This window comes from Tursiops truncatus, chromosome 1 (assembly GCF_011762595.2).
Source record: "Tursiops truncatus isolate mTurTru1 chromosome 1, mTurTru1.mat.Y, whole genome shotgun sequence".
Taxonomy (NCBI): domain Eukaryota; kingdom Metazoa; phylum Chordata; class Mammalia; order Artiodactyla; family Delphinidae; genus Tursiops; species Tursiops truncatus.
Genome location: NC_047034.1, coordinates 172107022 through 172393236, shown reverse-complemented (window position 1 = coordinate 172393236; position 286215 = coordinate 172107022). Strand labels below are relative to the sequence as shown.

Here is a 286215-nt window from a genome sequence, read left to right as displayed (position 1 = left end):
CAGGTGACCAGAGAAGGGGTCCCCGGAAGAGGCGACTTTTAAACAGAGCCCTGAAGGCTTCATAGGAGTTCCGGCAGAGGAGACAGCAGCAGACCACCTTTCAGGCAGAGAGGGGAGCAGGCACAGCTGATTGGAGATGGTGGGTGGGAGAGGCAGGAGCACCAGGGAAGTGGTCCCAAGAAGCCCAGGGAAGGGGTGACAGACCGAGGAGAAGCTGGCAAAGTCGGCAGGGCGGGGCCACACAGAGCCTTGTCATGTGAGGAACTTGGGTTTTACCCAGGGAGCCAGTGAAGCGTGTTGAGCAGACAAGGTCCCTGGGCAGATTCAAATGAAAAGCAAAGCAAAGTGGTATTGTCCATCCCCTTCCCATAACTTGGGCTTCTACCACCACTCATGGTATTAAGCAACACCATGAACCAGGCCTGGGTAATAAAGAGATGGATAGATTTGAACACTGACTTAGGGATTCCCTTCAGGCAGGGCAGGTGGACAGACCCATGCACGGCAGTGCCAGCAGAATGTGAAGAGTGCTGCATGAACAGTGCACATAGCAAGAGGGGTGTCCAGTCAGGGCAGTGTGGAGGAAGGCAGACTCTGAAGGACCTCCCGCTACAAAACCACTACACCTGAAACAAAACATACTTTTCAATACATCGCTGGCCTCATCAAAAATAAGGGAAATTCCCAAGGCACTTCCATCCAAAAATAAAAGGCCATGAGCCAATACCAGGACAGGAGCAGTGAGTGATAACCAAAGGCAAAAACTGGAGTTTGTCCTGGACACATGCTGATATCAGGACCAGTGACAGGGGAGTAAACCTTGGGGTGTGCAAAACGAAGCGTCAGAAACTGTGACTCTCTCATTCTTCCAGGGCCTCTCTGACGGGGGTGGAGTGGTCCCTGCTCCCAGGTATCATCCCCACTCCCTATCTCCTCCCCACCCCAGCAGAAGAAATGTCCATCCTCTCAGGAGGAAAGCATCTCTTATTTAGAACCTAGAGAGTCCCATAATAAGATCAAATATGAGTTCAGCATGCATGAGAATCAGCAGAAACAAACAACAAATTTGGACCCTCCAAGCCCTCTCAGATACAGTAATGATCAATACCAAATACAACATAATATGTATGCAATATTTAAGGAAATGTAAGATTAAATATTTAAGGATGTTTAAGGAAATGTAAGACATCATAGACCTGAACAAACAACAAGAGACTATCTGGAAAGACCAGGAGAACTTGAAAAAGAACCAAATAGAAATTTTAGAAATGAAAATATATATATATAGTTGTTAACAAAACAAAATAAAAAAGATGGGTTAAACAGCAGACTAAATAGCTGAAGAGAGAATTTTTAAAATGGAAAATATGTCTAAGGAAATTACCCAGACTGCAATGCAGAGAGATAAGTTGATGAAAACCATGAAGAAGAAATCAGAGCTTTCTGGCCCACTACAATAGCCACTAGCCACATATGGCCATGTAACTTATATTTGGATCAATTAAAATTAAATTAAATTGATAACTCAGTTCCTATGAGCACATTTTGTGTGTGTGTGTGGTATGCGGGCCTCTCACTGTTGTGGCCTCTCCCGTTGCGGAGCACAGGCTCCAGACGCGCAGGCTCAGCAGCCATGGCTCATGGGCCCAGCCACTCCGTACCATGTGGGATCCTCCCGGACCAGGGCACGAACCCGTGTCCCCTGCATCGGCAGGCGGACTCTCAACCACTGCGCCACCAGGGAAGCCCCTATGAGCACATTTTAAGTGCTCATAGCCATGTGGCTAACAGCTGTCACACTGGACAATGTATATTGCAGGCAGACCTCAAAGATGTCATGGGCTGGGTTTCAGACCACCACAGTAAATACCACAATAAAGTAAGTCACATGAATTTTTTGGTTTCCCAGTGCATATAAATGTTATGTTTACACTGTACTGTACTCTATTAAGTAAGCAATAGTGTTATGTCTAAAAAACAGTGTACGTACCTTAATTTAAAAATACTTTATTGCTATCAAATGCTAACCATCATCTGAGCCTTCATCAAGTCGTAATCTTTTTGCAATAGTAACATAAAAGATCACTGATCACAGGTCACCATAACAAATGTAATAATGAAAATGTTTGGAATATTACAAGAATTGCCAAAATCTGACACAGAGACATGAAGGGAGCAAATGCTATTGGAAAAGTGGTGCTGATAGACTTGCTTGACGCAAGGTTACCACAAACCTTCAATTTGTAAAAAAAAAAAAAAAATCAGTATCTGCAAGTACAATAAAATGAAGTGCAATAAAAAAAAAGGTATGCCTATATACATGTCCATTATCACAGAAAGGTCTATTGGACAGCACTAGGTTATAAGATAGGGAAGAAAGTCTAACCTCAGAAGGAGAGCAAACAGAGAATGGAGAAGAGGCAATGGTTGAGAATATTCCAAAAATGAACCCACAGATGCAGGAAGCACAATTTATATCCATCAGGATAAATAAAAAGAAAGCTACCTCTAGCCACATCATAATGAAACTGAACACCAAAGACAAAGAGAAACTCTGAAGAGTAGCTAACAAAAAAACAATCAGACTGGAGCTGACTTCTCATTAGTGAAAAGGAGAGAGAGATAGTGGAGCAATGTTTTCCAGTGCAAAGAGAAAAAAAACTGTCAGCCTAAAACTACGTACCCAGCAAAGCTCTTTAAGAACAAGGATGACATATAGACTTTTTTCAGATAAACAAAAGTCATAAAAGCTTACCACCAAAATAATCTTTATGGAGGAATTTTTAAATCATGTTCTTCAGGAATAAGAAAAGTTATCCTAGAAGTGAGGTCTGAGACACTAGAAGAAATGATGAACAAAGAAACTGGTAAACATGTAGGTAAATTGTTTTAAGCAAATATTACCAGTATAAAGTAATCATGATGACAATGTCTAAATTGTAGGACTTTTTTTTAAAGGATGGAATTAAAATACTGGACATGATAGAGTGTAAGTCAGGAAGAGTGATCAGAAGTGATATGTTTTAGGGCCTTCACTGGTGGCGCAGTGGTTATGAATCCACCTGCCAATGCAGGGGACACAGGTTTGATCCCTGGTCTGGGAAGATCCCACATGCCGCAGAGCAACTAAGCCCGTGCACCACAACTACTGAGCCTGTGCTCTAGAGCCCGCGAGCCACAACTACTGAAGCCCACGTGCCTAGAGACCGTGCTCTGCAACAAGAGAAGCCACTGCAACGAGAAGCCCACGCACCACAACGAAGAGTAGCCCCCACTCACCACAACCAGAGAAAGCCCGCGTGCAGCAGTGAAGACCCAACACAGCCAAAAATAATAAATAAATAAATAAATTTATTTTATTTTTTAAAAAAGAAGTAATATGTGTTAAATAACTCTTACTATTTAGGAGAGGGCATTAAGATTCTGATAACCCCAGGTTTTAAGTTAATATGCATAGTACATCTCAAAGAGTAATCATTAAAGAAGGTTCTAGAACTTCAGCATACATCAGAATCACCTGGGGGCCAGGAGATCTGGGGTGGGCATCTAGAATTTTCACTTCCAACAAATTCCCAGGTGTTGCTGCTGCTACTGGCCCAGGGACCACACTTAGAGAACCACTGAACCAAAAACAGAGAAATAGGGTGCTTCACTTCCAAACAAACAGAGGGGGTGAAATGGAATGAAAAAACAAAAATCTTCCATCCAGACTAGCTCTGCCCAGTAAAATATAATGTAAGCCACATATGTGGTTTTAGATTTTCTGGTAGATGCGCTAAGAAGTAAAAAGAAACAGGTGAAATGAGTCGTAGTAATGTATATTTTTTAACTCAGTATACCCAAAATATTATCATTTCAATATGTGACCAATATAAAAATTATTAATGAGATATTTTACATCTTTTTTTGTACAAAGGCTTCAAAATCCAGGGTTTATTTTGGACCCTTCTCAACGGGGACTAACCACACTGCAAATGCTCAGTGGCCACATGTGGCTTGTGACTACTACACTGGACAGAGTGGGTCTAGACTGTGAGGGACATGAGCCTGCAGAGGACAGAGGTCCCGCTCAGTCACTGAGCACACACTGTATGCCAGACACCGGGCTGAGCACTTTGTCCACATCATACATCATCTCCTTTCATCCCCACACAGACCTGTGAGAGTAGCATTATTAGCACCCCATTTCACAGATGGGGAAAGCGAGGCTGAGAAAACTGAAAACACTTCCCCAGGATCATCTGGCTGGTAAGCAGCAGAGCTGGGCTTCACACCAAGGTCTCTCACAGTCCATTGCCACCTCGGAACCTCAGGGTTTCTGTAAAGGATTTTCTGTAACAGGCCAGATAGTAAATATTTTAGGCTTTTGGGACCAATCTGTCACAACTACTCAGCTCTGCTATTGCAACAGGAAAGCAGCCTTAGACAATGTGTAAACAAATGAGCATGGCTGTGTCCCAATAAAATTTTATCTAGGGAAACAGGTAGAGGGCTGGATTTGGCCCTTGGGCTGTAGTCTGCCAACCCTGTGCTAGGCCAGCACAGCTGCCTCTGCAGGCCCAGTCTGAGGGAGAACTCAATGACTCATTGCTGAGGTTCTGCGGTGCATGCGTGTCGGGGGTGGTTGGGAGGGTGAGACCCTCTCCTTCCAGAATCACCACGGCCCTTCTGGTGTCCGGAAGGATCCAGAGTGGCTGCTTGTTGCTGGCACTGCCTCAGAGTCTGCCAGGGGCTCGGTCAGCCCCTCTAACTCCCCAGCCTCCTCTGAGCTCCTGGCCGTAAACATGAGTTATTCCCACTCTCAGGGCTGAGACAGAGGGGAAATAAAAGCCGGGACTGATGGGATCCCAGACATGAAATCTGGCGCCATAATGCCTACATTTTGGAAATTGCCTTTAATTAACGGTTTATGGCCGCAAAGACTCCCCCCACCCTCCGTCCTTCTGCAGCATCTTCTCCTTGGTGTTCAAGTCCTGGGGGTCGGGGCGGGGAGGGGGTGAAAGAGGTGGGCTGGTGAGTAGCTGTCTTTTCTCAGAACCCAAAATGTGTGGTTTGCTCATATGAACCCAGCTTGGCCTCTGGCATTCCTCGAGCCTGGACTCCATAAACAACGTGAACTGAAAAGCCAGCTCCCCGCACAGGCCCGAGGCCAGTTAGCTATAGAATAACCTGCACACACTCACAAAGACACACCAAGCTCAGGAAAACACATACTCACGAGTGTGTACACACACACACACCGGAAGTCTGCTTTTTCTCTTTGTCCACTTATCTGTCATTCCCTCTCTACTCAGTCTCTCCAGCCTGTTTATCTTCTTGTTTTTGTGTCCCTGTAACACTATTTCTTCCTGAAGGTTTGCTCTTTGAGTCTCTCTTTCATTCTCTCTCTCTCCTGTCTTTCCCCGTCCTACGCCCCTTGATCTCCCTTACTGGGGACATATAGCCAAGCGCCACAAACACACCCTTAGCCCCCACCTTGGCACCGAATCCACAAATTCACCCCTTCTCTCACAGGTGCCCCCTCCCAGCCAGGCCGGAGTCTGACTGGGATGGTGAACTTCTGCCCAGGTGGGCTTGACAACAGGTGGGACTGGGTTCCCTCCCTAAGCACCTGAACTGAACTCAAATCACATTTCATCCCAGGAATGCAGGGAGGGACTGAGGCAACGACTGCTAAATTCTAGGTGTAGCCAAAAAAATTGCCCAAGCCCCAGGGGAGAAGCCCTTTATTACCAATAACAGTCACCCTTGACTGAGTGCCTACTAGGGCTTCACATTCAGAATTTACAATAGTCATGCTAACCTAGGTGGTAGATATTATTATTGAATATTATTCCCATTTTATAGATGGGAAAACTGAGGCTTCAAGAGGTAAAGGAATTTGCCTAAAGCCAAAGTCTATTCAACTCCAAAGCCTGGTCTCTTCCCACAGGGCTGGTCCAAATGGACAACATGGGCTGTGTCTCGAGATTTGGGGTAACCAGATTCAGCCACACATGGTCTCTCATCTTCCCAGAATCACGAAACAGAGACAGGACTCCACTACAGGAATAAGGCAGAGGTTCTCAGCTCTCTCCAAGCTAAGAAGGACACCCTGTTTGGGTGCCAGTGGTCAACACCTGTAGGACCCAATCAGAAAGGCTTCCCTGCCAGCCAAGCCTGTCCTTGGAAGCACGGTTCCAGCAGGAGGGGACACCTAGGCTGAGGTCTGTGCCCTAGCCAGGCAGCTAGCTCTCTTACCAGGCGAGGTCTTGGAGCTCCCAGGCAGGGCTGCAGGGGCAGCCGCTGTTTCCGCATTCCGGGGCACCATGGCAACACGTGTGCTCAGATTGGCGACGGGCACATAGTCTGTGCCGTCTGCTGTTTTCCGGGCTGGGGGGTGCGGGGTCGCCTTCCGTCCACCTGAGAAGGGAAATATAATGATGCTGCAGTGACCTCTCACCCCTACCCATCCAGTATAGATAGGCCCCATCACCCCCACTGTCACTGAGTCTGCAGGGCAGCCCAGAGAAGGAGGCAGAAGGCCGGGAGCAGCATCATGACAACTTGCAGGGGTGGAAACTGAGGCACGAGGCACCATCTCTGTCCACCCAGAGTTAGATCGCTCTGCCCAGTGCCCTGCTGGACTGGGGGTGGCATCTTTCAGGCCGGGTGACTGTGGGCCCCGAAGGGCTCTTGGCTGGGCAGTTAGAGGCCCCCAAGCGTTGGGGAGAAAGGTTTCAGTGGACCTGGGATGAAGAAGAAGTGTGTGGCCACCAAGCTGGTATAGCCATTTCCCAAGAGTCATCCAAGGTGTTTCAACAGAGGGAGGCAAGGGAATTGGGGGAAGGGGCTTTGTGACTTGAAAAAGTAAGATTTCTAGGCTGTGTTTTTTTTTCAATTTCAAAAATAATATAGTCAATGCAGAAAACTTGGGAAATAGAAAAACATGCACACACACTGTCACACTCACAAGTGCACACTCACACACACACACATTCATGCACAATTACCCATCACCCCTTTCCAGAGATAAAGACTTTTAACATTTACCTAGTATATGTAATATACTATATGTATATGTAATGGTATATGTAATATACCACCTAGTATAATGTAATATATTACATATATAATGTAATATATTACATATATATGTATATATGTAATATACATAATTATATTATACATTATATATAGTCATATATATTGTTTTAATGTGGTTGGGATTACATCGTACGTGCTATCTTGTACTGTGCTTTAACACCTGACAATAGATTGTGAACATTTTCCCATGTCAAAACTATTCTCCTGGCCTTCCCTGGTGGCGCAGTGGTTGAGGGTCCGCCTGCCGATGCAGGGGACGTGGGTTCGTGCCCCGGTCCGGGAAGATCCCACATGCCGCGGAGCGGCTGGGCTCGTGAGCCATGGCCGCTGAGCCTGTGCGTCCGGAGCCTGTGCTCTGCAACGGGAGAGGCCACAACAGTGAGAGGCCTGCGTACAGCAAAAAAAAAAAAAAAAAAAAAAAAAAAAACACCTATTCTCCTGTGACACATTTTTAAATTAATTGCTTATATTCCAACATATGAATGGAGCATCATTCATTCAAACTCCCATCCATAACCATCTATACTGCTTCCTAATTTTTTAATTTTTCCAATTTTTTCATTATAAACTTATACATGTTTATTATGGAACTTTGACGATACCCAGAGTTATAGCAAGAGGGAAATAACCTCAGACTTCCAAACTCAGTAACGATAATATTTTTGTGTTCTCCATACCCATTGTTTTACTATGTGCCGATTTCATGGATATGCATTTTTACATATTAAAATGATTTATAATCTACAATATAATATAGGGTCATTTCAAATCAGGCTTATTTTTTAATACTTGTCATCTCTCACGGTATGGAGTTTATCCATTTGGGTTTTCATTTAACCCTGCTTTAGAGAAAGATTCTTTTCCCTTCTCGGTTGACTCTTCACCACCTGAACTTGGTATATTTATCAAGTGTTGATGCAGCTGACCATGGATTCAGGAACGGGGTTGGAAAATGCTGGTGGAGAGACGTTTTTGTCTGTGAGGGCCACTCCAGAAACAGGCTTCGGTGTGTTAAGGAACAGAGCGGGGGCTCCATTTATTCTAAAAATATAAATCACCCAGTTGCCCGAAGATGGCTGCCTTGGCGCTGTTTACAATAGTGAAAAATGAGGGACAGCCCAGGCCCATCAACAGGCAGCGGGTGAAATAGACTCAGAGCATCCCTTTGATGAATCCTGTGCCGTCTCCGCTGAGACGGAAGGGTGTCCTCCGTCGTGGAAATGAGAACAGCATATTACAAAACGGAACACATCATGTAAACGTGGGGATTTGTGTGCGTTTGTAAGCCTAGGCATTTGTGTATCCCAAAGACCATTTAACTAAATACTAGCAGCTGCTGTCTCTGGGTAGCATAGGATTTGGGGTGATTTTCACTTTCTATTTTATTTTTATTCTTTTCTGGATTAAGTTTTTAAAATTCTTTTCTTTTAGAGGACACAGATTACTTTGGACTGGGGGAGGGGCAGCAAAACAAAACAAAAGCCGTTTGGATTCTGAAAAGAAGAAATGCGTGGGGGGAAAGACATCCCTGCCCACCCCCTGCATCCGCTGGGGTGCAGACTCAGGGGGCACAGCCTGCCCAGTCCCTGCCCCCTGCAGCCCTTGCCCTGCCCCTCACCCCACTCCCCAGCACGGCCCTGTGTGCTTGTGTGTTGCAGACTCGGACAGCCAGTGCAGCCCCACGCGACAGAGCCTCAGCCTGTCGGAGGGTGAGGAGCAGACAGACCGGCTGCAGCAGGTGGAGCTGGTCAGGACCACGCCCATGTCGCACTGGAAGGCCGGCACCGTCCAGGCCTGGCTGGAGGTGGTCATGGCCATGCCCATGTACGTCAAGGCCTGTGCGGAGAACGTCAAGAGTGGGAAGGTAAGGCACCTGCCGGACCCCCGTGGGAACGCCCCCCTCCACCATCCCATCCTCTGGGTTAGAGGAGCAGGCTGAACTGGGTTCAGGCTCCAGTAAACCACTGTGTCTCTCCGACAAGGCACACAGCCCTTCTGAGCCTCAGCCTCCCTGTCTTTAAAATGGGACTAACCTTCCCTTACCTGGCTGGAGGGACGCAGGGCAGGACTAGCGGGCCCTTTCAACCAGGTCAGCGGTCCCACCGCCTGGCCTCCTGGGGCAGTGGCTGGAGGCGAGGCGGCTGCAGAGACGTTCCCGGGGCCGCGCGCCCACTGAGGGGAGGGGTGCCTTGGGTCCCCGCCCCCACGCCTCCCTTCCGGCGCTCAGTCCCCACCTGCCCGGCGCAGGTGCTGCTGAGCCTGAGTGACGAGGACCTAGAGCTGGGCCTGGGCGTGTGCAGCTCCCTGCACCGGCGCAAGCTCCGGCTGGCCATCGAGGACTACCGCGACGCCGAGGCGGGCAGGAGGTGAGCCGGCGCCTGGGCCCCCGGGGGGAAGAGAGCCCACGCGAGACCTCACCTTCTCGGGGTGGAGCGGGCGCTGTGAGCTGGACCAGGCAGGAGGAGTGCCAGGGCCCGGGACGCCACTGGGCAGGGGCCCGAGCACAGCCTAGCCCCACTCTGGGCCGGCCCTCCCCGTAGAAAGATGGAGAACAAACTCAGTGAGGCCGCGAATGCCCTATGATCTCCCCGGTGCAGGAGTCAGGGGGCTTCACGCTCCCCAGAACTCCTCTGTCTGGGAGGTGGGGCAGCCCCAGTGGATCTGGGGAATTTGACCCAAATGTGTGTTCTGCCTACCCCCACCTCAAAGCCCAGCTCTTACCATTCCAGGTAAGAGACAAAAGCAGGGAGGAAGAGAAGAAATGGGCCTGGTTTGGGGCCTGGTGGGAGGGGGCGTCTATCGGCAAGCGCACCTCGGAATGGCTGAAAATGGCCCATCAGCTGTGTCCCCAGCGCGGCCGCCCTGCCCCCATTGCTCATTACCCCCCAACCCCCCTCCTGCCTGCCTCTCTCCTGACCTTTGTGAGCAGGACTTATTGGGGAGCCCCTCTTTCACCAAGCAGCTCCAGGGAAAAGGGAAGAACCCCTCCCCCAAGTCCTCAGAGTGCAGGAGGGGGGAGAGAAGTAGCTGGTAAACCTGACACCATCGGTTTTGCATAATTATCTCCTTCACTGGTTTCCCCAACATTTTTGTGCAGTTAATTACTCAAACCTGGTGGTGTGTGCGCTTTATTATTTGCGGAAGCAGCTTTGTGGATTAAAAAAAAAGAGGGGGCTGGAGGTAGGAAAGAAGGCTGGTTTAGAAGCAGGCAAAGCAAATTCCTGGGTGTCCCGGAGAGTGATTCCGAGGTGACAGGAAATAGAGATGAGATGGGATCAGAAACTCAGGCAGCAGCTCATAACGAACAAAGCCAGAAGGCGCTGGGCCCTGTCTGCAGGTCTCCTAGACGGCAGGGCTGGGGTGGGGGAGGGGTGGAGGAGTGGAGAGTTGGGGGCAGGGGAGAGCAGGGCAGGGGCTTGCAACCCAGCTGAGCTTCCCCTCCTGGGGGTCCCACAAGCACCTCACACTCACCACCCACCCCTACCCAGTGCCTTCCCCCAGTTCCCCAAAGCTCACCATCCTGGGCCATCCAGGCTAGAAACGCCTCCCAACCCCTCCCATTCCCAACATGATCACGGTTACTTGAACAGGGTGGGGCCCGCCTCACCTCTCAAAAATGTGGGATCGCTGCCCAAGTTCTCCCCAAATTCAGCAGACCCTTCAGAACCTCGTAGCGCCTGGAAAGGGACGGATTCAACTCAGCAACCAGATGTGAACGGATTTTGAAAACTTATGAGAGCCATAAGCAGGACTGTTTCCAAAACCAGGGCCTGGGCATTAGACGCCCAGGGCCTCCTAGAGCAGGGACGGCTCCATTCCCTAAGGAATCCTGGCCTGTCTCTAACTTGCCCTGTGACCTTGCCCTCTGTGGGACTTGGTTTCTCCACCTGTGAAGTAAAGGGGGTTAAATCAGGATAGTGGCTCTTTAACTGTGCGAGATCATGGCCCCTTTGAGAATCTAATAAGAGCTTCCGAAACTTGCCCCAGAATACACAAAACTTCACAGCTTTGCATTCTGGGACTCTCTGACCCACCTGCGGAACTTTGAGGGGGCTGTGAACTCTAGGATAAGAACCCCAGTGAGGTCATCTTTGAGAATACATCCTGTGTGACTCTGGGCATGACATTGCCTTCTCTGGGCCTGGCTCCCCTTACTTCTAAAATCCTGACAACAAAATCTGCCAACCCCTGACAACCTGTCCATCACTTTATGGACGTGATTTTATTCGACCATCACAACATCAGGGCAGGATAGACATTCTCACCCCCATTTTAAAGGTGGAAAAAGTGAGGCCAGAGAAATAATAGACACAAAGTCACACTACAAAAGATCTGACTTCAAAGTCAATTCCCTTTCCACTCTCCCAAGTTGCCTTTGTGTTCAAAACATCAACGATGGAGCTCCTGCTACTATTATTTCTGGAACACTGAATGCATCCCAGACCCTGTGCTAAGGACTTTACCTTCTCTTATCACTTTTAGCCCAGGAGGCCAGTAGGAGTAGCCCCATTTTACAGAAGAGGAAACCGAGGTACAGAGGCACGAGGTCTTTCATCTAAGGCTGATGGAGCTAGAGTGGCCTCATGTTTTCTGTGCTGAATAATGACCCAGATGACATTGAAATCCTGTGCCCAAACTCGGATTTCAGGATCTAATTTGGTCCCAGTTTGAGGAGGGGGCAGTGTCAAATCTTATAAAATGTTTGAATTACTTTTAAAATCATTCTGTTTTGTTCACCTCCGGCGCTTACAGTGGCTCACACCAACAGCTGGGAGAGTGTTGCCAAGCTGAGGCCCCATGGGGACAACTTTAATGGAAAGAGAACCATTTGGAAGGGCAGGAGTGCATTAATTGTCAGCATGCCGAGGGATACTGCTGATTATAAATGGGCCCCCTCCCACCCCACACCCCACGTCTGGTTGCACCATTGATTCGCTGAGCAGACCCTTCCTTCAGATGGGAAAGAAGTCTTCTGGTCTCCATCAAAGGCCCAACAGCATCTGATTCAGAGACCGTGAGCTTCAGCCCCTTTCCCAGGGAAGAGAGCAACGACGGCTGGACCTGGGAAGAGTCCATCTGAAGTGACGAGGCTGGAGCGGGTCACCCAGGCACCTTCTCATCCCAGAAGGGAGCTTGTCTTGGGCCAGAAGGTTCCAGCTCAGGAGCTGGGTGCTGGGCAGCCTCTGGGAAGCCTGGGGCCGGTGCTCCCCTCGCCCAGCCTTGCCCTGTCTTCCTTGCACTGGACTCTAAACCAGAAGCTGTTGGGCATTAGCTCTGAGCCAGGTGGGGAGCCTGGGCATTTGTAGACATGCCACACCCGGTCCTGCCCTCCAGGAGCTGGTGGTCCAGTGGACAGCTGGCCAGACGAGCAGCAATTACCCAGTGTGACAAATGCGAGGACTCTGAAGAGGCTCTGGACACAAGGAGGGTCTGGACCTAGCACAGGGGTCCCGGAAGGCTTTGGGGAGAGCCATAGCTCAACAGAGTCTTGCAGGAGTTAAGCCCGTGAAGAGGGTAGGGTGGAGAACAGCCCAGGAGGCCGGGAGGCCCTGGCCCTTGGGGGCAGACCCAGTGGTTCTGGGTGGCCGAGGGGCGGGAGGAGGGGAGCGAAGCTGGGAGCCCACCTTTCTGCCCTCAGTCCTTCCCATGATATGTCTGCTAGGCATTCGGCACTAGGCTGACTCGGAGCCTAGAGACCACAGTCCCTGGGCGCAGATAATTCATTTGTTAAGTTCCATGTGTGATGGGTGCTGTGAAGGGAATTGTTAGAGGCAGAGCAGCCATTCAGGGGGCAAGTTCAGACAGCACAGTCAGAGGCAGCCTCTGCGAGGTGGGAGCTGACACCTGGGCAGGGAGGGGAGGAGAGGGGAGGGGAGAACCTGGGCAGGGCTGGAAGGAAATGGGTGCCGGGCGAGGCGGGGACCCCCACCACCCGAGGAGCAAAAACCTCAGGGCATCCCGGAAGTGCTTCCAGCCCAAGCCCGGTGGGAGGGGGAGCCCGGACCTGTGAGGTCACCCCGAGGACTTCCGATTTCAGATTTTATCCCTGCAAAGGGGCACCACAGGAGAGTTCCCTTGTTTTATTTTATTCACATCTGCTCTGTTCTTTTTTCCCTCTTTTACTGGCTTTTTATTGAGTGTTCCCACTCCTGGCTTATGAGCTATACTTTTTTGTGATATTTTTAATTATTGCTCTATAGTTTACAGCACACAGAAAGCTTAACGCGATCTTCAAATAATACTATACAACTTTGTGTGTAGTGTAACATGCTTTTTCCTCCTTCCTTTGTACTATGTCTCTATATATACATATATATATATATATATATATATCCTCCATAATACATGGTTATTATTTTTCTTTTAAACTGGCCATTATCTTTTTTTTTTTCCTTTGCGGTACGCGGGCCTCTCGCTGTTGTGGCCTCTCCCATTGCGGGACGCACAGGCTCAGCGGCCATGGCTCACGGGCCTAGTCGCTCTGCGGCATGTGGGATCTTCCCGGACCGGGGCATGAACCCGTGCCCCTGCATCAGCAGGCGGACTCTCAACCACTGCGCCACCAGGGAAGCCCCCTCCCAATCACTCTTTTCATCTTGTAAAACTGAAACTGTACCCATTAACGCTAACTCTCCATTCTCCCCTCCCCCCAGGATACCTGCATCCACCATTCTACTTTCTCTAGGAATCTGACTACCCTAAGTTCCTCATATAAGTGGAATCACAGAGTATTTGTCTTTTTGTGACTGGCTTATTTCACTTAGCATAATGTCCTCAAGATTCATCCATGTTGTAGCATATGAGAGAATTTCCTTTTCAAGGCTGAAAAACATTCCCTTTTATGTATGTGGCCCCTTTTGCTTATCTGTTCATCCATCAGTGGACACTTGGGTTGTTTCTACATTTTAGCTCTTGTGCGTATTGCTGCAATGAACCTGGATGTACAAATATCTCTTCAAGACCCTGATTTCAATACTTCGGGATATATATTCAGAAGTGGAATTGCCGCATCATACGATCATTCTATTTTTCATCTTCTGAGGAACAGTCCTACTGTTTTCCACAGCAACTATATACCATTGTACATCCTCACCAACAGTGCACAAGGGTTCCAATTTCTCCACCTCCTTGCCAACACTTGTTTTCTGGGTTTTTGATAGTAGCCATCCTAATGGGCATGGAGTGGTATTTTATCACAGTTTTGATTTGCATTTCCCTCACGATTAGTGATATTGAGCATCTTTTCATGGGCCTATTAGCCATTCTTTTTTTTTTAAATTTTTTTTAAATTTATTTTTTTAACATCTTTATTGGGGTATAATTGCTTTACAATGGTGTGTTAGTTTCGGCTGTGTTCAAAGTGAATCAGTTATACATGTACATATGTTCCCATATCTCTTCCCTCTTGCGTCTCCCTCCCTCCCACCCTCCCTATCCCACCCCTCCAGGCAGTCACAAAGCACCCAGCTGATCTCCCTGTGCTATGCCTATTAGCCATTCTTATGTCTTCTTTGGAGAAATGTTTATTCAAGTCCTTTGCCCATTTCTGAATCGGGTTGTTTGTCTGTTTTGTTGAGTTTTAGGAGTTCTCTTTATTCTTTTGTGTAGTCCAAATTTCCATGTGGTTATTATTTTCTTTCCTCTCGAAGAAATTCCTTTGACATTTCTTGTAGTTCTTTCCTCTGATGATGAATTCTTTCAATTTTGCTTGTTTAAAAAAGTCTCTGTTTCCTCCCTCATTTTTAAAGACTTTATTTTTTAGAGCAGTTTTAGTTTCACAGCAAAACTGAGGGGAAGCTACAGAGATGTCCCGTAAACCGCCTGCCCTCACAGGTGCGTTGCCTCCCATTATCAACATCGCCCTCCAGATGGAATGTCTGTTTCAGCTGAACCTACAGTGACACATCATTGTTACCCAAAGTCCATAGTTTACATTAGGGTTCACTCTTGGTGCTGTACGTTCTATGGATTCGGACAAACATATAATGGAGTGCGTCCATCATTACAGTACCGTACTGAATAGTTTCACCGCCCTAAAAATCCTCTGTGCTCTACCTTTTCACCCTCCCTCTCCTCCAAACCCTGGAAACCACTGGTCTTTTTGCTGTCTCCGTAGTTTTGCCTTTTCCAGAATGTCATATAGTTGAAATCATACAGTATGTAGCCTTTTCAGATTGGCTTCTTTCACTTAGTAATATGCACTGAAGATTCCTCTAAGAGGGGCTTTTAAGTAGAAGAGTGACATGATCTGATGGATGTATTTAAAAGCTGCCATCTGGCAGCCACGGGGAAAGTGGATTAGAAGGGGCAAGGGGTGGGGGGGGGGGCAGTCAGGAGGCAGCTGCAGAAATCTATGCCAGAGGTGGCCATGGCTTGACCCCAGAAAACGAAACAAGGGGACGGACACACTGACCAGAGTGATTGATAGATGGACAGAGGGAGGGAGGGAGGGGAGAGGCGGGGCAAGTGAGGATGGGGAGATGGGAGAGAGGACCGGCATTTCATTTGGAGCCTGTTAAATTTGAGATGCCCGTGCCAGGAGGAGAGGTCAAGAGGGCAGCTGGTTAGAATCCGGGGCTCAGAAGAGGCAAGTGAGGAGAGATGTAAACTTGCAAGTCCCTGTTAACAGATGTGATCCAGAGCCCTGGAAATGGAGGTCAGCCCCAGACGGGAGAGTGTAGGGGTGGTAAGGGGAAGGGTGAATGGGAGATGTGCCCATTGTAAGGCCGCATCTACCCAGCACGGAGCTAAGCAGCTGCTCAATACACATCCTTGGAGCGGAGGAAGGAAACTAGGAGCCATCGAGGACACCAGCAGGAGGGGAGGGGCGTGATCCGCTATCTCCATCCTAGGGAAAGGCCTGGAGGGGCCCCAGAGGCAGGGAGACCAGTTAGAAGACGAAGTCCGAGGGGAGACGACGGTGCGTAGAGTGAGCGGTGGAGAGTAGAAAGGAGGAAGCGGAGTCAGATGAGGTTGAAAACCCCACCCAGGTCTCCAGCTTGGCCGGTAGGGTGCTCTACTCACAGCCTCCATCCCACCCCATTTGGGGAGTGGGTGAGGGGTGCTCCCCCTGCCGGCCCAGATCCCAGGCCTGGGGAGGAGGGCGGCGTCACTCCGTAAGCCCATTTTTTCTCTTTCGCATCAGGATCCCTTTTTGGTCGGTCCCCCGAGGCTCCCACTTCAGCAATGCAGCTCCCTACCCGGCATCACCTCCGTCGGGTCGTTTCTCAAAGTTCCTCCGCAGGTGGGAGGCGCCGTCCTCATTCATTCTGCGAGGCTGCCACCCTGTGGCGAGAAGGGGAATGACATCTGAGGGGACCACACTTTTATCCTTTTGAGACGTATTCGTTGTGCGCCTACTACGTGCGCATGCGCGTGGCACTGGGTGAAGTTCTGGGTGGGATACAGAAAATCTGAGATACGGCGGTGAGGAGAGAGGACTTGGAATACCAAAACGTAGGGTTTATTTCTGATTCCAAGACGTGTTGCTGTGTGACTCTGGGTGGAGGGGGAGCCGGGGTCCCCAGAGGTGCTGCCTACTGCTGCATTCATCCCTGCGGCTCTGTCAATGTCCCTTTCCACTCTCAGTGTGTCTGAACGTGGTCTCTTCTTTTGTTCCTTCTGCCTGTCTGCTGATACCTTTTTTGTTCTCTGGGGCTTGCTCTCTGTTTCTGTCTCTCCCTCTGTCTCTGTCTCTCCCTCTGTCTCTGTCTCTCTGTGTCTGTCTGCCTCTCTCTCTGTCTATTTCTCTCTGTCTCCTCTGTGTCTGTGTCTCTCTCCTATGTCTCTGTCCCCCTCTCCCTGTGTCTCTCCCTGTCTCCTCCTCTCTCCCCTCCATCCACCTCTCCCCACCTCTGCCCTCTGTCTTTCTTCCTCTCTGTCTCTCCACTCCATCCCTGTTCATTTCTATGTCTGTGTCCCCTCCCCGCCATTGTTTTGCTTCTCATTCTTCATCTCTGCTCATCTCTGCCCCATTTCTCCCTGTCCCTCTGTTTCTGCCACCTTTCCCCACCCATCCCTCTCTCCGGCTGTGTCTCTCCCCACCAGCCTGTCCAAAGCCGCTGACCTGGACCATCACTGGGTGGCCAAGGCCTGGCTGAATGACATCGGCCTGTCCCAGTACTCCCAGGCCTTCCAAAACCACCTGGTCGATGGACGGATGCTGAACTCCCTGATGAAGCGGGACCTGGAGAAGCACCTGAATGTGTCCAAGAAGTTCCACCAGATCAGCATCCTCCTGGGAATCGAGTTGCTGTACCAAGTGAACTTCAGCAGGGAGGTGAGAAGCGGGGTGGGGGGGCACCTTCCACAGCCCCGCTTTCCTCTCCGCATCCACTGTCTGTCCATCCAACCACCTGTTCATCTGCCCACCCATCTATCTATCCGTCCATCCATCCTTCTACCTGTCCATCTGTCCATCCACCCATCCATCCCTTCCTCTCTCCCTCCCTCCTTTAAACAATTGCTTACTGGGGATGGGCCAGACCCTGTGCTCAATTCAGGGGAAACGGGAAACACTCATCCTCCAAGAACTCACTGCTTATCAGGGGAAACCACAAAGAAGCTTGTGGTCACAACGTCATGGAAGGTTGTCCCAATGAGAGAAGCCCAGGGTTTTCTGAAAACGCAAAGGAGAAGCTTCCAGAGGGATCAGAGAAGCCCTCCCAGAGGTAGTGACACCTAAAGTGAGACCAGAAGGAGGAATTTCAGGGATCAGTCAATAGAAGGTATGAGGGGGAAAGCAGCCCAGAAAGGAAACAGCCTAGACTAAGGCCCAGAGGACAGATCTGTGGCAGCAGAAGATCTGAGAGTCCTGTGTGGTTCCCATGCTGGGTTTGAGGTGGGAGGGTGAACGGGAGTGCAGACAGGTAGCTGGGGGACTGTAGGGCATATAGAGTTTGGACTCTGAGTGCCCCCTTTTCTGAGTGCTGCCAAGCCAGAGAGCCCAGGGCATCTACTTCAGCTCCTCTGAGGCCTACCGGCACCTCTCCCCAAATAGTCCCCCGAGGGAGGGGCCCCAGGCTGCTGGGGTCTGTGGGACTGAGTGCAGAGGGCTTACTTTTCTTAGAGCACCGTCAGAGCACAAGCAATTCAGGGGTGGGAGGAGAGGGACAGAAGAGGAGTCTTCACGGCCTTCTCAAACACCCAACGCAGAGCCCTGGGCACAGGAAGTGATGAGGACACAGGCCCCGCCCCCAGGAGCCCCAGTCTGGTACAGGAGGTGACGAGTGGGCCGATCATGGCGGTGAAGTGTGGAAATGGGTGGCCTCATCTGGGGACGTCCCTCCACAAACACGCATCGAGCACCTGCTCCAGGTCAGGTGAGCAAGGGGCTGGGATGCACGACCAGGCAGCCGCCGTGGGTCCCAGGCAGCCCCAGCCTCCAGATGCAGGCGGCTCTGCCTCCAGGCTCCTTCACCCCGGAAGTGGGCTTCTCCCCATTTTCCAGAATGAAAGGATCGACGTGGCCAGAGCAGCCGTGGATGGCCTGGCCAGGAGCCTCACATCAGCATGCTGAGGTCCCTGCCAGCACCGTGGACCCTCATCCCCCCGGCTGACCCACCCTCCCCACCCCAACAGGCCCTCCAGGAGCGCCGGGCTCGCTGCGAGACGCAGAACATAGACCCCGTGGTCTGGACCAACCAGCGGGTGCTCAAGTGGGTGCGAGATATTGACCTGAAGGTGAGGGGAGATGGCGGGGCTGGGGGTGACTCTTGGGCGAATCCCATGCACGTCTGTGTGTGTGCAAATCAATCCCCATTTATGCGTGGGCTGAGGCATCGTCGCCCAGGCTGGCAAGAATAACCTGCCTCCTGTCAGTCAAGAGGAGGGAACTATTCCCCGCTCCTGCCATCCCCCCAGCAGCACCCCCATCTCATGGGGCGGGAGGGAATGCTGAGCCATTCTCGCTCTCTGAAGCCAGGGTGGGATTGAATCCACACCCATCTTCTCCCTCAACAAGCATTTATGGGCTGCCTGCCTCGGTCTGGGTATGTCACTGACAAAATAGTCCAGTCGCTGCTTTCATGGCCCTAAAAGAGTGGGGTGGGGTTCCCTCTCAGTATTAAACGAACTGGTCCCCGGAGGTCAAGCCCTTGCTGTTGGGGCCACATCCCCAGTGGAGGTGGGGCCCCCTCAGGCCAGCAGGGTGGCTCACCGGCCTCGTGTCTTGCCTTCAGGAGTACGCAGACAACCTGACCAACAGTGGTGTCCACGGCGCCGTGCTGGTGCTGGAACCCACGTTCAACGCTGAGGCCATGGCCACGGCCCTGGGCATCCCCAGCGGGAAGCACATTCTCCGGAGGCACCTGGCGGAGGAGATGAGTGCCGTCTTCCACCCGGCCAAGTGAGTGTGGGCTGCTGGCTGCAGCTCGCAGCTTTTGCAAACGGATGGTCCCGGCCCCTCCTTCCTGGATCCCACCTGTTCCTTTGCAACACAGCGGTCTCCTTTGGTAGATCCAGAAACTGAGGCTCAGAGAAGTGCAGTGCTTTGGCCTGAACGTCATAGAGTAGAAAGAGATAGAGGAGCAGTCAGGTTCTGAATAGAGTGTGTGGTTAAAATGGGCATTTAGAGAAGGGAGAGTGACCAGCGTGTATGAGGAAGGCCATGTGAGGGTGGGGTTTGAGCTGGGGAGGATTCGCACTGGCCTGAGAGGTTGAGATGGCTGTTCCAGGCAGGGCTGACTATGGGGACAAAGGTTTGGAGACAGGGATGGGCGTCTTAGTGGTTTTTACCATCTAGGTGAGCAGACCATGTCGGCCCACCTACCCCAGGCTCCTCATCTGAAAAGTGGCCAGAGAATAAACACGTGAACAGATGAACTCCCAATGCACTCTCTCCTTTTACAATGATTGTGGTTAGGGTTAGATGACCATTTATTGAGCACATGCCATGGGCACTAATTCTAGCCACATGATGATGCTAAGAAATTAGTTTCACTGTCCCTCCTTTTAGATGGAGAAAATTGTTTGAAGGAGCCGAGGTACGGGCCTAAGGTCAAACAGCTAGTAAATGGCAGAGCCCGGATTTGTCCTTTATTCTGTTAATGTGATATATTATGTGATTGATTTTCAGAGGTTGAACCAACCTTGCATTCCTAGGATAAATCCCAGTTGGTCATGGTGTATAATTCTATTCTATTAATGTGATATATTATGTGATTGATTTTCAGAGGTTGAACCAACCTTGCATTCCTGGGATAAATCCCAGTTGGTTGTGGTGTATAATCTTTTTATATGTTGCTGGATTAGGTTTGCTAGTGTTTTGTTGAGGAATTTTGCATCAGTATTTACAAGGGATATTGGTCTGTAGTTTTCTTTTCTTGTGATATTTTTGTCTGGTTTTGGTACCAGAGTAAAATTGGTCTCATAGAATGAGTTGGGAAGTTTTCCCTCATCTTCTGTTTTTGGGAAGAGTTTGTGAAGGATTGCTGTTCATTATTCTTTAAACATTTAGTAGAATTCACCAGTGAAGCCATCTGGTCCTGGGCTTTTCTTTGTGGGAAGTTTATTATTATTGTTATTATTATTACTAATCCAAACTCTTTACTCATTGTAGGTCTATTTAGATTTTCTGTTTCTTCTTGAGTCAGTTTCAGTAGTTTATATCTTTTTTTAGGTTCTTACTTTTTTAAAAAAAATTTTAATTTCAGTATAGTTGATTTACAACATCGAGTTAGTTTCAGGTGTACACCACAGCAATTCATTTCTATACATATATACACATATATATGTGTGTGTATATCTATATCTATATATATATATGTTCATTCTTTTTCAGATTCTTTTCCCTTATAGATTATTATAAAATATTGAGTACAGTTCCCTGTGCTATACAGTAGGTCCTTGTTGGTTATCTATTTTATGTATAGTAGTGTGTATAGTTTATATCTTTCTAAGAATTTGTCCATTTCATCTAAGTTAGCTATTTTGTTAGCATACAATTGATCATATAATCAGTTCCTTGTAATCCCTCTTATTTCTGTAGATTTATCCCCTCTTTCATTCCTAGTCTTACTAATTTGAGTCGTTGCCCTTTTTAACTCTTGGTCAGTCTAGCTAACGGTCAGCTCATTTTGTTAACAGATGCCAGATTTGAACCTGAGGCTCTCTGCGTCAGGCCTGAGTGCTCAACCCCCAAACTATATGGGGCCTCAGGGAACGGCTGAGCCACACCCCATGTTATGCAGGTGGGAGAAAATTGTGCATCTGTCGCAGGGTCCAGGTGCCCTGGACTGCCCTCCCCCGTTGGCAGGCTGATACCCAAGCAGTTCTCATAGACCCTGCAGCAGATCATCGGTGCTCTTGTAACATGCAGATACCTCATCCCCAGCTCAGACCTACAGGACCAGAATTTGCTGGCAGAGCCCGGGAATCTACATTTTCATGCATTTTATGCATGCTGAGGTGGTTTTGACAAGAACCCTATTCCATGAACCATGAATCAACAGGTGCAGGAAAAAGGCTTTTCTTCTCAGAATTTTCCACCTTCCTTTACCTCCCTTCTGGAGCCATGTGATCTGTAACAGTCTTAAGATCTTCCGAGCCCTGGAGGGGCAGCTCTAGCTAAACATTAGCCAGTGTGAATAACATTTGTGTGACTGATTAAACCCTTGACCCCCCATGAGGTGGGAGGTATGTTGACGACTGTCTAGGATTAGTGGGTGAGCACTAGCGATGTTTCAACGGGGCACAAATAGCGTGGGTTCTTAGGTCGTTGGGAGGTCAGAGACTCCTTCAGGAACCAGATGAAAGCAGTCCTGATGTCAGGACAAGGAAGAAGGAAATGGACTCAGTCCAGGCTCCTCATTTTACCTCTGAGGCTGCTCAGCCAGGGAACCAAGAGGCAATGCCAGTACCAGACCCCAGACCCGTCTCCCTGTTCGGACCTTTTCCCTTGATGCTGTTTTTTTCCACATGTTGGTCATAGCTTATGAATCAAGGTCTCCATGCGGGATGTGGGATTTTGGAACCTCGCGGCCCGTTGCTGAGACCCTGCCATGGGCCAGGGGATCAGACTTTCAGTTAGCTGGGGGAAGACAGAACTCCATGAGTTTCTAAGGAATTTTACAGCCCACTGCTGTTGGTACAAGAGTCCCCAGCTAAGCCAAACGCCAGGGAGACAGTGATCCCCAGGCAGGTGGTGAGATGCTTGGGAAGGTCTGATGGGTTTATATTAACCAAGATCTTCGGGCTTTGCCCAGGACAGCTCTGCAGTGGTCTAGGTATCTCATCCTGTCTACTGCCTTCTCGCTCCTTTTCCTTCTCTGTTGCTGATTTCAGCTTTCCAGAAAGAGAAAGGGCAGGGCAGGTCTTTTGGGGTGAGTCCTCCCAGAATGCTTAGATCGGGTGGAGAGATTCCAGTTTGAGGAAACATCCCGAACCATCGAAATAGACTTGAGAAGCCAACCCTGGGACTGAATCCCAGGCCGGGTGAAACAGAGTGATGGTCATAACAGCAGCCCTTCACACTGATATCATATGTCATCGTCAGCAAAGTGCTGTCACATCCCTTGTTTCATTTTCTCCTCCTCCCTGTGAAGGAAGCTGAGTGAGAAGGAATCGTTGCCTCCTTTTACGGATAATGTGACAGGCTTCAGAGAGGTGCTGTGACCTGTTCAAGACTAGATGGGAGTTCGTGGCAGTGCTGGAATCTACCAGCAGGGACTCCTGTGACCCTCCACCACGCCAGGAAGCTTGGAGGTGGGGGCTGATGAGCACCTGGTTCCACTCTCCAGGAGACGTGACCCCTGATCACATCTGTGATCCCACGTCACCCGGTAGATGTGATGCCTGTAGTCACAGGCGGGCAGTCAGCTCAGAGCATCTTGGGAGATTATAGTCCCCATGTATTAATGGCCCATGACCAGGAAGTCAGGGAACATCGGTACGCAGCCCAACTCTAGGAAAGGCACATTTACCAAGAGTTTATAGGTTCCAATATGACATCATGTTCTCCAGCCTCCTCTCATTGCCATGACAACCATATGACCAAAGGGACTGAGGCGGGGCACTTTCTGACATCATCTTGTGATGTCTGCTTTGACACACACTGACTTCTTGCTTCTCCCTGTAAACCCCGGTCTAGCACCAACTCTGTCATAGGACCGTGCATTAAAGATCCAGAGAAATAAATCCGTGGACCAAAAGGATGCAGGGAGTGGCCAAGCCGTTCCAAAGCATCACAGGAGCCAAAAAACAAAAAAAAAAAGCCTTAATGAAAATGTGTGGCCGTCTCCAGCACTTGCCTGAAGGACGGTGTATCCTGTCACTAACAGAGGGTCAGGCACAAGGCGGATTCAGCCTGTAGTTCATTTAGATTCTCTCTGAATGTTAGGCCTGAGAAGAGTCCCCTTTAGGCCTCGGAAGCATCAGGCAAACATTGCATCTCTCTTGTAAATACTCCTCCCCATCCTGTGGCCTCGTGACCCATGGCCCCAAAGTGCCCCTTTTTGTTTCCAAGGATGCGAGAGTCAGCCGGCATCTCCCTCCTTTCCCTCCTCCTTCCCCCTCCAGACACAGTTATAAGGTGGGGTTATCAAGCTACCATAACCATTTGCTAAGCTCTGCCACGGGCCAGGCTCAGAACCTAGCACGTTGTTGCCACCTTCTACAGGTGGGTGCGTGAGCCCCATTTCACAGATGAGAAAACTGAGGTACAGCAAGGCTGCATATCTTGCCTGGGGCCATAAGCTTGTAAGCTGAGGAGCTGGGATTCAAAGCATCGTGCTTTGCTGCTTCCCTAAAGGGCAGAAAGAGTGGCCAGAACAACAGGGGAACTGTGTCGAGCAGTGGTCTTATCTCCCTAGGCCCCTCCCAGGGGACCTTTGAGCCTCCAACCCGAAGTATAAACAGTGAGACAAAGTGAACGTGGAGCCTGACCCAGAGACGCCCACGATAACTGACAGTTCATGTCCCCTGACCTCACAGGAACGCTGGAGCATCTCAGTGAAGCAGTTTCCTCTTGAGTTGGTTCCATGGGGCTCCCCTTTCTGTCACTTTGCTCCAGTGTTCTCATTAGCATTTCAGCAGGGAAGAGCAATTCCATTATGAACTCAAATAGACTCAACCCTCGAGCACACAGAATAAGAGGCCTTGTCACAGCTCTACCTCCTCGGCTGGCAGGCTCCCCAGGTCTGAGAGATCCAGGCAGCAGACAGGGGGGAGCATTCCTGGGCCCCCTGGCAGGTCACCTGAGCCAGGTGGGGGAAGGGGCACATTGAGATTTTCAGGCGCCCACAAGAAGGTGATGTTTCATAATATTCTGCCTCACCCCAGCCCCAAGGGATCACTGAGCTGTGAGCCCAGAGACCAGGCCCTGGGGCGGTGTAGTCCATGGAGTCGTGGTCCTGTGTAAGGAGGGGGCACAGCAGGGCCTTTGGGGGCTGAATTCTGGCTCCTCTTCCATCATCTGTGGTTTTAGCAAGAAACTGGAGCCTCGGTTCCCTCATCTTGAAACGCAGACAATCACTCCTCTTCCCCAGGGCTTCGGGAGGGTTCAAGGAGCTGACTCAGGGGAAGGACCTGGCGTCATGCCTGGAACACAGTAGGCGGCCAATTAATACTCTGTCCTCCCCCACTTCACTCAGCTCCACCAAAGCATCTTGCACCTCACGGCCTCGTAAACCTTCATTTAATTGGGTGAGACTCAGCCCTCAGGCCAGCCCCGCTGACAGAAGCTGATTCCCACCCCGCCACCTTCCTTCCTGCACACGATGCCTTTTTAGTGCCCGGACACCCTGTACATTGACTCAGGAAATGAGTCAACAGAGATGCCCTATCTTCCAGAAACTTCCCTCATTAAAACTTATCCTTCCAGCATTCCACTCCCTCAGGGTCTGACAAAGGAAGTAGAAATATTCAATTAGCCATTTCAAGTCTCCGTAAGACCGTAACCTTGCGCTCGGCCTATTTGCATTTTCGTGACTTTTAATCCGCAGGAGGAACGGTACGGTTTTAGCCACGGAGGAAAAAGCTAGAAGGGAAGGTGTTTTGGCACAGTGGTGGCAGGAGCTGCCCTGTGCTCCTCTGTCTACACCACAAAGGCAGCCACTTTCTGCTCAGGGGTTGGTTTGTTAAGACCAGAACTGCATACTGGGCTCTATCGTACAGATGAGGAAACGGAGGCCCAGCAAGGGAATCAGCTCACATGAGGGCACAGCTAGGGGATGGTTGAGCAGGGACTCAAGCCAGGTCTGTGCCCCTCAGCCCCAGTGTCGATCACAGCAACTGCTCATGCTATGCCAGCCCCTACTCAGCATTTTATATGTGTCCCTCATTTAATCCGCCAATGACCTTATAAGAGAAATGTTGATATTAACCCCACTCCACATTCTGTCTCCTCCTCTGGGTCCTACGCTGACCCCCAAGGTGGGAAAAACATGGTCTAGATCTTGCTTCTAGAGAACCAAGTTCAAGTTCTATCCCTGCCACTGTGTGTCTTGTGTATCCTCGGATGAGACACACATCCCCTCTGGACTTCCTTCTCTTTTTCAGTGAAAAACAAAAGAAGGGGCTCTGGAGTTCTCCCGAGTTCATCAGACAGCTGATGTTCCATGACTCAGGGGGGTGTCATGCACTTCCCACAAGACGGCAAACACAGCTGGCTGCATCATGGCTTCTGCACTTAGGACAGCTTCCCCACTAGACCCAGGGCATTCCATCCCCAGATGGAGGAGAGAGGGAGGTCATCAATGAAGACGTCAGTTCCTGACCCACCGCAGAGCAAGAGCCTCCCTGTGACGAGGTTGCCCTGGCACCGGGGGACCTGAGAACTCACCTTCACCTGCCGCCCAGCAGCCAGTGCGGTCCCCTGCCCAGCACCCTCCCCTCCCTTGAACTTCCTCTGCAGAACTTGCCCCAAAAGAAGCAGAGCTTCTCGAAGGCAGCTTAAAAGCTATTAGAAGGTTCATTTCTCTTCATGAGTCCACCTCCGTGGTGGCCTGAGCCGAGGCTCACAGCTCCTGACCGCCCGTCAGCCAGAGCCAGTTCCTCTGTAATAAGTTTTTACTGTTAATATGACTCATTATCATTATAGCCACTTACTGGATTCCAGCTAAGCTCCAAAGCACTTTTTAACTAACCCTCGCGATCACTTCGTGAAGTTGGCTCTACTACGATCCCCACCTGGCAGATAGAGAAACCCAGCTTTCGAGAAATGAAGGGACACGCTCGAGGTCACGCAGCCAGTGGAGAGTCGAGCCAGGATTTCGACGCCACTGAAGCCCCAAGGAAGATGCTGGACACCAGCGTCTTGGGATTGCTGAGGTTGACAGGGAAGGTACAGAAGGCTCTGCCCATGCTGGGGCCAGCCCTGCAGGCAGAGAAAGACGGGAGTCCAAGAGACACACTGGTTTGCCCAAGTTCTAAAAGAGAAGGAAGGCAGGTGGGAGGACGAAGTTCGGAAGTCCTGGCTCTGAACCAGTTTCTCGCCCCAACTCCATACTCCATACGCACCAGCACTAAGATTCTAACACAGGGGCTGGCCAACTTCTTCCATACAAGGTCAGATAGTGAAGATGTTAGCACTCGAGAGCCAGCTGGTCTGTGTCCAAGTAGTAAGAAAGCAGCCATAGACAACGTGCAAACCAAGGGACTGGGTTCCAATAAAACTTTATTTACAAAATCAGTCAGCTAGCTGCATTCGGCCCACAGGCTGTAGTTTGCCAAGTCCAATTCTAACAGAAGCCTTTGATGCTTTTGTACAAGGAAGGGAGCGATGGGGGTAACAAGTCAGTGGGGGACCCAGATCCCCAATGCAGAGTGGGGGAAACTTTCTTGATGTTTCTCCAGTCACACCTAATGAGCTGACATGGGGGGCTTCTCCCATCAAGTCTCCCCTCTTCTGACAGTGTTTGCAGGACACTGGGGGCTTAAGAGAGACTTTGGGGTCTCTGAGACCGGGGTTCAGATCTTGGCTGTGCCGCTTCAAGCTGTGTGATCCTGGGCAGGTCGCTTGACCTCTCTGTGCCCCCTTTCCTCATCGACAGCGAGAGATGGCAGCCTGGCCTCTAGGTGTGCTGTGAGGATTGTGTTTGTAAAGTGCTTAGCACGGTGGTGGCGCGTAGGAGATACTCCGTACACCGCAGTTGCGGTCACTGTTCCTGGAGTGAGTGAGTGTCTGTGTCTCTGGGTGGCAGTAGCTGACACACACCCCCGGCTGCCGCAGCCCTGCTGACTTGCACTGGGTCTCTCCTCAGCTCCACAGGCATCCGGGAGGCTGAGCGATTCGGAACGCCCCCGGGGAGGGCCTCCAGCATCACCCGGGCGGGGAAGGAGGAGAACAGCGGTGGGATCAAGTACAAGACTGGCCGGGTAGGTCGCTCCATGTGTTTACCTGGGGGTCCCCCAGCCTGGGAAAGAAAGGTCTTTGTGTCGTCTGGAGGGGGGCCGATGGGCCAGGTCACAGGTGCAGCTGGGAGAGAGGCCCTGGAAGCCACCCTCAAGGGACCTGCATGATGGTTAAGACACACTCAGCCTTGTGGGGTCTTTGTCACTGTATCTCGACGTGCAGGTCTCACCTGCCTGCATCAGACTCACCTGGGTAGATGCTTAACATACAGATTCTGGGACCCACCTGGGGCCTCCTGACTCAAGGGCCTCGGGGGCAAGGGGAACCCCGCATGCCGCAAGGCTGCCCAGAGGGTTCCAGCACACCCTAAACTCTAAGGGCCACTGACTTAGATTTTGACCAAGAGCAGCGGATGAGCCTCTGGTGCATAAGAACGTGTGTAGTTGGGTCTGATCGTGTGGACTCAGGGAGATACAGATTCCTAAACGGAGGTGTATAGACACAGACGACAGAAGTGGAGAATCCAAAATTCTTCCATTTATTCAGCGGACAGTTTCGGGTACTAAGGGCATCCCAGGCACGTCCTGAGTGTGGGAGATAAACATGAATAAATGACCACCCTCACCATTAAGATGCTCTCAGTCTAGACTGTGCATTCCCACTGGGGGTGCTGTCACCCCGAAGGGGTCAAAATGGGTTCAGCTCAGGGAGGGCACAAAAAACCTTACTCGTTTTATTTATAAAGCACAGCTAAACACATGGCACACAAACAGTGCACGGTATACCTGTGGCATGAAAATTTCATGGTGGGAGTGTGATTAGGGAAAAAATATCTAAAAAGTCTTCTTTTAAGGGGGGGCAGTATTGAAAGAAAGGTTGAGAAACCGGTCCAGAAAGAAAGGCGGTCAAATCAATAAATCATCACAAAGCACTGCCGTGACTACCCTAAGAGAGAACTATTTACTGAGGGGCCACCGTGTCTGATAATTATAGCTACTGTCTCCCAGCACCTTGCTGTGTGCTTCCCAGAAGGATTTCTACTCTTTGCAACAACTCTGGGAGAAAAGAATTATTAGACCCATCTTGTAGCTAAGAAAACTGAGGCTCAGAGGGGACAGGTGACTTGTCCAAGGTCACACAGCTGGGAAATGGCAGAGCAGGGATCCAAACCCCAGTTTGTGAGTCTCCAAAACCCACACTCTTTCTGCCACACCAGGCGATGCTGGAATATTTCTTCTTCTTGCCCTGGGAATGCAGTCAGACCTCACGCCCACACTCATTCTCACCCCCCCTCCTCCTGCTGAAGAGGAAGGTGAGAGACTTCGGTAGATAATCAGAAAGACTATATTTGCCCTCACCTTCAGTAACAAATGGGTTCCTTCCAGCTGGGAACACAAAGCTCTCTCCTAAGGTTAACTCACAAAAGTCCTGTCAGTCTCCCTGAGGAGTGGAGTATTATTACTAATAGGAGGAGCACAGAGTGGTTAGGTAAGGTCACACAGCAATTGAAATTGGAGACCCCACATTTCCCAGATCCAAGAACATTCAATTCTCTTTTTCTCTTCTTCCTGTCCTTTGTTCTCATTCCTCTCTTCTCAGCTGCCCCTGGGAAAGATAGGAAGGGGCTTCAGCAGCAAAGACCCCGATTTCCACGATGACTATGGCTCTCTTCAAAACGAAGATTGCGGAGACGATGACTCCCAGGGCAGGCCCGAGCAGTGCCGTCTGGAGGGCTACAATGGCCTGGAGGTCACCAACGTGTAAGGAGCCGGTGCTCCACCAGACCCAACACAGAGAGACCCGGGGAGGAAGGACAGCCAGGGACTGTCGCTGTTGTACATAGTGATCTCGGCCTGAGGGTGCTCCTCTAGTCCCGGGAAATCCCAGCAGACTGCTGTGACTACGGATGGGAACCCCGGGGAACGAGGGGGCACCAGCCTGCCTGACTTGAGCGGGCCGTGGACTTCCGTGCTCACTGGAGGGAGACTGGTCCAGAGGGCCCGTCAGGGTGCCCAGCACCTCTGTCATCAAGGCTCCACCTCGGAGTGACTCAGCCACTGAGCAGTTCAAGTGGTCCTGGGAGCCTTGAACTGAGCCACCAGGATGGAAAGAGGCACAGGGTTCCCCAAAACACCCTCCCAGGAGGAGCAGGTGGGACTCCAGCCAGACACGCAGGGGCCAGCAGTGACAGCGCCAGGAGCTAGCAAAGCTGGAGGCTGACGGGTCACCACGTGGACCCTTCTGGCCAGCCTGGCGGAGGTCTCAGCTCCAGCATCCATGCCCCCCGTGACCAATAACTCGGCTTCTGACTTGTATCACTGAATCTCTCTTGGGAGAAGGCAAAACGGGAAGGTCATTCCCATCCCAAATGCCGTGTGTCACATCCGGGTGGACATGTTAAAGGGCTACGTGCTCCCTCCTCCCAGGAGTGGCTGTCCTGGGTGGAGGCAGGTGACATCCCTGCGGGGGTGGGGCTGAGCAGTGACATTGCCAGGAAATGCAGATATCTGGTCATCAGGATGAAGGATATCGTGTCGATAGGATCGGAGTTGACTGAGTTAGGTCCGTGACAACTGTACCAAGTGTGACAGTGGGTTTAGGACTGGGAACAGGGAAACGCTTGTCATCGTTAACCCAGCAAACCTTGTTGTGACGTCTGTCACCTGACACACAGGTGTGCTCGCCAGTGTCCTAATTGAGCTGAATCTCACAGGTCGCTAAGGTGGTGCAGAGGATCCCCAGCCCTCTTCTTGACTCTACTACTGTTTTGCTGTGTGGCTTCTTCCCAGTGGCCTCACCTCTCTGTGCCTCAATGTCTTCATCTACAATACTTCTGGTTCCCTTCCAGGGATGTTGTGAGGATTAACACTTGCTAACGTCTGTAACACTTTGTAACCTCTCAGGAGACAGGTGGGAAGTTATGGGGTCCAGGGTGGGTGTCTGCTTTCCCATTTACAACACAGAACTGATACTGTACTGATACAGTACTGGTTCTCTCCACCTGTTTTTTGTTGTTTTTGTTTGTTTGTTTTGGGGGCCGGACCGCACGGCATGCGGAACTTCCCCGACCAGGGATTGAACCTGCACCCCCTGCAATGGGAGGGCAGAATCTTAACCACTGGACCACCAGGGAAGTCCTCTCCAACTGTTCTGTTTGGAGCAACGTGCAAAAGGAGGGCAAGAAATGTTTAATGTTCAGACTCTCTAGAGCCCCCAGTAGGACTTGATTCCCCAAAAGAGGAAAATCCCACGTACATAACCCTTGAAAATGAGTTTGATCCATGTGTTCAGGCTTGAGTTCATTGACCTCGATGCTGAGGAATGATTAGGGAAGGGCACGTGGCATTGGAGTTCTACTTACACTTAGGTTATCAAAGCAAATCATTTGTTGGAACCACGATGCTCGACTTCCATTGAAGCCTTTGGCACCAACAGTCTATAAGAGGTTTGAATTTCCAGGACTAGAAGCAGGGTCAGCCTCCAAGAACCGTCAAAGCACGTTCTTCAACCCAATGAATTACTTCCCCTCAAGGAAAAGCACAACCCGAGGCCTGATGAACTTGAGAATTCCTCCTCCCCGAGGCCGAAGACCTTGGTTTCCTGACCTTGGTTTCCTAACCTTAACACAAGCACAGCTTTTCTCACCACCGGAAACCAAATTCCTAGTTGTGGACACGTGGATGCCCCCTTTTGTCTGAACGTTTGGCCTCCTAGGGACACATTTCTGATTCCAGGGCCCAAGGGGTGAAGCTCTGGAACAAGGGGTGAAGCTTTGCGGAGGTTCCAAACCCAGTAACTTCATGACGTTCAGCCACACACACGGGATCGGAGGCTGCAGAGCCCGCAGGCGGAGAGAGGAGTTAAATCCTCCCTCTAACCTGTTGCCACAGGCCACTCCCGAGCCAGCATCCAGGCTGGCCGAGCCGGCACCCCAGGATCTGCCTCTCGGGAAGGAGCAAACCCAGAAGGCAGTTATTCCCGCAGGGTGAGCAGGAATGGCAAACCGACAGGTGCCTGGGTGCAGGTCTGATTATTTGAAACCAATGCATTGTTTCCCGGCTTGGGGACAAGATGGGCAAGCAGACAGTTGTGGGGGGGGGGTCACTGGCAGGGATGGCAGTGCCCAAAACATTCGCAGCATTGGGCCGGCAGGCCTGGGGCAACGTGGGCAAACTCGGATGCGCCTTTTGGTCCAAACGGTGCCCTGAGAGCGCGTTCTCGCCTCCCAGATGCTCTGTATCCCTGGCCCCCAGGCAAGCGTTTGGATGCTTTGCAACATGAGGATGGGTTGGCTGATAAATGAACAACCTCCGTACAGGGTTAAATCAGGTGAGCTCTGTCTGCTGGGAAAATCCTAAATGTCAACTCTGCTTCAAGAGCGGGCAAGAAGAGCAGGGGGTGCAGACTTGGCAGAGAGGTTCTGGAAGCGGTTAACAAAGGCTGGCAGAGTGGCCACCCACAGCACAGTGACCTGCCACATCCTGTCCAAACGGCCTGAGTCATGGTCTTGGTCCTTAAAGGGTGACACGGCATCTGGACCTCGGAACCATGTGAATGTGCTTCTGTGAGAGCTGGTGTCGCCTGCACCCATGGGTGCTGCCAGAGGTTGGGGAGAACCAGGGTAGGCAGAGACACCCCATATTCCTCCCAGAAGCTGGGGACCGGAGCCATCGGAAGGCACCAGCTTTCTGACCCCAGACGCCTCTTGTCTGTGGACAAGGCTCTTTTGTCTTGGGCTGAGCTGGGCTTTTCTCCGAGAAATCTGTCCGTGTCAGCATCGCAATCATTGGAGCCCAGGCTGCAGGAGGCAAGGAGAAGCCACAGGAGAACCTGGACCAGATGAAGGCGAGGAGAAGGGGTCTCCACGCAGCCCAGCCAGCATGGAAGGGCCTCAGAACAGTGACCCCCAATCTCTAGGTCACCAGACGGGGCTGAGTCCGGCAGAACAGGACGATTTGGCAAGATGTGACTTCCGTGTTTGGTGCTCCAAGCCTAGCTCTCCCCCTTCCCATCACAACCCATATTTTCTGGGCACCGTCACTTCTGCTCTGCCCTTCGAGGTTCCAACGGGCTCCTGGCAGTGGAGTGGCAAGAAAAAGAAACCTTGTGGGAAATAGCATCTTCTGACACTAACATCATTCCCAGTGGTTGGCTGATGAGAATTTCCTGAGCCCTGACACCCCAGGGAGTCTGTGGGTGCAAAGGAAACGAGTTGTCCATGAGCTAAGATGATGTGCCTGACCTTTAGTTACTGATCATGGCCCGGAATGTCTTCCCAAGAGTGAATTTTAACACTGTAACAATAAATACTACTCCACAACACTTCATTGATGAGCTGGCCTTTTTCTCTGTGTGTTCTCATTCAGTTTTCCCAACAGTCTCTTTGAGAGGGGTGATTATTCACCCATTTCATAGATGGAGAAACTGAGGTTAAGGCTGAGGGGCTTGCCCAGCTCTATTAAGCTAAGACGTGACCGGGCAGGACTCCAGCTCAGTCACCCTCCTCCAGATCCCAGGCTCGTTCCTCCCCGCTGAGCACCACCCCCACTACCATGTTGCTGTTCCCACCCTCACCCCCACCTTCCAGCACAGGACTTACATTACCAGGTGGCAGCACTCAAAATGGAGCTCTGGTGCATTCTGTCCTATTGGAAAAGTCAGGCGCCTACTGTCCCCATCAGAGTGCTGCCTCCTGTCCCAGAACCCCGCTGTCAGGAGGGGAACTTCTGACCAGTCACCCCTCCCTTGATATCACTTGCTTCACCGTGTCCCTCTTCCGGGGTATTCACATTTCCAGATTGTCAGAATAGATCTTCAGCAGTCGTCTCAGTCAGCTCGGGCTGCTACAACATAATACCGGAGACTATGGGGGCTTAAACAACAGACGTTTATTCCTCACAGTTCTAGAGGCTGGGAAGTCCAAGATCCAGGTGCCAGCTAATTCACCTGGTGAGAGCTCTCTTCCTGGTTCACAGATGGGTGCCTTCTCATTGTGTCCTCCCAGAGTGCAGGGAGAGAGAGAGGAAGCAAGCTGTCTAATATCTTATAAGGGCACTAATCCCATCGTGAGGACACCATCTTCGTGACCTAATCACCTCCCGAAGACCCCATCTCCTAATACCATCACATTGTGGCTTAGAAGAATTTGGGGAGGACACAGACATTCAGTCCGTAGCAGTGGTAGAACCACAGGTGTCCTAGCTCGGTGCTTCTCAAACTTTAACATGCACCTGGGAGGGCTTCCCCGGTGGCGCAGTGGTTAAGAATCTGCCTGCCAGTGTAGGGGACGTGGGTTCGAGCCCTGGCCTGGGAAGATCCCACATGCCGCGGAGCAACTAAGCCTGTGCACCACAACTACTGAGCCTGTGCTCTAGAGCTCGCGAGCCACAACTACTGAGCCCGCGTTCCACAACTACTGAAGCCCACGTCCCTAGAGCCTGTGCTCCGCAACAAGAGAAGCCACTGCAATGAGAAGCCTGCGCACCGCAATGAAGAGTAGCCCCCGCTCGCCGCAACCAGAGAAAGCCCACGCGCAGCAATGAAGACCCAAAGCAGCCAAAAATAAAAATAAATAAATTTATTTAAAAAAAAAAAAACATGCACCTGGGAGGGACAGGTATTTTTGGGATGCAGATGCTGACTCAGGAGGTTTGGGGTGGGGCCTGAGATTTGGCATTTCTAATAAGCCCCCAGGCTGTGTTGCTAGTCCAGAGACACACACACTGAGTATCAAGATCATGGCTGACAGCTGGGCCCTCCTGGCAAAGCCCAAATCACAGGAGGTAGGGGATGGTCTGAAGGCTCCATCCAGGTGTCCGACTGGCCCTGATGGAACCCCACCCCAATGAGGCGGATGGTATGCTTCTCCCAGGACAGGAGCCCAACCTGACTCCCTAGCTCATTGCCAAGTTCTGGCAGGGGGTGAACACTCGGGAAGTGTGCATTGAACAGGGAGGATCTGGGAAAGTTAGAAGACACTAAGAGACAGGCCTGGGCACGACCAGTTTCAGCAGGCTGACTGCACGTACTGTATTTAGTAAATCCTCTTGGGTACCAGGGCCTGTTCTTGATGCTGGGGATACAGGGATAGAACTCATATAACCTTGCAAAGGAAGACAAGAAACTCATCCATGACTGGGGTGACTGATTTCAGAAGTGATGAGTGGTACACGTGATGAAGCGGGGTCGGGGGGAGCGCTGTCCTAGAGGACTTTTGAGCTGAGACATACTTTCCCCTGCAAAGATCTGGGGGAAGAACATTCCAGGCAGGCAGACGCTGAGCTAAATGCTGAGGATACGACGTGAATGAAATTCTGCCCAGCCTCTGCCCGCACAGAGCTTCCCATCCAGCAGGGAAGAGAGAAGTGAATCAAATACTCCTGGGCCGTGTGAAATTGTAACTGTGCCCAGTCCTGAGAGCAGAGGTAGCTGGTCGTCAGAGAGCTTATCTTATGGGGATTTCATGTAGTCAAGAGGAGGTGAGGCCTGGGCAGAAGGGAGTTCAGCAGGTGAAGAAGAAAAGGAAGAGGATTCTAGACAGCGGGTCAGCACGTGCAAAGGTCCTGTGGGAGGAGCACAGTAAGTGGGACTGAAAAAAGGTCTTTTTTTTGCACCGATTCATTGATCTCGTATTTGATTACTCCCCCTGAGAACCTTGTCTGCTCTCACCTCCAGCTACTCTCTGAACTTCCTCCCTGAGCTTCCAGAGAATCTGATCTGGGCCTCCTCCGAAACATTCTGTGTTCTTCACTTTGCATTACAGTTATCCGCGTGGGACCCGTGGGGCTGTGTCCACCAATACAGCGGCCCACACTCTCTCCCTGTTCATTAAGCAAATGAACAGATCAATCAATCAATCAATAAACATCGACAGAGCGCCACCGCCAGTACAAGATGCTACACAGCTATGCAGTTTGATCCGGCAGCCAAGCCATGTGTGGCAATTTAAATTACTATAATAATTAACTAAAATTAAATAAAATTTAAAATTCCCTTTCTCAGCTGCACCAGCACATTTCAAGCACTCCATAGCTGCCTGTGGCTGGCGGCTGCCGCATCAGAGGACACAGATACAGAGCATTCCCATCATGGCAGAAAGTTCTGTCGCTACACAGCACCCTGAGATAATTTAGTTTTCTATACAAGCCCTGCCCTCAAGAAGCTTATGATTTGGCAAAGGGGGAAAAAAAAGGCAAGGCCCTAGAAAAATACAACTGGGAAAAAAATGTCTAGGACAGGTGGGATTTCTGTATTAGCCAGTGACAGGTGACAAACCCCGACTCAAAACACTGGTTTAAAAACAAAAAGGAACTTATTGGCTTCTGGAAAGAATAGTGTAGGACAACTAGCTTTGGATCCAGAGTGGTAAATGATATTTTCAGGATCTTCATCTTTCTTTGTCCCTTGACGTTGCCTCTCTCTACATCAGGTTTATTCCCAGACAGGTGGATCCCAACAGTTGGCAGAATTACCACGAGACACACAACCTCCCGGCTTAGCTATCCCTGCACAAGAGAGAGGCTCTCACCCGGGAGTTCTAGCAAAGTCTCAGCGTGGAATCTCACTGGCTCAGTGGGGTAAGGTCACAAGCCCACCAGGGGTGGCATCAGCCCAGTGAGTCTCACATCTGGAGAGAGAATGGAGCGCCCTGGGACGCTCAGGGGACCATGTGGCGTGGAATCCTTTAATGTGGCCCAGGGGGCGGAGAGGGGCGTGGTTCTTCTTTCCTGAGATGCTTCCTCTCCCTAGCAGTGGGGCAGGGCAGCTGGACCCCAGGGAAGATGAGCCCCCTGATATCCAGAGAGGAAAAGAAACTTGAGTTCAGGTACCTGACAGCTTACAGAAGCACCAGAAACAGGACTGAGAATTCAGCGGTCAGATCTAGGAGGAGCCAACATTGACCGGACGCTTGCCCCTGTCCTTTACGGCAGGGTTTCTCAACCTCCGCACGGCCAGCATCCTGGAGGTGCTTTGCGGGGAGGGGGAGTGCTGTCCTGAGCATCGCAGGATGTCTAGCAGCATCCCTCGTCTCTACTCACTAGAAGCCAAGAGCATCCCACCTCCCGTCGTGACAGCCCCACATTTCTCCAGACTTTGCCAAATGTCCCCCGGGGAGGCAAAACCATCTGCAGTTGAGAATCACAGCTGTACGTGGTTTTGCTCTGGATTGGCATGGTTCTTCTCATCCGACAGGTGGGGAAACTGAGGCACGGAGCTGTTACATAGACTCCCAGGGTCCTTGTGTGTGGAGCTAGGGCATGGGAGCTGGGATCTTAGCCCTGCCGACTGGCTCTCTACGGAGTCTGGGCTGGTACCCACTGGCCTGAGGCTGGCTGGCCACACCCAGCTGTTTACAGTAAAAAGTTCCTGAAGCCAGATGTTCCCAGGGCTGAAGAGACTTCCCATTGTTAAGTGCGTTGATACCGGAACACTCCCTCCACCTGGCAGACAATTGCTCTGTAAATTACGGGTTTAAAGGGCAAAGGCAGCCCATGAGCTCTTGACTTCAAACAGGGTAATCATTTAGGGGTCAGAACAGTCTGGTTGAGTGAGTACTTATAATAGCTAATCTCACACCACATCTCTATCCTCCCCATCTTATTAAAAGACAAACAAAATAGGAAATAAGCAAATTAGCCAAGCAGCCTGGCCGCAGCTGACGTGCCAGCCCACATTCCTCTCCCAAACACGCTAGGAGTTGGAGATCTAGCAGGGGCCGGCTGTCCCGCACCCCCCCCACCCCCGGCTCAGCCACAGACACAGGCTGTGTGGCCTGGGCCACTTCCTTTCCCTGACTGGGCCTCAGTGTCTCTGCTGAGCACACTTTCCCCTCTTCTGCTGGCCTTGTTCCACGCTCATCTCGGGTAATTCCTGGGGTTGGGGCCCTGCTGATCACGGTGCCCTGTTGCCCTGTGGCATCCACCATCCGCATCGCCCCCACCCCCGACTTCAGGTCACAGAGCACGTGATCCTGGCTGGAACAATCCCAACCCTGCAGCACCCCCATCCCGCCACTGCCGGTGGCCCCAGGAGTTGGCCCTGAGATCTGAGTAGGAAAGTCAGAACCTCTATCTAAACGGTTTCAAATCGTGAGTGGAAGGTTAGCTCTTGCTTTCCTTTCAGATCTTGAGCTATGAGATGTTCCCCAGAGTCACAGGCTGCCATGTCCCTCCCACAAGGAGAAGCCTGAGAGAATGAGGCCAAACCAGATCCCCATATAAGAGGGGGGAGGGAGCAGGGCGGATTACCATATTCCCTGGATCCAACTGTCCCTTAAGCCAGCTTCCTGCGGGTTGGGTAAGTGATACCCTAACCCCTCCCACCTCTCCCATTCCTTCCCTGTATTAGTTTGCTAGGGTCAGCATAACAATGTGGCTTTTTAAAAACCAGAAATTTAATTTCTCACAGTTCTAGAGTCTAGAAATCCAAGACCAAAGCGTTGGCAGGGTTGGTTTCCCCTGAGGCCTCTCTCTTTGGCTTGTAGATGGCCGTCTTCTCCCTGTGTCCTCCCATGGATTTCCCTCTGTGTGTGTCTGTGTCCTAATCTCCTGTTCTTATAAGGGAACCAGTCATACTGGATTAGGGTCCACCCTATAGACCACATGTTAACTTAATCACCTCTTTAAAGACCCCCATCTCCAAATACAGTCACCTTCTGAGGTACTGGGGGATAAGACTTCAACATATGAATTTGGGGGACACACTTCAGTCCACAGCACTCCCGCACAGGCCCCCCACTGCCTGCTTAAGTCGACTGGAATTGGGTTTCAGTCTCTTGACCCTAAAAGAGATGAGTTAAGCTACTCAACGTCCACTAGGCGTGACCCCAAAGCGATTCCTGTCCCTTCTCCTACCCCCTACATCCCACATACATATGCACACATGCTCACATGCACGCACGCACACAACCTACCCCTGAATTTCAAGCACTCTATCTGCATCACATAGAATAACATGGAAAGATGAAATAATCTTAAATTCTTTTTTTTTTTTTGGACTTCCCAGCTAGAGATGCCCTCCTTTGAACTTGTGACATCGCAAAGTTAGAGGCCAAACTGCATTTGTGGGAAAGATGCCAGCCTGTGTCTCCTCACTGCCACCCGCTGTCTGGATACCCCGAGGAATGTCGCCCCACTTTCCATTTCCTGACGGGTTTCAATGCCACTCTGTCCAGAAGGGTCTTCTCTGGGACCACTTAGCTCTAGCTCACAACACAGGTCAGTCCAGAGCCACGAGGGCAGAGCCAGTGTCACCCGAGGAACACTGAGCCCGAGAACACCTGGAGCCTGGCACTCCAGGCAGATAGCACTGGCTGAGGGAGAGCTGTAGACCCAACAACACCTCTGGCCTCAAATAGTGGACAAAAAAGAAACAGAACCTGAAAGCAGGGGCTGTGAGGAAGGGGAGAAGCCTGTGGGAGAGGCCTGTTAGGTGCGCAGGGGGCCAAGCAGCTAAGCTCACCGGCACCTTCGTTCTCAGGAACTACCCGTGGCTGTTGTTTTGCGGCCACTTAACCCGCCAACTCCAGCGTCGAGGTCGTCAGTAGCATCAGGCTGGCTTGCTAAAGATGGCATCCCTTTCACAGAGGCAGCCCCTCAGGTGTGTGGAGTCGTGGGGTGCAGTCTACGTTCATGGCAAAGCAACCTGCAACATCACCGAGGCCCATCTCCAAACCCAAGCAGAAAGTTCCTCTGAGGCTGGGCTCCCCAAGACTACCCCGACCGTGTCTGCCACACCCACAAACCAGCTCTACATTACTGATTTCACGTCTTAGTCCATTCGGGCTGCTGTAACCTAGTACCCTAGACTGGGGGCTTCTAAACAACAGAAATGCATTTCTCACAGTTCTGGAGGCTGGAAGTGTGAGATCAGGGTGCCGGTAGGGTTGAGGGCTCTCACCAGAGCCCTCTTCCAGGTGGCAGACAGCTGTCTTCTCATTATGTCCTCAAGAGGTGGAGGGGACCAGGGAGCTCTCTGGGGTCTTTTTAAAATAAGGGCACTAATCCCATTCATGAGGGCTCCACCCTTGCGACCTAATCACCTCCCAAAGGCCCCACTGCCAAATACCAAAGCACTGGGGATCAGGTTTCAACATATGAATTTAGGGGGTATAACCCTTCAGTCCATAACATTTCATATACATGTATTTTAAATTTGGCTCAGGCCCTACATTGCTACTTACTTCTGTGAAACCACAGACCCGTGATGCTGACTTTATTTTTTCTAACACATCAACATCCATATACACACGTGTACAAGTATGTACAAAGTATACGTACCTACATGTGAAGAGTGTGCCCATAACTATGTGAAGAGCTACTGCAGCAAATGCTTGTGTGTGTATCCCCCATGATCAGGCCACACTCCATGAGGGGTACAGGCGCGGCACTGGGAGCCACTCGTGTTCCAGAGCACAGACAGTGTTCTCATTCAGCATCTGAAGACCTTGCATGACGGCAACCTGGTGTTTCTTAAGCAGCACACACACGTTGCACCTCTGACTCCCAGTTACAGACCCTCAAGCCTTCTCCTTGGTTCTTCTTCATGGTCTCCTCTCCTCTCCCTTCCATCTCCTCCTCTTCTGGACATCCCCTTCATAAATATGTCACTGAAATTAAACACGGAGCTCCCAATGGATCTGAACAGTAGACTCTTAATACAGGGCCCATCTGCTGAGGGCCAGGCCCCTGTGTCAAGTGCTCTACACGTTATTTATTGTCTCAAGTTCTTGCAACAGCCCCGAAAGACAAGACCTTGGCCCAAGGTCACAAAACCAGCAGTAGCAAAAGTAGGACTCTTGAATCCAGATACTTTTAATCACTATATTACATCCTTCCTTAACCTGGATGTTATGTTTCTAATAGTATGACCAAATAGAGCATCAGCTTTTTTTAAAAAAAAGTGCACATCCCACAGTTGGCCACTTATCTTATGGGCTGCTAAAATCAGTGGTGTTCAAGTCAAGCTGCCCTTGAGAGTCACTGGAGAAGTCATGGTAAGAATTCAGATTCCCAGGTCTTATCCCAAACTTAGTAAATTAGAATTTAGAGGTAGGTCTTGGGGATCTACATTCTAAAGCTAAACTGCAGGTTTTCTGATGAAGGACGTGTGGAGTGGGGCTCAAGCAGATGTATTTTTCAAAACCTCTTTGCATGGTTCTGTGGTACAGCTTGGGACCACTGCCCTAGGGTAATAACTCCAGTGTAGACGGTTCTTGGGCAGTTACAGCTTGCCGTCCCTCACCTCTCCACTAGATGGTGAGGTGATACGTCCCTTACCACCCCAGCCCAGCCCAACCCAGGAAGAGCAAAGCAGCACAGACGGCACAGCAATTCAGGCCCAACAAACCAGCTTCACGGGGATCCCTGTCCCCTCCCTGCAGCCCCAAAAGTGTGGCCCTTGTTTCCCCACGGAAGGCAAGAAACACGTCTTCAGTGGGACAGGCAAAATTTGGAAGCCGGCCTCAGGACAAATTTGGAACCTGTTGACCCAGCCAGATTCCCTCCCACCCAGGCGACCCCCCAGCGGGAGTCGAGCTGCGATATGGGCTGATACCAACCAGGAGGCCTTCCTCTGCTGATGCAACTCCATCACGAGGCGCCAGCGGTTTCCCTTCCCCTGAGAGGGCCCAGGGGGGTGGCCTCCGGGAGCAGGACACCTGTGGTGAGGCAGCTGGGGAGCAGCTATTAAAGCAGCCCCACAGGACCACGTGGGCAGCCCGGAGGGAGTCAGACACACAGCTGGGGCACCTGAGGAATGGCCATAAACTTCACCTTCTCCAGCACCTGCCTCCTCCTCACGTTCCTGCAGAAAAAATGCACCTTCATCCTGGCCTCTGGGCATGCCAAGGAGGGCCCCTCCCTCTGGGTGCCAGGACACCACAGGGACAATGGGGCAGCCTGTGGACTTATGGCCCCGCAAACATCTACCTCCTAATCCCCAGAACATGTGACTATGTTTCCTTACGTGGCAAAGGGGAATCACAGTTGCTGATGGAATTGATTGCTAATCAGGTGACCTTAAAATAGGGAGATTATCCTATTTTAGTATGGTCTGGGTGGGCCCACTGTAATCCCATGGGGCCTTAAAAGAGGACAAGGGAAGCAGAAGAGGAGAGCGGAGGGAGGTGTGACTAGGGAAGAGGGTCAGAATGAGGTGATGTGTAAAAAAGCCTCAACCACCATTTCTGGCTTTGAAGATGGAGGGAGGGGCCGCAAGCCAAGGAACTCAGGCACCTCTAGAAGCCGCAAAAGGCAAGGAATTGGATTCTCTTCCGGAGCCTCCAGAAAGAATGTGGTCCTTCCGGAGCCTCCAGAAAGAATGTGGTCCTGCCAACACCTTAATTTTTAGCCCAGTGAGGCCCGTGTCAGACTTCTGACCTACAGAACTATAAAATAATGCATTTGGGTGTTTAAGCCACTACGTTTGGTAATTTGTTACAGCAGCCCTAGGAAACTAATACACGGGTCAAGGCAGCCTATCAAGGCGGATCACACTTGATCCTCAGCTCGGCCCCAGTGGCGCAGGCGAAACGACTTCCATTTTACAGACAAGGCTCAGTGAGGCTGAGAAATGCGCAAGTTTCACATCGCAGGTAAAGAGGAAAAGCTGGCATCAAACTGTTTCTGCCTGACTCCAAACCCACCTGATCTCAAATTGGTGCCCCAGGGGCGGCAGGCGGCTCCTAAAACAGCGCCAATGTTTCCGCATCCTGGTATTCATGCTCTAGTCAAACTCCCTCCCCTGGAGCATGACTTGTTTCTAAGAATACGAAACAGCAAAAAGGATGGGTGTCACTCCTGAGATTAGCTTATAAAAGACTGAACTCACTCACTCTCCATCTCTCTGTTGTTCTCTGGCCCTTCTTTGCTCTCATCGATGAAGCCACCTGCCAAGTTGTAAGCTGAGCTACGGAGAGCCCCATGTGGCAAGGAACTGAGGGTGCTCTCAGACCAACAGCCTGCAAGGACCTGATCCTGCCAGGGGATGAGGCTGGAGGCAGCTCCTGCCTTGTGGAGTCTTGAGCTGATGCAGCTCCTGCTGGTACCTTCACTGAAGCTTGTGAGTGACCCTGAGCCAGGGACCCCCAGCTAAGCCACGCCTGAATCCTGACCCTTAGAAGCTGTGAGATAATGAATGTTGTTTTTCCCAGGACCATCAAGTTTGGGGGAAATTTGTTACACAGCAGTAGATAACTAATACACCAAAGTAACAATGATTTACAGAAACACAGCACTTCCTTTCCAAAGTGTGTATGTGACTCTTAAAACTGTGATGAATGCTGGGATGGGGACCACGCACCTCTAACTGATAAATGACATCTATTTCATAGGTAACAGAAATTAATAATGATAATAATAATAGTTCATCTTACATAGTGCTTACTAGGTGCCAGGCACTATTCTAAGTTCTTTAAATACAATAAAATTCATTCAGTCCTCACAGCAACCGCACAAGCAAGTATTCTTAGTATCACTATTTTACAGATGAAGAGACTGAGACACAAAAAGGTTAGGTTGTACTGTATGTATTAAAGCAAATGTGAAGATTGTTTTATTTTATACATATAGGGGTTTGTGTTTATTTAATATGGTGCTATTAATTATGTATCATCTTTTATATGTAGTGATAATCAGTAAATTTTTCAATGGGATTATTTTAAAGTTATATAATTATTTCTAACAATGCCACACATGTGCTATAATACATTGTTTTGTTTCCTTCTGTTGAACGGTCATACCTGAAGCATTAGCATGCCATGTTACAACTCACCCTGAGTAGAAGTCAGTGAATAATATAACTGAATTATTAGTATAAAAAATGCAAATGTCACACACAGTTTTATGCATTTCATCCAAATATCCCTGAAGCCTATGCCAATGTTATCCTTGGAAGAAGAGCCTGAAAAGCTGTTGAACCACTGAAATACAGTTAAGCATTGCCATTCAGATCATCATGATTGTGAACATTTTAAAACGGACATAGTGAAAGAATTTTACGGCAAGCATAGGTATATTCACCACCCAGACTGTACCATTTACATTTTACTAAACTTTCTCTATCACATATCTATCTGTCTCTTATGCCTTTACCCATCCATCCATACATCTGATTTTTTATGCATTCAAATGTGTTTTATTGAGAAGAATGTAAAAGTTGCACGAATTTGTTTGAGGTAAACCACAGTATTGTACAGCAAGTCCGTGCTTGCCGAGATGTATTTCCAGCTCTGCCCCCGATCCTGGGGCACGGGCACACTTCTTTCCAGGCAGGGCAGAGTTTGAGAAATGGCATCACATGGAGCCTGGGGGTTCTGGCCACGAATGAGCAGGTGTCTCTGTGGGAAGCTGTTGCCCAGGACAGAGGCCACCCGACAGAGGCCACCAGCCCTCACAGCACAAGGCTGAGGACACAAACACCCCAGGCTTGAAACACGGGGACATCCGAGGGAGCCTGGGGCAGGACCAAGAGCTCCAGGCTAATATCTCAGCCCCCGGCCTGAGAACACGCACACCCCATGCTGTATTCTTTATGCTTCATGTTGAAGTGGCACCCTCCTCACTCTGAGGGACTGGCCAACATTTATCAGTCACTTCCCACATGCCAGGTACTGTGATGGGCACTGGCCATTCATCAAGCAACCAAAAGTGCCCTGGCTGCTGCCCTCACGGAGCTGACAACATGGAGGGAACAGGCACCAGAGATTTTTTTTTCCCCCTAAGTTTTCAAATTTTTAAATTTATTTTTCATTTTTTATTGGAGTATAGTTGGTTTACAATGTTGTGTTAGCTTCAGGTGTACAGCAAAGTGTATCAGTTATACATATACATATATCAACCCTTTTTTAGTTTCTTTTCCCATATAGGGCAGTACGGAGTATTGAGTAGAGTTCCCTGTGCTATCCAGTAGGTCTTTATTAGTTATCTATTTTATATACAGTAGTGTGTACATATCAATCCCAAACTCCCAATTTATCCAGATGACATTTGTGATAAATGTCACAAAGGCACAACCCAGCAGAGCTGAACTCCACCTTTCAGAGAAGGAGAAAGTGCTTTTCATTCTTTTCTTGATTTCTGCCCCCAGCTCTTACCCCATGAACCACTTACAACGGTGGCCGGGAGCCCAGTTTGCAGTGCTGGGTCCCAAGGATATGTAAGCACAGAGGAGGTCATTTCCCCTGCCCCAGCTGGGTACGTGCAGCCACTGCACTGCATCCTCCAAATTGCCACTTCGAGTCTAGTAGTAGGTCCAATTCCAGGGGAATGAGCCTCTCCTCAGAGCGCGATCGCGGAGACTAAGACCCTGCCCGTGAGCCTGCCTGCTTGCCTGGGTTCAGATGCCCATGCGGCCGCTTACCGGCTGTGGGACTGCTAACCTCTCTGAGCCTCAGTCTGGTCATCTGTAAAATGGGGTGGCAGTAACCCTTCCCGGGTTGTCGTGAGGATAACATGGGAAGGGACCCGTAGGCCTTTGGCAGGGTCTCCCCCAGGCGGTTGTTAGGGTTTGCCGGTTACAGCTCTTGTAATTCTTCTTCTCTTCCTTGCACAGTTGTCCGAGTGAGCCCTTGTGACCCATTGGGAAATTGCTGCCTCTGGGGGCGGGGGTCATCTCCAGCCTGAGGCTGAGGAGTTGGGGCAAGGCGATAGCAAGATGCTGCTGCCTGGGCTCCTCGGGAAGGGCTGTGATGGGAGGAGGTGGGATGCGGGGACGTCGGGGAGGAGCCGGGCCAGGGAGACGGCCCTGCCAATGCTCCTTCCCCCGGGCCTCCTTCCGGGTCCTCAGCACAGCTGTGTGCCTGCTCGTCTCCAGCTGCTCCCTGAACTTCTGAACTCCCTCAGCCTGAGAAGTGGCCTTGTCCAGGAACCACTGCAGGCACAGAACCCACATTCTTCAGGAATCTTCCAGAATTGCCCAAGACAGGAAGACTCCTCGCCAGCCACAGGATCAGAGGAGCCTGGGATCAGCGCTTTGTTTCTTGACCAGGCCAGCCCAGGGACATGGGGGCTGGCTGGCGGGGCCCTGCCTTTCTCATGGACAGCGGGGCCATGAGTTCTGATGAGCTCACATCACAGGTGAGGGTGTCGAGGCTCAGAGAGGAGATGCGGCTTGCCCAAGTTGACGCAGCTTGCAAGGGTCAAAGCCAGGTATTTAAAAAAAAAAAAGAAAGCCAGGACTGCAGCTACAACTTGGATCTCGTTCTTCTTAATCCTGGCAGAGAGAACGGCTCTACAATCATCACTTAAAGAGGAAATCCCCAAAGCAGTGGTGGCTAAAGGGAACCTCACGGAACCCCATAAGCACACGGAGGAACACGCAATCCACAGCTCCCCCCTGACCAGCAGCTACTTTGCTACCATCCATGGAGGCTCCCTTGCAGCCGAAAGAGGATGGGATTTAGCACCCGGACCTGTCTTCAAGGTGGGTCCCAGCACTTACCTCCTGCATGACCTTGGCCTAGATGAGAACCCAATCTCAGTCGCCACATCTGGAAAGGGTCAAGGGAATAGTTGACCTTGTATCCTAGTATCCTAGTATCCTTCTCTCCCTGGGCTGCTGGGGGACTGGATGAGCCTCGAGTAGAGGACATGGTGAGCAGCAAAGCCTTTAAATCCTGGGATAAAATAGTCACAGCTGAGCTCACCATACACCACGCACTAGAGCTCAGACTGGGGAGTGGTTCTAGCTGAGAGGGGGCAGGTGGCGCAGAGGAATAGTTTGGAATTCTATCTGGAACAAAAATACAGTAAGTCCCCTACGTACCAACCTTCAAGTTGCAAACTTTCGAAGACGTGAACATGCGTTCGCATGTCCAAATACATGTTAGTTCATGTGTCTGGTGTACGTTGTCACGTGCGTGCATCCTCCACAGGTGGCTGTGCAGCTGGCCCACCATCTCCTGTTGCTGACGATCCTTCAGCTCTACCATCTCCCACCTCCTCTCCCTCCTCCAGTCAGTAGCTCTTCTTGCCTGTTCACTCGATGCCAGCCCCTGGATGCCAGCTGTTGTCCTGTACTACTGTGCTTTTCAAGGTACTGTACTGTAAGACCAAAAATGTTTTCTTGGGCTTCCCTGGTGGCGCGGTGGTTGAGAGTCCGCCTGCCGATGCAGGGGACACGGGTTCGTGCCCCAGTCCGGGAGGATCCCGCGTGCCGTGGAGCGGCTGGGCCCGTGAGCCGTGGCCGCTGGGCCTGCACGTCCGGAGCCTGTGCTCCGCAATGGGAGAGGCCACAGCAGTGAGAGGCCCGCGTACCGCCAAAAAAAAAAAGAAAAAAAATTATTTATTTTTTGTTTGTTTGTTTTTTTATGTATTATTGTGTGAAAAAGGATTATAAACCCATTACAGTACAGTCCTATATGGCCGATTGTGTTAGTTGGGTACCTAGGCTAACTCTGTTGGACTTATGAACAAATTGGACTTACAAACATGCTCTCAGAAAGGAACTCGTTCATATGTAGGGGACTTACTGAACATCACGCTGTGACGCTCACACGTTCATTCATCAAACACTTACCAAGTGCCTTCTCTGGGTGGGACCCCAAGCTTGTCATGGGCAATAAGGGAACCAATGGGACACAGTCCCTCCCCTCAAGGAGCTTACATTCTACTAGAAGAAGACATGTAAGCAAATAAATTCCCTGAAGAGTAATGGGAGCTCTCAAGGGGCACCCGAGGCCCAGAAAAGGACAGAAAGAGGGGTGCCCGACCCCCTGGGACTCTCCAGTGTGCTTCATATGTGTGCTTGGAATGATAGAACAGCTGCTGTCTTTAACCAGAATTTGAGAAACATACAGGAAAGAGGAGAGAGGTGTCAGAGCAGAGTAGAAAGGGCCCTGCACCAGTGGTCAGAATATGTGAGTTCAAGGCCAGCACCACCTCTGATTGGCTGTGGGACCCTGGGCATGAGAGCCACAGCCTTCGCTGGCCTCAGCTTCCCATCCGGAAATGAAAGCATCCGGATATTGCAGCCCTTCCAGCCCCGACAACAGGGATGCTGGAAAAGATGGCGATGTTATGATTAGGACACCTGGCCAAACAGGCCCTGAACTAGGTGGCCCAGCTGGACTGCGCTCCCCAGGGAGACAGCGGGGTGGGGGCGTGAGGGGCAGCCCCAGGCCCCTCCCTCAGCTCTCTGCCTTTGTCCCAGAGGTATCCTCCACCCTTCACAGGCTCATCCCCAACGTCCTCGTGGCTCTCCTTGAGAAGCAGAGCCCCGGTAATTAACGTTTCTGCCACACAGCACGTAGGGCTGCTGGGTTACTCAGCACGGCCAGGAGTGGGCGGAAACGACCTGTGTGGGATCACCACCTCGGGCTCAGCTGAGGGTGAACAGTAGGGCTGTGGATGGCCGGCTCCCTTATGCGTGTCGATCATGAAAGACGGTCATTATCGGGACGGCCACTGATAAATGTGTTTGTCACACACCACTCATTTGCTGTACTATTATTCTGCCTCATGAAATAAAATGGACACGGAAGACAGAACATGGAAAAACAAAAAAGACGTACAATACGTAAACGTATTATACTATATGCCCAAAACATATGTATTAAGAGGGAGATGTAAATAGTTTTCTAATGACATATTCTATTAACTCTGAATCAGGACTTTTTTCTATCAAAAATGTTAGATAACTTTTATAAATGAAAAGTTATTCCTATTGTTCCATTCCAGCACTTTCTACAGTTATTCATAGGACTTGCATAGATCTTTGTGGGCTAGCTTGAAAAACCACCCTGGTTTTCTTTTCTTTTTTCTTTCAATTTTATTTATTTATTTATTTATTTATTTATTTATTTATTTATTTATTTATTTATTTTTGGCTGTGTTGCGTCTTCATTGCTGCGAGTGGGCTTCCTCTGATTGTGGCGAACCAGGGCTGCTCTTCCTTGCGGTGCACAGGCTTCTCATTGCGGTGGCTTCTCTTGTTGTGGAGCACGGGATCTAGGCGCGTGGGCTCAGTAGTTGTGGCGCACGGACTTAGTTGTTCTGTGGCATGTGGCATCTTCCCAGACCAGGGCTTGAACCCATGTCCCCTGCATTAACCACTGTGCCACCAGGGAAGCCCCACCTTGATTTTAATAACACTGTTGCTATAAGAAAATAATTTTTTATTCCCAATCACACACCTATCAAGGAATCTTTGGAATATAACCAGCTCCCATAAAGCTTTCTTGAATATTACAATCAGGAAAATTCAGTGTACAATTGTCACTGGTAATGTCATTGGGTAAATAAGGACAGAATAACTTTTTCTCCCCCAGGTAGCCATTCTGTTAAAGAAACTCCATTCTGTTAAAGGAGGTCCGCACCTAGGAGAGGAGAACTAATTCTCAAGTCAACACCAGAGGCAAGATCTAATTTAAAACCTTCCAAGGAAGACACCGTTAATTTCACAGGAAAATGAGCCTATCAGGTAATGAAACTGGGGTCCTTCTACAGGGGGTAGGGCAATTTTAAAGATTCACAGACTCATAAAAGAGAACTTGGATCAAGTTCGCACTGCAGAATGGTGACAGAGTGCCTGAGATATTCATCCTCTCAGCCCTCAGGTGGCCCGCAGATGCACCCAGGCCTTACACCTCTGGCCAGGAGCAGCCTTATCTGTTGATCCCAGGGTGCCAAGCTGTGATGGAAAGCAGGACCTTATTCAGGGGCCCTCAAGCAATAATAAGCATAGGAAACACCTGGCTGGCTGTTAGACCTACAGATGCCTCACCCAAGACACACTGAGCTACCCAGGGGGTTCTTAGTCCTGGAGGCTAGGTGCATAGAAACACCTGGAGAGGTTTCCTTAACCCTAACATGAGGGTCCCACCCCCAGAGATTCTTATTCAATTGGTCTGAGGTGGGGCCCATAGTTATTCTTTAAAAGGTGATTCTAACACACAGCCAGGGTTGAACTCCACCGATTTTTCAACCCAAACTCCCACCCAATGTAAGAGTTTCCAAAGACACCTTAACAGGTATACATGTAGCCTAATTCCCAGACATCCTCGCTCTTTCTTGCCACTGAGACCAGAGTAAGCACTATGTAAATGCTGGCTGCCATTATTATTCTTATTGTTATTATCATTATTACTATCATCATTGGTATTTGGTCATACCTGTAAGTTCAGCCCACCGGTCCCCATATCCCAGATGCCATGACCCTCTGGTTTGGGTGGAACATGGCTAAGCCAATCAGAGTACTACTCCATTCCCTACATGCTCGCCCTCCTCCCAGTGATTGGTTCAGCAATGAGCATGTAACCCAATCAGAGCCAAAAAAGGTTTATATTGACATTGTTGGCCAAGAGGATCTCTCTCTTTTCCCCCTTGTACCTGGGAGGATTGTCAGCCTAGAGCAGCCAGGGCCACCATGATGAAAGAGAGGCTGCCTAAGATAAAGGCAGCGCAGAAAAAAGATAAGCCAAGAGATGGAGAGAGACCTTATCTAGATGATGTCGTTATATAGGTGCCCTGGATCTAACCATACCTGAAGCTGGTTGTAGGCATAGATTTTACTTTCCCTTTTCTGTGAGTCAATGTGAGATTGGTTTTCTAGGACTTGAATTGACAAAGACATCCTATTACATTACCTAACATCCCAGCTCACCTTGGACCCTACCCATGCTGACTACAGCCTGGAAGAGGGCTTCTGCCCCTGAGCCTCCTACTGGTGACTAGGGCATTGCTACCTGATTACAAGTTTCCCAGGTGCTAACTACCTGCTAGGCCACAATTATTCTCCATTGCTGTGCTCTGCTCACATGTCAGGACACCTCTGGGTCATCTTGAATTAGGATGACCAACCGTCCCAATCTGCCTGGCACTGAGGGGGCTCCCAGGATGTGGGACTTTTAGTGCTAAAACGGAAAATCCCAGGCAAACGAGGGAGGGTCACCTTATTTGTATTAGAACCAGAAACTGCTAGAACCACTGGAAATCGTTGGCTCCAACAGCAGCCAACACAGCTGGGATTGCCCCCACAGGGCTGACCTACCCCAGAGGGAGGGGAAACACTACCAGACCTTTCATCCTGCCAGCCTGCACCCACCCACATCTGAGACGGCCACCTCCAAGAAAGCAAGCACAGTACAAATAGCCCACAAACGCATCCTTCCCACTGAGGGGAGCCTCATTTCCTCACAAGGCAATCCATTTTTTGGTTGGAAAATTTAAGGTGTTAAAAATAACGAGATCGGGACTTCCCTGGTGGCGCAGTAGTTGAGAATCCACCTGCCAATGCAGGGGACATGGGTTCAAGCCCTGGTCTGGGAAGATTCCACATGCCGCGGAGCAGCTAAGCCTGCAAGCCACAACTACCGAGCCTGCACTCTAGAGCCCACGAGCCACAACTACTGAGCCCTCGTGCCACAACTACTAAAGCTCACGCACCTAGAGCCCATGCTCTGCAACAAGAGAAGCCACCGCAGTGAGAAGCCCGTGCACCGCAATGAAGGGTAGCCCCCACTCGCCACAACTAGAGAAAGCCCGCACGCAGCAACAAAGACCCAACAACGAAGACCCAATGCAGCCAAAAATAAATAAATAAATAAATAAATTTATTTTTAAAAAAATAACGAGATCATGCGTATAAAGATCTTAGCACATCTGTAACTCTGTTTTGTAGATAAATTCATTTGTACCCTTTTTTTAGATCCCACGTATAAGCTACATCAAGTTACGATGTAGAAAACAACTTACGGGCTTCCCTGGTGGTGCAGTGGTTGAGAGTCCGCCTGCTGATGCAGGGGACACGGGTTCGTGCCCCGGTCCGGGAGGATCCCACATGCCGCAGAGCGGCTGGGCCCGTGGGCCATGGCCGCTGAGCCTGTGCGTCCGGAGCCTGTGCTCCGCAACAGGAGAGGCCACTGCAGTGAAAGGCCCGCGTACCGCAAACAAAACAAAACAAAAAAACTTATGATTTCCAGGGGGTAAGGGGGGGAGGGATAAATTGGGAGATTGGGATTGACATATACACACTACTATGTGTAAAATAGATACTAATAAGGACCTACTGTATAGCACAGGGAACTCTACTCAATACTCTGTAATGACCTATACGGGAAAAGAATCTAAAAAAGGGTGGAGATATATATATATGTATAACTGATTCACTTTGCTGTACAGCAGAAACTAACACAACATTGTAAATCATCTATACTCCAATAAAAAATTTTAAAAAAAGATTCTAGCACAGTACCTGGTATGCTGTGAAACCTAAATAACGATGGTTAGCTGATGCCCCTGCTCAAAACAAGGGTTGATTGTTTTCCCAATTAGCACTAATTTTATGGAGCTTCCTATATACCAGGTCTTATTCTAAGTACTTGAATGCTATTGACTCATTTAATCCTTAGAGTAACCTCAAGAGGTAGGTATTCCCATTATCCCCATTTTACAGGAGAGGAAACCCCAAAACTTACCTCATGGAGATTGAATCCATCAGCCATTATTCTGGAGTCAGCCTTCCCTTCAGGCCTGACTATTGTATAGTAATTCGACAAACATCTAACTGAACACTTGCTATGTGCTAGGCACTGTTCTAGGCACTGGGGATACTGCACTGAGCCAGACAGTCCCTGCTGTCCTGGAGCTTACATTCTAGTGGAAAGGACAACAATGAAGAAGGGAATCAGTTGCAGAAACCAGCCATGCCAAGAAAGAAAGAGAGAAAAAGGGAGAGAGGGGAAGGAAAGAGAGAGAGAGAGAGAGAGAGAGAAAGAAAGAAAAAGAAAGAAAGAAAGAAAGAAAGAAAGAAAGAAAGAAAGAAAGAAAGAAAGAAAGAAAGAAAGAAAGAAAGAAAGAAAGAAAGAAAGAAAAGAAAAGAAAAGAAAGAAGAAAGAGCAAGTGAAAGAAAGAAAAAGAAACCAGCTGTGCCTGGCTTTTGCAAAAGGGAATTTCCTGGAATACTGGAATGAGCCCTCAGGGCATCACTGAATGAATAGACCTGCTGTAATGCAGATCCAGGGAGGGAACATCTGATTGGCCTGGGCTGTGTCCTGGGCCCACACCGAGGCTATGAGAGGGCGGAGCTTTTGATTACCTTCTTCTCCTCCTGACTGTAATCAGAGGAGATGAGGTAATTCCCCCCCAGAAGACGTCAGAGGGGAGTATAAAGGGCAAATCCATGTCCGGCAGCCGGAAAACAACAAACATCATGACACCAGCCCTCAGACATTTCAAGACTTAGCATTCTACCGGTCTCTCCTCTGAGTTGAAACCCCTTGTTCCCCCTCTGGGTTCCATCAACCTAACCCTCGAACTGGATGACGTTAAAGCTGAAATCTAAAGTCAACCAGCTGTACAAGTGACCAAGCCCCTGCCTGGTGGAGAAGAAGTGGAGTGCATCCATCAGGGCCCAAGCAGAGAAACAGAACCAGCAGGAGATATGTATGAGGTGATTTATTGCAAGGAATTGGCTTATGCAATTGTGGGAGCTGGTGGGGCAAGTCTGAAATCTTAGGACAGGCATCAGAGAGGGCAGGGGGGAAGCCTGCTGTCCACAGGTTCCCCAGGTAGGATTTTGTCTCCATCAGCGAAGCCTCAGCTCTGCTCATAAAGCCCTTCAACTGATGGGATCAGGGCCACCCAGACTATCTAGGATAAACTCCTTTACTTAAAGTCAGTCATTACGAACCCTGATAACGTCTATAACTATGTCTGTCAGCAACACCTAAATTAGCATTTGATTGAATAACTGGCCAAGTTGACACACAGAGGTGACCTCATTAAGCCTCTGGGAAGATGTGGCATGTTTAGGGTTGCCAGATAAAATAGAGGAAAGCTTAATGCCCAATTACATTTGAATTTCAGGTAAACGATGCATAATTGTTTAGTATATGTATGACAGAAAGAGAAAGAGAGGAAGGAAGGAAAGGAGGGAGGCAGGGAGGGAGGGAGGAAGAGAGGGAGGAAGAGAGGGAAGAAATATCCTTTAAAAGCCCACCTGCATATGAAGACTTGGAACTCTGAAGCAACCCTGGGAAGGGGCGTGGCACCGAAGAACCAGGGGCCCCTCTCATTCACTAAACAGCTGTGAGTTTGGAGAATATTTATTGAGCACCTATTATGTGCTAAATACCAAAAGCTATAGCTAATACCCACATAGCATTTTCCATGTGCCAGGCACTGTTCTAGCTGCCTTTTAACTTATTAATTCATTTAATACATAAAACTCAGTGGGAGTAGGTATAATTCCCATTTTATAATGAGGCAATCAAGGCAAAAAGACTAAGAAATGGTCCACAGTCCCAGAGTAGGTAAATGGGAGACCTGGGATTTGAACCCAAGTAGTTTGGCTCCAGGGCTCATATACTTGATGGCCTGTGTACCAGTCAAGGTTCAGAGAAGCTAACCCAGTAGGAGATTAATACACACACACACACACACACACACACACGCGTGTGTGTGTGTGTGTCTATGTATATACATGTATGAGGGGAGGGAGGGAGAAAAATACCCTTTAAAAGCCTTTATGTATATACGTATACATGTATGTGGCACGGAAGGCACACGCTGTCACCTCCAGCATCACCTCACGCTATTGATCACACAGGGTCAGCCCTATTTTGTGTAGAGGAAATGGCCCAAGGGTGTGGATACCAGGAAGGGAGGTCATTCAGGCCATCTCAGAGGCTCTGCCACACTTCCCCGCTAATCTACCCCTCTAGATCCTCAGCTTGGTACTTGGGGAATTGACAGTCAACAAGACCAGCTCTTTCCCTGTCCTTCTAATGCCTTAGGGTGTGAGGGAAGACACAATCAATAAGTAAACAAATAAATAAATCATTACAAGTTGTGGTATGTGTTACAAAGAAAGCAGCAACTGTACCTGGGGTGACTGATCAGGGAAGGCCTCTCTGAGGAGGTGACATTTGAGCTGAGACCTGAAAGGTAAGAAAGAGCCACTAGTCAAAGAGTAGGGCTGAGCCGCATGTGCAAAGGTCCAGAGGTGGGACAGGCTGGCAGGAGCTGAAGGAGGAAGGTCAGTGGGGCTGGAGAGTGGCCTTACAGGAGTGCCATCGGGCAGGCGCTTGTAGGCCTGGTGAGCAGTTAGAGCTTCATCAGAATGAGCAAAGAGACAGTGGGGGAGCAGATGAAGGGACAGGAGAAGAAGAATCAAAGTCACTTCCCTGTCCCAAACACACACACCCACACTCACATTTACTTGGCTGGAGGGATTGGGCCCTCACTGGAGGGAGACATAATGAGACCTTTCCCTGCTGACTCTGGGGAAGGGAACCTGAAGGAAGGGTCTAGAAGAATGAGAAAGACCCTTGTACCTGAAACCCAGTGGCCTTCTCCGCAAAGCACATCTGCTTCGCATTTAAGGTGCTGAAGTCTCCTATCAGGACCAGTGTTAACCTGCCAGGAAGTCCTGTTTGTGCCGCCTCAAATCATGACCAGGACACGCCTCCCTCCACTGTCCCCTCCTGGCCAAGCCCCATCATCTGTCACTGGGTTATCGTCACAGCCTCTTAAATGGTCTCCCTGCTTCTGTCCTTGTTCCCATCTATTCTCCATGCAGCAGCCAGCTCCTCTTAGAAACACTGTCAGATCCTGTCACTCCTCTGCAGGAAGCTTCTCTGAAGGCTCCGCATCTCACTCTGAGTAAAAGCCTGAGTCCTTCTGGTAACGCACGTGGTCCTACAGATCCCGTCTGCCCCTCACTTCTCTGACCCCATCTCCCACCACCCTCCCAATTGCTTGACTCACTCCAGCCAAATGGTCCTTCTCAATGTTCCCCAGATACCTTAGCAGACTCAAGCCTCAGGGCCTTTGCACTTGCTGCGCCTCCTACCTAGAACACTCTCCCCATCCTACAGCCCCCATCCCACTCCACGGCACCTCTCACCTCCTTCAAGGTTTCTGAATGTCACTTTCTCTGATCACTCTGTTCAAAACTCCAACTCTCCCCATCCCCCAAGCCTCTAATAGTTTCCATCCTCCTTCCTGCTTTGTTTTACTCTTTTATCTTTATCCAACTTACTTCACTTTCCTTCTTTATATGTTTATTGGTCTTCTCCCCTGACAGAATGCAAGTTATATGAGGGTAGGAATGCTAGTCTGTTTTATCCCCTGCTTATGCCCAGAGACTAAAACAGTACCTGGCACATAGTAGGTGATCAATAAGGTTTACTAAAGGATGAACAGAGTAAATCTAGAATTTGACGCTCAATAATCATAGAAGGATGACTACTAGTAGACTATAAACTTTTGGGATAAGTGTTCCAGTTTAGCCTGATGGCACTGGGGAAGATAAATGAATATAATCCCTTCCTCCCGATTTACCGATGAGGCCCCTAGAGGCCAGGACTCATTGTGTTCTGAGCCCTGTCATTTACCAGCTCTGAGGCTTTCGTCAAGTCACTGTTCGGGGCATCAGTTTCCCTATCTGTAAAATGGGAAGGATGGACTTGATCACCTCTGAGGTCTACCAGACATTCAAACATTTCAACAGGCACCATCAGGAGGGGAAGGGGGGACCTTTCTTCCAAGGTTCAGAAAATCTCTCATGCACATCGCCAGCGAAAGATCAGATGACATTTTTGAAAGGGGAAATGCTGTTGACAAGTAGCCAACTTCTTTTTACATCTTCTTAGAGTGCTGCAGTGCGGTGCCCTCTCTCTCCTTTCTGCCTCTCAGACCCTCACACCTGCAACCCCAGGGTGGCTATGTGGGGGGAAGGGGGAGGGAGGAAAACACACTAATGCCCTTTTCCCTTATTTTGGAGCATTTTCAAATAGAATGCCTAAAAGGCCTGGAACCACTCCAGGGTGTATGCCTGACAGAAAAGGGAGCTTCTGTGCACTAAAAACTGGCGCAAATACGATCATAGTTGCTTTATTCTTAACAGCCCCAAATTAGAAACAGCCTGAAGGCTATCAACAGAAGAATGAAAACATCAATTGCAGTATATTCCGACAATGGAATACAGTACAGCAACGAAGAAGAACAAAGTACAGCCATACAAAAAGCCCGCCTGGATCTCCCAGACACAATACTGAATGAAAGAAGTCAGGCACAAAAGAGTACATACTGTATAATTCTGTTTATTCGAAGTTCAAAAACAGGCAACATTTATTTACGGTGATGAAGGTTAGAATTAAGATTACTTGTGGGGGACTTCCCTGGTGGCACAGTGGTTAAGAATCCGCCTGCCAATGCAGGAGACACGGGTTCGAGCCCTGGTCCGGGAAGATCCCACATGCTGTGGAGCAACTAAGCCTGTGCGCCACAACTACTGAGCCTGTGCTCCAGAGCCCTTGAGCCACAACTACTGAGCCCACGTGCCACAACTACTGAAGCCCACACGCCTAGAGCCTGTGCTCTGCAACAAGAGAAGCCACCGCAATGAGAAGCCCGCGCACCGCAACGAAGAGTAGCCGCACATGGCAACTCGCCGCAACTAGAGAAAGCCCGCACGCAGCAACGAACACCCAATGCAGCCAAAAATTAATTAATTAATTAATTAAATTTTAAAAGAAAATAAATAAAACTTCACCTGAAAATATTTTTTAAAAAAAAGCTTTAAAAAATAAATAAATAAGTAAAAGGGGGCTTCCGGTGGTCCAGCAGTTAAGATTCCACGCTCCCAGTGCAAGGGGCCCAGGTTCAATCCCTGGTCAGGAAACTAGATGCCGCACGCCACAACTAAGAGTCTGCAAGCTGCAACTAAAATAAAAAGATCCTGCCTGCCACAACTAAAGATCCCACATGCCAAATAAATAAATAAATATTTAAAAAAAAAAAAAAAAAGTAGGGCTTCCCCAGTGGCGCAGTGGTTGAGAGTCCGCCTGCCGATGCAGGGGACACGGGTTCATGTCCCGGCCTGGGAAGATCCCACATGCCGCGGAGCGACTAGGCCCGTGAGCCATGGCCGCTGAGCCTGCGCGTCCGGAGCCTGTGCTCTTCAACGGGAGAGGCCACGACAGTGAGAGGCCCGCATACCACAAAAAAAAAAAAAAGTAAAAGGCCTGAAACAAAGGAAGTTTCCAACACAGGCAGGTCATCGACCACCCACCTGTAGCGGATTTCTGTAGGGCGCGGTCAGCTAACTGCTACGCGGCAGGAAGCTGAAATAAGCTGAGTCATCCTTCCTGTGGCCACTGCGCTTGCGCTAAGTAGCGACCTATCCGATGCTGGCTCACAAATCGCACCATCGGCGAAAGCCAATCACAGAGCGACACATGTTCTTAATCCCTATATAAGCAGACTGCTCTAGGATTGCGGGGTCTTCCTTCCATCTTTCTTCAACCAAGCTGTGCTCCAATAAAGTGTGATACGAGAAGAATCTTGCGTGTGGCGGCTCGTTATTCTGCCGGTCAGAAACGGCTCGCCGCAAGTGGTGCCGAAACCCGGGAACTTTGCGCCCTGCATGGAGGACCGATTCAGAACTCGACACACGGAGTGGTAACCGTCGGTGAGTAGTCCAGTCAGGTATGTTTTTCGGGGGTTTGGAGCCTGAAGTTTTTACTTTCGCTTTTGTCCTTTTAGTGTTTCTCATGTTTTTCGTTTGCTTGTGGCTACGGTGCCACCAGCCCGATCGAGTGTGTCTTCCCTGGCCGATAGATAAGTCAAGCATTTTTGGGAATAGTTCGTCCACGGAGCCTACAACTGATTTTCATGAGCCTATTCAAGCCCTTTTAAGGGACCGAGGGCTAAAGCTCTCTCATAAAACCATAAGTAGGCTGCTACAAGATATCGAAAGTGCCGCGCCGTGGTTTGGGGTATCAGGCAGCTTGACTGTTCCGTCATGGGAAAAACTCGGAAAAGACCTAAAGGAGTGTAACACAAGGGGAGAACTTTCTCGAGGCGCTCTCCCCTTGTGGAGCATGATACTTTCTTGCCTAAAGGAAGGAAAATGTGAAGAAATTATTCAACGAGGACGCAAGGCTCTTAGCATGTGTCAAGATAGCGCATCAGAGAATGAACAAACAGGGACTACGGTAGACAGGCCTGAAATTATGAAAAGAGAAAAAAGAAAACAAAAGGAAAAGCAAGAAACGGTGCCAGGATTATATCCAATCCTAGATGAGTTTAAGGAATTATATTTGTTTCAAGATGAATTAAATCCTAGAGAGAAGGAAGATTTAGAAGGAGCGGCCGCGACATATGAACAAGAGCGGTATGAGCATTGGTACATGCCGCCGCTCGCTAGCCCACCATATTTTAAACCTGCGGAGGCTAGAGCTTCCGCCCCTGCTCAGGCCTCCACCTCAGTTGCGGCAGCTAATGCTCCCCCTCCTATGCCAAAGTGCACTTTTATTCCTCGGGAAACATGGTCCCAGTTGGCCACTGCTTTCCCCGTGTTTGAAGATCCAGCTACACGCCAACGATATTGTGAGATGATAGATCATAAGCTCATTAGGGATCTTGCAGAAGCGGCTAAAAGAGATGGCGTGTCCGCCAATTACACTATCATGTTGTTGCAGCGCCTCACGCGAAATGCGTTAACACCTACAGACTGGCAGGATATTGCCCGCGCTTGCTTAACGATGAGGCAATACCTAGATTGGAAATCAATCGTGTCTGACCTAGCACATAGTCAGGCGCGGGAGAATGCTGCCAATGGGCAGCCGGCCTGGAATGTTGACATGCTGTTGGGACAGGGACAATGGATAAATAATCAGACCATGTTCCCTGTGCAAGTTTACAGCCAAATAAACGAAATTAACATGCGGGCCTGGCGAGCCCTCCCCAACAAAGGAGAAGTTTCAGGGAATTTAACCAAGATTATACAGGGCGGCACAGAACCATTTTCCGATTTTGTAGCTAGAATGATGGAGGCTGCCGGACGGATTTTTGGTAATGTAGATGAGGCTATGCCATTAGTAAAACAATTAGTTTATGAACAATGCACAAAAGAGTGTCGCAGAGCGATAACACCTTATAAAGGGAAGGGCATTGAAACCTGGATGAAAGCATGTAGAGAGATCGGAGGGCCTTTGTCTAATACCGGGCTTGCTGCGGCTGTGCTGGCTGCCGCCCACAGTGTTCAGAACCCTGCCAAGTCAGGGGTTTGTTTCCAATGTGGAAAGCCTGGGCACATTAAGAAACAGTGCAAAAATGCAGGTGCGAGACCTAAAATGCTACAAGCTCAAAGAGTTCCAGGAACTTGTCCTAGATGCAAAAAAGGAAAACATTGGGCTAATGAATGTAGATCTGTTAAAGATATAAATGGGCAGCCCATTCAGCCCGCTGCACAGGTAGCTAATTCAAGAAATATCCATACAGCCAATTCAAAAAACGGGATAACGGGCCCCCGGTCCCAGGGCCCGAAGATTTTTGGGGCCCACGAGAGTGTGAACCTTCAGCCACTCCGACCCCAAGGCGAGCCACGTCAGGCTCCGCAGGGTTGGACCTCCGCGCCAGCTCCAGAATGGTATTAACAACAACCATGGGCATACAGCCCCTAGATACAGACATGAAAGGGCCACTACCTAGAGGGACGGTTGGGCTGGTGTTAGGTCGTTCTTCCTCCGTTTTAAAAGGACTTATTGTCCTACCCGGAGTGATTGATCCTGTTTATACCGGAGTCATTAAGGTAATGTGTCAATCCCCTAGAGGGATCGTTACTATAGCCCCTGGTGATCGGATAGCTCAATTGTTGATTTTGCCTTCTTTTCATGAAAATTATCCCGCATGTTCTGCAGCCTTTTTGTCATTATCCCTTGATGATCGTCCTATGATGAGTCTAACCGTAGAAGGGAAAACATTTTTAGGTTTGGTAGATACCGGAGCAGATCGGAGCATTATAACTACTAGAGATTGGCCAGGCTCTTGGCCCCTACAAGAGTCTTCTCAAACCTTGCAAGGTCTAGGATATGCACAGACACCCAAAGTTAGCTCCAAGGAATTAACTTGGATCTCTAAAGATCAGAAGGGAAGATTTCAACCCTTTGTGGTTGAGGGATTACCATTTAATTTATGGGGAAGGGATGTACAAAGTCAAATGAAACTTAGACTTACTAATGATTATTCTGAAGTCGCACAAAATATTATGCTTAAATCGGGATTTATACCTAATAGAGGGATAGGACGTAAGTTACAGGGCATGACCGCCCCTATAGAAGCCCGCGGAAATTTAAACCGCCGAGACTTGGGTTTTTCTCAAGGGTCACTGAATTTATGATTCCTATTACATGGAGGACCACAACACCTGTGTGGGTACCTCAGTGGCCTTTGTCAAAGGAAAAACTGGAGGCGGCATCCAAACTAGTGGATGAGCAGCTACAATTAGGGCATTTAGAACCCTCCCAGTCACCCTGGAATACTCCGATTTTTGTTATTAAGAAAAAATTAGGGAAATGGCGTTTGCTTCATGATCTGCGAGCTATAAATCAGCAAATGCAAATTATGGGGCCTATACAGCGCGGTTTGCCAGTATTGACAGCACTTCCGCGAAACTGGCCTGTTATAGCAGTAGATATTAAAGATTGTTTCTTTTCTATTCCTTTGAATAGTCGAGATAAAGAAAGATTTGCCTTTACTCTGCCCTCTGTTAATCATGAACAGCCCGATAAGAGATATCATTGGGTTGTGCTCCCTCAAGGTATGGCCAATAGTCCTACTATGTGCCAACTTTATGTTGATATGGCCTTGCAACCAGTAAGAAATGAATTTCCTAAAGTTAGGATTATTCACTATATGGATGATGTTTTATTGTCAGCCCCTTGTATGGAGTTGCTTGAACAAGCCTTAGGCGTTTTGATCAAATATTTAGGGAATAGGGGATTATTTCTTGCTCCCGAAAAAATACAGAAGGGAGATGTTGTAAATTTTTTAGGAGCTACTGTACATAGGAATAAGATAGTACCTCAAAAAATTGAGATTAGGACTAATTGCTTAAAAACATTAAATGATTTTCAAAGGTTGCTTGGAGATGTGAATTGGATTCGGCCATATTTAAGTTTAACCCGTTTGGATCTAAAACCTTTGTTTAGTGTATTAGAGGGAAATCCTGATCTTAATTCCCCACGCCAATTGACCCCAGAAGCCCATCAGGCACTTCAAAAGGTAGAACAAGTTATTACAAATGCACAATTAGAACGCTGTGATGATTCTCAACCTGTTTGGATGTGTATTCTTCCTACCTTGGGGTTTCCAACTGGTGTTCTTTGGCAAAGTGGACCTTTATTGTGGATTCACACCAAATCTATGGGAATGAGAACTTTGTCACATTACCCATCTATGGTTGCCAAGGTCGCCTTATTGGGTATTAAGCAATGTGTTTCCTCTTTTGCAAGAACGCCCGAAAGGCTTGTAGTCCCATATACGAAAGATCAAGTAGAAGTGCTAGCAGCAGCTACTTCCGAGTGGTCTATACTTATATGTATATTTTCTGGTATTATTGATAATCATTTGCCAAAGAGTGAACTTTTGAAGTTTGTGACTCAACAACCTGTTGTATTCCCAAGAATTACTGTAGATCAGCCACTGTTTAATGCTTTGACCATTTATACAGACGGGTCTAAAACGGGAAAAGGAGCTTATATGGTCCAAGGAAAACAACCAGTGATCATTGAATGTCGACCTGATGCTCCTCAAGTGGTTGAATGTCAAGTAGTCTTGGAAGTTTTTAAACGCTTTCAAGAGCCTTTTAATTTAATTTCTGATTCCTTATATGTGGTGAATGCTGTTAAGCACTTAGAAGTTATTTCTTTTGTTAAAACATCTAGCACTGTAGCTTCCTTGTTGATAGGAATAAGATGTCAAATATTACATCGTCAACATCCCTTTTATATTACCCATATTCGGGCTCATTCTTTGTTACCCGGCCCCATGGCTAAAGCTAATGAACAAGTTGATCTGGCCACACGCGCTCTAACAGCGCTAGACTCTACGACACAGGCTCAAGAGTTTCATAAGCTATATCATGTGTCATCTACAGTCTTAAGAAAAAAATTTAACATTACCAGAGCTTTGGCTAGGAATATTGTGAAGAGTTGTTCTGCTTGCGCCCAATTTTTGCCTACCCAAAAGACTGGGGTTAACCCCAGAGGCATTCTTCCAAATGAATTATGGCAAATGGATGTTACCCATGTTTCCTCCTTTGGAACGCTCCAATATGTACATGTTTCAGTGGATACCTGTTCTGGAGTGGTACATGCCACGTCTCTTTTTGGAGAAAAGGTTCAAAATGTTATTACCCACTGCCTTGAAGCTTGGGCAGCGTGGGGCAAACCCGCTAAGATTAAGACTGATAATGGCCCAGCCTATACTTCCAAAAGCTTTGCTCTTTTTTGTCAAAAAATGCAGGTGATTCATATTACAGGCTTGTCCTATAATCCACAAGGACAAGGAATTATAGAACGCACAAATCGCACACTTAAAGAACTCTTAATAAAACAAAAAGGGGGAATCGCAGAGAACTGTACCCCTAGACAGAGACTTTCACTTGCCTTATTTACCATAAATTTTTTACATTTAAATGATGATAAAGAAACCTCTGCTGAACGCCATGTGGCAACAAACCATAAAAATTATGGCAAAGTGATGTGGAAAGATGTGTTGTCCAATCAATGGAAGGGCCCGGATCGTGTTATTACTCGATCCAGGGGATCTCTTTGTGTCTCCCCACAGGATCAAGATCCGATCTGGGTGCCATCAAGACTGACGAGAATTGTTGAAGAAAACTTCGGAGAAGATGCTGAGCTTTGTATTAGTTGGAATTCCACAAAGGATTATTCAGATTGTGCAACTGAGTGCTGCCGGGCTGGAGCCCGTTGCCTTTGGAGATTTTGCCTCTTGGCTCTCTTCTGCCTTTTCCTCCTTTGGGGAGTGGGTGGGGGTAGGAATCTTTGGAGTCTGCTGTGTATTTGGGATTATGCTGTGTCTCTGGTTGGTCTGTCGTGTGCGCATCAGGGCACATCGCGATAGGGTCCTGCTCACTCAGGCACTTCTGGCTATTAATGAAGGAGATTCGCCCGCAGCCTGGCTCTCCGCCCTGAATAATTCGAAATGATTGCCCTTGCACAGAGAGGCCTTGTTGCCATTGCACCTCTATAGGGAGTCATTCATTCATTGTCCTGATTGCCCTTGCACAGAGAGGCCTTGTTGCCATTGCACCTCTATAGGGAGTCATTCATTCATTGTCCTGATTGCCCTTGCACAGAGAGGCCTTGTTGCCATTGCACCTCTATAGGGAGTCATCCATTGTCCTGATTGCCCTTGCACAGAGAGGCCTTGTTGCCATTGCACCTCTATAGGGAGTCATTCATTCATTGTCCTGATTGCCCTTGCACAGAGAGGCCTTGTTGCCATTGCACCTCTATAGGGAGTCATTCATTGTCCTGATTGCCCTTGCACAGAGAGGCCTTGTCGCCATCGCACCTCTATAGGGAATCAGCCATTATTCTGAGTCTCAAACATGCCAACAGAAAACTGCCCTCGAACAGTGAGCACATCATGAGGTGAACACTTGTACGGGCTACATTCTGTTTGGTGTTCTAATAAATAAAAAAGGGGGAGATGTAGGGCGCGGTCAGCTAACTGCTACGCAGCAGGAAGCTGAAATAAGCTGAGTCATCCTTCCTGTGGCCACTGCGCTTGCGCTAAGTATACTAATGAGGTTTTAAAGTAGCGACCTATCCGATGCTGGCTCACAAATCGCACCATCGGCGAAAGCCAATCACAGAGCGACACATGTTCTTAATCCCTATATAAGCAGACTGCTCTAGGATTGCGGGGTCTTCCTTCCATCTTTCTTCAACCAAGCTGTGCTCCAATAAAGTGTGATACGAGAAGAATCTTGCGTGTGGCGGCTCGTTATTCTGCCGGTCAGAAACGGCTCGCCGCAGATTTCCACAAAATTGGGTGGCAGTTCCCACCTCCCCCTGGCAGCCCACAGAGTCACTAACTCAGAACTCAGCACATCTGGCCACTGCTTCCTCCTTCTGAGCAACCTGGTCCCCAGAAGCCAAGAGGACAAAGGGCCAGCTGCTTCTGGCTCTAGGCTGCGTGATTCACCCACCACCCTCCTACCCCTTCCTGTCTCCCACCTCCCTCTTGAGGGCCAAAGCCTTGGAGGGGTTCCAATTCCTCCATCTTTTGCTGGCCTCCTCCCCCCACAACCACCCTCCCCCTCACACACAGTGTTGCATAATCCTGGATGAGATGGAGAGGAAATCCCAGCCTGGCGCCTGCCTCCGGGCCTTTGTGGCTCTCTAGGTGAATTCCATGGAGCGTCCAGTTGGTTCTCCAGTGCCAACCAAGACGCTGGGGAGTCGAACTCAACTACCAGGACTAGGTCTTTGGCACTGCAATCATAGGTCTGCTGAGACCAGTGACTCCTGACTCAGGGCAGAGACCCCATCACTCCACCCCCTTCCTGACCTGGCTTCATTCACGTTGGGAGTTTCTCTCCAATAACAGTAAGAGTCTCCTTATACAGAGCAACTTTTCATTGCTTGCTGCTTCCTTTCACAGATGCCAACTTGTCAGGACTGTTACTGACCCCATTTTACAGATGAGGAAGCTGAGGCTCTGCCAGGTTAAATGACTCACCCAAGGAGCTGTAAACACAGAGCCAGGACTTGAACTCAGGCAGCTCAGCTTCAGTGCCATGTGCCCAGCAGCAAGCTAGACTACCTCACACAGGCACAAGTCTAAATATAAGTGCCGGCACTGTGAATGCTGCCTGGGATTAGCTAAAAGGCAATATAAGGTGCAAGAAATGGTTACGTTTCTCAAAGGAAAAGGTCCCAATTAATACAAAATTTTAAATGTTGAATTACGTTGAATTATGTAGAGAAAACCACTTTCTCCTTTCTGGCCAGAGGGCCAGTTAGCCTGATGGTGCCGTCCAAACTAGGTCCACAGGCTGTCCAAGCAGAATGGAACCGCTGGGGAAATCCAAAGGCATAGGGCGGGTCTGTCTTTTCCCAGGGCTGCACTGGGGCATTGTTACCAGCCCGCTGGCTGCAGAAAGCCGCAGAGCAGAGCCCGGGGAGGGCAGAGGGTTGGCAGGGCAGATGGCTTATCAGGTGCTCCTACACACCAGAGGTGAGGAAGGAATGCCTTCCCACCCAAGCGCTTAGAGAAAACAGGCCCCCCTCCCCGGAGCCCCAGGGACTTGCAAGCTCTTGGACTGCTCAGGGCCCTTTGACCGGAGACAGCCAAGGGACATGGCGCGAAGCTCTGCAGGGAGCTGAGCAGAAACCCAGGGCGCCCTAGGCTCTGCATTATAATTGGATTTTCCAAGAACTGGCTTTGTGCCGCTTTTCAAGCTGCTGATTTACAAACTGACCTCAGCCAGCATTTACTCTTCCCTGTAACTGGATTTGCCAACTCTCAGACTCGGCCTCTTGTATCATCCTTCCATTTTTATCCCTGCTCTTCTCCAGGGAGTCGACCCGGCCCCGCTGTCTGGACTCTCTTTCTGATGTTTAATGGGAGTGAAGAGAGTCAATGTATTACGCTGTGTCAATAACGGCCTCCTGTCAGTCACAGCCATTCTGCCAATCGTCTAGGGTATAGGCGGGCCTTAGGAAAAGTTCGACCAATGGCTTTTCACTTTCGCCCAGGTGACGCTTGTGACTGGCCCCGGCCCTGAGCAGACGGGCAGGGACTTGGGGGTGCAGGAAGCAGGGAAGGCGGCGGTGAAATAAAACCATACCTTTGTGGGAACCGAGTGGCTAGGAGGATAGGCTCTAGGTACAAGAGCCAGCTCTGCCCCCAACTAGCTGTTGATTTGGGACAAACACTCCGTCTCCAATTTAAGGCCTAAATGAGAGGCTGCATGTAAAGTGTTTAGCATAGCACCTGGCATGTACAAAGATGATGAAGGGTGACATTTTAACGGATGGTGTTCTTCAGTCCCAGTTTTTCTTCTTGTTTCAAGATCCTCGCCACCCCTAAAATTCAGGCAGCTGTTATCATATGTCTGCTGGAAGGCATGACACAGCGAAAAAAAGAGAGCCAAACAGTCCTGACTTTTGAATTTTGAAAGCCTAGGAAGTCAGGGAAACAGAAAGGACTGATGTGAACGGACAACAGAATAGATGGGGGGCGGGGAACAACCCAGATGCTGGACTAGCAAGACTTCCTGCCTCTTAAGACAAAATAAAGCTTCCCACATCGGAAGGAGGAGGGCAAGTCTGAAAGGAAGCAAGGGAAACCGAGAACGGGCCCCTGGGCTGTGTCCCATTGTGTCCCTTTCCGTGTGGAGTCTGGGAGGGCAGCAGGACCCTAGGTGGAATGGTATATCTGGGCTGGTGGATCTGAGACAGCGCCATGATGTTTCTCTGCACCAGCAAGGGGCAGGAGAAAAATCGTCCCGGGGGACCCGAAAGTGGCAGAGGCAGGGAAGAGTGAGGGCTGCCAGCTCAAGTGTGTACACAGGCCAGACAGGTTTTATAAATGAGTGAATCCAGGCTGGATGTGTAACAGGGAGTGTTGGGGACGGTGGTGAATCACAAGCGGGCATGCCTGGTCTGAAGCGGCAGCCACTACACAGGTCCAGCATATCACTGCTCCACTGGAATGTGTGCCCAGAGCCCTCTGCTCCAGACAGCTAGAGCCTTATGTGAAAATTCCCATTTCAAATATTGGTAACTAATTGTTTTTGTAATAAAATTTTGAAAATTTTGAAAAATAAATGCTATTTATTTTTCCTTTCAGTTTTCTTGAGATACAATTGAGATACAGCATTGTGTAAGTTTAAGGTGCAGCATAATGATTTGGCTTACATACATCTTGAAATGATGAAAACGAAAAGTTTAGAAAGCACCCATCATCTCATATAGATACAAGGCAACTAATTTTCAAAAATACTATATGGACCAAATCAAACCTACCTGTGGACTACACACGAATCAGAGGATGCCAGGTAGGGGCTCGTCATCCTGCCAGGTTTCCCCTGGGCCCAGCAGGGTGTGGGAGTTGGGGTGAGGGATGGCTCAGTGTGGACTTGCAGGGTCCACAGCCAGCAGCCAGTCTGGGTGGATGGCATTGGCTCCAGATGTGCTCCTAAGGTTGGGGGAGTGGGGTGGCACTACAGAAGGCCCTCAGAAGTTAGATGCAACCCCAGCAAAAGGGGGAAGGGAACATTTCTGCCACCTGGCAGAAGAGGGACTTGTGAGACAAATTAGGCTGAGTCATGGAAAAATAGTTACCTTTCCTGCCAGCTTGTGTCTGTGGTCTGAGTCTCACCTCCCCTGGAGATCTGGGACATTCAACTATTTCTATACTGCATGTGATTTTTGAGAATTCTTTTCTTATGTCCCTATGTATTCATTTATTTTATTTATCTATTATTTGAGTTAAGATCTTTATTTTGAAATAATTAGATTCACAGGAAATTTTGAATGTACAGGAAAACCTTGTGTGTCCTTCACCCAGCCTTCCCCAATGGTAACCTCTTGCGTAACCGTGGTACAATAGCACAGTCAGGAAACTGGCACTGGTACAATTCACAGAGCTTATTCAGATGTCATGTTTGACATGTATTTGTGTGTGTGTGTGTGTGTAGTTCTCTGCAGTTTTATCACTCGTGTAAATCAGTATGATCACATGTGATCAGTCAAGATCCAGAACTGTTTCATCACCGTAAGCTCCTTCACGCTACTCCAGTGTAGCCACAACACTTCCCTAATCCCCATCCCCTCATCCCTACCCCCATCCCCTGCCAGTGATCTTCAGCTCTGTAATTTGATTATTTCAAGAATATTACATCAGGGCTTCCCTGGTGGCGCAGTGGTTGGGAGTCTGCCTGCCGATGCAGGGGACACGGGTTCGTGCCCTGGTCCGGGAAGATCCCACATGCCACGGAGCGGCTGGGCCCGTGAGCCATGGCCACTGAGCCTGTGCGTCTGGAGCCTGTGCTCCACAACGGGAGAGGCCACAACAGTGAGAGGCCCGCGTACAGGGGAAAAAAAAAAAAAAAAAAAAAAAAGAATATTACATCAATGAAATCATAGAGTATGTAACCTTCTAAGATTGGCTTTTTCTACTCAGCATGATTCCCTCAGCTCAGCGTAAATTGCTGCATATATTGATCATTTGTTCCTTTTGATGGCTGCATGGTATTCCATGGTATGGATGTGCCAGAATTTAACCATTCCCCTACTGAAGGACACTCAGGTTGTTTCCAGTTTGGGGTTATTATCGATTCTTATGTATTTAAAATTAGTTAGAAAATGTCAGCCAGGGGCAGCTGTGTTCTGAGTTTGGATGGGGTACGATATTTTCTGTGGCCCCTCAGTCATGGAATTTTGCAGAGACTTTTTCATTGGAATCCTGCAGAAGCCCTGGGAGGGAGGCAGGGCAGAGATTCAGTCAACACAATTTTCTTGAGCACTTACTATGTGCCATGCACTAGATACTGGAGTTACGGTAGTGAATGAAACCAGTTAAAACCCCTCTCCTCATTTATTATCCCCACTACACATGTGGGAAAACTGTGATTTGCTCATGGTCACACAGGTAAGAAGTGACAGAACTGGGACTTGAACCCAGGTCTTCTGACTTCCAGGCCAGTACTTTTCTGATTATATTTCTCTGTCTACCCTCAATGACAGCAATATCAGAGCACAAAGCACAGGCTGGGGATCCTGTGTGTGATGCTGTAAACAGAGGTTCTTAACTGGGGGTGATCTACTCCCAAGGATGTTTGACCATGTCTGGAGTCAGTTTTGGTTGTCACAACTTGAGAGGGGGTTGCTACTAGCATCTAGTAGATAGAGTCTCAGGGAAGCAGCTAAACATCCTACAAGGCCCAGGATAACCCCCACGGCAACGAACGATCCCACCCAAATGTCAACAGTGCTAAAGTTGCAAAACTCTGGTCTAAAGAGCCATGGGGGCTTCCCTGGTGGCTCAGGGAATCCACCTGACAATGCAGAGGACACAGGTTCGAGCCCTGGTCCGAGAAGTTCCCACGTGCCACAGAGCAACTAAGCCCGTGCGCCACAGCTACTGAGCCTGCGCTCTAGAGCCCGCGAGCCACAACTACTGAGCCACCGTGCTGCAACTACTGAAGCCCGTGCACGTAGAGCCCCTGCTCTGCAACAAGAGAAGCCACCGCAATGAGAAGCCCACGCACCGCAACGAAGAGGAGCCCCCGCTCGCCGCAACTAGAGAAAGCCCGTGCGCAGCAACGAAGACCCAACACAGCCAAAAATAAATAAAATAAAATAAATAAATCTATTTTTTTAAAAAAAGTAGCCATAGGAGTCACGGACAAAGACAACAGCTACCCAGACAATGTAGTGTCATGTTGAACTTCCACCCAAGCCGACACAATCATGTACTTGACAGGTATGGTTAGAGTAGGTACATTGTTGGTTGGGGGCTGATGGAGGGTCCTTATGAAATAAGTACAAAGAACCATCACCTCCTCTATATCGGTGCTGGGAGGATTTTCTGCAGGAGACGAGGGTGCAGGGACAGCAGAAATGGTCGAAGACAGAGACTGGTGATGCAGAAGGGGTAGGAGTCCTATTCCTCCGTTCTGTGCTCTGCCTCCTCTGCTTCTCCTGAAGAACCTTGTTAATCCCCTCCTTCAGGTAGAAATGTACAAGAGGGCGGGGCTGAATACGCCCAGCCCTTTGAGGAGCATCAGGGAAACGATTGGACATTCAATCCACGCCATAAAGCGCACAAGAAACATAACTTCAGTTTTCAAAACGAGACTTAATTTCTACTTCATTTCTGGGTGGAAGAAATGATAGTTAATCAGAGTCTCCCTACTTCCTGTTCTGGATTGTGTCTATGTTTCTTATATGGGGAGAGGAGGTGCTCCCATAGGGCCAGACCTGGGCAGGGGGCAGGGGCGATCCGGTCTTTTCTGGCACCTGCTGTGGTGGCCTCGTTTCTGTCTTCCAGGAGGCAGGTGTGCCCTCCCAGGCTTCCTGGAATCCATCTCCAGGCCCAACTTCTCTCTCTTTCTTCTCTCAGCTTCTTCTGCCCTCTTGGGCACATGGGAGACGTTGGCAGGGCCTGGCAAAGCCCTGCAAGGCCGTCTCAGCCCCTCTGCCAATCACTCTATGTGACCATCCCTTCCCTTCCCGTGCCACGCTGGGTAAGGGGAGACATTCTCCGAGGCTTGTCCCCAATCCACACTCCCTCCCCCAGACAGCACAGGGCCGCTGCTTTGGTCACGCCTCATCTCTCTGGAGACCCACATCTTCATAACTCTGCCCTCTACCTGCCCCCCCCCCCCTTTGACCTTAACTGGCTTGAGGGAAATGGCTCTTGGGTCTCAGTCTCCAAACATTTTGTTAATGACATAAACGTTATGCCCAGAGGCCTCCAGGCCTTCCTCTTTTGAAACTCAAAGGCCGTGTTCTTGCAACTCAAAGTCCTTGTTCTTGAAATTCAAAAGGGTTATCTCTGCTTTCCTGATGAATTGAGTCTTCCTCCAAAGCAAGAAGCGCCAAGGTCTGGAAAAAAGCAAAAGGGAGAAAAACAACTTTCATCAATATCACCAAATATTAGCCCACTGTGGCAGCCTGGGTGGAAGGAATGGGCCACCAGGACCCTAGCAGGTGTGGAAGACACGGCCATGCTCCTCCTGTTGGCCCCTCTCAGCCAGGGGAGCTGAATCTCTGTCCCCCTGTTCATCTTCCATCTTCTGAACCTGGATCAAGGAGTCCCTCAGGGTTACATAAACACCACTTACATGAGAACCAGGGTAGAAAAGTAGGTGGGAGCACAGGCTCCAGGCACATTAAGATCATAGGCAGACGCCCCCCCCCCCCCACTTACCAGCTGAGTGACCTTGATTAGGTCACTTAACCTCTCTGTGTCTCAGTTTCCTCATCTGTAAAATGGGGGAACTCTAGTACCTTCCTCATGTGGTTATGAGGATGATTAAATGAGACAGGAATTGTAAGGTGGGTAGAACACTGCCTGGCACACCGTCAGCGCTGTATGAATGGTGGCTGCTACTGCTATTTACTTATCCTAGAGGTGGATGTCTTTCCTTGAAATCCAAGTCCCACAGGGCCCTTGTGTTTGCTGCTGGTGGTTTCAATGCAGTTAGTTAACTGGGAGAGGATCAGGGCACCTGTGCTTGGTCTCTGGCCCTGCTTCCAGGCTGCTTGCAAAAGCTTCCAAGGGATTCTCTTAAGGTCCTTTTGTTGCAAGCAATGGAAACTCATCAGACTAGTTTAAGCAAAAAGGAAACTCGGCAGAACAGGAATACTGCTCAGCCTGAAGAACTGGAAGGCCGGCAGGAATCCCGGAAGCATCTCTCTCCCACTCTCTCTGCAGAGGGCTTTGCTGGTTTGGCATGAGCCAGCCCAACATGGAGGCCCTCCTATACTGATGGTGCCTGCTATAGGTGTCTGCCGGGGGCTACCAACAGTCATTGGCTTCTTCATTCTGTTGGCAAATCCTCCTTTTGTCTCAGGTGTCTGCACCAACCCCAAGTGACTCCAGGTGAATCCCAAGAGTCTACCCCAGTCTGGAGGGTCCTCGCTGCGATGGGGTTAGGAGTAGTCATGTGAGCCAGCTCCGGCAAGGGAGCGATCAAGGAACTTTCCTAGGAGCTTCTGGGAAAGGTTTCATCATTGATGGAAAAGGGACCCACAGGAAGAGAGAGCGACAGAGGAGGGAGCCTGAGGGAGCGTGAGTAAGGAGGCTGAGCACATCAGAAGGGCCACCTGATTATGAAGTCCCCGTGTGTCCTTGTCAAGGAGTCTGGACTGGATGCCGAGGGCAGTGGGGAACCGTTGCTCAGATCTGTGTTTCACACCGCTGACCATTCAATGGGGAGAATGGATTCAAGGGCGAGAGCTTGGGAGCAGGACCCCAGTTAGGAAGTAGCTGGATGAACTGACTGATGATTATGAGATCTAGAGGAAGGTTCTACGGGGTGGGGCACAGAGGAATATGGGGTGATAAGGAGGAAGGATTGCTGGTTCTCTGTGCTCAGGTGTCCCAAAAACCTGTACCCCAAAGCCATGATGTCCTCACCAGCTCCATTCTGGGCCATCTGATCCATCTACACAGGCCCCATTAAGCTGGTAACTCAGGAAGAGATGTATTTCTTGAACAAAAAAATTTCAGGCAACGGGATGAAGTTGTTTTATTTAAACAAATTGTCCAATTATCCAATTTCACTTTGCACTACATGAGCACAATTTCTCACCGTGCAGACCTGATTAAACCTTCAGAGAGGTTGGGCCAGTATGTCATGGGTAATACCTGCAAGCCATACACATCCTTTCCGGGTAGGTGACTAACGTGAACCACTCCAGGTGAAGGTCAGGTTACAAGTATGGTACGTGTTTTACTGCTGACTTTGGCAAGAGTCACAAGGTAGAGACATCATTCAGATCCTCAGAGTTTAGAAATGAGTAAAGGTGGGAAGAGGGGGTCATCTGCTCAGAACTGAGCAAAGGAAGAGTGGCAGATGGGGAAAGATCACAGCAAGAAAGGGAAGACACAGGGGCAGACAAAGGAGGGTGTGCTCTTGGTGGACCATACAGGTGGTTCCTGGCCCCCCTATTTTTTCTAAGTTTTATTATAAATTTAATACATTCTTTTTGAAAAAAATAATAATTACCTCCTCCATCTCTCCCTCCCTCCTTCCCTCTCTCTCTCTCTCTCTCTCTCTCTCTCTCACACACACACACACACACACACCTCTTCTCAATTTCTAAAGGTAACTACGGTTTGGTTTGGTCTGGTCCCTCCTGAACACTTTCTATGCGTAGTCAAATACATGTGTCTCCATCTGTTTTAAAAACCATTTGTAGGCTTCCCTGGTGGCGCAGTGGTTGAGAGTCCGCCTGCCGATGCAGGGGACACGAGTTCGTGCCCCGGTCCGGGAAGATCCCACATGCCGCGGAGCGGCTGGGCCCGTGAGCCATGGCCGCTGAGCCTGCACGTCCGGAGCCTATACTCCGCAACGGGAGAGGCCACAGCAGTGAGAGGCCCTCATACCGCAAAAAACAAACAAACAAACAAACAAAAACACCATTTGTGTGGCATCAAAATTCTTGGTCTCTTGCTTTTCTCAGTTAATGGTCCATCTTGGATATTCATCCCTGTGAGATAGTGCCTTCTCTCTTCATGACTGCATAGTATTCCAGTATGAGCCTGCACCATACTTAATTTAGCATATCTCTTTTTGGTGGCATTTAGTTTATCTCTTTTTGGTGGCATTTAGCTTGACAATGATTTTTCACCATTATAAATAATCAGCAATGGAAATCCTTGAACACATCTTCTTGAGCACACATGTGAGTTCTTCTGCAAGATGATCTCTTCCTCTAAGTGAATTTTTCAGCCTTACTTTATAACAGATTGTGGTCAGTCACTGACCAGAGACAGTCGAATATTTTAAATTAGTTACTTGCTCACTCAGGCAGAGCAAGTCAAAATGTACGCCAGGAAATGCTCGGAACAGCATCCAGTCCTCCTCAAATCCAGACTTTCAGAGCTGGACAAGTTAATGCCCCAAACGACTCATGTTCAGATGTCACTGGACCATTTATAAGGCACTTTTTCACATTCTGGTTCACCTAATCCTCATATTGGTCCTGAAAAATAGGTATTATTGGCATCACTCTTTTTACAGATGAAGAAACTGAGGCTCAGAGAGGATGAGACATTTGCCCAAGGTCACACAGCTCATAAGTGGCAGAGGATTCAGAAACCAAAGAGAGATCTGATGAAATCCTGCCTTCTTTCTAAATCTATGATACAGGTTGTATCATGGTGCCTCACATGAGAAGAGCTTTACAGTGAATAGTTAGCTGAAAAGGTGGGTGAAATAAACATCTGCCCACGTGGCTGAGTTTGCAGGATGTATTGGTTTCCTATTGCTACTGTAACAAATTACCACAAACTCTATGACTATGAGCAACACAAATTTATTATCTGACAGTTCTGGAGGTCAGAAGTCCAAAATCGGTCTCACTAGGCTAAAATTTAGGTGTCAGCAGAGCTGTGCTCCTGCTGGAGGGTCTAGGGGAGAATCCATTCCTGACCTTTTCCAGCTTCTAGAGGCTGCCCACATTCCTTGGTTCATGGCCCCCTCCAGCAACTGCATTATTCTGACCTCTGCTTTCAGTGTCGCATCTCTGACTCCCACCCTCTTGCCTCCCTTATGAGAACCCTTGTGATCACATCAGGTCCACCAGGATAATTCAGGATAATCTCCCCATCTCAAGATCCTTAACTCAATCACATCTGCAAGGTCTCTTTTGCCATGTAAGTTAACATATTCACAAGTTCTGGAGATCAGGATGTGAATATCTTTGGGTGGCCATCATTCTGCCTACCACACGGGGTTCCTAGCATAGTTGTTACGAGCAAGTATATACCTTGGTTCAATTCTTGGCTCTACCACCTGCTAATGGATCCAGGGACGTAACTCCTCTGAGTCTTAGCTTCACCTGAAAAACAGGAATAATAGAATTTTCCTTTTAAGGCTGTTGTGATGATTGAATAACACAATGTTTGTGGAGCACTTGAAACATAGGGCTCGGTAAATGGTAACTGTCATCTTCCCCATTGCCTATGATGGTAACAGGTAACAGAAATTCCACCATTCCAGATTTATTTCTTTGGCTCTTTTCCCAAGGGCATGTCTCAGGCCCTTGTCAGCTGACAGTGGGATAAGGTGGCAGTTAAATTAAGTCAGGCTCCTCAATGGGACATAGAGAACCTGGGAAGATTCAGAGAAACTAACCACATAGAGGGAGAAGGATTGAAGGGGAGGATGACAAAGAGAAATATGGTTCCTTTGCCAGCTTCTGGGTTCTGCCTGTGGCTCAGCTTTGAGAGTTTCTCCAGCCTCTCCCCAGATTAGCCAGGGTCAGCCTGCCTAAAAGGAACACTCTGAAGATGATTTTCTCAGATAGACGAGACCTGCCCAGTTGGGTGTGCAACAGAGCAGGGCGGCTCTGGAGTTGGACCCTGGCATGGAAAAGTACTGAGGCCCTTTGCCTCTGGGTAGGAGCTGGAACAGCTGTCTGAAATGATCACCCGCAGTCCAGGCCTCTCCAAAGTTGGTCTTGCAGAGTGAAATGAAAACCAGATTCCTGGTCTTATCTGAGAGCTATGTGACTGTTTCCCATCACTCCTTCAGAGCCTGGAAGTTTCCCAAATTCATTGTCTAAACTTTGCAGTGGATACGCACAGCTCTCAAATGGGAGCCTGTTATCACAGGTCCCTTCTACACAAAGGTTCTCCCCATTTGCTAAGATAATGTTATTATTTGGGGCTTTCATTCATCCAGCAAATATTTACTAAGCACCTGCAGGGGGCCAGTATGGGGGCGCAGGGGTCCCAGTCCTCAGGAGAGCAGGAGGCAGACTTGCAAAAAATGACACCACTATGCAGAGTGCGACACTGGTGTCTTCTTCCTGAGTGACAGATAGGAAAAGCAGAGGAAGCTTGTCTCAGGGCCCAGAACATGACAAGTGATTTTTCTATAGCAGGGAGAGCACAGACTCTGGAGGGGACCAACTTGGGTCAAGCTCCTGACCCTTCTCAGCTGTATGACTTTGGGCAAATGACCTCAACCCTTTAAGCTTCAGCTTTCTGTTCTATAAAGTGGGCATAACTGATAACCATCTCCAGGGTTGTTATGAGGATTAAATGAGATGGTGCAAGGGCAGCAGGTGGTAACCTGGTGCTTGATCCGCAGTAAGGATGTGAGGAATACCAGTTATTGATATACTTATGGAGACCATTACTCTGTTTCTCTAAATGCCTTTCCCACCCCCAAATCACAGGACAGCCCCAAACTGGCTTCTTTACAGACACGAGGGTCCTGTTGAACTGTTGCCATTAAGAAGCAACAACGGGGAAAAATACCCACGTGTGACCACTCTGTAGGTATACACACATGGGGACCATGTGTACCCATGAAGTCAGCAGTTTGTAAGTGAGCTTGATTGCAATTACCAGCAGGGTGTCTATTTTCCATCCTGGACAGGGCAGATTCCCAGTAGGAGGCGCCTTCTGTCCTCAGCTAGATTCTCTGACACCCGGCCAGCTGCCTATCAGCTTTTCTCAGGACTTGAACTTCAAAGGGCTGGACACACACTGGAGAAATGGACCCTGGCCTGACCAGTCTTGGAATTCAGAACAATGTAAGGTTGAGAGAGGAGAAGGGCAACCTTCTCCCTCTGTGTTTAGAATCGGGCTGGGTCCCAGCAGCGCAGTTCCACAGCAAACCTCCAGGCAGCGGCCCCACGCAGGGTCGCAGGTTAGAGTCGCCCTCCCAAGCTGTGGTTCACCCTCCCCAGAGCCAGGCCTTGGGCAGCAGCTCTGGGGCTCTCAGCAGAGGCGGACCACCTCCCTGCCACCTGGTCGTTAGGACACCAACCGGTGCTTCCTTGGGCAAGTCCTCCGCAAAGCTGGGAACGGGCCTCCAGCTGGGGAGACACCCGAGCCGGGGCGGCCCCATCCCGGGCGCGGGTGCAGGCACCTGGAATGGGCTCCACCCCGACCAAGGCCCAGGTGTGAGACCCGGAGGGCGCCCAGGGAGCCCGGGAGCGGGTGGGGAGCCGAGTCGAGGGCCTGAACAGACTCGCTTTTCAAAAACTCGCTTCCTCCTTTCTTACCTCCGCCCATCAGTTACCTCGCAGGGCCCCAGCCCTGGGCGGTGCAGGCGGGGCTCAGCACCCTGAACCTGCTAGAGGGTGAAGAGGGAGGAGGCAGCCTCCCCAGGAAGGGGCGGGGGAGTGGGGAGGCCGGTGCACCGGCTGGCCAGGTGAGCGCCTCACCAGGTAAAGGCGCGGCAGGCGGGCCCGCTGAGCTGAGCCACCGGGCCTGGTGGGGAATCTCTGCTCTTACTTAACCCTTAAAACCCGGACTCCGGGCCGAGACGCCTCTCCCCACCCTACCCGCATACATCCAATTCTCGGTCCCCCGCGAGGGTGGAAGGAGTCAGGGCCCTGCCCCCTCCCCCCCGCCCCCGCCCCCGGTTTAGCCAACTTCATGCGGCCCAGCGCCCCCGGCCCGCACTCCTCCCCCAGGAGACCGGACGGAGTGGGTGTCCGCCCTCCGCAGCTGGGGCTCGGCGCCCCGGGCCTCTGGGTGGAGCAGACGGCCGGGCTTGGCGGAGAGGGTCGACTGGTGGGCGGTGCCTCTCGGGGCCGGAGGCCGCTCTGGGCCGGCACCGCCCTCCGTCTCTCGCGGTCCCTCCCTCCGGCACGCCGGCGCCCAGCGGCCGCGCTTCCTGCGTCTCCATCCCGGTCCGAGAGCGGGCTGCGCGCTCTCCGCCCCCGCGCTCCCTCGACCGAGATTCCCCGGAGCCCCCAGCCCCGGGATCGCGGCACCCGAAGGAGGCAGCCTGTGGGGGCCGGGGTCGTGTGGCCCCCAGCCCCCGGCCGCCCGACCGAGACCGAGCTGGACCCGCCGCCGCCCCGGTGAGTCTGCGCCTTCCGCCCCGCCGTGCCCCGCGGAGGGATTGTTCCCCACAGGGCCCCGGGGGGAGTCGACGGCTATCTGGGTCTGTCTGTCCGTTCGTCTGAGAGCTTCCTGCCCGGGGTCTTCGGCGGGAGGACTGTGTACTCGCATCCTCTGGAGCCGCGCCGGGCCAGTGAGGGACCACCCGGCTCCCGGGCATTGCGCTGAGGACAGCTGGCTTCGCCTGGGGGAAGGCAGCCGGCCTCCGGGCCCCCTGTTGGCGGGGACAGGTGCCATCCGCCTGGCGGATTTCGAACCCTTGGCCAAGGAGGCACCTTCCCTCGGTGCTTAGAGCAGAACTTCTCAGTAGGTCCCAGGAAACCACCCGGCGCTGCCCGAAAGAGCCCTTTCCCCCATCCCTTACTCCTTTTTGGAAAGGGAGACTTTTAAGGGATATAGATTCGTGTGTGTGTGTGTGTGTGTGTGTGTGTGTGTGTGTGTGTTAGGTACTAGAGGCAAAGGGTGAGAAATGAGTGTGAGCAATGGGGTGTAACTCAGGTTTCTTCACCTAGAAAAATGGGAGTGATAACCTCCCGGGGCGAGGTGGGGCATCAGTGCTTGCCGCAGAGCACGTATCAATACTACTCAGGTCCAAATCAGATATCTAGTCTGCGCCCTGAAGGGAGCCCTGTGGCCCAGAATGCCAAGTCTGATTAAGAGGGATGGGCACTTTCAGAACGAAATCTTTCCTTGCCAAAGGACGAGGGTGCAGGAAACCTGGACGTCCCTACGGTTTCCCGAGAAGCTGCGACGGGTCCTCGCTAACTCTGCGGGTGGTCCAGGAGCTGGGAACCCAGGTGTAGCCGGAGCGGGGTGGGCGGGGCCGGAGCCAGCCTGGCGGGAGGCAGGAGAGGGATTGCCCTCTAAGGCTGGCTTCTGGCTTTCGTTTTGAGGGGGGTCACTTCGAGGATGGCCTTCCTAGTGAAGGGTCGGCTCTGGGACCTGTGACTGGCATTTACACTTTGGAGACGTCACACAGGGATCTTGACCTAAGTTGATAGGGCCAAATGGAATTGGGAGGGGGCCCCTTTCCCTCCAAATGTGTCCCTCCCCAGCTTGCCAGAGCTATCTCCCAGATTGGGAGAAAAGGCAGAAGAGGGAGAAAGGGGAGGAGACTGGCTGTGTATCTGTTCCTCACAATGTCCTGAGCTGCCAGTGGTTCAATGATTAGGGCCTCTTGAGTATCACAGAGGCCTAGGCCGGCCCCCTGGGGATGCAGGGCCAAGGGACCTCAGAGAGTTCCCAGCCTAGTGAGTAGTAAATGGCACGTGTCGTAAAGAGGTGGCAATATAGTCAGACCCCACCGTTCCCTGGCTGTGTGACCCACAGTGTCACTTTGCCTCTCTGAGCCTCAGTTTCTTCATCTGTACAGTGGGAATGATAACCTAGGGTGAGGGGGGACATTCATGCCTCGCACACAGCAAGTACTCTGTAGGAAGCTATGGTACAGGTTTAGGGAAGAACGGAAGAAAGAAAGTAACTCAGGGTGAGGCGTACCAGCAGGTCCTGCTAAGAAAAGAACGTTAGTAAATTAAACGGTGAGGTGGAGTCTCTCAAGGGGACAGGGTAGGAAGGGTGTCTGGGCAGGTGGAACAGCACAGGCAAAGGCACGGAGGTATGAAGGTGCACGAGGTGTGCTGGACCGAGGGGGGCGCTCAGGTAGTGGCAGGTGGGTTTGTGGGAGGACGCAGGGAAGTAAAGGGATTGGAGGATCTGGAGTGAACTGGACTGGAGAGGTGGGGCGAGGTCATCACAGGTGGGACTTTATTCAGTGGACGTCTTAGAACCGGTCCACAGATGTTGACTGTGTGCCTTCTATGGACCAGGCACTGTTCTAGGTGCTCAGTATACATCGCTGGACAAGAAAGACACAAATTCCGTTCAGGCTCTTTAAGCAGGAGAGTTATTTGATCCTGTTGCTGTGTTAGGAAGATAAATCTGGCTGCATGGAAGTTTGGAGAAGGCTGCTAGGGGAGAGGAGGCTGGCCCGCAGGCTGGCGGAGGCATCAGGAATGAAGAAGCTGGCGTGGTGCCCCGCACAGGAGGCAGAGGTGGTCTTAGCATGTGACCACTGGTCAAGGAGGAGATCTGTGGATTCAGTGTGAGGCTCAGCCTGCCAGCCTGTCCTCCACCAGAGCAGGGCCCAAGCCCCTCCAGCTGAGGCTTTCCAGCTCTCTGGTTTGAGAAGTGCCGAGCCCCAGGAGCGTCTGCGTCTATGCGAGGAGTGGCAATGCCGGAGACAGAGTCAGCAGCCCATCTCCTGTTGGCATTTGCAGTGGGCAGCCTGTCCCTTTGGGGGGGCTCCTGTTTTCCTGGGTCACGGTTCTGGTACATGTTCTTTCCTCCCTCTGCAGGGCTGGCAGTAAAGCCCTCAGAGCTCTTGGGCTGGAGGAGACCAGAGCTCCAGGACCTTTGGCTCTGGGCTTCTCATTCGAGGGACTGAGGAGAGTTTTCTCCCTAAGGGCCAGGAAAGTTCCCTAATCTCAGATGCCTTCTGACTGGGGACGGGGTGAAGGGTCTGCTTCTGGCTGCTGGCTTTTGCTTTCCCTTTTGTTGTGTCTGCTCTGAAGTTTAGAGGAGTTTTTTATTTGTTTGTTTGGTTTGGTTTGGTTTTTGCACTTGACAGCCGTAAGAGCATCCTTCTCCTGGTTATAAGTCTCCTTTACTTGGAGGTGGACCATGCACGGCCTTTCACCTGCCACGGGAGGACCCTAGAATGTCCTCTCATTTGACAAACAAAACTCAGAGAGGGGAAGGAACTCACCCAAGGGCCCACAGCAAGTGAGCAGCAGAACCGGATCTAGGTTCCTCTGCATTATCCCAGGAGACTGGCCACGTTCAAGTCAGAGACTTGTTAAGGGCCCCAGGTTAGTCCAGGGTGGGAGGTTTTCTCAACATCTGTCTTGCTCCTCCCCAGTTTGGACTGGTGGCCCCGTTTAGGCTGGTGATTTTTTTTTCCTCCTTCCTTCTGGATTGAGCCTTTGGTGCACCAGCCACCGTGCTGGGAGCTCTGGCTCCGCGGAGAAACAGGTCACTTGTTTGGCTTTGCCTGCTCCAGGCCACCCACACTGCCCTACCCTTCCCGGACAGCCCCGAGACGAGACGCTGGCCTGAGGTCGTGCTCCGGGGATCTCTGCTAAGTGCCTCAGGCTCATCCTCTGCTCCTCCCTCGCCTCTGCCCCAAGCCCTGTGTCAAGATGCTGGGCTGGCCCCCGCCTTCTAGTCTGTGTCGTTTACTCGGGCTGAGCAGCTGAAAGTTTCCTTATTCTCTCTTGCCCTAGATTTCTCAGACATAGCAGCCCTTCAGCCTGAGTGCTGGTTCCTTTAGCTCTGAGAATATTGGAGCCAGAAGGGACCTTAGCCATCTGAAAGTCCACTCCATTTGTTTTACAAATTGGGAGATTGAGGCCTAGGGAAGGGGGAAGGGAAAGGACGGGCCTGAGATCAGAGCTGGGGCTAGAACCCAAGATTCCCGATTCTGTCTTGAATGACTTTGAGGATGGTTCTTGAAGAAAAAACAAAACAGAGCACACTCCTCCTGCAAGGGCCCCTTTCTCCCTATACTCCACACTGCCAGGAGTTTGGGGGGTACCCACAGTCACACGTCCAGAAGGAGTAAACGCTGGGGCCCCCGGAAGGCAAGGAGTATATGTGTCTTGACATTTTCAGGACCTATCTCTTCAAACTGACTTTCACGCCAGGGACTAAACTAGTGATTAAACTTACTTGCTGCTCCCTGAACCCTGCTTTATCATGTGCCCCTGGATAGACAGGCTCTTGAAGTTATTTTCTCCCCCAGGTTACAAAGGAAGTACATGCTGATTGTGGAAAACTCGGAAGGAAAACATCACGATATGCTGACAACCACTGTCGCCACGGTGGTGTCTTATTCAGACTTTTTTTGTTTGCTGGCTTGCCTGCTCTGCTATTTCATATCCTGGTCTTCCAATTCATCAATCATGATGTGTACTTTCCCCACCTGACGGTTTTTTCACACCGGTTCTAACCTGCCAGTCTCACGTGCTTCTACCATGTGATGGCTGGAAGGTACTTAGGAGGCCAGAATTTTGTGGCCAAAATCAGAACGCTCCAGTAGCCCAAATTCTGTAACGCTATGCAAATTACCACTGTGGGACTTCAGGGGGCCACTTCTCGGGTCACCGTCACCATGGCTGTTGGGAAAAGGGCTGTGTTTACCAAATCTAATGCAAACATTGATTCTCAGTGAGCTTCTTAGAAATGGAGGACATCAGCCATCAGGGGTGGGGTGGGTGTGATCCCAAGATTCTAGGAGGGAGGGAGAGAGCTTCGCCTCTTCTGATCTTTTGCTGTGTTGGTTTTAACCTAGCCAGGTGCTTCCACCCTGTTTTTATCACCCCTTTCCCCAAATCTCCCCAGGACTAGGCACTGGGGTGGCAAGTGCAGGTCCCTCGAAAAATCAGAATTTGGGTTGCTTGTCTCCAAGCCCTACGTCTTGGAGAGGCAAAGATGGGAAAGACGTGCAGAGAATTTGTTACCGACTCAGGTGATAAGGTCAGTCACCCCACCCTGGGGACAGGATTTCCTGGCGTCTCTCATCCTCTAACAGGGTTGAAGCCTTGCTAATGCCATGTAAATTGTCAATACTAGTCGTGATCTTGGGGACTTCCCTGGTGGTCCAGTGGTTAAGTCTCCACGTTCCCAATGCAGGGGGCCCAGGTTCGATCCCTGGTCAGGGAACTAGATCCCACATGCTGCAGCGACGATCCCGAGTGTCACAACTAAAGACCCGGCTCCGGTTCACTGGGTTTTTTTTTTGAAGATTTTTCTTTTTTTTGATGTGGACCATTTTTAAAGTCTTTACTGAATTTGTTAACAATATTGCTTTTGTTTTATGTTTTGGCTTTTTGGCTGCAAGGCATGTGGGATCTTAGCTCCCTGACCAGGGATCAAACCTGCACCCCCTGCATTGGAAGGCGAAGTCTTAACCACTGGACCGCCAGGGAAGTCCCTCACTGGTTTTTATATGGTGATCCTGGGAAACTTGGGATTCCTTGGACAGGTCCTAGAAGCAACTCAGGGGTTTGTGGGGGCAGGGCTGAGTGGTGGGAAGCAGGGCCAGCTGGGCAGAAACTCTGCTTACAAATATTAAAGATGTCATGGTGCGAAGGATCCCTTTAAAGAGATTCTGCGACATTAAAAAGAAAACGAAACCGCTGCTGGTCTAGCCACCTCGATTCTTAGAAGAAACTGAGGCCAGAAAACAGAGTCTGAGGCCTGTGCGGGGCAGGTGAGGGCTCTCAGGCCTGACATTGATGAGGGTCTTCAGATGAGGCACTAAAGTCAGTATCAGACAGGGCTCCTGGCTGGAGACACACGTTGGCCCTGCAGCCTGCTTCTCCTCTGGGCCACACTGGTATGTGCGCTAGGAATTCATGTTTATCATCATGACTGTAACTGTCGTGCCAGTGGTCCAGCTTAAATTGCACAATGCACAAAACAGTCATTTGTTCAATGCCAGCATTTAAAACACATCACAGGGTTGGTTAAGCCTGTTTAATGTCCCCAGAGCTTCCCTGATGGAAACATCCTACAGGCGATGGGCCCAAGGTCACCCAGCAAATCTTGGCAGAACCAGGATGAGAATTCACCAGTGAGAGAGGTCCTTTTTTGAGATCGTGGTCTCATATGATGTATAATTCTGGATGCCCAGGAGGTTCTGCTATTTTTTCTATTCAAGACGTAGAACCACGTGGCTCTAATGCTTGGTGAATTTTTTGTCTTTGCCAGTTGTTCCTCTTCACAGCTGGTCTGGGAGAGACAAGGAGAGACAGAATTTCGTTACCCTTGTTCCACATTTTCCCCACCCCGACTGGCCGGGCTTGTGTTGGTTAGGATGTGGACATGGTTTCCTGAAACTTGGGCATGGGGGGAATATGATAAAAAACAAAACACTCACACTTTCAGACTCCATATATTACAGCTTCATTAGCTGCGGTGTGGTGGGTAGGGATTATATATTGGAGTTGCCTTTGGGTAATTGTTTTCAAACACTGACAGATGCAAATTAGACCATGGGGAGTGGGGAGGAAGTTGTCTTTGGCTGCCAAGAGCTGCCATTTTAAACGAATGTGCTGCTAACATTGGGTGCTGGTCACGAGCTGGTGGGGACCTGAGAGGCCAGCTGCGCCCCCTAGATGGGCCAGTGGTCCCGGGAGCCACCGTTACAATACAGCTGACCCGTGGCAAGGAAACCCAGGAGCTTGGAGGAGTTGGTTTAACCCAGACTTGGAGAGTGAAGGAAGGATTTGCAGAAAGGGCAGAGTGTCAGCTGAAATCCGAAGGGGGAGCAGAAGGTCAGCAGCTGTGCCTGGCAGAGGTACAGCCTGTGCAAAGGCCCAGCAGCATAAGAGAGCTTCATTCACACGGGCTGATACTAGATGTGAAGGGCAGGGGTGGGAAAAACCATTTACTTGATTTCTTCCATTCAACCAGTATTCACTGAGTTCACTCTACAGGCCAGGTGTCCAGGGTTTTGGGGGGAAATGTTCCATAAGGGAGACTCAGTCCCTGCTTTCCTGGAGCTTACACCGTACTGGGTTGGGGGAGGGGTCCGTACATTAGGAAACAAACGAGGGAACTAAACCAATAACTATATCAGGCACTGAACTGAAATCTTTGCCGCTTCCCCACTGCCTGCAGGGTCAAGGTTGGGCTAAGCCCCTTCGCTTTCAAAGCTCTGAAGACTGGACTCTTTAGAGTTTCGACTCAGTTTACCTTTCCAGACCCATTCCGGCTGCCCCGATCCCTCTCCGCACCCCGGTGCTTTGGTCAGAAGGAACCAGGAACCGCTTCCCACCTCACTTTCCTTCCCCACCCATAGCCACGAGCTTTGATGACTTTTCTGTCTAGAAAACCAAAACCAAAAGCAAAACTTGGAGAGGTGAAGGGCATTGTGCATGACCCTAGTGTACGTATCAAAACTAAGAAATTCACATTGCTCCTGGCTAAACGACAGACTTCACTGGGATCTCACCAGCGTTCCCACTGTCATGTTTCTGCTCCGGGATCTGGTCCAAGACACCACCTTGCGTTTAGTTCTCCATCCCCTCATCTCTACTGATCTGTGACCGTTTCTCAGTCTTTCCTTGAATTCCGTGACCTCGAGAGCTTTGACGAGTACTGGTCAGTGTTTTGTAGGGTGTCCCCCACTTTGGGTTTGTCTGGTGTCTTCTCATGATTAGACTGAGGTTTGAGGTTTGGGGAAAGAATACTGCAGAGGTGAAGTGTTCTCGTGACATTATGTCAAGATTTCCACGATGTCAGCATGACTTATTGGGGGTGTTAACCTTGATCCTTTGGTCAAAGTCATGTCTGCAAGAGTTCTCCACTATAAAGTTACTCAAGCCCCTTTTTGTAAGAGGCTTTTAAAACATGGTAGTAAAAGGTCAAATTATAAAATAAATTCTTGAAAGTGACTGACAGATTGGGCTTCTAAAGTTAAAAAAATTTTCATAGAGTAAATATTAAGCTGGAGCAATATTTGCAACACATCCAGACAAGGGGCTGTTTTCTGGACACATACAGGATCTCTTCTAGTCAGTGAGGAAAGGCTAAATGCCCTAGTTAAGAAATGGGATAAAGGAATATATAAAGAAGATGTGGTACATATATACAATGGAATATTACTCAGCCATAAAAAGGAACAAAACTGGGTCATTTGTAGAGACATGGATGGACTTAGAGACTGTCATACAGAGTGAAGGAAGTCAGAAAGAGAAGAACAAATATCGTATATTAACACATATATGTGGAGTCTGAAAAAATTGGTATAGGCGATCTTATTTACAAAGCAGAAATAGAGACACAGACGTAGAGAACAAACGTATCGATACCAAGAGGGAAGGGGGAAGGTGGGATGAATTGGGAGATTGGGATTGACATATATACACTATTGATACTATATATAAAATAGATAACTAATGAGAACCTACTGTATAGCACAGGGAACTCTACTGAGTGCTCTGTGGTGACCTAAATGAGAAGGGAATCCAAAAAAGAGGGGATATATGTATACGTGTAGCTGATTCACTTTGCTGTACAGTATAAGCTAACACAATATTGTAAAGAAATTAAAAGAACAAATGGCATTGACCCATAAGCATATAGGAAAAAAACCCAACAACATTCAACCTCATCATATTAAAGAAACTGCTAATTAAAACAATGCCATCTTTCACATATAAAATTTTAAATGTTTTGAAAAGTTAAAAAATTTTAAGCTGGAAAAAGGAATGCTGGGGCTTCCCTGGTGGCGCAGTGGTTGAGAGTCCGCCTGCCGATGCAGGGGACACGGGTTCATGCCCCAGTCCGGGAAGATCCCACATGCCGCAGAGCGGCTGGGCCCGTGAGCCATGGCCGCTGAGCCTGCGCGTCCAGAGCCTGTGCTCCGCAACGGGAGAGGCCACAACAGTGAGAGGCCCGCGTACTGAAAAAAAAAAAAAAAAGGAATGCTGGGCTTCCCTGGTGGTGCAGTGGTTAAGAATCCACCTGCCAATGCTGGGGACACGGGTTCGAGCCCTGGTCCAGGAAAATCCCACATGCCACAGAGCACCTAAGCCTGTGTGCCACAACTACTGAGCCTGCGCTCTAGAGCCTGCGAGCCACAGCTACTGCAGCCTGCACACCTAGAGCCTGTGCTCCGCAACAAGGGAATGAGAAGTCTGCACACCGCAATGAAGGGTAGCCCCTGCTCGTCACAGCTAGAGAAAGCCCCCGCACAGCAACAAAGACCCAACGCAGCCAAAAATAAATAAATCAAATAAATAAATTTATTTTTTTAAAAAAGGAATGCTGATATGGGGAGATGGTGATTTCGCAAGCTCAGGGAGGGATTGTAAATTGGAGGACATTCTGAAAATGCATGTCAAAGCTTTAAGAAAGGTAGCAGTTTCAATACTAGGAATTTATCCAGAGGAAACATGATTGTATAAGGAGTTAGTTTCAACAGTTTTTTTTTTTTATAATAGCAATAAAGGGAGAAACCAACTGTGTGTCTGGCAGTAGAGGATTGGTTGTATAAATGATGGGTCCTCCATGTACTGGAATATTCCTCAGCCACATCAGTTTAGATGAACACTGATGATGTGCAGAATTGTTCATTATGTATCAAAAATTTCAAAGGTCACAAAAGCATACTGCAGTAAGATCTCATTTTTGTAAAATTTAAAAAAGTGTGTTTGTTTACAAAACACTCAAAGTCTGAACACCATCATAGATATTATCAGTAGTTATGGACGGTGGGGTAATGGATGATTTTAATTTTCTTTCTGCTAATCTAGATTTATTAATTTTTGTTTAATAAACAGGCAGTATTTTTATAACAAGAGAAAATGTTTCACTGTTAAAAATCTCATAGGGTTTTTGTGGATCCCCTTAGGGTTCCTACTAGGTAAGGTGCTTCGTGAGCTGTAGAGGGCTTTGCAATTATTAGTCTCTATTCCAGGTGATTCTTTTCTCATTTTTAACTTTGAGCATGTGGGTCTCCTTTCCTACCCTTAGGAAGCTGAGATAGGAGCAACGCGGGAACCACAGCAGCTCACTGACCTGTCTGTGATAGGCTGAATGTTTGTGTCCCCCCCAAATTCATATGTTGAAGCCCTAACCCCCGATGTGATGGTAATAGGAAGCAGAGTCTTTGGGAGATGGTTAGGTCATGAGAGTGAGACTATCGTCTTGGGACTAGTGCCCTTACATGAAGAGGAAGAGAGAGAGAGATCACCAAGGAAAGGCCATAAGAAGGCAACATGAAGGCTGTCATCTACAAGCCAGGAAGTGAGGCCTCACCGGACGCCAGATCTGCCGACACCTTGTTCTTGGACTTCCCGCCTCCATAACCATAGGAAATACATGTCTGTTGTTTAAGCACCCCCTCCCCAGTCTACGGCATCTTGTTGTAGCAGCCTGAGCTAAGATACGACCTCCCAGCGTTATGATGCACACATATATATATGTGTGTATATATAAAACCTGAAGTGTGTGTGTGCTTTACAAACAGTAAAATGTACCCTTTTTCATGTACAGTTCTGTGAGTTTTGGCAAACACAAACAATTGTGTAACCTCCACCATGAGGAAGCTATAGAAAAATTTCATTAACCACCCCCCACATTCCCTCATGCTGCCCCTTGGTAGTCAACCCCTCTGCCACCCCTGGCCCTTAGCAGCCAATCATGTTTGCTGTCCTTGTAGCTTTGCCTTTGTTCCAGGATGTCATGGAAATGGAATCGTACAGCATGAAGCCTTTTGAGGCTGGCTTCTTTTACTCAGCGTAATGCACACGAGACTCCTCCACGTGGCATTTGTTCCGTTGTGTGGACGTACCACAATTTACGTATTCCTTCACCTGTTGAAGGTTATTTAGATTGTTTCTGGTTTGGGGTGATTATGACTAAAGCTGCTGTAGACATTTCGCATGCAGATTTCAGGATGAACATGAGTTTCTCATTTTTCTTGGGCAAATACCGAGGAGTGGGATGGCTGGGTGTGTATGGTGAGTGTATATTTATCTTCATATGAAGTGGCCAAACTTAGAAAGTTTCATGCTGAGGATCCAAGGCGGGGAGGGGGGAAGAGAATGGACTCTTATTGAGCACCTACTGTGTGCCCCGCACGGAGCCAGGAGTTTTACACACACAGCCTCAGGCAATCCTCAGCACAGCCTAGGAAGTAATGAGCTCTGGCCCCCCTTTACAGGTGACCCACAGAAAAGGCAGTTTCACATAATCTGACCTAATAAATGCAGAACTACTCTCCTTGACTCTGGGGGCAGCCAAAGCAGGGGCCATGGTAGGAGACCGTCTAGCCTCCATGGTATGTCCTTTACTTCTACCCACCCCCGCATTGTTCCAGCATTTATACATCTTTATCACCTCTAGCCTAGCTCAAAGTCCATTTACTTGAGTGTGCACCCCTGAACTTCCGTAAGGTTTTTCCCAGCTCCTACTTCCAAGACCACAGCTGTATAGGGACCTAATAAAATATTAATAACACCCTCCCCTCCAATGTGGAACGTTAATGACCTGTGTTGAACACCCAGTAGAAACCACTTGTCATCTCTCCTTGAGTAATATTTTGCCTTTTCCCACCATCATTCAGGGCTGCTGGTGACTCCCCCTACCTCCTCATCCTGCCATGCTGCCGCCTTGTGGGTCTCAGCTGAAATGTCCCCGTCTCTGAGAGACCTTCCTTGATCACCCTGTCCAAAAGACCATCTTCCCCCTTTACTCTTTCCTATTCTGTTTCCTTTTCAGAACATCTCTTGTTAATCCATCCCTCCATGTGTTTGTCTCGTTCAGTAGAAGAGAAGCTTCATGAGAACAGGCTTTGTCTTGTTCATGCCTGTGTTCATCATGCCGGACCCCCAGTAGTTGGTCAGTGAGCGTTTGTTGAATGAATGAATGAATGACATCAGCAGAGATTTGTTGAGACTTTATGACGGGCATAGTTCTGAGCTCAGGGTTTGAGGAGTCCCAGAGAAATGTAAAAATGCCCCGAGGTGGCAATCAGAAGAACACAGGTATTAAGTCCTGCCTGCTTCACTTTTTTTTTTTTTTTTTAAGATTTATTTATTATTTGGCTGAGTCAGGTCTTAGTTGCGGCACGTGGGACCTTTCGTTGAGGTGTGTGGGCTTCTCTCTAGTTGTAGCATGCCGGTTTTCTCTTCTGTAGTTGTGGCATGTGGGCTCTGTAGTTTGCGACATGCAGCCTCTCTAGTTGAGGCACATGAGCTCAGTAGTTGCGGCGCGGGCTTAGTTGCCACGCGTCATGTGGGATCTTAGTTCCCTGACCAGGGATCGAACCTGCGTCCCTTGCATTGTAAGGCGGATTCTTTACCACTGGACCACGAGGGCAGTCCCCTGCCTGCTTAACTTTAAATTCAGTTAAAGAGAGAAAGTGGGAAGGAAAAAGAGTCCCTCAAGACATCCGAGAGCTGCTGGTGGCAGTTGGCTAAGACAGAGGACCTGCATTGACAGCTCAAAGGAGAGCTGCTTCCTGCTGGCTGTGGGGGAAGGGGAATCAGTTGGATGTGGAACCAACCAGGATGCGCCGCCTTCCTGGTTAGCTGGGGGAGGGGAGAAGGCCGAGGCAGAGAGACTCACAGTGCGCAGAGACGGGGAAGCAGACCTACGTGACCTCAGGGGCGACATCAGGACCGTTTCCCTCCCTCGGACGTGTCCCTGATGTTGCACCCATCTTCCTCCTGGGAGAGAGCACGTTTTTATCCATGCTGGAATCGTTGGTGCCTGGTACAGGGCCCTGTACACAGTGGTCACTCAAAGAACATGGGAAGTAAGGTTGAGCTGGGGCAGACCACACCCTCCCGGGAGATGGGACTTTGTCCTGTAGGCTCTGAGGGACTCCTTTGACGTTTTGACAGACACAGTGGCTGGAGGGTTGGCGTGGCTGCACTTATAGGCTGAGAAAGCCTTAGAGAAGCAGGTTTTAGTAATTCTCGCAATCAACCAGGCCTGAGGAATAGGAGGGAGATGGTTAGGGTGGGAAGAATCACTGCAAAGAAAGGCTTTGAGAAGGAAGAAGAAACAAGTTTGGGGACCAAGGGGGTGTGGAAGTGAGCAGGGGCTGCAAATGCACATGTCTAAAAGGATGCAGCAGCTGGTGTTAAGGAGAGAGTCTGGCCAGACATGAGGCAGCAGGGAGTGGTGGGGACTGTGGCAGAGTGGAAGGCAGGCCCCTTCCATAGGAGACAGCTGTGACACAGCACCGGCTGCCTGTTACATGTGAGAACTGGGGCCAGGGCTACCCGGTTTTCAAGTTTTGTGTATGAGATCGCCATGTTCTCAGTGTTGGCAACTACTCTATAGCATATAAAATAAATAACAGTTCATGGACTAAATAAGTTGTGTCCGTGGGCCAGATACAGCCCTTAGGCTGCCAGTTTAAGACCTGGGGGCGTGTCTGGGCTGGGGATGGAGTAGGGAGGAGAAGGAATGCTCAAGCACACTGAGATTTCAAGCCCAGGGCACCGGGAGAATGGTGGCCTCTCACACTGTAATTAGGAAGTCTGGAGGAGCGGGGGCGGGGAAGGATGATGTTGGAATGATGTGGACAAAGGAGGATGTCTGTGATGTATGACGAAGGACACGGACCAGCAAAAGCAGCTTTTCTGTGGAAACAGCTGGATTGCAAAGGCCGTTGGTTAGAGACTGGAGGGAGGGCCTGTGAGTGTGGTTCTTTGGTGATGGGGCTGGAAGTGGTCTCCCTGGGACCTTCTGTAAGGGGTTCATTCGTTTTGGATTCGGCAGAGGGTTCGTTTAAGATTTGCACCCTGCTAGGAGGCAAACGTAAGAACGCGGTGTTAGAGCCTTAGAGACACGGGTTTGAATCCTGGGTCGGCCCCTTGCTGTCAGGGACCTTGGGCCAAGTCTCTCTGGGGCCCCCCTTTCCTGGGTCTCTATCCCACGTGGATGAGAATGTTGGCCTTGACGGGTTGGGAGGAGGTGTCCCCAGCCCCTCCCCAGGTCCCCGTGCCCCACACCGGGCGCTAAAATACTTGTCTTACAGTAACCCTCACCCCGCACGACCCCGGCCTCCTCTCCTGGGTCCAGGGCCTCGGATGGGATGCACACGGGGTCCTTCCTGGTTCCCCTCACCCCGCCTGGGCGTCGTGAATCCTACCTCCCCCAGCGTGGCTGCTGCCATCGGCCACCTAGAGCCACGGCACACCCTCAACACCCTTCACCGCGGGGGACTCTCAGCCTCCCGGGGAGGGATCCTGAGGGACAGTGAGAGGCCGCCCCCCTGGTCAGAGCGGCTGGAGGACATCCTGCAGCCCTGGACGCCGGTGCAGGGGTAGTTTTGTGTGACATGGGCCCTGTCCTCATGGAGCTTCTAGTCTCTGGCAGGAGGGAGGGTGACACAGGCTACTCAACACCAGACCACAGTGTTTGTGGTAACATTTATTGAGCACTTACTACGGGCCAGGCACCGGGTTACCTGGCTTCTCTGGGTTGTTTTCCTTAAGTCCCACAACATTGCACTAAGGGTCGTTCTGTTATGACGCCCACTTTACAGATGAGGAAACTGAGACTCAGCGAAGTCGCTTGCTCCCCTCCCTCCGTAGGTTGCAGAGCTGGGCTTCCCTGGCTCTCAGGAGACCCCACCATTTAGCTGTAGAGAGCCAAGCAAACGGGTGTATCAGGAGCATCACGGACAAGGTGGATTCAAGCTGAGACCGAAAGGAGGGAGAGCACAGCTGGAAGGAACAACCGTGCGCACGAGAGGGCCGTGTCCTCTGTGCCCAGGCCCCGTGCGTCCGGGAGTATTTCTCAATTTTCCACAGTCACCAGCTGCATCCTCCAAACCTAAAGTGGAAGCGAAATAAGCTCCTAGTGCTGCATCAGTACCAACTGGCTGAAGGCTGCCTGGCGTGGTGGTACGTGCCCTACCCGCTCGAGCTCATGGCTTCCTCTGGCAGCTCCATTAGAGAGACACACTTTATATTATGCCCCTTTTACAGCTCAGCTGAAGTAACTTGCTCAAGTTCATAACCAGGAAGCTGTGAAGCTGGGAGTCGAACCTAGAACCTCTTAGCTCCAGAGCCAGAACTTTTAACCCTTGCGAAGGTGGTAGGACTCTGCTGAGTTGACCCACAGGCCACGTGAGGCATGTGTGGCCAGAATCCCTGGGGCAGAGCTGAGAGGCAGTCTTGGTGGAGGAATACATCCGTCCCTGGTCCTCCCTGGCCCAGCTCTTAGCTGTAGCGCTTGCAAGCCTCAGCTCCCGCACTGGGTCCTTCCACCCTGCCTGTCTCTGCATCCTCATGCCCAGCTGACTTCCCAGGCTCCGCCTTGGTCCACACGCAGGATGAGGGTTCTAAGGCTTCCTTCCGTAAGCATCGGAATCACTCAGGGAGCTTTGCCAACAGCAGGTCCCGGGCCCCACCCCAGACTCTGCTTCTGTAAGTCCACAAGGGGGCCCTCCAATCTGCATATTTAGCAAGCCCCCCTCCCCATCTCTGTCAGGTAGGGGATGCAGGGGTTCTCAGATAATAGCGGGGCCCAAGTTCCGCTCCCTGACCCCCACCTGCTGCTCAGCCAGCCACGGCCACCTCCTTTTATACACCTCCGGTTGCTTAGTCCTTACTCCAGTGTCACGATTAGTACTGCGGGTGCCCCCATTTTACAGATGAGGAGAGCAAGGCTCAGAAAGGGGAAGCGGTTTGCCTAAGGCCACCCAGGCAGACCTGGATTTTAATCACCACTGACTCTACCCACGTTGCTTTACTGCCTCTGCTAAATTGGCATTGGGGCTCCCTGCGGGTCCCCGGTGGGGTTTAGAGGAAGGGCTGTGAATGATGTATTTTCATCACATGCAATCTGTAGACGCTGGGGAAGGAGGCATGAACCTTAGTCAAAGCTTCGGCAACCAGAACACTCCTTGTGTTATCTCCATGGGCTTTTCAGCCTGGTGTGAACAGCTGACGTCATCAGTCAGAACTCCACGGGTTCAGCTTTCAAAGCTACATGTGAATCAAAATGTGGAATGACTCAGATCATTGGATAGGAGGACGGATTCCTCTGTGACCCAGAACAGGTCCAGTAACCTCTGGGGGCTTCTCCCCTAGATAGAGGGCTTCTCCCCTAGATAGACTAGGGAATCCCACCCCAACTGGGCTGCAGCACCCAGAGAGAGGGTGAAAGTCAATGCTTCTCCCTGTGCCCCAGCAATTCCACTGCTGGGTATTTATGGAGAGAAAGGCCAACAGCGACCCACCCAAACTCTCACGCGTATATTCATCGCAGCTTATACCCAGCGGCCCAAACGAGAAAGAAGCCCAGGTGTCCACCAGAAGGTGACCAGATTAACAAACTGTGGTGTAGCCACACAACGGACTTCTGAGCAAGAGAAAGGAAGCAAACGAACTACAGACACAGGCAACACCGCGGATGAACAAAAGAAGGCGGACAGAACACACGCCGTATTGGTCCATTTATATAAATTCCTAGTACAGGCAAAACTAACCTATAGTGACAAAAAGCAGATCTGTGATTGCCTGGGGTGGGGGATGATTGGAGGAAGGCGCACACGGGGAGCTTCCTGGGAGGGGCTTGTATCTTGATCTCAGCAGTGGTTACATGCATATATGTTGTTAAAACTTATCAAACTGTACACGAAGATCTATGCAATCTACTAGATATAAATTATACTTTAAGTAAACAAGTAAATGACCAGATGCCTCTACCCCAGCCCTGGCAACTCAGAGTCAGCAGTCTTGGGTGGGGCCCAGGGCCATCTGCATTTTCAGCAAGTACCACAGACAGCATCGACCTTCAGCCTGGGGTGGGCACCCCAGACTCTAATCGCTAAAGTCTCTTCTGGCCAGGACAGTTGAGTCTTTGAAGATGTCGAGCATTTGCTGTGAGTCTGTTTTGAAGCATAAACCTAACTGGGGTCAAAGTCTGGTCCCGGGACTGACTCCTGATAACCGGCAGGAGCGGCTCTAAGCCACGCACAAAGCACCCTCAGTTACCGGGCTGATCCTGGCCATGTGCCGGGCATCACAGGGTCTGCTGTACTGGGGACAGAGGGCAGGACTCCCGCACAGGGCTGCGGACGCCTGCCAGGCGCTGGGCATCAGGCAGAGCTAGACAGGCCCTCTCTGGGTTCTGTCTCCCTGCCCTCCAGAAAATCATGACTTTGGCTGTGTGTTGAGGAGCTGTTGTGTTATACCGTTTTGTGTATACGTTGAATTTTATAAGAGGATGTTCTTGGGCACCTCAGCTCAGAGTCAGCCTAGGCTCAAGCCCCACATCTCCACAATTAGCTGTGTGTCTTTGTGCAAGTGACTTAACCTCTCTGTGCTCCTTATCTGTGAAACGAAGAAGATGACAATACTTCTTCGCAGTGCCTTGAGCAAGGGAAGCATTTAGCAAATGTTGGCTGTTACAATTACTATTACCTAATTTAATGCTTATAATAACCCTATGGGCATAGGTGCTATTCTCATCCTCATTTTACAGAGCCAAAACTGAGGCTCAGAGAGGTCAAGTCCCTGGTCCAAAGTCACACAGCCAGGACTGTGTGGAGCTGGAATCAAAACCGGGGTCTGCCTAACTCCTGAGGCTTTTCACTGCACCACACTGCCATCAGCTTTGTGGGATGGGGATCATTACAGAAGACCCCCATGCACTGGAATGAGAATCCATCACTAGTTGAACAAGAGATTTGCCCTTCCTCAGGAAGGCTGTGTGTACTGGTTCTGAAAGTGGGTTCACATCCTGGCTCTGCCAACTGTGGAACCCTGGGCAAGCTGCTTAACCGCCTTGGTTTCCTCATCTGTAAAATGGGGGCGCTAATCCCGACCTTAAAAGGCTGTTGTGAGGATGAAATGAGTCGGTGTGTATGTGGCACACAGTAAGCCCATAAGCCTGGTCAGCTTTATTTACCATCACTGCAAGCTTGCACACCTCTCTGTTCGTGACTGAGCCGGGTGGGTTAGAGAGGATGGGAGGTTGTCCTTCATGCCTTCGAGGAAGTGATAGGACAGTCTGCAGGGCGGCCTGGGGCAACAGGCAGAGAAAAGAGCCTTTTGAACCATGTGCAGGGAACCTGAAGTTCTGTGATTAAACCCTCTCGTGGATTCTCTCATTTTAAAAACTCAAAGCCTTGTTCCCCGCCTTGTCCCATGTTTCCTAACCATCATGTTTACTCTATTGGAAGCGATTCGGGGCTGACAGTCCCTGTCATGTCTAAATGGATGGCAGGCTTCTTGCCGCTGGCTCTCAGGTTGGGGGATGGGGTGGCAGCAGGTGCTAGACAAGACTGAGCTCAAGGTGGACATACAACCCTTTTGTTTGTTGATTTTTTGGATTTCTGTTTTTGTTGTTGGTTTTTTTTGTTGTTGTTTTTTGTTTTTTTGCCTGCATCTTGGGAACCACAATGTGGGTTTCTCAAGCTGCTCTGTTTCGTTTGGGTTGAAAACAAAAATAAAAAAAAAATAAAAGGCAGGCCATTAAACTGTGACATCCAGCTGCCTGCATGAGACTCTGTGAAGGCTGGTTTATAAATGAAAAATGTGTGACCGCACTAGGCTGAAAGCAGAGGGGCCACACAGCACAGCGTGTCTCTTCTGGAGTCCAACCCCTGTGCTCTTCTTGGCCTGAAGAGGTGCCAGTCTGCCTCTCTGAGCCTCGGTTTCCTCGTCTATGAAATGGGCACAATTGTGGCACCCACCTCATGAGGCTGTTGTGAGATGAGGCAGTAAAGGTCTTAGTCCAGTGCCTGGTACACAGTACAGATTCAACAAGCATGAGCTAACGGGATTATCGGTTTGCCAGCCCCACTCTGAGTTGAACTGTTCAAGCTCTGGGTCTCTCCCTGACTGGCTGTGTGACCTTGGGCTAATTAGTTCACCTCTCTGAGCTTCAGGTTCTTCATTTGCAAAATTGAGACCCTGTGTTCCCTATGTAAAGACTTGTCCTGAGGATTAAATTAAGGAGGATAACTCCTAAAGGCAGCCTGGCACCGTCCTTAGGATATTCAAGTGATTGTGCTGCCAACGTGATGCTGGGGGCACACGGCCTTGACTCTCAGGGAGGTTGAACAAGGTCATAAGCCTCCCCCAAAGCGTCCCGGGGCTGCGATGCTGGGGGTACCTGGTACAGCCCCTAGGGAATGTAGTTGATGCTTCTTGGAGTGAGGGAGAGGCCAGACACCGGTTACTTACCAGGTGGTGGCGAGGGGTGAAGGTGTGCCAGCCGACAGAGGGCACAGAAATAACAACTGTTCCTAGCTTGAGTGGCCCCTGGGTCTTCCGTGTTGGGCTTGTTTCTGGACTCATGTCTGGGAGTAAAATGTTTCATAGCAACAGTCGTTGGGAACATATGGCTAGACAGACCTTGCTTACACAGATTCCGAATACAAAGATGCAATTTACCCAAAAAGCACATGAAGGGATTATGATTCCCCAACAGCAGAATTCTTTATTTTATAGAAGTATTCACTAGGAAATTCTTCTCAATGTCAGGCACCCCTCGTACATGTAGAGTGCTGTTTGATTCATGAATAAGAGGGCGGGATTGTGCAGTGGTAGCAGGTGTAGTTACAGGGGCTAGATCGCTCCCCACTCCACTCCAGGTGGAACCCCTGCTCCGCCTGTTACCATCTATGAGACCGCGTGTCTAATGTGCCTCTATTTCCTCATCTGCAAAATGGGGATTATCATAAATAGTACCTATCTTACCTCATAGGTTTCATGAAAAATAAACAAGATAACCCATGTAAAGAAAAGTTAATGCCACATAGTAAGGGCACAATACCTGTGGCTGTTATTAATTCCAAAAATCTTTGCAGAGCATCTTCTATGTGCCCGGTGCTGTCTGCCCTGTACCTGCCCTCTGGAGCTTACTCTGGGTTGTGGGATATGAGGGGGAGGGGGGGAGGCAGACAAAACATAACATAAACAAACAAGATGAATTCAGGTTGCCATCATAGCTGTGTCCCAAAGCAACAGGGAACTAAGAGGTAGGATCACATGGGGAAATGCTTGCAAACATCGGGCTTGGAACTGCGATAGTGACATTTAAGTGACAGATGAGAGGGAGCCAGTGATGAGGGCAGAGTGGTGGGAGCATGGGGTGGGGGTGAGGGGCAGACTGGAGCAGCTCTTCAGAGACTTGAGATGCACCTGCACCTCACCTGTGGAAATGCAGGTGCTGCACCAGCAGGTCCAGGTGGATCTGAGGTTCTGCTTTTCTAACTAGCTCCAGGGCCACCGAGGCTGCTGGACCACACTGTGAGTGGCCAGTACCGGAAGACAGAGGGAGCCAGGGTCCAGGTGGCAGAGGGCCTGGAAGGCAGGTGGGGAGTTTGGATTTTATTCTCGAAGGCAGTAGGAAGGCAGGCAGGAGAGTGACATGACTAAAGGATGCTTCCAGAAGCTCATTTTGGCTGTGTGGAGAAGACTTGCTGGGGCCAGGGTGGCAGCAGGGAGGCCAGGTAGGAGGCGATGTAATCGCACAGGTGACAGTGGCAGCAATGGAAGAGGCAGGAAGTAGGTTTGAGAACCGTGCGCAAGTAGACTGACGACACTTGCTGAGGTGTTGTATATAGATATCCTTCATAATCCTTTTCATCCTTCCTAATCTTAATAAATATTCTTGTATGCGCTTCATTTTAAAATATTTTAAACCAATAGTCTAGAGCAGTGGTTCTCAGCCCAGGGTGTGCTGCCGCCCCATCCCCACTCTAAGGGACATTTGGCAAGGTCCCAGCTGGGATCAAGATGCTATTGGCGTCCAGTGGGTGGAGACCAGAGATGCTGCTAAATAGCCTATGATGCACGGGACAGCCCCCCAGCAAAGAATTATTGGGCCCAACACGGCAATGGTGCCGAGGTGGGGAAACCCTGGTGTAGAGGCATAGAAAGTCAGACATGCAGAGCCCCCCCCTCTCACCCCAGCCCTACAACCCAAAGGGAACCAGTGTTACCAATTTGCTGCACAGCTGTCCAGGCAGTACACTGTGCATATGCAGTACGCAGATTTCCTGTATCCCGTCTCACCCCAGAAGGGATGCTAGGGAAATGCTCAGAACCTGGGAGCGCTGAGCTGCACACGGAGGAGGGCATCTGTTTGTTTTGCCAAATCTGTTCCCACTCACTGGAGGTCACACCCAGCGGGAGGGGGGAAGGGGGAGGGGAGGGAGGGTGGGCAAGCGGCCTAAAACCTTATTCCTCTATAAAGTGTGATAGTCTTTCTTTTCTCCAAAACCGCACATTGTGAGGCAGGCAGCCTCTCTAACTGGGACCAACTCAAGGAATCCAGGATTTCAGTGCCAGAGGACACATTGGGATAACCTAGTTCCACCCAACCTCTTATTTCACAGATGGGAAAACTGAGGCCCAAGGCTTTTTGTAAATGGAAAAAATCCTTTTATAATAGTCTCTTCTTAAATTACTGGGATTTTAATGTCAGATCTCCAATGTAACGCACAGTCACAGCTTATGTTCCTGATTTTTTTTTTCTCTTGGACGCGTCCGTATGTGAGGTTGGTTACGGTGGCGGACAAAGGGGACGTAGTTTAACAAAATTAGAAGGCGAAAGACAATGTATTAAATTTCCCTGAAATCAGAATTGATTTCATTTTGAGAGTGTGTCCTCTACTCCAAGGTTCTCTCTTCCTGTCTTTACTGTTACGTCGGTCTTCCTGCTCTGGAAGGACGGCAGTAGCAGAGGGCAGGATGCTTTCGTTTGGCTTTGATGCCCTTACTAAGTGGAAGAGAAAGGTAGCAACCCGACGGCAGTCTTCTCAAAACAGCAGGAGGGATTTTACTGGTCTGTGAACTCCGAGGCGTGAGGAGTACTGGTTTCATCTGTTTTCACGGGCCGAACCGAGGGCGGGATCTGGCATCATTTTCACAGCTTTGGGGAGGTCCGGTTTCAATGCAGCCTCAGGTATGCAGTGCTGCCATGGGGCGGCCCTCCTTCCCTCACCATGCTCCTGTCCTTTACGAGGCCTCAGGGGGCCCCCCAAGTGGAAAGAATGAGGCCCCGCCTCTGTAGGACCCCAAGGGAGGAGCGGCAGGTCTGGGAGGTCAGTTCTGGCAGCGCTGAGGGCGCCCACAGCTGGAATCCAGCTGTGGTCTCCATCGGCCAGCCCTCTCCCCAGCCCCCCGAGGGATTTGGCCTCCTGCCTGGAACCTTAGCGAGGAGGGGTGCATTAGGAAGGCTCCCCGGGACTCCTCTGTACCTGTTTTCCCAGATCCCCCAGCTGGAGCAGAGCCTGAACACCGAGCTAAGGGGTTCGGCCTTAGACTCTTTGGCGCTGGGGTGCCCCTGACAGCTTCTGAGCAGGCGAGAGACAGAACGAAAAAGGCTGTTTCCTGGAGCTCAGAACGGCAAGAGCACGCTGGAGGAATTGGACAGGAAGGCGAGGCTGGGGCAGGGAGCCAGGTGGGCACAGGGAGGTGGGAGGGCTCACCCCACAGCGGCAGCCGTGGAAACAGAAAAGGAGGAAGAGCAGGACGCGTGGGTGGGCCTCGGGCCTGGACGAGGGAGAGCCAGGAGTCACGGACGAGCAGGGTTTCCAGCCCTGGTGAGGAGGACGGCGACTCCGCCAGTGGGAGACTGCAGAGGTCACGGAGCCTTCTCCCAGCCCCAGTTACGTTATCTGCGGACATTGGGTCGTGGGGAGGATGCCACGAGAGTGTGCGTGGGAACTGCATGGAAATCGGCAGGCCCCAGGGGGGCGGCAGGCAGGTGCCAGGGGCCTGTGAGCAGGGCTTTATCCTGAGGGCCCTGGGGAGCCATGGAGGGGTCTTGACGCCGGTGGTGTGATCACATTTGCCCTTGGGAAAGAGCCCCCTGAGAGCAGTGGAGAGACGGCAGGCCGGGAGGCCGGGAGGCAGGGAGGCCGTGGAGGAAGCCTCTGTGGCCAGTATGCAGGTGAGGTGTGAGGTCAGCCTGGGCCAAGCAGGAGGTGGCCCTTCTGGAGCATGGCCGCTCCCCAGGGCGCAGCTCGCTTGTCCCCTTTGTGCTCGGGCAACTGCCGCGATGAGTGCAGGGTGGCCAGTGTGGGTCCCAGCGACCCCGCTCTAGGGCTCTCCGTGACTGTGTCTGTACACACAAACCGTGCGCTGGGCAGGTCCCTGCGACAGCAGCCAGCACGGCAGAGGCCCGGCTGTTTGACCAGAGAGGCAGCCGCCGCGGAGTGAGAGCGTGAGGCCCAGCACCAGATCCACCTTTCCTTTCAAAGAACCCCCTCCCCTCCCCCTCCCCTCCCCTCCCTCCCCCTCCCCTCCCCTCCCTCCCCCTCCCCTCCCCTCCCTCCCCCTCCCCTCCCCTCCCTCCCCTCCCCTCCCCTCCCTCCCCCTCCCCTCCCCTCCCTTCCCCTCCCCCTCCCCTCCCCCTCCCCCCCCCCCACCGTGCCCGCCACCACACAGCCCCCCAGCAGTGTCCTGGCAACTCCCCTGCCTCATCAGGGACTAGACCTTCATTACTCCTGCCTCTCCTCTCCTTTCTTCCTCCTGCCATGCTTTCATGGTGTCCACTCCATTTTTGTTCACTTTTCTCTCCTTCTTTGGGTTGTTTGTGCCTTTTTTCCTTCCTGTCCCCCTCCCCAATTTGTCAGGTCTCCTAGTTTTTCTTCTCTTTTGCCCCTCTTGGGTGTACAAGGCTGAGGACGTTTTGCTGCTGCTGGCTATCTCGGTGCCTGCCACAGTGCCTGGCCCACAGGGCACAGACGGCAGTCCCCTCGGGCATGTCTGCCTGTCCCCTGACACCACATGCCCTTCCAGTGCATTCCCTTCCTGCTTCCTTTCTTGCTCTGTGCGTATCCGTTTGCTAGATGTACATTATAACCTTGGCGATAACGTTTTCAAGGACAGGCCTGGTTCTCCCGCCCTCTATTTCCTGCTAACCACCTAGAGGCAACCCTTGATCACCCTCACCTGCTCTGGCTACCTTTGCTTCGGTGATAACGTTCTATGCCAAAACGCATGGAGTTATGATTCCTCAGCTGATCTTCAGATCTAAACACCCTGCAAGGTAGATTAAGGGCCAGACCTCGTATATATTTAATAAACTCCTGTGTTGTCCAGGCCCCTTGTGGGGCAGAGATGATGGGGCGTAGCTCCTGGCCTGAGGGGGACAAGGGACATGACCGGAACACCCACAGATGCACTGGAGACCGTGACACCCACTGTGGGGCTTCCGGGTAGATGATCCCGGTTCGAATCTGGACAGAGGCTGTCGTCTCTGACTGTTCCCCATCCTCGACCCCCTTCCCTCCTCTTACAGTGGGGATGAGGCAGCAGCCAGAGAGAGCTTTGATGAGTCAGGCTACAGAGATGATGTGTGAGAGTGTCCAGCTCGGTGCTCGGGCCCAGGAAGGGCTCTGAGTGTGGGTGTCGGGTCACAACCCCTAACACTGTGCTGCGGCAGCGCAGAGAGGGGCAGAGTCCTTGCACATGAGATGGGGCTTCGGGCAGCCCCATGAGCCCCCAGTCCCAGGGGCTGAGCGAGGCCAGGAGAGGTGCAGGGTCAGTACTCAGCCTGGACCCTTAGCTCTAAGCAGGTTACTTAAGACACTGACTTGCATCTTTGTCACTGAGTGGTCCTGGACACATCCGTTCCATCTCTGTCATCAGCAAATCTCTGATTCTGATATTAGACAAAGGATTGCCGTGTTCATGGAAGCAGCGTGTAGATGTTTAGAAACTCATTCTTTAAAGCATGGCTTGGGGGCAGGTGAGAGGCAGGATTTTAGGGGGACTCTGGACTCAGACTGTCTGGTTCACAGCCTCATTCTGCTACTTATTAACGTGAGACTTTGGGCAAGTCACGTAACCTCTCTGGGCATCTGTAACACGGGGATGGTGGCAGCGTGTTTGTAAAGATTAAATGAGATAATCCAGGCTCAGAGTAAGCATTCAGTGCAGGTTAGCTGTTCTTATCATGACTGAAAGATGCAGGTTTCTGAAAACAAAAGGCCCTCTTGTAAAATATGTAATCCTCGCCCCCATTTGTAATGACACACCTAGTCTATATCCAGGTGCTCCTGATACCTGAGTGGGGATGCTTTTCCTGGCAGACAGTCAGTGAAACGCCAGTGAACCCCTGATGTACAGGAGTGTGCCTGGGGGCCCTTAGGGTATGCTGAATAACGAAATTAGGAAGGAATCATGACCCTCCCCTCCCAAAAGATGTTCACATCCTAATCCCAGAACCTGTGAATATGTTACTTTATATGGTTCAAGGGCCTCTGCAGATTCACATTATCCAGATGGGCATGATGTAGTCACAAGAATGCTTTTAAGTGGGAGGCAGGAGGGTCAGAGTCAGAGAAGGAAATGTGACGTCAGAAGCGGAGGTTGGGAGATGGAGAGGAGGGGCCAAGGATTGCAGGCGGCCTCTAGAAGCTGAAGCAGGTGAGGAAACGGATCCTCTCCTAAACCTTCCAGAAGCAATGCAGCCCTGCTCATACGTTGATTTGAGACCTCTGACCTCCGGAACTGTAAGAGAGTGAATTTGTGCTGCTTTAAGCCGCTAAATTTATGGTAATTTATTGCAGCGTTACAGCAGCAACAGGAAGCTAACAGCCCCTCTTGGCGGGGGCAGGGGGTGTCCGTGGGTGTTTATCAGCTTTTCATCTGTGTTGACGGTCAGAGGATGAGCAGTCGCTGGTCCCCAGCATCTCACCTGGCCCTGGGGGCCCCTGCTGGGCGTCGCCGTAGCCACTTTCCCCACCTTCCCCGGCCTCCGTGTTCTCACAGAGCCCATCTGAAATGCAGGTGCATGTTTCACCACTCATTTCTTCTCTGGAAAGACCTCTGAAAACAGCTGTCCTGTCACCCTGGGGATTCGTCAATCAGGGCCATGACACGTGCCCACGGAGGGTGCCTCCCCTGGTCCTCAGTCACTGCTGACACCAGCTATGGGCCTGTCTCCTAGCTGCTGCTGCCCGTCCGGACGGGGAAACGGGCTGCGGTTCCAGCAGCGGGAGCAGTAGAGGCACCTCTTAGCAGCTGCCGGAGGCCACAACCTGGCACGTCAGTGGGGTTTATCGTTCACTCACCCAGAATAGCAACGGCTCCTCGGCAGAGCCCTCCAGCCTCTCACCTTCCCAGGTTTCCCACACACATGGCGGGGGCAGCGAGCAGTCTCCAATTCTGGGCCAGACCTGGCCTTGGTTACATCACTGGGTCCTCAGAAGCAGCATCTCCCTTTTACAAATGTGGAAACTGAGGCTTGCAGAGGTGAAGTGCATTGCCAGGGATGGGTGTACCGAATTGAACAAAGGTCCAACGGACTCTATATTTTTCATGACACCACTAGGTCAGCTACTCATTCTTTTATTTAATTTTTTTAAATTTTATTTATTAAAAAATTTTTTGGCTGCGTCGGGTCTTTGTTGTGGCACGCAGGACCTTCGTTGTGGCACGCGGGCTTCTCCCTAAGTTGTGGTGCAAGGGCTCCAGGGTGTGTGGGCTCTGTAGTTGTGGTGTGCGAGCTCCAGAGCACGTGGGCTCTATAGTTTGCAGCATGCGGGCTCTCTAGTTGTGGCGCGTGGGCTTCGTTGCCCTGCGGCATGTGGGATCTTAGTTCCCGACCAGGGATCGAACCTGCGTCCCCTGGACTGGAAAGCGGATTCTTTACCACTGGACCACCAGGGAAGTCTCCTACTCTTTCTTTTATTAAATTCCCTGATACCACTATGTCATGCTTTTTTTTTTTTTAAGTTTTTTTTTTTTCTTGACCTCACCACGTGGCTTGCAGGATCTTAGTTCTTCGACCAGGGATCGAATCCAGGCCCACGGCAGGGAAAGTGCCAAGTCCTAGCCACTGGATCCCCAGGGAATTCCCCGTCATGCTTTGCATTCGCTCAGTGAACATTTATTCAGCTCCTCCTGCATGGACCAGGCCCGTTCCAGGACTGAGAGAAAGCAGCAAACAAAGCAGACAGAAATTCCCACCCTCGAGAGCTAACATTTCAGAACAGCCCTGTCCAATAGAAATAGAATGTGAGCCCCATATGTAATTTTAAATTTAACTTTTAAATGGGAACCATATGTTTTTAAAAGGTACAAAGAAACAGGCTAAGTTAATTTTAATAATATATTTTATTTAACTCAGTATATCTGAAATAGATCATTTCAGCATAGAATTAATTTAAAATGTTAATGAGATATTCTTATTCTTTCTAAGTCTTTGAAATCTGCTGCGTATCTTACACTTCTACAGCACATCTCACTGCAGACCAGCCACACTTGAAGAGCTCCTTTGCCACCCGTGGCTGGTGGCCATTGTATTGGACAGTGCGGCCCTTGCATACAGCGAATTCCCACTGGCCATCCCAACAGCCACCCGGGTGTGATTGGTGTCACTCGCACCGCCCAGTGGAGCTGAGCAGCCATCGGTCCATTCCTACCACAGTCAGCTTGGGATTACGCTGGCCGCATTCAGCTCTGTGGCTTCTCACGGCTGGGTTGTTGTGGAACTGGGGAACCAGCATTTCTTTGTGGGGCGGTAGGCAGAGGTGCTGGGCCTCAGCTCAGAAGGTTGGGTTAATCCAGCCCTTACTTTGTGCCACATCCTCATCTGTGGGCCTTGCTGGGCTACTCTCTTGTTTTATTATTGTTGTTATTATTTCGTTTTCTTTTTTTCTCCCCTCCCCCATTCCATTTTATCTTTCCTCCCCAGGGCAACCATCCCGGGGGCATACAATGCCCTGATTGGCCAGACCTGGGGCATATGCCCACCCGTGGAGCCAGAGTTTGGGTCAGACACCTGGGCTGAGAGTGGAGAGGCCCTGGCCAAGGAAAACTAGAGTGCTGTTGCGCTAGGATTAGGAGTGGGCAGGAACAACAGCATCTTCTGAACTTCTCTAGGGTGCTTGAGACTAACTGCTGCCCCTCCTTGTTTGACACCTCCTCCTGGAAGTTCTGAACCCTGTACCTTCTGGGGACCTCTTCCTCTCCCTGGGGAGCCCTTCTTGGCTTCTTTGCCCAGGCTCCCCTCTTTCCCCAGCTCTGGCTCTGGCTGTCTCGGAAGGACCATAAGGAGTCTTACAAATAAATTCACTGTTACTATTCACCAGGTCTGGGCTGGTTCAGGTGGTAAAAAGCCCTAAGTAACTGTAAATTCAATAAAATAAATCTTTGTTTTTCTCCCAAGTAAACAGAGTCCAGAGGTCAGCAGTCCAGGGCTGGGGGGCTAGCTCTGTGATTACCAGGAACCCATACCCCTTCTGTCTTGTTGCTTTGCCATCGTCTACCTCATGTTCCAGTATAGCTGCTGAGATCCAGCCATCATATCTGCATTACAGCCAGTAGGAAAGGGGTGGGGTGGGGCGGAAGACATGTCCCTTCCATTTAAGAACCCTTCCTGAATGACCCTCTCCCCTGATACTCACTTCTGTTTCTATCCTGTCGGCCAGAAGTTAGTCATACGGCACGGCCAGCTGCCCGAGAAGCTGGATAAGCCACGGGAAACTGAGCATCAGAAGTTTTCTTAACAATGGAGGAAGGGAAGAGTGGATATTGGGAACCACGCGCAGGCAAAACAAAACCATCCTACTGAGTATCAGGCTAGTGAGTTGTTGTCTCCTCTCAGGAGGTGCCCTATGCTTGGGGGTGAGCTGTGCCCTACAGGTGACATCTCACCTTAGCCGGCTGTGTCTGGCACATCCCTGAAAAGGTCACCCCTTTCCCAGCACTTAGCTGGGTCCTGGTTGGCACTTACAGGTCAGATGGCAGAGAGGAAAGGCAGCCGAGCTGTGCACCCTGAGGCCCCTGAGAAATCGTTTTGTGCCTCAGCAGTTTCGTCGGGGCTCGTCTGTAGATGAAGAGGCCACTGCAATATCCCCTGTTGGTTGCAAAGAAAGCAGAATGAGTCTTTTTCAGTTCCTAGGAGACTTTAAAGCCTGGGGGAACGAGTGGGTGGTGGTGCGTGTGGACTGGGGGAATCCAAATGTCATCCTTCCCTTGCTGCACCATGTCTTGGCGCTTCCTGTATACCCAGCACTGTACACTTAACGTGGATAAAACATTCACTCCTGAGCCCTGTGAGGTCGATTCTGTCTGTTCTAATCACCTCTGGACAGAGAGGGGTTTAACTCCAACCCTTGCATTGACTGTGCCTTGACCTCTCTGTAAAGTGAGGGTTACAGCAGCACTTCCCTCACAGGCTGCTGGAACAAGGGAGAAGATGTTGGAAAGCATGGGCTATGCCATGGAGGTAGTAAGCTCTCAGCCAGGGGTAGTTCTTGTTTTATCTCCCAATGTGAAAGAGGTCCCAAGCCCCCTAAAGCAAGCTCCCCTCCCTCAGCTGTTTTTCTCCTCCTCTCCTGCAGGCTGCCCCATTTTAACCTCGATTCTGGTTTTATGATTAAACATCATTGTCAATTATTTACAAGTCTGTCCAGATGAGTATCAGGGTTACAGGGGACTGAGTAACTCACACGGGGGAAGCTGGTCCTTGTGGAGGGGAAATGAGGGGAAGGAAAACAAGGAATTCTACCTTCTGACCACAGAGGCTGAGGTCAGCCTAGGGAGGGCTTCCAGCAGCCGGGGCGTGGAGAGGGGACTCTCCATCGCAGTGTGGGGACTGGGACGGGAGGCAATGGGTGGTGGGGCATGCTAGCTCTGGAATCAGACATATCCAGTTTGAACCTTTGCTGTACCATTCGCTGTGTGACTTTGAGTAGGTACCTTAACTTCTCTGAACTTCAGTTTCCTCATCTGCGAAACAGGGATCATTATAGAAACTTCCTCATTAGGGTTTTAGGGAAATTTAAACAGGATAGTAAAGAGTAAATCAAAATATAATTATATTAAATAAATAGTAATAATAGCTAATTAATGAATATTTATACGTGAAATATACTAAATTTTATAAATAATAAACAGAATTATTGATAATAATAAAAAACGCATGGAAAGCACCCAGCACAGTGCCTGGCAGTTGGTGAGTGCTTAGGAAATGTTCATGGGTGTTGCTACAATTCCAAAATGTAACCGTTGGAAAAAGAATTGAGTGTGACAAGTGACTTCCTAAAAATCAGAAGCAGGCGGAGGCCAGGGGGCTGGAGAAAGCAGCTCTGGCTAAAATGCTTCAAGTAGGAATTGCAGGTGGAAAGTGGAGAAGAGGGGGTGGAGAGAGTGTTGGACAGCTCAGCTGTGTTCCCAAAGGGCTCTTGGCAGAAGGTTTGGGAACCACTTCTATGGAGGCAGCGTTTGCTGTAGCTAAAAAAGAAAATGTCCAGATATGGGCAGGATAAACTTTCTCAGCCTGTGTCCTAGTCTCCAGAATCAGGGCCAGTCTGATAAAGGCCTGGGCACAGGGAGGGCTTTGGTTCTGCAAAGTCGGTCTCTCCTCTACACACCCCTGGTTTTGGTTTAAAGCCCCTCATATAAAGACCACATAAAATAGACATCCGCCTTGTTTTGTCCCCAGGGTTTAGGAACTGTAGCTTTGAGCCACTAGAAGAGCCTGCTGATACAAGGCTGAGAGTGCTAGCCTTTATCACAGTTGCTATCCCAGCAGAGTTAGAACAGGTGCAGACTTGGCTCGAGAGTGGAATCTCGGATTAACCTGTAAACCAGGTCAAGGGACGCTGGGTTGCCCAGCTTCCCTTCAACCTGGTCCCACAAGGAATGGGTGCAAAATTCACCAAGAGATTGGTTTTATCAAGACTAAGGAACTGTGCCTGATTAGACCAACTATTGGGTAACCAAACAGTCCAAGTGTCGGCAGGTGCCCATAGAAAGGTATAAACACGAATGCTGCCAGTATTCATTTCCTGTGGCTACTATAAGGAACTACCCCGAACTTGGGGTCTGAAAACAACACAGATCTGTTCTCTTGCAGTCAGTTTCGTGGGCTAAAGTCACAGTGTCGGAGGGGCTGGCTCCTTCTGGAGCCTCTAGGGGAGAATCCGAGTGCTTGCCTCTCCCAGCTCTCGAGGCCGCCTGCTTTCCTGGGCTCGGGACCTCTCCTCTCATCACGCCAGCCTCTTCCTACCATCATCACATTTCCTACTTCCTCCTTTGACTTTTTGCCTCCCCCTTATAAGGACACTTGTAATTAAGTTGGATCCACCTGGATAATCCCAGCTAATCTCCTCAAGACCCTTGAGGTAATCACATCTGGAAAGTCCCTTTTGCCTTACAAAGTAACAGTCACAAATTCTGGGCATTAAGATCCGCATATCTTTGGGGGCTATTATGCAGCCTCCCACATGCCTTTTCCCAAATTCTGAGAAACACAGGGTGGTGAGTCACAAATAGCCCTGAAGTGGACCCCGGATTCTTCTCCGTCCCCAACTTAAATGGCCTTGAATTAGCGACCCACGCGTTCTGGGCCTCTTTAAATGTGGATGGCCTCTCACCTGCCTCCACAGGTGTGTAAATGACAGCTGACGTGTCATTAGAGCAGTCGTTCTCTGCCAGGCACTGGGAGAAGGCCCTTAATGCCTTCACTCATTAATACATCATCTTTACTGTCCTTGGAAACTGTCAGGCCGGCTCCCGGCTCAGGGCCTTCGTTCTGTGGGTCCCTCTGTAGGAGGTGCCCTTCTCCCAGATCTCCCACATGCTTCCTTGGAGCCCTCACCTCCTTCCAGTCTTTGCTCAGATATCCCTTACCCAGTGACTGTGTTCCCTAACCACCAGATTTTATTTTATTTTTTATGTATTTTTATTTTTTGGCCACCCATGCAGCATGAGGGATCTTCGTTCCCCAACCAGGGATCGAACCCATGCCCCCTGCTGTGGAAGTTCAGAGTCCTAACCACTGGACTGCCAGCGAAGTCCCCCTGCCCGCCAGATTTTAAATTGGCACCGCCAGCTCTCCCTCCTGCCCAGCCCAGCATCACAGCTTTCCTCTAGCTTGGATCACCAGGCAACATTCTATAGCCTTTTCTCTGTTAGGCTGGTGGTCTGTGGGCTCTGCAAGACAAAGCTTCTGTCTGTTTTATTCATTCCTCTGTCCCCAGCACTTGAACGGGCCCTGGCACGTGGTGGGTGCTCAGTGACTAGTTTGTTGAGTGCATGAATAAGTACCTGTAACTCAAAACTTGGAGCTCCTAACGCATAACAGCCCGGTGAGGTAGATGCCAGTATCATTCCCCTCTTACAGATGAGGTGACAGGCTGAGAGAGGTAAGAATTCACCCTTCTAGGTAACAATTAAGTAGCAGAGCTGAGATACGGACGCAGCCTCTGGTCCGGAGCCCACCACGTGGTGAGTGGAGTTGACCTCTGCAGTCATCCTCCGTAGTCCCCGATTTTAGAAGTTCTCCCCTCTGCCCTCCTGTACTTTGTGCTGCAAAATGCCTCTTGAGAAGGATAAACCAAACGAATCAAGTTGGTGTCCAAAACGGCCCACTGCACAAGGACAAATGGTGTGTCCAGACGGTGCCCAGGTTCACACGAGCCTGGCCGGCAGCCAGTACCCTGACCAGGGGCAGCGAGGTGAGATGTGCTCCTCACTCCAGTCTCTCCCCACCAGGTCCCCGGTCCTCCCGCCTCCCCAGGCTCGGAGCTGAGCCTCAGGCGTCTGTGCTCCTGGTCACAGGTCGGCCGTGACATCTCGCTTAACTTCGTCCTCGTGCCCAGAGGGTAGCCTCAGTGGCGAGACCGTGGAGCGAGCCCTTAGTAACAGGGATACTGTCCTGCCTTGATCTGAGTTAATCAAGCTTGGCGAAAGGCTGGTTTTTTGTTGTTCTGAGGATGAGGAAGTTCTGAACGGGGAGACTGTGCTCAGGGCCACCACCTCTAAGCTGTGAGACCTGGGCAAGTTTCTCAACCTCTCTGTGCCTCAGTGTATTAAATGATAACATGGACAAAGTTGGGGACCTCCTCATATGGTTGTTGGGCAGAAAAAAGGAGCTAACCCGTGCAGAGCGCTTAGCGTGCGCCCGGCACACGGGCATGTCCAGGAAGCAGGAGCAGATATTTCACAGTCGCTGACGGTGGGCTGGGGCTGGGGTCGGGGCGGCCGGGTTGCGTGGTCAGAGCCTGTCCTCGGCCCTGCTTACCAGAGCGCGAGGCCATTGGTGGCTCATCCCTAGAGCCTGGAGAAGGATCAGGGTATCAGACTCGCTTTGATGGTGACAGGAGCTCTCAGACTCCATCCTGGCAGGGAACACATAGAGATGTCACATTTTCCAAGAAATATTGAGTGTGGCTGGAGCCCTCGAGACTGGGTGCCCAGCGCCAGCCCTGTAAGTAGGGCCACACGCCAGCCACTTGCTTAGAGAAAGATACAGTGTCAAGCTCCCAAAGAAAAGGTACCTGGTTTGTTAACTTGCTCCTTCTGTTTATGGCTCCTGGAGTCTTCAGACTTGAATTTGCCTTCCTTAATTTCCTTCCTTAACTTCACCAACACTTCATGGATTAGCAAGGAGACTGGAGACGTCAGGTCTTATAAAATTCACTGATGTCTTATACTGCGGAGGGGAAGCTGCCTCTTTTCTCTGCAAGAAATGGTGCATCCTGGGAGGTGTCTGCTCTCCCATCTCTGTGCACTTTCCCAGGCTGAACCCTTCCCACGGGACACCTTATCTCCTCCTGCCCCCAAACTCCGCCCAAGGAAAGGTTACAGATGCCTCCAGGTCCCACACAGCTGCTGCTTTATCCTCCTCCTTCCTGCCCCCTTCAAAGTGAATTGGTCGCTCTCTCTGTAGGCTCATTTTACGTACCCCGTTTTAGTGCTTAGTGGTGCAAAGCATGAGCTTTAAAGTCAGACATACCTTACCCCTGCCTAGCTGTGTGACCTTGGACCAGTTACTTTGCCTCTCCGAACCTCAGTGTCCTAGGTAGAACTAATAACTATTCAATGATTATGCATGGAAAGAGCTCAACAGAGGGCCTGGCACAGAGTCGGCATCCAACGCACGTTCCCTCTTACCTGATGTTCACTTCCCTTCTATAAGAAAGAGTCACCTGTCTTCCTGCTGGACTGTAAAGGCAGTCTCCCACATCTGTGTATCCCCCGAAGCCCCTGGCACACAGTAGGGACCCAGGAATTGTTGGAAACAAATTCTTTAAAAAGTCATTTTAAAAGAAATGTACATATGTTACCCCTCATGCTCTGGTGATGAAGTGTCTCCAGGGGTGAACTGTGTGTTGCCCATTTCTGGCCTGCGTGCCCCACCCAGGGAGTGGCCCACAGGGGGCTGGTGCGGTGCAAGGGAAAGGAGGTGGGCTTCCAAGTCAGCTAGATTTGATTGTGAAACTTGAATCTGCAGCTTACAGCTGTATGACCCAGGGCAAATTACTTAACCTCTTGGAGCCTCAGATATAGTGGGGCTAATCATCTTTGAAGGGCATCTGTGAGGATTGGATGCCTTTAGAAAGGGTGCCTGATTCCTTCTTGAGCTGTTCCTATTATTATCAGTACTCTGCCTCGCAGTTTACTCAATATCCTTTCTTTTTCTTTTTCCCATCAGCGCTCTCTGGCTCAGGCAGCCCTCCTCTCTCCTCTACCTTTAGGACTCATTTGCACAGTGCTTTTCGGTTTTTCCTGAGTGCACAGTCTACAAGAACCTGTTCTAAAAGAATAGGAACCCGACACCCCTTGACCTTGGCTCTTGGGGAGGTAGCCTGAAACTCCCCGGTGGGACAGGGGCAGCGGCAGCGGTGGCTCAGAGCCTTTCCTCCGGCCCCCACCCCTTCCCTGTGGCATGGGACTGGTACTTGGTGACAAAAGTGATTGTGAGCTGAAACTTGGCCAAAGGGCCCCACTGAATTCTTCCTTTGTGATGGGAATGTAGCACAGCCTGGTTCCTGCGAATGGAGCTGGGGATCCCTTTCCCAATTATGCAGCTTGGCAGGAAGAGTTTGGGGCTCGGGGAGAATGGTCAAGGAGCCTCTTTGTCACGGGGGCCGGTTGTGCTGCCAGACACCTCCGACTGCCGAGAATCTCCTCCCCCTAAAGCTGGCCAGCCTGGACGCTTCTGGAACTGTGCCTTCCGGGGCCACAGGGCAGAGCTCAAAGGCCACGTGAGGGTCTAGATCAGAGCCCAGGTTTCTAAACTGTGTTCCAGAGGATTGCTGGGATTCGGCGAGACGCGGGGCAAGGGAAGGCTTGCCCGTTAACACTTGGAACCCCGTGCTGTTTCAGCCAGAGCACTGCTGTTTTCTATCGTTTGATTTTCTTTAAAGCATTGTCTTCATATTGTCTCTGTGTCTATATAGAGAGACTCTAATCCGAGTGTGGACTGGTGATAATGACCACCCCCAACGCCCCACCCCCAGCTCATCCTGGTGAGCGCTCAGATGTCAGAGCTGTGACTGCTCTCCCCAGGGCACAGCCCCTCCCCTGTCCCCAGGGAAACCCCTGGCTCTGGCTCTACTTGGTCAAAGATGTACGGGAAGAAAGACAACAGGCGCCCAGGTTGGAGGAACAAAGCTCTGGGTGCTTACCTACGTGCTGGGAAGACCAGCGACCAGCTGAAACCTCAAAGCCCACCAGGGAATATTGATAGAGTCACCATCTCGGGTCAGAATGGAAGTCACATTTAACCTGGGTGCCTTTCCCGTGTTGCTGGCACATCATTTGCATACAGACACAAGATTTGGGTATCCTGAAAATTAGCTCGATCTAATCCTCTCCTCCTCGGTGCCAACCTTGGACTAGGCATTTCCCCTAATTGATATGGGACATCAGTTAAACTTTTTAACTTGCTAGATAGTCATTCATTCATTCTACAAATAGTTATTAAGCAGCTGGTATGGTCTTGGCACACTCTGCTGGGTGCTGGGCATACAGAGGTGAACAAGGCAGACGAGAACTTACTTTCAGGGAGTTTACGCTCCAGTGGGGGAGACAAGGAAGCAACAGGAAAGCAAAACGAGACAATCATAGACTGAGTTAATGTCATCCATCCATGAGACGGAATGTCATAGGGACCGAAGCATGGGGCTTGAGAGTAGCTGGGTGAGGGAGGGGACATTATTTGTAGTGTGGTCAAGGAAATCCTCGCTGAGGACGTGGCATTTGAGCTGAGAGACAGAAGTAGTAAAGAAGTGGACAAACAAAAGAGACAGGTGGAAAAGTTTCGGGTATCAGGAAAAGTAAGTGCAAAGGCCCTGGGGCAGGGTATGCTTAGTGTGACTAGAAACAGACAGGAAGCCACAGAGGTTGGTGAGCCAAGAGATAAGATATGAGAGAGGCAGGAGCCCAGTCTAGTCTGGTGGGATTTGAAGGCCACAGCGGAGGAGTTCAGATTTTATGCTAAGAGTTATGGAAAGACATTGACGGACTTTCAGAATCTCCTATTGCAAAATATTCCAGCCAGTCAAAAGAGTATATATAAGATATATGTGACGTTTAAGAAATAATTTAATAAACATCCTTGTACCCTTCACTATTCCTCCCCAACATCATTTCTCACTCCTCCAGGGAGATAACTGTTATCCTAAATTTTAGTTTATAATTTTGCCTTTCTTCCTAATAATTACAAAGATAAAGCAATACATTGCCTGGTTTTGAACTTCATATAAATATTATAGGATCATGCTGTGTGTGTTCTTCTGCAATTTGCTTTCCTGTTCAACCTCACATGGGTCAGAATGGGCCACGCTGGTGCATGTAGCTGCAGTTTATTCATTTTCTCTGCTGCGTAGTACTCCGCTGGACTATAACTGCATAGTCAGCTGCTGTCGTGGTTTATCCTTTCTCCTGGGACATGACATTATTCGATGTTCTAATGTTGAATCGACTCTACATTCTTGGGGTAAACATTTTTTTTTAAATGTTGGATTCCATTAGGTGATATTTTGTTTAGGATTTTTGTTTCTGTGCCAGCAGATCAAATTGACCTGTCATTTTCCTCTCCTGCCTTGTCGCTTTTGGGGTCAAGATTACAGATTCCTCATAGCATGACCTGGGGAATGTTTCTCCTCCTTTTACTCTCAGGAGCACTTGTGTAAGATGGAGAAAACCATGGAAAGATTTTGTCAGTGTAGCTGCCGTATCATCATCCTCTGCAGCCCCACTCTTGGTACAGAATCTTGAATTTTTTTTGCATGTACCTTCCCTCCAAAAAGCAAACACGTGCCTCCCCCAGGAGTACCTCAAATTGACATGCTCACAGCCTACTTAGAAAGCTGCATTTCTGGTTTTTTACAGGTGGATCCTTAGCTCAAGATTTTAGCATGAAGAGTTGTTGTCAGGCCTGCCTGGAGGCTCCCTAGGTAACAACAGGTAGGTGCCTCTCTTAACTGGTTCACCGTTTTCTTGAAAACCCAGATACAGGATCACTCACTTATCCCTTAGGGCTGCCTTGAACCTGAGCCATGATGGATCCAACTCCTGGGTCCAGAGGTGAGTCCGGCTGAGCTGGGACCCCAGGCTGTTCACCAAGGCTCCTCTGTTTTAGGGACATCTTGGAAACTATGTGGTCCAAATCCTCTAAGCACAAAATTAGCTTCTTTCCATTATTTTTGGAAGGGAAAGAACACCATGCTAAATATAACGTGGGTCAACAAGCCAGAAACAAGATAAATAGCTTCCAGCTGCACCTCAGGGAACTGGGTCTCCACACCCGCAGTGAACTGTCGAGATCTGGTCTCCAGAGGGAGGGTGGAAACGACGAACAGTTTTAAGCTACCATTGGACACATAACCCTGCCATGAACCCCCCCCAAAAAACACCTTTATTTCATTTTCTTATTTGAAAAGCAACACATTTCTGTGTTTTCCAATTCTTATCCTCCCAGAAAGAAAAAGAAAAGAAAAATCATTCTAATCCCAGCACACGGAGAAAATAACTGTAAACATCATGGTTTGTATAATTTGAGTGTTTTGAAATTTAATATAATACATTCATTGGTGTCTCTCAACCTTTTCTTCCCCGACTATCGTTCCTTCCCGGAGGAGTCTTTTTAGACCTTCTTTTTGTAATGCTCTCCCAACCCCCGCCCCATGAAATTGTCATGCCCGACATGCTGGGGATCTGGAGGACCACTGACTATTGTAACAGGTAAGCTTATTTTGCACCATCCCCAAGAGTCAGTTGTTTCCCCCTTGTGGGTGATCTCACCCCATTGAGAATGCAGGCTTTAAATAATATTAAATAACAAACCTTTCTGTAAGAATTTACCGTGTGCTGGTCACATACTATTCTAGGTACTTTAGGTCTATTTACTTTTTTATGTATCATAACTCCCCTATGAGGTGCATCCTAGAGAGCTTTTATCTCCATCTTACAGTTGTGGAAACTGAGGCACAGAGAGGTTAAGTAACTTGTCCAAGGTCACTCAGCTGGGAAGGTACAGAGTGAGGATCAGAGTCCAGGCAGCCTCGTTCCGAAGCTCACACTTAACTACCAAGCTATGTTGCCTTGTGACAACACATTCTGATTGTAGGAAATTCAAAATACAGAAATAGAGTAAAAGTTACACTTCCCAAGCCCCCTCCATCCCCAGAAGCAATCTTTGGCACAAGTTTGGAATGTGCCCCTTTTCTGGGACTTTACATACATGTTTGCGTACAGGAAAATATATTGTCTCTTTTTCATTTTAACATAAGTAGGATCGTTCGGCCCATTCCCCTGTATATTCATATATACAGACCCATGTATGGAGTTTTATTAAAATTAGAATCACAGTGAACATACTCTTGTTTGCCTTTAAAATGTATCATTAGCTGCTTTGAGACCATAATTGAATAAGTGCGTGTACCATATTTTATTTAATCAAATCCAGATTATCGGCTATTTAAGTAGTTTCTAGTTTCTCGCTACTATAAAGCTATGATGAATATCCTTGCCCTGTGCATAATTCTTAGAAGTGGGAATTAATTGGAGCCTAAGGGTATAAACATTTTTGGAACTTTTGATCCACGAATGCCAAAACTTGCCATCCAGCAACATTGTATGAAATTGCCCATCCCGACACCCTCACGCACACTGAGTATTAGTGCCTGTTTTCAGTCATTGACAATTTAACAGGCCAAAAATGTGTTAATTCTGACATGTTCATCTCTGCCCGTGTCTCTCATCGGGGACCTGTTTTACTCACGTCGCAGCATAAGGCAAAGCTTGAATTGAGAATTAATGAGAAGAGGAAGCAGGGGGGGATAACATGGCCCCCTCACTGGTTTAATAAACAGGCTGTCAGCCTCCTGGGAACGAAGCCTGCCTGTCTGGCCCTGAGCAGGTGCTCAGTAAATGGTTTCTTCATCGTTCTTGCTTCCAGCACGAGGCTCGGGCTGCACTTCTCCACCACGGAGCCCTCCAAGTCTGGCCTTGTCTCCAATCCATTTGGCAGGACCTACGCATTCCTAGGGCTGCCAAACCCCTCCTTCCCTTCGCTGGCTGTGAGTGATGTGAGAAACACACAGCCTTGTGTATACCGCAGACTGTTCCCAGCTGGTCTCGCTGCAAAGGTCTCCAGCAGGAATGGACAGTTGCTTAACAAAATCTGGGCAAGGAAATCCCAGGATGAAGGGCAGAGGCGCCTACAAAGGCCAGAGCTGCCCCTCTCACCACCCGCGGCCCCAACCAGCCCTGGGGGCAAATCAGTAAGGATGGAGTCAGGGCTCCCTGTTCAGTGCTCTGTGTGCATACACGTGCATGGTCATACAGCAGCACGCATGCATGGGTGTGCATGTATGCACCCACGTGCCCAATGCATTCAGGGGCAGATGCAGATCCTATTACGTGAAGTGGGGCTTCTCTCACAGAGACTTTCCATATGCCCTCCAGCCTGACTTAAGACACCCAGCTGCCTAGTGCCACAGTTCCTTTCTTCCCACTTTGTTATTCCCTGTAGACTGTTTTCCTGCTGACCTGGAAGCCCCCCTAATTCTTAACTTGCTCACCAGTGTTTCTCCAGCACCTAACACTGCTTAGCAGACGCACAAGAAATATTTGTTGAGTGGGAAAAAAGAAAAAGAGAGAAGGAACTGACTTCAAGCCGATAGAGGATGTTATCCCAATTATTTTTCGAGTATTTTTGAACAAAGTGGCCAGTTTCGGATGGAGCCCTGTGCTGGATGAGAAAGTATCTCGGCAGCATCGGCTCTCACGTGGCCTGGTTAGCCGTCCTTTCGCAAGGAGCGGAAAGAATGCAGAACGGCAAACAGGACCTTGCCCATCGAAACAGCTGTAAAGTTTTACTGTTCTGCAAAAGTTGCTTAGGCAGGAATAACGTATCTGAGGAGTAATTAGCCAGGAGCCTTGCTCGCTGGTCCCCCCGCCCCCTGAAAGTGTTCTACCCTCAACTCTTCAAGTCACTGGCTGATCCGGCTCCCTCTCCCAGCCAGCAAATGGTTACGGACTCCCAGGACGGCTGACCGCTGCCTTTAGCACAAGGTCTCTGAGCTGCTTCACGGGAGAGGGTTTCTCATCCAGTTGGGAACAGCAGCTAAGATGAAGGATGTGCAGGCTTCTGCCCCTTTAAGAAAAGCAAAATTCCGTGTGGCTGAAAAGAAGCGTGTCTTGCAGGACAGCTTCGTCCGGCCTCTGTTCATTTCATTCGTTTGATTCAGCAGACATTTTGGGGGGGGGGCCCTGTTACGTCCCAGGAGCAGAGTGAAAAACATGTGGTCACGGAAAGAGAGAGACTTGCCACGGTAGTTGCTGGTGGCTTGCGGGACACACGGAAGGGCAGCTGAGCCCCGGCGATCAGAGAGGGGCAGAAATGCCGGAGGGGATTTGCGAAGGAGGGCGAGGAAGGGCATGAGTGGGAGAGGCAGGGCCAGGTTGAGCCGGCCATGAGCATGATTCCAAGGAGCCTGGATTTTGTGCTGCGGGAAATAGGGAGCCATTGAGGGTGGTGAGGGTCCGCAGTCGGCTGTTGGACCGGGTCATATCATTGACCGACGCCGGTCAGCCAGGCGATTCTGTCACATCTATTGATCATGGCTCAGGCATGCCATCATTCACTCTCCTCGCCATACCCGGTAAGAGGTGAGATTTTATCGCACTTCATTAAATCCCACAAAATGTTTGAACCACCTGCAGCTCTGACCTTTCCGGCCTCTTGCAGGGAAAGGTCGCGCTTTTCCTTTTCAGGTGGGGGTAGGCGGACAACAGAAGGAACAGGAGCACGTAAGACCTCTGGAATGCATCAGAGGCGAGCCCAGCGAGAGCCTGTGACTCAGTCCCGCTTCTCCCCACCTCCAGGAGCACAGCCGCTGTGTCCACCGGAGCACTTGGAACCAGCACTGATTTTCCCCTCTCCTCTCTCTGCTTTCCTTCCAGACCTCCCAGCCGCAGCTGTCCAGACGGGATGCCTCACATTTGCTTGAAACCATCCCTTGAGAGTCTGGTTGCTGTTTCTTCAGCGTGGCGCTAGGGATTTAGCGCAAGGCGTTTACGGGGCTTTTGTTGCTGCTGCTGCCGTTTTTTATTTATTTATTTTCTTCCTTTGAACCCGGGCCTTGCCCCGCTCCCGCTGGCATGATGGCCCAGTCCAAGGCCAACGGCTCGCACTACGCGCTGACTGCCATTGGCCTGGGGATGCTGGTCCTCGGGGTCATCATGGCCATGTGGAACCTCGTCCCCGGGTTCAGCGCTACCGAAAAGCCAACCGCTCAGGGGAACAAGACGGAGATAGGGAGCGGCATTCTCAAGAGCAAGACCTTCTCCGTAGCCTACGTGCTGGTCGGGGCCGGGGTGATGCTGCTACTCCTGTCCATCTGCCTGAGTATCCGTGACAAGAGGAAGCAGCGGCACGCTGAGGAGCTGGCGCACATCCAGCACCCGGGGGTCGAGCCTCACGCCCACGAGGAAGACAGGTGAGGCTGGCCAGCCGCCCCAGGCGGGAGATGGACGCGCACACCCACACGTGCAGGGCTGAGCAATGACGAGAACATTTTAGTCAAGGAGGCTTTCTCCCATTAACGCTTCTGTAAAACAGTTTATCATTTTACCGATACCTTTGTCCTTCAGTCCCGAAGTTTCCCAAATACTGTGGCTTGAATGCATTACAGGTGTGTCCAGGTTTTGACACCTCCAGGGGTTCTGCATGGCTCCCGGGGTGGCCAGAGCCTGCACACTGGAAGCTTGTCCATTTACCCCAATGTCCTGTGTGTTTATGCTTTTAAGTTGAACAGGTTGGGAAGTAGTGTTCTCTTTGACCCAAAATGCCACGAACAGATTTAAAAGATAAGTGGTAAATTGGGGAACATATGATAAAGGTTGATATCCCTAGTATAAAAAGAGCCCTTACAAATGAATATGAAAGAGAAACACATCAGTAGGAACATGGACAAAGGACACAAACAAGCATTTCATAGATATTCGCACTGTAGATGTTCAACCTCATTAGTCAGGAAATGCAGACAACCAAACAAAGGCATCGTAATTCCTTGGCTTTCATATTGGCCCAGACGGACTGCCCCCGGGGTTGGAGGTTTGTAGGGAAGTAGGTTGCTGACCGGAGTATTGATTGACATAATCTTACTGAAGGGGCGTTCACAGTAAGAGGCCATATTAAAGATGTGTGCACCTATCAGTTCTCTTCCTAAGAGCTTATCTTTGGGAGACAATCACACAAGTGCAAAGGGTTTTGTGCTCATATGTTTATCAGAGCATTGCTGAGAACAGCAAAGACAGGTGACAACCTAATATCCATCAGTCAAACTGAAGTATGACACGCCCATTCAGTGGAGTGCTACACAGCCATCACTGATCTATATTTGCTAATGTGGGTCCGTATCCACCACATGGAGCAAAGGAGGTTGCATATATCACAGCACGTTAGGAAAGGTTTTCATCACATCGTATGTTGCGGCTATGGAATTAGAGAAAGATCTGGAAAGGTATACGACAGAACGTTAACAGTGATTGTCTCTGGGTGGAACAATTTCAGATGTTTTTATCTTCTTCATTAGATTTTTCTGTGTCGTTTGAATTTTCAGTAAGAATGTCTTATCTCTATAGTGGGACGGGAGTTGTTTTTATTTTGGAAAAATTAAACCGATTTTCTGAGAGCAAAAGATAATCAGGCATCTTCTAGAAAACTTGGGAAATAGAGAAAAGAACAAAGAAGGAAATCAGTCACCCATCATTACCCACCCTGGCTGTGAGCTCACAAGTTCATTCCTAAAGGAGATGAGAGGAAAGCCCAGGCAAACAGTGAGGTTTCCGGTGTTGGCCATTATCCCCTATACAGGTTCAAGTGTAGGGTGCTGGAAAATGGCTATTGGCATTACTCCCTATAAACATGTAAAAACTGCCCTGACCTTCTGGTTTTCTCTTTCAACAGTCAAATGAGACTAAGGCTGAGGACCTGACCTATCTTTTGAGTCTAATGGTGAACGTGGAAGACAAAATTACAGAATAATTCGAGATACATGTAAATTTTACATTCCAGATATTCCTTCTCTACCCAGGGACAACCATTTTGCTTCAAATTTGCAGCCGGTTCATGCATGTTTATGTTGTCTTTGGTCAAAGGATGCCCAGCTGGGCATCGGAATAGCCCACCCAGCATGCTATTAAGTGTGAGGCTAAAAGGCAAGGGAGGTTAACTCCCAGATGATATGGTGTAGTAGTTGAGAATGTGGCATTCATTTCCTGCCCTGTCACTTCTTAAAGGTATGACCAAGTCACTTAACCTCAATGTATCCATTTCCCCATCTGTAAAATGGGTATACTAATAGAACCTAACCCATAGTGTCATTAGGAAGATGGCATTGGTTCATATGTACTTGGGACAGTGCCTGGCTCATAACCAACAGTTGAAGTGTTAGCTCTTACTACTTCTTGGACACATTTGTTGTTTACAAGGCTGGCATACGTGGTCCCAGTGGCAACATGGGATTTGGAGTCCATCTATCTGTGATTTTAAATGACTTGAGTGCAGGCTAACACCCCCGTGTCTGTGCTTGGTGTGTTGCAGCCAAGAGGAGGAGGAGGAGGCCTCCTCAAGGTACTACGTCCCCAGCTATGAGGAAGTGATGAGCACAAACTACTCGGAAGCAAGGGAACCGGACCAGAACCCCAGGATGAGCATCTCTCTCCCCTCCTACGAGTCCTTGACGGGGCTGGATGAGACAAGGCCCACCACAACCAGGGCTGACGTGGAGACCAGCCCGGGGAACCCCCCCGACAGGCAGAACTCCAAGTTGGCCAAACGCCTGAAGCCGCTGAAAGTTCGAAGGATAAAATCCGAAAAGCTTCACCTCAAAGACTTTAGGATCAACCTGCCAGACAAAAATGTGCCTCCTCCGTCCATCGAGCCTCTGACTCCCCCGCCACAGTATGATGAGGTCCAAGAGAAGGCCCCCAACTCCCGGCCCCCGGACTGACGACCCCTCCCGGGCGTGTTCCCTCCTGTCACTCAACCTCCACGCCAACAGATCCCGAATGAAGCCACTCAGCCACCGTTGAGAAGCGGAGGGGCCAGGTGTGTACTTAGCAATTTGGACGGGGCCGGGGGGTGAGGGGTTCTGGGATTCAGGAGCGACTCTGCAGCCCCCAGGACCTCACATAGTAGGTGCATCGGAAAGAGCTGCTGCTTCGGATCTCGTGATGCTGTGACCCTATCAAGGAACGGCACCGGCATCTTCCCCCCTTGTCCTTCCGCGACTCTGAATCGCCAGTGATGACACTCCTCGTTCCAATTAGGAAAGGATACCTAGCAACTGGTTTAGATTGTGGTTCTGTTTTGCTTCCACTAGGACTGTTTTGTTTCCAACTGAAGACAAGTTATGCCTTCGCTTTTTCCCTGGTATCCTGAACTGTGGGTAGGAAAGATGACCCGCTTTATGGAAAGGACATGGGCCCGTTTTGTGAATTAAGCCGAATGAGAGGCTGGATGATTACCCTGGGGTGAGACCCAGGTGGGGTTCTCAGAGCCCCTGATGCCGTCAGTTCTTCTGAGGGCCCAAAGCCTGAGGATGCATGAGATCCTAGTTTGAATTGGTAGACTTTCCTAGTCTCTCCTGTGTAACGGCAGAAAAAGGAAAGCCGTCTGGGATGCTCCGTTCCTTCTAAAATGCCTTGCAACTGAGCTTTTTGTAATAAAATGTTTTATATGTCACACATTTGGTGCTGAATTACTTTAGCAGTTCTTCCCATACTGACTTGCTTAGGGAGAAATCTCACTGATGAGAATAATACTAGCTAATATATCCTGAACACGTAGTATATGCCAGGCGCTGTGCTAAGCACCTCACATATTTATCCCATTTTCAGCTGTACCCAAGCCAGGTATTACTTCCTGTGGGTTAGTTCACGAAGAATCGGGTTAATTAAAGGGCCCCATGTCACACCGCTAGGAAATGACAGAGCTGGGATTTGAACCTAGGCCTCCAGGGCCCGAGTCCTTCAACACTCTAGTGTGCCACTCAGCGGAAAGGGCTTTTTCAGACTTTGAATGAGGACCTGTGCTTCCCAAGAGCTGAGACTGTCCCCGTCAACCCACAGGCCCAACAGAAAGTTCTGGGTAGTTAGACAGCAGCTCTCTACCTGTCTAAACATCCTAGGACAGCTCTTCTGAGAACTGGCCCAGATGGGCTGTATGATCATGCAGAGTGAGCGTGTCCTCGTGGAGAGGGCAGGGTGCCTACCTGCGGAGCCCAGGAGAGAAATTCAACAAACGAGAACATGCAGCGGATGGCAGACTGCTGAGGCTGGGCTGAATGAGAGGACCAGGGACGTCGGGGGTCAGGGTCTTGACTGTGGAGTGGGAGTCTGGGAAGACAAATCTGAGTCCAAAGTTCCCTTCCTGGGACTTCCCTGGTGGCCCAGTGGTTAAGACCCTGCGCTTCCAAGGCCAGGGGGCTCGGGTTCAGTCCCTGGTCGGGGAAGTTCCACATGCCATGCGGCGCGGCCCAGAAAAAAAAAATAAAGTTCCCTTCCTGGTCCTGGCAAGCGTGGAGCGGGCCGCTGGGGGTCTGTGTAGCTAGGAGGGTGGTTAGAAGAGCACATTCTCAGGCCCTGATGTTTCCTAAAAGCTCCTGTGGGAGAAAAGGAGCGGCAGTTAGGAAGTCAAGCACCTTCTCATATCAGAATTGGCAACCGTGCCTAAGTTCCAACCTTTCATTTCCTTATGTAAACCCATCTATAAAAAGGGAGCTGCAGGGCTTCCCTGGTGGCGCAGTGGTTGAGAGTCTGCCTGCTGATGCAGGGGACACGGGTTCGTGCCCTGGTCCGGGAAGATCCCACATGCCGTGGAGGCTGCAGAGCCTGTGCTCCGCAACGGGAGAGGCCACAACAGTGAGAGGCCCGCGTACCGCAAAAAAAAAACAAAAACAAAAAAGGGAGCTGCGATACCGGAGCACCGGGTAACTGCTCAGTGGCCTGGGATACCCGGAGGCCTGGTCTGGTCCCAGCCCACCCCTGAGCCAGCCTGTGCCTCTCCATGTATCTCTGGGCTGGACTTGCTATTCATTTACTCCTTTTTTTTAATAAATTTTTTAAAATTTATTTTATTTACTTATTTTTGACTGCGTTGGGTCTTCGTTGCTGCACACAGACTTTCTCTAGCTGCGGCGAGCGGGGGCTACTCTTCGTTGCAGTGCACAGGCTTCTCGTTGCAGTGGCTTCTCTTGCTGAGGAGCTCGGGCTCTAGGCGCGCAGGCTTCAGTAGCTGTGGTGCACAGGCTCAGTAGTTGTGGTGCACGGGCTTCGTTGCTCCACAGCATGTGGGATCTTCCCGGACCAGGGCTTGAACCCGTGTCCCCTGCATTGGCAGGCGGATTCTTAACCACTGCGCCACCAGGGAAGCCCCTCATTTACTCTTAATGCTTCCCCCTGATGAGGACAAACAGGAGGAAAAAAGAAAGGGCAATAGCAAGATTCCAAATGAGCTGAGAAATGACCTTCTAAAAGGGCTCTCAATCTGGCCTCTGGTAGATGTCTGTCGGGGTGTCTGCCCAGCCTAGACCTTCCTCAGGAGAGAAAGAAGTTTAGGGCTTGCCGTGGGCTGACTGGTGGCCCCAAAGATCTCAGGCTCTAATCCCTGGGACCTGAGAATGTTACCTTACAAGGTAAAGTTTTGCGGATAGAAGGATTTTGAGTTGAGGCTATCCTCGCCCTAAATGCCTCTGTAAGTGTACTTATAAGTGAGAGACAGTAGGAGATTATATACAAAGAAGAGGCGGAGGCAGTGACCACAGAGGCAGGACTAGAGTGACGCACCTGCAAGTCAAGGGATGTCAGCAGCTTCTGTGGTTAGAGTCTTCTGAACTCCTTGGCTTTTCAGCTCCTAGGCTGTAAGACTTGAATCGGCAAATGCCCCAAGGAGAAAAGTTGTAACAACTGTCAAGCTTGCGTCTGTGTTTCCCTTCTCTCCAGAACTTGGCCCACATGTCTTGGTGTCTCTCTAACATTCAGATGCCAGCAAACAGATGTTTTCTTACTTTATCCAGGTTTTCTAAAATTTCTTTAGACTTCACCTGATCTTATGTTATTATTGAACTATCATCTCAGTTACCCCTAGGAAGAAAATTTACAATTTTTAGAGAAAAGGGAACCCTGGGACACTGTTGGTAGGAATGTAAACTGGCGCAGCCACTGTGGAAAACAGTATGGAGGGTTCTCAAAAAACTAAAAATAGAACTACCACATGACCTCGCAACTCCACTCCTGGGTATAAATCCGAAAAAAACAAAAACATGTGTTTTCAAAAACATGTATTTGAAAAGATACATGCACCCCAATGTTCGGAGTATCGTTATTTACAATTACCAAGATACGGAAGCAACCTAAGTGTCATCAAGAGATGAACGGATAGGGCTTCCCTGGTGGCGCAGTGGTTGAGGGTCTGCCTGCCGATGCAGGGGACACGGGTTGGTGCCCTGGTCCGGGAAGATCCCACATGCCGCGGAGCGGCTGGCCCCGTGAGCCATGGCCGCTGAGCCTGCGCGTCCGGAGCCTGTGCTCCGCAACGGAAGAGGCCACAACAGTGAGAGGCCCGCGTACCGCCAAAAAAAAAAAAAAAAAGAGATGAATGGATAAAGAAGATGTGGTACATATAACCAATGGCATACTACTCAGCCTTAAAAAAGAACGAAATTTTGCCATTTGCAGCAACATGGATGGACTTGGAGGGCATTGTGGTAAGTGAAATAAGTCAAACAAAAAATACTGTAGGATATCACCTGTATATGGAATCTAAAAAATACAACAAATGACCGAATATAACAAAAAAGAAGGAGAGTCACAGATACAGAGAACAAACTAATGGTTGCCAGTGCGGAGGGGGAGGAGGGGGCAATACAGGGGTGGGGAAGTGAGGGATGTGAACTACTGGGTGTACGACAGGCTCAAGGATGTATTGTACGACACAGGGAATATAGCCAATATTTTGTAATAACTGCAAATGTAAAGTAACCTTTAAAAAGTATATAAAAATTGTTTTAAAAAGAAATCATATTGAAAATTGGAAACAATTTAAATGTCCATCAACAGGAAAATGCACATATAAATTATTGTAGTTCCTTACATGGGACTCCTACATAGCGAGGAAAAAAAAAAGGGGGGGGGGGATGCCAGCAGCCACCAGAGCTGGAAGAGGCAAGGGGTGGATTCCTCCCTAGAGCATCCAAGGGAGTTTGGTCCTTCTGAAAAACCCTGATTGCAGCCTAGCTGATGCTGATTTGGGGCTCCCAGCCCCCAGATCCATGAGAGAATACGTTTGATGTTTTAGGCCACTAAGCTTGTGGGAATTCATTACTATGTTTAGCAAACCAACACGGGGCTCAATCTTCAACTCATTAGAGACCAGCCCCCGCTTTGATCTGAACACTTCTGGACTCTTCCTGTAAGGCAGGAGTGCTGTGGAAATTGCACGAAGGACCTTAGTTGTTTTGTACGTGTGGAAACAATCAAGTAGAAAATTATTCACGTTGTTCAGAGAATAGCTCATGGATGTTTAGTACGTAAAATGTGGAGCAGGGATGCACCTCCGTCTAAAGGCAGGCAGGGAGAATGTTAGCTGGAAATGGTAACAATGGGCTGGAGCCCTGAGCAGTGCCTAGGAAGACAAGGAAGTTATCTGCAAGAGTAAATTAAAACCAAAGCAGGAGGTCACTTTCACCTCAAAATTCCCGAAGGCACACTCGTCCTGCTTGCTCACTGGTTCAGACTTACCAGAGCTCTCTATCTTTTGACTACAAAAAAAGCTAAAAGGGTAAAACCCAGAAGAAAGACCCTGGCCCTTCCTTTCCTCTCCACCGTGTTTTTGTTCTTAGGGTAAATATTAGAAAGGCAGAGACAGGGGAGAAAAATCAAAAGCCACCCACCTGTTCATGGGCCCTAACTGGCCCCAGGGCTATGAAAGAGCAAAGAAAATTCCCTCCTAGCACTCCCACCCCACCCAAAAGGAGGCATCTCAGCAGCCGTGTTGGTGCCATGTGACCTCCGCCCTCTCAAGTCACAGCTGATAGGTATGTGTTCACTTGACCCAGGAGAACCAATCAGAAGCTGGGCTGGGCTAGGCTCCTCTCTCCCAGGTCCTGGGTTGGGCAATGTGGTATCAGGGATTAGGGGGCCACAGATGAGTGAAGCAGGGGACGTACCTCAGCACAGAGGGAAGCTGACTGCTGAAAGAGGCAGACATGAAGATGAGACCTCAGACACAGCTGTCTCCTGATGACTTTCTGGTCTTTGGTCCTGATCCCTCGGAAAGCCCAGGTGTACTTCTGCCCCTGGGTTCCACAAGAAATGCTGTGTCCCCCCAATAAATTCCCCTTTTAAGCTCGGATCCTAAATTTAGCCCATGTCCTTGAAGGTGGGCCCTGCCTTTGCATCATATCAGGCAGCGCTGGGCCCGCAGTGGATACTCCACCTGGTCTCAATTTTGATTTTCACTTTTCTCAGACCAGTTACAGTTCTGAGAAGGGGAGCCACAGGCAGATGATTGAGGTAGAAGATCGTGTTGCAGAGCGCTGCCTGGTGTGTGTGTGCAGCTAAGTCAGCTGCATCCACCCACAGATAAGTATTGAGCTCCACAGATATGTGCCAGGGTACTGTTCTGGGTTCTGGGGATAAAGCATGAAGCCCTGCTCTCCATGGGAAGGGACCTTGCTTGGACAGTGTTTCCCAAAGTGGGTCCAATGGCCTTGGGTGACAATGACCATGGTCATTTTGGACTGGCTACTTGCACTGGATGTAATAAACTTGAAAGCCACCAGGGAGCCACGTGCCCAGAGAAAGCTGGTCTGCAAGACGAGACTCATGAAGCAGAGGTTCACGGAGAAAACAGTCCTTCATAGAAAGAGATCTGGGTTCTCCTTAGCCTGGCCTCACTCACTGTCCTATAGGATGCCCCAGGCTACTTTCAATAAAGTCCTATCTTATGCTTAAACGAATTGCAGTGGGTTTCTGTTGCTTGATGCCACATGTCCTGAGATGCCTTGGTTGGATGAACACGTGTGAGACGGGAAAGCTAAAATAAACCCACAACCGTGGAGCAGAACTGAAAATGGGACACAGCTTTCTCCCTGGAAATGGATGGCTCAATCTAAACCACAGGCCATAAAGGGCAGCACACGAAGAGCCCTTCTGAGGATTAATGGTCTCGTTTGTTGCCTTAAGGGCCCTGGCCAGGCCCATTTAGCTCCTAGGACAAATTGTGCTGAGTATTTAAGTGTGGAGGTACAAAAGGACAGCCCCTGTTCTGTATGCAAGCGCAGAGGGCGAGAGATGGGCTTTCGATTGGGGAGGACTTTGTTTTAATCCAAGCACTGCTGCTTCCTAGAAGGATGATCGTGGGCTAATAATTTGATCCCTCTGAGCCTTCCTCTCTACACCAGCAAAATGGAGTTTCCTAATTTTGAGCACCTGAGGAAACCACAGACAAAGTGCCAAAGCTACACCTGACACAGAGTGGAGGCGTGGGGGGGGGGTGCGGTTGGTGGCGGGGGGGGGGAGTTGCCACGTGATGGCTGTGACTAGACCACAGTCTCCTGATGTAGAACTTGAAGATTCAAGCACTTCTCCAAGTGTGAGCCTCACACTCATTTCTGAAAACATGTTTTGGGAAAATCCACCAGGCGCCACCAGTAGTTTGCAAGGAATCTTCACATAAAGCCATCTCCAGGAAAACGGCAGCAGGGCCACGTAGGTAAGACCAGTTGAGGCAGCCCTGGGGTGAGCCTTGCACAAGGCTTGGTTCCTCAAGGTACGTGATGGCAACGCTCATGGCATCCGTTTTTTTTGTTTTCAGTCTAACGCCGAGTTGTCTGTGTATTCAGAGCTAAGTGACTGGTACTAGAAGCCACGGCCATCAGGATTCTAGCCACGGCCATCAGGATTCTAGCCACCGTCTTCCTGGTGAGTCCCCAAGGACATTTGCCAGGATTTTAATGGGAAAATGTCCCTGATTAGCTACATTTGGGAATCTCCAAGGTAAACAAAGTCTATTCATTCAACACATTTTTATTGAGCACCTACTATGTGCCACATGCTAGGGATAATCTGCAAACAAATGGGTCAAGTCCCTGCTGACACAGAGGGCACGTCTTGGGTGGAGGGGGGACATAAAATAAACCGATAAATAAAAATAGGATGCAATGTCAGAAAATGAGAAGTGCTGTGAAGAAAAATGAGGCAGGGTAAAGGATAGATGAGAAGGGATCACAGATCTGGGCGATCAGGAAAAGTCTCCAAGGGAAATAACATTGCAGAAAAGTGACGAGTGAGCCACATGGATATCTGAGTGCAGAGAATTCCAGAAAATCTCTCAAATGTCTGTGCGCATTATGAATCTCCAAACAGATGCTGTATGACGTCGCATTTCCCAAACCCATTTGGCCACAGAAACTCTTTTTCCCCACAGAGCACCTTCCAGGGTCAGCTTTCACAGAACACCCTGCAGGGTATGGTGATGGTCCAAATCTGATATTCTGCAGGGGGAGAAACAGGCCCAGAGCAGACGAGGGTTGTCCAAAGTCCTACAGCTCATTGACGAAGTCGTCCATTAGCTTTCTCGCTGTGTGGCATTCAGATCGCATATCTCCAGTAAGGGCAAGCCACTAAGATGGCCCAGTGCCTGACAGCGGTGGTGGTGGGCAGCGGGGTAGAAACAAGTTCATGGGTCCAGGATGAGCCAGGCACGGGCGCCTGGAACCTCCAGCTCAGACCTCCCTGTGTCCACTCCCCAACAGGGAAGCGTGTGCCTCTGATGGGAAGCCTGCACCCCCTCATGACAGCCTCATGGCAGAGGGGTGGATGCTTTCCAAAGTTCTTGCCACCTGTGTGGGTGGTGGTTCGCAAGGCACCGTCAGACCATTCAGAAGCACCTTTCACGCTGAGCCGACAGGAGAAAGCCATTCCCCGGTTTCTTTTTAGCAATGCAGCTGGCCTAGGAAGCGATGTCCGAGAGTGCCTGAAGATGGGATGGTACGTGACAGCGAGCCACAGCACATCAGGCTCAGATCTTCCGATAACTGAAGGAGAGTAGTGATCAGGAAACCTGCTCTCCTTGGACACTGTGAAGCAAGCTGACCTAGAGAGGGAGGGAAAGATGGGGAAATACGAGCGCACAATACACAGATGCAAATTTCTCCAGAAAAGCCGCTAGAGAGAACATGCATACACGTGCACCAGACACCTTTAAAACGTAGCCCTGGCAACAGGAGTTTCCTCGGGGCCAACCCGCCTGACTGCCGTGTGTGTCATCAGACCCCTGGAACTCTGCACTTTCCAGGAAGGCAGTTAGGTGGATGACATGCTGATACAAGCCGACCAGCTCCCAGATGCAACATGGGACAAAACGTTCTCAACTTGCAGTGACACTCTTAAGGATTCAAGGCAACGCCAGAACTGAACGTTCTCACCTCAGATCAGTGGTTCTCAACCAGGATCGGTTTTGCCCCCCAGGGGACATTTGGCAAAGTCACAGTCGCCGGAGGGGGAGCTGCTGCTGGCATCTAGGAGAGCAGGGATTCTGCTAAACATCCACCAATGCCCAGGACATTCCCCACAACAAAGAACTGTTCTACCCCACAGTCAATGGGGCCGAGTTTGTAAAAACGCTGCCCTGGACAAAGGAAAATCCATTCTCTTGGGCGGTGAGGGTTCCCGTCATAGAGCCTGGCCACCCGGTGTCAGTTGCATAAGAGAGAAGTGGGAAACAGTCATCCTTGGAGACCAGTCTGAGGGTGGTACTTACCATTTTCCTTTAAAGAAACAGTCTTTTACAAAGACTGTTTTCCTATCCCTCCCCAATCCAGAACTATAAATCAAATTCCCCATGGCATGATATAAACAGACTTCTCTTCCCTTTCTCCTTTTCTCTATCTCCAGTCCCAACTCTGTGCATTAAAACCTGGAATTTAATTGTAATATAAAAAATGTGGGAAAGAAAAGAGTCAGTAGTAGTTACAAACTCAAATTGATTTTGAGAAGTTTTAGATTATTTAAAAGCATACTTGGAACTAATGGAGGGTGAATAACAACAACAAAACGATCTAGAATACAATTTGGGAAGCAAAAGTTATGGCAAAAACCCTTCTGGGCTATAGGTCTTCCTTATCAGAAAAAAGAAGCAATGTCAAACAATACAGCATGCATCTCAGAGATAACCTAGGCTCAATACTGTATAAAATTTGGGAGGTGCGTGGGAACTTTAAACGCAAGAAAATATCCTTAGTGTTTATCCTCAAGATGACTCATTTCAGAATGCATCCTTGATGATTATGTCCAGTCAAGAAAAATCACCAGCATCTACTTTAACAAAACACAAAAGAGAGAAAAATCATACAATAATGTAAGAGCAAGCTTTTTCCTTCACTTTTTGGGTAAAATTTGACAAGCTGTGAATATATGTGTCGGTAAGAGAAATTGTGTGAATACTTGATATAAACAAGTGAATAAATGTACCTGCCTGGGCTTCCCTGGTGGCACAGTGGTTAAGAATCCGCCTGCCAATGCAGGGGACATGGGCTCGAGCCCTGGTCTGGGAAGATCTCACATGCCGCTGAGCAACTAAGCCCATGCGCCACAACTACCGAGCCTGTGCTCTAGAGCCCGTGAGCCACAACTACTGAGCCCGCGTGCCACAACTACTGAAGCCCATGTGCCTAGAGCCCGTGCTTCGCAACAAGAGAAGCCACCGCAATGAGAAGCCTGCGCACCGCAACGAAGAGTAGCCCCCGCTTGCCGCAACTAGAGAAAGCCAGTGCGCAGCAAAAAAAGACCCAACGCAGCCAAAAATAAAAATAAATGTACCTGCCTTATCTACATGCTGCCTCTTTCAAAGCTGAACAACAACCACAAAAAAGATAAAAACTGCATTTTTTTTGTTTCTGGCAAATTAGTTGTCTGTTTTAAAAATCAGATTCAAAGTATGAGCCCACAGATTGACTTCTTGATTAGGAAAGGACACACCATTCTAGCAGTCGCCAATGATAAATTCATTTTAGCACCAAATGGGTTCTTTTAAATCAGCACAAAAGCATCAGAGAGAAAGATTCAGGAATACACATCTCACAGGAGATGCCGTGAGCGGAAGAGAGCAATAATTTGAAAGGTAGTGCTAAGTTTATTGAAAATATCCACTCAATCAACTAAAATGGCAAAGAGGAATTGGGACCAAAAAATCTAACTGCTATTTACGATAAAAGTTGATTTTGATGTTTATTTCCCGAGTTTAAAAAAAAAATAAATTTAAGACCTAAGAGTTTTCCATTGACCTGAAAGCAGTAAAAATTGTCCATTCATCTTCCCTCAGGCCAATAATAGAAAGGTCTCAAGGGGCAGAATAGGAGCCAGAAATGAGATTGAAGGGGAAACAGTAAAGAGATGCACATCAAATGACTAAATTCTATGCGTAGGTTAAAAACAGACCATCTCATTGTCCTGCTTCATGTATAGCTGAATTCTCAGATGTGTACATTTTCATATGTACTTCCTTTCACTGAAACATATAAGTAAGAGCAATATGATTTTATCTCTATGGATTTCTTCAGGTCAGGGTTTCTCAGCTTCGGCACTAATGACATTTGGTGCCGGAGAGCATTTATGTGGGGGGGGGGGGGAGCCGTCCTGTGCACTGTAGGATGTTTAGCAGCGTCCCTGGCCTCTACCTACTGGATACCAGTAGCTCCTCCCAGGTGTGACAATCAAAAATGTCTCTAGACATTGTCAAAAGTCCCCTGGGAGGCAAAATATCCCTAACTGAGAGCTACAGCTTTAAGTCTACTGGGGGAAAATGCAGTATGGAGAAGTAGAAAAAAACAGTATCAGCTGGGTGGCCATTTTCATGTTTGTAAAAGGAAGATGTTGGTAACTGCATTCAGTCACAGAACTGGAAGAATCAAATGACTAAACTATAATGTTATATGTAATGAAAATGCTACAAAAGGGAGAGTTTTGAATAGGAATCGTGCTAGAGCTCATTTTGTCCAACTTCCTTGTACAGAGAAGGAAAACTGAGAGGCAGAGTTGTTTGTCTAAAGACCACACCAATGCAATACAAACATAGGTGGTTACAGTTAAATACTGCGTAGTTTCCACCTGGAAAAACAAAAACACAGGAGCCAACCTGCATGAACCCCTGAGGTGACATAGTATGAGCCTCAAACCAAATAATGAGTTCAGTGGATTAAAACACATCTACACTGTTTAAATCGAAGACGTCTAATGACTTTTTTTTTTTTTTTTTTTTTCGGTACGCGGGCCTCTCACTGCTGTGGCCTCTCCCGTTGCAGAGCACATGGCTCAGCGGCCATGGCTCATGGGCGCAGCCGCTCCGCGGCATGTGGGATCTTCCCGGACCGGGGCACGAACCCGCGTCCCCTGCATCGGCAGGCAGACTGTAAACCACTGCGCCACCAGGGAAGCCCCCTAATGATATTTTTTAAAACTCACTGGTCACTTTGGCAGCTGCTTCTTTGAATACTGACACATAGAAGGAAAGAACCAATCTTTTATTCTGCCGTTCCTGAACCAACTGTATTTTATGATAAACAAAAATGGTTGATGAAGGATTCTAGCTAATAATGACCAAAGGAATAGCAATCAGAAAAAAATCACAACTCTGTGACCCCACAAGAAATACGGATCCAGGCAATGATCCTCAAAGGATGCTAAAACTATTAGGCAAAAAGTTGATGGATAAGCTCAAGTGCCCACTTACAAATGAATCGATAAAATAAGGTATATACACACAATGAAATATTATTCAGCCTTAAAAAGGAAGGAAATTCTGACACATGCTACAACATGGATGAACCTTGAGGATATTATGTTCAGTGAAATAAGCTGGTCACAAAAAAAGACAAATACTGTATGATTCCACTTATATGAGGTCCCTAGCGTAGCCAGATTCATAGAAGTAGAAAATAGATGGGTGGTTGCCAGGGGCTGGGGTAAGGGGAAAATGGAGAGTAGTTGTTTAAGGGGTACAGAGTTTCGGTTTTACATGATGAAAAGTTTTGGGGGGTTGGTTAAACAACAATGTGGATATCCTTAACATTAGTGAACTGTATATTTTTAAATGGTTAAGATGGTAAATGTTATGTTATGTATATTTTACCATAATTAAAAATGTTAATTATTGGGGGAAAAAAAGCTGTTGGGGACTTTGTAATGGATGGCTCAGTCTGTTAGCACTGGACCTACTGTTCAATCTCAATATCGTTAAAAACGGGATGACCAGACATTATGTGCTCGCTGTGCGACGCAGGACGGATCACACAGTACCGCCTACGAAGGCGTCCGGACAACAAAAAGACTTTGATCTCCTCAGACCTCTCGATCTAACTATTAGTTTACAGGAAACATGGGGAAAAGAGGAACAAGTGAACTGAAACCAAGAAGTGATCAGCCACATCCAGGATGTGAATGTTCTACGGGACAAAAGACCCAGTTTCTCCAACAAATCAGTGGCTGGGGGATAAAAAAGGTCAGGGGCGGGGAGCTGCTGTTACAGAATTAAAGACATTTCAGAGACATAACAACCAAATGTGATGTGTGGACCTTGTCTGGAAACCAACAGTAAAAAAGATATCTCTGAGAGAATCAAGGAAATGTGAGCGTAGACTGAATATTAGATGGTATTCAGGAACGATTATAAGTATTTTTAGCTGTGATAATGTCAAGGCAGGGATAAAGTAAAGAAAAAAAAGTCCTTTCAGTTAGGATGTCTTTATGGGTGAAATGCCACAACTTGCTCTAAATTAACCTAGAAAAAAACTCAAAAAGGAAGAAAAAAGAATGAAAGAACATTGGGAAAATGTTGAAGCTGGATGAATACATGGAGTTAATTGCACTCTTCTCTAGTTTTGTGTGTGTTTCCAAAATCCCATAATAAAAAACAATTTTTATGTAGGCAATCTCAAAGGAACATACAGACACACAACACAAACAGAGTGAGCTACAACCAAAGCGTAAGCAAATGAGGAAGCCATTACGTAAGCAAATGAGGAAGCCATAAGTGCAGGAAACGGGAGATGAAGCCCTGGGCCTTTGCAAAGTGAGCTAACCGAGTCTAAGATGCCTGTATTAAGCTGGCACTCTCAAAGATGCTCTACCCCCTGGCAAGAGGAGGGCTTAAAAAAATTTTTTTTCTGGACTTTCAGAAAGGGGAGCCTATGAAAACCTGTAGTTTTCAATGTGGCTCTGGAGGGGAAAACTAATAATGGCCACAATAATGATGATGATGACCACCCTGAAGGTTTGTAAACACGTGGGGCTGGGGCTCAAGTTTATACTCCATGTATTCAGTGGGAAAACTCCAAGCTGAGGAAATAAATGTCAGTGTTCAGAGGTTATTAGCATCCCCGGCATCCAGCTGAAACAAACAAAAAAGACTTCCGAGAGAAAAGCAGCCAGGAATCAGACCCCTCAGGATTCCCACAGATTAAGTTCAACCAAAATGAGATCACAGTCAAATTACTAAACATCCAAGCAATAAGTCAGTATGAGCCAGAGTAAGCAGAAACAACAAACAAGACATTGAGACACCCCCCCGCCACTCCCACTCAAAGACTTCAGATGTTGGAATTATCAGATAACAGATTCTAAAATCACTATGTATTCAATATTTCTTTTTAAAGAAGGTTTTTAAAATGATCAAGGAATGAGACTATCAAAAATGGCCAGACGGGCTTCCCTGGTGGCGCAGTGGTTGAGAATCCACCTGCCGATGCAGGGGACACGGGTTCGTGCCCCGGTCTGGGAAGATCCCACATGCCGCGGAGCGGGTGGGCCCGTGAGCCATGGCCGCTGAGCCTGCGCGTCCGGAGCCTGTTGCTCCGCAACGGGAGAGGCCACAACAGTGAGAGGCCCGGGTACCGCAAAAAAAAAAAAAAAAAAAAAAAAGGCCAGGCATTTGTCCTCAGGAGTTTGTGGGAGCACAGGAGAGCTATTTGACCCCTGTACTTTTGGCTCTTCCATTCTGGTGGGAAAAACAGATTTATTTACAGAATCAAATTATGCTGGCAGTAAAAATTCAAGTGCTTCCAGGAGCCAGAGAGGAAATGTGAGCAGTGCATTGGGCGGGCAGAACATAGGCTGTACCTAAAGAGGGAGCCTCTTCTCAGCCCCAGCAGACTGTTGATCCATATACAAGAAGAGAGTCCAGGTATTGCCAGATATTCCCATTTTCCAAAAAAAAAAAGGCATAAATCCAGATGTTAATGATCTGTACATGTCGGCTACTGTGGTAGACATCTGGTTTTTGTCACCTAATAACAATTCACCTCTCTTCTAAAATATTATGGTGTTACGATTCCCCTTTGGGAACAACACCTTTCTCCTAGTCTCAGTCCAGTTTCTCAGAGACGGTGTTGATTCCACCTCTGGCTGCAGGGATGGGCATGTGGCTCAAGCTCAGCCAATCACAGCAGAGCAGTCTCCTGGGCCACAATAATCGGCTCAGGAATGGGCCTGTGACCCACCCAGAGAAAATGAGAAGCAGTGAGGCCATTGGGGGAAGCTTAGGAAAAAGACTCTTATCCTTCCCTATGGAATTCAAAGCTGAGAAGATGTAAGGGCTGGAGCTTTGGCAGCCTTTTAGTGACCATTATACAGAGATTCTGTCTAAGGTTGGATCCACATGGTTAAAAGAATCCCTGATAGCTGGAGAGAGGCCAAGGCCTCATGAAATCATCTGAGCCTGAACCCAGAGGTTCCCTCTAGACTTTTCATTTTTGGTAATCAGTGAATTTGCATTCATGCTGAAGACAATTTGAATAGGTTTCTCTGTCACTCCACAGAAAGAGGCCTATCCTTTCAGCAACTAATTAACAGTCTTTTAACACACTGGGAAAGCCAGACAAACATACCTGAGGGCTGACCATGGACCTTCAGTTTGCAATCTCAGCACCTGGCCACCCCTCTCCTTCTGTACTACTGTACCTAGCTTCTCTTATTTCTCATCTTCTAGCCTCCATTCCCACTGCTCCTTCCTTGTACCATACTCTTCTCTCCCTGCTCTACCTCCTGAAATCCTACTCATCCTTCAAAACTCAAGTCAAATGGTTTCTTTTTTCTTAGCGCCTTTCCTGACAACCCCACCCTAAGCCCTACCCCAGGCAGAAGAAGATACCTCTCCCTCCATTCCCAGGCCCCTCTGACCCCCCCCCGATGAACACTCAGCCCTTCTGCTGAGGATCCTAATTACCCAGCAACATTCCTGTCTCCCCTGCTTCTTGACCGTGATCCAAATTCAGACCCAGATTAGAAGGGATGATATTTGAGGCTTAAGTTTCAAAAAACAATCAGTTCTTAGGAGAAGTCAGAAAACATGGTGAAAGATGAGGACGTGGGTAAGGGATTAGAAAGAAAAGAACAGTTGTTCCGGGGAAAAGAGAGGGTCTATGTGGAGTGCACTGAGGAAGGAAGAAAAACTGGACATATTTAGACCAAACGAAATGATTCAGAGGAAACCTGAGAAGCAATGTCTAGAGAGGCGTGAGGTTGATCTGACTGGAAAGGAATATAAAAAATGTGTGACGGGAATGACCCAAAACAACAACGACAAAATGCCCAAAATAGGTGCACTGTTCACATGAGAAAAGAATGCAGACAGCAGCAAGACGCTGAGAAACCTCCAGAAAACAAGAAAGCAGGTGACAAAGGATGAGGTCATCTCAAACCAGATAAACTGGAAGGCTTTCTATTGATTGAAAGGGTTTTTTCAAAAGCTAGGACTCATGTTGACTTGCCACTGATGGAAACTCAGGGCACCAAGGCCTTCTGGAATTTTCTGTTCAGCAGACAGACACAGGGAGGGTCCCAGGAGGCCATTTGCTAGATGTACCAAAAGAGCTACCATGGGTCAAAGGTCAAAACAAGCAAGGTGTCAGTTTATGAGCCACCCCAGGCAAGCACTGTCTCGCTTTTTACTTCTAAGGACCGTGGGACCTTGTCCACAGTTCCCATGCCTCCTACCCCGGGACCAGTTCTTTCTTCATGTGATAAAATACCTAAGCTGGACAGTATCCAATCACAGCAGCCCTTAACCTTTGTTGGGGACATATCTGGTTGAGGCTCTGGGCCCTCTTCCCAGGAAAATGCACACAGCCTCAGACACAACAAAGTTTCCTTCCCATTTAAGCAGCTTATACCCGCCCTGGGGCCCATCTCTTGAACAATAGTTCCTAAACTCATTCCCTTAATCAAAAAAACATTTATTGAGTGTCAGCTACCTGCCAGGTACTGCTCCGGGCACCAAGGATACAGGGATCCTCGCCTCGTGGAGTGGACCTTCCAGTTTGTATCTGAGCCCTCAAATAGCGGCCCGGGAATTCAGTGATTCTGACATGGGGCCAGAATTAGGACCTGTCGTCCCAAAGAGCCCCAGCTCAAACACCCCTTCTGTAAGGAGAGAGGGGAGGAGTGTATTAAAGAATGTGCTCTAACTGGGAAGCTCATAGCCTGCTGAGGGAGTGTAGAGGGTACCTGCAGTTGGGAAAAATGTTTGGCAGAATCTCGTAAAGCCGGACGTATGTGTGACCCAGAAATTCTACTCCTAGATATATACCCAAGAGATATGTGCACATGTGCATACAAAAAGGTATACACAATAGCTCCCAATTATCCCTGGTGTTCACACCTCTGTGTCCCCTCCCCTTGAGAGTAGGCAGGACTGTACTGTATTTCTAATCAGATGCTGCAAAGGTGATGGGGATGTCATTTCTGTGATTATGTTACAGAAGATAGTAACTTCCATCTTGCCTGGAGACTCTCTCTATGGACTCTCACTGGCTTTGATGAAGCAAGCCACCTTATGGAAAGGCCCACATGGCAAGAAACAGTGCAGGATCTCTGGCTAACAGCCAGCAAGGAGGTGAGGCCTTCAGACTAACTAACAACCCGCAGGGAACTGTATCCTGCCAACCACCACATGAACTGGAAAGTGGATCCTTCCCCAGCTGAGCCTCAGATGAGACCCCAGCCCTGGCCACCTCCCTGACTGCAGCCTGGGAGAGACCCTGAGCAGAGAACCCAGCTAAGCAGTGCCTGGATTCCTGACCCACAGAAACTGTGACATAAGTGTGTGTTTTTTGGAGCCGTTAAGTTTGCCATAATTTGTTCTGCAGGAATAGATAACAGTGTAATGCAACGCAGCAGTGAGAATGAATGAACCACAGCTACATCAGACAACGTGGTCGAATCCCACATAGTTGAGTGAAAGAAACCAGGCAGCAAATGGAATCTGTAAGATTCCATTTACATGAAGTTCAAAAGCAAGCAGAACTAATCTATGATTGGAAGTCAGACAAGCGGGAGGGGGTAACCAGAAGGGAGCACAGGGAGACTTCTTGGAGGGGCGGGGACGGGGGGTGACGTTCTGCTTCTTGATCTGGGTTCTGGTTAGGGTGGGTGCATACACTTTGTGAAAACTCTTTAAGCGTACACTTATCGTTTGTGCTCTTTTCGAGATGTATATTACGTTTTGAAAACAAAAGTTTACAAAAAAGACAGTTTGCTGGAGTCAAACAGCTAGGGTTCGAATCTTGGACCTATCACTTACAAGATTTGTAACTGGGCAAGTTACTTGACTTTTCTGAGCCCGCTTCTGTAAAATGGGTTGGACTAAGAATTAAATAAAACAGTGCATGGCATAGCGGCTGGTACCTAACAAGCCTCAATAAATATTAGCTAGTTTGGTTAACCTCATTCATAATGGTTCATTGTTAATCTCAAAAAAAAAAAGTAGTGGAGGTTGACTTGCCTGGATGCCTGGGAGTCGAATTTACAGAGTTGTCCTGCAGGTGCCAACCCACAGAGACCAGCTGGATTCTCAGAACCCCTCTAGCAGTGATCCGGGGAGGAGCTCAGCCTGCCTCTGACACTGACACCCACACCCAGAAAGTTCCCTGGGCAACAAGCAAGATATGCGAGTGTTCAGAGGTCAAGTTTGCTCTGGGTTGGGACTGAGACGATGTAAATCAAAGTTCTCCCCCGGATGTTTGTGATCGGGTTGAGATGGTGCTGTCCTCCCACATCATCAAGAAAACAACAGACAGACAGACAGCAATGCGGACATTCACAGAAGGAGTCTGTGGTATCAGGCACAGTTTAGTACTTCACACATATTAACCCATTTGATCTTTACAGTCAATGCTGTTATTACCTCCAATTTACAGGTGAGAGAAGTGAGGTACAGACAGAATAAAACAAACAAACAAACAAAACCAGGCCCATCAGAGGTGGGATCAGCACCCTTCATCTGCAGTTTTCAAACAGAACATACAGACTGGCCTCCCTGGCAAAGCTTTTTTTTTTTTAGAGAGAGTGGCTTTTTGTTTTCGTTTTAATTTTTTTAAATTAATTATTTATTTTTGGCTGTGTTGGGTCTTCGTTTCTGTGCGAGGGCTCTCTCCAGTTGTGGCAAGCGGGGGCCACTCTTCATCACGGTGCGCGGGCCTCTCACTATCACGGCCTCACCCATTGCGGAGCACAGGCTCCAGACGCGCAGGCTCAGCGGCCGTGGCTCACGGGCCCAGTTGCTCCGCGGCATGTGGGATCCTCCCAGACCAGGGCTCGAACCCGCGTCCCCTGCATTGGCAGGCAGATTGTCAACCACTGTGCCACCAGGGAATCCCCCTGGCAAAGCTTTGATTTGCAAGAGATGAATGTCCCAACCAGCCTTGTCTCTATCTGAGAAAAAACCTGGATGTCTTCTCATTTTCTGACAGGGGAAGTGGGTGAGCACAGCTGCAGAAGGCCTCAGTTACCAGCTGTTATTTTGTGGTTTGAATTTATTTTTGTGAACCTGTGTGTGTGTGTGTGTGTGTGTGTGTGTGTGTATAAAAACCTGCATTTCCTTAGCCCATAGGGTCAGGTTATTAATGGACTGTGGAGCCTCTAGTGGCCCTTTGCTCTCTCATCTGTCACCCTACTCAACAGCTTAGCTACTTCCTGCTCTTCGAGCACTCTCTCTTTTACTCTCCCTTTCTCCTGTTCCAGCTCTTTCCCTGGCTCTCTCTTACCCCTTAAAGGCTGGGCAAGCTCCCTACCTCTTCCGGGCCAGAGGCCAGCATTCATTTCTTGTTGGAATGCAGGAGACAACAAGCAGGTCTGGGGAGGGGGCACAGTGGATGGGCTCTCCCAGTCAAGGACAGCCCAGGGAAGGTATGCGGCTGAATGAGATTTTATGGGGCAGAGGTCCTGCAGGAAAGAAGCCCAGTGGGTGGCAGGAGAGGTCCGTGGCGAGCCCCAGCTACCCCCTCCTGGCTCAGCCCCCTTCCCCTCTTGCTGCGGGCACTGCCGAAACTTCAGGACAGCCGGAAGCCCAGATGGTTCAGGACTGAGGGAAAGCAGGTGGTGAGCATGGGTGTCTCATGGCTGTGACACCTGTCACCTGTAGTCCCGGGGGAAAATACCTTCCCATCACAGTCATCTAGATTCAAATCTTTTTCTGGCTGTGCCACCTTGGGCACATACCTCCATGTCTCTTAAGCCTTATTTTCCTGTTCAAGTGGGAGTGATTTGATAGAAATAATACCCATCACGACAGTTTTGAGTGCTTCTCTGCTGAGCTCACTGTTCCAGGTGTTTCACACACACCTACTGCCCCAGGTTATGGTGAGGATTAAATGAGATGATCCACAGGAAGGACTGAGACAGTGCCCTGCAGGTGGAAAGCCCAGAGTTAGCATCACTCGCTCCAGTATTATGAGGACAGCTGGGAATGACGAAGCTGGGACCTGAACCCTGGCCTTTCACACACCAGCATTCTGATGCTGATGGAGATACAGTGCAGCCTTGGTAGCCACCCAGAGCTCAATAAGATTGATTGATTACAGGCAACACCAAGGAGCCCATATAATCTAGAAACCTCTTTTTTTTTTTTTTTTTTTTTTTTTTGGCCATGCCGTGTGGCTTGCGGGATCTTAATTCCCCCACCAGGGATTGAACCCGGGCCACGGCAGTGAAAGCACCAAGTCCTAACCAGTGGACTGCCAGGGAATTCCCCAGGTGCAGTATTTTTAACACCCCATCGTTGCAAAGTACCACTCTCGCTCAGCCCAGGACATGCTATTATAAAGCCGTGAGTTATTGGGGTATTTTATTTTCTGTTTTTGAAATTTAAGTGGATGACATGGAACTGGGGTTTAAGACTTTCACACACCCTCTGAGATGACTGTGCCAACCTGTGGGGAGCGGCAGGATACAATCAAGAGTTGGCAATTTCTGCTCCAGGGAGTCTGAATGTCAGCTTTGTTCTCCGTTTTGTATTTCGTCATTGAGAGATGGACTAATGGCAAATATGCTCTCCCAAGCCTATCGGGGGGCCGTGGGCTGCTCCGGCTCCAGGCTGGCCTGGATGGGCTCCGTAGGGTCTGGCTGGCAGTGAGCAGGGTTGTGTTCTGTGCTCATGTTGATGACACTGAAGACAAGCATGGAGATGGGGGTGGGGCTGGGGAGGGCCATGGCTACAGAAGCCTAGGTCCTGGGGTAAGGACAGTTCAGCTCAGCAGCTCAAGAGGTAGGAGGCAAGGCTGTGGGCGGGTGGCAAGGGCTGCCCCTGTTCATTCACTCATTCATTCATTCAGGCACTGTTCTAGGTACTGGTGATACAGTAGTGAACAAAAGAGAAAAAAAATCCCTGCCCTCATGGAGCTTAAGTTGGAGGGCAGGGGGGTGTTGGGAGTGGGGAGACTGACAACAAATAAGATAAGGAAACTAAATAAATAGCACGTTAGAGGAGTGGTAAGATGAAGGGAAGAGCAATAGCGTGAGGTGTTTGTTTTGTTTTGTTATTCATGTTTTTTGGGGTTTTTTTGGTGGCGTCATGGGGCTTGCAGGATGGACCAGGGATCGAGCCGGGCAGTGAAAGCACCGAGTCCTAACCACTGGACCGCCAGGGAATTCCAAGACCATTTTAAATAGGGTGATATTTGAGTAAAAATCTAAAGGAGCTGAAGGAGATCCCTGGGGGAAGTGCCTGGTAGGGAGAAGAAACAGTAACTGCAAAGGCCCTGAGGCAGAAATGTGCCTGGAGAGTTGAGTCTGACCCTCTCTGTTCATCTGAAGTTACCACTCAGGGCCCCAGCCTCTGTGGTCACTCCTCATACTTTCCTAGGGTCTTTCTGGTCGAAGGAAACTAACCCAGGCAGAACCTTCCAGGCAGACTGAGGGCCTGGAAGAGATTTCCAGGGTCAAGTTCTGGGAGGGCTCTGCGATTCAACTGCAGGGTTGAATAAATCCTGAGGTTTTGCCAAGGTTTTAACAAGGAATTTGCAAGAATGCAACAAATTCATTCCTGGACCATGCTCCAGAGCTGCTTAATCAGAATCTCTGAGGTTTGTGCCAGGGAATGTGCATTTCTAAGAGCCTCTAGGCATGTGGGAGCATCTTTACCACATATTCCATCACATATCGATTTCCATGATTTTTCTCTCTTATATCTTCTTCTAATTGACTAGAGTGGAGTCTGCCATCTTTCATCTTTCTTAGATGAATATTTTGAGTTTGTCTTGGGGCACCTTGTCAGTCATTTCCTGCCAGGGAAATGAGGCATTCTGTAGGTAGTCAGCGGGGCTGTTCTGCTCCCACACCAAAAGGGTTGATCTGAAAAAGGTGACATGGGGTGAGGGGAGATAGTTGGGATTTGCATGTCTTCTCCACACGCTCCTTCCCCCCAGTCCCGTGCCCATGGCGGGTGCGGGGGGGCTTCTTGAGGATCTGATCCAGGTCAACACTGGGGCCACCGTCTGACACTTGTAGGGACTCAGGTGATGTTTGTAGAAGTAAAGAACACATAAATGAATAAACGTGAGTTTTGACAGGGAAGGACAGGAACAGTAAGGTTGTGGGCTTGTAAATACCCTTTCCCTAGCACGTGGAAGAATCTCTCATTCTTTCAAAATTGTTCCTTCCACCCCACCCATCTCCCATCTCCACCCCCACCCCCAGAAGTGATGGTCCCCCCAGCTTACTCTATTTTCTCCTCCACAACAGAGAGAACTAGAGATTCGGGTGGGACGGGGGTAGTAACCTCCAAGCTTCTCGTGGTTCAGCTCCATTACCCTCCCACGCCTGACCACCCCCTCCTCAACGCACCTAGCCTAGAGCTAAGGTCAGTAGGAAGGATTCTTGAGTCTGCTCCTTCCCCGCTGTAAAACTTTGGGCTACTTCTGTGAACACTGAACCCGTTTCCCCATCCTTGAAACGGGGCTGGGGACCTCTACGCGGCAGGTCGGGGAGGGCTCGCAGCGCTGCAGCGGGCTGTAATTGGCTGGGTGCTCCCAGCGCACCGCCCCTCGTCCTCTAGCGCCGCGCACGCCACGCCCCTCACCAGCACGGCCGGCTGGGTGGCGTTGCCGTGGCGACGCGCGTACACAGGCCGGGCCGGCGCGGCCGCCGGCTGGAGACTCCGCGGGAGTGCGGCCCGGCGGCCTCGCCCAGAGCGGGCCCGGCGCCTCCCGAACGGTCAGGGCTCTCGGCGGAGGACGAGGCGTGGGCTTCTTCCTCTGGCCAGGTGAGAGCGGCGCGCGAGGAGGCGGCGGGCGGAAACCTGGGCCGGAGGAGGCCATCCCTGCGAAGTCAAGGGCGTTGGGGTAGGCAGGGGACCCGGCCCCACCCGAGTCCGAACTCTCTGATCCAGGCTCGGGTCGCCAGGAGCACCCCCAGAGAAGGTGCCCCAACACCAGCCGTTCCTTCCTAAGTGCAGCCCCTACCTCGTCCCCCAGGGTAGCCGGCACGGGAGCTTTAGGCCTCTCCTGGGCACCAGCTCTTGGATGTCCTGTGGGTATAGCTGGGATTAAGAGAGGAACCCCTGTTTCCCCTGATTTATGGACAACACCCACCCAATGGTCACACACACACACACACACACACACACACACACACACACACACACACCGCCCCTTACCTGAACTCTCCTTCTTTAAGGAACTTGGAGGCCACTGTAAACCTCAAAAGAAAGTTCGCTCCTATATCCCAATTCTGAGCCGTCCAAAGTGGTCAGGGGGGATGCAGATGATTGAAGCTCTTGCTCTTTACCGTGGCTGGTGCTCCATGGCACTGAGTAAGAACGAATTCACAGAGCTAAACACATTCAAATTACTTTTACAGTGTTTTCAGGCAAGGAAGTGATGCACAGGGCAAAGTTAATGTGGAGAAATATTGTCCAATCCAAAAGCTAAAGAGAGAGAATTTAGGTTTTCCAAGGAGTCATCTAAGATAGATACTGACAGGAAAAATGAAAGGTAGTTACTATCAAAGCTTCCTAGCCAGCTGGCTGTACTGACTTGCTTTGAGGTGTCGTTTGTATTTTCATTCACTCAGCAAGTGTTTACCAAGCACCTACTATGTGTCAGGTGCTGTCCCCCCCACCGCCCCCTACCCTGGAGAAGGGGTAATGCACAGAACTGGCAGGAACTGCAAAGGGTCTGACGTTTTACCCTGTTTGAAAGTTAGTAAGAGCCTGCCCAGCTTATAGTTCCTGGCAGAAGACAAGAGACTCCTGGGCCAGAAACAAAGAACTTTATTACTCACAGCACAGCCGACGTAACAGGCAGCCAGAGCTGCATACGCACATTGGTTCCTGTTGCCCAGAAAGTCCCTCGGGGTGGTGCAGAACAGCCAGTGTGGATGCTGTGCCCACAGTGGGTCTGTGTGCCAGGTAAGGAACTCCAAACTTAGGAAACTGCAATCTTTGAAAGGGGCTGCTAGCAAACCTGCCCAACTTTTGCCCCAGAAGGAGCCGTTATCTTTATTATAAACATTACCTATATCCTCCCAGGCTGTTTGCCATACAAGCATTCTCGGAAAGTTAGTGCAGGACAAAATCTTTCAATGCCTTTGCTCTGAAGATGGGTACAAACACAAAATACCCACGAAGAATCGCTTCTTAACAAAATGAACACAGTTCTGGTTTTCCAGGAACATATATCTTAGTGAAAGAGAAACAAACAGCAAGCATAACTAAATAAAGGAACAGAACATGTCAGAGAATGATAAGTACAAGGAAGGAAACACATCAGGGGAAAACCAGCAGGGGAATAACATGACTGAGGGTGCCTTTAGCCAGAGTGGTCAGGTGGTTGCCCCAAGGGGGGACGTCTGAGCAGAGAGAAGACCCCAGCCTTGGGGACGTCTGGGGTGAGAGCTAAAACACAAATATGCGCATGATCCAAGTTTAAGTTTTAGATTAGTGGCGTTTCCTGTGGTTTTCCTGCAGAAGAGACATTTCTTGAAAGTTTACATTTTAGATTAATTCGACTTGAATGTGTTGCTTGATAACATGGTTCTCTGCAATTGAAGATTAATAACTGAGGGCAACAGAGCATGGTTCTTTGGGAAGAGGAAATGTCTTTTCCCCTATATACATGACAGCGAACTTAATAAAATTTATTTCTCATTATATGAAAGTATATACATATATTTATTTATTTATTTATTTTTTTTTTGCTGTACGCAGGCCTCTCACTGTTGTGGCCTCTCCCGTTGCAGAGCACAGGCTCTGGACGCACAGGCTCAGTGGCCATGGCTCACGGGCCCAGCCGCTCTGCGGCATGTGGGATCTTCCCAGACCGGGGCACGAACCCGTATCCCCTGCATCGGCAGGCGGACTCTCAACCACTGCGCCACCAGGGAAGCCCGAAAGCATCAATATTTGTGGGACATCCACAGGCCTCAAAGTTTACAAATATAAACTATCCTGCTTATTTTTATTTCTCTTACCCCCAGGTAGGGTCTCATCTTCCTTTCGGAGGATAGAATGCTGGTTTCAAGGACTTTCTTTTATTACATGTCCCAAGTGTCAGCAGACAGTGCAATTCCCCCACCCCTACTCTGCCCCACCAGCAACAGTGGAGGTTTGTACACTGGTTACATGCAAAGGCCCAGAGTTGTCACACACTTACTCTTGTGTGACCTTAACTTCTCTGAGTCTCAGTTTCCTCATCTGTAAAGCGGGACAATCCTGACACCTACCTCGCAGGGTTGTTCTGAGGATGAAAAGAGGCCATGTGTGTAAAAGGACAGCCCAGTGCCTGGCACTTAGTAGGGATTCAGTGATGAAATGATGATGGAAATGTTGATGGAAAGCAGAGCCAGACCGGAGACCCTCTACGGTCACACCTAGATGATTTTTGTTTTTATCCACAGTCTAACAACTTCACACTTCAGTGACCTTTCAGTTGAAAAGAGAGTTCGGGGACTTCCCTGGTGGCTCAGTGGTTAAGAATCCGTCTGTCTGCCAATGCAGGGGACACGGGTTCGAGCCCTGGTCCAGGAAGATCCCACATGCCTCGGAGCAACTAAGCCAGTGCGCCACAACTACTGAGCCTGCACTCTAGAGCCCGCGAGCCACAACGACTGAAGCCCACGCACCCTAGGACCCGCGTGCTGCAACTACTGAGCCCACGTGCTGCAACTACTGAAGCCTGCACACCTAGAGCCCATGCTCCGCGACAGGAGAAGCCACCGCAATGAGAAGCCTGCGCACTGTGAGGAAGAGTAGCTTCTGCTCGCCGCAACTAGAGAAAGCCCGCATGCAGCAATGAAGACCCAACACAGCCACAAAAAAAAAAAAAAAAAAAAAAACCAGAAAAAAAAGAAAAGAGCCTTTCTTTGACATGGCATTGAGATGGATCAGAATTCAAATATCAGGTGAATTATCAACATCTTGGAACCTACTGAAGTTACTGAAATTTTTATGTTTTAAAAAACATGTGTAGGGCTTCCCTGGTGGCGCAGTGGTTGAGAATCTGCCTGCTAATGCAGGGGACACGGGTTCGAACCCTGGTCTGGGAAGATCCCACATGCTGTGGAGCAACTAGGCCCGTGAGCCACAACTACTGAGCCTGCACGTCTGGAGCCTGTGCTCTGCAACAAGAGAGGCCGCGATAGTGAGAGGCCCGCGCACCGCGATGAAGAGTGGCCCCCGCTTGCCACAACTAGAGAAAGCCCTCGCACAGAAATGAAGACCCAACACAGCCAAAAATAAATAAATAAATAAATTTTAAAAACATGTATAGGATTTACTTTGAAATGCATTAAAATATAAAAGGTATAGATGGGTAAATATGTGATAAAGCAAATATAGCAAAATGTCGATTGTAGAATCTGGGTGTTGGTTATATAGAAGTTCACCATCCACTTCCTTCAACTTTTCTGTGTGTTTGACATTTTCATAATAAAATGCCAGGAAAAGATACGTACAGAGTCTTGACCATACAGCCAAGCTATAATCTTGATATTTTGTCTTTGGAAATCTTTTTTTTTTAACCTAAATATATGAAGGAGTGCGGTGACTTAAAAAGAAAGTATCTTCTAATGCCCATTTCCTTGATGACTGACTCTTCCGCACTGTAAGAAGCTCTGTAGAAGTTGGGGTTCCTTGAGTCAAAGTTCAGAAGCCCAAGATTAATAACAGTCGTAATCACAGTAGGACAAATGGGGGTTTAGTGTAGCAATCCCCATTCTAGATGCTTCACATTTAATCCTCACAAAACTCTTTGGGATACAGAGTATTATTAGCCCCATTTTACAGATGAGGAAACAGAGGCATAGAGAGAGAATAAGTAACTCACCCAGAGTCACAGAGCTAGTAAGTGGTGGGTTAGTAACACTGAGCACTTGATTCTGTCAGATAACTAACCCCAAACTAAGCTTAATGGGAGGTGGAGAGCGGTTATCAGTGGAATTCAGATTTGTTTGGGTTTTTTTTTTTTTTGCTATTGCTTGTTTGTGCTCTGAGTTACATAAAGGATGTCCTCTTGTGATCAGAACCAAGCTCATCTATGCCGGATATCACTGTTAAAAGGACAGTCTTAAAAATGTGAGGAATTCTAATTGTGATCACTGTTAAATCCAGCTACCCACTCCTACCTCTGCTGACTTCTCCTGTGGACATTATGGTGTATTCCATTCATTCTAAATATGATATTGAATAATTAGAGGACTGTATTTTTCTAACAGAATTGTCTTCTGTAAACCTTTTATAGGGGAAGCAGAGAGTATGAGGGCCTATCTAAAGAGCGCAGAAGGCTTTTTTGTCCTGAATAAAAGCACTACGATTGGAAAGCATGAAGATTCAGACCTTGTTTTAGAGGTAAGACCTCTTCCTACCCAGTCCCCGACCCTCCCTACCCCTCACGCCACCAAAAGTCCTCACTGTTCTGTGGACTCCAATCTCTTCTAAAGCACAGCCTCTGGCTAACAGTCCCAGCCTTCCTCGGTGTGCCACCAGTAACCAGTCCCCGCATGTGCTGGGTCTCCCTGGCACGTGTGGTGCGAATGAGCACAGTGCAAAGTGCGATGGGCCCTCTGTCCTTTGCTGACTGTGTCTGCGGTGTCCCACCCTGATGGCGCGGGTTGGAAGGTGGGCATAGAGCTGATGCTTGACCTTCACCTGCTCCGCGTCCGGCAGCCACGGCCACCTGAAGTGCCCAGCTTGAGCAATGGCCTCTCGCCCTTTCCAGCGCTTCTGGAGACTGTGGGCCCCTCGGAGCCGTCCCCCGCCCCCACACCTCCAAGTAGTAAATCAGGGTAAGCCCCGGGCGTGGCCTCAGCGCTCTCTCATTTCCTTTCATTCTCTGAATTAACTGTGGCTCGGTCCACATTCCCAGCTCATTGACAGCCAAGGAAGTTGGAAGAAATTGTAAGTAAGGAATTATAAAAACAGTGGCTTGGAGCCTTTTAAAATTTTGAAAGGGATTAAAATATTGAAGCAGAAAGAGAAATGCAATGGAATCCCTTTACGACTGTGAAAGGCAGACCTCTCTCAGACTTCACTCGACAGATTTTTTAAAACTTTATTTTGAAATAATTATAGATGCACAAATCGTAGAGAGAATGGCACGAAGCATGTGTGGAGTTCTGTGCCATTTTACCACGTGTGGATTTGTGTGTGGCCATCAAGATACAGAAGTATTCCATCATCAGAGATGTCCCTTGTGATATGCCTTTTATAGTCACAATTCCTCCTCCCACCATCGTCCCCACGCCCCTAAAACCACTCATCTGTTCTCCGTGTCTATAATTTTCATCATTTATGTATGACCTTTGTGATTGATTTTTTTTTTTTTTTACTCAGTGTAATGCCCTTGACATCCATTTAGGTTATTAGCTTGTTCTTTTATTGCTGAGTAATAGTCCACGGTATGGACGTATCACCTATGTTTAACCATTCACCTTTTGAAGGACATTTTGATTCCATTTGGGGCTATTACAAATAAATCTACTATAAACATTTGTGTACAGGTTTTTGTGTGAACATAAGTTTTTATTTCTCTGCGATAAATGCTCAGGAGTATGATTGCATGGATTAACATATGTGTTAATATATATTCGGTTTGTAAAGAAACGGCCGGGCTTATCCAGCGTGGCTGTACCATTTTTCATTTCCACCAGCCACGTATGAGACACATCCTCACCAGCAATTAGCGTAAACACTGTTTTTCATTTTAGCTGTTTTAGTAAGTGTGTAGTGGTATCTCATCATAGTCTTAACTTGCATTTCCCAAATCGACAGTGATGTTAAATGTCTTTTCATGTACGTATTTGCCTTCTGCATATCCTCTTCGGGGAAATATCTCTTCCTGTCTTTTAAGCACTTCTCATCGAATTGTTTGGTTTTTTACCATTGAGTTTTGAGAATTCTTTATGTATTTTAGATGTGAGTCCCTTGTCAGATAGATGGTTTGCAAATATTTTCTCCCATCCATAGCTTGTTTTTTCATTCTCTTAGCAGAATATTTCACAGACCAAAAGTTTTAATTTTTGATGAAGTCCAGGTAGTTATTTTTTTCTTTTATAGATCATGCTGTTAGTGTCATGTCTAAGAACATGCCACCAGGTCCCTGACCCTGAGGATTTTCTCTTATGTTTTCTTCTAAGTGTTTTATAGTTTTATGTTTAAATCTATGAACCATTTTGGGTTCACTGTTGTTTATGATGTGAGATTTAGGTCAAAGTTCATTTTTATTGCATGTGGACATTTAGTTGTTCCAGAGCCATTTGTTGAAAAGACTATCCTTTCTCCATTGAATTGCTTTTGCAAGTTTGTCAAAAATAATCTGGCCACACTTTGTCTGGGGGCTCTCTCTTGGTTCCCTATTATGTTCATGGATCTATGTGTCAGTCCCTCTACCATTATGACACAGCCTTGATTACTGTCGCTATACAAGTCTTAAATCAGGTAGAGTGATTCCTCCCACTTTTCTTTAAAAAATTTTTTTAACCTATTCTAGTTCCTTTGCCTTTCCATTTCCATTTTAGCATAAGCCTGTCTGTATATACAAAATATCATGCTGTAATTTTGATTGGAATTGTGTTTAATCCTATATATCCATGTGAGAATAATTGATATACTCCTACATTTTCTTCCAATTCATGAACATGGTATATTTCTCCATTTAGTCAGTGTCTCTCATGAGTGTTTTGTAGTTTCCAGCATACGAGTCCTGTACATGTTTTTTGTTAGATTTACACTTAAGTATTTCTCTCTTTTTTTTTTTTTGAGTGATTGTAAATGGTATTGCATTTTTAATTTTGGTGTCCACATGTTCATTGACAGTATATGGAAATTCAGTTGATTTGTGTATGCTTCTTGGTATCTTGCAGCCTTAACTGCACTTTCTTATACAAGGGCTTGTGTTGATTTCTTGGGATTTTATACATAAACAATCACGTCATCTGCAAATAAGAACAATTTTATTTCTCCTTTCAGAAAAGGAGATGTGAATGCCTTTAATCTTCTTTTCCTTGCTTTGTTTCCCTGGTTAAGACTTCCAGGACTCTGCTGAACAAGAGCAGTGTATAAATCCTTATATGCACTTGTTCCTGACCTTAGGGGAACGCAGTCAGTCCTTCACCGTTAAGTACGAGGTTAGCTGTAGGGTTTTTCTACATGTTCTTACGAAGTGCGAAATTTCCCCCCTTATTCCTCGTTTTCTGAGAATGTTTATTGTAAACTCAACAGATTTAAAGATAACTCCATGAACCTCCCCGTGAGATTCTCCTCCATGATACGGTCTCCCTTCAAGGACACAGAAAACCTGTGCAGTGTGCAAAGTGGGAGGAAAAAGAAGAAGCAGCAGCACTGTAGTTTCTTCTTTATCCTAACAAGGCATAGATTTGGGGTAGTTTTATTTCCTGTCTGGCTAAAGTAGGGACAGAGATCTCTGTTTTGAACCTGACTATGATATTAGAAAACTGTAGTAATTTTTAAAAGCACAGGCTTTGGAGATAGACAGACCTGGGTTTGAATCTCATTAGGCTACTTTGTGGCTGAGTGACTTCAGCCAAATTACTTAATCACTCTGAGCTCCTTTTCCCTGTCTGTAAACCCCTTACCTCACAGGGTTATTCTGAGGATTAAGTGAGAAATGCACCTAAAGAGCCTGGCATGTGGTGCTCAGTAAATGACACAATGATCATTATTATGGTCGCATAAAACAGAGACTGAGAAGAATCCTCAGAGGTGCACAGGGTTGAGATGAGGATCCACTGACATTAATAAGCCATTTGGAAACGGGAACCAATGAGGACAGTTATTAACTAGACAGAAATTGAGTTGCATTCATTGTATAAAAATAATTGACTGCTGACTGCTCCTCGGACTTAGCTTAAGAAATACGTCACTGGGCTTCCCTGGTGGCGCAGTGGTTGAGAGTCCGCCTGCTGATGCAGGGGACACGGGTCCGTGCCCCGGTCCGGGAAGATCCCACATGCCGCGGAGCGGCTGGACCCGTGAGCCATGGCCGCTGAGCCTGCACGTCCGGAGCCTGTGCTCCGCAACGGGAGAGGCCACAGCAGTGAGAGACCCGCGTACCGAAAAAAAAAAAAAAAAGAAAAGAAAATAAATACATCACTGCTGCCAGCTACAGTCACATTGATTTATGAAGGAATCAGTTGCATTTCCGGAAGCACGAGCTCATTTGGGATCCCTGGAGGACAGCTGATACATGAATTGCCAAGCGTTTTGGGGATAGACTTTTGACGGGCGCTTCTGTCTTCTCTTAGACAAATCATCTTCCCAAAGCTTAAATGGGAGAGGAGATTTGCTCTGAAGAGGGGTGTGGGGACATGGGTCCATTTTGAAGAATTGAAACCTATAGACATATCAACATTTTCCAGTTTTATAAAACAAGGTAAAAGTTGCCCCTCTGCTGACTTCACTGGGCCTTTCTGATCAGAAGAATCACCCCTGATCAGCTACGAGCCATCCCGAGGAATAATTCAGTAGTCAATTTATAGTTTATGTTATTGAGGCCACTAGAGGTCATTCCACTAAATAAAATTCAGGGATTTATATTAATAAAAAGTCATCCTTGCAATTACCCAGAGGTTACATCTAGCAAATAAAAAAGATTGTTTGTTTTATTTGCCTGGATCAATCCTAAAGAACAGGCAGTCATGCTTCTAAAGATCTCTTCTCATCAGCAAGGCTGACATGTTGTTTTGACTATTGGTATCGTAGTATTTCAACATCATTTACTCTTTCCAATAATGGAAGGTAGTTACATACTTCTTGTTTTTAAAAATTGGGAGAAAGGAAAATATAAGGAAGAAAATAACAGTCATTTGTAATCATTTGGCTCAGGGAAAAATCAATATTGATATTTGCAGGGTTTTCCCGTCCAGGCTTTTTTTCTATATCCTGTAAGGAGTTTGGTTCCCTAAAGGCAATAGGAAGCCTGTTTATAGCCAGACTAGTGAGAACTGTTTATAGTCAACAGTGATAACTGTTGTTATCACTCATTATTTGCACAGTATTTACCCAGAGCCTCAGCACCAAGCCAAGTCTAGGGGCACAGCGATGGCAGAACTGGACCTGGTCCCTACAATCAGGAAGCTGCCAGGAGAGAGAGAAGTAAGTCAGATGATCCCACAAAGGTGTGACTAATTCCATTCCAACATTGGGGCTGTAAAGGAAAGGAATATGGAAGACAAGGAGGACTTAACTAGACAAAAGGAGAAGGGAATGGCATGTGCAAAGGCCCTGGGGTGGAAGAGCATATTGTGAGCCCAAGGGACTGAGAGAAAACCAGGGCGTCCAGAGTCAGAGTGGGAAGGAGGAGGGCTAAGTGACAAGTAGGCCTCCTTCATGTCACCGTAAGGGTTTTGATCTTTATCTGAAAAGCGATGGGAAGAAGGCTTGAAGGCTGGTAAACAAGGGGCAGACCTGCCAGTGAGCATCCCGGCTGCTGTGTGCAGACGAGCCACCAGGAGCTCTAGTCACAGTCTCCCCTCTCCCGTCTTACACGGCTCAGAAGCCTCAGCCTTGCCCGTTTCACAGCTAAACCTTGCGAGTTGTAATTTATGTGATTTGATGTGTCTTGTAAACTGTAGTTTTTAGAGTTGGATATGGCTGTTATCTAAACGCTGCTGAGAAAGGGGCTCAAGTCTTCCAGAATGAAGAAACACCAAGCCAGTGGTTGTTGGATTTTCCATATGTTTAAGAGTGGTTGTTAAACATGAACTCCTAGACATTCTGACCCAGTGGGTTTGGGGTAAGGCCCAGGAATCTTCACATTTATATGCTCCCCAGGGTCAGGTGGGGGGAATGGAGTCCCCTGGAGTTGGTTCCAGGACCACACTTCGAGAACCCCACCATCAGTGTTCCCTCCCTCTCCCTTCTTGATCAGCAGAGCTCCTGCTTGTGTGTGTGTGTCTGTGTGTGTGTGTGTGTGTGTGTGTGTGTGTGTGTGTATTATTTCAATAAACCTTGTTTTGAGGAAAAGGGAAGCGAAGGTTAAACAATGAAGGGCTGACTGACCCTACCCCCTCCCCAGAGACTCCCCCAGTCCCACCCTGGGGAGGTTCCAGGATCCCTAGAAGACTGAGCTCTAGGACAGCCCAAGTCAGCGCAGGGCTGCAGCTGGGAGGGTGGAGATGGAGGAGAAAAAGAAAGAACAGACATGACAGGGGGATGAAATGCTGGTGTCCGCACCTCCACCCTTGGTGGTCAGTGTCCTGCCAGCCGGCTCCTTTCTCATGGGCGGAGCCACCTCTCCAGCCTGGGTCAGCCCTTCTCGCGTGGGATCGGAGGGTCGTGAAGCCAGACTGAATCTCACACACACACACCAGATCCCATCTAGCCAGATGACTCTCGTCCCTTTTCCTGGCCCCTGCCAGTTCTGGGCTGCCTCTCAGAAAAGAACCAGAGCCTACATCATAATCTTGTTTATTATTATTAAACAAGGCTGCTGGGATTGTCCTATTATTTGCATCATTTCACGGACGTGCAGGTACGTCTGCTCTGTCAAAGGACACATACAGCTGTAACGCTGATGGGCATGGCCACATTGCCCACCAGGGGTTTCCGGATGTGGTGTCCTGCCAGCAGTGGACGCCTGTCTCCCACTCCCTCCCCAGCCTAGGGTGCTGACCACCCATTGGATCTTCACTGATCTACGGGGTGAAGTATGGTACCTGTGTCATTTTAATTCACATTTCTCTTATTCTAAGTGAACACCTACATTGTGAGACATAAGGTGACAGGTGGACTCTCTGTGGGGAAATCCACGGAATGGAACAGGCCTGGGAGGGTGCACTTGCTGGCTCCCCATCTGCATCCCGCTTGTCCTCCCGCCTGGGGCGTGCTCCCGTCCCCCCCCCCCACCCCCACCTCACCCCTGGCTTCTCCCCAAGTGCTCCTCGCTCTGGGGGTTCACCTGTTTGGTCTCGCCAGTCCTCAGGGAATGTTTTGTCCCCTGTTTGGGAACTGGCGGCTGATTTCATTGGTCAGTTCCCACCACAGCAACTGATGGACCTAGTTTCTCACCGGCAGATGGAGGGCTTCCAAAAGGAAAAATTTCAGAGGAAAGGGCTCGATCGTGATCTCATTTTTCTCATTTTTTTATTGTGGTAAGATATGCATAACATAAAATTTACCATCTTAACCACTTTTATTAAGTGTGCAGTTCAGTGGCATTAAATCTATTCACACTGTTGTGCAGCCGTCACCCCCATCCATCTCCAGAACTCTTTGAATCTTGCAGAACTGAAACTGCACCCATGAAACAACAACTCCCCGTGCCCCCCCATCCCAGCCCCCGGCAACCACCATTCTGCTTTCTGTCTCTATGACCTTGACTACTGTGGGTATCTCACAGAAGTAGAATCATAACAGTATTTGTCTTTTCGTGACTGGCTTCTTTCACTGAGTATAATGTCCTTAAGGTTCATCCATGCTGTGGCATATGTCCAAATATCCTTCCTTTTTTAAGGCTGAATAATATTCCATTGTGTGGATTCACCACATTTTGTTTATTCATTCATCTACCGATGGACACTTGGGTTGTTTCCACCTTCTGGCTGTTGCAAACAACGCTATGAACATGGGTGTATAAATATCTCTTCAAGCCCCTGCTTTCAGTTCTTTGGGATATATACCCAAAAGTAGACTTGCTGGATCATATGATAATTTTATTTTTAATTGTTTGAGGAACCGCCATGCTGTTTTCCATAGTGGCTGCACCAATTTACATTCTCACAACAGTGCACAAGGGTTCCACTTTCCCTGCGTCCTCACCAACACTTGTTATTTCCCTTTTTTTTTATAGTAGCCATTCTGATGGATGTGAGATGAAAGAAAGATCATAATCTTTTGAATAGCATACGTAATACAAACAGCTACAGCATACATTTATGGACTACTTACTGTATCTCACATGGCTTTATACATCATCTATGTATGTTCTGTATATATATTTATAGAATTATATCCTCAAAACAAATCCTGTGCAGGTGAGAACTACTATTATCATTATTATCCTCATTTGATGACATGGACATGGAACTCAGAAAGGTTAAGGAACTGGCCCAAATCACACAGCTAGTCGGGGGAGGTGGGGCTGAGTTTCAGACTGAGCTGACTCAAGCTTCTAAAAAAAGAAGCTTCACTTTTTGAGTGTAAATTTAGCTTTGGGAACATCTAATATCTAAATTGGAAATTCTCAGTTAACTGCGATAACAAGATAATTGACTAAGCTAGGGAAATTCCACCCTGTGGAATCCAGAATGGGGGTTGTCAGTGAAATGTGAGATGAATGTTCTCGTGATCCTCATTCATGCAACAGGCTGAGGGGGCGCCATCTAGTGGGGGATTTGGGTAAAGAGGAAACGTTGACCGGGTGCTTTCCCAGGAAGAGGAGCATTGGGGCTGTTAAGTGGAGGCCCAGCAAGAACCACCGCTCATCTCTCCAATCCAGCCAGAGTAAGTTCTCTGCTTATAAGGACTGGTGGGATTAGATTAGTCCCCCCTGGATAACCCAGGATAGTCTCCCTCTTTTTTTTAATTTTTTTTTTTTTTTGGCTGTGTTTGGTCTTCGTTGCTGAGCACAGGCTTTCTCTAGTTGCGGCGAGCGGGGGCTACTCTTTGTTGCGGTGCACGAGCTTCTCATTGCAGTGGCTTCTCTTGTTGCGGAGCACGGGCTCTAGGCGTGCAGACTCAGTAGCTGTGGCACGTGGGCTCAGTAGTTGTGGCTTGTGGGCTCTGGAGCGCAGGCTCGGTAGTTGTGGCACACAGGCTTCGTTGCTCCGCGGCATGTCGGATCTTCCTGGACCAGGGCTCGAACCTGTGTCCTCTGCACTAGCAGGCGGATTCTTAACCACTGCGCCACCAGGGAAGTCCCCAGTGCTCTTTTAAGAGCACTGATTAGTAACCTTGATATCTGCACAGTCCCTTTTGCCACGTAATGGGGCATATTCCCAGGTTCTGGGGATCAGGACATGGGCATCTTTGGGAGACCATTCTGCCCACCACATTAATACTACCACCTGACTGGACCGTTGCTTTGGGACTGGTCTGAGAGCTTTCTGGAGAAATCAGTAGGATCAATGCCACAGGCCATGGAGAAAGATGGCTGGATGAGCTGGAAGGTGATAATACCATTACCAAGAGGGGAAGAAGCAAGATTGGTTGAGTGAGCACCTCAACATCCAGGAAGCAGCCAGGCAGTTTGGGGCCTGGAGATGAACCAGGGGTTGGAAATACACATCTGCGAATCGAGGGGGTGGTACAGTGGCCCCAGCCCATGGACAGAGTGAGGAGGAAATGGACATCTGAGGGGAGAGCAGCCCGGCGTGGAGACCTGGAAGCAGTCAGAGAGGTGAGGGAGCCAGAGAGCTGTTGCCAGGCTGAGGGGATTAATAACAGAGACAGCTTGCTTTGTGCCAGGTACTGTTCTTGGCACTTTCGAGTGTATTAACTCATTTCATCCTTAGGAGGTTAGTGTTGTTTGCCCCACTTTACACATGAGGGCGTTGAGGCACAGATAGGCTGAGTATCCTGCCTGAGGTCACAGAGGGAGGCTGGGGCACTGGGAGCCACGCTCGGGCAGTCTGATTTCAGAACCAGCCTCTCCTGAGGCCTTGCCGGTCCACGGGGCTCTCCCGGGGAGACCGGGGAGGAAGGATCCAGCTGACAGGGAAGCAGAGAAGCTTCTTCTTTCCTTCCACTCCCAGACTCGTCGTCTCACCAGCGCCTGGTCATTTCCTCATTTCTTTATTCTTTTGAAAACCCCAATTTTTTACTATTTCTGCACTACATCCCTTTCCTGAGGCAGTGGGGGGATGGGGCTGGGGGATGGGATAGCCAAGAACCAAAAGGTTAAAAGAAATAGATAAAACACACACACACACACACACACACACACACACACACACACACACACACACGAGTTAATTTCAAAAATGTTATCCCTTGGGCTTCCCTGGTGGCGCAGCGGTTAAGAGTCCGCCTGCCGATGCAGGGGACACGGGTTTGTGCCCCGGGTCCAGGAAGATCCCACATGCCGCGGAGCAGCTGGGCCCGTGAGCCATGGCCACTGAGCCTGCGCGTCCGGAGCCTGTGCTCCACAACGGGAGAGGCCACGACAGTGAGAGGCCCGCGTACCGCAAAAAAAAAAAAAAAAAAAAAAAAAAATGTTATCCCTTGGGCTTCCCTGGTGGCGCAGTGGTTGAGAGTCCGCCTGCCGATGTAGGGGACACGGGTTTGTGCCCCGGGTCAGGGAAGATCCCACATGCCGCGGAGCAGCTGGGCCCGTGAGCCATGGCCGCTGAGCCTGCGTGTCCGGAGCCTGTGCTCCGCAACGGGAGAGGCCACGACAGTGAGAGGCCCACGTACCGCAAAAAAAAAAAAAAAAAAAAAAAATGTTATCCCACTCCTTTGAACATTTCACCAAGCAGTACCTTTTGTCAATCCTACGAAGCCCAGCTTATCAAACTCATTTTTGCTGCTCAGGGAGCAACTGAAGAGAAGCAAAGAACCATGCCCAGGCTGCACAGCTGGAAGGTAGCAGAGGTGGGACTTGAACTCAAGGCTTTCTAACTCCAGAGCCCATCCTCTTGCTCTTAATAGAGAACATTTCACATTTGCCATATGTTCTCTCCTAAGGGCTTTTGTATGTATCATTTATACGTCACCAGTAACTTATAAGACTGTCCTTTTGTTACCTTACAGATGAGGAAACTGAGGTATCACTTGCCTAAGGTCACCCTGCTAGGAAGTAGGAGAGCTGGACTCGAGCCCAGTCTAATAACCACCACATTGTCCTGCTTCCCCAACCCCTGAACCATCAGGCCACGTGCCTCTCTCTGACAACTGTGTCACATGTCACAGGGAGGCCGAGAGCCCGAGGAGGCCCCCGAGGGCAATGGCAGTGGGTTGAGGACCCAGCGGGAAAGGAACGCTCTTGAAGCCATTTGACAATAAAGGACAGGAAGGGGGAAGGGGAGGCGTTTCTAGGCCGAGGGGATGGTAAGCAGGTTCACAGGTTAGACGGAAGTTACACTGTCAAGATGAGCATGCTAAAGCAGAGATGGTTGAGGAGAGGGACCAGACCAGGGTGGGGTGAAGGCAGGACCACCCGGAGGCCCTTGGCAGCTAAGAGAAGCCTTGAAGGTCCCATCTGAGAGCTTCTCCATGCCTGGGAAGTCCAGGTCCTGGCGGGGGGCTGAAGGTACATTCACAGGGGTGTGGAGTGATGGACGGGAGTTTCATGAAGGGACTCCACAGGGAGTGGGCAGGGCTCAGAGAAACCACAAAGGATAGTGCAGGGCCCAGAGCTAGTATGAGTGAGGACTGTTCCCACCCCCAGAGCTGAGGGGTGAGGGGCAGGGGCATTCCTGGGACCCGGAGACCCCGAGGGCTGGGTAGAGTCCTCTGAGAGAAGCTGTGTGGCCTCACAGAAAGGAAGCCAGGGGAGTAAGTACCCCAACCTCTCTCCTCCCTGCTCTGACCTCTAACCCCCCATTGGCCAATCCCAACCAGAAGCCAGAGGCAAGGAGCCCATCAGCCCATGATGTAGCTGAACAGGTGGGCCTGCTGGGCAGAGGGCGCCGTGGAAAGGGATGGAGGAGGGTCGGGAGAAGCAGATGGAGGATGCCGGCAGGTGCGGGAGGTGAAGACCTAGGAGGCTGTTGTCAAAGTAGAATGAAAAGCCTAAGAGCAGGGACTTGCTGGCTGGGGGGCCCAAAGAGCACTGGGCAGCCTCGGGACAGAAGCGTGAGGGTGGCAGGAGGGTTTGGGGGCCAGGATGGACTTGAAGGAGCTGGTGGGCTTGAGCAGGGCCCAGGCTGGGTGAGTGTAGGGCATTACCCACAGGGAGGGGAAGGGGAGCAAAGGCTATGTGACTCAAGGAGAGGACGAGAGAGAGGATAAGGAAGGCCGGGATCGGGAGGTTATGGTCTGAGATGGGGCTTCCCAGTTCCAGGTGATGCAGGGTTGAAACCTAGCTCCAAAGGACGGTTCCAGGTACACGTCGAACCTCAGCGACAACGTCAGCGAACCTCAGGGCAACGTCATAACTAAGTCAGCTTCCCGGGGAGGCTTCCTCAAAGCACAGGAGCCATCAGAGCAGAATGGTCATTGTTGATAGATGTTTAAACGTCTCAATATTTTATGGACTCGCTATATACTTTTTAAAGATATTTAAAATGCAGAAGCCTTTAAAAAATGCACTTGCTTTCTAGATTAGGTCCTGCCTGTCTCCTCTCTCATTATTAAATCACTCTCTACTCTGGAAATCACAGGGTACAAATCAAAGGTGCAGGTTTTGGAATTAGACTTGGGTTCAAACCCTGACATTGCCCTGTGCCAGCATCTTGATGTTGAGTGAGTCACTTCATCTTAGCCACTTTTTAAATCGTGGTAAAATACATATACATGTTACCATCTTAACCACTTTTAAGTGGACAGATCAGTAGTTGTGAGTGATTCACATTGTTGTGCAACCAGTCTCAGAACTTTTCATCTTGCAAAACTGAAACTGTACCCATTAAACAACAACTCCCCGTTTCCCCCTTCCCCAGCCCCTGGCAGCCCCCGTTCTATTTTGTTTCTATGAGCTTGACTACGCTATGTACATCACATAAGTGGAATCATACAAAATTTGCCTTTTTGTGACACTTATTTCACATAATGTCCTCACGGTTCATCCGTGTTGTAGTATGTGTCAGAATTTCCTTCCTCCTACACTGAATAATATTCCACTGTATGGATGGACCACATTTTGCTTATCCAGTCATCAGTCAGTGGGCACTTGGGTGGCTTCCACCTTTTGGCAATTGTGAATAATGCTACTATAAACATGAGTGTACAAATATCTCTTTAAGTTCCTGCTTTCAATTCTTTGGGGTATATACCCGGAAGTGGACTTGCTGGATCATATGATAATTTTATTCTAAATTTTTTGAGAAGCCGCTATGCTGTTTTTCATATCAGCTGCACCATTTTACATTCTCAGCAGTGCGTAAGTGTTCCCCTACTCTACATCCTTGCCAACACTTGTTATTTTCTGTTCCTGTGTGTTTGTTTGTTTTTGTTGTTGTTTTGTGGTACGCGGGCCTCTCACTGTTGCAGCCTCTCCCGTTGCAGAGCACAGGCTCTGGACGCGCAGGCTCAGCGGCCATGGCTCACGGGCCCAGCCGCTCCGCGGCATGTGGGATCTTCCCGGACCGGGGCACGAACCCGTGTCCCCTGCATCGGCAGGCGGACTCTCAACCACTGCGCCACCAAGGAAGCCCTGTTTGTTTGTTTTTGATAGTAGCCGTCCTAATGGGTATGGGGTGGTATCTCACTGTGGATTTGATTTGCATTTCCCTAATGACTAGTAATGTTGAGCATCTTTTTATATGCTTGTTGGACATTTGTATATCTTCTCTGGAGAAATGTCTATTCCAGTTCTTTGCCCATATTTGATCAGGTTATTTGGGGGGTTTTTTGTTGTTGTTGTTGAGTTATAGTTCTCTATATATTCTTCATATTAACCCTTCTTCAGAGTTGTGATTTGCAACTATTTTCTCCCATTCTCTAGATGGCCTTTCACCCTGTTTATTGTGTCCTTTGATTCACAGAAGTTTTAAATTTTGATATAGTTGAATTTATCTATTTTTTACTTTTGCTGCCTATGCTTTTGGTATCATATCCAAAAAAGCATTGCCAAATCCAATGTCATAAAGCTTTCCTCCTGTGTTTTCCTCTAAAAATTTTATAGTTTTAGACTACGTTTAAGTCTTTGATCCACTTTGAGTTAATGTTTGTATGTGGTGTAAGGTAAGAGTTCAACTTAATTCTTTTGCAGTCTTTCCCAGCATCATTTCTTGAAAATACTGTTCTTTCCCCATTGAATAATCTTGGCACCCTTGTCAAAAATCATTTGACCATATATGCAAAGTTTTATTTCTGTGCTCTCTATTCTCTTCTATTGGTCTATGTGCCTGACCTTATGTCAGTGTCACACTGTTTTGATTACTGTAGCTTTGTATGCAGTAAGTTTTGAAATTAGGAAGTGTGAGGCTTCCAGCTTTGCTTTTCTTTTTCAAGATTATTTTGGCTATTTGGGGTCCACTGAGATTCCATATGAATTTTAGGATGGATTTTTCTATTTCTGCAAAAACTGCTATTGGGATTTTGATAGGGATTGCATTAAATCTGTAGATCCTGCTGCGTAGTAATGACATCTTAACAATATTAAGTCTTCCAACCCATGAATACAGGGTGTCTTTCCATTTATTTGTGTCTTTAATTTCTTTCAGCAGCACTTTGTAGTTTTCAGTGTACACATCTTTTACCACCTTGGTTAAATTTATCCCAAAATATGTTGTTCTTTTTGATGCTATCGGAAATGAAATTATTTTCTTAACTTCCTTTTCAGATTGTTCATTGTGAGCATATAGAAACACAACTGATGTTTGTGTGTTGATTTTGTATCCTACGATTTTGCTACTGAATTTTGTTTATTGGTTCTAAGAGGGATGTGCTTTTTCATGGACTCTTTAGGATTTTGTACATGTAAGATCATGTTGTCTGTGAACAGAGATAATTTTACTTCTTCCTTTCCAATTTGGATGCCTTTATTTCTTTTTCTTGCCTAATTGCTCTGGCTAGGACTTCCAATACTTTGTTGAATAGAAGTGGCAAAAGCAGGTATCCTTATCTTATTCTTGATCTTAGAGGAAAAGCTTTCAGTCTTTCACCTTTGAGTATGATGCTACCTGTGGGCTTTTTCATATTTGACCGTTATTATGTTGAGGTAATTTCCTTCTATTCCCTGTTTGTTGAGTGCTTTTATCATGAAAGAGTGTTGCATTTTGTCAAATGCTTTTTGTACATCAATTGAGATGATCATTTTTTTCCTTCTCTCTGTTAATGTGATGTATTATTACATGGATTGATTTTCATATGTTGAAACATCAAGTCTGCATTCCAAGAATAAATCCCACTTGGTCATAGTGTATGATCCTTTTAATGTGCTGTTGAATTCAGTTTCCTCATATTTTGTTGAGGATTGTGGTATCAGTGTTCATAAGAGATATTCGTCTGTAGTTTTCTTGTAGTGTCTTTGTCTGGGTTTGGTATCAAGGTAATGCTGTCCTCTCACTTCACCTTTTGAGTCTCAGCTTCTTCATCTCTAAGATGGAGATAATAATAGAACCCTGTTTAGGGCTGTCATGCAGATTAAATGAAAAAAATGCACACAAAATGCTTCAGCAGGGCCCAGTTCACAGGAAGCCCTCAAAATACGTTAGATGATGATAAGGATAATAATAATAAATAAATAACAGTTCATCTCATAGTTGGACAGCTCAGTAGGATGGAGCTTATACAGTCAGTCTGTATTAGCAGCAGGGCATCTGTCCAGTAGTAGCACTTAGCAATTTTCCAGGTAAAGGGAGCGAGTGATATTATAGGGCAGAACTAGGAAGCTGTCTCCTGGCCTAACACGTGGTAGAGGCTCACCCAATTTTGTGGAGTCATTTAAAACTTCCTGCTTGCTTTGATTTCTTAATAATGGCTTGACAGTTTTTGAGGAACTGAAAGTAGTGAAGCCTGGGAAGAGAAAAACAAAATGTAACACACAGAATTTCTCTCATTCATGGGTTATCAAAGGTTCAAAGGACACAAAGATCAATGGGAATGGTGATGAAGATGATGTGGGTGACATTTTCCAAAGAACTAATGTGTTTTAATTTTTTTTAATACTTTATTTTTTTGAACAGTTTTAGGTTTACAGGAAGTTGAGCAGAGAATACGGAGAGTTCCCATATATCCACCCCTCCAATACACACAGTTTCCCCTATTATTAATGTCATGCATTAGTGCGGTACATTTGTTACAACTGGTGAACCAATATTGATATGCTATTATTAACTAAGTCCATAGTTTACATTAGGGTTCACTCTTTGCGTTGTACGTTCTTTCGTTTTGACAAACGTATAGTGACAAGTATCCACCATTACAGTATCATAAAAAATATTTTCACTGCCCTAAAATCCCCTGAGCCCTAGAGCCCCTGTGCCCCTGGCAAGCACAGATCTTTTACTCTCCTTATAGTTTTACTTTTTCCAGAATTTCGTACAGTTGGAATCATACAGTATGTAACCTTTTCAGACTAGGTTCTTTCACTAAGCAATATGCATTTAAGATTCCTCCATGTCTTTTTGTTATTTGATAACTCATTTATTTTTATCACTAATATTTCATTGTATGGATGTACCACAATTTGTTTATCCATTTACCTTTTAAAGCACATCTTGGTTGCTTCCAGTTTTTGGCAATTATGAATAAAGATGCTGAAGCATGTATCCAAAATAAATGAGTCTTCATGGATATAGAGAACAGACTGTGGTTGCCAAGGGGGAGGGGGTTGGGGGAGAGATGGAGTGGGAGGTTGAGGTTAGCAGATGTAAGCTGTTACATATAGAATGGATAAACAACAAGGTCCTACTGTAGAGCACAGGGAACTATTTTCAATAGCCTATGATAAACCATAATGGAAAAGAATATTTTAAAAAGAATGTATATATATGTATAACTGAATCACTTTGCTGTACAGCAGAAATTAACACAACATTGTAAATCAACTACACTTCAATAAAATAAATAAATAAACAAAAATAAATGAGTCTTAAAAGTCAACAATAAGAAACCAAAAAACCCGACTTAAAAATGGGCAAAAGAGCTGAACAGACACCTCACCAGAGATCTACAGATGTCAAATAAGCATATGAAAAGATGTTAAACATCATATATCACTAAGGAATTTCAAATAAACATGAAATATCTCTTCATTTATTTAGACTACTTTGATTTCTTTCATCAACATTTTGTAGTTTTCTTCATATACCTCTTCATATAGCTAAGTATTTTGTTAGATTTATTCCTAAGTACTTCTTTTTTTTTTTTTTTTTGGTGCTAATGTAAATGGTGTTGTGTTTTTAATTGCAAATTCCACTTGTTCATTGTTGGTATATAGGAAAGCAATTGACTTTTGTATATTAATCATGTATCCTGCAACCTGGCTATAATTGCTCACTAGTTCCAGGAGGGCTTTTTGTCAGTCCTTTGGAATTTTCTGCATAGACAATCATGCCATCTGCAAAATGGGCAAAAGACCTGAACAAACACTTCACCAAAGAAGTTTTTTTTTCCTTCCCAATCTATATATCTTTTATTCTCTTTTCTTGCCTTGTTGCATTAGCTAGGACATACAGTACAATGTTGAAAATGAGTGGTGAAAGGGGACATCTTCACCTTATTCCTGATCTTAATTGGAAAGCTTCTAGTTTCTCACCATTAAATATGATGTTAGCTTTAGGGTTTTTATAGATGTATTTATCAGGTTGAGGAAGTTCCCCTCCATCCCTAATTTGCCAAGAGTTGTTGTGGTGGTTTGTTGGTTTGTTAGTTTATCATGGATGGGTGTTTAATTTTGTCAAATGCTCTTTTTGCATCTACTGATATGATGCGATTTCTCTTCTCTACACTGTTGATGTGATGGATTACATTAATTGATTTCTAAATGTTGAACCAGCCTTGCATACCTAGAATAAATCCCACTTGACTGTGGTGTATACCTCTTTTTATACATTACTGGATTCAATTTGCTAATATTTTGTTGAGGATTTTGCATCTATGTTCATGAGAGGTATTGGCCTGCAATTTTCCTGTTTTGTAATATCTTTATCTGGTTTTGCTATTAGAATAAGTTTGGCCTCACAGAATGAGCTGGGAAGTGTTCTCTCTTCTTCTATTTTCTGGAAGAGATTATAGAGAACTGGTATCATTCTTTCCTTAATGTTTGATAGAATTTACCAGTGAACCCATCCAGGCCTGGTGCTTTCCACTTTGGAAGGTTATTCATTATTGATTCAAATTCTTTACCAGATATGAGTCTATTCAGAGTATTTATTTCTCCTTGCGTGAGTTTCAGTAGATTGTGTCTTTCAAGGAAATAGTCCACTTCATTAAGTTATAAAATCTGTGGGCATAGAATTATTCATAATATTCCTTTATTATCCCTTCAGTGTCCATGAGATCAGTAGTGATGCCATCGCTTTCATTACTGATTTTAGTAATTTGTATCTTCTCTCTTTTTTTCTTGGTTATCCTGCTAGAGGTTTGTCAATTTTATTGATCTTTACAAAAAAAAAAAATGCTCTTTATTTTGCTGATTTTCTCTGTTGTTTTCCTGCTTCTTATCTCATTCATTGCTTCTTTTCTTCTGCTGTGGTAGGCTTATATTGCTCCTCTTTCTCTAGTTTCATAAGGCGGAAGCTTAGATCTTCTTTTCAAATGTATGCCTTCAATGCCATAAATTTCCCTCCAAGCACTGCTTTCACTGCATCTTGCAAATTTTCACAGGTTGTATTTTCATTTTCATTTAGCTCAAGATAAATTTTTATTTCCCATGAGACTTCCTCCTTGGCCCATCTGTTATTTAGAAGTGTGTTGTTTAATCTCCAAATATCTGGGGATTTTCCAGCTGTCTTTCTGGTATTGGTTTCTAGCCTAATTCCGTTGTGGTCTGAAAACGTACTTTACATCATTTCTACTCTTTTAAATTTGTTGAGGTATATTTCGTGGCCTGGAACGTGGTCTGCTTGGTGAACGTTCCATGTGAGCTTGAGAATGATGTGTGTTGTTGTGGGATGAAGTTGCGTGGTTGCCAGTTAGATCCAGATGACGATAGTGCTATTCAGTTCAACTTCATTCTTACTAATTTTCTGCTTGGTGGATCTGCCCATTACTGACAGAGGGCTGTTGAGGTCTCCAGCTACCATGATGGATTCATCTGCTTCTCCTTGCAGTTCTATCGGTTTTTGCCTCCCATACTTTGATGCTCTATTGTTGGGCACATACAATGAAGGATTGTTATGTCTGCTTGGAGAATCAACCCCTTTATCACTACGTATCGCCTCTCTTTATCCCTGATAACTTTCCTTCCTCTGAAGTTGGCTCTGCCTGAAATTAATATAGATACTCCCACTTTCTTCTTGTGTTTCAGTATTTTAAGTGCCAGAGTGTTTGGTAGGAATTTGAAAGGCACAGTCATTTGAATCAGGCAAACCTGGGAACAAACCAAGCGAGTCAAACTGGCTGACTGTGGGCACACTTAATCATTCTATGCCTCAGTTTCCTCATCTAAAAAAATGAGTAACTATCGGACCTACTGTACAGCACAGGGAACTATATTCAATATCTTGTAGTAACCTGTAATGGAAAAGAATCTGAAAAAGAATAGATATTATATATACGTATAACTGGATCACTTTGCTGTACACCTGAAACTAACACAACATTGTAAATCAACTATACTTCAATAAAAAATTAAATTTTTTTAAATGAGGAAGTCTCCCTTTGAATTATTGTGAAGATGAAATGGGATAATGCAGTAAAGCACTTAGCAAATTTCCTGGCATTTGTGTAATTGCACATAATGTGTAATTAATATATTCTACTAATATATGCAGTTATATTATTATCTATTCATATAATATAAGCTATTATATTATTAATATAAGCTATTGGTTATAATTATATTGTGGGACGTTAGTATAGATTTCTAAGTCCAAGTGCACTCTATGAAAGTTGGATGAGGCACTCTGAGAAGAGTAACTTAGAAAATAATTGCAAAGTCTCAGGCTGGGGTGGATGGCTCATAGGCAGTGTCCTGAGAAGACAGAAGACTTCACACGTGCCCTGCAGCCCATAGTACAGGGCACCGGGGCCAGGGGGAATGTGATATTTCCTCCCTGGTGCCGAGTTTTGCTCATTCTTCTTACTAAAGTGGTTACACAAGAGGTTTCTGACTCCACTGACAATTCACTGTCTGGGGTCTCCCTCTTTTGGGGGAAATGTGGTCACACTAGGGCCCCTATTGAAAAATAGATCATCTTTGGTTAGATAAATTCTGATAAGCTTTTAAGAAGCAACAGTAATAATTAATCACATGGGAAAAACCTTCATTGTACACCAAGGCTTTTAAATGTAGTTATAAAACTATGTTTTGTGGTGTGAGCTCAATTGTGTTTAAACTTTTTAAAAAGATTGTAAGCATAGAAAAAAGACTGGAAGGATGTGAACCATCGTGTTCACAGTGCCTGCCTCTGGGGGACGGGAGTCTAAGTGATTTTAATGTCTTTGTGTTTTTCTCTAGTTCTCATTTTCTGCATTATTACAAAAAAAATGTTATTTTAAAAATGAATAGAACAAACAAAAGAAAACAACAGTTATTACAAAACCTCCCCTTAACTTTAACACTTGCAGTAAATGGACAGTTGTCACTTGCCAACTGACCCTTCTGGTTTGTGTTGGGCCATTTCTGCTGTCTTGCCATTCAGGACAACCAAAAGGATACTTGCATGGGATCAGAGAACTACAAAGTGGCCAATTCCCCCCGAGTTCCCTCTTACCTCTGTGTTGCCTGACGCCCTACCCAAAAACTGGGCATCTATCCTGGGTCTGCTGTCAGGGTCTGGTGACCCTCCACTCACTAGCTGTGTGGCCTTAGGCAAGTCACTTCACCTCTCGGACCCTCAGCATCCTCCTCTTAAAATGAGGATTGCAGTGACCATCCAGCCAGATGAAGTGGTTAGCACATTGGGGCACCCAGTGTCAGTGGCACTAGTAAACATTAGGGCCCCCCTTGTTATTCCTGTTTTCCTGGCTCTGACTGTCCCCCTTCTCCATTTCAGTCTGCAGACATCGACAACCATCACGCGCTCATTGAATATAATGAGGCCGAGAGCAGCTTTGTTCTCCAGGACTTCAATTCCCGCAACGGCACATTCGTCAACGGGTGCCACATTCAGAACGTGGCTGTGAAGCTCTTACCCGGAGACATCCTGAGGTTTGGGTCCGGAGGGCTGACCTATGAACTGGTCATCGAAAACCCAGCCTCGGTGAGTCCGGGCCCCTGCGGGGTGGGGGTGGGGTGCAGAGGCGCCGTGTTGTATCACCTTCCGTGCAGCCTAGGGCTCAGATACGGCCACAGGTGGAGTTCGTCTGGAGCGCGTCACTCTGCTTTCGCGATTCCGCGAAGTTCAGACCCATCTCGTGGGTGCCGGGGGAGAGCGAGTCCTCGCGCCCTCTTCTGGGCATTTCGTGGAATTACATGCAAGAGTTGCCTAGCGACCAGCCCGGAGCGAGAGCATTTTCCTGAAAAGTGAAGCTTGGCGAGGGGAGGTGGAAAGCAGATGTGTGCTTTTGAAGATGCAGAGATGGATGCTTCCCTTTTAGGCAGATCAGTGCTCTACAACTTCCTAGCTTTGCGACCTCGGCCAGGGTACTCTGCATGCCTGGGTCTGGGTCTTCTCAGCGGTGCAGGGCGTTGAGAGAGTATCTATGTGTAAAAAGTCAAAGTCTCTGGCGGGAGTAGACGCTCAAGGCCTGATAGCTGTTATCACACCGGATCAGAAAGGTTCCCGGGATCAGGACCTAAAGTATGGCCCCAGGTTAAGCGGAACGTAACCCAAAACTCGCCCAGCAAAGCTCAGTCACAAGAAGTGTCTGGTTCAGTAGGGAGGAAGGATGGGGGCTGGTTAGCGACACAGTCCTGGGTCAGAACCCCAGCTCTGCTACTGGCCTACTCGGTGTGCTCTTGCACAAACCATCGGACCCCTCGGAACCTCGGTTTCCTCATCTACAAAATGGGGCCAACGACAGCAATGACCTTGCAGGCTTATCTCGAGGGCTAAATGAGATGGTTATAATTGTAAAACTCCCAGAATAATGCCCATTCGTGGTGAGCACGCAATTAATACCTGTCATGTGTGTCCCAGAGAGACGGTGTGTTAACCTCACTCGCCAGCACCGAGAACGCTGCATGGACTGAGACCTCCGAGGCTTCAAATCCTTTCTGGGACGAGGCTGGGTATAAATGAACAAAGTTTAGAGAATCTAGACAGAATCCTGGGTTGTGGGTCCCCTAGGCAGCCCTAAATACTCACTCAGAGAAGACCGGCAGCATCCCTCAGGCTGCAGGGCCCGTGACGCCGCATCCACCATGTTTGGCTTTGAAAATCTGGGGCAGTTTTCTCCTGCGGCTGCTCAGACCCCTTTTCCTCCTTGGACCAACATTAAAGTGTGCTCACTCGTGGGATGCACTGGGGTCCACTGGCCGCCCTGAGGAGGGGCTCCTGACCCAGCAGGTGTTGACCTGATCAGGGACTCTCAACCTGGGTTCTAAGGATCCCCCTCGTCAGAACCACGTGGGGAGCAAACCAACAGTGCAGGTCTGGGCTTCACCCCAGGCCTGAGGACTCATAGTTAGGACTCCCAGATGAAATACAGGACACCCAGTTAAATCTGAATTTCAGATAAGCAACAAATAATTTTTAGGTACTGGTGTGGCCCAAATATTGCAAGGAACCACTTATGCTAAAAAAATTATTTGGTGTTTATCTGAAATTCAGATTTAACTGACACCCTATAGTTTATTATGTATTTATTTATTCATTTATTTATTTATGCGAAATCTGGCAACCATACACATCCTCCCTGGGAGAGGGGCCTGGGAATATGCATTCTCACAAGCTCCCTGATGATTCTGATTCCCAATAGTAGGGAAACCCAAATTTAGAATCGTTTGTATGGAACACTTACAGAATTTTTTAGGGATCAAAGAAAAGGGGATTTCAAACTCCCAAGCCTGAAAATCCAAGTTCGCAAAGTTTGATTCAATGTGCCCCAACATGTCTGATTACAAGAATTTTTCAGGAGTGTTCAGTAAAATTACAGGTTCCCAGGCCCCCTCCCTGGGAAGTTCTGACTTTGTGGCTTTGCCCGTGGGGGGAAGAAGAGGGGGAGCAGCAAACAATATCTGCATTTTTTTCTTTTTTTTTTTCCTACAAAGATATTTATTGAAATATTATTTATAGGGGCATAACATTTGAAACCTAAATTTTCATCAAAAGGGGGCATTGTTAATAAATTATAAGGAGTTCGTTTATATATGGAATACTGTTCTGCCTTTTGAAAACACAGCTTTATTGAGATATAGTTGACATGCAATAAACGGCACAGGTTTAAAGTCTGTAAGTGGATGGGCTTTGACATATGTGTACACCTGGGAAGCCATAGCCACAATCAAGACAGTGAACAGCTCCTTCATCCTCCAAAGTCTCCGATCACAGCATGTGTTGTTTGCTTGCTTGCTCTTAACAGCTTCACTGAAGCACAATTTACATAACAGAAACTTCACCCATTTTAAGTGTCAATTCAGTCAATCTTAATACATTTATGGAGCTGTGCGGCCATCACCACAACCTGCTTTCAGAACATTTTCATCCATTTCTATCACCCCAGACCTCGGAGAAACCTTGGAGGTACTTCACTTGGGGGTTTGTTTTTAACTTTTCATTTTCAAAATTGTGGTAAAATACACATAAAATGTACCATCTTAACCACGTTCAAGTGTACAGTTCACAGTGGCATTAAATCTATTCACGCTGTCGTGCAGCCGTCACCCCCATCCATCTCCAGAACTTTGTTCATCTTCCCAAACTGAAACTCTGTGCCCATCAGATAAAACCCCCTGCTTCCTTCCTCCCCTCCCACCGTGCGTTCTGTGTCTGTGAATTTGACTATTCTAGGTGCCTCATATAAATGAAATCTTACATTGTTTGTCCTTTTGTGACCATCTTGTGTCACTTAGTATGATGTCCTCATGGTTCATTCCAGCTGAATAATATTTCATTGTATGGATTTTGTTTATCTGTTCATCCATCCGTGGCCACTTGGGTTGCTTCCACCTTTTGGCCATTTTGAGTAAGTTTGTCATGAACATGGGTGTACAGATATGGAATGGGGACTTTATTTGACAAGGTGCTTCTTATATAATTGTGGGAAACAGTGCTGACGACCTCTAACCTTGAGTAGATAAGACGGAAGAAGATGCTTTGTAAGAGCAGCAGGAGGAATCACTGACGTGAACAGCTAAGCGATTCACCTGCTTTCCCTTATCTCACGCTCACAGCAACCTATGAGATGGGCTCTCCCGTGATCCCCATTTTACAGACAAGGAATCCGAAACTCAGAGAGGTTAAGTAATTTCCCCAGGGCCACACAGCTAGTCAGTGCAAATTAAACACGATCCCCACTTGCGGAAAAAGGAGGGGAGAAAACCATTTAGCCTGATGCTAGCTGGAGCAGTGGCCTTGACTGGTTTTCACACAGAGGAAAGCATACTCTCACGGTCACTCGAATATACACGGATTTTTTCAATTCTTATTCAGTACACGCACTTGCACGTTGCTTCATCCCTCGGGTGACTGCAGGCAGCTGCACAAGTGTTGCCCTGGCCTGGGCCCAGGGCACTTTGCAGGACTCTCCCCAACCCCATCTTCTCAAAAGTGCTCTCTGCCGGGGCGTCCCCAGCTTGAGAAGCTTCCATCCGTGATGCTCTTATTCATGGAGGGGCCCTTTGCAGGGCCCGCGTGAGGGCGGCCTGTGGACTGACTGACACGTTCCTACAAATTCCACTTCCTGATGACCCCAACCTGCTGGCTGTTTAAAAGAAGAGAAAGAGGGCTTCCCTGGTGGCTCAGTGGTTGAGAGTCCGCCTGCCAATGCAGGGGACACGGATTCGTGCCGCGGTCCGGGAAGATCCCACATGCCGCGGAGCGGCTGGGCCCGTGAGCCATGGCCGCTGAGCCTGCGCGTCCGGAGCCTGTGCTCCGCAACGGGAGATGCCGCAACAGTGAGAGGCCCGCGTACGGCACAAAAAAAAAAAAGAAGAAGAGAAAGAAAGAGGGGAAAAAGGGAGAGGTATTGAAGAGCATCTCTCATCAAATATTTTGAAGCCCAGTTTTTCTAAGAAATTCGTGGCTGTCTTGCTTCCGGCATGTTCTTGTTTCCAATTGATTTTGGGGTCCCTGGTGAGGGCACTGTGTTTCCTCCTTGGGTGGAGTTTCCACGGGGGACTGCCCTGCTCTCATACAGGTTAAGTATGATGAGAACTTAACCGACAAAGAGTTCCCAAATGAAAGCACTTATTTCAGGTTTTGTGGTGACCATAACCAATAGAGGAGGGTGTGACAGCATTTTATTGGGGGAGGGGGGTGAGGTGCGGGGCGGTTAGGAATCCAGATGTGTTCGCAGGTGTCACAGTGGTTAGAGCACGTGCCCTGAGGTCAGGCTGACTCCAGCGCCGTCCCAGCCCTGCTCTTGTACTGGCTTTTATACTGGACGTGCACAAATCATCTGCCTCTCAGAGCCTCGGTCCCCACTCCTGTAACGATAGTTCCTACCACCTTGAGTGACCGTGGTATTCAGTGGGCAAAGTACGTAAATTGCTTAGTCCAGCGTCTGGCACCTAATAAGCACATGATAACCCTCAGCTCTAGAGTCAAGCAGACCAGCATGGAGCAGCCAGGATGCCTCCTTTGTACGTGTCCTTCTGGACAGGGGAACCTCCCCAGACCTGCCCCCACTAGCACATAAATACATTTGCAGATAAATTACCCATAGAACAACATACAAGATGGAAAAATATAAAGAAAAACTCTTGTTTGACAAAGTACACTGGCAGCCAGGATGTGCCCAGGACCATACTTTGTAAATAGCTCTCTCATCAAAGTATTAGCTAGGGCTGCCATATTGCACAACTCCAGGGTCACCATTCACAACGTGGTCCATGTGGATGGTGCCCACTGAAGCTATGCAGGACATAACCCGCAGGGCCGTTTGCAATGCCCTGAAGCAGCCGTTGATTAATACCATAGAGTCTTGGCACCAGGCGTGGGAAATTGAAGTCATAAGGTCAGGTGTGCCTGCCGTATCGTGGGTTTTGTTTGTTGTTGCCTTTATTCGTGCTTTCTGAGCTCTGGGAAAGGAGGTGTAGAAACAAGCTGTGCTAGTCACAGAGGCGCCATTCTTACAAGGCAGCTGAGTGAGGAAACCCACGTCACCCATATGTATAAATCATGTCTTTCTCTGTCCTGAAATACGGCAAAACTGAGGGAAATGGCCAGAATGAAAAAGGAAGCCAGGCGCCACAAATGACGTGCCGAGTTGCTCCATGAGGGGGTTGACAGCTCCTTGGCAGCAGCCCCCATCCCCATGATAGCCTGTGTCTGGCCTTCCCTGTAGCCTGCTCTGCCCTGTTCCCAGTCCAGCCAGACTCTCCCATGTGTCTCCTGGATACTGTCTTCTGTCCCTGCAATGTCATGACGTCCTGTCTTGCGAGAAGAGCGCCCTCTGTCGGCCAATATTCCTTGCTGCTTTAATGGGGAAGCTCTGCAGAACACCATCGAGAAAGCAAGGGCTTTGGAGTTTGATGGGCCCAAGTTGAAATGCCAGCTGCAACTGACTTTACCTTTCTGAGCTTCAATTTCCAATTTCTTCCAAGGAGCTACTCATTAATCCCAGGTCCCCTTTCCCCCTTCAGTTTTTTTTATAGAGGTCCCTGGGACCACCCCTATCATGGCATAAACTGAGGCTCAGAGAGTTTCAGCGACTTCCCCAAGGTTAGGCATCAGTCATATAGATCCAGAGCCAGGATTAAAAGCCAGCTCTCCTGAGTCCCTTGGAGGCTTTTCCTAATAGCACGAAGCATCGTGGGGCCGTGAGAGCCCAGGCAGGTCCTTCACTGCCCAGCGGTTAAGGAAGGTCTTGCAATTCCCAGTCCAACCTGCAATTTCACACACTGACAGGGGATGATTCATTATGTGGGTAAAAATGAAAGCCACTGATAATAGAAGAAAATGCATTTTCAGTTATCTGGCTTCCTTGTTTGATTGGCTCCACTAACTTTTTTTTCAGCTGCACCAACGCAGGATCTTAGTTCCTCAACCGGGGATCAAACCTGCACCCCCTGCATTGGAAGCGTGGAGTCTTAACCACTGGACGGCCAGGGAAGTCCCTGACTCCACTAACTTTTTTTTCTTTAATTATTTTATTTATTTTATTTATTCATTTTTGGCTGCGTTGGGTCTTCGTCGATGCACGCGGGCTTTCTCTAGTTGCGGCGAGCGGGGGCTACTCTTCGTTGCAGTGCGCGGGGTTCTCATTGAGGTGGCTTCTCTTGTTGCGGAGCACGGGCTCTAGGCGCGTGGGCTTCAGTAGTTGTGGCACACGGGCTCAGTAGTTGTGGCTCGCGGGCTCTAGAGCACAGGCTCAGTAGTTGTGGCCCATGGGCTTAGTTGCTCTGCGGCGTGTGGGATCTTCCTGGACCAGGGCTCGAATCTCTGTCCCCTGCATTGGCAGGCGGATTCTTAACCACTACGTCACCAGGGAAGTCCATCCACTAACTTTTTACCAGGGGTATTGCTGCCGTTCCTGGACAAATTCTGTTGCCCCCTTTCTTCTTCTTTTTTGATGATGATGATAATACCTGATGGCTAATGTTTTATGCTCATTTATTATGGACCAGGAAGTGTTCCAAGCATTTCATGTACACTATCTCACCCACTTCTCACAGACTAAGAAGTGGCTGTTATTATCCCTATTTTTTACAGACAAGGCACAAAAATAACACACTCATCAGGGTCACAGAGGAGGAGCAGAACAGGGAGCTGGACCAGATTCTGTGTAATGCCAAATCCCAAGTTCTTAACCAGAGGTTGGCAAACTATGGCCCAGGGCCAAATGCAGGCCATCTCCTGTTTTTGTAAAGTTTCATGGGAACACAGCCATCCCATTCATTTCAGTATTGCCTATGTTGTCTGCTCCAACGGCAGAGTTAGCTGGGCAGATCATATGGCACTCAGGGCTGGAAATATTTACTGTCTGGCTCTACAGAAAACGTTTACCAGCCTCTGCTTGTAACACTATGCTGTACTGCCTCTTTCATTTTACTTGGTTTCTGAAAGAAGAACTTAAAATAGAGGGGGGAGCTGGGGAGAAAGAACTCACTCAGATTGAGCCTTACTGTGTGCCGGGAAATGTGCTGGTTAATAGCTTAAGTTTACTGAGGAATAAGAAAAAACAGACAAGCTGGAAAAATAAATTTTGAACAGTCTTTTCAACACCTCTTTAAAAAAGAGCTGCAAATATGTGGTTCTAAACATACATACACATATATATGCATTTGCATATATAGTAATAATACAATTACATTGACATGTATCTGATAAATATACTAGACATGAACATATTATATATACAACAGGTGCATATTATAAATGTTACCTGTTTCTTCAACTGGAAAGTTTTCTTTTAAAACTGTGAAATGTCGGGAATTCCCTGGTGGTCCAGTGGTTAGGACTCAGTGCTCTCACTGCTGGGGGCCTGGGTTCAATTCCTGGTCAGGTAACTAAGATCCCACAAGTGCACGGCGAGGCCAAAAAACTAAATAAATAAAACTATGGAATGTCTTCCCTGGGTCACTTTTGAAGCAGAAATTTGGGGTTTGTAGCCTGAAGCCTGCTGTAGCTAGAGAACTATTTGTCTGTCAGAGTCTCTCTAAGCAGCGCTTTACTACTTGTCTTATGAGCGGTTCCTTGGTCTGAAATCATTCTTCTCTGGAGACGCTGCTTTACTTTTATACGTTTAAAGGTACATTTGGTGCGCGGTTACAGTCTGGTGGGTTTTATCTGCGCGTGTCATTACCTTTAAAACAACTTTCATTCCGAGTACATAGTGAGGCTTACGCTGAAGTCTCCATAAGCATGCTGTCCAGGAAATCTGATTGTTTGCAAGTGTCAGAAAACCAACTAAAACTAGCCTAGGCAAAAAAAAAAAAAAAAGCTCATGTAACTGAAAAGGCCAAACGCTGCAGCGTAGGCCCAGATGGATCCAGGCGCCCAAATCATGGTCAGGAATCTGACTCTTTCTTCCCTGTTAGCCTCACAATCTCAGACAGACTCTTGCCTCCCCTGTAGGAAAGTGGCCCCCAGCAGCCCCGGCACCCTACAAAGTAGCAGTTCCAGGGAGAGAGCCAGCATCTTCATTGGCAGTGGCTTGGATCATGGGGCTTCCCCTGAACCAATCACTGAGGCCAGGGGCAAGGAGTATGCTCTGATTGGCCAGGCCTGGGTTATGGGCTCACCCCTGGAGTGGGAGGGTCAGAGTTATATGGACTCGGGATTGTCAGCGAAAGGGTGTCTTCCCCGCAAAAAATTAGGGTGCCCGTCCAGAAGATGGAAAAAAGTGGATGCGGGGTAGGCAAAAACAAAGAAGATGTCCATGACATTAGGAAGCATTCCTATTGCCTAAGTGGAACCTTCCTAACGGGATTTGCCACTAGGGATCTGGGGGGAGGAAAATGACGAATAATCCACTTTTCCATTAGAAAAGTCCCAGGCCAGTCTCCAAGGAAGCAGAGTTGCTCATTTCTCTCCTCTGGTGAACAGGTGTGATGAGAAGCTCAGAGTCGGGGCCTTAGTTGTCCATGCCCAAGAAGGGTGGCGTTTCCACGTTCCTGGGACCTCTGAATAGGGCCCGTTCTTGAGGAAGATGTGGCTTTACTGTACCCGGGGTTGAGAAGCCGGCAACTGAGTGAATGACCAGAGACCATGGTGCCCTTCACAACAAAGCCTCTTTCTGGTCAAGCTCTGTCATCTCCTACCTGACCTTGTAGGATTTCCTCTACCCTGTGCTCTTACAGGTCCCGTGGGGACCTACTGATGTGATGAGAAATCCTGAGGCTGGGCGTTTTATATCAAAGGCGATTTCCCGAGACCAGTGAAGTGGAGGGCATGGGGCAGCAGACAGCCTCAGGCTCGGCATCTGCAGCAAAAACTCACACGAAAGGACCCCTGAGGCTGTGTTGTCACCAGATGTCTACAGATGATGCAGATGACATCAGGGGAGGTGGAGATGGGAGCACGCACTGAACACTTAGCATCCTGCTGAGACAGAACCCAGACCCGGCCAGGAACCGGGCCACTTCCTGCTTCCTCTGGCAGACCACACCCTTTGTTACCAAACCAGAACCACATTGCTCCTTCTCTTAACTTAGTTGATGATCATTCATTCATTCATTCATTCCATCTCTCAATCTGGCAAGACCGAATTGTAGTAGGCCAAGTCTAGGAGTAGCAAAAGCTATTTGCAAAAATCCGGCTGTTTTCTCATTAGATTCTATTTCCCATTTTATGGACTGACCAGGAAGCTGATTAGAACTTGAAAGGAAAGGAAAAACCGTAAGATTGAAGATTTACAAGAAAATGGGGGCTGGGAAAAACCCAAACAAATGACTTTTCTGAACAGCTCAAAGGGACTTAATTCTTTTAAGTTCCAAAACCTAAAAATAATGTATAACTTGGCGGTTCTGTGTTCTAAATGTATAATCCTGATTTCTCACACTGAAACCCCATGCATAATTTACCCTTTTCTCTGAGTTACGGTGACACCCCGGGAGCCGTTGAGATAAAGGCCATTTGTCCTGGCACCAAGTAGCCTCCTCTCCTGGCTTCTGAGATCTACTGGCCATGTTTTATAGTGTCCATTCTGTCTTTCCAGGTCCATGGCTCCTCCATGCTGCGGTCAGTGTGCCTGTTTGGCACCATCACCCCTACCCCCCAGGCCCTTCCAGACCTCCACATCTATGTATGGTAAATTCTTCCGTAAAGAAGACGGTCTCTTCTCCCTCCTTTATGTATTTACTCCCTAATGTATCTATGTCAGTATGGACTCATGTATACTAATTTTACACTTTGAGTTATAATCCAACACTCATTAACTATTTCATCGCTCAAATTCTTCCAGCCTTGGCCGCTGGGAGCTCTTTCAGGTTGGTTGCTGTGTCCTTGAGCATCTCCCCACCTTTTCGTTTGGGGCACTTCCTTACTCTCCGCTGTTACAAGAGGCGCCAGGCTTAGCATGTATTTTCCCCATCCCAGCCCCAGAATCAAAGTCCTTTTTATTTACACTCCGTTTGCCAATTCAGCTCAGTCAGCGAACACCTACCATGAGTAGCAGGCACTCTGCTGGGCGCCAGTACAGCCAGTGATTGGCTGGTAAGTATTTAACGACCAGCTCTCTGGAAAACGTAAAGTACATGATGCATAGCATAAGGTTTACTGATATAAAGAATGTGTAGCGGGCTTCCCCGGTGGCACAGTGGTTAAGAATCCGCCTGCCAATGCAGGGGTCACAGGTTCAAACCCTGGTCTGGGAAGATCCCACATGCCGAAGAACAACTAAGCCTGAGCGCCACAACTACTGAGCCTGCGCTCTAGAGCCCGTGCCACAACTACTGAGCCCGCGTGCCTAGAGCCGATGCTCCCCAACAAGAGAAGCCACCGCGATAAGACTGCGCGCCGCAATGAAGAGTAGCCCCCCGCTCACTGCAACTAGAGGAAAGCCCGTACGCAGCAACGAAGACCCAACGTGGCCAAAAATAAATAAATAAATTAAAAAAAAAAAAAAAGAATGTGTAGCACAGTCTTTCCACATAACAAGAAATACAGTACTCTTTCTTGCAAATTCTGTATAGCCAGCTGAGTCTCACAGAATGCTTTCATTGACTTTAGCTGAACTCTTGTATCCACAGCCAATTTCTCATCGCAGTTGACGAATGAGAGAGTTGCCGACCTGAGCGCTGGTGGATATTTGGGGATATTTTGTATTTATGAATAATACAAGTGAAAAAAGAAAGATGTTAGAAGAACATCACACAGTCATCAGTGACATGAGTGACTTTTTTGCTGCATCAGATAATAATGTTCAAATACTGGAAGAACGTTTCCCCAATTTTTTGTTCTATTCATAACATAATGGCTAAGACACAACATGCTTTTGTATAATCTGCATTGTTAACATTTTCTCCATTACCGTCTTAAGTCTAGGCAATCAACAAAACAAACAAACAAACAAAAATCAAGCTCTACCTGAACCACCATTATTAAACCTATTTGTAAAAGTTTCTAAAAATCAAGCCCTGATTTATAACATTTCCTGATTTCTATGGTGTAATACGCCCTCCACGGTCAATTTCAAGCTCCCTATGACACATCCCTGAATACAGAGATGGAAAGAGAGGTGTGGTAACACATCACTATGTAGCATTTCCAACAGACACATATAGTAGAGCGAAATAACCTCAAGAGCATAGGTAATAATAAAATAGAGTAAAATAATTAGGAAGGGGTGAGTTAAGTTTGTATCGCCTTTGTTTCTGATATAATTTAATTGTAAATTTATGTAAGTTAATTGTTATTAATGGCTGTGTTTATCAACCAGTTGGCAAAATTTCTGGTCATTTAACAATCGGTTCTCTGGGCGGGTACCAGCTGGCCCCAGCACTCCTCTGGTACAGCAGTGAACATACCACAGGTCTTCCCGGATGGAGGCTGGGGTCCTCTGAGCTGCTTCCAGGGCATGGCATGTACCAGATGAATAACACATCCATAAGACAGTTGTCAGTGTTCCTAGAAAATCCCATTTCTAAGTAGCCCATGCGATGTCTTGTGGTTTTTCACACCATCTAATGCTCATTTCCTTTTTTTTAACTTGGAAAATATCCTATCATTCACTAACCAACCATCTAAGATCTGTTTGTGAGTATGGAAAGCAGGTAATAAATCATGACTTCGAGTAACCTAGAAGTCCTAAGAGCACAGGTATTGGAGTCAAATAATGTCACCGCTTCCTGGCTGTGAGACCTTGGGCAAGTCATTTAACCTCTCTGAGCTTCAGTTTCTTAATCCACATGATGAGGGGTAAAATGCCTCCTCCAAGATTATTCTGGAGATCAGATGAGACCACATGCGTTAAGTGCCCAGCAGAGTCTGTGGCACATCTGTGGCTTCTCTACACAGTGGCTCATAGCCGTTGTATTGTCCACAATTACTTACAAATGGCAGAGCACATAACAAGCTCTCCAAGGGCAAGGTCTAAGTTCCCACCTTCTCTGCAGGCTCCAGGGCTTCCTGGCAGAATTCATGTGTACTGTAGGCACTCAATGTGCAAACTACCTTGAATTTTTTTTAGGGTCTCCCATTCAACCTACACTCTTTACAGGGTTAGAAGCAGATATTGGAGAAATAACACAAAGAACAAGTAGATAATATGAAAAAAAATGGATAGTGATTTCTTGAGTAAATCATTGACCCGTGTTTATTAAAGCTAATATAAATTCAGCCGTGGATGTGGTCATGGTTAATCCAGGTGGTTGACAACCTGCTATTTTAAAGGTAGTATGGAAAGGAAATCAGGAGTATAACATATGCTACCTCAAAAACAAAACAAAAAACCCAACCATGGCAACATACCATATAGTCAGAGAACAGACACAAAGAAAGAGAAAAGGCATTAGCATGTATTTTTAAACTAAAGTTTCTAAAATCAGACTTGGGGACTTCCCTGGTGACACAGTGGATAAGAATCCACTTGCCAATGCAGGGGACACAGGTTCGAGCCCTGGTTCGGGAAGATCCCACATGTTGCGGAGCAACTAAGCCCGTGTGCCACAACTATTGAGCCTGCGCTCTAGAGCCCACGAGCCACAACTACGGAGCCCGCGTGCCCCAGCTACTGCAGCCCATGCGCCTAGAGCCCACACTCCGAAACAAGAGAAGCCACCGCAAGGAGAAGCCCGTGCACCACAACGAAGAGTAGCCCCCGCTCGCCGCAACTAAAGAAAGCCTGCACGTAGCAACAAAAACCCAACACAGCCAAAAATAAATAAAATTAAATCTAAAATAAATAAATAATGAAAACAGACTTGTCGATAACTGACCTTGACCCCATGCTTCCTGTACAGCCCAGAGCTGGCTTTTGATGTGAGTCTTTTTCTTATGTTTGCTTTTCTCCCTGCCTGTTTCGTTGTAGTTACCAGCAGCAATTTCTGAGAAAACCTTGACCTTCCCTGTGATAGAGCAAGCCGGCAAACTAGAGAAAACCAGCTTTAACCATCCGACTAAAGCTACCCTCAACCAACACACTTCGGAGAAAAAGAAAAACCCAAATCTCATTTTTTAATTTTTAAACCCGAAGAGCTTGGAGTCTCTGCTGCATTTACACATCTTTCACTCCTTCCCCCAGGGGCCCTATCGTTCGGGCCCTATGTGCGGCAAGCGACAGAAACCAGCTCTAGCCGGCCTCAGGGATAGAGCCCTTCAGGGTAGCACCCCAGCCAGGGCTCAAAACCAACTTCCTTATCTTCCCCATCATGTTCACAGCAGCACAGTTACAATAGCCAAGAGGTAGAAACCACCCAAGTGCCCATGACGCTTAATGGATAAACAGAATACACTCTAAACTGTATGATGGAATATTATTTAGCCTTAAAAATGAAGGAAATTCTGACATGTTACAACACGGATGAACCTTGAGGACATTATGCTAAGTGAAATACACCAGTCACAAAAAGACAAGTACCATGTGATTTCACTTAGCTGAGGTACTTGGTACTTAGAGTAGTCAAATTCATAGAGACAGAATGTTGGTCACCACGGGCTGGGTGGCGGAGGGAATGGGGAGTTGTTGTCTAATGGTAATAGAGTTTACATTTTGCAAGACGAAAAAGTTCTGGAGATCCATCTCACAGTAATGTGAATATACTTAACACCACTGAACTATATACTTTAAAATGGCTAAGATGATAAATTTTAGGTTGCAGGTTATTTACCACAATTTGAAAAATAAATAAACGGCTTCCCTCTCTCCATGTCTGGGCTCCGCTCCCTCATGCTGGCTGCATTCTGAAGTTCCACCAGGTCACTCCAGATCCTGGTGTCCAGCCAAGTCTTCTTGGGTCTCCTTGGCTCTGATTGGTTGACTTGCCCCACCACTGAACCAATCAATATGGCCAGGGAGTGTGATTGGCTGATTGCTTAGCCCCACCCACAGCAATGGGCCAACAGATTGGGAGGGAGATTCCTGGAATTTCCAGAAGAGCCGGGTGGGTTGTGGCCTGTCCACTACAGCAGTGGACCACTTGAGGCATGAGATATGACCACTCCCTTTAGCACCCTGGCAGTTAGTGGGCAGTGAGGCACATCTAACTGAGCATCCCAGCACAAAAGGGATTTCCTTGGGCTTCCCTGGTGGCACAGCGGTTGAGAGTCCGCCTGCCGATGCAGGAGACACGGGTTCGTGCCCCGATCCGGGAGGATCCCACATGCCGTGGAGCGGCTGGGCCCGTGAGCCATGGCCACTGAGCCTGCGAGTCCGGAGCCTGTGCTCCGCAACGGGAGAGGCCACAACAGTGAGAGGCCAGCGTACCGCAAAAAAAAAAAAAAAGGAATTCCTCCACACTACCCGTGGTCTCTAGATTTGTTTTCTAGCAGGCAGGGGTAAAACATATTCAAATTTCCCCCTTCCCACCTTCAGCCCTTTCATTCGATAAATCTTTATTAAATAGATGAGGAAAGGTTATAGGAATGATTGAGGCAAGACAGCCCCAGAGAAGAGGACGGGAAGGGATAGGATGGATGGAGAAGTTAGTGCAAGGCAGGAGCAGGACACCTCAGCTTCTGAAAGAGAGAAAAGAAGAAAGCTTAGGTGGAGACCGAGGTGCCCACACTGGAGAGAAATTCGAATCTTCACATAAGGTAACAGAGTTCTGGAACACTGCCAAGTCCGTTCCTGAAACAGGTTTCAACGGGGCCAGTGTCATCATAAATGCTGGGCCAGGTGTCGCCAGGCAATTGGAGTTTGATTTTCCTGAACAATATTCTCCCTGACTCCAAAAAAGTCTTCAGGGGAATTCACCGGATTCTTGACTTGGCTGGGAAAGACTGTAGCTAAAAGACTGGGTTGGGAACCAGAGTGAGTGGAGAACCTTCCTCTTGAATACAATCCAGCTGGAGCTATAGGAAGTTCTGTCTGCCAGCGCTCCTATTTCGGAAGCATTCTGTCCTGTTTCTCATTATGTGTCTCCGGTCTGCAGAAAGCGAAACGTGACCCGCCACAGGCAGCAAACCTTTGAACTTAGCTTCTTACTTGAAAAGTGTGTTTTTTTCTGCCAAGAGACTGGGGGCGGGAGGGGGGGCAGAGAAGGGAGAGAGAGACAGAGAGGGAAAGAGCTTTCCAGAACCCCAGTCCCACCACCCTCTCCACCACCACCTGAGCTTGGTGAATTCCTTAACCTCTCCATGCCTCATTTGTAAGCTAGGAATCAGGAGAGCTCCTCCCCTGCAGGGCTATTGTGAGAAATCGGTGAATAATTACAATAAATGGTAGCATTCACGATGTCACGGTTTAACCACTAGGCTCGGGGTGGGACGGTCACAACAGCATTAACCAAGACAAAGCCAGGTGTCAGCACCTCTCAGCATTTGCTTCTCCCGGTTTAGATGGATTTTGATGTGCTGTCTGTTGAAAGTAGCTACAGACATCTTCCGCTGGGTCAGATGAAGAAAGGTTCCCTCGATAGATATTTATGGAGCATCTGCCAAGAATCAGATGTGGCAGATGTTGAGGATCACAGGTTAATGAGCCAGTTGGGGTGCGAGCCAGTTGGGGTGCCGGCCACCCCAGAGCTCTCGGCTTCGGGGAACAGACGGAATGGGAGTGCCAGAGAGAGACACAGTGTGGATGCGTGTGTCCTGGAGAGCTGAATCTCGGAGATGTGTTCCTTCATTCTTTCAACCAGTATTTAAGGACCTACTCTGTATGTGCCAAGGGTGTATTCTAGGAGCTGAGGATACGGTGCTGAGCAAGGTAGACAAAAAGCTCTCACCCTCGAGCTCAGAGGTGGCGTTCTACCCGCTCAGACGCTCACTACCAGACGCTCACTACCACATCTGTGATCCTGGGAAAGTCACTAGGTCTTGCTCAGCCTGGGGCTCATCACAGAGCATCAGGGGTATTAAATGAGGTAATGCATGCGAATCTTTTGACTGGGTGCCTGGCACGAAGGCTGCACCCAATAAATGGTGGTGCAATAGTGTGCAAGGTGACCCACGGTGGGGACCACCATCCCAAATTTGGGGAGAGTCTGGGAGGGCTTCCTGGGAGAAGTGACTTATACGCTGAAATCTAGGGCAGCAATTATGTCGCCGGGACAGAAGGGTGAAGACCACGCCAGCTGCTGGTAACCTCCCCTGACCCTCTTGTCTGCCCCTGCAGGTCTCCTTCCCATGGGTGAGGGGCCCAGCACCTTGGCCAAGGCCACAGCCATCTCGGGCCACCCAGCAACCGAACCAGTCACCCTCACCACCACAGACCCCCTTCCACCCGGGCATCTGGCCAGCGCCAGTGCAGAGGAGCTGGTCCCCGGGATTCCCCGGGCCCCCCATGGTCCCACCTGCCTCCCACAAGCGGCCTGTGAGTGCCAGCGGGAAGATGTTCTCCTTCGTGGTGGACAGAGCCGCCCACAGGGTTCCCATCATCAAGCAAGGTACTCATGGGCGCTTCCATGGCAGCTTAGGGGGTGGGCTTTTGGCTAGGAGGGTGGGTCTCAGGTTCTGCTTTCCCCTTTTCTTAAAAAACAATTTTTTATTGAGGTACAGTTGATTTACAGTGTTGTGTTAGTTTCAGGTATGCAGCAAACTGAATCTGTTAAACATATACACGTATCCACTCTTTTTTAGATTCTTTTCCCATATAGACCACTACAGAGTATTGAGGAGAGTTCCCTGTACTATCCAGGAGGTGCTTCTTAGTTATCTATTTTATATATAGTATTGTGTATGTCAATCCCTCTCTTCCAATTTATCCCTCCCCCCTCTTATTCCCGGTAACCATAAGTTTATTTGCTACATCTGTAACTCTATCTCTGTTTCATAGGTAAGTTCATTTGTACCTCTTTTTAGATTCCACATATAAGCGAGATCATATGATATTTGTCTTTCTCTGGCTTTTGCTCTCTGATTCTGAAGTAGAACATAATCAATTGTGAAAAAATTGGGATAAGCAGAAAGTTAGAAAACAGTCAAAGATAAGCTGTCACCCTTATCACCGGAATTCTCCCTGTTGACTTTTTGGCACAAACTCCTCCAAGACTGTGCTCTGCCCGTCTGCACACGTCAGTACCTCTGTGGTGAGTGTGTGTGTGTGTGTGTGTACGTATATATGAATATATATGAATGTGTGTCAGGATCTAAATTTATATACTTCGACTCAGATGTACACACATATTGGTAACTGAAATCCCTCTTGCCTTAGGAGGTTTTTAAATATTTTATTACCATTTTACAGGTTAGAGGAGACTGAGGCTTATGGAGAAAATTACTTCTCCGGAGGTGATATATTCAATCTAATCTCATCTAACACTTTTCAGTCAAATTTAAGGCTGGTTATCTCAGTGACTGTCACTCACAGCCTGGTCACTTTGGGGACACACAGCCATCAGGGTTTCCTTCTTCCCCTCTCCCACCCCCCCAGAAGGCCGCATGGCGTTTGGGGAGGAGACTTCCCATCTGTCACCATCCTCCCGGCCTTGCCAGCCTTACTGGCAGAGTAGCTGGGTGGACTTAGTCCCTGGCATGATTCCCAGGTTTCTTCTGTGGCCACTGGTGTGAAGGTCCCATTCTCTGTTTTCTGCATCCCAGCCCCAGACCCCTCTGAGTCCCCAGGTCTCTCGATGCCTCCACACCCTTCCCTGGTCTCACTCAGGACCACTCACCTAGTCACCTCCCTCAGCCATTCAAATAATAGTTATTATTCTGGGCTTCCCTGGTGGCGCAGCGGTTGAGAGTCCGCCTGCCGATGCAGGGGACACGGGTTCGTGCCCCGGTCCGGGAAGATCCCACATGCCGCGGAGCGGCTGGGCGTGTGAGTCATGGCCGCTGAGCCTGCGCGTCCGGAGCCTGTGCTCCACAACAGGAGAGGCCACAACAGTGAGAGGCCCGCGTACCGCAAAAAAAAAAAAAAGTTATTATTCTGAAATATACAGACTAAGGAGCAAATGAAAGGTATCTCTGCAGTTTATATCATCATCATCATCATCATCTAAGGAACGCTCATGTACCTACCACCCAAGTTCAGAAATTACTCAGCCATTTCCCCCCAGCATTTTAATGTGAAAACTTTCAAACATACAGCAAAGCAAAAAGAATTTTTCAGAGAACAGCTCTCCTCCTAATTCTACCGCTAACACTTTGCTGTAACTCTTTTTTTTTTTTTTTTTTTTTTTGCGGTACGCGGGCCTCTCACTACTGCGGCCTCTCCCACTGCGGGGCACAGGCTCCAGACGCACAGGCCCAGCGGCCACGGCTCACGGGCCCAGCCGCTCCGCGGCACGTGGGATCCTCCCGGACCGAGGCACGAACCCGTGTCCCCTGCATCGGCAGGCAGACTCTCAACCACTGCGCCACCAGGGAAGCCCTGCTGTACTCTTTATTACATTTCTGTCTACCCATCCTTCCCGTCCTGCATTAATCCATCTTATTTTTTGATGCATTTCAAAATAAACAGCACACATCTGTAGCCCCCCCAGATGTTTTAGCACATACACCATTAACTAGAATTCAACATTCTTTGTCTCCTTCGTGTAAAATTAACACACAATGTGTATTAGTTATCATGACTGCATAACAAATTCTCCCCAAACTTAGCAGCCTAAAGCAAAAATCAAACATGTGTTATCATCTATAGGGTTTCTGTGGGTCAGGAATTTGGGAGCAGCTTAGCAGGATGGCTGTGGCTCAGGGTCCCTCGTAAGGCTGCAGTCATCTGAAGGCTTGACCTGGGCCGAGGATCCACTTCCAAGACAGCGTGCTCACATAACTGTCAGCAGGAGGCCCCAGTTCCTCACCACACAGGCCTCCCCAGAGAGTGGCTCGAGTGTTCTCATGACACGGCAGCTGCTCCTCCTGAGCAAGTGATCCTGGAGAGCAAGATAGAAATTGCAGCATCTCTTGTGACGAAGCCTCAGAAGTCATGCTCTGTCATTGCTGCAACGTCCTGCTGGTTACACAGGGCGTCACCCTCCAGTGTGGGAGAAGACTACACACGGGCCTGAAGACCAGGAGGCGGGGGTTATCGGCAGTCACCTTGGAGACCAGCTACCACACCATGAAAGTGTAGATCTTGAGTGTGTTCATTGAGTTTTGACGGTCATGTACACCTATGTAACCCGAATTCCTATCAAGATATAGAACATTACCATCACCCCAGAAAGTTCCCTCATGTCCCTCTCCAGTCAATTCCCAGCCCCAGGCCCCAGAGGCAACCACTCTTCTGAATTCTTTTCCCGCCATGGATTAGCTATTCCTGTTCTAGAATCTCAAGTACACAGAACCATGCAGTGCATGTTCCTTTGTGGAAGGCTTTTCTCACTCCGCATAGTATTTCTGAGATCATTCATTTTGTTGCATGGATCGTGTTCTGTTTTATGAACATATATACAGGGTTTTGTTTTTGTTTTTTTTAATGCATCCTTGGACACATGGCACATGGGCTGTTTCTTTTCTTTTCTGTTTTTCACTCCGCCATTTAAATGTTTCCACTGTAATCACCGGTTTCTCCAGTGCCATGTTGAACTCGGGGCTTCTCTGAAGGACTTGCCTTCCCCCTGGAGAAATGAAGGGTGAGTCGTGTGGCTTAGAGTCCCTCACGTCTACCTGGGCTCTATCTCCTCAGCCTCTCAGCCAGGTCTCATGTTTCCAAACGTTTGCCCTCGTTCCCCTGACTCTCCCCCCATCCTCAGAAAAGGACTTTCACCTTCCCTTGTGATGGGGAGTTCCCTTCTGTCTGGGCCTCTCTACTCCACACTTTAGAGAAAACTCTGTGCTCCAGTCCTCCATGCTGTCTCTTGACTCTATTTTTAAGGGTTCCGAGAACGCTCTTTCCTCTCTTAGCAAAGCTGGGCTCTTCAAATTAAATTGGTTTACTGTTAGACTGTCACCTTGCTTTAGACTTGAAAAATTCTATTTGAAAACCCAAAGCCAAGGACTTATTTATTGCAGGTCAGGTCAGGGTTTCTCAATCTCGGCACAGGGACATGTGGGGCCGGATGACTCCCTGTTGTGGGATCTGTCCTGTCCACTGTAGAATGTTTAGCAGCTTCCCTGACTCCTACCCGCTAGAGATACCAGTAGCAACACCACCACCACTACCCCCTAACTGTGGTACTCAAAAACGTCTCCAGACATTGCCAAAAATCAAAACGTCATTTCGCCTGGGGGCAAAATCACCCTGTTCTAGTTAATACTCATCCTTCCTTTTCCACAAGGCAATAAACCATCAGCTCCAAGGCCAAATCTTAACTGCAAGAGCTCATGGGAGGTGGGGAAGAATTACTGAGAAAAGAAAATATGTGGAGCGATTTGTTAAAATAGCATCTTGATTCATATATTTTCCCAATAATGGGATCATATGAACCTAACATAAGGAACCTCCTTTTTTTTTTTTTTTTTGGCCGTGCTGCTCAGCTTGCGGGATCTTTGTTCCCCAGCCAGGGATGGAACCTGTGCCCCCTGCAGTGGAAGCACAGAATCCTAACCACTGGACTGCCAAGGAATTCCCTACCTGATTTTTAAAATTCAATAATATATCATAAACCTCTTCCCACTTCAGTACATTTACTGCATAGTGGTTAAAAGCATAGGCTCTGAATCCAACAAACTTAGGTTCATCCCTTGACTCCACCACTTACCAGCTGTGTGTCCTTGAGCAGGTGACTTGACATCTCTATGCCTCATATCTCTCACATATAAAATGGAGATGGGAATAATAATGCCTATCTCACGGGGTTGTTATGAAGACGAAATCGTATCCTGCCCGTAAGTGCTGAGCACAGCACCTGGTGCATAGCGAACATTCAGTAAATAGTAAAATTTAAAAATTAAGTTATTACCTAACCAGGATTGTTATTTAAGTTTTATTTACAACTTACAATGTCTTAAAGACACAGTTAAGGTACGCACACACTGCCCTTGCTGCAGACTGGTGATTATTGGAGAGCACCAGGACAGCTGGGGGTTGTTAAAATATTAAAGCAACTCCCCTGCCCTTTGGCCAACAGCTCACGCCCGAAAATTCTTTTTTTTTTTTTAACATCTTTATTGGGGTATAATTGCTTTACAATGGTGTGTTAGTTTCTGCTTTATAACAAAGTGAATCAGTTATACATATACATATGTTCCCATATCTCTTCCCTCTTGCATCTCCCTCCCTCCCACCCTCCCTATCCCACCCCTCTAGGTGGTCACAGAGCACCGAGCTGATCTCCCTGTGCTATGCGGCTGCTTCCCACTAGCTATCTACCTTACGTTTGGTAGTGTATATATGTCCATGCCTCTCTCTCGCTTTGTCACAGCTACCCTTCCCCCTCCCCATATCCTCAAGTCCATTCTCTAGTAGGTCTGTGTCTTTATTCCTGTCTTACCCCTGGGTTCTTCATGACATTTTTTTTTCTTCTTAAATTCCATATATATGTGTTATCATACGGTATTTGTCTTTTTCTTTCTGACTTACTTCACTCTGTATGACAGACTCTAGGTCTATCCACCTCATTACAAATAGCTCAGTTTCGTTTCTTTTTATGGCTGAGTAATATTCTTAAAGTGCCTGTGTCCCCGTATCTGCCGTCCCACTGCCCCAGCCCTCCCGACCCTCCCTGGGGCTTCTCCCCACTGGGACCTCTGAAGGATCCAGCAGCTAGAGTTAAGCCGGTTTTGTCATACACGGCCCTTAGGTTCTTTTTGATAAATAACAGTAGCCGCTAAAGAAGTTTGGGGCGGGTGAGGGGTAACTGCTCCAGCACTTCCCTGCCTGGGTGTAAGGAAAGCGAGTCTCAGAGCAAATTCTAGCCCCACAAAGACTTTGAGTAAACACACCTTCCCCAGTAAAGGGACCCCATCGATCAGCCTGTTCTGTAGGTTTGATGAAGTCTCCCCTCCGGCCATCATCTTTCAGGGAAGGGTCCCTCAAGACAGCCACGACAGGGTCGCAGAGGCAGCCTGGGTCACCCCTAGAGATGGCATCAGATGCCAGAGCTCTAAGCTGAGACTGGACAGGGGCCCAGTTAGGGTCAGACCCCGGGGCCCTCCCTGGGGACACAGGCCAGGCAGTACCTTCCTCAGTGGGAGCCGATTTCTAGCATTCAGCATACCAGGTGCGAGGCCACCCTTTTACCAATAAGAACCCATTTCTGGCCTTCAGTTTGCTCACCAGGAAGACTCTAGGAGTCACAGCTGCCTCCGGACGGTAGCCTGTCTGATGTAATACTGCCCAGCCACACCAGGCCTGGGAACCACAGATTCTGGCAACTGCCTGCCGCAGCCTGAAAACTAAATGACCAGCACACATATAGCATCAAACAGACTGTGCTGAATATTTAGAAACTAAGCCACAGGCCTGTGACCATCCTTGATGCGCCACAGGGACCCCCCACAATTAGGCTGCATGTTAGAGTCAAGCCTGCACCAGAAGACGATTTTTTTTAAATCTCTTTTCTCTATTCCTTTTTTTTCCTAACCCAGTTATAGATGTTGGCAGGAAAGGAGGTGTTTGTGAGGTCAGGAGGAAGGGGAACAGGGGGAAAATGTTCTGGTTCTGTGCTTTCTGCTACGGAAGTACCATCTCCAGTGGCTGCTGAACATCTGAAACGTGGCCCGTGCGACTGAGGAACCAAACGTTTAATTTTAATTCATTTAAATTTAAAAACTGATATTTGATCCAGTTATTGAAAGGGTCGAAGTCTGTCTGGAACATGTTGAGTTGGCGAATCGACTTTTTCGACTCTAAGATTTTGTGGAATCTGAAAACAGATCAAGTCTTCCTCCTGAAAATTCAGTTTCCAAATTGAGATGTGCCGTCAGTGTAAAATAAACCCCAGATTTCAAAGGCTTCATACCTCGAAGAAAAAGGATATTAAATATCTCCATATTCTTTGTCGATTACGTGTTGAAACGATATTTTTTTAATGTATTGGGTTAAATAAAATTTATCGTTAAAAAATTCATCTCTTCTTTTTACCTTTTTAACGCGACTACTAGAAAATTGAAGATTGCATTCAGTAGCTCGCATCAGGCACTGCTGCTGTAGTCAGTTAGGACTTAGCTGCTCAGGACCCAAGAGGGTCAGATGGGGGCCGTGAGCTTCAAATCAAAGTTTTCTAATCATGGACCTAGTTGGGGAGGTGGAGGGAGAGAAAATGGGCAGCTGCTGAAGTTCCAGGCCCTTCTGTTCCTCGCGCCCCAGAAAACACTGTGGCCAGGGCTGCTCATTCAACACGCAAGGCTGTGCGTTCTCCGGGCACCACAGGCCATCAGCTATGTCCACTAGAGGTTCTGGGGTCCACAAACAGGTTTGAGACCTGGCTGGGGGGCAGGAATCTTTGACTCTAAAATGCATAAATAAAAAGTGCAGAAGCAAAATGAATAAATGATTGAATGAATGTCCACAAACATGACGGTGCATGCTTCATTCATTATTAATGTTAATACTCATTAAAGTTTCATCACCTTTGAAAACAATTTCTTCAGTTTCTCACTTCACAAGAAGATAAGATTGTGCAGTGACTGTCCAGAAACCATAGTCGCTTGGACATTTAAAATACGCTGCTTGGGCCCAAGTGATCTCACAAGTAGAATGATAGAAATCTTTACAAAAGTTTCTACACCAATTAAAAAAAAAAATGTATTCAGTGTTGATGTGAGTGAATTGCGAGATGTCTGATGTGATACAGAGTGGGGCCCCCAAACATAATGCCATACTCCCCGAAAGTCATATAAACAGCCCTTGTAACATTGGGGTTAATAAGAAAACAATTAGGAAAGCTTACATGTCTATCGAGTGGATCCTAGTTAAATACGTTTGGCACACTTGTACAGTGGACCACAATGCTACCATTGAAAGGAACCCGGTACAGCTACAAATACTGACATGGGAAGATGTTTTTGATATTGTTAGCTGAAAAGTAAGCTGGAGAAGAATCTCTGTCATGTAAATCCATTTTTGTTTTTTGAAAAGATATGACTGCAATAAAAAAAATATAGCTAACATTTAGTACTAAATGCTCTACATGAGGGGTCAGCAAACTTTTCCTGTAAAGAACCAGATAGTAAGTACTTTAGGGTTTGTGGGTCACATGGTCTCTGCTGCAGCTACTCAGCTCTGCCTTCGTAGCTGGGAAGCAGCCATAAATAATATGTAAATGATCACTGGCTGTGTTGCAATAAAACTTTATTTACAAAACTAGGCAGAAGGCCAGATTTGGCCACAGGGCCATAGTGTGCCAACCCCTGCTCTATATCATTATTCTATTTAATCTCCAGATAGCCCTTTATAGCAGAGACTATCAGTGATCCTAAATTATATATGTGGAAACTAAGGCTTAGGGAGAGTAAATGACTTGCCTAAGGTCATCAGCTCTTATGCGGCATAGAAAAAAGTCTGGAAAGAGACACATCACAGTGCATCCGTGCAGTTAACGCTGGGGAAGAGAAATGAGGCGGCTCTTACCCTTTCCAGTACTCCTGTAATGCGTTCATTGCATAAGTCTCATGAATGTGAAGGTTAATCTGAAAATATTCTTTAAGACTTCGGGGAAACTCACAGTCTCCTCTGCATTCTCTGTCGACCTTGTGTGTTAGTGTGGACCAACGCCATGGAACTGTCGGAACAATCAGTGGCCGAGGAAATTCCTGGGGCAGGGTTCTCCAGAGAAATTTTTGTGGACCAGGACCTGACCCAGCACGATAAGGTGAGGGGTCTCGGGGAAGGACAGAGCTACAGCAGCAAGAGGGACCATGGAGAGATTGCCACTGCCTCTTGTTCACTGTGTCTCAAGGACTGCCCCTTTTTCCTACTTCCAAGAAACCACCTCTTCCTCCCAAGACGTTTGGCCAGGTTTGGCCATTGCTCATTTTATCCCAAATAACATCTACAGCTACAAGGTACTGAGCACCAACTGTGTGCTGGGCCACGTCCTGTGCACTTGACGTTTATTAGCTCGTTAATCTTCACCATCTTCAAAATAGATTTTATCACCCTCACTTTGCAGATGAGGAAACTGAAGCTCAGAGAGGTTAAGTAATGTGTTCAAGGTTGCCCAGTGCAAGGAGCAGTGTTAGGATTCAAACCTAGGTCTGGTTAACTTCTCAGAGGGTACTTCTAACTCCCACACAGTAATCACTTGGTCAACCTTGAATGATGGAACAGTGATGCAAAACCACGTTCCTAGCAGGAGCAAGTGAGCACTGAAGTCAGGGAGGCCTGGGCAGAGAGACTTGTTAAAGAACCAGAGAGGTTTAAAGCAGGGATGCGAGCAGAACAGATGGATTCAAGGCATCCTGGGAAAGGCCCAGGTCAATTTCTCCCCGCTTAGACACGACCTGAAAGTTACTCTAAAAGAAGCAGTCTATAGTATCTCGCTTTCCTTAAGGGCCAGGGCCTGCTCCCGCAGCAATTCTCGGAGTTTGTGAGGAGCAGACCTACCTGGGGTTCTTGTCAGACACGGAAATCCAAAACTTCAGGAGGCAGGGGGTTCCAACTCAGGCATCCTGGGACCAGACTCTGAAAAATGTTGCAGAAAGGCGAGAAGCCACGCTCAGATTCTCTATTTATCGCTGTGTAACAAGCCACCCCAAAACTTAGTGGCTTAAAACAGCAATTCATTATTCCCCAGAATCTATGGGTTGACCTGGAAGGTTCCTTTGTTCGCATCCCCTGGCCTCACTCATGCAGGCTCAGTCAGCCGCTGGCTTGGCCAGGCTGGTGGTCTCCATTGGCCTCCTTCCCACATCTGGGGCCTCAGCCAGGATGCCTGGACTGGTGGGCCCCTTTCTGCATGTGGATTTTCATCACAACACGGTGGTCTCAGGGTTCCCAGGGGGCCAGAGCAGAAGCTGCACAGCCTGTAAGAACTTGCCTGGAGATCATGCAGCATCACTTCCACTCCATTCAGTTGGTTATAGCAAGTCACAGGGCCAGCCCAGACTAGAGGATGGGGAAGTAGACTGGATGGCAAAGCTGCAAAGTATTTGTAGCCATTTTTCAACCTGCCTCAATTTTAACTTGGAAATATAGTGCAACCACTATAAATTTTTCTATTTATAGAAAATTTTTATAAGCCATTTATAATTTTTTCTATTTATAATAGAAATAATTTTTTCTATTTATAAGCTATTTTTACCCTGACTTGCCAGGACTCCTTCAAGTGACAATAAACAAAGTAGCTTGAGGGGGAGCAATTATTAGCTCATCTTATTGGAAAATTTAAAGGGCCGCTAGCTTCAGGTATGGCTAGATCCAGGAGCTTGAATGATGTCGTCAGAACACCTCCCCACTACCAATCTCTCCCCTCTGTTTCCCTCAGAGTCTGGCTTTCTACATAAGGCTGGCCTTGTGTGTTAGAAAAGACAAACTCAGGCAAACAAGCCTACATATTTAAAGCTTGTGATCCAGAAGAAGGCAAGATCCTCTCCCTCTTTAATCGATGTGTGAAATCTCTGATTGACCAGCTTGGGCCACATGCACACGGGGAGGTGGGACAGGAAGGAGCAGGGCACATGACTGACAGTCCTACCCAGACCACAGGGAAGGAGGAACGCTCCCTCCAAGAAGGGCAAGGGGACCCTCACCAGGAAAGCAGAACCCACGGCTGTCCGCTGCCCTCTGCAAACTTCTTATATTCCGGCACTGGCACGGGGCCTGGCACTTAGCTGCTGCCCGATGAATGTTTGTTGCATGAAAAATGAATAAGCACCTGGCTGATCCTAACAGGGTGAAACAGGGGAAACTGCCCAGGCGTAGGGAACATGTCTGATGCTCTCTCTTGAAGTTTGGCCACCAGCGTTCACAAGGACCCAAAGGAAGGCCCCTGGCAGTAGTTGGCAATGTCAGACGGGCTTTCTCATGAGCGAGACCCTGTCCTTCCCCAGGTCACAGAGCTAGCAGGTCGTGAGGCTGACTGGATGGCTCCCCTGGGAATGAGCTGGCCTAGAACTTGCCCGTTTACCTCCTCCTGTGGCTACTTTGGAAAAGGCCTCTGGGACACTTTTCTTCTTCTTCTTCAGTTTTTCTGACATTTTATTGAGAACTTCTGGTGAGAAGTTTGGGGCATTTTTTTTTCCTTTTTTGGAAAACCTAACAAATTCTTTGGCTGCAGAGTTTTTCACTGGAGAGACGGAGGACAGGGTTAATTATACCTGTGGGTAAAGTCTAGCAGCAATTTTGTTTTTCCAGCCGAAAGTTTACATGAGCCCACGCAAAGAAATCACCATTCCTGTCTCATTTACTTTCCAGATTCAGTTACCTGGAACAAATTCATACATGAATAGCAAAAAGAGGCAGGAAGTACTAGAAGAGAGGAAAGGGAAAACAAATATTTCAGAACGTTTTAAGTTAAAAAAAAATAACCCTCATTATAGGCAGAATGTGGTCAAACAGAATGTTGTTTTCCTGATTACCTTTCCTAGGTCCCCAGTGTGCTAGGCTGACTATTATAAATGAAAATATTATAAGTAAACTTTCTAGCAACAAAAGTTCCCAAGTGGGATGGTTGTTCTTAATATGAAAGTATAATTCTCGGGGAAAGGAAAGTTTCCGTACCTGTGAGGTATAGACATCCATTACAGGAGTCTATATACAAGTACTCATTTTAACCAAATTCTTGTCTGTGTGAGATTTTCCAAGCGACAGAGACAGCCTTGAAAGTCTGCTTTTTCCCTCCCTGCCTGCCCTCACCTTCCCAAGAATGATACCATATTTTTCCTGTATTTCTTTAAATGGGCTCAGCCTTATACCCAGACCCACACCTAGTAAATTTCCCATCTGGCCTCCACCCAGGATGAAATAATTCTGCTGCTGGGAAGAGAAGTCAGCCGTCTCTCAGGTTTTGAACTTGAATCCAAATACAAAGACACCGTGATAGCAAGCCTGCACAACGAAGTGGCCAACCTGAGCCAGAAGCTGTTGGAAACAGCCGCCTCCAGGCAGAAGGAGAGGGTGATCCCGCCCAAGGTTCAGGTTCCGCATGAAGAGGACGATGCCCAACAGACAGAGATCCAGAGCTTGAAAGACCAGGTAGGGCTCAGAGACAAGTGGGTCGGGGCCTTGGGGTCACAACACAGGTGACAGCTCTCAGGGAGAGCCTGGGCAGAGCCACCCGGGTAGTTAGAAATGGGCAGTGAGCATAGCATGGTGGAGAAGAGTGCAGATCCAGGGAGTGGAGGGTTGGCAAGTTTCTAGCCTTGTAAGAACAATATTAGATTTGATTAAGTGCCTACCATGCTCAGGCCCTGGTGCAGGCACTTTTGGTGTATTAGCTTATTTATTTATTCATTTATTTATTTATTTTTGGCTGCGTTGGGTCTTCATCACTGCGCGGGCTTTCTCTAGTTGCAGTGAGCAGGGGCTACTCTTCGCCACGGTGTGTGGGCTTCTCATTGCAGTGGCTTCTGTTGCTACAGAGCATGGGCTCTAGACGCGTGGGCTTCAGTAGTTGCAGCATGAGGGCTTCAGTAGTTGTGGCTCGTGGGCTCTAGAGTGCAGGCTCAGTAGTTGTGGCCCACGGGCTTAGTTGCTCCATGGCATGTGGGATCTTCCTGGACCAGGGCTCGAACCCGTGTCCCCTGCATTGGCAGGCGGATTCTTAACCACTGCACCATGAGGGAAGTCCCCGCATTAGCTATTTAAACCTCAGTCTTCTGGCACATGCCATTCTACAGATGAGGAGACTGAGGCAGGCTCAGAGATGCCCAGGAGCTCGTTACAGCTTGCACAGCAAGTGAGAGGCAGTGATGTGATTTGGGTTCAGCTCTGCCATCTTGTACACCTCATGCTTTCACACCCACTTTGCATTTCCACCCAACTCCTGTCGCTTCAGTGACCACTTCTCACACCCACCCAGACCCAGCCAGAAAGAGCTGGAGATGGGGAGAAGGAACCCCATAGTGTTCCAAACACTGAGGCCTTTATCAAACCCTGAAGGCAGCTGCTGGTTCATTAATAGGGAATTTGACCAAAAATTCTCCACCCAGAATGTCTGGATTTACCAGTCAACTTCCTTTCTCCTGAAACTAAATACAACAAAGAAAAAAAAACTTTTTTTAAGTTTTAAAGAACTACTTTAAAATTGGCCATTGATCTTGTACATAAATTATATCTCAACAAAGGTGATAAAAAAGCAATTGATCATTGATGAATTTTGGCCTCAGTGCATAATTCTGCTTAAAACCGTAGTCAGATTTAGTTCAAGATGGTGGAGTAGAAGGACATGCTCCCACTCCCTCTTTCGAGAACACCAGAATCACAACTAAGTGCTGAACAATCATCGACAGGAAGACGCTGGAACTCACCAAAAAAGATACCCCACATGAAAAGACAAAGGAGAAGGAGCAATGAGAGGGTAGGAAGGGCGCAATCACAATAAAATCAAATCCCATAACTGCTGCGTGGGTGACTCACAAACTGGAGAATATTTATACCACAGAAGTCCACCCACTGGAGTGAAGGTTCTGAGCCCCATGTCAGGCTTCCCAACCTGGGGGTCTGACAACAGGAGGAGAAATTCCTAGAGAATCAGACTTTAAAGGCTAACGGGATTTGATTGCAGGACTTCAGCAGGACTGGGGGAAACAGAGATTCTACTCTTGGAGGGCACACACAAAGTAGTGTGCACATCGGGACCCAGGGGAAGGAGCAGTGACCCCATAGGAGACTGAACCAGACCTACCTGCTAGTGTTGGAGGGTCTCCTGCAGAGGTGGGGGGCAGCTGTGTCTCACCAAGGAACAAGGACACTGGCAGCAGAAGTTCTGGGAAATACTCCTTGGTGTGAGCCTTCCCAGAGTCTGCCATTAGCCCCAACAAAGAGCCTGGGTATGCTCCAGTGTTGGGTTGCCTCAGGCCAAACAACGAACAGGGAGGGAACCCAGACCCACCCATCAGCAGACAAGCAGATTAAAGTTTTACTGAGCTCTGCCCACCAGTGCAACAGCCAGCTCTACCCACCACCAGTTCCTCCCATCAGGAAACTTGCAGAAGCCTCTTAGAGAGCCTCATCCACCAGAGGGCAGACAGCAGAATCAAGAAGAACTACAATCCTGCAGCCTGTGGAACAAAAGCCACATTCACAGAAAGACAGACAAGATGAAAAGGCAGAGGGCTATGTACCAGATGAAGGAAGAAGATAAAACCCCAGAAAAACAACTAAATGAAATGGAGATAGGCAATCTTCCAGAAAAAGTATTCAGAATAAAGATAGTGAAGATGATCCTGGACCTCAGAAAAAGAATGGAGGCAAGGATCGAGAAGATGCAAGAAATGCTTAACAAAGATCTAGAAGAATTAAAGAACAAACAAATAGAGATGAAAAATACAGTAACTGAAATGAAAAATACACTAGAAGGAATCAATAGAATAACTGAGGCAAAAGAATGGATAAGTGACCTGGAAGATAGAATGGTGGAATTCACTGCTGTGGAACAGAATAAAGAAAAAAGAATGAAAAGAAATGAAGACAGCCTAAGAGACCTCTGGGACAACATTAAACGCAACAACATTCGCATTACAGGGGTCCCAGAAGGAAAAGAGAGAGACAGAAAGACCTGAGAAAATATTTGAAGAGATTATAGTCGAAAACTTCCCTAACATCAGAAAGGAAATAGCCACCCAAGTCCAGGAAGCACAGAGAGTCCCATACAGGAGAAACCCAAGGAGAAACACACCGAGACACATAGTAATCAAATTGGCAAAAATTAAAGACAAAGAAAAATTATTGACAGCAGCAAGGGAAAAATGACAACATACAAGGGAACTCCCATAAGGTTAACAGCTGATTTCTCAGCAGAAACTCTACAAGCCAGAAGGGAGTGGCATGATATACTTAAAGTGATGAAAGGGAAGAACCTACAACCAAGATTACTCTACCTGGCAAGGATCTCATTCAGATTGGGTGGAGAAATCAAAAGCTTTACAAACAAGCAAAAGCTAAGAGAATTCAGCACCACCAAACCAGCTCTAAAACAAATGCTAAAGGAACTTCTCTAAGTGGGAAACACAAGAGAAGAGGATAACCTACAAAAACAAACCCAAAACAATTAAGAAAATGGTAATAGGAACACACATATTGATAATTACCTTAAATGTGAATGGATTAAATGCTCCAACCAAAAGACACAGGCTTGCTGAATGGATACAAAAACAAGGCCCATATATATGCTGTCTACAGTAGACCCACTTCAGACCTAGGGACACATACAGACTGAAAGTGAGGGGATGGAAAAAGATATTCCATGCAAATGGAAATCAAAGGAAAGCTGGAGTAGCAATACTCATATCAGATAAATAGACTTTAAAATAAAGAATGTTACAAGAGACAAGGAAGGACATTACGTAATGATCAAGGGATCAATCCAAGAAGAAGATATAACAATTATAAATATATATGCACCCAACATAGGAGCACCTCAATACATAAGGCAACTGCTAACAGCTCTAAAAGAGGAAATCGACAGTAACACAATAATAGTGGGGGACTTTAACACCTCACTTACACCAATGGACAGATCATCCAAACAGAAAATTAATAAGGAAACACAAGCTTTAAATGACACAATAGACCAGATAGATTTAATTAGTATTTGTAGGACATTCCATCCAAAAACAGCATAGTACACTTTCTTCTCAAGTGCACACGGAACATTCTCCAGGATAGATCAGATCTTGGGTCACAAATCAAGCCTCAGTAAATTTAAGAAAATTAAAATCATATCAAGCATCTTTTCTGACTACAATGCTATGAGATTAGAAATGAATTACAGGGGAAAACCTGTAAAAAAACACAAACAGATGAAGGCTAAACAGTACATTACTACATAACCAAGAGATCACTGAAGAAATCAAATAGGAAATCAAAAAAAAACCTAGAGACAAATTACAATGAAAACACGACTATCCAAAACCTATGGGATGCAGCAAAAGTAGTTCTAAGAGGGAAGTTTACAGCAATACAAGCCTACCTCAAGAAACAAGAAACATCTCAAGTAAACAATCTAACTTTACACCTAAAGGAACGAGAGAAAGAAGAACAAACAAACCCAAAGTTAGCAGGAGGAAAGAAATCCTAAAGATCAGAGCAGAAATAAATGAAATAGAAACAAAGAAAACAATAGCAAGCATCAATAAAACTAAAAGCTGGTTCTTTGAGAAGATAAACAAATTGATAAACCATTAGCCAGACTCACCAAGAAAAAGAGGGAGAGGACTCAAATCAATAAAATTAGAAATGAAAAAGGACAAGTTACAACAGACACTGCAGAAATACAAAGCACCCTAAGAGACTACTACAAGCAACTCTATGCCAATAAAATGGACAACCTGGAAGAAATGGACAAATTCTTAGAAAGGTATAACCTTCCAAGCCTGAACCAGGAAGAAAGAGAAAATATGAACAGACCAATCACAAGTAATGAAATTGAAACTGTGATTAAAAATTTTCCAACAAACAAAAGTCCAGAACCATATGGCTTCACAGGTGAATTCTATCAAACATTTAGAGAAGAGCTAACACCCCTCCTTCTCAAACTCTTCCAAAAAATTTCAGAGGAAGGAAAATTCCCAAACTCATTCTCTGAGGCCACCATCACCCTGACACCAAAACCAGACAAAGATACTACAAAGAAAGAAAATTACAGACCAATATCACCGATGAACATAGATTCAAAAATCCTCAACAAAATACTAGCAAACAGAATCCAACAACACATTAAAAGGATCATACACCACGATCAAGTGGGATTCATCCCAGAGATGCAAAGATTCTTCAATATATGCAAATCAATCAATGTGATACACCATATTAACAAATTGAAGAATAAAAACCATATGATCATCTCAGTGGATGCAGAAAAAGCTTTTGACAAAATTAAACACTGATTTATGATAAAAACTCTCCAGAAAGTGGGCATAGAGGGAACCTACTTCAACATAATAAAGGCCATATATGGCAAACCCACAGCAGACATCATTCTCAATGGTGAAAAACTGAAAGCATTTCCTCTAAGATCAGGAACAAGACAAGGATGTCCACTCACACCGCTATTATTCAACATAGTTTTGGAAGTCCTAGCCACAGCAGTCAGAGAAGAAAAAGCAATAAAAGGAATACAAATTGAAAAAGAAGAAGTAAAACTGTCACTGTTTGCAGATGACAGGATACTATACAGAGAGAATCCTAAAGATGCCACCAGAAAACTACTAGAGCTAATCAATGAACTTGGTAAATTTGCAGGATACAAAATTAGTGCACAGAAATCTCTTGCATTCCTATACACTAATGATGAAAAATCTGAAAGAGAAATTAAGAAAACACTCCCATTTACCATTGCAACAAAAAAATAAAATACCTAGGAATAAACCTACCTAGGGAGACAAAAGACCTGTATGCAGAAAACTGTAAGACACTGATGAAACAAATTAAAGATGAAACCAACAGATGGAGAGATATACCATGTTCTTGGATTGGAAGAATCAATATTGTGAAAATGACTATACTACCCAAAGCTATCTACATATTCAATGCAATCCCTATCAAATTACCAATGGCATTTTTTACAGAACTAGAACAAAAAATCTTAAAATTTGTGCGGGGACACAAAAGACCCCAAATAGCCAAAGCAGTCTTGAGGGAAAAAAATGAGCTGGAGGAATCAGACTCCCTGACTTCAGCCTATACTACAAAGCTACAGTAATCAAGACAATATGGTACTGGCACAAAAACAGAAATATAGATCAATGGAACAGGATAGAAAGCCCAGAGATAAACCCACGCATCCATGGTCAACTAATCTATGGCAAAGGAGACAAGGATATACAGTGGAGAAAAGACAGTCTCTTCAATAAGTGGTGCTGGGAAAACTGGACAGCTACATGTAAAAGAATGAAATTAGAACACTCCCTAACACCACACACAAAAATAAACTCAAAATGGATTAGAGACCTAAATGTAAGACCAGGCACTATAAAACTCTTAGAGGAAAACATAGGAAGAACACTCTTTGACATAAATCACAGCAAGATATTTTTTGATCCACCTCCTAGAGTAATGGAAATAAATACAAAAATAAACAAACGGGACCAAATGAAACTTCAAAGCTTTTGCACAGCAAAGGAAACCATAAACAAGACGAAAAGACAACCCTCAGAATGGGAGAAAATATTTGCAAAGGAAGCAACTGATAAAGGATTAATTTCCAAAATATATAAACAGCTCATGCAGCTCAATATTAAAAAAACAAACAACCCAATCCAAAAATGGGCAGAAGACCTAAATAGACATTTCTCCATACAGATGGCCAAGAAGCACATGAAAAGCTGCTCAACATCACTAATTATTAGAGAAATGCAAATCAAAACTACAATGAGGTATCACCTCACACCAGTTAGAACGGGCATCATCAGAAAATCTACAAACAACAAATGCTGGAGAGGGTGTGGAGAAAAGGGAACTCTCTTGCACGGTTGGTGGGAATGTAAGTTGATAACAGCCACTATGGAGAACAGTATGGAGGTTCCTTAAAAAACTAAAAATAGAATTACCATATGACACAGCAATCCCACTACTGGGCATATACCCAGAGAAAACCATAATTCAAAAAGCCACATGCACCCCAATGTTCATTGCAGTGCTATTTACAATAGCCAGGTCATGGAAGCAACCTAAATGCCCATCAACAGACAAATGGATAAAGAAGATGTGGCACATATATACAATGGAATGTTACTCAGCCATAAAAAGGAACAAAATTGGGTCATTTGTAGAGACACGGATGGATCTAGAGACTGTCACAGAGTGAAGTAAGTCAGAAAGAGAAGAACAAATATCGTATATTAACGCATATATGTGGAACCTAGAAAAATGGTAAAGATGAACCAGTTTTCAGAGCAGAAATTGAGACACAGATGTGGAGAACAAACGTATGGACACCAAGGGGGGAAAGTGGCAGGGGGTGGGGATGGTGGTGTGATGAATTGGGAGATTGGGATTTACATATATACACTGATGTGTATAAAATGGGTGACTAATAAGAAATAAGCAAATAAACATTTTAAAAAAAGAGAGAAAAAAAACCGTAGTCAGTGCTTGGGGGCCTTGGTTCTCTTGTTCTCTGTTTACTGTCTTTCCCTTCTGTAACCGATGCTAAGTACACAGTCTCAGTCCTAGAAATGATGCTCTAGAAAGGACACAGATTGTGTATGGTGAACCTAGGAGATTCTAGCAGGAAACTGTAAGCTCCATGAAGGCAAAGGTTGGGCCCAGTAACCTTCTAGAACTCTGTTAGGACCGTGTCTGTTTGTTTGTTCTTTATTCATCCATCCGTCCATTCATTCAAATAAATATTTTGGGGGTGTCTATCCCATGCCATGCCCTCTTCCAGGCTCTGAGAATTCAGCAGAGAACAAGACAGACATGATCCTTCCCCCTGTTATGATCTAGTGAGGGGGACAGAATAAACAAGTAAACAAATACATGCTCTAATATTTAAACGAACTAATGACTCTCCTTCGAACCTGGTTTTGAAAAAACAATGAAAGTAACAGGTCCTATAGGAATTATCAGTGCAAACAGTTACCTTGACATGTAGCTGACACATTAATGAGCATCTTTTTCTTGAACTGAGCCCAATTTTGTTGAAATATTCCTTTCAGTTATTCTCCCATTTCAGAGCTTTCCTGAGAAAATGACATGTCTTTTTCAGGTACATGGACGAGGCTGAATTATTCCCATATACCATTTTTTTTTTTTTTTGGCCGTACCACGCGGCTTGTAGGATCTTAGTTCCCTGACCAGGGATCAAACCCAGGCCTCCAGCAGTGGAAGCACAGAGTCCTAACCACTGGACCACCAGGGAATTCCCCACATACCTTTTTTTTTATAATTGAAATATATTTGACATATAATATTATATAATTTCCACATATCTTTGAATATCAGCAAGTCACAATTTGAGTATTATTTAAAGTGGCTGCCGATATCTGGGGGAAAAAAAATGGTTTTTTACAAAGAAATTATCTAGAAATAATTACACTGATGCATCATGCTGTTGCCTCCCCTACCACTAGAGCTTCACTTATAACTGAAGGAGAATATTTTATAACAAGGCATATATGAACCAGAGGCTCCACTGGTTTGAACTCAAATCGAGTTTCATCCACTGACATTTTAGTTTCTTAACTATTCTACTACCTGCAGAGCATTCCACCAGAAGTGTAAGCCACATGGCAGGTTGATTTATTGTTCTGATTACTTTACGTGTTTTCCTTGGTCCCCGAAGGTGTGTGCATAATGATTTGCTCTCAAAAATCTTCGATCCGCAACAATATCACTAGAAAATTCTTACCTCCGTGTGCTCTTATATGCCTGTGCTAATTAGAAGCCAAATTATTATCTTGAAACAATCACTCCTCCTAGCACTATTAACTTTCTTATGATTCAGTGCCCATTTTATTACACAGCTTAACCGACATTAAACATCTTGGAATTTATGCCAATTACAAACAATATGGATATTTATTTTGGTAGTAAAAGTATCAAAGAGGTTTGAAGACTCTTTGGAGTTTTCCAGCAATCCGAAATCCTAAAACTCTGACGCTTAGATTGAAATATTTTAAATCTGTCAAAAGCACTGGAGCCTTAGAGGGGAACGTATGTTTTCCCTTCTGGAAGTTTGTCTCTGTGTGTTCTATCTCTGGTATCATGTAAATAAAAGCATTGCGCTGAGAAGAGCTTACAAACACTTTCAGTGTTCCAAGGACCTTTTATGGAAAAGTTGTACTTCCCCCAAATTTCACATTCCCCCCCAATGTGAAAGAATTTTTTTACTCAAAGTTTCCAAAGCACAAATATACAAAAGTATAGCCTTGGGGAGAGCGAGGGGCAGAGTGGCCTGTGTCCCCACAACTTCTAGCATAGACCGCCCCCCAGTAATGTCTCAGGTGCCCCAGGGAAAAAGTGAGTGTAACTGCCCCAAATGTCATCGACTCTGAACCATGATGGTGCATGAAACGAGTCAGAAAACTTGTGAGACCTTGACGCTTCTGTTAATTCTACCAGAGTAATAATGACAAGATTTCCAAGGACACAAACCAAGACCAAAGGCTGTGAGCGCCATCTGGTGGCCATGTCACCACGCCCGAACCCCATTACCTGGGCATGCCCACTCCCTCCCCCCAATCTTTTTTTTTTTAATGTGATGCCCGCAACCTGGTCTGATGGTAAACAGGGAAATTCCTGTATTTCTTCTTTTGGAGGGATTATTTTTATTTAAGATACTGAGTCTCTATTTACTCTTATAACAGTTATTTTTAATTTAATGCACATTTTTAAGTTTAAAAAGGGAGCTGCTTCTATGAAAAATGCTAAGAAATTATAGTGGGGCTAGCCAAGAGACACGGGAAAAATAGTGAAAGTGGTATATGAATGACTGAAGTTTAGGAACTCTCTTAGGGTGGGGTTGCCAGATAAAGTAAGGACACCCAGTTAAGTTTGAATTTTAGAATTTCGTTTTAGTGTGTGTCCCAAATATTGCATGGGATACACTTGCACTAAAATATTATTCATTATCTGAAATCCTATTTTAAGTGAACATCCTTTTTACCTCCCCTAAATCTGACAAACTTACCTTAGGAGAACAGAATTGCACCCAGGACTTCCCTGGTAGCGCAGTGGTTAGGAATCTGCCTGCCAGTGCAGGGGACATGGGCTCGAGCCCTGGTCCAGGAAGATCCCACATGCCGCGGAGCAACTAAGCCCGTGCGCCACAATTACTGAGCCCTCGTGCCACAACTACTGAAGCCTGTGCGCCTAGAGCCCATGCTCTGCAACAGGAGAAGGCACTGCAGTGAGAAGCCTGTGCACCGCAACAAAGACCCAATGCAGCCAAAAATAAATAAATAAAATAAATAAATTTATTTTTTAAAAAAAGAAAAGAAATTGCACCCTTCTCCTTGTCACTTCCATTTTGATATCAAAACAAGCTAGCTCTTGTCCTGTCTACGGATTGCGTGGCATTTATGCCCCAATAAACGTGTCCCTGTGCAAGTACTGAGGCCTGACATCTGAAAAATCACAGGACAAAGGCCCACCGTGCACCCTGAGGTGGGAAAGGCCTGGCCACTCAGAACAAACAGTCTCGCCGCATCAGACCGAGAGGGAGGGGGTTCCGGGCCCAGCTCTCTTTCCCGGCCTCTCGGGTACCTGCTCTGAGGAGGCCAAGGCCTGGCAGCTACTTTCGGGCTCTTACCAACGTTGCCTTTGATGGAGAGCTTCCGCGCCCCGCGTGTAGACCTAGACCCCTGGAGGGGGGCCCGCCCTCGAGGGGGCTCTGAGCCATGGACTTAGAGGGTGCTCCCAGCAGCCTTAGATAGAGCCGGCCTGTGGTCCTGTATTTCCTCTTAATAACAACCACACTGGTGTTTAAGTGAGCCTGGCAAGGCTTACAGATGCACACATAAAGGTTACCAACCACCTTCCCCAGAGCCAGACGAGGGAAGCAGAAGCTAAAACACCCTGTGGGTAGTCAGAGGAGAGGACTGTCCCGGCTCATCCCCCTGCGCCGTGTGCCAGGCATGATCTGAGCACTCGTACACATGCTAACTTATTAAAATACTTCTAACAATCCTATCAGGTTGGGACTACCATCACCCCGTGTACAGACTGAAAGAAAGGAAACAGAATATGGTGTCCTCCTTGTGTTCACAAAGCCCGTAAGTGGCAGAGACAGGACTTGAAGGCCACAGTCCGGCTCCCGAGCCCATGCCACACTTTACAGCCTCCGACTTCTCATGCTCATTCCTAGAGCCACCTGGGAAGGAGGAACCAGGCAACTAAAGACTGGGTTTGAATCACACTCCCCCTCTGACCAGCGTGTGATCCCGCGCAAGGGACCTCGCCTCTCTGAGTCTCAACCTGCTCCCTTGCGAAATGGGAACATTAATGGGAACATCAGCCTTCAGCAACGCTGTGAGGAGTATCAGGGTAGCATGTGTGAATGGGCTTTGTAAACGCTGGCGTGTTCTGTGAGGTATAAACTGTCCACTGTTATCATCAGAGGGCGTTCAGTTTATAACCTGCTCCCGCCTCTTGAACTTTGCTGTGCACCCCGTCAGTGCTGGTTGATCTGGTACCAACAGCTGGTCTATTTACGGTTGACAATCCCCAGGTCACAGGAAGACAGCGGCACCTGAGCCCCCGGGTGGCCACGGAGATAAGGTTCGCGTCTCGATGACCTATGACACGGTGGTCACTGAAGGAACAGGCCCCCTCCCGCCCCTTCCACTAGTTACAACTGAAAAGCTTGGTTTCCCCAACACCCCGACCCAAGATCAACCCGACTCTTTGCCCAACGCTGGAGAAGTACCAGCATGTCCTGCAGGCCTGGCTGGCCCCCTCTGACCTTGTGTTGCCTCCTTCCACAGATCAGTGCCCTACAGCAAGGCTACAGCCAGGTACTGTGCCAGACCCTGTCTGAGAGAAACTTAGAAATCACATCCCTGAAGAACGAGGCCGAGAACTTAAGGAGGGAGACCGCCATCACATCAGGTGAGGCCCTTCTGCCTTCGGGCCCCAGGGCTTCCGCCCTCCCCCTGCAGACATCACCAGTCAACCACCACACCTGTGCCCGTGACCCGGGTGCAGCCTCAGGGATCAGAGTTCTCCCCCAGTGGAGGTTTCTTGCCACCCAGTCCCGAGGGCAGGGCCTGATAAATATTTGAGAGAACGTTATCTCTTGGCTACAAGGTCTCCTGAACACTGGCCCCACCAGGGAGAACACAGGTCGCCTTGTGGCTTGGGTGGTTCCACAAACCAGCCTGAGTACCAAGCAGAGCGTGGACAAAATGGGGTCACTCTTTTAAGGCACCCTTTGTCTCAGCCATTTCAGCCGAGTGCACTTGGGCCCAAGTGAAAACATTTTCTAATTTTAGCAGAGGTGGTTCCCTGACAAAGGGCTTGGGTGGGGAGAGGGGCAGCCAACGCACAGCTGTGGCTGAGCTTTGATTCCCTGGATTCTTTCATTCCTTCAACATGTTTATTGAGCACCTACTAGATATCAGGCCCCGTTCCAGGCTCTGGGGAGGGAGAGCCAAGCAAGACAGTCAGATTCCTGTACTCACAGACTTGGGAGGGGGTGACAGACAATAAAAGTAAGCGGATGAATAAACAAGCCCACTTCAGAGAGCAGCGGTGCTGTGGAGAAAATAAACTGTGTGTCGTGGTGGCCAGTGCTTCAAGGGGGGAGGCCAAGGGAGAACAGCTTAGTGGGTGTGCAACCATGGAACTCAGGTGGGGCTTGAACCCGTGGGCTGGGACTCGAACCCAGTCAGAACCCACTATCTTTTAATCGAGATCTCACATCTGGTTTCGGGACTTAATAAAGCTCAGGTTCTTTATGTCTCATGGCAGAAAGAATTCAGTGAGAGACAAAGTAAGAAGTGGATTTATTTAGAGAGAAGCACTCCACAGACAGAACGTGGGCCATCTCAGAAGGCTAGAGGCCCCCAAATGTGGGGCGGTTAGTTTCTATGGGCTGGGTTATTTCATAGGGTAATGAGTGGGAGGATTATGAGAACTCTAATATTTTAGGGAAGGGGCGGGGATTTCCAGGAATTGGGCCACCGCCCACTTTTTTTTTTTTTTTTTTTTTTTTTTTTTTTTGCCTGTCCCGTTGCGGAGCACAGGCTCCGGACGCGCAGGCTCAGCGGCCATGGCTCACAGGCCCAGCCGCTCCGCGGCATGTGGGATCTTCCAGGACCGGGGCACGAACCCGTGTCCCCTGCATCTGCAGGCGGACTCTCAACCACTGCGCCACCAGGGAAGCCCCACCACCCACTTTTTGACCTTTGTGGTCAGCCTCGGAACTGTCCTAGTGCTGGTGGGTGTGTCATTTCGTTAATGTATTACAAAGAGCCTGTAATGAGGCTCGAGTTCCACTGGAAGTCGAACCTTACTCCCCCTTGGACTTAGCTGATTCTAACCAGTTTAGGTTGTATCCTCAACGGCTACGTCCTTCTTTTAGAGCGGACCTGTTTCCGGTGGGCAAGGACAAACCAAGGGCAAGTGACGCTGCATGGAGTGCGCAAGGGATTGTGGGGCTGGGCAGGGTCGGGGGGTCTGGGTTTTTATTCTAAGGGTGTTGGGAATCCAGTGGAGTTTTTAATCCAGTGGAGTTTTTTAAGCAGAAACTAACATGTCTAGAGACCTGAAGAAGATGGGACCACTCACATACGAGGGGAGGGAGAGAAGCAGGTGACAGGGAGGAGGCAGTGAGCCTCGGAGGGGCACATCACTCTTAAAGCGGCCAGCGCGTGGCAGGAAACATACCCACAGCTGTAAAAGCCAGGCACAGCGCTGAGTCGCACGTGAATCACCATCTCTATGAATCTGCGCTTTTCTTCTGCCTCACTCTGCAACTTAATCACCCCCCCACCCCCTGCTGCCCCCAGGTCTCTGCTTATGCTCCACCCTAACTTGGGATGTCCTCAGATATTTTCTGAGCACCTCCCCCAGGCTAGGTGCTGTTCTGGGCACCAGGAATGTTAAGGATGAACTCGCTGGTCCTCACCTTCCTCCCGTATGGCGGCCAGTCAAACCTCATCCAAGCATCAAGCCTGTCTCAGATCCCACTTTCTCCAATCAGGGAGTCGGGACAGACCTGGGTTGGGATAACGCTTGAGATGACTGGACCCACTCAAAGTGTGGCAAGCCCCAGAGGGATTTCCAAGTAACTTAACTGTGTCCTGGAGGCAAAGCTCATTTTTAAAATGAAATTCTGGAGCATTTTGTTCTTTATTTCATATACATTCTTGATTGACACCTACCAATGAAACTGGGCCTAATGTTCTTCCAAGAAAAGAACCGTATGAGATAACCCAATACCACTGCATTTACGCACCCTTCTTCCCACTTTTATTCAAAATGATACTACAATGCAAGAGGGAAGAGATATGGGGATATATGTATATGCATAACTGATTCACTTTGTTATAAAGCAGAAAGTAACACACCCTTGTAAAGCAATTATACTCCAATAAAGATGTTTAAAAAAATGATACTACAGTAATAGAGTAGTTATCTATTGCTGCATAGCAAGTTACCCCAAAATGTAATGGATAAAACCTCAACCAATATTTATTATCTCACCCAGTTTCTGTAGTTCAGGAATCTGACGGGGGGGTGACTTTGAGTTCTCATGAGTTGCAGTCAAGATGTCGGCGGGGGCATCAGTCATGTCATCTAAAGCCTCGGGGGGAGCCAGAGGATCCCCCTTCAGAATGGCTGCTCGTGTGGCTTTTGGCTGGAGGCCTTAGTCCCTCAGCACACATGCTTCTCTCTAGGGCTGCTTAAGTGTCCTCACAACACGGCAGTTGGCTTCCCCCAGAGTGAGTGATTCAAGGAAGAGCAAAGAGGAGGCCACAGTGTCTTTTATGACCCAGCCTGGGAGGAAACATTCCGTCATTTCCACAGTATCGTATTGGTTACCCATGTCAGCCCCATTCAGGGTGGGAGGGGCTACACAGGGCATGAATCCTAGGCGGCAGGGATCTTTGGGGCCATTTTGGAAGCTGGCTGCCAAGAAGAATAATAGGCGCTCTGTAACCAACATAATTCAGCCACTTGGTGTTCTTGGGACATATACCGTTTCATTTGACCCTTACAATAACTCTGTGTGGGACAGACAGTGGGAGGTGAAAGAGCTTGTCCAAGACCACCAAGCTAATAAGTGGTAGAGGGGGGTCCAACCAACCACCCCATCAATAGTGTCCAGCAGTGCCCTCTGCCGCAAGCCCGTCTCCTGGCCTCTGGGGAAGAATTCCTGGACCTTCCCTGTGCTGCGGCTTTGTTCCCCAGGCCCATGGTGTGGCCTCTCCTCCTGGCTTCGCCTGGCCTGTGCCCACAAGGGGCCCCCAAAGCCTTCTCCTCTCGCTGGTGCTGACTGCCCCTCATTCTCACTGAAGCCTCAAACCATGTTCCGTGGACTTTGCTCTCATTCCCATTCCTGCTCTGGGACCCTTGGAAAAAGCCTCCCCAGTTCTAGGCGGGCACCGGTGGTGGCCCGGGCTTGGAAGGTCTTGTCCGAACGTTGGCTGACAGCCATGGTGTTGCCAATAATCCTTCCTGCCTCTTTGACCTCCATGAGTTTTTTGTTTTGGTTTGGTTTGGTTTTTTTACAGAGATGGTGTCATCTTTGCAAAGAGATGTGTTAGTAAAGGATGATCAAGTTCAACAACTAAAACAGGAGGTGAATCAACTAAAGAGTGAGAACAAAGAAAAGGATCACCAGCTCCAAGCCCTCAGCTCCAGAGTGAGTGTCGGGTCATCAGCAAATTGTAGCTGCGAAAAGCAGACACAGTGGAGTCACATGACACACGGTGGTGAGATGAGGCCAGTGCCCAGGGGCACAGGGAGGGTAGCTGCTGGGCAGGTGGTCAACTTCTCTGCAGCTTTTCAAAGTACAGCGTGTATGTGGCTCAGAATAAGCATAATATATATTCAAATCCAGCAAACATTTTCTAACCCCTATTATAAATTAGTTTGTTTACTCCCAGCAACAAACACACTTACTAGCATATACTGCCATTGCAAAGTTTAATATTAAACAGAATACAATCTCTCTGTGAGCAAGGATGACCACACGGCTGCATCATGGTCCCAGCACCACTGGTTCTCATAATTGCCTTCAAAGCAGAATGTTTGAAGATCCAGGTGCAAACACGCAGACTCTCATTTCTTCCTTAGACTTTAGTGTGTAGAATTTCTCTATGGAAAATGAACGTGGTAGGCAAGCAAAGAGATTTTTACATGTAACTTTGACTATTTGCAAATCTTGCCTTCAATGCTAACTTCAGAATCCTGGCTCTATAGGGTAAGATTTCTCAGTATTTGTATGATGTGTCTGTTTCTGTGAGTCAAGGTAAAACCTCAAAGCTTTCATCTCAGGTGGCAACTCAGAGATTCCCAGCGGCTACCCGATAGCTAGGTCTGCATGGGGGTGGGGTGAGAACAGATCTTGAGGTTCCAAGGAAAAGGCACAATAAGTAATACCTGGTACGTAGTACCACACCCAGTTTGGAGCTGGTGAAAGGCACTGCATGAGTTTTGGGATCAGACAGACCAGGGTCCAATCCCAGAGCTTTCTTTGATTGTAACTTATTTGGCCTCCATTTCCCCATCTGTGAAATGGGGATGACAAAATCGTTTTCTGAGAAGTGGGAGGCTGGTTTTAGTTGTGCTCCTCTGCCTCTGCCCCAGGTCAGCTGCCTGGCCAAGCCCTCTGCATTCGTTTCTCCCAAGCAGAGTGTCTTCCCAGGCATGTGCTATAGCTGTTTTATGTGGGGGGGGTGTGTATGTGTTGGAGACGGGAAGGGGATGCAGAGCTGATGCTAAGTAGAGGGAATACGCAAAGACAGCACCTGCTTGGCTCTTCTGCCTCCAGAAGTGGATTTGGATGATTTATGTCCCCGTTTCCCCTTCCTCGTTGACCTTGGAATGAGGTCCCTTCTCCTCTAGCCTGTGCCGGCCAATAGCACAAGGGCTCGTCACCACCAAGGGTACTGCTCTCGTGAACATTTGAGATGCCTTTTTTTTTTTTAATGACATACATCATGTGTGTTAATTTTAGAAAAATAAGTAGATGACATTGAAAAGAAAAAATAAAAAGAGAGGAGAGGAAATGCTACCTTGAGAAATCAGTGTTAATATTTTCATGTATGTTCTTCCAGTCTTGTTTCTATATGTTGCCTAGAAATCAATCAATCAATCATTTTATAGTGAATTTATACAATTTTTTAAATTTTTAAATACTATTTTCCCATGCTAATAAATCAACGCTCTTATCATTGGTCTTAAAAGCTACATACTTTCTCCTGGATGTACCCAGTGTTATAAAGTGGTCTGCTGTTATGAACAACACTTGGGTTGTTTCCTCTTTTTTTCCTTCCACTGTTACTGACAATTCTGTGAAGAGCATCCTTGAAACTACAGATTTACTTCTTTCTCCAGCCGTTGTCCTTAAGGTACATTCCTCAAGTGGGAATTGCTGGGTCAATAGAAGGCACACATCCATCCTTATGCCCCTAATGCCTGTTGCCCAGCCACCCTCGGGAAAGACAGCTCCGTTTACCCCTCCACACCAGCCGGGGCAGTTGTGTCTTTGAGATGCAAACTGCACAAAAGCCCTAAGAGGGACCCGAGCTCACTGGTTCCGCCCCCTCCACCCTCACCGGTCACAGAGTGAAAACATCCCAATTCCTGCACCCTAAGTACCCAGACTCTACAATGCTGCATTTCCCCTGCGGTGAAGTTTGCTGGTTTTTTGAAGAGGAATTTAGACGCTCTATTTCTCAGAACTCATGAGAGGGGTGAACTGGGAACGACTGCAGGATCCCGAGCTCCCATCACACAAATTGTCTCGCGTCTCAGAATTCAGAGGTGTGATTGGGTTATACAGCAGGAAACACTCCTGGGCGTGAACACAGGGACTTGGGACCCCCAGCCAAGCCCCCGTGGCCTTGTCCTTTTTCTCCACAGTGCTCAGTGCTGAAAGAAGAGTTACAGAAGGAAGATGCCCAGAATGAGCACTGGGAAGCCCAGGAGAAAGAGTTAAAACTCTGCAAAACCGTGCGTTGAACCTCCTCACCCCTAGGTGTCCACTGAAAGCCTAGATTGTGACCTTCAGGGTTTTGGAGGGGTTCCGTGGCCCATTAGCTAGCACAAGCTCTGGGGCTTTCCGGGTGTTTGTCTGTTAATGTAGTCTCATAATTCTTTGATTTGCTAGCCTCAAAGAGATGGGTGAAAAGACCATGGAAAACATACTCTCCCCAGATTTTCTGGGCAGTTGGCTCAAGGCCCCTCATCAGGTTTCCCCTGGGTAAAGGGAAGGGAGGTGGCCACCATATGCTGCTAGAAATTCACCGTGGTCCCTACCCCTGGACTTGTGATGCCTAGACTTTCATGATCCACTGTCACAAGTTTCATCACAGCCCTGAGCACTGTTATTAACACAACTCTTCTTTAAGTATTTTTACTTAAATACATTCAATTTTACACCAATTCATGAAAACAAAATAAAAAGCAAATGTATCACTGGCCTTGTATGGAAGGTGAACATAAAAATTAATACAATGAAAAGATGACCACTAAATGTAAATGTTCACCCCCTGTTCCAACCGAACCCTCGTGCACATCACCAGGCATACGTTTTCCATCCGTTGGGAAGGACGGTGCCTGGGACAGGGGCAGGAGACGTGTGCTCTTCTCTAAGTCAGGAGCACACTTCTCTGCCTCAAATGAGAAAAAAGAAAAAATTTCATTGTTCTTTTCTTCCAAACTGTGCCCATTGTGTCTTCCAAACAGCCCTTATTTAGATTGAACTCAAAAATATACCCCAAGGAAAGAGATTCTAATGAGTGGATAGGTATCTTGTACTGTTTAATCCAGGATCCATGCTAATCTTCAAAAGAAACTCAAATTTTCCCTCACCCAGCACTTTCATTGCATCCATTGAAAGAAATTCGACTTTGCCTTAAAGATGTAGAATTGGCCCCCAAGGGAAGGAATTAAGCAAATCCCAGACTAGGTTTCTGCCTTAATGAACCGGATGAAATGAGTTATGAAGTTGACTTCCCTGTTGTTGGAACTCTTTTCAGCAAATCCATGACATGGAGAAAGAAATGAAGAAGCTCAGGGAGGAGCTGAAAAGGAGCTGTACCGAGCAGAGCCTGATCTCTAAGACGCTACGGGAAAAGAGCAAGGTATGGCGGGGACAGGTCGGCCTGGCAACCACTCTGGGGCAAGCACTCCACCTGCATCATCTCTGTTCATCCTCACAATGACCCCATGCGGTCTATACTGGTGTTAACCCCACTTTACAGTCGGGAAAACTGAGGCTCACAGAGGTGAAGGAAGTTAACCAAGTTCACTTGCATAAAGTAGTTGCGGCAGAACTTGAATCCAGGACTGCCTGACTCCAAAGCCCCTGTGTGTAACCACTACCCTAGACTGCCTTCAAATCTTAATTGTGAAATTATCTAAGAAAGAATTGATCCATTCAATCAAGTTTGCCAATGATGTTGTTCCAACTTTAAATTCTCATATTGATTTTTTTTCTTTTTGTTCCATCAGTCATTGAGAATGTTTTAAAAATCTCAACATGTTTGTAATTTGTGTGTTTCTTCTTTTAATATTAACGATTTTTGCTTTACATATTTTGAGGCTGTGTTACTAGGTGCATATAAATTTAGAATCCTAATACTTCCTGTAGAACAAAACTTTTGATCATCGTGAAATGTCCCTTTTCATCTCTAGTAGTGTTTCTCCCTTAACGTCTTCTTTGTCATTTAGCTTCATCACTGGCTTTCTGTTGGTTAGAGTTTTCATAGCATATCTTTTTCATACTTTCTCTGTCAATTTTTGTCTTAAGTTTTAGACATATGCCTTCCAAATAGTGTATCATTTTTACAAAATCCAGTTTGACAATCTTTGACTTTTAGTCCATTTATATTATGTAATTACTCATGTGCTGGGGTTTAAATCTACCTTAATGCTCAGTACCAGTTGTACCATCTGTGCTATATTCCTTTTTCTCTCCTTTCTTGCCTCCTTCTGAGTGGATGGTTTTCTCTCATTTCTCTCATTTTCTCTCATTCCACTTTCCCCCTCTATTAGCTTGGAAATATTTCACTTTTTTACTATTCTTTTAGTAATAGTAAGACAGTAGCATTCATCCTTGACTCACACACTAATTAAGTTTTTCACTCTTCTACTATTCTCTTAGTAGTCGTCCTAAAGACTACAATACGCATTCTTAACTTACCAGGAGGCAATAGTAGTTGGTAATTACGCCCTTCTCCTTGACAGTGCAATGAGTTTCAAACACCTTAACTTCACTTACCTCCTCCAGATTTATAAGCCATTGCTGTCATTTTCTAAACTCCGCTTGATAGTTAAAACCCCAAAAGGCATTACTAGTGTTTTTCTATAGTCAGTATCATATCCACACATTACCCTTACTGTTGCTTGTCTTCTTCTGCCTCTCTGATCATCCACCTGGGTTCATTTTTCTTGTGTCTGAAGAACACCCTTTAGTGTTTTCCCTCACTGTGGCTCTGCTGGTGACAAATCCTCAGATGCGCCTGTGTGTCTGTCTGGAGATGTATATTTAACCTTCATTCTTAAAACACATTTGACAGCGTGTTGAATTCTACAATGGCGGTTCTTTTCTTTCAGCACATTGGAGGTAGCATTAGATTGTCACTATTGTCTCGTGGCTCCTATTATCTCCAGCTAGAAGTCAGCTGTAAGCCTAACTGTTGTACCTTTGCACAATCTGTCTTTTTCTCCGGTTGCTTTGAAGATTGTCTTTTCCCTTGATTTCCAGAAGTTTTTTCATGGTTTATCTAGGTGTGGATTCATTTTTGTTTACCTCGTCCAGAGTTCGTAGGGGCTTCTTGAAGTCCCTGGCTTGGTGGTTTGCCTTCGTTCGGGTGCTTGGGCTCTGTACCCCATAGGCAGTGGGGAGCTACTAAGGCTTCTGAACAAGGGACTGATGCAATGACATTTGTGGACAGTAATAAGGGTGAAAATGATAGTTAAATTTCTCATGTACTAGGCATTACCCCGAACATTTCATCTCTTCATCTTCACAGCAGCGCTGTGATCTAGAAATCATCCTCCCCATTTTACAGATGAGGAAGTCAAGGCTACTAGTTACTAGTACAGGGACTAACCCAACTGCACAGTCAGTTTTGTCTGGCTCCGGGTTCATCTGACTTCAGTTACCCTGGCGTAGCAAACAGCCACATGCTACTGTTTACACTGAAATTAGTCAAAATTAAATAAAATTTTAAATTCAGCTCCTCCGTCACACCAGCCACATTTCGAGTGCTCGATACGCAGATGTGGCTGGTGGCTGCCGTATCAGACAGCACAGCCTCGCTCAGAGTACCTGTATCGTTGCAGAAAGTTCTGTTGGACAGAGCTGCCTTACAGCTGGGTAACTCTCACAGTACCGTTAAGATTGCACTGGAAGACACTAAACTAGAGGCGAGGAGGCCAGTTGTCACAGGCCAGCTTGCATGTGAGAGGGATTGGAGGACAGGCGTGAGACCACCAAGTGTGAGAGAGGGAGCAGGGCGGCCGCTGAAGGTGACTCTGAGGCTTGGGGATGGGAATGGGGGCCGTTCATGGAGAACACAGATAAGGGCAGAGTCCAAGGTTGGACCTGGCTTTTGCAGCATATGAAAAAGGCTGCTGAAATAGAAGTCAGAGCGTGTTTAGACCTGGGAGAAAACTAAGGCCCAGACAGGTTAGATGACTTTTCCAAGGTAACGGAGCTGGGTAGAGGCTCTTCCACTGCACCACACGACTCAGAAGAAAGCTTTTAAGGGCTTTTCTGGGCCTTTTATTACGTCCCTGTGATCCCCCTCTTCAGATCCCTAATAAACAGCCTGTGAATTGGTTTCAGCACAAAATCTTTCCATTTATTTACGAGAGTTTGCCTCATTTCCTGTTAGTGCCAGAGCCCAGGGCTCAGCAGGTGCGTCTAAGAACTGAGCAGCTGCGAGGCCTACACTGGCCAGCAAAGGGTAGCGTGGAGCATTCCCAAGCCTACCGCGCGTTGACTGTTACCCAGGCAAGGGGGGAAGAGTAGGCCAGCTTCTCCACTTTTAAACGCCTTCCTTTGCAGGCTGCAATTCTTAATAGACATTGCTTTAGCAAGCCTGCAGAGAGGTTTCCACCAGTGAGTGTGCTCAAAGAGGTAACGACAAATAGTTATGATAATAATCCCAATAATAACATTTCCAAGTACCCATCACGAGTTATTAGAACGAGGCTGTGCGGCGGACATTCCCGTCCACCTTTCATACGTTACAACAGTACTTAACACACTCACAGAGCCCTTAAGCACTATTCCAAACATTGAATCCCCACAATAACTCTGTGCAGTGGTACTGGTATCATCATCCCCATTTGACAGATGAGGCCACCGAGTCACGGAGCAGTGAAATAACTTTCCCAGGGTCCTACGGCTTGTTAGGGACCGAGCTGGGATTGGAGTCTGCGGCAGGACATAGTTGAGCCCAGGGTGCAGAGCTCGGCCCCTTCCCGTAGGGGGCGACTCCCTGTGAGTTTGCCTCCACCCCGTGCGTGCCTGTGACCCCTGCCACTGGGCTGCAGCTGTCCCTACCCCTCAGGGACTCCCCCACTGCCATTAGCCCCCCCAGAAGAGTTTCCCCAGAGGGCATGATGGTCACATTAGCAGCAAAGCCCACGCTTTCATCATCCTTTCAGGTTGAAGAGAAGCTTCAGGAGGATTCCAGAAGGAAATTGCTTCAGCTGCAAGAAATGGGGAGCAGAGAAAACCTCATTAAAGCCAATTTGGAAAGGGCAGTAGGTCAGGTAGGCGCACTGCAGAGCCCCTTCACGGGCCCGTGCCCTCCACAGAATCCCGCACCCAAGCGGCCGGCAGGGATGAGAGAGGAGGAAGACGGCCTGGTTCAGCTCACCCGCTTATCTCAGGGCAGGGCTTTGTGCGGTTTCCGCGTCCCCAGTGGACGTCACTAAAGAGGCTTTTCCTTCTGGGAAGCTGCCCACTCCAGTGTCTGCTGTTGCCTGGGACCCCGACCAAGCAGCCGGTCCCAGCTCAACCCCCGCCCCCATGAACCAGCTGTGCACTTCCCTCTTGAGAAGGGTTTGAGCTCTTGAGCCCAGGGGTGTTTCTAGCACTTTCTCCTTCACATTTTTTGTCCTGACGTTTACAGCGATCTTTCTTCCTCTGGGCCCCCAAACAGATGCTACAGTCAGTGTCCCCAGGGAAATGCAGCATTTCTTTTTGTTTGTTTGTTTTGTTTTGTTTTGTTTGGCCAAACTGCGTGGCTTGCAGGATTTTAGTTCCCCGACCAGGGATGGAACCCGTGCCCCCTGCAGTGGAAGCACGGAGTCCTAACCACTGGAGCGCCAGGGAAGTCCTGCCACTTTTCTTAATAAATTAAAACCCAGAATACCACGGCTTATGCCAGATGGAGATGGGCAGGGTGGGGAGAGGGCCATTTCCCAGGGCTGTGACCCAAGATGGCCCAGTGGCCCTTCCTCTTACACGTGGCACAGACATGAGGGCCAGAACATGCAAATGAGCCTTCACCAGAGGCTAAGGGAGAGCAAACGAGAACCCAAGATGGGGCACTGGCCCTCCAGAACACGGCCCACCGAGGGCAGCCCATCTTGGACCCCTCCACAAGGCATCCTCTCCTGGCAGCCACGGCTCCAGGGGGACCAAGAACGTTTTGCGTGTATGTGTTTGTGCTTTTCTTTTTCTGGGAGAATGAGTCCACCTCGTCACTCACTGGATTCTCAGAAGGGTCTGTAAACCACCAAAAAAGGTTAAGAGCCACAATCCTTAAAGGAGCCCTCCATCCCACCCAGCCCAGCTCCCAAAGCCCTTCCGCTTGGTAGCATCCAAGCCTGAACCATCAGTGTGACCGGAATTTGTCCCACGCGCTGACCTTCAGAGGCACCCACAAGTTAAATGACGATGCTGACCCTCAGGCGGGTTTTAAAGCCTCTTCAACCAATTTCCACACCATCACCCCCGCTGTCCTTTCTCCTTCAGGGTGCCGACCCCTCAGCAAGGCAGAGAGCCCGCCAGCCTGGGCTTCCCTCTGTGCACCTGGGCTACCCCTCACCTTGCTGGCACTCTGCACCCACAGCGCATACCCGCTTTGAGGGCATGATCTGCGCCACTTGCCGAGGGCCTGGTCATGGCTCTGACCAGGGGTCATCCAGGAAGACCCTCAGAGACACTGAGATTCCTCCAGGTCTAGACTCGAGAGAGAGAGGACGAACGAGTCTTCTCTGCGCTGCCTGGGCTTTCCTGCTTCACCCCCTTGTCTCCACAGCCCGCTCCCGGCCTGAGGTCCTGCCCTTCCCCAGGCCAGTGACCACAGGACTCAGGCCATCGTCCAGCAGGACCTGTCCCTCCCTACCCCCACCCCCCCGCCAAGCAGTCCCGTAGGGCGCCTCTGGTGGTAATGCAGGCCATCGTCCACAGGGCCCTCTCTACATAACCTCTTCCTTGGGCGAGCTAGGACCCTCCCTTGGCCATGAAACCAGCAGACGACCCAGAGTCCCTCCAATCACCCGGCTGGCTTCCGGCAGGATGACTGCAGAGGTGTCCTTAGGAGAGTCACAATTCCTCTGCTTGGCTTCCCAGAGCTCCCTGGTGTGCAGCAGACTCCTGTGTCTTGGGACCTGTGGACGTTCTCATTGATTCAGTGGCCCTTATGGTCCTTCAGGGCTCTGTTATAGAGCCTTTCATGACCACATTTGGCCAGTGAGCCAAAAACCCAGGCCAAGAGCCATCGTGTTGGTAAATTTCCAGAGAAACTTGGGCTTCTTTGCCGTTCAGGTCTCATGAGCCTGGGGCATCTTGAACTCGTCATTCTCGAAGCCCTGATTTAATTTAACTGCGTTGTTTCATCATCCGTAATATGAAGACACCAGCACCAGGGAGGCACTCAGTAAAAACTGGCTGAACTGAAATAGAGGACTTTGAACATCTGACCTGACAGATGTTTCTGTTATAAGCATTCGATGAACATTTATTGAGTGCCTGCTGTGTGCCAAGCGCTGCACCAGGCTCCGGGGACCTGGAGAGGAATACAGGAGACGTCGTCTTCAGGACACAAGGTCTAAGGCACAGAACGGCAGCAGGCAGCAACTCCTTCTCTCCCCAGGCGCCCTTGCTGATTACACGAGCTGCTCGGGCTGACAGCCTCAATATTTATCTCACAGCCTGCTGCCAACGAAGCAATCACGGAAGAGCGCTCCTGGCCCTGGACTTCCCACTGGATAATCTTCCGAGAGCCCGAGACGTGTGTGTGCTGACCATGTGCGTCGGCTGGGTTAGGCGGGCACACCTGAAAAGTCATTAGAGCCTGCGGTCCCCCTCTCTTGTGTGGGCACTGCCCCTTCCGGTGAGAGGTGAAGGTGTTAATTACCCATAATGACCGCTAAAGGCGTGCAGAGCCTTCTCACCGATTTCTCCCAGACCCAGCGACGGAGGCGCCTCCCCCAGCCTTGCAGCTGCAGCTGCACCACTCACCTCATCCCCCTTCCCTTTCTTTGTGCTGCAGCTGGAGCTTTTCAGAAGTCAGGTCATCAAGGCCACGTACGGACACGTGAAACCGTTCCAGGACAAACCCGTCTCCGATCAGCAGGTTCGTGCCTCTTCCCCACTTTCTCCTTCAGGGACCCGGGGCTCCAGACACTGGGAGCACATGCTCCTGGCTTTTGTGGGTGGCACATATTCTTCACGCTGTTGCTACACCGTAAAGATTTGTTAGGATTTTCTGGGACTTCCTGGCTTTTAAAGTAAAAGCCAGTTAAACTCCCTTGCAGTGTTTCTGTGAAAATCCAATTAAACCACCCAGGACCGTGTCTGGTCGCCAGACCCGCACGGTTAACCTCCGTTAGTCCCGCGAGGAAAGGGGCGGCCTCAGCATGGACGGTGCGTCCTCGCTCGCTCGTTCCTTCTGAAGAGGCATATGGCAGTGAGGGTGGGCCTCTGGCTGTAACGATTGCCTTATTATTCTTCCGTTTATCCTCTCCAACCCTGGGTGTCAGCGCACGGGTCAAAAGATCACCCCACGGGCTTCTCTTGGAGAACGTCCTTTTTAGGGGCCCACAGCATCAGGCTCAGCGTGATGAGTCACTCCCAGAATGCAGAAGAATCTAGGACACACTCGTGGCCACATGACAGGCCTTTGGCTCTTAAAAACCATCTCTGATCCTGGGAAAAAGCCCTGGTGACAGAGCCGACATCCACCCTCCAGAGCCATCGCCAAAACACGCCAGGACCTCCCTCCTCTGAGCTTAAGCTGAAGCCCTCCAGGTCCCCTCTCCCCAGAGCCACCCTGCATTTTAATTAATTTATTTATTTATTTATTTTTGGCCGTGTTGGGTCTTCGTTTCTGTGCGAGGGCTCTCTCCAGCTGCGGCGAGCAGAGGCCACTCTTCATCGCGGTGCGCGGGCCTCTCACTATCGTGGCCTCTCCCGTTGCGGAGCACAGGCTCCGGACGCGCAGGCTCAGCGGCCACGGCTCACGGGCCCCGTTGCTCCGCGGCATGTGGGATCTTCCCCGACCGGGGCGCAAACCCGTGTCCCCTGCATTGGCAGGTGGACTACCAACCACTGCGCCACCAGGGAAGCCCCACCCTGCATTTTAAATCTTTTTTTTTTCTTTTTCTCACCAGTTAATAGAGAAGATCACCAGGGTCACAGAGGACAATATCAACTTTCGGCAGAAAAAGCAGACCCTGCAGAAGGAGACCCAGCTCAGCAGCTGCAAACAGGAGGAAATGACAGAGAACATCGTGAAGCTGAAGACATCCTTAGACAGTTGCCAGGTGCCCCCTTCTCCATTTCTCAGATGTCCCCTGTGTCTCGTTTTTGTGCTCCTTGTTCAGGAAATTGTCCAGCTCTGCTTTTAGTCCACCTTTTCTCTTGTTGGAGAAATCTGTTTGGGATCAGAAAACAAAGGACCTCCAGAAATGCCTCCCAGGTGAACTTGGTGTGACCAAGGAGAAGCTGCCCGACACACTCCAAGTATTGCCTTTGGGAGGCCCCAGACCCCAGGGAAAAAAACAGCCCCGTGTTATTTCCAGAGAAACCAAAGAAACGTTCTGCTCTTTATTTGCAGTTTTCTTTTCTGTCCCAGCAGCGGAAGGCTGCTCTTAGCCTTGTTGCCTTTGACTTTGGAGGAGATGCGACCAGAGGGTCTGGCAGAGCCCCCACTTCGTGGCCCCCACGCAGGGGTCCAGCTTATCACATCAGGCAGCTGCTTCTGCTTTCTCTGGAAACACGCAGCTACTATCTGGGGAGTCTGTGCAAATGCTGGCTTGTCAGCACTCTTTCAAATCAGGAAACCGCACTTTATGACCAGTTTGTGTGTTGATCTCAGCAAGAATTCTGTAGCCAGATTTGGTTCTCGTTTCAGCCAAATCGTCCTTGGCAATTTGGCTTCGGAAGTGCGTACACCTAAACAAAGGGTCTCTTTGACCATCCAGGGTCCAAATCAGAGCACATGACATAAAAGCTGCCTCCTTTCTTCCGCCCCCCAAAAAACGCAAGTAGAACTGGACCGTCACAGGGCGGCCAACATACGGCGCTGCCTGCTTCACGGGCACGTCAGGAACACTGCTCTTCGCGGGTCACAACCGTCAGGTGCTATTTCTGGCGATGGTGCCCGGGCTCCTCACGACCTCATCTCTTTCCAGGCGTGCATGAAAATGTCTTGCTGTAGCAGTGACCTGAAGAAGGAGGTCGACCTCCTGCAGCACCTGCAGGTGAGCCCACCTGTCTCAGGGCTCCAGAAGGTGGCGCTGGACATCTTGCGCCTGTCACTGTCCTGGCTGGAGGAAACGGAGCATCTCCTCCACGAGGTGGGGATCCAGTTCTCCAGCTCCGACAAAGGTGATTGCAACTCTTTTCTCACATAGTTAGTTGCACGACTGAAATATTGCGCTGAATCTGATCACGATGGGACATCTGTTGAGGGAGCCTTCTTAGGTATGTGGCCAAGTGTTCCCTTCTCCAGACTTCACTTTGCTTCACCACTTGAGAAGCAGTGTTCCTGGAAAAAAGTATACAAGTGAGACGTGATTACTGGAGAAAAATGAGACGCAACAGAGGCAAAAGGAAAAATCGAAATTATGCTAAATCTTCTCTCTCCGAAGTAACCATATATATACATATATATAGTAGAGACTTCTTTAGAGCAGTTTTATGTTCATGGCAAAATTGAGAGGATGATACAGAGCTTTCCCAGGTAGCCCCTGTCCCCACTCATACACAGCCTCCCCCATTATCAACATCAGCACCAGAGAGGTGCAGTTGTTAGAACTGATGAACCTACATTGACGCATCATAATCACCCAAAGTCCATGGTTTACATTAGGGTTCACTCTTTTTTTTAAATCTTAATTTTATTGGAGTGTAGTTGATTTACAGTGCTGTGTAGGGTTCACTCTTGGTGTTGCCCATCCTATGGGTTTGGGCTTGGACAAATGTGTGATGACACGTATCCACCATTATAATGTCATACAGAATCGTTTCACTGCCCTGGCCTTTCTCACCTTCTGAGATGGCCCACGCTCTGTCTGTGGAGTGTGTTTCTCTCTAAATAAATCCACTTCTTACCTATCACTTTGGCTCTCACTGAATTCTTTCTGCGATGAGACATCAACAACCTGAGCTTCATTAAGTCCTGCAACCAGCAGGTCCACCAATAATGAGGCCAACCCCGGAGAGGAACCAGAGGCCCTGTAAGTCACGATTCTCCACCGGGAAGGTGGTCCAGTCCTGAAGGTGCCTTTGACCCCAAACCTACTGCCATAAGCAGAAGCCAGGGAGCACGGTGGGGGATGTGGTTCAGATCAGGCTATCTCTGAGCAGATGGGTGGATTCTGTGCACAAAGCCCTGGTATTAGGTCAACTCGATTTATGAGTTTCACTTCTCAGGTCACTCTATAACTACATAGTAACAGAAAGTACAGAGAATTCATTCAAAGCCACCGTGGAGTCCATAGAGGGGAAGTGAGGTGGGTGAAGTTACAGATCAGGGACATGGGAATAAAGCAAAATGATGATTACCCATAAACCAGAATATCTGATATTCTAGAAATTGAGGAAAGTAAAGCTACAAGTTTAACAAAATAAAAAGAAGCAAAGGAGAAGCCAACTTCAAAGCCAGCCTATGCAATTCCTCCACGGCAGCGCACGTCTGTCTGACTGAAGCCTGGCTCTGCTGTTCCTCAGTGCCTTCCTATTAGTGTCTTAAGTAATCAACATCTCCAGTAATCCCTCTGCAGTGTTCAGGAATTCACCTCGTCATGGGGAAACTTGTGGTTTGAGGACTTATGTTTTTTGGAAAACTTTTCTTTTCAAAACTGGACATTTTTATTCCAAATAAAAGAAACTTATCCAAAAAAAAAAAAGAATAGTTTCACTGCCTAAAAATCCTCTGTGCTCCCTCCCCGCGCCCCCCCAGCCCCTGGCAACCACAGATCTTTTTACCGTCACCATAGTTTTTGCCTTTTCCAGGATATCATGTAGTTGGAATCATACAACTTTTCAGATTAGTTTCTTTTATTTAGTAATATGCATTTTCGTTTCCTCCAAGTCTTTTCATGGCTTGATAGCTCTTTTTTTTTTTTAAGTGCCAAATAATAGTCCATTATCCATTCACCCACTGAAGGACATCCTGGTGGCTTCCAAGTTTGGGCAGTTATGAATAAAGCTGCCATAAACGTCCATGTGCAGGGTTTTGTGTGGACATGTTTTCAATTCCTTTGAGTAAATACCAAGGGCGCGGTTGCTGAATCGTGTGGTTAGAGTACATTTAGGGTTTTTTTTTAATTCATTAATTTAATTTTATTTATTTTTGGCTGTGTTGGGTCTTCATTGCTGCGCGCGGGCTTTCTCTAGTTGCCGTGAGCAGGCGCTACTCTTCCTTGCGGTGCACGGTCTTCTCGTTGCAGTGGCTTCTCTTGTTGCGTTGCATGGGCTCTAGGCGCGCAGGCTTCAGTAGTTGTAGCACATGGGCTCAGTAGTTGTGGCTCGCGGGCTCTAGAGCACAGGCTCAGTAGTTGTGGCGCGCGGGCTTAGTTGCTTCGCAGCATGTGGGATCTTCCCAGACCAGGGCTTGAACCCGTGTCCCTTGCATTGGCAGGTGGATTCTTAACCACTACACCACCAGGGAAGTCCCTAGAGTACATTTAGTTTTTAAGAAAACCACAAAACTCTTTTCCAAAGTGGCTGTTTTGCGTTCCCACCAACAATGAATGAGAGTTCCTGTTGCTTCACATCCACGTTAGCGTTTGGTATTGTCACTACTATCATATTTTGTGTTTTCCCATGGAAATTTTCCCATGGAAAGAGCTGTGTGATTCTAGGCAAGTTACTTCCCCTCTCTTTGCCTGTTTCTTTACCTGTAAAATGGGGATAATAGGGAATTCTCACCCCATAGGATTGTGAGGATTAAAATGCATTGATATCTGTAAAGTACTTAGAATAGTACCTGGCATAAAATAGGCACTACCTATATACATGTATTGATTTTTTAACTTTACAAAAGAATAATGTCATATTATACCCAATTTCCTTTAGTTTCGTTCCTAAGAGTACATCAGGAATACCCTTCCATGTCAACACACACAGACCTACATCATCGCTGTCACTGATGGCAAGGAATCCCATCCTGTAGGATGTACCATAAATTATTTAGCCAGTCCTCTATCATGGGCATTTAAGTTGTTTCCAGTTTTTCATGCTTAATAGATGAGGCTGACATAAATATTATTCACACATACCTGTTCATCTTTTTATCATCCTAGATGTGGAAGGATATGAACCACTGTCATTCAACAAAGATTTATCGCAGGCCTCCTAGATACCAGGCACAGTGCAGGATGGAGATATAATGGGGTCAGAAACAGGTAGAATCCAGGTCATGGAGTATATGGATGTTGGCTGTAAAATTCCTCCCTCTTCGCTGTACATTTGAAATCTTTCATAATAAAATATTGGGGAGCTAACAGACACTATCCCTGAGCTTGTAGATCTTACGGTCTCAGGGAGGAATAGGGTGGGGCATTAAGTGAAAAATCACTCACATGTAAAACTTTAATCGTGACAGTTGCTTTGAAGGAGAAGTGCAGGGCTCTGACCTGGTCAGGGACGGCAGGGCACCTGCAGGATGCATAGGAGTTATTTGCCAAAGAGGGGAGGGGAGGGCATTCTCATGGTGGGGCCGGGGGCTTGCAGAGCCCTGGTAAGAAGCTCTGCTTTAACCTGAGAGCGGAGAGAAGCCCATGAAAGGTTTTAAGTAAGGAACTGATGGAACAGGCTTGCATTTGGAGACAGTCATCTTGGCCACAAGTGGAAAATGTACAGGAAGGTGGCCAGCACAGAACCCCGGGAGAGCAGTTAGGAGGCTGTCACAAGACACGATGGTGGCCCTCACTGTGGCAATGGAGGGGATGGAGCAAGAGAGAAGATTCCAGGGGCATTTAAGAGATGAATCAACAGGCCTCAGTGATGGAGTTAGATGTGGCTAGAAGGGAAGTGTTGGAGAGAAAGGGGGTTACAGATCTCCAGGTTTCTGGCTTGTGTTAAAAGTACAGATGTGGTTCCTTCACTAAAATCCAGAGTAAGGAATGCTGCAGGAGGACCAGGTTTGAGGGGGAAGATGAGTGTGAGGTGCCTGTAGACATCCAAAGTGAGGTGCCAAGGACGCAGCTGTCACCCTGGATGTCCAACCATATCAGTGATGTGGCCCCGGAACCCAGAAGAACATGTGCCACATAGCGGGTGCTTAGTCAGATGGGATGGACGGACGGGTGGATGGTTGGAGGATGACTAAAGCCATACGTGTGAATGGTATCACTAGGAAGAAAGTGTTGAATGAGAAGGGAGAGCCCAGGGCCACACCTGGGAAACTCTAACATTTATTATTGATCCTTCTTGCCAAATCACTCTCCAGAGAGGCTGCACAAATTTGACATTCTTACAATAATGAATAGAGGAGTGATTTTCAACTCAGGTGATTAAACAGCCCCAGCCAGGATATCTCTAAGGTAATCCAGAAGGTGGTGTGAATTTCTTTGAAACGTCTTTAAAAAGAAAGGCAAAAATCAAGATTAACTTTTCTGTAAGTGCCTGCCCCCTCACAGATAGCATAGAGAAGAGGGGGGCTGGATTTCTCCCAGCAGCCCAGCCCCTCCCCAACCCCAGTATTACTGTTGTTGTAATCACGGCAGAGTCTGAGTGTGCATGAAACCAGGAGAGACGTGGCCCACAGTTCTAACTGTTCTTCAAAATCAGAACTAAAACAAGGAAAGACCATGATCTCTATCCTAGTAATAGCGGGGCCAAGCAATGTGTGCACTGTCCCCTCCCCAGACTTCAGGAGTCACTGAAGCCTCTGTCTCTAAATCTAGTCATACGTTACCATAAAGAAACATGGGTTGCAAAATTAAGCCATCAGGGGCTTCCCTGGTGGCGCAGTGGTTGAGAGTCTGCCTGCCGATGCAGGGGACACGGGTTCGTGCCCCGGTCCGGGAAGATCCCACGTGCCGCGGAGCATGTGGGAAGTTAGTGAGGACGGCCCATTCTGTATTCATTCATTAGGAGAGGAAGTTGGTGGTAAAAGGCATTTTATCTTCCAGAACTAGCACTATTATGGCAAAGCCCCAAAAGACTAAAAGAATGGGATGAGCTAGAGTATCCCCTATATTCTCTGTATTAGGTACCGCTGTACCTAGTTCCTAGAGGCATCTACACAAGGATGGTGGTGGTGAGGATGATGGTGAGGATGGTGAGGATAATTAAGGTGATGAGGATGGTGGTGATGAGATTGGCGATGGTCATGGTGGTGAGAATAATGATTAGATGGTGATGGTGACAACGGTGGCCATCATTCATTATTGAGCACTTATATTCTAGACAATGTTCTAAGTATTTTCCATACATAACCTCGGTTCATCATCACAACAACTCTATAAGGCAGGTAACATTATCCTCATTTTAGAAATGAAGAAACTGGCTCAAAACCTTTTTATGTGTTAGTCCACCATGATAAGTGATTCAAGGTACTTCCCATTACTGAGGCCAGCAGGGGATCCCCAGTCACGCATCACCATACACAAACAGTCCTAAGAGCCTTCCGTGTTCACAGTTCCTAAGAGGAGGGTAGGAACCATGGTTTGTTTAACTCCTCCTGGGCACTTGTCACCGTGCTAGTTGTTTTACATGTACTGTGTACTTTCATCTTCCAGCAACCCAATGAGCCAGGTACTATTGTTGTCTTTATTTTGCAAGTCAGGAAACTGAGTATCCATAACATTAAGAAACGTGCTCAAAGTCGCACAGCTGGTACATGGTAGGGTCAGGACTCAAACTGAGGTCGTTGTGAGCCTAGCACTTGTGTTTTTTCTGTGACCCCACATGCCCTCCGAAGATCCAGAGGGGTACCAGGTACACGCCCAATTCCTAGAGGACAGGTTCTGTCATTAACTTGAACAGAGACAAACCTGAGAGTTTCACTCCCTGGAGTGAAGGGCGTCTGATGCACACCGCGGGCCTTGCCCCAGCAAAGCCCCATTTGCATTATAGCGAATAATTCTGAGTTCAGGCTTTGGAGACCGGCTGCTAAGGTTTGACTCTCAAGTGTGCGCTTACTCATTGTGTGAGCAAGTGTCGACTTCTGTGTGCCTCTGCCTACTTGCTTATAAAATGGGGTTAAGATCTCACCAGGTAGTTGTGAGGATTAAACGATGTGGTACCCAAATCAGGGGGTCACACGTAAGCCTTAGTAAACGGTAGCTGCCGTGAGCATCAGCCTTGAATACTTGTTGATTTAATGTGAACTGAATGTGGACGGCAGACAGATGGATATGCACACAGGCAGGGCAGCTTGATTTGCTCACGCCGAGGTGCCTTTACCTGTGACCCCTGCCGCATCTCTATTTGACAGCAAGTCAGATTTTCTTAGCCGTGAGCACTCAGTTCTCTTTCCAGGCCTTCTTCCTCAGCTCTTGACAACGGGCTGCATTTCCTAGCTGCCGAGTGGTAAAGCTGGGACTCTGTCCAGGTCCCTCTGACCACAAAGCCCCTTCTCTGAACCACCATACTACCTGCCTTTTGAAATACTGTCCTAAGGGATAAAACGCATGTAACGAGCTGGGTCTGTAAAGTGCTGGAATAAATCCCTCAGGGAAACCCAGGTTGAGTAAGTATTGTTGGATCATGTCATGAGCAGCCCAGGAGACTGGGGTCACTACTAAAGATCTGATTGATTAAGGTATCACCTAACACCTGTCAGAATGGCCGTCACCGAAAAGAACACAAATAACAAGTGTTGGCGAGGATATGGAGAAAAGGGAACCCTTGTGCACTGTTGGTGGGAATGTAAATTGGTGTGGCCACTATGGAAAACAGTTTGAAGGTTTCTCAAAACACTAAAAAGTGAACTACCACATGATCCAGCAATTCCACTCCTGGGTATTTATTCCCCCAAAATGAAAAACACTAATTCAAAAAGATACATGCACCCCAATGTTCATAGCAGCATTATTTATGATAGCCAAGATATGAAAGCAACCTAAGTGCCCATCAACAGATGAGTGGATAAAGAAGATGCAGTAGGGAATTCCCTGGCGGTCCAGTGGATAGGAGTCGACGCTTTCACTGCTATGGCCCAGGTTCAGTCCCTGGTTGGGGAACTAAGATCCCACAAGCTGCATGGCATGCCCCCCCCCCAAAAAATAGATGTGATATAGATATATCTATGTATATCTCTATGCTGTGGAATACTACTCAGCCATAAAAAAGAATGAAATGTTGCCATTTGCAGCAACATGGATGGACTTGGAGGGTACTATGCTTAGTGAAATAAGTCAGACAGAGAAAGACAAATACTGTATGATATCACTTTTATGTGGAATCTAAAAAATACAACTAGTGAATATAACAAAAACGAAATAGACTCACAGATATAGAGAACTAACTAGTGGTTACCAGTGGGGAGCGGGAAAGGGGGAGGGACAAGTTAGAGGTAGGGAAATAAGAGGAGCAAACTACTGTGCTCACTTCAGCAGCACACACACTAAAATTGGAACCATACAGAGAAGATTAGCATGGCCCCTGTGCAACGACGACACGGAAATTCATGAAGCGTTCCATATTTTTGTGACCTGAATGGGAAGGAAATTCAAAAAAGGGGGGATATATGAATACATACAGCTGATTCACTTTGCTGTACAGTAGAAACTAACACAACATCGTAAAGCAACTATACTCCAATTTTAAAAAAGAGGTACAAACTACTATGTATAAAATAAGTAAGCTACAACGATATATTTTATAGCACAGGGAATATAGCCAATATTTTATAATAACTATAAATGGAATATAACCTTTAAAAATTGTGAATCACTATGTTGTACACCTGAAACATACAATATTGTACATCGACTATATCTCAATTAAAAAATTAAAAAGCTGTGACCTAAAAAAAAAAAAATCTGATTGCTGAAGGATTACTGTGTGGTCCCACTGGAAGATAGGAAACATCTAAGGAGGACCTTAAAAGTTAGCTCCCCTCTCCTCCTGCCTGGTTTCTCAGCTTCTTTTGATAAGGGAAAGAAAGGACTTCTTACATTTTTCTTTGCAAGCTCAGTTGACTGTGTCTATTTCTGCAAGATTTTGTTGCAAATAAAAGGCTTCCCTGCATACATAGAAAATCGCTCTTTCTCAGATATCCAAGATATGCAGTATTTTTATGTGAAAAAAAAAGAAAAGCAAGTTGTAATACAATATGAACAGTGTTCTCCCCTTTTTTTTTTTTCAAATGCCAATATCTGACCACAGGAGAAATCTGGTGGAAAAGACATATAAGTGTTGAGAGTATTATCCCAGCATGATGAGACTGCGTGAGCCTTGACTTTCACTCAGTCATTCAACAACTATTTATTGCAGGCCTACTGTGTGCCAGCACTGAGGATACAGCGGGGGGACACTTTCCACTTTATGGGTTTCTGCCCTGTTTGGATTTGTGTAACAGGCATGTGTAACTTTTGTAACCAGAACTATAATCAAGAATTGCTTCTTCTCCCACAGAAGAAAATCCCTCTTTCCAACAGCCCAAGTCAGCATCACCCATCTCTGCCATCTTGGGGTCCTCCGAGTGCCCCTCTCCTCACACACCCTTCACATGAGCCAGCCCAGCCCTTCACTCTCCAGCCTCTAGTCTCTCTGAAAAGAGAATGACAGACCTAGGTCTGAATTCTGATCCTACTGCTTACCAGCTCCATAGCTTAACCTTGCTGAGAGTCTGTGTCTCACCTATAAATGCAAACACATTGCCTTGCTGGGCTGTTTGTAATGATCAGAAAATATCACGTGTTAAACTCCTGGCATGGTGCCTGGCACACAGCAAGTGGTTAATACTGAATTGCTATTATTATAATATTCTTCTTCTCACTCTTCCAAGCTGGAAATTCTCAGCAAGTGGCATTGTCAGAGGTCAAGGGCCCAGGCACGAGCCTGTTCAGCTCCCCTCCTGTCTCCCTCCGCACCCATCTTTTCTCCTTTCCCTCTATCTTCCCTCACTACGTTCTCTTTCCAAATGCAGCTCTTCCCTCCCTGAGTCTCCCCTTCTCTCTCCCTCCCAGACCACCTTGTGCACTAGCTCCTGAATCATGACCTCCTTCTTCAGCGTACACAGCCTCTCACTCCATCTTTCTCCTTTGTCATCAAACATGCGCTTCAAGCTGGTGCATCTTCACTGGGACCACTGCTTCTTCAGCTCCTTTTCTACCGCTCGTACTCCTGTCCCATTAAGACCTTGAAGTGCGTTACACCCTGTGTGCTCACCACCAACTTCCTACTTTGCCTCTTTGAAAACTGACGTGGCCCCCCCGCACTGAAGCCCCACCTTCCTCCGCCCGCCATGTTCTCTCTGGCCTACCCAACCCTCTCGGTTTGCTTTCTTGAAACCCTCTCATCTTTGATAATTACAGCTTGGGTGGGTGATGCTCCTGGCAGCCAGTAGGCAGAGGCCAGGGATGCTGCTAAACGTCCTACAGTGCCCAGGACGGCTCCCACCACGAGGACTGTCCAGCCCAACACGTCGAGAATGCTGCAGTTAAGAAATGCTGCTGGCTCCTTCGTCTCTAATACATCCCGGTTATTCTTCTGAAAAAAAAAAAAAAAAACACCCTTCATTAAGCCAACTCACTGCTCCATCAGAAGCTGAAATAGCAGTGACTCAGACCCTGGAGTCACACCACTGTGAGCCCAAGCCCTGGCTCAGCCATTTGCCAGCTGTGTGGCGTCCAGCAGCCACATGTCTCAGAGCCCGACTGCCTCATGTGTAAAAGGAGGCGATGGCGGGACAATATAGTGGGGTGATGCGCTGATGGCTTGGCAGAGGGCCAGGCACACAGGTCACACTCATGACATTTCAGTGATGTTTAACTCAAGTTTATACTCTTTAGGCTACTGTTCTAGGCTGGCCACAAATTGAACTCAGCTTTCCATCCCAGCTCTTCCCTCTACTCCTCCCCTCCCCCATCATCTGCTCTACCCCAGTTAAGCTCCACCCTCTTCCAGAACATGCACTGCATTTCCCCACCTCTCATCCTGCCTCCTGCCTTCACCTCCCGTATTAGTTTCCTATGGCTGTTCTAACAAATTACCACAAACTTAGGGGCTTAACACAACTCATATTTATTCTTTTACAGTTCTGGAGGCCAAAGGTCCAAAATCAGTTTCGCTAAGGTAGAGGCAAGGGGCTGGTTCCTTCTGGACGCTCTAGGAAAGAATCCGTTTCCTCGCCTTTTCCAGTCTCTAGACTGGAAAAGGCGAGGAAATAAAAATTCCCCGCTTTCCTTGGCTCATGGCAGAGGGGCACCTTCACCTGTCTGCTTCTGTCACGTCACCGGCTCTGTCTGTCTGTAGTCAGACTCCCTGTGTCTGCTTCTTGCAAGAACCCATGCGACTATATCGGGTCCACCCAGCTGATCCAGGATGAGCGCCCCCATCTCAAGATCCTTCACTTCACCACATCTGCAAAGGTCCTTCCGCCCTGTTAGGTAATGTTCACAGGCTCTAAGGATTAGGACCCAGACATCTCTGGGGGGGGAGGCATCATTCACCCAACCACATCTTCCATTCTGAAACGCCATCCCCTCCAACTCTGCGTACCCACCAATGCCTGCGCCCAGTGGGTCCTCAGCCACCAGTGATCACTCCAGGTGAATGATGGCCCCTCCTCTGGGACCCTCACACTTCCCCACTCCTTCAGCCATCACTTCCACGCCACCTGGAGTCCCTGCCTGTTTCCTCCCAGGCACGTAGACCTTGTCTCTCACACTGAATGGCTTCATACCATCCCCTGCTCAGCTCACAGTGCTGCACACGGTAGACACTTAGTCGGTAGGAGCTCTGCAGGTGGTTTTTATTGTCCTCCCACAAAAAGAAACTTGGACTTGAGCCCAACCGAAGCTGATCAACAATTTAAAAAACACAAGGTGGGGCTTCCCTGGTGGCGCAGTGGTTGAGAGTCCGCCTGCCGATGCAGGGGACACGGGTTCGCGCCCCAGTCTGGGAAGATCCCACATGCCGCAGAGCAACTGGGCCCGTGAGCCGTGGCCGCTGAGCCTGCGCGTCCGGAGCCTGTGCTCCGCAACGGGAGAGGCCACAACAGTGAGAGGCCCGCGTACCGCAAAAAAAAAAAACACAAGGTGGATGGCAATTCACGTTTCCTTGATGGGAGGGCAGCGTTGCCCTCACCCACCTGTCGGCAAGCTCTGTGAAGACATTATTCAGAAAGCAAAGGAAGTGAATTGAATTGATACTTACCTTCTTCTTCCTTCTCTCTTTAAGGATTGTCTTTGTATCTGAAATACCTTCTGGAACATTATAAAAAAATTACAAGCTGGACCCAGGAACTTCAGGTAATCTTTGAACTTCAAAAGTTCATTTCAGCTCCTCCTTAGAATTTACCCAGCCCGGAGCATTTTAACTCTGTTTCTCCTCTGTTAGGTAGTCAGCACACATCCTCCAAAAGGTGAAATGATACCTCCATTTGCACACGAAATGCTTCAGACAGGGTGGTTGAGATCTCCCAGGAGAGCAAGGAGGCTTGTTTTCCTCTGTCAAAAACCAGAAAAATTTAAATGCCATCAGATCTTTACAGTACAGCTAGCCACAGTATAGGCAGCAGAATTACGAAAAGTTACATAATGTCGACATTTTAGAGGCAAAATTATCCTTAGGGATTGTATCTCTCTGGTAGCTATTGCCGTATTAAGACTGTATAATAAACAACCATAACACTTTTAGCAGTGTTCCACAGTTACTGTCTACTGATCACACATCTGGGGCCAGCACTAGGTGGGTCCGCTGGTCTTGCTTACATGTCTGGGTGTTGGCTGGGCCTTGGTCGATATAGGCTGGCCTCAGCTGGAGCAGCTGTGCTCTCTTCCACGTGTTCCACGTGTCTCTGATCCTCCAGCAGGCTGGCCTGGGCACGTTCTCATGGTGCTAGCAGAGGAAGCAGACATCGGGAAGAGAAAGCAGGCCCAATCACGGAGTGCTTTTCAATCCTCTGCTTGTGTTATGTCTGCCAACATCCCATTGGCCAGAGCAAGTCACATGACTGAGTTCAGTGTCAGGGGGCAGCATATGGGTGGGCACTGCAAGTTACAGAGCCAAAGATATGAATAGAGGAAGGGTGAAATATTGGGACCAGCATTACGATCAACCCCAAAGACCATCTGGTCCAGGGGTCAGCAAACTTCTTCTGTAAAGGGCCAGATGGTAAACATTTTAGGCTTTGCAGGACATACAGCCTCTGCCACACTTATCTGACCAGCTGTTGTAGAGCAAAGGCAGCCATAGACAGAAGTAAATGAATGGGCGTGACGGGCATGCTCTGCTCCAATAAAATTTTATTTATAAAAATGGGCAGTGGTCCATATGTGGCCTGCAGACAGTAGTTTGCCACCCCCGATCTAGTCCATTCTCCTTATTTTACAGAGATGGACAGTGACATTCAGAGGCTAGGTGACCGTTTCAACGTCACACAGATAGTTGGTGGAAGAATCAAGACAAAAGCTCAGGCCTTCTGGCCCTAGCTCACTGCTTTTTCTCTTACACTCAGCAAATAATAACAAATAAGTCTAACTGCCATTTACTGAGCACCTACTATGTGCTAAACACTGTGCTAAAAGCTTTCCATCATTATCTCATTCTTACAACTCTAAGAGGTAGATACTAGTGTTAACCTCGTTCTCTATACAAAGAAGTGTCTAGAAAGAACTAGAGCTGAGATTCTATCTAGATCTAGAGTCTGAGCTCTTAACCACGATGCTGTACTACTTCCCTGTTAGTCACTAAGCTAAGCATCATTTTTCTGTGTTTTGAAGAAAGTTTTGTGAACCTTTATCCCGCCCCCAAAGGTAGTGGAAATGACTTCTGCGTTAGTCCTGTCCCCCGTCAGCTGCAGTTTCCCTTCACCTCATTTCAGATCAAGATCAACAGTTCTCAGGAGACTCAGCAGTATTTGCTGCAAGAAAAGTTACGGCAGCATCTGGAAGAGAAGGAGAAGCTGACCGAGGAAAGGCTACAGCAAGAGGAGAAGCTGAAAGCCAGAGTCAAGCGGCTAACGGAAGAGAAATCGGTAAGGTGGCCCCCGTCCTTCTCTTTACTACTGGAAACTGATGAAATGGGCTTTCCTATGAGAAACAGAGGGCGCGTACTTAGATGGAGAAATCTCAGCAACTCCTTGTTGGGAACTAAATTAATTAAAGAGGGTGAATGATGTAGGAGGAATTAACATGAAGCTTGAGTCCTAAAACTCAGAGATCAACTTGAAGATCAACTTGAAGAGGCAAGGTTATTGAAATGTCTAGAAATGGTACTTTGTTTATATACTGCAGCTGATTTTATTGATACAAATCCCAGTCGTTACTGCAGGTCCCAGTTTGTGTCTAAGTGTGTGCAAGACCAACCAATAGTATTTCAGCCTTCTGCTTTCTCTTCATGCATATCAGGGGAAACACATGGGGCTTCCCTGGTGGCGCAGTGGTTGAGAGTCCGCCTGCCGATGCAGGGGACACGGGTTCGTGCCCCGGTCCGGGAAGATCCCACATGCCGCGGAGTGGCTGGGCCCGTGAGCCATGGCCGCTGAGCCTGCGCGTCCGGAGCCTGTGCTCCGAAATGGGAGAGGCCACGGCAATGAGAGGCCCGCATACCGCAAAAAAAAAAAAAAAAAAAGAAACACATGGCCCAAACTGCTACTTACTTTTCCAGAAACCAGCCAATTAGAGGATACTTTACAGCAGTGCCTCTCAACTCAAAGGTGTCCACGGATCACATGGGGATGTTGTTAAAATGCAGATTCTGATTCAGCAGGTCTTGGGGGTTGGGGGGGAGCCTGGGATTCTGCATTTCTGACCAGCTCCCAGCTGGTACTGACGGCACAGCTCTGCAGACTACATTTTCAGCCACAAAGTCTTAGAAGAAGGTTTTCCCCAAGTTGGCCGATAAGAACCACCTGGACGCTGGTGAAAAATATAGCTTCTTGGGCCCCACCCCAGACCCACTGAATCAGCATCTCAGGAGAAAGCCAGGAAACTGCACATAATGGGCTGATTCTCATCCTTGTCCTTGCGTTGGCCCTTTCTGATATTCAGGGACCCACCATGAATTTAACTACCTCGGTCGCCATCATCCTAGATCAGTGGCTCATGACTTTGGCTGCACTTTTGTCACCTAAGAGATTAAAAAATACTAATGCCTTGTACCCCTCCCCCCACCCCACTCCCAGGTTCTGACCTAACTGGGGTGAGGGTGTGGCTCAGGCACTGGGATTGGTAAGCTCTCCCTGGTGGTTCCAATGTGCAGCCACGGTGGAGGGCCACAGCGTGCTGCCCCTCCTCCACCCCCCTCAAGACAGCAGCACGAGATCCGCTGGACCCCAACTCCCCCCCAGCACCTCCTTTCTTCCCCTGAGAAGGACTGGACCTGCCGTTTCCTCCGCCTTCACCGGGAGAAGCTTGGTGACTTCCTGCTTGGACCGTCCTTCTGTCACACACCCTCACTCTCCAGACCCCTCCAAGAGGCAAAGACCTCTGCCTGCTCCCTTTCATCCTCTAGTTCACGCCCCGCTACTTCTTCTCCTGTCTGCCTCTTTCTCTGCCTTTCTGCCTTTTGTGAAATAAAAGATTAAAAAGGAAGAACCACCTGACCCAAATCACCTGTGAGGCACATAAAGGTACCATTCACAACAGCCTTAAATCAAGGCAGCTCCCTCCAGAAGGACAAGTAGACATAGAAAAAGCCAGTGCCATTCCACAGAGAGGGAAATAGAACCAGAAAGAACCTAGCAATCTTCAAAATCTCCACCAGGCTCTCCACCTGTTCCCTCCCTCCTCTCTGATTAACTTCTCCCTTTGCCAAATGTCTTATTTTAGTTTTAACTTTGGTTTGACTTGTTCCCACTGTGGATGTACAGTATTGCAGCCCCAGCATGTTCAACATCACCTTGGGCACCGGCCTGGGCCTCCCAGACGCCCATTTGTAACATCTATTCCAACAGATACAGAGTTTCAAGGGCTGACATCGACCCCCCTTTAATCACAACAAAGCTCAGCGCGCACACCAGCCCATGCAGAGGGGGACGCAATGCCAGGGACCCACCAAGACAGAGCGCCACTGCTCATGTCCACTGTCGTCCCGTCGAGGGTCATCCTTCCCCAGACACGCACATTGATCAGCTCGACCCCAGGGACTCATCTGAAAGTACTGTTCCAGACTCCAGTGCCGGGTGCCCCGATTTTAAGTGAACCTCCCTCATACCACATGACACCATCACCCCCACCCTTTCTAAAAATATGCTTGTCCGAATTCATTAATTAAACTCCTCACGAGTCCTAACTTGTCTGAGGACTCTGTTTCAAGGGTAAGAAATTCTAGGTTCCCTTATGGAGCCAACATTCTTTTTTTTATTATTATTTTTTATTTATTTATTTTTTTATTATTTATTATTTTATTATTATTCTTTTTTTTATTATGATCCGTTAGCAGCAGTCCTCTGATTTGTGCACACACTAATGGTTTAAATCAGGGAGCAGCAAACTTTTTCCACAAAGAGCCAGATAGTATCTATTTTCAGTTTTGCGGGTCGTATGGTCTCTGTTGTGGCTTCTCAGCTCTGTTGTTGCAGTGCAGAGGCAGTTGTGGGCAACCCACGATGAGCATGGAGGGATGCCAATAAAACTTTATTTACAAAGAAGCAGGCAGCGGGCCAGATTTGGCCCAGATGCCGTAGCTTGCCAACTCCTGTCTCTAGGGTCAAAGGGACCAGGGTTCAAACTCCTGTTGACGTGATTTACTAGTAAACTGAACAGATTCCTTAATCTCTCTAAGCCTGTTTCCTCCTTTGCAAAGTTGAAATGACAGAAGAAATGATTAATCTTTACTAGTAATAGTTATCATGTGACAAGTATTTCACGTTCATCATCTCATCTGCTCCTCACATCAACCCAATGCAGGAAGCACTATTACTGTCCCCATTGTACAGACAGGGAAACTGAGGCTTCTAAAACTTCTCACTTGCCCAAGACTATACATCTAGGAAAGATCAACCGGAGGCTCTAATTTGGGCCTGCCGACTCCAGACCCCATACTCTTAGCCCCTAAGTATACTGCCCACCGTTTTCTGTGGCAGTGAGAAGTGAAAGAGTTTTCTTGTTGTGAGAAGTGAGTGAATCCGTGCAGTGCCTGGCACAGAGTCCAGATCCCTACTATGGTAACCATGTCTATTAAACAACAATCATGACTTTCAGGCTTTGGAGGAAACCATTTCTCAGGAGAAAAGCAGAGCAAAGGAAGCATTAGAAGAAGAACAGAGCAAAGTCCAAGAGCTGGAGAATCGCTTAACCCGCCAGAAGGAGGTACGCAGCTCGGGGAGATAGTTGGCTCCAGCCCAAATCCGGCTTGAGGGCCAAATGGAAGAAGTTTAGAACCACAGATGACGGGGAGAAGCGCGTGGCAGAGTTTCCTAGAGTGATTTGTCCTTGGGAGGGCTCAGCTAGTCTGGGAAGAAGCAAGGGGGCCTCTAGGAGAGAGCCCTAGAGCTGTGGCCTTCACAATTAGTTGGAAAAATTGTAAACAGCGTAAAATGCAGCCTTAGATAGGCGACAAGTTGGGATTGGTGACATGAGCATGTACAGAGATTGTATCCCGAATCCCAAAAATGGAGGAATTACAGAATCGTGGGACTTCAGGGCTGCGTGTATCCTCCAACAACATCCTAAAATCATCCAGCCTTCAGCTCCACCACCAAGGAATTTTCTGCAGCCCAGGGCAGTCTATCCCAGTGTTGATGCCTTGGGCTGGCAGAACATTCTTCCTTTAGGTTGAATTGACCCAGACTTTCTCCCAGAAGGGTTTCAATCCTCCACCCGCCCCCCGGGCTCCTGCAAGACCCGTCTATTGAATACTTTCTCTTCCACAGAATAACCTTTTATAGATGCTTGAAAATAGAGGCACCCGCTCCTCTCCAGACCCAAGTGCCATTCCCAGCCCTGGAGCATGGCCTTGTTCCGCTCCTCTGAGCTGCTCTGTGCTCCAGAAGCCACAGATGGGCAGCTCACTGGCTGAAAAGGGCCTGCAGACATGTTACGTTTGGTCCTAGAGTGTTTTTTCTTGAATTCATAAACTATACTGAAAAATCCAGATTTCCACCCTCTCTTGAAAAGTTCAGAAATCTGGCCCTCCTTTCCACTTGGCAAAAACGGGCCGGAGTGGAACCAAGTAGCAGAAGTTTGCCACAGTCCTCGCCATTCCCTATTGCATCACATACAACCCACTTCACTTTGGGTAACTGTCGAGCCCCTGTAGGCATCTGAGTTTGCAACCCATCATCTGTTTTCTTCCTAAAGTTTTTGTAGGCAAAACTGGACACAGTTCTCCAGCATTTAGTGGCCTAGAGCAGGACTCTTCTCTCCCTCGTTGAAGATGTTGTACTTCTATTGATGTGTCCAAAATGGCTTTTGGAAAAGCCCTATTACAGTGTTCACTCATACTTACCTCGTGGTCACCCTCAGATCCCTGAGTCTTTTTTACAAAATGTTTTCATTAGCGCTTCGGTCCTGGGGCAGCGCAGAGGAGTGAGGAGTGCAGGCTTTGCAGCCTGGCTGGGCTACTTACTGGCTCAATACCTACCTTCTTTAAAGGATGGCTGTGAAGATTAGAGATAATGTACACTAAAGTGTTTGACCCAGAATCATCTCTCAAAGAATGGTAGCTATTAATACTATCAATCACTGTACTTCCACTTCTGTTTAGGTACTTGCCTCCTACAAATCCCCCACTGCATCCCTACTCCTCAGAGGGAAACCCTGGCCCACCCACCAGTGAGGGAGAAATAATGAGCCTGGTGGGCAGAGCCCATGTCATTTGATCCGATCCAGAGAGGGAAAGTGTTTATGTGTTGGGTCTCACTCAGGTTTCCGGCGCAGCTGTGCTCTGCAGGCCTGTGTAAACAGTGTCAGTACCTGGTCCTGAGTTATTTCTCCAGGGGTGGCAAGGAGGAGGAGGGTGTCACAAGGGTTCCCAGCGGCCAAATGCCACTGAGAGGTCATCAGCACAAAGATGGGGAAGCCCCTTGATTTTAGAGATCTCGAGGTCACGGGGCACTTCAGGAGGGAGATTTAAGGAAAGCCTGGTGGTGGACAGCCCCATGGCAGGGAGGAGCTGTGGCCGGGTCACCCAGGCCTAGGACAGTGTCAGCCCACTTCTCCCGGCAGGACCTCTCCGTGGCTTCTTGTCAGGGGAACCTGAGATTAAAATCCCAGACACAGACTTAGATCAACCTCAAACAGTCCTTTGATTTTTCTTTCTATTAGACCTTCCTCCACACTGTCAGATGCATCTTTAAGGACGACAGAATCACTAGTTCATAATGCGGGTTTGGAGGTAACGTTAAAGATTAGTTCCCATGACCTGCCCAGGAGCGTGGGAGCAAAGTGGCCCGGGGGGACGGGACCTGGGCGTGAGTCGCACGAGGACAGGCTTCCCTGTAGTGCGTAGCGCCCGTCTCGGCTGCAGAGGAGCTGCCGAGAGCAAAGTCCCGCGTGTAGACGTGAGATCAGGCCAGTGGGGCAGGAAAATGCCTCAACCTGAAACCCTCCTCAGACCTTCGGCTCCTCACGTCTCATGGGAGACGCCAGGCTCCCGTGATGTTACTGCGCTTCTGCTTCGTTGGGGCTGGTATTGGAACAGATGAGTGTTGGCGTTTTTTAAACTGCTTTTCACTGCAAAATATATAAAAATGTGTAGTATTTCCTCCATATTATGGATTCGATATTTTTGCAGACCAATCTCGGACCCTAACCACCAGCTATAATGGAAACCGTGTTCCAAATTCCAGACCTCTGCCAAGCTGGTGTTTACAACACAACCCGTTTGAGAGTTGAGGTGCCCTTTCTTTTTGTTTGTTTTTTTTTTTTTAACATAATGATGATGAATCTGAGGTGCCCTTTCTCGCAGTGACTAGAAACTGGGGCCTTACCGGCAACTTCTAGCCTTCTGCAATTTGCATAAACCATTTAACTGAACGGCTTATCGGCAAGCTGCTTCCTAGATGAAAGTCCCTGACTGCGGGCACTAATTACCAATCACAGCGCTCGCGTCCTCTCAGAGCTTCCCTTGTGAGCTTTGCCCCCGCCCCCCTAGAGATTGTTACGTGTGGCTCATTAATTCAATACACTGCCCTCCTCTAGAAACCTGATTGTCTCTCAGAGATTTACTTCAACAATGGGAAATTCCATTATTAATGAGATTCTTCTTCTTCTTATCACAGAGGCTGCCTGGCACAATGATAAGAGCTCAGACTCTGAAATAAGACAGGCTTGGTCGCCTCTGCTGGCTTGCTCCCTGCCAGGGCCTCCACCCACAGGCAACGTGAGGGGTTCAATCCTGGCCCCACCACTAACAAACTTCATGGTCCCCGCACCCTCACCAACTTTCCGTTCTTTAGTTTCCTCATCTGTTAAATGGTGACGCTAACTTCTCTGATGAGGTTGCCGTGAGAGTGACGGGAGTGAGAAGCGCTGGCCTTGGGCCCTGGCACGGAAGACCAACCCTCAACGTTTGAGCTACTGTCATTATTAGTATCATCGTTATTAGCAATTTTCCCCCTAAATGTGCAGGCAACCAAAAAAGACTGGTCATTGATTTTCAGATTTTGGAGAGCAGCATTGCCCATGAGAAAAGCAAAGCAAAGGAAGCCTTAGAGACAGAAAAGAGAAAAGTGCGAGATCTGGAGAACCACTTAACCCAGCAGAAGGAGGTCTGAAGAGCAGAGAGAGAGAAATTGGGTGGTGGCAGCCAAAAGCCCTTTGGAAGGAGCTCCAGAACCAGATGTGAGGCCGTGTTTCGGTGCCCTGAGGTAGAGCAGGTGGTAAAGCGGGCAGGTGGGGAGCCGTGCCTCCGTTCAGAGTGGCCGGTATCACAACATAGGACTCACCAGCTGTATGACCCTAGGGCAGATCACCTAACCTCCTGTGCGTCAGTTTCCTCATCTGTAACATGGGGAGGGGTACAGTCCCTGCCTCGCGGGATTAAATGAATTAGTGTATATTAAGTACTTAGAACTGCACTCGCACACAGAGGGCCGTCTTCAAAAGCACTGCTGGCCAACTACCTAGGGAAGGGAGTTGCACTCCAGGGGAGACCCGCTGGGTTGGAGTCTGGGTCAGTCCCTCAGCCAGCATCCTCCTCGTCGTCGAAAAGTATTTATGATGCACCCAGCGTGGGCACAGTAGGAAAACACCCTCTTGGCGCCAGCCTCCTAGTTTCATAGACTCCAAAGTAGACCCTCCCTGGGCCGATGGACAGATAGAGACACAAACATTGCAGCGTAAGATGGAGTAGACGGTACACAACCAGCTCGCACGGTGGTCACATCAAATAAGCACCAGGGGTCAGTGCCTTCTGGAAGAGATGAGAAGCACACCCTCAAGGACAGGGTGATGTGGGAGGGGGAAGGGGTGTCCAAGTGCCAGGCCCAGGCCGAGCCAGTGACATCCACTGCCACCAGCCTGGGGACTGGGCTTACCAGCCGGAGCCGCCATGAAAGGCAGGCCCCAAGGCTCAGAGGAGGGATGAACGCCCGAGTCATGCCGTGAAAGTCAAAGAAGGGCTCTCGGACCCAGGAGGCCAGGTGGCCGTGCCCTCAGTGACCTGTGATGGCATCTCCAGGAGCCGGACTGTAGGGACAGAGGGGGCACACACAGACATGTGCCGGCCCTCATGGAACTTCCAGAAACAAAGCTGGTGACTCAATGAATTGTTTAATTCAGTTTTATTCATCCATCTGCAAATATTTACTGAGTACCTACCACATGCCAGACCTTATTGGGTGTCAGGGATACTGCAGAGCACTAGACGGACCACGGCCATGCCCCCCACTCTAGGGCGGAGGACAGACAACCATGTAAACAAACACAGGTGACTCCAGAGCCACAGGCTGTGGGGTAGACAAAACCAGGGTGGGTTAGAGAGTGGCCCGCCAGCGGGGAGGGCGTCTCCAAGGAGGTGACCTTGCGTAAGAACTGGAGGGCAGAGGGAACACCACGGGAACATCTGCGGGAAGAGAATGCCACTAGGTCAGGGGTTCCAAGTGCAAAGGAGAGGGACCGGAGTTTGCCAGAGGGACAGGGGCAGGACGGGAAGAATGAAATCAAGCTGGAACAAGACGGAAGCCAAATGGGTCAGAGGAAGAAAGCCGGAGGGAGACACACAGTAGGCGAAGCGAGGCATGGCAGCAGAGCTGGGTGGGCTAAAAGTGTCGATTCTGGTCCCAATTCCAGCTCTGCCCCAACATGCTGTGTGACTCTGGGCAAGCCCCTTGCCCTCTCTGTGTCCCCATCTCTAATGCGGGTGCTGTGACAGAGGTTTGTTTCGAGGAGTCCGTGCATGCATTGTGACCACCTCCGCAGGTGAGGTCAGAGTCCCGGTCGGGTGGGGAGGATGGAGTGCATGGCGGGATATGGGGGCTGGACAGGCAAGCAAAGACCTTGGGAGTGAGGCTGTGCCAGCCCCTGCAGGGAAGTGAGGTCAGAGTCCACACAGGGCGAGGGAGCTCCGACACAGAGCGAGCCTTGTTAAGGGGTAGAACCCAAACTGCGGTCATAGCTGCCCCCAGATCAGCCCTTATACAGATGGGCCAGGGGTGGGGCTTTAGAGTGTGGGCTCCCACTGAGCAGGGTGGCAGACTCTGTGCCAGTCTACGTTTGAATACACAAGCATGTCTCCTGCCTCCAGGTAGGGTGGGGCTGGAATCAGGAGGACAGCTCAGGCCAGGTCCAGAAGCCAGGTGGCAGGGTGGCTAGGGCAGGGCACTGGCATCTGAACTGGCACCACCACTTCCAGATGGTGTGACCTTAATGCATTACTCATCCTCTCCCTGCCTCACTTACAGCCTCTGTGTCCTCACGTGCAGAATGGGGGGCAGACGCCACCTGGGGGCTCGCATTCAGTGCACGGTGCAGGGGCTCATGTTGCAGAATTTAGAGCGTGGGCAGTATCATCATCATCATTTTCATTTGTAATTTGCCAAGCGGCGCAGAATAAGAGAAGGGAGGGTGCCCTCCCGTGGGGCATGTGGCCTCTTACGTCAGGCAGGACACAGACTCGCAGGGTGGGGTCTGGACAGTCTTAGGCAGACTTGGCAGTGGGAAAATGCCAAGCCCATGCAGGGAGGAGAGTCAGAGCCCAGGTGGGGCGGGGAGGCCCGTGTGCAGAGCAGGGCAGGGGGGATGGAGGCCCAGGACGTAATGCTAGAACAGCAAGGCTGTCGGGAAGATCCTCTTTTCTCCAGAGCCACCCACCCCCAAAGTGTAACAATGTCAGTAGATTTTCTTTTTACCCAATAATGCATGTTCACTAAAGAAAATTTAGAAGATACAGACCAGTGAAAAGAAGAAAATATAAATTACCATAATCTCAATTCACCCCAAATAGCCATTATTTATATTTTGGTACATAGCTTTCCAGTCTTTTGTTTATGCATATATAAATTGTTGAAACTACAAGAGTTTCAACAACTGCAAACAGGGTTTCTCGACCCTACTCTGGCTGTTTCCCTCCTGGGGCTTGTGTAGTTGAAGCTGGGCTCCAATCCCCTCTCCATCACCGTATCTGTGGGGTATATGTTCTCAGTCCCAAACTGTCCTGGGCTTCAATTTCTGGACCCAAGCCTTTGTAGGCTGGAGAGAGACCGCCAGTGTCCTTTGAAGCCACAGGCGTCAGGCCTGCTGGCACAGGAGGTGTATCCCCCCACCCCCTCCCGCCCCCCACCCCTGCCCTTTGCCTCTCCTGCCCCACCTCCCAAGAAGCCAGGTACTTCCCAACAAGGGACCACACTGGTGCCGTCACCTGTCCGTTTAGTAGTTTAGTTCGCGGCTCAGCACCAAATGCATTGACCTGAACACTCACCAGCCTGTCACTTCCTGAACACCAGCCCAGAAATCCTGAAAGACGAATAACTCTCTCTTTTAAGGACACAACTAACCAAGACGTGACTTGCGGGTTCTCACCATGCTGGGCACGCCACCCTTCTCACCTCTCTCTCCAGCGAGCACCCAGTGCCTTGAGCTCTCACTCCCAAACCCTGACTCACTGGTGTCAACGATTACTAATCCTGGCTTCCCCTTGCTGTTGTCACTTCCCTTCCTTTCTCGTGCACACACCCTCAAACCGCTTGTTGTTGACTTCCAGATTTCAGAGAGCAGCATCGCCTACGAGAAACACAAAGCGAAGGAGGCCATAGAGAAGGAAAAGAAAAAGGTGCAAGATCTGGAGAACCGCATAACCAGGCAGAAGGAGGTATGAGTCTCAAAGAGGAAAAGACGTGGAGGAGCCAGCATGGCTGAGCACCAGGCTCTGGGGGCAGGCGGTCTGGGTTCAAATCCTACCTCTGCCACCCCCTGGCTGTGGGACACTAGGCAGGAGTTGCCACCTCTGTGCCTTGGTTTCCCCACTTATGAAATACAGATGATCCGATAGATCAACCTCATGGAGTTGTGAGGCTAGATTGCTAACATACACAGAGACAAGCGCCTGGCCCTCAGTGAATGCTGCTTGTTTTATTGTTGTTGTTGTTGTTGTTATTATTATCTCACAGCCAGGAAGTGGAGGGGCAGAATCTGAACCCAGGACTACCTGACTCTAGGACTTCTCATCATCACCCCTCCTCTCTCTATCCTTGACCTTGGTGTAGGCTCAGCTGCCCGGGGTCACAGAGGGGGCAGCAGGATACAGATGCCTGAATGTCTGATCGCCTTGGTGCTATTTCTCCACCAGAATCTGTCATCATCGCTATCATCACCTTCATAATCAAACCACGTTTACGATTATTACTGAGAGTAGGAGATGCAGGAGAAGCAGAAGTTGTTGCACAGGACCCTGTCTTAGGCACCTCCAAGCTGGAGGACTGAATTCACCCCTCCTGGGTCCCAACAGTACAAGACACACACACACACACACACACACACACACACACACACACACACGCAAGCCGATATCTCAAAAGTCAAGGCACGTGATAAACACACAACCTGACAATAGTGGGTTAAATTTAAATACAGGTAAATACAATTTCAAAGGATTTTGAAGACCAGATGGGGCTGGGACTTCCACAGCGGTCCAATGGTTAAGAATCTGCCTTCCAATGCAGGGAACGCAGGTTCGATCCCTGGTCGGGGAACTAAGATCCCACATGCCGCAGGGCAACTAGGCCTGCATGCGCTACAGCCCACGCGCCACAACTAGAGAGGAGCTCGCACGCCGTCACGAAGAGCCCTCTCACTGCAACGAAAGATCCCGCATGCCGCAACAAGGATCCGATGCAGCCAAATAAATAAATAAATAGACCAGATGGGACTAAACAGATCTTCAAGTCCATTCACACCGATCTTAGATCGTTTTCTTCAAAGAAAGGTTCCCAAATATTACCATACATAGAATCACTGGGGGGTTATTTTTTTCTTCTTCTTCTTTTTCTTTCTTTTTTCTTTTTCTTTATTTGGCTGCGCCGCACAGCACGCGGGATCTTAGTTCCCCAACCAGGGATCAAACCCATGCTCCTTGCAGTGGAAGCGTGGAGTCTTAACCACCAGACCGCCAGAGAAGTCCCCTGGGGGGGTTGTTTTGGATTAAATAATGTTCATGAAAAGGCTACATGCAGTATGATTCCGACTATATGACGTTCTGGAAAAGGCAAAACTATGGCAACAGTTAAAAGATCAGGGATTAAAAAAAAAAAAAGATCAGGGATTGGTTAGGGGAGTGGTGGTGAACAGAAGGAATACGTAGGGTTTTTAGGGCAGTAAAACTATTCTGCATGGTACTCTAATGGTAGACACATGTCATTGTACATTTGTCCAAACCCACAGAATGTGCAACACCAAGAGTGAACCCTAACATAAACTATGGACTTTGGGTGACAATGAGGTGTGGAGGCAGGTTCATCAGTGTAAGAAATGTACCAGTCCAGTGGGGATGTTGACCGTGGAGGAGTCTGTGCATGTGATGGGGGCAGGAGTTCATGGAAACTCTGTACTTTCTGCTCAATTTTACTGTGAACCTAAAACTGCTCTAAAGAATGAAGTCAAATAAATAAATAAAGTGCGTCCAGCCCCAGCACAGTGCCTGTCACGAAGCCCACATTCCACAGTGTTGGAGAATGGACCCAAGGAGGAGAGTAGAATTTCGACAAAGATCGGAAGAATGGGTCCCGGGAGGAGGGAGAAGGTGTTGAGGACATGGCGACCAGAGTCCAATCTCACCGGGGCCCCACGGGACGAGGGGAGGTCATCCCACGGCCGAAGCCACAGAGGAAGATGGAGGAGTGTCCTGGAGGCAGGTCCTGTGACGAAGGGGTGAAGGAACTTGGCACATTTATCCTGGAAAATAGATTTAGGGAGAGACATGACAGCCCTCCTCAAATATTTAAAGGGCTGTCTCATAAAAGAGAAATAAAACTTGTTCGATGAGCTCCAGGTGACAGCACTGAGCTCAGAGACCAGAAATCTCAAGTAGACAGATCTCAGCTGCATATAAAAAAAGAGTTCTGTAATCATTGGAACCTTCCAGAGAAAACATGGACTTTGGACTTTAAAAGGATCAACAGAACAATACCAGAACAGAGGTCACCTCCTCTCTGAAAACAGGGGAGGGAGAGGCTAGGGTAGATATTTATACCTGAATTTCTGTTAATTTGATGTTTGCTGTTTGTCTAGGAGATAGATTTAAAAATGCAAAAAGAAGACATTTTAAATGATAAATTAAATGATGCATTGGCCATGGTAGAAAAGACTCAGAAAACAAAGACGGCTGAAAGTCTAAAAGCAGAGAGCCTCACCATGAAATTAAGTGAAACATTAGCTGAACTGGAAACTGCTAAGACGAAAATGGTAAGTCAGTGCCTTCTGGGGACGGGAGAATTCTCCCTTCAATGCGAGATCACGATGCCATGAGGATGCGTGGTGTAGACCAGGGGTTCTCAGCCTCTGCACTGTTGATGTTCTGGGTGGGGTAACTCTTTCTCATGTCCTGTGCATTATAGGATGTGTAGCAGCATCCCTGGTCTGTACCCACGAGATGCCAGTGGCACCCTTCCCCCAGTTGTGACAACCAAAAATGTCTTCCAACTTTGCCAAATGTCTCTGGCAGGGTCAAATCACCCTCTGCTGGAAGCATTAGTTTAGTATAAAAAGTAAACAGAAGCTAAGATGACGCCCTCTGTCCAGGGTCTTCTAAGATGTTGTAATTCAGGGTCTTCACAGGGTCAGGCTGAAGCACTGAGCAGCCCCAGAATTTAGGGATCAGCGACTATTCCTCAGACGTTAAGATAATGTTTTTCAATTTCATCTCAGCATTCAAGGCCCTCCACCATCAGGGCTCAATGTTGCACCCACCTGTCCTTCATACATTGAACAGACAGGTCTGTGGACAAGGAGTTGATGAGGATTGACCTGGCAGAAGTGCACAGAGTGAACCTGAGTGGGACTGGACTTGGAGGCACCGGCTCGGGGCGTGGCACGTTGTTGCTGTAGTCCTGAGTCATAGGACCTGGACACTCGGGGCAGCAGAGGAGGGGAAGGAAGGAGTCGCTCTGGAGAGAGTGAGCAGAAAAAATGGCAGGACTCGACAACTGACTGACAGGACAGGAGCACTGAGAAGAGGGAAGAACCAAAGGAGGCGGGCGAGCTTGGAGCCAGGGCACCGGGCGGGCTGATGACACACGGTGGAGATGCGGGGAAGATGGGGGTCGGGGTTTGTGTGTGTGGCGGGGGGGGGGGGTCTCTTGTGGGAGAGGGGCTGTCTTCTGGAGAAGGTGAAGAATTCAGACTGAGACGAGTGTGGGGTACCAAGTTCAAAAGTTGCCCAAACTTTTGGCAGGGCGATAAAATAGATTTGGGGCAGGAAGCAAGACATGGGAACAAAATTTGGAAGATAGCCTTGGGGGAGTGATTGTTGAGACAGCAGGCACGTGTGAGCGTCTCAGGCAGAGAATTTACGCATCTGGAGAAGATCAGAGGCTCAACGTATTAAGGGAATCAGGAGGAGGAGGATGACGTCATCCAGGTAGCAGGAGAATGATGTCATCCCGAGAGGGGAGGAAGGTGGGGGGCGGTCAAGGGAAAAGTTCTGACTCACCATCAGGGGACCACTGATCATTTTTGGGTTTTTTTGTTTGTTTGTTTTTGCGGTACGCGGGTCTCTCACTGTTGTGGCCTCTCCCGTTGCGGAGCATAGGCTCCGGACGCACAGGCTCAGCGGCCATGGCTCACGGGCCCAGCCGCTCCATGGCATATGGGATCTTCCCAGACCGGGGCACGAACCCGTGTCCCCTGCATCGGCAAGTGGACTCTCAACCACTGCACCACCAGGGAAGCCCCATTTTTGTTTTTAAGAACTACAAATTCATTCACTTTTCTCTTATAAAATTGTTCACTGACTAATTCAACCCACACTTACTGAGCATCTGGGTCTAGATGCTGTGACAGGGATCTAGACACTGATGCTGTGGGCATATTGGTAAATAAGAAAGGGTAAGTTTCTGCTCTCGTGGAGCTTACATTCCAGTGGGAGCAAGAAATAAAGACAAGAGATCATTCAGATGGTGATAAGTGCCTCAGGGGAAATAAAACAGGATCATGTCTCCTTCAGATAGGCAGTCAGGGAGGGCCTCTCTGAGGAGGTGACATTGGAGCTGAGGCCTGTCACATGAGGCGTCAGCCATGCGAGGAGCTGGGGGAAGATTGTACCGTGCAGAGGGAACAGCACGTGCAAAGGTCCTGGGGCAGGGCAGAGCTTGGTGCTGGTGGGTGCAGGGGGCCCATGCTGTTATTGCTGTTATCGTCCTCTTATCCAGCTCCCAAGATCATGTTAACCACGTCTGTTCTCCCAGATCATGATGGAGGAGCGGATGCAGCTGCAACAGCTCACAGTGAGGGCCCTCCAAGAAGAACAGGAATCCCAGAAGCACGGATTTGAAAAACAGATCATGGAATACAAGGACCAAATCAAACAGCACACCCAGACGATTGTGAGTCTTGAAGAAAGACTCCAGAAAGTGACCGAACACCATAAAAAAATAGGAGAGATTGCAACGTTGAAGGACAATGACCCAGGTTGGTCCAGAGAGACGCCGAGGAAATCTTAGTGCTCAGGGCAGGTTCTGATGACCCTGTGGGTCCCCCTGGGCTGATGCAGAAGAAAAGTCTGCGCCTCATTTAAAAGCTCCTCTATTGTCTGGAGGCCTTTTCTTCTTGTTACACAGCAAGGCTAGGCGCCCTCAAGGCCCAGGTTCAACAGAAGTAACAGCAATGAGCAGGGACAGCCTTTGTGCCGAGCCGGTCAGCCAGCGAGGGGCACAGGCTGCCGGGGCTGTTAGGGGTGTCAGAGCAGCACCACGGGAATCATCTTTTCCGTGTGGAAACATCCCGTGCAGGGGCCTTTCAAAGGCATCTCTCTGCCATCAGCAATTTGCAACTTTGTCTAATGCACTTTTATAACCAGCTGGGGTTTATCTCTTTAAAAAAAAAAAAAGAGGCTGAAGAAAGAACTCAAGAGTTGTGAGCACTTGTTCGCCCTGAATGACCAAGGTGATGCGTAAAGCTAAAGACAGTGCGCTCTTGGAAAAGAGTTCTGGAAGTAGAGGCCTCGGGCCAGGGCTTCTCATCCTCGGCACCAGTACTGCCATTTGGGCTGGAGGGCTCTTGGTTGGGGGCCGTCCTGTGCACTTAGGCGCTGAGCAGCCACCCCGGCCTCTACCCACCGGATGCCAGTAGCCCCCACCCCCACCCCAGTGCGACAACCAAAAATGTCTCCAGACGTGGCCAAACGTCCCCTTCAGGGTAAACTCCCCACTGGTTGAGAACCGTGGTCCTAGCCTCAAGCCAGTTGACAAGCTGTCAGGGCTCACCTCGTGGATTCATTCACTCAACGTGCATAACTGATCATCTATTATGTGCCAAGCTCATTCTAGGCACTGGGGGTTCAGCAATGGACAGGCCAGGCAGCTAGCCAAATCGCTGCCCTGACAGGGGACCCAGGATGGACAGGGCACCGTGGCACGGGCACAGGACGGGACTCAGTCTCCCAGCCCAAGTCCAGGTCGGAGGGAGGATGTTTCAGCTGCGACCCGAGAGCGACTACATCTTTGTCACCCCACTCTTAGCTCCATGCCTGCCATCAAGCAGGTGCTCCCTAAGCATCTGTCGAACGAATAAATGAGTGGGTGAACTGAGGGTGAGGGCGGAAACTGGAGGCGTGGGCTGAGGCGTAGGTGGGAGGTGAGGACAGGACGAGACTCTCGTCTGAGCGGAGAGCAGGAAATAGGGCAGGAGGTGCGACCCAGGGGTTAAGGCTCCACCCCTCCTGCGCCCATCTCCTCGTCTGTCAATGGAGTCAGTGATCCCTGCCTTAGAGAGTAGCTGGGAAGATTTCATGAGCTCATACGTGGTGCGGCGGGAGGCGGCAGCCTGTGACACAGAACACACGTTGGTTCCCATTAGGTGGAGAGGGCTGGGGGCATAGGGAAGCTTTGTAAGTTGAGAAAGACATAGGTGTGTTGATAAGCAAAGGGGAAGGAAGACATCCGTTGTGTAAGGACTGCGGTGACGCTGGCCTGTCCCTCTGATTCAGCCCAGGAGGGGGAAACACAGCAAGACCCTGTGGCAGCACCTCCGGTGGAGAGCACCGCCAAAGACGCAGTGTGTGGACACCTGATGTGAGTACCCGACCGGACCTCTGCTTCTGGCCACGTTGTCAGAGTCTGCAAAAAGGAGTTGAGTCTGGGCTATTCTTGCTGGTATTTGAGTTTTTCGATCCCTTTAGTTTCTCGATCATGTTCAAATTCCAACTCAACACTCTCCAGGTGTGTGGCCCTGGGCAGGTCACATCACCTCCTGTGCCTCGGCTTCCCTGCTGGTGAGATGAGGTACATGAATGCCAGCTAATGCTATGACTGGCTACTTTTTCCAAGTACCTGCTCGAGGCAAGTGCATTCCTGGGTATTATAAGCGGGTTTCAAACACCACTTGGTGGAGTGGGTCCTGCAGATGGTTCAAAGTTAAGAGGTTGGACTAAACGACCTTGAAGCTTCCTCCCAACCCCAAAGTCCATACCTGGAGCCACAAAGAGCTGACAGTTTCCAGGGAAACAAAATCCATGAATGGGAAAGATCCTGAAAGCCACTGACAAGCAGTGTCCAAACAGTAGGCAGGAATGTGATGCAGAGAAAGGATTCAGAAAGTTTCTCGAAAAAGACGAGCCACCAGCCTGAGCCCTGCGCCACGTACCAGTTACCAAAGTCGAACGTCACAGGGGTTTTACCTCAAGAGGGCAAAGATACTCAGATACTCAGCCTCCATGTTCTGAAAAGTTCCTAACTGACTCCTCCTGGTAGAAAGAGCTCTCTCTAAAGACAGCAGTAGCCACGACCTGGAGAAGAATCAGCACCACGTTACTCTTCTCTGGTCCACTTCCTTAGCTGTGGACACCCTTGAGGCAGAGTTTCATCCTCAAGTTGGAAGAGTTATAGCCAAGGAGTAGAGAGAGAGACACACAGATAGACAGACACACACACACAGCACGCATCTCTCAGGGCTGGGATGTCTCACCCTTGCTCATAACCCCCCTCAGGGCACCTCTCCCGCTGTCACGCTGGGCCCCTTCCCACGGAACACTGCTTCCCTGTCAGCCACCCTGATCGTCATGGTGCCAAAGACGTCCTGCCCTCTGGGGCATGGGGCCAAAGAGCTGCCCTCATCCCACCCTCCCTGTGTCCCCCTTGATTTTCTGGGCCCCAGGGCCCACACTTCTGCAAAGGGCCCCATGAGCACCACTCACTCACGTGGTACCACGTCTCTCCATCAGGAATTAAAAGAAGCTGGTGAGAGAACGGAAGCCATACCGTCCTCTTCTCTCTCCTCTTCCTCGTCCTCAAAGAATCCCTGAACCCACAAAAAAATAGTCTTCCTTCCTCTTTGCACCAAAGATCAAAAGTCCACAAGAGCACTGGTTCACGCTGACAGACGCTTGAGCAGCAAGAGGTTTCAACTTCATACTAGTCGTATCTCAACCTCAGAGCGAACCCGGCCGGGATCCTTTGTTCTGTCTCCATGTATTTCTTTGTAATGAAGGTGGATCAAAATGGATTTTTGTTTTGAGAATTTTTAAAGAGTGTGCTTATCGCCCTTGCTGGGACTGGCATCACGCGGACCATCATTGACTGGGGATCACTTTGCCTTTGTACTTGGCCCCTTCCAGGCACTCAAGACACCAGGGAGATTGCGTTGAACTGACTTGGTCTGTTTCTGTGAATTTCAGAGAGGACTTATTGACTGCTCAGAAGGAAATCCTGTCTCAGCAGGAGATCATCATGAGGTTACGGAGGAACCTCACTGAAGCCCATAGCCGAATGTCAGATTTGAGAGGTGTGTACACTTGCCCATGTCCCTTGATTTCCTGACCCACTTCAAGAAAGGAAAGAAACGTGTCTGAAGGGTTGGAAAGCTGGGCATTCAAAATCCCACTCAACCTGATTTCCTGGGCCGTCACAGTACTTTTAGCTCAGGGTCAGCAAGCGCTGTATCCTGGGTATTGAACTGATTCCTTTTGACATGGGGCTACAGGGAACATTCTCAGATGGCTCTGGACCTCTGTATGGAAACGCAACTTTCTTTTTTGGAGAGAATCTCTGATGACCACAGAGGATTTGTCTCTGGGGGCAAAGGCTTGGGGGTCAACCGTGGGCGCCCCTGGGCAGGCCAGCCGGCACAAGTCCTAGCACCCAACAGCTTAGGGACCTCAAGTAAGGTGTCCCCCGGGCCTCTCCTTCCTCTGATGCAAAAACACCTGCAGCACGTCTGCCTCCCGGGGTTGATTTGGACGTCAGAGACCACTAGAGTAGGGGTGAAATAGCTGCGAGGTCCGCTCTCTTCTGGACGGACACAAGTCTGACTGAATATTCCTACTTGACCCTTCTTCTCCCAGACTTTTATTTTTGCCTCTCTTCTTCTTGCTTCTTAGAGCTGTCTTCTTTTCCCATCCCTAGCTTCCATCCAGCCAAAGGGCAGGAGTCGTGGGCTGTAACTAGGTTTGGGGAGGTGGAGGGAGGGTGAGGAACACTCCTCTCGTCCCCATCTCAAATCCTGTGCACCCCAGACCTTCAGTGGTGTTTGCTCCTGTGTCTGGACCAGCTGATGTCCCCAAGGCTTTTATGGCAGGATTTCTCAAAGAGTGATTTTTCCATACCAAGTTATGAGAACACATGGGAGAGAGGCTACAGTTCTAGAACGGGGAGGCGCTGGACCCGGTTCTGGATGTGCTGTTTATTAGTTGAGCGACTTTAGGCAAGTCCCCTGACCTCTGTGAACCTCAGTTTCTGCACCTGTGACATGGGGGTGTTACTAGGAACTGCCTTGTAGTGTTGCTTTGAAGACTCAAGGCAGTGTTGGTATCTTTTTTCTGGCCCTGAGGCATGTGGGATCTTAGTTCCCCGACCAGGGATCAGTCCCTCGCCCCCTGCGCTGGAAGCGCAGAGTCTTAACGGCTGGACCGCCAGGGAAGTCCCAGTGTAGGTGTCTTACTTTGGGTTTTCCCACAAGCAGACCCCTAAGACCAGAATTCCACTGCAGGTGGTTTATTTGAGAGATGATCCCAGGGAAGACAGCAGTGGAGGTGAAGTAAGACAGGAGGGGGAAGAAAGCAGATAACGGCTGTGCTGGTCGGTCAGTGGGCATAGTGGGGGACTGAGGTTACTACTGCAGTGTGGTCGCAGGGGTGCCATCTGGGGTGGGAGGGAGCTGGGCTGTGTACCCCTGCCTGTCTCCACCGGTCCGTGGTTGGAAGCTGTTGCCTCTGGCAGGCTCATGAGCAGAGCAGTCTCCAGAGGCCTTAGAACGCCATAGGCAAACATGCAGAGCAGGCAGCCGAAGGTGCCCTAGCATGCCACAGGCTCACAGGTCCTGACAGCTGGGGCCGGGCCGGCGCCTCGCGGGCTGCCTCATGGCGCCAGCGCTCACTGAAAGGTAATGCCGTTTTGCTGTTTTGGGGGGGAAGACGCACGCAGACCTCCTGGCCGTTACTGAAGCCCCCAGAGCATCCCTGGAGGGTGGACCGCCTCGTGGCTCTTAGAGGCCTGGCAGAGCTGCTGTGGCCCTCGCGGAGACCCGGGGCGGGAGACCCCCTCACCAGCTTCCACGTCACTCCCAGGGGAGCTTAACGAGAAGCAGAAGGTGGAGCTGGAGCGGAATGTGGCGCTGGTCCAGCAACAAAGCAGTGAGCTGAGTGTGCTCAAGGAAAAGATGGCACAGATGAGCAGCCTGCTGGAGAAGAAGGACAAGGAGCTAGAGGCCCTCAAGCAGACACTCAGGTGGGTAGGAAGGTCTGCACGGCGGGTGTGTGGAGCCCAGGCACACCCAAGTGCCCAGGGAGCCTGGCACAGAGAGGCAGAGCGGGGGGCGGGGGGGGGGCGGTGCTCAGTCAATGCTGGTTGAAGAGTTGAATGAATGAGTAGATGAATGAATGACATACATTTCATTGCTTTACAACCTCATCATCTAAAACAAAGCTTTGCTCAGTTCTGTGCATCTAGACATTCCTGCCCAATATTCCAGATGAGTCTCAGCTTAAATGCCACTTCCTCCAGGAAGCCCTCCATCATTCGCCATCACAAAACATAGCCAAGGGCTCCTGCTCTGCCTGGGGTCCATCAGCTCCTTCATGCCACTTGAGCGAACGCTTCTCACACAGCCAGGCTTCTCCCACCTGCTGATTGTCTGCCTTCCCCATGAGAACCCCTGTGTAGACTCTATTGACTCCCCAGCATTCGCACGGTGCCTGGCATATAAAGGAACGTAGTAAATATTGACTGTACAAAGGTATAGACTGGAGGTGTCAGAGGTCAGCTTAAACTAAATATATTGTTGTCCCACGGATTTGTCTCAAAAATACATGTGAGTTTGCATTTCCATCTATAGTGTATCCATATTTTGACATAAGATTAATGTTTTTCCCAAGAAAGTTTGCGTAGAATTGATATCTCATGTGTACCCTGTAGCTTCATGTGCTTCGTGGTTCATGGCCAAGGCAGATTCACATAGTGATTAAAAGAATAGCCTCCAGACCCAGGCTGCATGGATTCGAGGCCAGGCGCCTTCACCTACAAGCTCCACAACCACAGGCAAATTGCTATATGTCTCTCTCCTTGTCTGTAAAACGGGGCAAGCAGAGTCCCCACCTCATGGGACTTCTATGAGAAATAGAAGGGTTGACACATAATAAGTGTTAGAAACAGCAGACACACAGTAAATACCCCCCATGAATGTCACAGCAGGTGTCCCGCAGACCCAATGCAGGAAGCAAGGATGGGTAGGGGCCTGCCTGTCTGGTCACTGTAGCCTTAAGTCCCCCGAAGCTCATTTCCCTAGAAATCTTCGGGCAGTAGACTTGAAGGCTCAAAGATTTTGGTTCCCTGTAAAAATGGGGGTCCCTTTTCCAATTCTGTTCGTGGGTACAAAGGTCATTCACGGTTCCCGGAATGCATGCTGCCAACCACTCTGCTGCCCAGTGTCTCATCTTCTCTGTCCTAGGGCCTCCCAAGAGAAACACAGGCTCCAGCTGCACAAGGAGAGGGAACAGAAGGCCAGGAACGCAACCCAGACGTGTGACATCTCGGTGCAGATAGAACCAATCCACACCGATATTTTCTTGAGCAGCCAGGAGGTGAGTGCCTGCCCTGTCCCTGGGCAGCTAGAAAGACAAGCTAAGAAAGAGCCCAGCAGTGGCTTTCTTTGTGCTTTTTTTTTTTTTTTTTTTAACAGGGTGATGTGAGGTTCCAGTTTGAATGAGAAGGCACAGCTGGGGAAGGGCGGTCCAGGCAGGGTAATGGCCACTACAAAGGCCCTGAGGCAGAAATATGTTTCAGGAGGAATATATGTGGGAAGGAGGGCAGTTTGGGATCTAGGAGAACTTTTACTTTTATTATTATTTTGTGTGTGTGTGTGTGTGTGTGGCTGTGTTGGGTCTTCGCTGCTGCACGCAGGCTTTCTCTAGTTGCGGCGAATGGGGGCTACTCTTCTTTGTGGTGCACAGGCTTCTCATTGCTGTAGCTTCTCTTGTTGCGGAGCACAGGCTCTAGGCACACGGGTTTCAGTAGTTGCGGCACGCAGGCTCAGTAGTTGTGGCTCGCAGGCTCTAGACTGCAGGCCCAGTAGTTGTGGCGCACGGGCTTAGTTGCTCCGCGGCATGTGGGATCTTCCCAGACCAGGGATCAAACCTGTGTCCCCTGCATTGGCAGGCGGATTCTTAACCACTGAGCCACCAGGGAAGCACCTTTCTTTGCTTTTGTAAACATCTTCATTTTAAGTTCCAAAAATATTACTTGCTTATGTGAAATGTATGTTATCAACAGCTTGGCACGTGTGCCATCAGACCTTTTCCTCACAGAAACCACCATGCGCTCATACAGTCAGGATTGTGCGGTGGTTGAAGGTCAGGCTTGGATTCAATTCCAATCTTGACTCCTCCACTCAGAAACCCTGTGACCTCAAGGATGCACTTGAGTACCAATTCCCTCATCTGGGAAGTGGGAGTAATCCAGTCACCGCCCCCCCCATGGTGTTGTTGAGAAATGAATTTATACACACAAACATGCGCAAACTTACATATACATATATTTATTTAATAGGGTTTTTTCAAAACATGGTACCAAGCCGCATATATTCTGCAACTATTTTTTTCTCACATAAGACTATTTAATGGGCATATTGTCAAGTAAGCATGTAAAGATCTACCTCATTCTTTTAAACGGCAGCAATGAATTCCATCACGTCCCTTTTATCCAACCAGTCCCGTATTGATGGACATTTGTTTCTACTTCCACACGTTGCTGTAGTGAATATCCTTGTAAGTATGTAGAACAAATTCCTAGATGTGATTCCGAGATGTCCAGAGGACAGCCTAAACTGTGCTTGGCATGGCCAAACTGCCTTCCCAAAGAGCCATGCCACTTACACGCCATGGCTGACTCTTGGCAACCTCTGCCCAGAGGCCTTTGCATGCCTGGAAGTCCCAGCGGCGCAGCACACAGGGATCGTGTCCTAGAGCGAGAACAGCCTTCAGCACGCAGTCCTCAACGGTGGCGCTCGCCTCTGTCCCCGTGGCAGGGGCTGTGATGCTCCCCATTGTACGTGGGCGGCTGACTGTGGGGATGGCGCTTCCTCGAGGCCCCGGGTTTCCTGGAGTCCAAGGATCTCCTTTGCTTTGTGAAACTAGAGAGCAGAGCGTTTCAGTAACGGGCTTTGGACTTTCACTTGGAGACAGGGCCAATTGTGGCAGCTTGCCTTCCTGCCTTCTCAAAGATGCCTTTCCCCTGCCAAAGAGCAGTGAGCCAGGGCCGCCCGCAGCATGAAGGAAAGGGCTCAGTGGCCCAGCCCTCCGGCCCTGGCAACGATCACCATCCAGAGAACTTTAGCAGAGGTGTCTCCTCGTTACTAGGGCCACCTGGCGATGGGGCTGCAGCGGGTTCCGCAGCTGTGAGCTCCATGGGGCCGGAACCAGGTTTCACTCCTGTCGGAATCCAAGCTCTTCGTGCAGGACCCGGCCCATACTCATTCACACGTTCAACAACTATTGAGCACCTGCTGTATGCCAGGCCCTGTGCTGGGCTCAGGGGAGGATGCTCAGGGTCCCTGCCCACACCAGACCCCCTGCGACTCTGCACGTGTTTGCTGGAAAGGACTGTTGACCAGAGGCCTGTGATTTTTAGTTTCTGTGACGAGGAGGGGTTAGTTGAGGAAGATGGGGGAGGGAGGCCACAAGATAAAAGTAAAAAGGATTTTTTCTGTCTCAGAACGGCTTTCCACACTCAGGCTACTTCCTGCTTTCTAAACCAGAGTGGGTCAGAGGGCTTAAGCATTGTATGAGAAAGAATCTCCATCTTCTCTAAATAAACGAATTCCCAGAAGAGCCATGAGTAAGGGTCACAGCGGGCTCCGGCGAGCTCTGCAGGCAGAGGAAGGGCTGTCACCCAGCCCGGCTACTGCGGCTGCCCCACCCCCAAGGCCGGCCACCCCTGCCCACCTCCTCCTCTCCAGCCTCCAGCGTGTGCTCACACACACACACACACATTCCTCGTGTTTACTCCCAAGGCAAACATACACCCTCAAAGAGAGGGAGGCCAGTGTAGAAAGAGCCTGGGAAGTAAGCTGGCTGTAGCCAGGGTCGGGCTCCCTCGAGGTCCTACTACGTGCAGCCGGGGGTAGAGTGCCCCCTTCTCTCAGGGACTGAGCCCTGGTCCCAGCAGGAACACTGGGGCAGACCCCTTCCGGCTCCATATTTCTTGAGCCCCTACTATGCCCGGGGAATAAGGCTGGGCCCTGGGAATAGCACAGTCTACAATGGAGACAAACTCTGCTCTCACAGAGCCCACATTCTGGAAAAGGGGAGACACAGGCAATAAACAAGTCAACGTCGAACAAAATGTCCAGCGGGAGTGAATGCTCCGAGGAAAGACACAGCAGGATTCGGGGCAGAGTAGCGTGTGGGAGGGGGCCTCCCAGGAGGAGACCAGGAGCAGAGCCTGAATGAAATGAAGGAATGAGTGGTGGGGACATGGGGTGAGAAGTGGCCCCAGGAGGACCTCAGGCGGCCCTGCTGGGCTCCCCGAGCGAGGCCATGAGCCTTGTGCCCATCGTGGCCAGCGTGGGGCCTGGCACATGTCACATGGGCCTTCAATAAGCCTTTGATGAATCAAGGAAGGAAGAGCAAATAAATGTCCCTTTCCCTCTTCTCTGCTTTGTTTACCTGGCAGCATTTATCACTTTCTGGAATTTGAACATGTCTTTCTGCTTGTTTGGTGTGTCTGCCCCATAGAAATGAGCCCCCAGCAGCAGAGCTTTCTGCCTGGTTCCCCGATCTCTCCCTAGTGCCTAAAACAGTGTCTGGTGAGCACTGTCTCTCTGAACCAAAATTGTTATAAGATTGTGATAAAACAAACAAGTTGTCAGTTTCGTCCCTTTCTCGCCATTTTGACTGGGACCTTCCCTAGCCACAGTACTTACATCTGAAAACCATTCCCAACACCCCATCCCATTTCCAGTTTCTTTCTTTAATATCTATCACTGTCCACCATATATTTTCCATGATTATCTTGTTTATTGTCTGTCTGCTCACACTAGGATGCAGAATCTATGATAGCAGGGATTTTGCCAGTTTTAGTCCCTGCTAAGTCCCCAGAGCCTAGAACAAGGCGTGGCACATAGACGTGCTCAGTAAACCTTTGTGGTATGAATGAATGAGTGGATGAATGAATCACTTACCCTAGGGAAGCACTGTTTAATTCGGAGTCTACGACAGGGCTTCAGGGGGTCCCTGAAGCTCCAGAAGTTGTCTGCAAATTTTTGTACGTGAATTTTTCTGGAGGAAGAAACCCGCATTCTTCCTATTCTCAAAGGGGAGAATATGTGCATGACCCTTAAGAGATGAAGAAGAACTTTCCTGTCTGTGCCCTTCGTAAACCCAACTCTAGCAACATGGCTAGTGACTACCATATTGGATGATGCACATAGAGAATACTTCCGTTGTTGCAGAAACTTCTGTTGGACCACGCTGTTCCAGAGAGTCCAGGAGTCTCAGAGGAGTGTTTTCCTTTCTGCAGACCAGCCAGGGGTCCGCCCATCAAATTCCCTCGAGCAAATATTAAACCACCACCCTGTAAGAAGAAAATATCACATGTTCTTACCTAAAAAAATGCCCCTCCAGGGACTTCCCTGGCGGTCCAGTGGTTAAGACTCTGCACTTCCGCTGCAGGGGGCGCAGTTTCAATCCCTGGTCAGGGAACTAAGATCCCGCATGCCGCACGGTGCGGGCAAAAAAAAAAAAATGCCCCTCCAGGAGCGAATTTGATGTGATTGTTCAGAGATGAGACCAGAATGACAACAAGTGGAAACCCAAGCTTAGATGAATATTAGAAGAAAAAGAGAAATAAAACATGGGGATGGAACATAGAGGGGATCTCTTATTTATAGTGATGCTAAGTAGGTAGGAAAGTTGGAAATCTTCCTAGATGTGACTTTGTATTTGAAATGAAATTTTTAAATTCCTTCTCTGCTGAAGCCCCTTAATGATATTTTCCAAGGTACTAAGTAAGTGACAGGGTTTCTGCTGATCCATGATTTGTTCATGTTTCTTCAAATACAAGAGAGGGAGATTCTGATCCCTGATAAAGCCGCTGTCCTCACCATTCTGGCCACAGGAGCAGTCCTTCAGTGACGTAGGGGCCAAGTGCAAAGGGTCCCGACATGAGGAAGTCATTCAGCGTCAGAAAAAGGCCTTATCCGAGCTTCGTGCGCGAATTAAAGAACTTGAGAAGGCCAGCTCGTCAAGTAAGTTTCCTCCTTCTAGTCACCCGCTCTGTGCTGAGAGCCGTGGGCCCCAGACTTGAGGGTTCACTTTGGGGACTGACCAATTTGCCAGGACCACCATCTTCTATAGAAGATCACCATCTTCTATATCTTCTAGTTATAAAAAAAAAAAAGATGGGCAGGAAAAAAAAATTGGGCAGACATGATCTCAGAGTCAAGAGCAGGCCTTGATATTAAATAAACAGGATTTCATGAAAAACTCACAACCTTGTCCTTCTTTTTCTGATTTCACTGTGGCCCAGTGGAAACTTTTTCATAGACTGATGCTGTGCAAGGACCAACCTTGGGGAACTTCCCAGGATAAATACCCTGTTTAGAGGGAATAGGGCTTTCAAGAAGCCAAGCCTGCTGCTGGGTAGAGCACTGGGCTAGGACACAGAAGCCTGGGTTCAAGTCCATCCTCATACCTGTGGCCGAAGGTTCACCCTCAGTGCCTCAGCCCCGTGAGGCTGCAGCCTCATATTAGCTGTGTGGCCTTGGACAAGTCATTTCACCTCTCTGGGCCTTGATTCCTCACCTGCCAAGGGAGGATGGCCTGTGGTAAGTGTCCAGTAAATAGCAGCTGTGATTTTTACATGCAGTAACTTCTTCCTGAGCCTTTCTTTTGAGTGTAAATTATTTCTTTTATAGATCATAAGGACCACATGGATGGATCATTTCTAGACTTAAAGACCCTCGGGATGGAAAAAAATGTTCAGAAAATATTGGATGTAAAACCTGACTCGCCAACTTTTTCAAGAGTAGAGTTCCGAGCGGTAACCAAAGAAAATTTGTCTCTGCACTGACTGACACGTGGAGAGGGTGGGCATGAGGACAGACACTAGCCGTGTGCCCTGGCACCACTGTATACATCATTGGTTCGAGACCAGGTCCTCCCTGATGGGCCAGCACCTGTATGGACTGGTCAGTGCCTGGCCGTACCAGCGGTCCAATGTTTGAATAGAAAGGCGGCTTCCCATCATGTACAGCATGATGTAGCGTTGCACTGATGTTGGCCAGGTCAACCTCTGGGCCCTCTTTTTCACATCACATGTTATATTCTGCAGAAAATATTCAACAAGCTAATGTACAACATTATGTCACCAGCTTGCCTAACATTTGCTTTTTGCTATAAACTGAAAAACATGAACACATAAAGGGCAGCAGAAGGGAGCCATGATGACTAAGAAGACACAAGTTCTAGAATCAGAGATCTGTGTCCTAATCCCAGCTCTGCAAGCTCTGTGACCTTGGGCAGGCTCCTAACCTTTCTGGGACTTCATTTCCCAGCTGTAAAATGATGATGGAAAAATTAAAGGAGATAATTATGTAAAGTGCTTATCCCAGTGCCTAGCCCATAGTTATTATTAAACAGTATTTAAACAGTATTATCCAAGAAAAGCTTCCTTTCTTAGGGAGCATAGTTTGTATCTGCCAGGATTTTCAGAAGTAATTTGATTGTCAGGTTGAAGGTGCCCGTATCCTAAATGGATGCTTGATCGGGTGTTTGATTGACACATGACAGTGGACAGCTCAGGTCAGCGTTAACCACAGGACCTGCTGGGTGTGGCCTGCTGCAGCAGCTGGTCTAAACCAGCTTTTGGAAAAAATAATAAAGCCATCCTATCTGTACCCGCATTTTCTCCTACAATTTTTCTAGACATTTGCTCACACGTCTAGAGATGTGAGTCTTCAGAAACGTGTTGGTTTTCCTGATAAAATTGAACCTTCCTTCTCTGAGGTTGGGAGTAGAGGGACCATCTCCAGGTGGGGAGCTCAGCTGGATCTCACATCCTGATGATCCTGCTTCTAAGATTTACCTTCTCCTCGGCAACAAGCCCTCATCCCACCACTGACACCACAGAGCAGGAAACCTCCCAACTCTCAATCCTCCAAGGTTGGCAGTAATTAAACGAAAGAGCAGGAGGAAGAATAGCTGACATCTGTTAACTGCTTACTGTGTGCCAGGCGTGGAGCTCAGCTGGCTACATGCCTTATCTCACTTAGCCATCGTAGCAGCCTTGTGTCATAGTTACTATTATTGTCCCCATTTAACAGATAAGAAAAATTAAGGCTTCGGGAGGTCAAGTACCTCACCCAAGGTCACAGAATAATGATTGAAGAAGCCATGGGTGTGTCCCTGGTGGTCTGTCTGCTAGCCTGCAGAGACTGGGTGGGGACTGTGTGATTGGATCCCGTAGCCCAGGTTCTTCCTTAGTGACCCTCCCCTCAGGAAAAGGGGGGGAATCTGGAGAGGTACAGAGGATGCCACTCAGGGTAGCTGAAGCCACTGAGCAGCATCTCAGGTTCTTTTTGCAGCAGATCTGCCCGGTTTATTGTCATCTTCGGATACCCTCTTTTATTCTCATCTCCACAGATACATAGACAAATATGGCCACTCTTATCTATCACAGTCACTTTGGGGGCCTTTAGATTTTTGTAGTTGTTTTTTTTTTAGTCTCAGAGGTTTTCAGGGTAGTGCCAACAAATGCTAGGGCTGAGACGCTCATGGCAAGCATTAAAAGCCAAGTTATTTTTCAAGGAGGCTTATTATGGTTGTTTGTAGTCATTCAGATCAGGTCCCCTATTCAGTCTGGTGGCCTTTCCGTGTAGTCAGTTGGGCTTCCAGCAGCCAGCTGGCTGGTTGGGGTCTTAGGGAGATGCAGCTGCAAATACTACCTGCATTGGCTCTGGAAAGGGTCTGAAGTGACGCCCACCCACCAGGTTCCAGAGCTGGGAGAAGGTTTGGCCAAATTTTGTGAGGGTAGTTTCTGCTGCTTAGAAATGAGATTCCTTTCATAAAAAGGAGGGAGGCTATTTTCTACTTAACCTTCATTCGTTCATTCAACAAACATGCCCACTATGCACCACTCAGTGCCAGGTGCCACGCTGGGCGCAAGGAGGGGGATAGTGAGCAAAGGCAACATGGTCCCCATTTCTCTGGAGCTTGTCTTCTCAACCTCGGCGGTACTGATGTTTTGAGCCAGGTAACTGTTTGTTTGGGAGACTGCCCTGTGTATCGTGGGGTGTTTAGCAGCATCCTTGTCCTCTACCCACTAGACGCCAGCAGCAATTATGACAAACACAAATGTGTCCAGGCATTGCTAAATGTCCTAGAGGGGGTAGGGTGGACAGAGTCACCCCTGGTTGAGAACCACTGGCCTAAAGGGAAGACAGACGAGACAGTGGCCAAAGAACGGCACAAGCGATGCATCATTTCAAAGGCAGTCGTGCTCCGAAGGGGTAGGAACACAGTCATAAAGAAAGCAGTTCACAGAGTCAGACTGGATTTAAAACCAACTCTCTTGGCATGGACACATATACACACACACGCTACCAAAGGTAGAATGGATAGCTAGTGGGAAGCAGCTGCATCGCACAGGGAGAGCAGCCCGGTGCTGTGTGTCTACCTAGAGGGGTGGGATAGGGAGGGTGGGAGGGAGACGCGAGAGGCAGGGGATATGGGAACATATGTATATGTATAGCTGATTCACTTCGTGATACAGCAGAAACTAACACACCATTGTAAAAGCAGTTATACTCCAATAAAGATGTTAAAAAAAAAATCAACCCTCTCGAATTATTCTTTAGTAACTTTCCAGTTCTTCCATTATTCTTTGGGTTATTCTTCTGGATGCAGAAAATCATAATGGAATGCCAAGAGAGTTTTTTTTCTTTCTTTTCATTTCAGCCTCAGAATGGCCTTTCCAGCCCAGGGTCCATCATGGCCACTGAGAAGTTAGGGAAAACGGATGTGGCTGCGGCTTTAGATCTTAGTGAAAAGCTGGTAGGTACACCCAGCATCAGTCCCCTCCTGTCCAAAGCTGCGTGCCCTGCAAGTGGTTTAAACGTCAACCCCACATACATATTTATTTGTTACAGTAGCCCCACGAGACCCATCTACTATCCCAGCATGGGCTGGAAATTGCACAGCCAAATTCCTTGGAAGACTGGGTAGTAAGAGTGAATGTTTATGTCTGTTGTCATTCCCCCTCCCGCCCGCCACCCAATTCTCAAAAAGGTATAGTGTAAATGGATGCGGGGAAAATGAAAGTCGTACTAAAAGCCCCAAATGCACTCATTTGCAAAGCATGTGTTTCTTCTCTGCAATTGCAGAAAATGAATGAAACAGAATTAGACGTTTGCCTCCTCAAAGTGGCCACCAGCGGTCTTGGGCCAGGCCTCTTACCTGCGAAACGCTTTCTCGTAGTACATGGATATGAGCAAAACCCTCGGGAGTCTGATGAATATCAAAGATATGTCAGGTCACGTGTCCATGAAACACCTCTCCCCAAAAGAGAGGGAGAAGGTCAACCAGCTTCGACAAAGAGACCTCGACCTGGTGTTTGATAAGATCACCCTACTCAAGAACCAGCTGGAGAGAAAAGAAGAGCTTTTGAGGCGATACGAGAAAGACATTGAACAGCTCAGGTACGGCCCGTGTCCCCGGCAAAAGGCCCAGGCCTCCATTCTCCAGGCTAAACCTCGGGGCAGCTGCAGACCCGTAGGGACGAGGACAAGAGGACAGAGGCCTGGGTGTGGAGGGGGGAGGCGGGATGGTGACTCAGGGCCTGATGGACCCAAGTCTCTGGGCAAGAAAGCAGCAGTTAAAGTACCCTACTCTCTCTTAAGGAATAAGGTGCACCTTTTATGAATGTGTCTGATGTTTCACCACGTGTGTGCTTTTCATAATTCCATCATATTTTCAGTGGTATCAGCTCCCCCACCCTCTCTGGGAAGTTGGGAGGGGCTGGCAGCATAACCTTTGCCACCTTCATGCTACACTTCCACAGCCCATGGGCTATTTATTCTGCCCTCTATTCCCCAAATCTTCATCCTTCTCCCCCACTTGTAATGAAACCGCTAAGTTAGGCATATATGGAAGTGTTTTGAGAATCTCCCAGGTCGGGGGCATTGGTGGTGAGTTGAGAAAGATGAGGGGAAAAGAGACTTTGTCTCTCCTTTGTGCTCAGGCAGAGCAAAGTGTCGGTTCAGATGTACCAGTCACAGGTGGCAAAGCTGGAAGACGACATCTACAAAGAGGCCGAAGAAAAGGCGCTGCTGAAGGAGGCCCTGGAGCGCGTGGAACAGCGGCTGCACCGGGAGAAGAGGGTCAACAGGGCGATCAGGCAGCAGAAGGTGAGAGGTCCCTGCTCGGAGCAGAGCCTCTGAGGCTGCCCCTCAGCTCCCTTTAGAAGCAGCCAGCTGAGGTCCCAGTGGGATCCAGGCAGCACAGAATGCATTCGCCGATGCAAAGGAAGGTGGCAGAATAGCTTTAGCATTAGGCAGACCTGGGTTTAGACTCTTGTTCTACCATTTACTGTGTGACTTCAGGCAGCTTTCTTTCTTTTTTTATTTTTTAACATCTTTATTGGAGTATAATTGCTTTACAGCGTTGTGTTAGTTTCTGCTGTATAACAAAGTGAATCAGCTATATGCATACATATAACCCCATATCCCCTCCCTCTTGCGTCTCCCTCCCACCCTCCTTATCCCACCCCTCTAGGTGGTCGCAAAGCACTGAGCTGATCTCCCTGTGCCATGCAGCTGCTTCCCACTAGCTATCTATTTCACATTTGGTAGTGTATATATGTCCATGCTACTCTCTCACTTCGTCCCAGCTTACCCTTCCCCCTCCCCATGTCCTCAAGTCCATTCTCTACATCTGTGTCTTTATTCCTGGCCTTCCCCTAGGTTCATCAGAACTTTTTTTTTTTTTTATTCCATATATATGTGTTAGCTTAACCTCTCTGAGACTCATAGTCTAGCTTGTCTCTATTTTTTTAAACTTGTTTTTAATTTAATTTTTATTTTATATTGGAGTATAGTTGACTTGCAGTGTTGTGTTAGTTTCAGGTGTACAGCAAAGTGATTCAGTTATACATATACATATATCTATTCTTTTTCAGATTCTTTTCCCATATAAGTTATTACAGAATATTGAGTAGAGTTCCCTGTGCTATACAGTAGGTCCTTGTTGATTATATATTTTATATATAGTAGTGTGTATCTGTTAATTCCAAACTCCTCATTTATCCCTCCCCACCACATTTCCACTTTGGTAACCATAAGCTTGTTTTCAAAGTCTGTGAGTCTGTTTCTGTTTTGTAAATAAGCTCATTTGTATCATTTTTTTAGATTCCCCATATAAGTGATATCATATGATATTTGTCTTTGTCTGACTTACTTCACATAGTATGATAATCTCTAGGTCCATCCATGTTGCTGCAAATGGCATTACTTCATTCTTTTTGACGGCTGAGTAGTATTCCATTGTATATATGTACCACATCTTCTTTGTCCACTCCTCCATCGACGACATTTGGGCTGCTTCCATGTCCTGGCTGTTGTGAACAGTGCTTTCTGAGACTCATAGTCTAGCTCGTCTGTATTTTTTTAACTTGATAATTCGTGTATCTTATCTTGTTCTTTCTATTCAGACAACTATATTTTCTACCAGTTTTATTGAGGCATAATTGACATACAGCACTGTATTGAGCTTAAGGGTGTACAGCATAATGATTTGACTTACCTACCTCATGAGATGATTACCACAATACGTTTAGTGAACATTCCGAATTTTTTTAAAGGCGGCTATTCTTCCTTTCATTGTTCTGCCAGGTGCTAGGGATACGCCGATGAATAAGCTCTCTGAGAATAAAGATTTTGGTTTGCCATTCTGAGTACCCAGAATAGTACTCAAGTCCTTCTGACTGGGGGCTGTGTATTTGTACACGCATGCTTGCGTGTATGTGTGTACATGTGAGTATGTGCTGTGTGTTTGCACGTGTGTGTATTTGTATGTGTGTGTGTGTTGCCTGCATGAGCTCTAAGGAGGCCAAGGTCATAGAAGGGTGCCCTTCTCCTCAACCAGGAGGTGATGGTCAGATAGCTCCTTGCAGAAGCCTGCCCTCCATCCTGCAAACCTTCCAGGCAGTAGGTTTCCAGACAGCAGGCTCTCTGGCTTATAGCCCCAGAAATGAAAAGTGGCTGTCCTGCTCTGAGGGAGCCTGGATGCGGTGTTTCCAGTACTCACTGCTCTGAATTAAACATCACAGGCCTTAGTCTGCGTGTGTCATGGGGCTGCCTCAGGCAGAGGACAGCTTCCTTTCACACCAAGCAATGCCAGGGAGAGCTGGGCCAGTGGCAGAGCTGTGACTTTCCCTTTGATGTGCCCTCTGGAGAGCTCACCCCTCCCTGAAGTGACCCCCCCCACCGCCCCCAGGGCTTGGCAGGCTAGGCCCCAAAGCAGAGACACCAGACCACAGAATGGGACAGCAAAGGGCCCAAAAAAAGCCATTGTCATGTACTGAAAACCTGAGGATTTACATAATCAGGCTTCACATGCATTATTCATGGGCTGCCTCATTCATAACACAATGCAAGGGACGTGCCAGCCTGTTTGGCGCTAGACATCCTTCAGCCCAGAAGGGTCTGAAATGGCCAAGTTGAACCTGTGTCAGGGTCCCCAGAAGAGCTACAGCTAGTAGCTTTCAAATTCGTGGAATTCACAGTTGGGGGAAAGATGTATATGAACTACAGCCATGATCGTGGCGTCGCCGATGGTATCGTGTACTGAGCACTCACCAAGGGGCAGGCACCTGCTCCACACCGCACATGCTTCATCTCTCCCGTCAACCCACGAGGGATGCTGGCAAGTGTCGGCCCCTTAGAGAGAGGGTACCGTTCCCTGGCTACTAAGCGGCAGAAACAGGATTCCCTCCCCACCTGCTGCCCTCCCCAGCCCATGTTCACTTTTTCACACCCTTTCCTTCTGGGTCTCCCTTACCAGGGTGGCCCCCTTGTATACCTCTCACCGTTGCTCCTGGGGTTTTCACTCCAGGACTCAGGTGTGCATTTCAGGCTTGTTATTAATATGCAGTCAGAAATCCCTGTTTGTCAGGAAGAAAACAATAATAAATTTTAAAGTTTTGCTGGATTCTAAAGGGCACTTGTATACATCTGTCTTGCCATCAGTTCTTTCCAGGGAGTATATCTTCGTTGTTTTTAAGCAGAAATTAACAGAAAATAGAATTCCTCTTTTCTAACTTTTACACTTAGTATTTTCACAAGGAGCCTTAGTTTTTGTAGTCTCCTGTATAAAACTTTGAAACTCTTCACCCGTTCATAGAGGTGGCAGGGTTGAAGCGCTGAGATGAAATTACACATCTTAAGCTTCAGCATTGCCCCCCCCAAAAAACTGTAGTTTGTAGTTTTAACGTTTGACCATCCCTTCACCAAGCAGAACTTTCAAGAATCAAAAGTCGTATTTCCACACTAATACCTTTGGCTGTGAAAATGAGACTTGGTAGAAAATGCTGGGCATCCACAGAGAACTGGGTCTGTGGCTCTGTCCATGTGGCAGAGGGACGGGAACCGTGGCCCAGGCCGTGCTCACTCTAATCCACATCACTCGAGAAGCCGGCAGTGTCTCTCAGAGTTCAGAGGCCGGATTTGGAGTCAAATAGAGGTCAAGCCCCACCGCTGCCCCGAATGACCCTGAGTAAGTGGCTTGACCTCTGTATCGCAGGTTCCTCAACAAAAGCAACCAAAACTGTTAACAAGGGGCCTACTCCGTGGGGCAGCGGGAGGGTTAAATGGCAAAATGCCTGCAGCGCCTGGCACACGGCAAGCCCGGTTTCTAAGGGGGAAGAATAGGCAGCTCATGGATGGGTGGGGATTCCTCTATTTCTTTCAGGGAGCTTCCTGCCAGCTGACGCCTTCCCCGGTCCTCCCAAAGCCGGCAGCTCTTATGGGACACGCTCTTCTCTTTGGTGAATACGACTAGGGCCACGGCCAAGAAAGGACCCAGATACCTTTTGTGAATGGGTTAAGGCTGGGATTTTCAATAGGAAATTTTTAAATGCACAGAAGTTGCCACTTGAGAAGCACGCAAGCCCTTTCTTAGGGCTTGAAGCGTAAGAAAGGCTGAAGGGCACCGGCTGCTTCCGGCAGGAGAAGCCGCTCGGCTCTCCTGCCAATCAAATCTCCAGCCAATCAAGTCCTGGCTAGGGGGCGTGACCACCGCTTTGCCTTGTGGTCTCAGCCAGGAAAACCCCCTAACCTTCTCTCTGCTTAATTAGCTCGTATTCCTCTTCTTTAAGATGAGAATAAAAATGGCGCCTAACTCGTAGCCTTCCATTCAATGGGAGCTTGTATACAAAACCCTTAGCACACAGGACCACAAAGCATACATGCTCTCCTACCATCGTCATTATCCCCATTATTCTATTTAACTCACTCTCTTGCAAGATTTCCTTGGGCCCAGGTATTCTCAAGATTCTGGCTTCCTCCGTGCCACTTGTGGTTTTTTTGTTTGTTTGTTTTTTGCGGTGCGCGGGCCTCTCACTGTTGTGGCCTCTCCCGTTGTGGAGCACAGGCTCCGGACGCGCAGGCTCAGCAGCCATGGCTCACGGGCCCAGCCGCTCCGCGGCATGTGGGATCTTCCCGGACCGGGGCACGAACCCACGTGGCCTGCATTGGCAGGCGGACTCTCAACCACTGCGCCACCAGGGAAGTCCCGCAATTGGTAGATGTTGTGTAGGAGGAGCGTGGGATAGGAGGGGCTTGGGTGGTGCTCTTCCACCCACAATGATAAAGTAGAACCGTGTGGCCAGGCCTATGCAGCGTACGGATAGAAGAAGGCTAAAGAAAAAGACCCTCACCCACCCCCTTCTTCTGCCCACCAATCCCAGTGAATCCCAGCGTCTCCTAGAAACCTCAGAGGTGTGTCCCCGAATGGAACAGGTGGGGATGCATTAAACGCTGTTGTGCTTACCTGATATTTTCACTCGGGAACGGGAACGTTTAGAGGGTCTCGTACAGAGCAATGCCAAAGAATCAGCACCTTGCAACTGTTCCTTCAAAGAGAAAGAGAGGCGTACGGAGAGGTTTTGTGATCTTGCAGCCAGACACAAAGTAGGTACCTTATTTTCAAAGGGTAAGAGCTTATGGAGTGTAAATGCCAGCGTGGATGGCCCAAGAAACATCCACACGCCTCCAGTGCCTTCCCCTCCCCCACCCCAGCCCCTGCCCCTGTCCCTTCTCCTGAACAAACGACCTAAGGGACCCAGTATCTGGAGGTGAGAGAAGGCAGAAGGGCAGTACCACCATCCTAGGTGCTAAATGATTTGGGGACATAGAGACAAAATCATAAGAAAAGGAGAAGGGGGGAGTGGGGAATCCCAGGAACCCCTGCCCTAAGAAGGAAGTATGTGGGTGAAAGAAGGGGGGAAAGTGGTACAGAATGGAGCCAGAAATAAGGATGAAAGTGCCTATTATAACGATCCCTTCACCTGCCGAAGGGGAGCCCCATTTGGTGGTGGGCTTTCTGGCAGCCCATGGGAAATGGAAAACCCAGTGTGGTCCAGTGTTCACAGCGTCCATGAGATATGAGGGATGTGTTGCTCAGAAGTGTTCACAGAACAAAGACAATACTGGATTTTCCCCCAGAGAGGACATTGTGTGATGTAATGGACAGCACCCCTGAGAACGGCAATGCGGTGTTGGCTGGGCCACATCTGTGCACAGCTCTTGAGACGGACTGATGTCATCACATCCCAGTGAGTTCAGTAAAGTTCAGGAAAAGCAGGTGCACAGGGGCCAGCCTGGGCCCTTCAGTGCCCAGCTGCCCACTGATTGAACTTAATTCAGGAAGGAGTTTTGCAGCAATGTTCAAACTGGGGTTCCCTGGCGCCTTTGGGTGCCGTGGAAGGGTGTGACTCTCAAAGCACACACACCTTTCTCCCACCAGAGAAGCTCTCCATTATCTTATACCCCAAGTTCCTCATGGGATTTTGCTTGGATAAACGGTTCTGCAAAAAAAAAGTGGGGGGGGGCAGGATGGGGTGGGAGAGAAGAAGGCTGTTGGTTTAAAACTAACCCCTGCTTTATAATATCTGGGAACTTGGATAGTGACTGTGTCAACTGAGTTTGTGATAAATACTGAGTGGCTGCAGGCTCGAGGCCTTCTCCACGGAAAACACCTGGATGGCAACTGTCAGTTCAATATGGGCCCATCAGCCTTCACGGACAGTCCTCTGAGGGTAGAGTTAGCATCCTTCTGGGAGAATGGAAGAGTCTTGTAAGCACCTATGCCCGGTCCCAAAAGACAGCCTTATTTCCTCCATGAGTTTTGTGACTACCCAGTAGGGTTGCCAGATTTAGGGGAAAACACAAAAAACACGATGCCCAGTTAAACTTTAATTTCAGATAAACAGCAAAAGCTATTCAGTATAAATGTCCTAAATATTACACGGGGCATATTCACACTAACAAATTTGTTGGCTTCATTCTGAAATTCAGATTTAACTGGGCATCCTGTATTTTATCTGGCAACCCCTCCAACGTGTACTGAGCACCAACTAGACACCGAACAGGGAGGTTCTGAAGCAGGTGTCGCAAGATGGCAGCCCACAGATATATTCCATTTGGCTCATGGGATTTTTTTTTAAGTTATGTTTCAAAATAGGGCAGTTTCCTGGAATACTCTGGATTTCCAGCTTCCCTGGGAAACTCGGAAGATCTGGCGACCCTAGGCCCACAGACCCACAAGCCACCATCACAAGCCTCCATCTTCCAGGCCCCTTAGAAAGGCACTGGGCTCGTGTGTTTGCTGCTGTCCACCACCACCCCAGCTCACTTCCCCCACTTCTTTTACTTTCCTGGCCCCTGTAGGAGTCAGGTTGGCGACCCCGGTGGATACTCAGAGCTCTCGGAGAAAGTCTCTTTCCTGACACCACTGCACATTCACCTGCGGAGTGTCAGTCTGCAAGGGAGACCCCAGTTCCCTCTCACTTTTGTGTCTCCAGTGCCTAGGGGATGCTCTTTCTTTGATGAGCTGCCCCTGAGGTGCGGGGCCTTGAGCAGATCAGGGTCGGCAACGGTAATCAAACCCCAGGGGAGTGACAGGCTCCAGATTTTCAGTGATGCTGGCTTCCCAACAGGCCCCTGTAGTCCCTGCCAGGGAGGTTAGCCACTGGCGCTTTCAACATTTCCACTGGGTGGAAAGCCACTGGACATCTACAGCCTCTTCCACTGATCTAGGAGGCTCTGCTTCCAGCTAAAGCAGATCTGTCCTCCAAGAAGAATACAGTATCCTTCATAGCCTTCTTGATTGACCACCTCCTTCCCTGCTGCAATCTGGAACAGAGATTCCCTAAAAGGTTCAGCAGGACAGTGTAGCATTGCCCCAAAGCCACACCCCCTTCTGCAGACCTCCATCCTCACCTCCTCACCTAGGAAGGCTCAACATTCCATCCAAATGGGTAGCATCTGAAAGTTGAGAAAAATCCATTTTTCTCTGATGCAAAAGGCAAAGAAGAACATAAGCTAAATTTTGTCAGTGTTCTTTCTGTGTTAAAGAGATGAATGTTTGTAGAGATGGTGAAGAACTCAAAAGATGCAGAACTCACATTTCCAGGTGAGCAAGAAGAGAGAAGAGAGAAAACCATAGAACGTCAGCAGGAAGCCCAGTTGACAGTTATCCCACATCTATTATGTATTGGGCATTCGGCATGTGCGAGGCACAGAGCCAAACACTCGACATGCAGTATCTCATTTAAGCTTCACAACAACCCTATGGGGTGGGTGTTGTTACTATACCCAATTTACAGATGAGATGTCTGAGGCTCAGAGACTTTAGGAGAGCTGGGAATTAGTGCAGATCTGACACCCAGGTGAGGGCTAGCTTTTCCTCCTTTAGGTTATAAACCTCCAGGTAATAAACCTGATACATTTCCAGTGGCATTTCTCTTAAATTTCAAGGAAGCATCCTCTAGAATTCTCTTAAAAGTTGAGAATTAAGACTATGAAATCTTGAACATGTTGAAACATTGCCATTGACAAATCAGCCCTGGAACTGGAATTAAGCCAATCCACGTTCCCACTTTGCAGACAGTAGAGGCGAGCTCTCAGGAAGCTTGAAAGCCAAACACATTTTGGTTGAATATGAGAGAGGAGACATTCAAGTTTGCTAAAAGGCCACAGTCATGCTGAGGCAACCACATTATCATGGGAAGAAACGAAGATATTCTAGGTGAGGGATATATTTGGAAAATAGAAGCTTCTCAACCAGCATCCTTGTGCTAAGACCAGAAGGTGGTTACTACCTAGAGCAGCATGTTAAAAGGATAGAGAGCATCCTGAGGGCCCCACTTGATCTGAGACATTTGCCACCCTGCAAAGTGGAAATGACGGGAAGTTTGTTACTTATTCATTCACATACATGATTGAGCTGGGAGGAGGCAGAAACTGCCCTACATCTAGGTTTTGTCTGAGGACCACCTGGGGGTATAAAATGGCAGAGGGGGTATTGGGATGGGTCCCGGATGCTGTGGGAACATTGTGCTTCTCTGAGATGTGAGACCCCCTGGAACTTCACGCTGCCTCTGGCTTTAACAGAAGCGGGGCACATGGTGCTCCGGCTAAGAGCAAAGAGCCAGCTTCCCATTCTCCCTGCCCTCCAGCCTGAGCCTAGAAGTTTGGTGTCTAGGATCTCCTCAGTACAGAAAGGTTTCCTCCAGGTTCCTTGCCAAGTGTAACTTGTGCGACTCCTTCCTCAAGAGTGGGCCTGGAGTCCTTCGGGGGATGGAGTCACCGGGGCCACCTTGAAAAGGATGGTACGTGAAAAATCTGCTCCGTCTCGCCCACTCGTAAGAGAGTCTCCGTCTCTAACAAGCTTCAGAACTGACACCTCCTACCTTTTTAAGACCCTCTGGTTTTTTGTTTTCTGTCCTCCAAATGCCATTCATCGATTTTATATATTTTTTCCATTGCAGCTAACAGTCTTCTATAATTGTTTGTCAGTCATATGCTAAAGGGGGAAATCTTCTAGTTGACAAATATTTGTTGAATACCTAGTCTAGGCCACATATTGTGGTAGAAACTGGGGACAGAAGAATAAACAAGACGATATGATTCCAGCCCTCATTCATTCAACATATATTTGTTGAGAGCCTATGATATATGGCGGGGACTGTCCAGGTGTTAAGGTTCAACCTCGTTCTCAGTGGGAGCCATATCACCCCTGCGAGGCCAAAACTCTACTTTTTTAATGTATAAAGCGCGGACGTACGCACAGCGCTCTCTGTAATATTCAAATTTTATGGACGTGAGAGCAATTAGGAAAAAATGCCTAAGAAGGCTCCTTAGGGGAAGAACGATACTGAAAAAAAGGGTGGGAAACACTGGGTTAGATCAGTGAAGAAACACACAAAACTCCCTGTCTTTCTGGGTTTTATTCTGGGATAAATAAATGAATATAATGATTAAATAACTGCTTTTTGAGGACAAAGGCCAGTGCACTGAGCTCAGGAGCGTATTCCACAGGGACCTCCCTCCCCCCCACTCCCAGGTCAAGGGCCAAGAGAGGCCTCCCTGAAAGGGGGATGTTTAAAACCAAGACCTGAGGTGGTGTGGGAATGAACTGGGATCTTTCTAGAACCGATGCTTGCAGATGCCCAAAGCAGCCACTCCAGTATGCCCGAGTTAATTTCCAGTTAATTTCCAAATTTCCAATCTAGATGTTGTTCTTTAAATGAGGGGCTTCTACCCCCGCCTTGTCCTTCTAAGGACAGGGCATGTGGTTCCAAACACTCAGGCTGAACGCATGTCGCTGCCTGTGGTCACTGGTTCAAGACGGACCTTGCCAGGTTCCCCCAACCCTCGGGCCTACACTTGCATTTTCACGTTTCCCATCCCCCATCTCTTCCTTTTCCCAGTTCAGCCATCCCGTCTGCCTTCTGCTGCCCCCGTCCCCCCACTCAAAAATGGGGACCAAAGCTTGCTCTGTGGTGCCTCCCACCCCAAGCTCGTGGCAGACCTGGGGCTCAGGGGATCCTGGGACCGAGGAATCTTTATTTTTAAACAAACACCCAGACTCCAACTCCGACAGCCAGCCCCACACCGGGTCAGGGCACTGGCATCTGGGAAACACCCAGAGCCAGCAATTTTATTGAAAATCAAATAAAAAAGGATACAAACGAAAAGTGGTTTAGAGGCGAAAGATTTTCAACATTTCCTGTCTGTTTTCCTTTTATCTGGGCATTCCTGCCAAGATTTACTTTGTGGGCTAGTGTAGAGATGTTAGCCTTTCTTACCCTGAAATGATTTTTTTTCCCTTGAAATGATTTTGAACGCAGTCTCACAACACATTCAAGTCAGCCACTGGCACAGGTCTGGCACCTGTCTTAAAGAGAAAAGAGCTGCAGAGATGGTCCTAACAGCCCCTTCCATTGAAATCCACCCAGAACCTCCTCTCAACCCCTGAGAAAGACAGGACATTCTGGTCCCTATTTGACAGATGAGGAAACCAAGGGTCACGCAGCCAGTGGCAGAGCTGAAACCACCTGACTGAAACCAGCTGAAACCAGCTGACTACCCACCAGCCCTCTTCCCCCAGGGGCATGTGTTGGAGTCAAAAGCTTGCAGGAAGGCAGTGTGCAACCTGCTGGGAAGAAACTTGCAAGGTACAGTGGCATCTACAGTACATACAGAACCGTGTGAGTGAGATTCTTGGGTTGCAATTAATAGAAACCTATTCAGAAAGAGGGAGGGGGGGCTTCCCTGGTGGCGCAGTGGTTGAGAGTCCGCCTGCCGATGCAGCAGACACGGGTTCATGCCCCGGTCCGGGAAGATCCCACATGCCGCAGAGCAGCTGGGCCCGTGAGCCATGGCCGCTGAGCCTGCGCGTCCGGAGCCTGTGCTCTGCAACGGGAGAGGCTGCGACAGTGAGAGGCCCGCGTACCGCAAAAAAGAAAAAAAGAGGGAGGGGGCTTTTTTAAGGATATAGGGGTGAGTGCCTCATAAAAAGTGAGAGCTGAAAGAGAGCCTGGCCTCGAAATAGAACTGGTAAGCCATCAGATCTCAGACATCATCTCTTTTACACACACACAAGCATGTGCACGCACACACACAGGCCATATCTCCTCTCTGTCTCTCTGCATGGCTCCCCTGATCTCTGCTCTCTCCAGTCATGTGACAGGAAGGAATGACCTCACGGTCCCCCAGTTCAAAGGACCAGCCCAGGGAGCAAGTGGCATCTTAGAGGCCATAACCCCAAATCCTGGGAGTGACCATTTTAAAAGCCCAGCCCGTGCCAAGTGCCCGATCAGCTATGACCAGGGACAGAGTCACACACATGGCTGCCTGGAGCCAGGAGTAGTGCTCAGAAAAGGGTTAGACGACCCCCTAGAGTATCCTGCATTTTCCCCTCCTAAGACATCAGAGACATAAGGCATTCCGTTCAGTAACAGCTTTTCGAGCGAAAGTCCATCCCAATGAATGTGCCTATAATCAGAAACTCCTGGTTCGAAGAAAGATGCAAATGTAAGAAGAAAATGTTATCTGTGTATCTGGAAGAGTGTACACCAAAATGTGAATAAGGTTACCTGTGGGTAGTGTGATAATGGTGGATCATTTTACCTTCGTTTTGCTCACGTCTATGTGTGTATATAAATATTTTTTACAACAAAGATTTTATTTTGAGTAAAAAAAAAATGCCATTTGAGAAATATTTGGGGATGTCCCTACAATTATAGAGTTTGGGCATTTGTTGCTCTTGCTTGTTGAAGGTTGGAGCCAGAAAAGACACCCCAAAGATGGACCAAGAAAGGGAGATGCTGAAGAGAGAAGCGTCCAGCAAATCCAGCCAGAACCTTCTGTTTTCTAAACCTGGTGGAAGGAACTAGAAACGTCGTCCCGCTGGGCCTCGCGTGATCCTCCGTGAGTCAGTGTAACTCTTCCGCATCAAACTACTAAGATGCTTTTTTAGGACTTTAAAGGTTGCTACCCTAGTGTGTTGCTTCCTAGACTGGTATTTTGCACAATACTGTATTTTGGAGTGTGTGAGGAGAGGGGTTCTTTTCACAGATATTATGAATGTAAACATACTCAGGCATATGAAGAATAAGTTTGAAATTCAGACTCCTAGGCCCGGTAGATACAATTATGTGTTTGGGTAGTGACAAACCCAAATGTCACACCTCCAAGGAGCTCCAAGAAATCCGCAGTTGAGAAAACCCAGGGCGTGTACTGGGGCCACAGGACAGAATGGTAACCTCAGGGCTGTTGGGGCCATGGTATAGTGCATTTATATCTGAATTTATTATAATAAATTTGAACACCAACCTGTTTTATCGCTTCCCTAACAGTGAGTCATGTTTATATGGTGCTCTGCGGTTTTCAAAACACTTCTCATCTAATCCTCTCCCAAGCCCTGGGAGGTAAATAGCATTATGTTCCCCATTTTACAAATGAGGAAGCTGAGGTCCAGAGAGGTTAAATGGCCCACCTAAAGTCACACAGCTAGTAAATTCAAGAATTGGGTCTGGAACCCAGGTTTCTAACTCCATCTCATGCTGCCCATTCTGCCGCACCAAGACAGACCAGTAGGTCAAGTCCCAGGCCATCAGGACAGACCAAGTACCCAGTCATCAAAGAGCACACTGCCCAGGTGGACACACCCCTTTCCCATGGTGTTCGAAGAGACTCTCATTTTTGCCCTCTCTCCAGCCATCTGATCTCTCCCTGCCTTTCTTGTACGGCCAAAGACCACCAAACAAAACAGGAGGAAGAGCCAGAAGTCATGAATATCATTTATTTTTTATCTTTAAAAAGCCACAGTAGGGCTTCCCTGGTGGCGCAGTGGTTGGGAATCTGCCTGCCCATGCAGGGGACGCGGGTTCATGCCCCGGTCCGGGAAGACCCCACATGCCGCGGAGCGGCTGGGCCCGTGAGCCATGGCCACTGAGCCTGCGCGTCCGGAGCCTGTGCTCTGCAACGGGAGAGGCCACAACAGTGAGAGGCCCGCAAAAAAAAAAAAAAAAAAAAGCCACAATAAAAATATTTTGATATTTTAAAACCAAATGCATTCTTTATACTGATTAAAACTAGAAGGAAATGGGAAAAATTATTTGCAAGATCTTCCACTAAAGGTACTTCTTACACAGTGAGAAGGGTGAGCATCACCTGACCTTAAAAATAATCTTGAAAATCCCAGCAGTTTTCCATAAAGAACATATTACTTATACTGTACCATATCCCCAAATCCAAAACAGCCATCTCCAGCACCAGGAAAGATCACTTGGTCAGGCAGTAGTTAGGCAGCTGGCTCACGTTTGGAAGCCAAATTGTGTGGGGAAAAAAGTACTCTGGTTGAATACAAATATTTGAATTTGCATAAGTTAAATGTAATGCCTATGTGACTCCACTGTATCTGAGGTCTTTCAAAGGACGTGTTAATTTGTATCATATCAACGTTGCAACCCACAATGGCAAATTCCTTTCTCCACTCCTTGAACTAGATGGTTCTTTAGGTGTCTCCTCAGCCACACACACCCCTTTCTCTGAGAATGCACATTCCCCAACCAGGTTTACCCTACCTACTGCTGCTCTCTTGGCCACACCTGATTGGCTGATCAGTAGATAGTCTACCCAAGCCAGACCAATCAGGTTTCTCTTCTAACCCAAGCTGGGCCAATCAGCACCTGTGCCCTTGATATTTGGAAGTGGGACACGGAGTTACCACACAGGGTCATTAATGGTCCGGAGCTGAAGGTCTTGATGCGGTTCCCAGCTGGGGTGGCCATTTCTCGCACTGTGTTTGGAGAAACAAAGCCAGTCTTAGAAAGAGATGGCCAGGATAGATAAGCAACAAGTAGAGACAAGAAACCAAGACCCAGGGAATTCCCTGGCGGTCCATTCTGCGCTTTCACTGCCAAGAGCCCGGACTCAATCCCTGGTCAGGGAACTAGGATCCCATAAGCCACACAGCATGGCAAAAAAAAAAAAAGAAGAAGAAACCAAGACGACCCCCAGAGAGACAGTGCAGCAGACACTACAAGCCCCTTAGTCATTGCCTCCCTCTACTGTATAAGCAGCACGCTAAACGCCCTCATTTCCCAGCCTCCCTTGCAGCTAGACCTGGCTGTGTTGTTCAGTTCTGGCCAATGACATGCAGGTGAAGGCCCTGGGCAGGGCTTCCCTTCTGGAATTAAAGGCAAGGCTTTGCTAGGAGAAAGTTTTTCTCTTTGTCCCTTTGCCTTGTCTCCTTTTTCTCTCCTGGAGCTCAGACTTGGAGCTGGAGCAGCCGTGTTGGGGATCACCAGGTAACAAGCAGGAGACCAAAGCCCACCTCAAAGGACAATGGAGTAGAAAGACATGAAAAGTCTGGGTGGGAGCCTAGTGGCACCACTGTGCTCTGCACTGTACCTGAACTGCCTACCTCTGTACATCCTGTTGTATAAATAAATAAATCCCTATCAGTTTAAGCCACTGTGGTCAGATGTACCTGTCTGTGCTGTGGAGCAAACCACTCAAAACTTAGTGTCTTAATACGGCAACGATTATTTCTCATGATTCCACGTGTCAAGCTGGCCACTGGTACTGGTCCGGTTGGTTTGGCTGGGCTAGTTTAGGGTGGCTTCGTGTACATGCCTGCCTGGTCACTGGCTGGGTTAGGGCAGTGGTTCTCAACTGGGGGCGATTTTGCCACCCAGGGAGCATTTGGCAATGTCTGGACACACTTTGGTTGTTAAACTGGGGTGGGGGTGATACCATCACCTAGGGGTGGAGGCCAGGGATTCTGCTAAACATCCTACAGTGTACAGAACAGCTTCCCACAACCAAGGCTTACTTGATCCAAAATGTCAATAGTACCAAGAAGGAGAAACCCTGGTCTAGAAAGGCCTCAGCTGGGACGTCTGATTCTGCCTGGTGTGGTCCCTCATCACCCAGCAGGCCAGACCAGGCCACGTGTGGGGGGTACAGGTTTCCGAGAGCAAGCCCCAAAGCACACTTTTCAAGTCTCCACCTGCCTTGTGTTTGCCAACATCGCATCAGACAAAGCAAGCCACGTGGCTAGAGTTCATTTGGGAGGGGCTCCAAATGTTTACAATCTACCCACATGCAGGTTTCTGTCGTTTAAAGCTGAAGGCATTCCAACTGATGCAGAAAGTTGCCCTGATTCCTGATGACTTTCTGGTTCCTGGTTTCTTTCCTTGGAAAGGCCCATTCCAAGGCCTGCCCTTGGGTTCCACTAGGACTCTTTGTATCACTCAAGATTCTCTGGTTGCAAACAACAGAAATCTCCTGTGGCTGACTTAAACAGAAAAAGAGTTTACTGAAAGGAAATGAGGAAGGTTAGAGCATCAGAGGGCAAGCAAAGCTGAGGAGTCTGGACAGGCAGGAGCCGTCTTTTCTTCCCCATAGACGTCCCCTTTTTGCTTCAGCCGGTTTGAGTTTCCGTTATTTGCAACCAAAATGGCATTTACTAAGATGCTCTGCACAGCCCCAACTGGTAGCTCTGAGAAGCTACCAGAGACCTTTCTTTCCCCTGACGTTGTGCCAAGGGACAGCAAGGTACCTGCAGTCCCCCCACCAGAACTCCCAGTCTTCTGATCCCCCAAGAAGCTAAGCCAGACAACTTCCTTCCACCCTTGCCGATGGGGGCCCATTTGGATGCGTGACTTTGCAGATAAGGTGCCCTTCTCCAGCAACTTGGCAGAGCCGTCAGTGCCTGCTGTTGTGGAAACTGGAGTCATGAAAGCGTCTGCGGAAAAAAACAGCTTCCCCCGGATCCGCGTTCCAAAGTGTGTTCCTGGTAAGTGGAGTGGTTTCCAATTTTTTAGGTTCTTAGGAAGGAAAGCAACACACTAACGATGAGAGGAAACCCAAAACCTGCTAATGCTAATGTGCTCCTCTTTTTGTTTTTCATAAATTTACTTATTTATTTTTGGCTGCGTTGGGTCTTCGTTGCTGCGCCCGGGCTTGCTCTAGTTGTGGCAAGCGGGGGCTGCTCTTTGTTGCGGTGCGCGGGCTTCTCTTGTTGCGGAGCACAGGCTCTAGGCATGGAGGCTTCAGTAGTTGTGGCACGCGGGCTCAGTAGTTGTGGCTCACAGGCTCTAGAGCGCAGGCTCAGCGGCCATGGCTCACGGGCTTAGTTGCTCCGCGGCATGTGGGATCTTCCTGGACCAGGGCTCGAACCCGTGTCCCCTGCATCGGCAGGCGGACTCTTAGCCACCAGGGAAGCCCATGTGCTCCTCTTTTTCGTACTGAGTTTCGTAAAGCAGGAGTTAGGGAGCCAGGTGAGGGTAAACTCTTTCGGCTCATCAGCTTGGCCTCATTTCCATCAAGATGCGCCGCTTGCATCCGTCTGCTCCGTGTCCCGAGTTATTCTGGGCCCATTCATGATCTTATGTGCCTGCTTTTGTTTTTAAACATTTTTCTTTGTCCATCTGTTCCCCAGGAATCCATCGCAATGCCTCCGTCCTGCAGTGGGAAACATTAGCAGGCGCCTTGTTTTGAGTTTCCTCTCATCACATTGCTTTCATTCCTAAGACCCTAAGATATCGGAGGCAGAAATCTTACCTCTGGCTCGACGTGGTCTTATCGTCACAGATTAGAGGTGCCCTTTGACTGATAAACCTCTTTTATGGTTAAACAACCAGCCTTCATTCATTCCAACAAACACCAGGTACCTACTATGCGCCAGGTACTAATGATACTGTGCTCGACCTTGGGGCCTTAACCTTTGCTCCCCTTTCTTTTCACGGTCTAATCTGCTGCCCTCCTGCAAAGGAGTTGGAATAGTTAATTTAGCGGGTGCGTTGCCTGGGAGAGCTCACCTGTGACATTCCCATCCTCTTTCGGCTTTCTATGAGATTACTACTGGGCCTTCTCTAGAGAAAGCTGCATGCAGCGGTGACCCTCTTCTGGGAGTTTCTTTGTGCCTTTCAACAGTTGAAGTTTAATAGCTAATAATAGCCAACTTTTTATAGCATCCTTGCCAGCCATCAGACCCTGCACTAAGCACGGTCCAGACGTTATCCCTCTCAGTCCTCACTGTCTGTATCACTCCAGTTTCACGTGTGAAAATGATGAGAAGTAAGTTACTTGCCCGAGAACAGAAGCATCAGAGCCCAGACTTCGTACTCAACTGCTCCAATACATCGTTTTCCTCGGTGAAGTCCAGGAACCAGCTTGTTATCTACTGGTCGATGAGGATCAGGTCAGCAAACGTTGTCTATAAAGGGCCACTTCCCTTTGTGAACCATGGGGTCACTGTCATCATTACTCAACTCTGCCATTGCAGCATTATGCCTAAACAAATGAGCTTGGCTGTGTCCCAATAAAACTTTATTTGTAAAGATAGACAGAGGGCCAGATACGCCAACCCGTGTTAAACTCTCACCCAGACTAGATTGTTAATATCTGCATGGCTATTGTCTGCCGCATGACTACCAGGAAGCCAGCTGGTCGTCATCTCCATCACTGAGAGTATTGTGAGCTTTTCCTACGTGCCATGTGCCACTCGCTAAACGAAACACTTTACATAAATTTTCTCATTTAATCCTCTCAAGTACTCCAGGAGGAGAGAGCCATTCGAAAGGCCTCTCGAAAGGTAAAACAGGCTGCCCAAGGTCACCCCAAAGGGATTTTCAAACCCAACTCCTAACCATGACACCACACTGCCTCTCACCATCACAGTGCTGCATCTGGACAACAGGAAACTTTGCTGGCGAGTCTGGACACCTGCCTTCCACCGGA

At 48.4% G+C, this 286215-nt stretch overlaps 4 protein-coding genes, 4 long non-coding RNA genes and 1 other non-coding gene across 12 annotated transcripts in view; 6 read left to right on the top strand and 3 right to left on the bottom strand.

Moving 5' to 3' along the window:
- The window catches only part of LOC101336082 (kazrin), a 144003-nt gene extending 128615 nt beyond the window's left edge, over window positions 1-15388 (top strand). The window contains exons 9-11 of one of the 2 annotated variants that reach the window (XM_073795741.1): window positions 8745-8950; window positions 9334-9452; window positions 11839-15388. In XM_073795741.1, coding sequence (XP_073651842.1) covers window positions 8745-8950; window positions 9334-9452; window positions 11839-11899 — 386 coding nt within the window. In that variant the 3' untranslated portion in view covers window positions 11900-15388. Of the gene's footprint in view, window positions 1-8744; window positions 8951-9333; window positions 9453-11838 lie in introns of those variants that run through there. The other variant, XM_033842974.2, reaches the window with a different exon arrangement.
- A 162-nt stretch (window positions 15389-15550) lies between these two features.
- LOC109547083 (kazrin) lies at window positions 15551-32692 on the top strand. The gene is made up of 5 exons (XM_019918940.3): window positions 15551-17365; window positions 18667-18768; window positions 19266-19432; window positions 27285-27399; window positions 28976-32692. Exons 1-5 carry the CDS (start codon window positions 16655-16657, stop codon window positions 29138-29140), a joined length of 1260 nt encoding a protein of 419 aa, XP_019774499.2. The 5' UTR covers window positions 15551-16654; the 3' UTR covers window positions 29141-32692.
- Window positions 32693-63123: 30431 nt separating this feature from the next.
- LOC141277137 (uncharacterized) lies at window positions 63124-64161 on the bottom strand. Its single transcript, XR_012327940.1, has 2 exons — window positions 63636-64161; window positions 63124-63567 (listed from the first exon to the last, which is right to left on the bottom strand). It is a non-coding gene; the product is annotated as an uncharacterized lncRNA (long non-coding RNA).
- Window positions 64162-72386: 8225 nt separating this feature from the next.
- On the bottom strand, window positions 72387-77212 carry LOC109547250 (uncharacterized). The gene is made up of 4 exons (XR_012327937.1): window positions 76231-77212; window positions 75578-75686; window positions 74643-74714; window positions 72387-73856 (listed from the first exon to the last, which is right to left on the bottom strand). It is a non-coding gene; the product is annotated as an uncharacterized lncRNA (long non-coding RNA).
- Window positions 77213-77448: 236 nt separating this feature from the next.
- On the top strand, window positions 77449-122235 carry TMEM51 (transmembrane protein 51). 3 transcript variants are annotated; one of them, XM_033842943.2, is made up of 4 exons: window positions 77449-77699; window positions 114372-114446; window positions 118449-118984; window positions 121093-122235. In XM_033842943.2, exons 3-4 carry the CDS (start codon window positions 118647-118649, stop codon window positions 121499-121501), a joined length of 747 nt encoding a protein of 248 aa, XP_033698834.1. In that variant the 5' UTR covers window positions 77449-77699; window positions 114372-114446; window positions 118449-118646; the 3' UTR covers window positions 121502-122235. The 3 variants fall into 3 exon arrangements, with proteins under 3 accessions (XP_033698834.1, XP_033698842.1, XP_004329675.2); XM_033842951.2 differs by lacking the exon at window positions 114372-114446; XM_004329627.3 differs by lacking the exons at window positions 77449-77699; window positions 114372-114446 and adding an exon at window positions 115118-115223.
- A 21720-nt stretch (window positions 122236-143955) lies between these two features.
- On the top strand, window positions 143956-282976 carry FHAD1 (forkhead associated phosphopeptide binding domain 1). Its single transcript, XM_073804661.1, has 33 exons — window positions 143956-144081; window positions 148556-148662; window positions 169038-169244; window positions 185302-185572; window positions 193716-193825; window positions 196912-197148; window positions 208542-208665; window positions 212295-212425; window positions 214651-214740; window positions 215769-215873; window positions 219412-219519; window positions 222252-222335; window positions 223372-223524; window positions 224395-224590; window positions 235565-235635; window positions 237210-237362; window positions 240532-240639; window positions 243933-244040; window positions 247472-247579; window positions 249994-250167; window positions 252168-252390; window positions 253907-253991; window positions 255593-255699; window positions 257480-257639; window positions 258859-258991; window positions 263523-263652; window positions 264322-264446; window positions 267362-267457; window positions 267881-268101; window positions 268644-268809; window positions 272369-272444; window positions 279034-279137; window positions 280242-282976. Exons 2-33 carry the CDS (start codon window positions 148570-148572, stop codon window positions 280356-280358), a joined length of 4374 nt encoding a protein of 1457 aa, XP_073660762.1. The 5' UTR covers window positions 143956-144081; window positions 148556-148569; the 3' UTR covers window positions 280359-282976.
- Window positions 148680-149802, top strand: LOC141277133 (uncharacterized). Its single transcript, XR_012327931.1, has 2 exons — window positions 148680-149099; window positions 149386-149802. It is a non-coding gene; the product is annotated as an uncharacterized lncRNA (long non-coding RNA).
- Window positions 231593-235528, bottom strand: LOC109547261 (uncharacterized). The gene is made up of 2 exons (XR_012327930.1): window positions 234597-235528; window positions 231593-233872 (listed from the first exon to the last, which is right to left on the bottom strand). It is a non-coding gene; the product is annotated as an uncharacterized lncRNA (long non-coding RNA).
- LOC117309680 (U6 spliceosomal RNA) lies at window positions 231759-231865 on the top strand. Its single transcript, XR_004523992.1, has one exon. It is a non-coding gene; the product is annotated as a U6 spliceosomal RNA (small nuclear RNA).
- Window positions 282977-286215: the final 3239 nt, after the last annotated feature.

What these genes read in the sequence shown, in the direction of transcription:
- FHAD1 (XM_073804661.1), top strand. Translation starts at nt 148,570, where the DNA reads ATGAGGGCCTATCTAAAGAGCGCAGAAGGCTTTTTTGTCCTGAATAAA. An exon ending in GGTTCCCATCATCAAGCAAG is followed by an intron (nt 185,573 to 193,715) that starts GTACTCATGGGC and finishes CTTGTGTGTTAG; the next exon opens with TGTGGACCAACGCCATGGAA. An exon ending in TTTTCTTGAGCAGCCAGGAG is followed by an intron (nt 258,992 to 263,522) that starts GTGAGTGCCTGC and finishes TTCTGGCCACAG; the next exon opens with GAGCAGTCCTTCAGTGACGT.
- TMEM51 (XM_033842951.2), top strand. Translation starts at nt 118,647, where the DNA reads ATGATGGCCCAGTCCAAGGCCAACGGCTCGCACTACGCGCTGACTGCC. An exon ending in CACGCCCACGAGGAAGACAG is followed by an intron (nt 118,985 to 121,092) that starts GTGAGGCTGGCC and finishes GGTGTGTTGCAG; the next exon opens with CCAAGAGGAGGAGGAGGAGG.
- LOC109547083 (XM_019918940.3), top strand. Translation starts at nt 16,655, where the DNA reads ATGTCCCTTTCCACTCTCAGTGTGTCTGAACGTGGTCTCTTCTTTTGT. An exon ending in AAGTGAACTTCAGCAGGGAG is followed by an intron (nt 17,366 to 18,666) that starts GTGAGAAGCGGG and finishes CCACCCCAACAG; the next exon opens with GCCCTCCAGGAGCGCCGGGC. An exon ending in TCAAGTACAAGACTGGCCGG is followed by an intron (nt 27,400 to 28,975) that starts GTAGGTCGCTCC and finishes CTCTCTTCTCAG; the next exon opens with CTGCCCCTGGGAAAGATAGG.